Genomic DNA, 284,875 nt, shown 5'->3' on the forward strand with positions numbered 1-284,875 from the left:
TATGCAGGATTTCTATCAATTACAGCCATCCCATGCAGAACCACTTTCAGCCAGTCTTCAGACTAAAAGAAATACAATGTTAGCTCACCCTTTTCCCTGTCCTCCTCCTAAGAATTTACTCCCCCTCCAGAATCTGCCTAATTTCATTCATTTCTCAATGCCTTCACGTAGTTGTATACCTGTATTTTGCCAAGAATTTATAGTTATTATGTCTGTGAGGGTCAGCTCTCGTAGGAGCTTATCAGCCATAGTAAATGCAGAATATAAAGTAATTTTTACAACCATTTGAAAAACTATTTGGTGGCATTTATTTAAGGTGAATAGTTTCGTATCCTATGAACCAGTAATTTTACTTCCAATATAATTACATATGTATGGTCACACAAAAACATGTGTGAATATATTCATAGCAGCATTTTTGTAATAGTCAGAAACTGGAAATGACCCAAATTTCTATCAACATTAGAACAGTAAATAAATTGTGATATATTCAAATGATGGAATAACATACAATAAGAATAAACTATTGTTAATGCAACAACATGAATTTTACAACAGAATGTTGAGCAAAGGAAGCCTAATACAAAGGAATACCTACTGACGATTCTATTTCAACGAAATAAAAACAACAACAAAAAAAACAGGAAAAACTAATACATGGAGTTAAAAGTCAGGAATAATGCTTACCTTTTGGGATTTAGTGATTAGGAGAAGGCAGAGGTTTTCTAGTAATATTCTATTTCCTGGACTGAGCGCATCTACCAGGATGTACTCACTTTGAAAAAAATGTGTTCACCTTGAGCTATATATGTGCTATTTGTGTGCTTCTCCGTACATATATTTCAATAAGCATTTCAAAGAAACAAATAAATAAAATAAAATTAGACTAACAACAAAAACAAAATTTTTAAAAAATAGTCTCTTAAGAAACAGATTTTTCCTAAGATGGATAACATGTTTTAGGATGCTGAACCAAATCTTTCAGATTAATGGTCTCTTGGTCTCTTGTAGAATACACAGAAACATTTTATCACCTTATTTGACCTATGAAAGTCTTTGGGGCTGCCTAAGAACTCTTAGAACCATAAAATGTTTTATATCTTAGGAATATCTATTTTGTTTAAAACTGCGTTTACTTTGAACACTGTACATTATGGAATTTAGCACGTGCTTTATAATATAAACTCTCCTTAGCTTTCTTTTGTCTCTCAGCCTGTTTCCTTATTCTTTCATTCATTTGTGCCCTGGGCCCCAATTCCCAGGTGTGGGGACTACTTTTTCTAAAACATATGCACTCTTCTAGGGACTAATAAAGGTTGATTGATAGAAAATGTACTCTTTCATATTCTCTGCTTGTTCAACCATTTATGATTCCTTCAAGGCCACATTCTTGTCACTGACCTACTCCAGTGAACGTCGGCCCCAGGGAGAGGTTCCATGTATCCAGAGAGGTCATGACCAGACCGTGGTATCCACATTCACTTTTCTATGCTCTAAAAGAATGTATTGGTGTCACAGGGCACCAGAATAGTCAAACCTTTGTTAGAAGACATTCATTCTGTGTAAAACCATTAACTGGAAGTTAACATTTCACTTCTTTTTTCCTTCTAAAACTTTCAAAACTTCTAAAACTTTTTTTCCATTGTTTTTTATAGAGAATCAGCTAATTATTTTTTAAATGCTTAACGCCTTGCTCTGTGTTTCATACTATTAAATATTGTAATTCCATCAGAATACATACTGATAGTGCAGAAAGAATCAATCCATATACTAAAGGCATAATTGTTTAAAATATAAATAAATAAAGATTTACCAGGCATCAGACTTTCTACATAGTGAATGGAAATTTAACTTTGTAACTCTCTGTAGTCCCTGCATTTCTGATTAACCACTTAATAAACTGAATCTACTCTTCTCATTGTTAACCATACTTCAGAAAAGTGGACTACGGGAGGGTCTAATATTAATAGATTTGGGCATAGTCAACACTGCTGCAAAGGAATGATACTGTACACATTTAAAGTCAGTATCCAAATATTCTGGAAAGCTGAACCACATAGACACAGAACAGCTTCACATTTTACACCAGTGACTACATAATTGGGAAACTATGCATCAGTTAAACAAAGAAATTAAACACATAGGGCCTGCTGCATTTAAATATTTAAGTGCCATATTTTAAACAAATCATTATTGTAGGCCAGAGGATTTCCAAGAAAAAAAGTAAACCTATTATAGAACATCTTTTTTTTTCTTGAAATTTTGTACCTCACACAATAATGCTTTTCATTTCTGTACTTTCTCCAAATGTTTTCAACTTCTTAGAGGCTACATTGTTTTGTAAGAAGAAACTGTAGGTTTTCCAGAGACTCTCTCTCCCACTCAGCTACCCTGAGGGAGTCAGAGCCTCTGCACACAACTTATTTTCATTTCCTTCACCCCAAAAATGATCAAATAAGGACTGTTTTCCCACCAACATTTCTAGGGCGAGGCTCTGACAAGTGCAACGTTTATCACCACAAACATCTCTTCTCTTTCCTGCTCTGGCACGTCCGAAGAAAAAGATTATTTAACACACACCAACCATGTTAGAATCAGAGCTCCAGCAATTACAGAGACACACAAGGTAAATATACAGTTTTAAGCCGTTGGAACGGGGATACCTTGAGTGTCTCTGGAATTCTGCCACTAACAATTGGGAAAGCTCAACAAATGCTACAAAATCAGTACAGTCTCTTTTGAGACTCTGCCGCTTTTTGCCTCCAAAATAGACATTTGTTGGCTGCACGATTCTCAGCATCCTGGTTCAAACAAGGATACTGCGTATTACATATTCTATACTATTTTGGAGTTGCCATGGCAAAGTAAAGATATTTTAGTTGATGGACTATCTCTTAACAGAGCTCCTTATTTTGGCCTTCCTGACTTTTTGACACAATTTTCAGCTCTACTTTAAGTACTTCCATGACTTTCTCTTTTTTTAAAAATTATTTGAAACAGTCAACATACCAGCATCCCAGAAAGAGTAGAAGATACAGTATTAAATGTGAAAATAGGCAGATGATCAGAATGTAAAGAAATGGGATTCAGATGAAAAGAATGGATAATCTGTCAGAATTTTAATGAGCCCTTTTTTTTTTTTTGGCTGCATTAGGTCTTCGCTGCTGTGCGCGGGCTTTCTCTAGTTGCGGCGAGCGGGAGCTACTCTTCGTTGTGGTGCGTAGGCTTCTCATTGCAGTGGCTTCTCTTGTTGCAGGGCACAGGGTCTAGGTGCACGAGCTTCAGTAGTTGTGGCATGTGGGCTCAGTAGTTGTGTCTCGCGGGCTCTAGAGCACAGGCTCAGTAGTTAGGGCACACAGGCTTAGTTGCTCTGCGGCATGTGGGATCTTCCCAGACCAGGGATCAAACCCGTGTCCCCTGCATTGGCAGGCAGATTCTTAACCACTGCACCATGAGAGAAGTCCCTGAGCTCTTAAATTTCAGTCCAAACTCCTCCTGGTTCTTTCTCAGCTGCCCTTTCTCTCTTTCTCTTGCCTTTCCATTAATGTTTGTCTTCTAGTTATTCATTGCTGCCTTATCATTTAAACATAGAAATAGGGCACCAGATTGCACTAGGTAATGCTGTAATTTGAAAGAGAATCTTAGTGGCTTAAAATAACTAGTTGGGTTTTTTTTTTTTTTCCCAAAGCAGATATCTTTCATGGATCAGTTTGGAGCTTGGCTGTTTTCCTCCTCCTGGGAATCAGGTTTATGGAGTAGCCTTCATCTAGAACAAGAGCCAAGAAACTATGGCCTGTAGGCCAAATCTGGCATGGTGCCTGATTTTGTTTGACCCAGAAGCTAAAAACGACTTTTACATTTTTTAAGAGTTGAAATAATTTTTTAAAGAATATTTTCTGACATATTAAAACTATATGATAATTCAAAAAGAGTCATGTACCACAATGTTCACTGCAGCTCTATTTACAATAGCCAGGACATGGAAGCAACCTAAGTGTCCATCGACAGATGAATGGATAAAGATGTGGCACATATATACAATGGAATATTACTCAGCCATAAAAAGAAACGAAACTGAGTTATTTGTAGTGAGATGGATGGACCTAGAGTCTGTCATACTGAGTGAAGTAAGTCAGAAAGAGAAAAACAAATACCGTATGCTAACACATATATAGGAATCTAAAAAATAAAAAAAATGGTTCTGAAGAACCTAGGGGCAGGACAGGAATAAAGACGACGTAGAGAATGACTTGAGGACACGGGGAGGGGGAAGGGTAAGCTGCGATGAAGTGAGAGAGTGGCATGGACATATATACACTACCAAAGGTAAAATAGATAGCTAGTGGGAAGCAGCCGCATAGCACAGGGAGATCAGCTCAGTGCTTTGTGACCACCTAGAGGGGTGGGATAGGGAGGGTGGAAGGGAAACGCAAGAGGGAGGAGATATGGGGATATATGTATATGTATAGCTGATTCACTTTGTTATACGGCAGAAAGTAACACACCATTGTAAAGCAATTATACTCCAATAAAGATGTTAAATTAATTTAAAAAATAAAAAGTGAAACTATATGAAATTTCTATTTCAATATCCATAAATAAAGTGTTACTGGGATACAGCTATGTTCATTCACCTATGTATTGTCTGTGGTTGTTTTCACACTACAACAGAGTTCAGTAGCTGCAACTAAGACCATATGGCTCACAAAGCCTAAAATAATTATCTGGTCCTTGACAGAAAAATGTTGCCAACTCTTGAACTAGGGCATGTCACAGAGTATAAGAAAGAATGGCAAATCAAGCACTGACTCTTAGGGCTTCCACCCAGAAGTAAAACAGCGATTTATGCTCACTTTTCATTGTCTAAAACAAATCACATGGCCACACTGAATTTTAGCAAAGGGATAGGGAATTGCAATCCTACTCTGTGCCCAGGAGAAGAAGCAAAAATATTTTGATGACCAGCACTTATAACTATCACAATTAAGAAAAATAAATTAGAAAATAAATGGTTACATGTTAAGCAGATTCTCTATTTTACAAATAATCTACTGGTTGTCCTAGAAAATATGGCAAATTAACAAGAGCTTCTGGCTATCTCTCCAGAAACCAAACTCTGATGAGGCCAAAGAAGTGAGATGGAGGTTGAGGAATCTCAGAACTTTGCACCAAAAGTACGGAAAACTCTTAGGGATAGAGGTCAAGGCCTGGTGTAACTGGGAGAAGGGGGTTGAGGGTAAGACGGCAACCAAGCACAGAAGACTGAGAAGCAATAACAGGGAAAAGCCTGGTAAAGGGTTTTCTAATGGTGCCCATTTATTTCCACAACACTACCCTAAAATGTCATTGCCTATCTCCAAACCAGAGCCAACAGAATGGGGGAGATAGCATCAGGATAGCACAGGAGTTCAGCTAGAGTTAGAGTGAAAAGCTACAAGTACAGGCAGGCTGGACTCAATCCTGAGCATTCTCTTCCCTCATTTCTTCACTCTTTTTCCTACCCTTTGTCCCCATTTGTCAAAGTTTCTAATTACAACTGAGGAAGACAGCTCCTTAAAAGGATCTATATACTCAGGGAAGAGTCACTGGAATGGAACACCAGATGGGATATGGTGAGGGTGAGAAGACCACATGAATGAAAGTGGTCCAGCCCACAGGCTCCCCACTCTGGGGATCACCTCTCCTCCCCACTTGGAGGAGTATATTCTAGGCCTTTTAAAATTAGAAAAAAGAATAGAAATAGATACAAACAACTGCAAATACAATGGAGATTAAAAAATATTGTAAACAACTATATGCCAATAAATATAAAACTAGATGAAATTAATAATTTAATTTTAAGCTAAAATGCAAATAGAAATCTTGAATAAATTAATACCCATTAAATAAGTTGAAATATTAATCAAAGACCTTCTCAAAAAAAAACCAATAAGCCCCACGTGCAAATAATTTTACATGTGTATGCTCCCACATATGTTTCTTACTTCATGTAAGAAGTAATCTATTCCTTATACAAATTATTCCAAAAATCTTTTTAAACTAATTCATTTTATTATTCCAAATACAAGTAAGAAAAGAATACCAAAAATAATAATTTAAGGAGATTTTTAAAAAGCATTCCATAAATTTAATACATACATGCTGGAAAAGCTAAGAAGACTAGAAGTAGAACTTCATTAATTTTATAAAGGCTATCTACAAATAACTAATGCAAACATTACAGTTAATGGTGAAAATTTAGATATATTTCCTTAGGATCCAGAACAAGACAAGGAATAGTGCTACGACTGCTGCTATTCAATATAGTACTTCAGGTCCTACCAACAAAATAAGACAAAAAAAAAAGGATTACAAAATAAGAAAGAGATTTTGTAGAATGGATTAAAAAGCAACTCTCTGCTGCCTACAAAAGACAACTTTGAACAAAAACACATGGACTGGATGAAAGTAATTGGATGGAAAAAGATATATAGTATAAATAGCAGCATAAGAAGGCTAAAGGGACATATCAGTATCTGTTCAAATAGACTTCAAGACAAAGACCATTACCAGAGATAGAGACATTTTATAACAATTGAACACTCAATCATCAGGAATACATCATAGTCATAAATGTATATGCACCTAATAGAGCTTCCAAAATCATGAAACATAAGTGCCAAAATTAAATGGAAATATAAACAAAGCCACCACTGGAGATTTTATCACCCTCTCTCAAAAACTGATAGAGTAATTAGACAAACTCGATAAAAACACAGAAGAATTAAACCACAGTATCAACCTGCTTGACCTAAATATATTTATACAATACTACACCCAACAAGAGCAGAAGACACATTCTTTTCAAGGGAACGTGGAAAACTGACCAAAACAGTATACTCTGGGCTCTAAAACAAGTCTTAATAAATTTTAAATATGTTTAAAGCAGTGAAATCCTAAACAGAGTTTGTTCTCTGACTATAAAGGACATAATCTAGGAATCAATATTTTTTTAAATGTCAGAAATACCTAAAATATTTAAAAATTAGATAACACACTCTTAAATAACTTATGTGTTAATGAAGGAATCACAAGGGAAATTAGAAAATATTTCCAAAGTAATGATCATATTTGAAAATATGGACAATTAATTACACATGACTGACAATGAAAATACATTTCAAATTTTGTGGGATTTCAAACTAAATATCAAGGAAAACACAACATATAAAAATTTGTTCCTATGGGCTTCCCTGGTGGCGCAGTGGTTGAGAGTCCGCCTGCCGATGCAGGGGACACGGGTTCGTGCCCCGGTCTGGGAGGATCCCACATGCCGCGGAGCGGCTGGGCCCGTGAGCCATGGCCGCTGAGCCTGCGCGTCCGGAGCCTGTCCTCCGCAACGGGAGAGGCCACAACAGTGAGAGGCCCGCGTAACGCATAAAAAAAAAAAAAAAAAAAAAAAAAATTTGTTCCTAGAAGAAAATTTACAGCTTTAAATGCTTATTTTTTCAAAAAATAAAGGTATAAAATGGCTTTAGGAAATTAGAAAAAGAGGAGCAAAGAACACCCAAAGAAAGGAGAAGAAGAAAATAATAAAGAAATCAAATTATATATAAAATAAACAATAGAAAAAGTTAACAAAGCCAAAAACTGATTCTGTGAAAAGGCCAACAAAATTGATAAACCCATAGTTAGACTGATCAGTAAGTACAAAGAAAGAACATAAATTATAAACATCAGAAAGTAAAATCACTACAAATCCTATGGATATTAAAAGAATAATAACAAACACTATGAGCTAATTTATGCAATAAATTAAGCAATTTAAATGAAATGGACAAACCTCTTTAAAAATACATGTTAATAAAACTGACACAGATGAAATAATAAATCTGGGTAGCTCTATATCTATTGAACAAATTAAATTCATTTTCGACAAACCTTCCCACAAAAAAATCCCCAGGCCCAGATGGCTTCACAAGTGAATTCTGCCAAATAAATAATAATGAAATAAAAATAATCTCACATAAAACTCTTCCATGATATGGTGGTAAAAAGAATTACTGACCCAATTATGATTGTAAGAACAGGTTTGATAAATATTGCCTGTGTGGCTTCCTTGTTAAAGACAACACAAGTTGTAGTGACTGAACTTCCTAAAGAAGAGAAAGACCTTGCCATGGGTGCAATGAGTGCATGAGAGAAGACAAGAAGTACAGAAGCAGCCTTTCTATAGAAAGTAGAATTGATTATGTAAAATTATATATCATCTTTATGTAAAATTTTTTTCATTCTAAAATAAATAGTCTTATTTCTGTTCATCAAAAAGGCCTAAAAGCAATGTCATTCCTGTATTTGGTCTTTACATCCTATCCACCAACAAAAGGAATCAGAACTCCTTTAAGAAATGGTTGATTCCATGTCTGAGGTAGGAAATGTATGATATGGGTCTGGGATATCTTGTTAATGACAGAAAGCAAAAAAGTTATCAAAAAGTGATCAGTCATGTCCAAGGGACATAGGAACATGCTCGAAGAGGTTCCCACTAACCAAAATGGGACAACTTAAACATCAAGAGGAATAAAGACTGCACCTCATGTCATGCACATGAACACATACAAGTTGATAATGAGTTCAGAAGGATGCTTTAAAAGGGGTGGGGGGGGCAAAACAAAACAAAATTCATTAGATATTATGAAAATTTGCAAGGGTACCAAATCATTACTCAGTAAATTGATAATAAAAGGGAAAGAATTAAACATTTATCCTGCCTTTCTGCATTTCAGAGTAACCAAATACCTTTGCTGGATGAGGACAGGTAGTTCTTCCATCAAAAATATCAGCTAGCGCACTGGTGCCTACAAGCTCTTTGGTGGAGCTAATGATAGACTCTGGGAAGGCTTATGCCAAGGAGTACTTCCCAGAACTTCGGCTTCCAGTGTCCTTGACCACACAGTGAGCCACAGCCACCCCCTGCCTCTGCAGGAGACCCTCCAACACTAGCACAGTTGAGGAAGATGGCGGAAGAGTAAGACGCGGAGATCACCTTCCTCCCCATAGATACATCAGAACTACATCTACACGTGGAACTGCTCCTATAGAACACCCACTGAATGCTGGCAGAAGACCTCAGACCTCCCAAAAGAAAAGAAACTCCCCACATACCTCGGTAGGGCAAAAGAAAAAACAGACAAAAGAATAAGGACAGGACCTGCACCAGTGGGAGGGAGCTGTGAAGGAGGAAAGGTTTCCACACACTAGGAAGCCCCTTCACGGGTGGAGACTGCAGGTGGCGGAGGGGGGAAGCTTCGGAGCCGGAGCCGCGGAGGAGAGCACAGCAACAGGGGTGTGGAGGGCAAAGCGGAGAGATTCCCGCACAGAGGATCGGTGCCGACCGTCACTCAGCAGCCCAAGAGGCTTGTCTGCTCACCCGCCGGGGCGGGCGGGGGCTGGGAGCTGAGGCTCAGGCTTCAGAGGTAGGATCCCAGGGAGAGGACTGGGGTTGGCTGCTTGAACACAGCCTTAAGCGGGCTAGTGCGCCACAGCCAGCCAGGAGGGAGTTCAGGAAAAGGTTTAGAGCTGTCGAAGAGACAACAGACTTTTTCTTGCCTCTTTGTTTCCTGGTGCGCGAGGAGAGGGGATTAAAAGCGCTGCTTAAAGGAGCTCCAGAGACAGGCGAGAGTTGCGGCTAACAGCACCGACCCCAGAGGCGGGCATGAGAAGCTAAGGCTGCTGCTGCCGCCACCAAGAAACCAGTGTGCGGGCACAGGTCACTATCCACACCGCCCCTCCCACAGGTCACTACCCACACCGCCCCTCCCAGGAGCCTGTGCAGCCCACCACTGCCAGGGTCCCATGATCCTGGGACAACTTCCCCAGGAGAACGCACGGCGCGCCTCAGGCTCCTGCAACCTCACACCGGCCTCTGCCACTGCAGGCTCGCCCCGTACCCTCCCCCGAGCCTGAGTGAGCCAGAGCCCCCGAATCACCTGCTCCTTTAACCCCGTCCTGTCTGAGCGAAAAACAAACGCCCTAAGGCGACCTACACGCAGAGGCGGGGCCAAATCCAAAGCTGAGCCCCAGAAGCTGTGCAAACAAAGAGAAAGGGAAATTTCTCCCAGCAGCCTCAGGAGCAGCGGATTAAAGCTCCACAATCAACTTGATGTACCCTGCATCTGTGGAATACCCGAATAGACAAGGAATCATCCCAAACTGAGGAGGTAGACTTTGAGAGCAAGATATATTATTTTTTCCTTTTCCTCTTTTTGTGAGTGTGTATATGTATGCTTCTGTGTGAGATTTTTGTCTGGATAGCTTTGTTTTCACCATTTGTCCTAGGGATCTGTCCGTCTGGTTTTTTTTGTTTTGTTTTTCTTACTTTTTAAAAAAATTTTTTCTTAATAATTATTTTTATTTTAATAACTTTATTTTATTTTATCTTACTTTATTTTATTTTATTTCATCCTCTTTCTTTCTTTCTGCTTTTTCTCCCTTTTATTCTGAGCCTTGTGGATGAAAAGTTCTTGGTGCTCCAGCCAGGAGTCAGTGCTGTGCCTCTGAGGTGGGAGAGCCAACTTCAAGACACTGCTTCACAAGAGACTTCCCAGGTCCACGTACTATCAAACAGGAAAAATCTCCCAGAGATCTCCATCTCAACACCAAGACCCAGCTTCACTCAACGACCAGCAAGCTACAGTGCTGGACACCCTAGCAAGACAGGAATACAGTTGCTAGCAAAACAACTAGCAAGACAGGAATACAACCCCACCCATTAGTAGAGAGGCTGCCTAAAATCATAATAAGGCCACAGACACCCCAAAGCACATCACCAGACATGGACCTGCCCACCAGAAAGACAAGATCCAACCTCATCCACCAGAACACAGGCACTAGTCCCCTCCACCAGGAAGCCTACACAACCCACTGAACCAACTTTAGCCACTGGGGACAGGCACCAAAAACAACGGGAACTACACACCTGCAGCCTGAAAAAAGGAGACCCCAAACACAGTAAGATAAGCAAAATGAGAAGACAAAAAAACACACAGCAGATGAAGGAGCAAGGTAAAAACCCACCAAACCTAACAAACGAAGAGGAAATAGGCAGTCTTCCTGAAAAAGAATTCAGAATAATGATAGTAAAGATGATTCAACATCTTGGAAATAGAATAGAGAAAATGCAAGAAATATTTAAAAAGGACCTAAAAGAACTAAAGAGGAAACAAGCAAAGATGAACAACACAATAAATGAACTTGAAAATTCTCTAGAAGGAATCAATAGCAGAATAACTGAGGCAGAAGAATGGATAAGTGACCTGGTAGATAAAATAGTGGAAATAACTACTGCAGAGCAGAATAAAGAAAAAAGAATGAAAAGAACTGAGGACAGTCTCAGAGACCTCTGGGACAACATTAAATGCACCAACATTCGAATTATAGGGGTCGCAGAAGAAGAAGAGAAAACGAAAGGGACTGAGAAAATATTTGAAGAGATTATAGTTGAAAACTTCCCTAATGTGGGAAAAGAAATAGTTAATCAAGTCCAGGAAGCACAGAGAGTCCCATACAGGATAAATCCAAGGAGAAACACGCCAAGACACATATTAATCAAATGGTCAAAAATTAAATACAAAGAAAACATATTAAAAGCAGCAAGGGAAAAATAACACACAAGGGAATCCCCATAAGGTTAACAGCTGATCTTTCAGCAGAAACTCTGCAAGCCAGAAGCGACTGGCAGGACATTTAAAGTGATGAAGGAGAAAAACCTACAAACAAGATTACTCTACTCAGCAAGGATCTCATTCAGATTTGATGGAGAAATTAAAACCTTTACAGACAAGCAAAAGCTGAGAGAGTTCAGAACCACCAAACCAGCTTTACAACAAATGCTACAGGAACTTCTCTAGGCGAGAAACACAAGAGAAGGAAAAGATCTACAATAACAAACCCAAAACAATTAAGAACATGGAAATAGGAACATACATATCGATAATTACCTTAAATGTAAATGGCTTAAATGCTCCCACCAAAAGACACAGACTGGCTGAATGGATACAAAAACAAAACCCATATACATGCTGTCTACAAGAGACCCACTTCAGACCAAGGGACACATACAGACTGAAAGTGGGGGGATGGAAAGAGATATTCCATGCAAATGGAAATCAAAAGAAAGCTGAAGTAGCAATTCTTATATCAGACAAAATAGACTTTAAAAATTTAAGAAAATTGAAATTGTATCAAGTATCTTTTCTGACCACAATGCTATGAGACTAGATATCAATTACAGGAAAAGATCTGTAAGAACTACAAACACATGGGGGCTAAACAATACACTACTGAATAACAACATGATAAATGAAGAAATTATAGAGGAAATCAAAAAATACCTAGAAACAAATGACAATGGAGACACGATGACCCAAAACCTATGGGATGCAGCAAAAGTAGTTCTAAGAGGGAAGTTTATAGCAATAAAATCCTACCTTAAGAAACAGGAAGCATCTCAAATAAACAACCTAACCTTGCACCTAAAGCAATTAGAGAAAGAACAAAAAAAACCCAAAGTTAGCAGAAGGAAAGAAATCATAAAGATCAGATCAGAAATAAATGAAAAAGAAGGAAACGACAGCAAATTTCATTAAACTAAAAGATGGCTCTTTGAGAAGATAAACAAAATTGATAAACCATTAGCCAGACTCATCAAGAAAGAAAGGGCGAAGAATCCATTCAATACAATGAGAAATGAAAAAGGAGAAGTAACAACTGACACTGAAGAAATACAAAAGATCATGAGAGATTACTACAAGCAACTCTATGCCAATAAAATGGACAACCTGGAAGAAACGGACAAATTCTTAGAAATGCACAACCTGCCAAGACTGAACCAGGAAAAAATAGAAAATATGAACAGACCAATCACAAGCACTGAAATTGAAACAGTGATTTAAAATCTTCCAACAAGGGCTTCCCTGGTGGTGCAGTGGTTGAGAATCTGCCTACTAATGCGGGAGACATGGGTTTGAGCCCTGGTCTGGGAAGATCCCACATGCTGTGGAACAACTAGGCCTGTGAGCCACAACTACTGAGCCTGCACGTCTGGAGCCTGTGCTCCGCAACAAGAGAGGCCACGATAGTGAGAGGCCCACACACCGCAATAAAGAGTGGCCCCCGCTTGCCACAACTAAAGAAAGCCCTCACACAGAAACGAAGACCCAACACAGCCCAAAATTAATTAATTAATTAATTATTTTAAAAAAAGAAAAGAAATTCTAATTTCCTAACTGCAAGGAAGTCAGAATAATAAAAAAAAAATCCTCCAACAAACAAAAGCCCACGACCAGATGGCTTCACAGGCGAATTCTATCAAACATTTAGAGAAGAGCTAACACCTATCCTTCTCAAACTCTTCCAAAATATAGCAGAGGGAGGAACACTCCCAAACTCATTCTACGAGGCCATCATCACCCTGATACCAAAACCAGATGAAGATGTCACAAAGAAAGAAAACTGCAGGCCAATATCACTGATGAACATAGATGCAAAAATCCTCAACAAAATACTAGCAAACAGAATCTCACAGCACATTAAAAGGATCATACACCATGATCAAGTGGGCTTTATCCCAGGAATGCAAGGATTCTTCAATATATGCAAATTAATCAATGTGATACACCGTATTAACAAATTAAAGGAGAAAAACCACATGATCATCTCAATAGATGCAGAGAAAGCTTTCGACAAAATTCAACGCCCATTTATGATAAAAACCCTCCTGAAAGTAGGCATAGAGGGAACTTTCCTCAACATAATAAAGGCCATATATGACAAACCCACAGCCAACATCGTCCTCAATGGTGAAAAACTGAAACCATTTCCACTAAGATTTGGAACAAGACAAGGGTGCCCACTCTCACCACTATTATTCAACATCGTTTTGGAAGTTTTAGCCATAGCAATCAGAGAAGAAAAAGAAATAAAAGGAATCCAAATCAGAAAAGAAGAAGTAAAGCTGTCACTGTTTGCAAATGACATGATACTCTACATAGAGAATCCTAAACATGCTACCAGAAAACTATTAGAGCTAAACAATGAATTTGGTAAAGTAGCAGGACACAAAATTAATGCACAGAAATCTCTGGCATTTCTATACACTAATGATGAAAAATCTGAAAGTGAAATTAAGTAAACAATCCCATTTACCACTGCAACAAAAAGAATAAAATATCTAGCAATAAACCTACCTAAGGAGACAAAAGACCTGTACGCAGAAAATTATAAGACACTGATGAAAGAAATTAAAGATGATACAAATACCTGGAGACATATACCATGTTCTTGGATTGGAAAAATCAACATTGTGAAAATGACTATACTACCCAAAGCAATCTACAGATTCAATGAAATCCCTATCAAACAACCACTGGCATTTTTTACAGAAGTAGAACAAAAAATTTCACAATTTGTATGGAAACACAAAAGACCCCAAATAGCCAAGGCAATCTTGAGAAAGAAAAACGGAGCTGGAGCAATCAGGCTCCCTGACTTCAGACTATACTACAAAGCTACAGTAATCAAGACAGTATGGTACTGACAGAAAAACAGAAATATAGATCAATGGAACAGGATAGAAAGCCCAAAGATAAACTCACACACATATGGTCACCTTATCTTTGATAAAGGAGGCAAGAATATAAAGTGGAGAAAAGACAGCCTCTTCAATAAGTGGTGCTGGGAAAACTGAACAGGTACATGTAAAAGTATGAGATTAGAACACTTCCTAACACCATACACAAAAATTAGCTCACAATGGATAAAAGACCTAAATGTAAGGCCAGACACTATAAAAAACTCTTTGAGGAAAACATAGGCAGAACACTCTATGACATAAATCACAGCAAGGTCCTTTTTGACCCACCTCCTAGAAAAATGGAAATAAAAACAAAAATAAACAAATGGGACCTAATGAAACTTAAAAGCTTTTGCACAGCAAAGAAAACCATAACCAAGATGAAAAGACAACCCTCAGAATGGGAGAAAATATTTGCAAATGAAGCAACTAACAAAGGATTAATCTCCAAAATTTACAAGCAGCTCATTCAGCTCAATATCAATAAAACAAACAACCCAATCCAAAAATGGGCAGAAGACCTAAATAGATATTTCTCCAAAGAAGACATACAGATTGCCAACAAACACATGAAAGAATGCTCAACATCATTAATCATTAGAGAAATGCAAATCAAAACTACCATGAGATATCATCTCATACCGGTCAGAATGGCCATCATCAAAAAATCTAGAAACAATATATGCTGGAGAGGGTGTGGAGAAAAGGGAACACTCTTGCACTGCTGGTGGGAATGTAAATTGATACAGCCACTATGGAGAACAGTATGGAGGTTCCTTAAAAAACTAAAAATAGAACTACCATATGACCCAGCAATCCCACTACTGGGCATATACCCTGAGAAAACCATAATTCAAAAGGAGTCATGTCCCAAAATGTTCATTGCAGCTCTATTTACAATAGCGAGGAGATGGAAGCAACCTAAGTGTCCATCATTGGATGAATGGATAAAGAAGATGTGGCACATATATACAATGGAATATTACTCAGCCATAAAAAGAAACGAAATTGAGTTATTTGTAGTGAGGTGGATGGACCTAGAGTCTGTCATACAGAGTGAAGTAAGTCAGAAAGAGAAAAACAAATACTGTATGCTACCACATATATATGGAATTTAAGAAAAAAAAAAAGGTCATGAAGAACCTAGGGGTAAGACAGGAGTAAAGACACACACCTACTAGAGAATGGACTTGAGGATATGGGGAGGGGGAAGGGTAAGCTGTGACAAAGTGAGAGAGTGGCATGGACATATATACACTACCAAACGTAAAATAGATAGGTAGTGGGAAGCAGCCGCATAGCACAGGGAGATCAGCTCTGTGCTTTGTGACCACCTAGAGGGGTGGGATAGGGAGGGTGGGAGGGAGGGAGATGCAAGAGGGAAGCGATTTGGGAACATATATATATGTATAACTGATTCACTTTGTTATAAAGCAGAAACTAACACACCATTGTAAAGCAATTATACTCCAATAAAGATGTTAAAAAAATATGTATCAGCTAATGAGTGCAGATAAAATAATAGAATTAGAAAATTGCCATTTGCCAATCCTAATGAACTAACTGATTCAGGCTATGCTCATTAATGGATGGTAGTACCATTAGATTAACGGTTTATGGGAAACTATGAAATGAAGGGGTCAGGCTATCACCACTTGTACCTATGGGGCAAGCTTAATAACATTAAAGTGAGATAACCCAGCATATGACATATGATGTAAAGTAATAGGAAATAATACATGTGAAGGAAATACACAGAATTATCCATGATATATTCTTGCCAAAATAATATGAATCTAATTCTAAGTTTCACATCTAAATTCCAGTCTACAGGAAATACTACAGACAGAGAAACAAGTTAAATGACATTATAGGAAGAAACAGGCCAAATCCAGAATTTCTCAGGACACCTAATCCAGTTTCTTCAACATGTCAAGAGCATGAAAAACCAAAAAAGAGAGGACCATTCTACTTTAGAACTAATGTAAAAGACATAATAACCAAATACAGTGAGAGTCCTTTGCTTGGATCCCAATTCAAATCAACTGCAAAAAGACATTTTTAGATAATTGGGGAAATTTTATTATGAACTGGAAATTAGATCATAATAAAAAAAAACATTTAAAATAACACAGGAGGGACTTCCCTGGTGGTCCAGTGGTAAAGGGTCCGCCTCGCAATGCAGGGGATGTGGGTTTGATCCCTGGTCAGGGAGCTAGGATCCCACATGCCATGGGGCAACTGGGCCCGTGTGCTGCAAACTACAGAGCCCACGTGTCCTGGAGCCTGTGAGCCACAACTAGAGAGAGAAAACCCACACGCCACAATTAGAGAGAAGCCCGCGCACCACAACAAAGAGCCCACGTGCCACAACAAAAGATACTGCATGCCTCAACGAAGATCCCATGTGCCACAACTAAGACCCGATGCAGCCAAAAATAAATAAAATTTAAAAATAATAATAAATAAATATTTTTTTAAAATAAAATAACACAAGATGTGATAATGGCGCTGTGGTAATGTAAGAAAATGCCTCTCCCTTTTTTGAGATGCATACTGATATATTTAGGGATTGAAATGACATGATTCTGAGATTTGCTTTGAAATACTTCATTAAAAATAATTGGAGGATAGACGAAACACGTGTGTCAAAATGTTGATATTTGTTAAAGTTAGGTGATGGATAATTTTTCATAATAAAAATTTTAAAAGACAAAAGACCTAATATCATAAAAGTGCCAACCTGTGCAAACTGGTTTATAAAGTCAAAGCTATTATAATCAAAATCCCAAATGGATTCTTGATAATGTTTGACAAAATCACTCAAATTTATATGGAGGCTCAAAGGGTCACACAAAACTAAGACAGTTCTAAAAAAGACTAAGATCAGAGAGATCTGCCTACCGAATTTAGAGATTCATTGTGATGCTGTAGTAATAAAGACAGTGAACTGTCATTGGCACAGGAAAAGACAAATACACCAGAGTCAAAGGACTAGAATCAATCTCACATAAAAATGGATTTTTCAGAGCAGACTTCACAGAAGGGTGTGAAAGGATGAACTGTTCAGTAAATGCCACTACAAAAATTGGTAATCTAATTACACACAAAATCAAATCAAATGCAGGTGGATTAAAAATGTAAAAGTGGAAGACAAAAATTACAAAACTTTTAAAAGACATGTAATAGTGAGATTACAAATAGATCATTCTTTGTTTACATTAGGAACCCTCAGATAGATCTAAATTTCTGAACCACTGACAACATTTCTTGGCAATTTTTCTCTTTCTAGAAAGAGATTTTAAGATGTGGTCTTCATCCCTGAGGCCATACTGGGGAACCCTGGGTCAGTTCTGGAAGGTACCAAGCAGCACGTCACCCCACTCGGCAAAAAAGCAGCCCAGTGCCCACCACAGCATTAATGGCAGAGATACAAAATCCATTCTTAAGCTCTGGAAAGTTTGACAATTACTATGATTTTTATGCAGGGAAATGAAGGAACCCTCTGGTCTTTTCTTTCTCCAATGTGAAAAGAAAACTTTGTAACTTTACACATGTACATGACCTTGCTGAGAGAGAAATTATTGTCCGTACTCTTTGCCTGGGTTCTGAGCTGCACAAGCAGTGATATGCGCTCAAATTTTTTCAGGCTTCAATTTAAGTTTTTTTTTTTTTGGCCGCACCACACAGCTTGTGGGATCTTAGTTCCCTGACCCGGGCGTTCGGCAGTGAAAGCGCAGAGTCCAAACCACTGGTCCGCCAGGGAATTCCTAAGTATCATTTCTTTATATAGCTATTCCTTCTCTCTTCTCTGTCCTGCCCCCTATCTTTGTCCAGGATTGATATTACCATAATTGAATTCTCAATCTTTTCCTTTGTGACTAGTACTTTTTATGTCTTGAGAAATCCTTCCTTATCTTGAGTCAGAAATATGTTATACTATATCAGCAGTAGACAAACTTTCTTTGTAAGGGGCCAGAGGGTAAATATTTGGGGCTTTACAGACCATACAGTCTCTGTAGCAACTACTCAACTCTGCCACTGAGACACAAAACAGCCATAGACAATATGCAATGAATGGACATGGCTGTGTTCCAATAAAACTTTATTTACGGACACTGAAATTTGAATTTTATGTAATTTTTACATGTCACAAAGTATTACTCTTCTGGGTTTCTTTCAACCATATTTTACATGTGGACTTTTACAACATTCTAAAAAGGCAGTCTCTGTTTCAAGGGTGGCTTCAAACCCTTATTCAAAATAAAGTGTGCGGGCTCTCTATTGTTACCTTTCCACCCAATTAGGGAAATTTGTGTGGGCTGTTTGGGGACTTCTAATTTACTCCTGATTTGAAGCTGGGTTCCAGATTACTAACATGAACATCAGAAATCTAGCATGCCTGCGTATGTAAATATGTAGATCAAATATGTGATGTAATATGCGTGTTATATACATAAATATATACATTCAAAATGTAAGGTAGCTCCCCTCTTCGTCCTCTTGTTCCTATTTCTAACTCTTACTCCTCAATACACCTACCTGATGTTTCTCAACATTTAGTGTACCTAAGAATCATTTGGAATGGTGTGATAAGATGCAGATTCCCAGTCTTACGCCTAGAGATCAAGATTCAGCGGATTTGTGGTAGACTCCAAACATCCCAGGTAAATCTGCTCCAAGTGGGCAATAGAGCACAATATGAGAAAAATAGAATCAGGCCATGCAGTGCAAGATGGTGGGAGCAATACTGGCCCAGGGTGACAGAAATACTGAATAATAACAAAGGAGGTGCTGAGAAAAATTACCCTAAGATATCAACTTTTGATGTAGCAGCTCTACCTCATATTGAATATGTTTATATTTGATAGTTGGACTGTGTTATGTGGGGACTTTGGAGTTGACTTGATCTGCCTGAAGGTTTAAGAAGCTTAGCAATTAATTATTACTAACTATATAATCTTGGTCAAATTACCTCATTCTTCTGAGCCTCAGCTTCCTCATCTATAAATTTGAGAAATGTCATCGCATTGTATAAATGTATTTTATTTAAGATTTTCTTTTTTGGATGCTTATTCTTCTGGGGTCTCTCTTTTTACATAACGATCTTGGTATATTACTTGGCTTGAGACAAACACACATACACATACCCCATTCCTTGTGCTACCCAAAGGGGCTGTTAACCTCCAGCAGACTTATTCTCTGGGCACCTGCCCCAACTCCATTTTCAGGGAGACATATTATCGAAACCACAGAAAAGATCCCTGCCTACACACCACACCTTCCCTTTCATTCTATAACCAGAAATAGTGGTTAGATGCCTAAAACTCTGAGGAATCTCTGCATTCCTCAGTTAGAGATTTAATAACTGCTTCCCCTTCCCATCCCAACTTCCCACTGAGTCTAAGAAGAGTTATTCTTGGGTTTACATCTTGCACACTCACACTTAGAAAGTGAACCTTTGACTTAACACCTGGTGTAAGCCACCAAAGGAAAGAAGGTTGACAACTGAAGTCTCTTATTCTTGTCATTTGCACTTTCTTAAGAGGAAATTTCAAAAGGATCATCATTGCTTTAAAAATGAATACAAATGGTGTTTTGATCGATTGTTACCTTGTTCCTAATAGTTTTTGTGGGAAGAGGTGTCTGCCTGACTTCACTGTTAGCGCTTGCTGATGTACTTTCTCATGCACACCAATGTCAGAAAGATACACCCAAGTCCCCTTTTTTCACCACAAGGTAATCTTTTTGGAAGTTTGGGCAAGTTAGCTGAGCTTCCATTTCCATATCTACAAAATGGAAATAGTGATTCTCACTTCACAAAATATTGTGGGGAGTATAAAATGAATGTGAAATCATTTTGAAAGTAAACACTTTATAAATACATAAATTTAGGTAATGAAATTTTAACCTCATTGGCAACTCAAAGTTTCCTAGTTGGGTATCCTGGTATTCTTAGTTAGGTCTCAATGATTACAAGTAATACAAACCACGTAAAACTAGCTTAAGAAAAGTGGAGAAATGTTTTATAAGAATGCCATAAATGGATCTTCATAGATCAATGGAATGGAATAGAGAGCCCAGAAATAAACCCACGCAGTTATGATCAATTAATCTACAAAGGAGGCAAGAATGTACCCTGGAGAAAATACAGTCTCTTCAATAAGTGGTGCTGGGAAAACTGGGCAGCTACATGTAAAAGAATGAAATTAGATCATTCTCTAACACCATATACAAAAATAAACTCAAAATGGATTAAGACCTAAATTTAAGACTGGAAACCATAAAACTCCTAGAAGAAAACACAGGCAGAATACTCTTTGACATAAATCGTAGCAATATTTTTTTTGGATCAGTCTCCTAAAGCAAAGGAAATAAAAGCAAAAATAAACAAATGGGGCCTAATTAAACTGTAAAACTTTTGCACAGCAAATGAAGCCACTGACAAAACGAAAAGGCAGCCAACTGAATAGGAGAAAATATTCCCAAATGATATGACCAATAAGGGACTCATATCCAACATATATAACAGTTCATACAACTCAACATCAAAAAAACATACAACCTGATCAAAGAACGTGCAGAGGATCTAAACAGACATTTCTCCAAAGAAGACATGCAAATGGCCAACAGGCACATGAGAAGATGCTCAACAATGCTAATCATCAGAGAAATGCAAATCAAAGCCACCTCACACCTGTCAGAATGGTAATCATCAAAAAGAACACAAATAACAAATTTTGATGAGGATGTAGAGCAAACGGAACCCTCATACACTGTTGGTGGGAATGTAAATCTATGCAGCCACTATGGACAACAGTATGGAGGTTTCTCAAAAAACTAAAAATAGAACTACCATATGACCCACCAATTCCGCTCCTGGGTATATATAAGAAAAAAACAAAAACACTGATTTGAAAAGATACATGCACTCCAATGTTCATAGCAGCATTATTTACAATTGCCAAGGTATAGAAGCAACCTAAGTGTTCATCAACAGATGAATGGATAAAGAAGATGTGGCATATATGTGTGTGTGTGTGTGTGTGTGTGTGTGTGTGTGTGTGTGTGTATATATATATATATATATGGAATACTACTCAGCAATAAAAAAGAATGAAATCTTGCCATTTGCAACAACATGGATAGACTTGGAGGGTATCATGCTAAGTGAAATAAGTCTGACAGAGAAACACAAATACTGTATGATAACACATGTGGAATCTAAAAAATATAAAAAACTAGTGAATAAAACAAAAAAGAAGCAGATTCACTGATACGGAGAATAAATTAGTGGTTACTAGTGGGGAGAGGGCTGGGGGGGAGGGGCAATATAGGGGTAGGAGATTAAAAAGTACAAACTATTATGTATAAAATAAGCTACAAGGATATATTGTACAACACAGGGAATATAGTCAATATTTTATAACTATAAATGGAGTATAACCTTTAAAATTGTGAATCACTATATTGTACACCTATAACTTACATAATATTGTACATTGACTATACCTCAATTTTTAAAAAATCTTTTAAACAAAAAAACAGAATAGCAACCTGTCAATAAATTTGCAAACTTTTAAAAAAAAAAAAGACGTCTTCCCTGGTGGCGCAATGGTTGAGAGTCCACCTGCCAATGCAGGGGACACAGGTTCATGCCCCGGTCTGGGAAGATCCCACATACCGCAGAGCGGCTAAGCCCGTGAGCCATGGCCGCTGAGCCTGCGCGTCCAGAGCCTGTGCTCCACAACGGGAGAGTCCACAACAGTGAGAGGCCCGCGTACCGCAAAAAAAAAAAAAAAAAAAAAAAAAAGAATGTCATAGTGTCTTAGAAAACAAAGCAAAACAAAAACAAAACTAGAACAGGAAAATAGCAGAGCCTTGAAAGGGACTAAAACCAGGAAATGGAAGATCCCTGGAACTCCTTGTCTCTTGTTTTATTAGTTCTGCCTATCTTCTTCTTCTCCAATATCACCCTTAGGCTCAAGCAAGAGGGACCTCTGCCCTGGCCTCAGAACTTTAGAGGGTCCCACTCTTGCCCTTCCCAGACTGTGCCCTTCCCCATGAGGCACAGAGTCCATGGGGTTAAAAAGATATACCCCAACACATGCATAGCCTCTCCCATGTAAGTGTGGGGACGGAGTATACAGGAACTCTGCTATAGGAACTTTCTGCTCACTATTGCTAAACTTGTATCAATACCTAAAACTGCCCTAAAAAAATAAAGCCTATTAAAAATAATAATAATAATAAAAAATACAAAAAAAAAAAAAAAAAGCCCACAACTGTGCCTTTCCAGAGCCCATACAGCCCTGTCAAGAACATGGTCTGGGCACTTGAGGACACAGAATTCCCTGCTCCCAGAGGGCCTGAGTTTATTTCCAAGACCTGCTCTATCTTTTTTTCTGGGTCTGTCTTCCGGTGGACAAACTGTTCTGCAGGTGTGCCCCTCTAGTCCCAAAGCATGGCCAAAGTGGATGGTGCTTTGATGAGCTCCTGGAGTGTCTAGTACATGCAACGCATGGCCCTTTGTGGTGCCTGATGGAAAGATGAGGGGCTACAAACCACCTCTCCCCCAAAAGTCACTTTATATTGCAGAAAGACTCTGAAGAGTCTCAGAACTTTAAATTTTCAAACTTCACCTCCAAGTCTGCTATAAATTATATTTGTCAAGAACAGGAAGGTAAAAATACCATATTTAATAGTTTGTTTTCTTAATTTATGCCTTTCCAATGTTTAAACATATGATATGAGGGCCATCATTTCTACTCTTGTTCCTGGTCCAATTAATGTTAGGGACAAACCAGTTATTCTTTCCCAAAGGCAGGTTGTATCCCAGCTCCAAGGTTATAAGCAATGGACCCAGTCCCAGGTGGAGAACAAACTCCAGTCTCTCAGCTCTGACTCTAACTTCCTGGAAGAGAGTCTGGTTGGCTCAGCTCAGGTTGGGGAGGAGAGAACAGCTCAACCCCTGGTCCAATCAATCGACTCTTTTCATGCCCAAAATGAGCATTTTCACAGAAATAAGACTATCAGGGGAAGGAAACATCCTTGTGGTAGAACAGGCAGTTCCCAGAGAAATGTGGCTGAATAAATTCTCCACTGAGTATCCAAATTCACAGATAAAATAAACGCAAGTTTTATTTCTCTTATTTCAAATTGGTAAAAAATATATAGAAAATCAATATATTCCAGTTACAAGACAAATTATACCATGATTTGTTAGCCTTTTTTGCAGTTGGCTTTAATAGGAACAATTAATATGAACTATGGTAGAGAGGAAATTTCTGTTCAAGAGAAAGTAAAGTGTTACTAAGATGATGTTCAATCCCCATCTTCATACAGTATTTTTTAAAGGTGATCAGTGTGCTAATACAAGTCTAATACTTTTTCCTTATTAGAAAATCAAGCTAAAGTGTTTTTTAAAACATTCCATTGACTTATTCTTCCCAATCTCCTTTGTTTAAAATAAAGCAACAAACCTAATAAGGTATACAATGTTTCATTAGAAAACACTTGCCAAGCCTTCTAGCTATAGTAGGATTAATACAGTTCATAACTGGGATCTCTTAACAGTCCTATTTGAAAAAATACAAAAGACTGGAAACCAGTATTTGCTTTGGATACAAGAAAAGCATGTAGAATAACATTGTTTCAGCAAGATTATCTCCATGTAACAGTATCAAATATGGAAGGAATGAGAAAGTATACTTTCAACCTTTTCTGGAAAAAAGAAAAAAAGGGAAAACCTCATCAAAAGAAGAAAAAAGACAGGCATACATTGTTAGTGTTTCCATGTATGTTTCTTCACCTCAAATAACCTAATGTTACTGTTAAGGCTTAAACTGAAAGGCCCATCCATTCTACCCAAGTCTGAAGTTTAACATCCTCTACACTTTATGCAGACAAAACTTCTGCTGATTTCATTTGGCTTCCACAGACAATATGCAACCATCCAGAAGTTATCAGCAATTCTAAACAAAGGCATTATATGCTCTGGAGCAACAGAGGGTCCATACTATATAGGAAGGGCTTATGGGCAGTAATCCAGTTACAATGGGGAATAGAAGGGGTCTTCAAACATTTTTGCTTGAGTATACAATTAAAGAACATTTAAATACTATGAAGCCCCACCAACATTTTATAGCCTAAATATAAAATCTCTCCCCCATAAGTTTAAATAGTAGGAAAAGATGCAATTCTGACATACTGTACATTTTGACATTTTTTTAAAAAATGGTTATAACACTCTTTTAAATGTATCAGAAAGAATGTAAATAATATAGTGACTTGACACCACCATCATTCATTTTAAATGAATTTAAGTGAACAAATTCTTCTCTAACAGTTCCTTTTATTCCTTGAATTCTTATTTTCTTTTCACTTCCCTAACAGAATTACATGATGTAATATAGTTTGTGTTTTCTGTCATATTAATCACCTCCATAATATTTCTTTGCAATAAAACCATGTATATAAATTGAAAGTAAGTGGGTTTTTTTCCCTAAAACAACAATGGCCGAAGTGTTTCATTAAAAGACTTCTGGTTAGTATTAGTCAACAATTATTGCAAACATCATAAAGGACTGAACATTTGCAGTATGCTAGATTGCAGATGGGAGAGAGGTAGTAGGCCTTTTTTAGTCAAGTGGGAGGACAATTTTGAAGGAAAGTCAGCAAAAGAGAAATACAATGACTCTTGACCATGGGGAAAATTCTCAGGTAGATCAATTTTTAGAAAGAATAAACATGGAAGTTTAATATCTATAAACTGACCCTCTTTAAGTTATGTGTGTCCAAGTACCCAGTGGAAAATCTCCTTTTACCCCAGGGGACTGCATATTTTGCTTTGAAGATCTTTGAGCTAGATAAATTTATTTGAGGTTTCTTTTACATAATAAGCATAATAACCTTTTTACATAGATTGTTTGTGCCAATCAATAAACCATTAAAGTTTGTAATGATGCTCTTATAGAACATTGAAGAAAATCCACTTGAAAATGTATTATTTTTTTAATTTGGACTCGCTTGAGAGGCAGTTGGTAGAGATTAATAAGGAACCAAAAACATCTTCTTGCCACTCCTACCGTTAACAACCACCTATATTATTGCTATGGTTTGGACTGCAGAAGCAGCTGGTTCTTTCAACCCTTCCTAAATTACTCAACCCTTAGTCAACTTAGATTGCTGGCCTAGGTAGAAAGATCTTCTTTTAGGAAAGTTGTATTCCCTTCCATCTCTGCTTGCAATTGACTCAATCCAGTCTGAATCTATATCTGCCTTGAAAACTTTGCTGAAAGAACTAAAGAAGCAACCAATACATTCCAATATCCTGATTTTTCTTTTTTTTACCTTTTTTCTTAGAGCTATGGTCTCCATGAGTGTTTGGTTCACTTTCCAAGTTATTGCAGATGACAGCTTTTGAAATCTATTTCCATTGTGTAATAATGATAGCCAGCTTTCCAGACTGCAATAACTGTGTTCTTGAACCCACCACCTGACCACTCAGCCAGTGCCCACTTTTAAGTACCAAATTCTGTATTTTTTAGGATACAGGTTCAGTTGCTATAACAAAACCCAGAATAATAGTGGTTTAAACAAAATAGTTTATTTTCACATAACAATTCAAGTTTAAGCAGAACTGGCTGATAGGCAGCTTCATGGTATTAGGAACACAGGGCTCATGTTATCTTGTTGTTCTCCTGTCCTAAATAGTTGCAGTCATCAAAGAAGTCTCAGCATCACATACACATCTGAGAGAGCAGGAGGAGAACAGAGATGCAGGGAAAGATTAAGGACATGACCCAGAAGTTGCACACATTACTCATGCTTAAACCCATTGGCTTGATCATATGGCCACACTTAGTGGCAACTGAGAAATGCAATCATTGGGTGGGTGGCCATATACCCAAGCTTAAAATTCAACCTCATGGAAAAAGAGAGGGGACTGGATATTGGGGGACAACTAGCAAACTCTGCTATAATGTTTACTGGAAAAACTAAGCATATTATCCATGCAATGCCCGAGGAGTCATTTGCACAACTCCTCTAACTGCAATAGCAGTAGTTGCCTCTTGATCAGGTCATGTGGGATGATCTGTTCAGTGATTGTTTTCTGACCTGAATGGCTAACAAATACCCTTCAAATAATAATTCAAAATGTGTGGGATGGCTTTATATCACATCAAAAAGAACTGCTGAGAGCAAACAGATTGATATTTTCTCAAAAGAAACATGACTTGCTTTAAAAGACACTGAAGAAAATATACATTTTCTTCACGTAAGTTTTTCTTTTCATTAGAATGTTATATGCAGAAAGCAATTTTTCTTTCCCTTCCTCCTTCCTTTCCTGTTTTTCTCCTTCCAGGATTCATATTTAATAACCAGATATAGAGTACCTTATTTATGACAGGAACTTTCACATATAATATTATCTGACTTAAGCTATAGATCAATTACAAGAGATAGATATTATCCTTAATATAAAAATGAGGAAACTGAGACTCAGAGAAGTTTAATGACTAGCTCAGGATCACATCACCAAGTCACACAATCACACTGTGGTACGGGCTTGTTAGAAACTTCCAGGAAACCATGTATCTCTGCCCCAGCCTAAAACAGGTGATATGCTATGTAGCTTTCTATGAGAGTGTCAAGCACTGCAATCCAACAGATCAGAGAAACCGGTTTAAAGAGCAGTTTTAGACCACATGGCAGAGATTGCTTACTGTCACTCAATATGAATTCATTTCTTCTTCCTTAGTAACAGAATGTCCAACTTAACTGGGCACAAAGCTAGTCAACCTCCCTTGCACCCAAGTATGACAACCGTAAGCAAAACTTTTCTGTATACCATATAGAAAGTACCCTTAGAGGAAAGAAGCATAGCCTCCTTCTTCCTTTATTACTTTTGCAGGATGAAATGTAGATATAATGTTGGAGGCTGTCATGGATTAAGTTGTACCTTCCTCCAAAAAATAAGGTACGGTGAAGTCCTAACCCCCAGTCCCTTTGGATGAGACTTTATTTGGAAATAGGGTCTTTGCAGATGTAATCAAGTTAAGATAAGGTTATTAGAGTGGGCCTTAATCTAATACAACTGCTATCCTCATAAGAGAAAACTCTGAACACAGACATATAGGGACAACACCACGTGAAGACACCTTGATGGGCACAGAAGGGAGACAATGTAGAGAAGATAGCCCTGTTATGACAGAGGTAGAGATCAGAGTAATACATCTACAAGCAAAGGAAAACCAAAGAATGCCAGCAAGCAGCAGAAGCTAGGAGAGGCAAGGAAGGATTCTTCACTACATCCTTTAGAGAGGGTACGGCCATACTCCTTCATTTCAGACTTTCAGCCTCCAGAACTGTGAGACAATAAATTTCCATTATTGTAAGCCACCTAGTTCATGGCACTTTGTTGCAGAAGCCCTAGGAAACTAATACAGTGCCTGAGCAGTCATCTTGGATCATAAGATGGCTTGCTGTGGATGGCAGAAAAGCAAGAGAGAAGAAGCCTGGGGCCTTGATGACTTCATAGAATAGAGTCTGAACTGTCTGTCTGTGCAGTTTTACATGAGAGAGAAACAACTTTCAATCTTGAAGCAACTATTATTTGGAGTTCTTATTACTCACAAATGAACATAATTCTGATATGAGCTACATACCTCTCCTTTAAAAATGTACTACTAAGGGCTATGGTGCCTAATCCTAGCTTTCATGGAATATTCTCGTTCTCCATCCATTTTCTCAGTGGAAACAATTGGGAGTGTGATAAATCTTATCACAGATTCCAGCTTTACCAAGGAGGAGAGTAAAATTAAGATGGTTCTTAAAGATTGCTGGGAACTGGAGGCAAATGACTCAGGGTTGAAATCATGGGTTGTTCAGATTAAATATGATAGTAGCATAGTACAGTGGGTAAAAAAACAGACTGTGGCATCAAACAGTCTTGGAATCCAATTCCAATTCTACCCCTTACTAGATAGCTAAGTGATTTCTGAATAAGTTATTTCACATCTCTACTCCTCAGGTTTCTTATCTATAAATTAGATGATAAAAAGAGGCATGCTAATGTTTTGCTTAACTGAGGATGGACAGCATGAGTGTAAGATAATAATGAACTTACTGGATTGTTGAGGGGATTAAGTGAAAAATACACATGAAGTGCTTGACACAGTTCCAAGCATGTATTAATTTCCTTCCCACCACAGGGTTTTTGCACATGTAGTTCTATTTCCACAGATGCTCTCTTACTGTCATCAGATTCTGGTAAATAAATACTCTCTGTATGACTAATTCACATACATTAATCTCAGCTCAGAGCTCTTCTCTTCAGAAATTCCTGTCTTGGTCTCCCCTGCACCAAGGGCACACATAATTTGATGATTTTTAATCATAGCTCTTAGTAAAATTTGATCTAGGATAATTATTTGTTATTATTTGATTGATTTCCATCTTACCTTCTAGACTAGCACTCCTCAAAGTATGGTTTACTGGCCAGTGCTGATCTGCAAATTATTTATTACTTATCCTCCAGGAGATAAAAACAGAAACTAAGATTAAGTTTTTAGAAACTTTTATAACAATTTGATATAGTAATTATGGTTTGTATTTTTCATATTTGACTTTTTATTTTGTTTTTCTAGTAATTCATTTTTCTTATAATCTACAAAAACATCTGTCCACAACTGACTTCTTAAATTTTTTAACTGATCTTAACAGAAAACAACTAACAAAATGGTAACAGTAAAGTCTTCTGTATCAATAATTACTTTAAATGTAAATGGATTAGATTCTCTAACCAAAAGACACAGAGTGGCTGAGTGAATTAAAAACAAGACCCAACTACATGCTGTCTACAAGAAACTCACTTTAGATTTAAGGACACATATAAGCTGAAAATGAAAGGATGGAAAAAAAATATTACATGTAAATGGTAACCAAAAGAGAGCAGGGGTTGAAAGAAAAAAAGTCGCAAGAGAAAAAGGACATTATATACTGATAAAAGGATCAATCTACCAGGAAGATATAACAGTTACATATGCATCCAAGGTCAGAGCACATAAATAATATATAGCGAACACTGACAGAACTGAAGGAAGAAATAAACACCAATACAACAAAAGTAGGAGACTTCAGTTCCCCACCTTCAGTAATGGACTGTAATATCTGAATAGAAGATCAGTAAAGAAATAGAGGTCCTGAATAACACAATAGAGCAAACATTTGCTAACATATGTAGAACATTCTACCCCACAACAGTAGAATACACATTCTCCTCAAGCACACACAGATCTTTCTCCAGGATAGCTCACATGTTAGGACAAAAAACTAGCCTTAACAAATTTAAGAAGATTGAAATCATACCACAAAGAAATGCAACTGGAAATCAATAGAAAAAGGAAAACTGGAAAATTGACAAGCACAAAAATTAAACAACATACTCTTGAACAACCACTGGTTCAAAGAAAAAAATCAAAAAGGAAATTAAAAAATATTCTGAGGGCTTCCCTGATGGTGCAGTGGTTGAGAGTCCGCCTGCCGATGCAGGGGACACAGATTTGTGCCCCGGTCCAGGAAGATCCCACATGCCGTGGAACAGCTGGGCCCGTGAGCCATGGCCGCGGAGCCTGTGCGTCCGGAGCCTGTGCTCTGCAACGGGAGAGGCCACAACAGTGAGAGGCCCGTGTACCACAAAAAAATATATATATATATATATATTTTTTTTTTTTTGAGACAACAAAAATGAAAACACAACACACCAAATTTATGGGATGCTGCAAAAGCAGTACTGAAAGGGAAGTTCATAGAAATAAATGCCTGTGTTAAAAAAGAAAAAAGATTTCAAATAAACAACTTACCTGTGCACATCAAGAAACTAGGAAAAGGAGGAACAAGCTAATTGGCAGAAGGAAGGACACAACAAAGGTAAGAGCAGAAATAAATGAAATAGAAAACAGAAAAGCAGTAGCAAAAAAATGAATGAAGCTAAGAGCTGTTTTTTTGAAAAAATAAAGTTTACAAACTTTGTCTAGACTGAGAAAAAAACAGAGAAGTCCCAAATATTAAAATCAGAAATGAAAGAAAGAAGAGACATTGCAACTGATGCCACAGAAATGAAAAGTATCAAAAGAGACTATGATGTACAACAATATGCCAACAAATTGGATAACCTAGAAGAAACAGATAAATTCCTAGAAACATACTATAAATAAAATCAGGAAGAAATAGAAAGTATGAATAAACCTCTAACCAACACAGAGACTGAATCAATAATCAAAAACCTCCCCAAAAAGAAAAGTCCAGGACCAGATGGTTTCACTGATGAATTCTACCAAACATTTAAAGACAAATTAATACCAATTCTTCTCTTTCAAAAAATTGAAAAGGAGGGAACACTTGAAAACACATTTTAAGAGGTCAGCATTACTTTGATACTAAAGACAGACAAAAACACCACAAGAAAAGAAAACTACATGCCAACCTGATGAAAAGAGGTGCAAAAATCCAGAGCAAAATGCTAACAAAGCAAATTCAGTAGCATATTAAAATGATCATAAGCATGACAAAGTGAGATTTATCCCTGGATACAAGGATGTTTCAACATACAAAAATCAATTAATGTGATACACAACGTTAATAGAATAAAGAATAAAAATCATATGATCATGTAAATGGATGCAGAAAAAGCATTTGAAAACATCTAACACCTTTCATGATAAAAACTCTTAATAAACTAGGTATAGAAAAAAAATGTACCTCATTATAATAAAGGATATATATGACAAGCCCACAACTAACATACTCAATGGTGAAAAGCTAAAAGCTTTTCTTTTAAGATCATGAACAAGGCAAGGATGCCCACTCTCACCGCTTCTGCTTAACATAATACTAGAAGACTTAGCCAGAGAAATTAGGCAAGAAACAGAAATAAAAGTCATCCAAATTAGAAAGGAAGAAGTAAAAGTGTTCCTGTTTGCAGACAACATGATCTTATATATAGAAAACCCTAAAGATTCCATTTTTAAAAAAGCTATTAGAACTAATAAATTCAGTAAAGTTGCAGGTTACAAAATCAACATACAAAAATCAGCAGCATTTATATAGACTAACAATGAACTATCTGAAAAGGAAATTAGGAAAATAATCCTACTTATAATAGCACCAAAAGGAATAAAATACATATGAATAACCTTAACTAAAGGGGTGAAAGACTTATATACTGAAAACTACAAATCACTGATAAAAGAAATGAATATGACACAAACAAATGGAAAAACATCTTATGTTCACTGATTGGAAGAACTGATATTGTTAAAATGACAATACTATCCAAAGTAATCTACACATTCATTGTATTCTCTATCAATATCCCAATGGCATTTTTTACAGAAACAGAAAAAACAGTTCTAAAATTCACATGAAATCACAAATGACTGTGAATAGCCAAATCAATCTTGAGAAAGAACAAAGCTGCGGTATCACAGTTCCTGATTTCAAAATATATTACAAAGCTAGAGTAATCAAAACAGTATGGTACAATATCATTTTAATTAAAACATCAAATCAAAACAGAGTACAAAGCAGAGAAATAAACCCGTGTGTATATGGTCAACTAATATTTGACAAGGGTACCAGGAATACACAATGCAAAAAAGGATAGTTTGTTCAACAAAAAGTGTGGGGAAAACTGGATATCTACACGTAAAAGAATGAAACTGGACCCTAACTTTACATCATACAGAAAAACCAGCTCAAAATGCATCAAATTCTTAAACATAAGACCAAAACCTGTAAAACTCCTAGAAGAAAACGTAGGAGAAAAACTTCATGACAGTGGCCTTGGCGATAATTTCACAGATATGACAGCAAAAGCACAGGCAACAAAAATAAGCAAGCGGTACTACATCAAACTAAAAAGTTTCTGCACAGTAAAGGGAACAATTAAAAGGCAACCTATGGAATGGGAGAAAATATTTGCAAATTACATATCTGAAAAGGGGTTATTGTCTAAAATATATGAGGAATTCCTACAACTCAATAGTTTAAAAAAAAAAACGAATACTCTGATTTAAAAATGAACTAGACTTGAACATTTCTCTAAAAAAGACATACAAAAGGTCAATGGTATATGAAAAAATGCTCAACATCACTAATTATCAGAGAAATTCAAATCAAAACCACAATGAGATATCACCTCACACCTGTCAGTTTGCTTATTATCAAAAAAAAGACAAGAAGTATTGGCTACGATGTAGAGAAATTGGAACCCTTGTATATTGGGAATGCAAAATGGTGCCATGGAAAACAGTATGGAGGTGTCTCAAAAAATTAAAAATAGGGCTTCCCTGGTGGTGCAGTGGTTGAGCGTCCGCCTGCAGATGCAGGGGACATGGGTTCGTGCCCCGGTCCGGGAAGATCCCACATGCCGCGGAGCAGCTGGGCCCGTGAGCCATGGCCGCTGAGCCTGTGCGTCCGGAGCCTGTGCTCCACAGCGGGAGAGTACACAACAGTGAGAGGCCCGCGTACCGCAAAAAAAAAAAAAAAAAAAAAAAAAATTAAAAATAGAACTACCATATAACGGAGCAGTCCCATTTGTGGGTATTAATCCAAAAAAATTTAAATCAGGATCTCTAAAAGATAATAGTGCTTTTATGTTTATTACAGCAATATTCACAATAGCCACGATGTGGAAATAACCTAAATGTCCACCATTAGATGAACAGATAAAGAAAATGTGGTATATACATAAAATAGAATACTCTTTGACCTTAAAAAGAAGGAAATCCTGCAATATACAACATGAATGAACCTTGAGGACACTATGCTAAGAAAAATAAGCCAATCACAGAAACATAAATATTGAATACTTTCACTAATATAAGGTATCTAAAATAATCAAATTCATAGAATCAAAGAGTGGAATGGTGGTTGCCAGGGGCTAAAGAGAGGAGGAAATGGGGATAAAGTTTCAGTCAAGAAAGATAAATAAGCTCTAGAGATCTGCTGTTCAACATTGTACCTGCAGTCAACAATAATATATTATACACTGAGAAACTGGTTAAGAGAATAGATCTTATGTTAAGTGATCCTCTCACTGTAAAATAAAATACAATATAAAATGAAACTGGGGACTTCCCTGGTGGCGTGGTGGTTAAGAATCCGCCTGCTGATGCAGGGGACACAGGTTCAAGCCCTGGTCTGGTAAGATCCCACATGCCACAGAGCAACTAAGCCTGTGCGCCACAACTACTGAGCCTGTGCTCTAGAGCCCGCAAGCCACAGCTACTGAGCCCACGCGCCTACAGTCCATACTCCACAACAAGAGAAGCCACTGCAATGAGAAGCCCGCACACCACAACGAAGACCCAACACAGCCAAAAATAAATAAATAAACTTATAAAAAATAAATAAATAAAATGAAACTGGTTTTTGATTACAGATAGTTCAAGAAGCACTGTTCTGGACCAGGGATCAGCAAACTTTTTCTGTAAAAAGTGAGAGTAAACATGTAGGATTTCCAGGCCAATCAGTCTCCGTTGCAACTACATAACTCTGCCCTCTTAGCATGAAAGCAGCCATAGACAATACATAAACAATGAATGTGTCTGTGTTTCAATAAAACTTTATATTAAAAAAAGATGATGGGCCAGATTTGATCCACAAGCTGTAGTTTGCCAACCCCTGTTATAAGCCATGAAACTCCAGGGAGCAGATGTCTCATTTGTTTTGGTCTTCACTGTCTCTCCAGTGCCTAAAATATCCTTCACATAATAGGTACTCAATGACTATGTATTTAAAAGATGATTAGTCTACTTTATGATGCAGGTGCAGGTCTTGCCTGAATTGATGTAGACGTCATATGTCCAGGGCTATCAATGCCATGGATGACCATGATAAGAATGTTAACTGACTCTGGTTAACCACAGATAACCAGATTAAAACAACAGATGTTCCACGGATCAAATATAGTCTGGGAAGCAAAGGCAATCACCAGTTGCTTGAAAAAAGAAAGGAAGAGGGTATTGGCACTTGTAGGTTTTAAGGAAGCTGTGAAAGTTTGAGAAGAATGGTAAGGGAAGCTAAAAGTGGTGTGTGATAGATACATTGCTTAGTTGAGGTTGGAGAGCATGAGTGAGAGGTGGCAATGACCCAGAAGGCAGCAGTGTCCTCTAACAAGGCCCTGGGCTTGGTGTTCCAGGTAGATTAGCCTAGAAGGAAGACTACTGAATAATACATCCTTGTCCTTTTCCTCTTTAAAAACCTCTGATGATACCACAGGAGTGTGAGGGAAACCACAAGTACCATTTCAAGGCAGCTCTAAGCACACTGAGTAGACACCATGAGCAAGGATCACCATCCCAAGTTGAAAAAAAATTAAGAACAAGAAGTTATTACTGAAATTAAACAGCAACAGATGTATCCAAGGAATATTGTGGGAATTTGATCCCTTTATGAATCTTGTGATAGATGAATGTATGGAGATATCCAGGGCAACAGAACAATATTGGAAAGTGGATAATACAAGGAAATAGTATCATCATGTTAGAATCCTTAGAAAGAGTACAAATGATGGCTCTGTTCAGCAGAGAAATCAATTGCTTCCACACGTCCCATCCTCAAAGGACTTGTTTTATTGTGATGTAAAAGTCAGGTGATGCACACTTGTCGTGTTAAATTTTTTATTGAAATTTTTAAAAACCCAAAATGCTGATAACTTGCTAAGATCAGATCCAAAATTCCCTGACATCGAAAGTCTTTGATCATTTGGTTCCAATCTACCTTTCTCATCACTTCATGCCAGAAACTCCTTCCCCAAAATATACTGTTCCTAGAGCCACACCAGGCCATTTACTCTTTCCCTCAACATGCCTGATGCTTTCACATCTTGACACCTTGGCTCTAGCTATTCTCTTCCCTGCAATGCCTTTCTCTCCTCTTCATCCAGCAAAGTCTTAGCCCCCCTTGGAGACCTACACTGTGAAGCCTTCATGGCTCACTTACCAGATAGTTTGTCTCTCATTCCACTGCTCTGCCATTACATTCTATCCCAATCATTTGTTTGCATGTCTGCCTGTGCGCTGAGACAGGGAGCTCCTTGAAAGCTAGTTTTAATATTCTGGTGCTTAAGTGGAATTGGCAAAAATGCAAAGAGCCCGTGATCTGCATTTAAAGCAATTATAGCAGTATTTTCTCCTGCATTCTCTCTTGCTACACTGATTTTCCTTCCTGCATTTATCCCTTCCCAGCCGAATCTATTCTTTTGCTCTTCTCAGACCCAGACACAGGAGAAAACCTTTCTATGCAAGGTTGATAAGCTTATCTGTAAGAAGGGCTAAATAAATGTTTCCATTGTGTTTTAAAATTATTGAATACCCAAATCCACAAAGACATTTTAGAGGACTTTTCAATCCCATGTGTATTTTCAGGGAAGTGTATCTAATATGTTTTTATTAGTTAATTTACATTTAACTTATCAACATAATGTATTTAGTCATTACACTCCAAACCTAACACATTCCCTTAGGAAGCACAACAATCTATTTTTTCCGCTATTAACAGGGTGTTGTTTTTGCCAACTGAAACTTGACACAAAGTAATATTAATTAAACTGAATTTCTAGTTTCTTCAAAATAAAGTTTCTGAATGAACACAATAGAGTGCAAGATCATTGGGTTAGTACCATCAGGGGACTACATTGGAACCCGACTCTTTTTTTCTTTTTTTTTTTTAACTTTTTCTTTTTTTGGCTGCATCGGGTCTCAGTTGTGGCATGCAGGATCTTTCGTTCCGGCACACGAACTCTTCGTTGTGCTGCATGGGCTTCTCTCTTGCTGTGGCACACAGGCTCCAGAGTGCGCAGGCTCTGTAGTTGAGGCATGCGGGCTCTCCAGTTGTGGCATGCGGGCTTGGTTGCCCCAAGGCATGTGGGATCTTAGTTCACCGACCAGGTTCACATCCCCTGCTTTGCAAGACGGATTCTTAAACACTGGACCACCATGGAAGTCCCTCTCTCGTTCTTTCTTTTTTCTTTCTTTCTTTCTTCCTTCCTTCCTCTCCCTCTTTCTTTCTTTCACTCTTTCTTTTTTTCTTTCCCCCTTACTTCGTTGTGTCATGAAACAGTTGCATATCATAACATTTTAATTTTATCATAATAAACATATATTTTAAATCCATTTGAGGTTACAAGGAACACACTCAAAAGCTGTAGCATCAAAATGGAACAGTGTGAGGGGGGAACTTCAGGATGGTATAAGAGTAAGACATAGAGATCACCTTCCTGCCCACAAATACATGAGAAATACATCTACATGTGGAACAACTCCTACAGAACACCTACTGAACACTGGCAGAAGACCTCAGACCTCGCAAAAGTCAAGAAACTCCCCCACGTACCTGGGTAGGGCAAAAGAAAAAAGAAAAAACAGAGACAAAGAATAGGGACGGGACCTGCACCAGTGGGAGGGAGCTGTGAAGGAGGAAAGGTTTCCACACACTAGGAAGCCCCTTCGCGGGCGGAGACTACAGGTGGTGGAGGGGGGAAGCTTCGAAGCCGCGGAGGAGAGCACAGCCACAGGGGTGCGGAGGGCAAAGCGGAGAGATTCCCGCACAGAGGATCGGTGCCGACCAGCACTCACCAGCCTGAGAGGATTGTCTGCTTACCCGCCGGGGCGGGCGGGGGCTGGGAGCTGAGGCCCAGGCTTCAGAGGTCGGATCCCAGGGATAGGACTGGGGTTGGCTGCGTGAACACAGCCTGAAGGGGGCTAGTGCGCCACAGCTAGCCGGGAGGGAGTTCGGGAAAAGGTCTAGAGCTGCAAAAGAGACAAGAGACTTTTTCTTGCCTCTGTTTCCTGGTGCCCAGGAGAGGGGATTAAGAGCGCTGCTTAAAGGAGCTCCAGAGACAGGCGCGAGCCACGGCTAAAAGCGCGGACCCCAGAGACGGGCATGAGACGCTAAGGCTGCTACTGCCGCCACCAAGAAGCCTGTGTGCGAGCACAGGTCACTATCCAGACCTCCCCTCCCGGGAGCCTGTGCAACCTGCCACTGCCACGATCCCGGGATCCAGGGACAACTTTCCCGGGAGAACGCACGGCGCGCCTCAGGCTGGTGCAACGTCACGCTGCAGGCTCGCCCCACATAAGTACCCCTCCCTCCCCCCCGGTCTGAGTGGGCCAGAGCCCCCGAATCAGTGGCTCCTTTAACCCCGTCCTGTCTGAGCGAAGAACAGACGCCCTCAGGCGACCTACACACAGAGGCGAGTCCAAATCCAAAGCTGAGCCCCGGGAGCTGTGCAAACAAAGAAGAGAAAGGGGAAACTCTCCCAGCAGCCTCAGGAGCAGCAGATTAAAGCTCCACAATCATCTTGATGTACCCTGCATCTGTGGAATACCTGAATAGACAACGAACCATCCCAAATTGAGAAAGTGGACTTAGGGAGCAACGATATATTTTTTTTTCCCTTTTTCTCTTTTTTTGAGTGTGTATGTGTATGTTTCTGTGTGTGATTTTGTCTGTATAGCTTTGCTTTTACCATTTGTCCTAGGGTTCTGTCTGTCCGGTTTTTTTGGTTTTGGGGGTTTTTTTGTCTTTTTTTTAAGTATAGTTTTTAGCACTTGTTATCATTGGTGGATTTGTTTTTTTGGTTTGGTTGCTCTCTTCTTTCTTTTTTTATTTTTTATTACTTTAAAAAATTTTTTTAATAATTATTTTTTATTTTAATAACTTTATTTTATTTTATCTTCTTCATTCTTTCTTTCTCTCCGTTTTATTCTGAGCCATGTGGAGGACAGGCTCTTGGTGCTCCAGCCAGGTGTCAGGGCTGTGCCTCTGAGGTGGGAGAGCCAAGTTCAGGACACTGGTCCACAAGAGACCTCCCAGCTCCACGTAATATCAAATGGCAAAAAGCTCCCAGAGATCTCCATCTCAAAACCAAGACCCAGCTTCACTCAACGACCAGCAAGCTACAGCACTGGACACCCTATGCCAAACAACTAGCAAGACAGGAACACAACCCTACCCCTTAGCACAAAGGCTACCTAAACCCATAATAAGGCCACAGACACCCCAAAACACACACCACCAGACGTGGACCTGCCCACCAGAAAGACAAGATCCAGCCTCATCCAACAGAACACAGACACTAGTCCCCTCCACCAGGAAGCCTACACAACCCACTGAACCAACCTTAGCCACTGGGGACAGACGCCGAAAACAACGGGAACTACGAACCTGCAGCCTGCAAAGAGGAGACCCCAGACACAGTAAGTTAAGCAAAATGAGAAGACAGAGGAATACACAGCAGATGAAGGAACAAGGCAAATATCCACCAGACCTAACAAATAAAGAGGAAATAGGCAGTCTACCTGAAAAAGAATTCAGAATAATGACAGTAAAGACGATCCAGAATCTTGGAAATAGAATGGAGAAAATGCAAGAAACATTTAACAAGGACCTAGAAGAAATAAAGAGCAAATAAACAGTGATGAACAACACAATCAATGAAATTAAAAATTCTCTAGAAGGGATCAATAGCAGAATAACTGAGGCAGAAGAATGGATAAGTGACCTGGAAGATAAAATAGTGGAAATAACTACTGCAGAGCAGAATAAATAAAAATGAATGAAAAGGACTGAGGACAGTGTCAGAGATGTCTGAGACAACACTAAACGCACCAACATTCGAATTATATGGGTCGCAGAAGACGAAGAGAAAAAGAAAGGGACTGAGAAAATATCTGAAGAGATTATAGTTGAAAACTTCCCTAATATGGGAAACGAAATAGTTAATCAAGTCCAGGAAGCATAGAGAGTCCCATACAGGATAAATCCAAGGAGAAACATGCCAAGACACATATTAATCAAGCTATCAAAAATTAAATACAAAGAGAAAATATTAAAAGCAGCAAGGAAAAAACAACAAATAACTCAAAAGGGAATCCCATCCCCATAAGGTTAACAGCTGATCTTTCAGCAGAAACTCTGCAAGCCAGAAGGGGGTGGCAGGACATATTTAAAGTGATGAAGGAGAAAAACCTACAACCAAGATTACTCTACCCAGCAAGGATCTCATTTAGATTTGACGGAGAAATTAAAACAGACAAGCAAAAGCTAAGAGAATTCAGCACCACCAAACCAGCTTTACAACAAATGCTAAAGGAACTTCTCTAGGCAGGAAAAACAAGAGAAGGAAAAAACCTACAATAACAAACCCAAAACAATTAAGAAAATGGTAATAGGAACATACATATTGATAATTACCTAAAATGTAAATGGATTAAATGCTCCAACCAAAACACATAGACTGGCTGAATGGATACAAAAACAAGACCCGTATATATGCTGTCAACAAGAGACCCACCTCAGACCTACGGACACAAACAGATTGAAAGTGAGGGGATGGTAAAAGATATTCCATGCAAATGGAAATAAAAAGAAAGCTGGGGGCTTCCCTGGTGGCTCAGTGGTTGAGAGTCCATCTGCCAATGCAGGGGACATGGGTTCGTGCCCCGGTCCGGGAAGATCCCACATGCCATGGAGCAGCTATGCCCATGAGCCATGCCGCTGAGCCTGCAAGTCCGGAGCCTGTGCTCTGCAATGGGAGAGGCCACGTACCACAAAAAAAAAAAAAAAAAAAAGGAAAGCTGGAGCAGCAATTTTCGTATCAGACAAAATAGACTTTAAAATAAAGACAAGAGACAAAATATGACACTACATAATGATCAAGGGATCAATCCAAGAAGAAGATATAACAATTATAAATATTTATGCACCCAACATAGGAGCACCTCAGTGCATAAGGCAAATACCAAAAGCCATGAAAGGGGTAATCGACAGTAACACATTCATAGTAGGGGACTTTAACACCCCACTTTCACCAATGGACAGATCATCCAAAATGAAAATAAATAAGGAAACACAAGCTTTATATGATACATTAAACAAGATGGACTTAATTGATATTTATAGGACATTCCATCCAAAAACAACAGAATACACATTCTTCTAAAGTGCTCATGGAACATTCTCCATGATACATCATATCTTGGGTCACAAATCAAGCCTTGGTAAATTTAAGTAAATTGAAATTGTATCAAGTATCTTTTCTGACCACAATGCTATGAGACTAGATATCAATTACAGGAAAAAATCTGTAAAAGATACAAACACATGGAGGCTAAACAATACGCTACTTAATAACCAAGAGATCACTGAAGAAATCAAAGAGGAAATCAAAAAATACCTAGAAACAAATGATAATGAAAACACGACGACCCAAAACCTATGGGATGCAGCAAAAGCAGTTCTAAGAGGGAAGTTTATAGTAATACAATCTTACCTTAAGAAACAAGAAACATCTCAAACAACCTAACCTTACACCTAAAGCAATTAGAGAAAAAAGAACAAAAAACACCCAAAGTTAGCAGAAGGAAGGAAATCATAAAGAAAAGATCAGAAACAAATGAAAAAGAAATGAAGGAAACAATAGCAAAGATCAATAAAACCAAAAGCTGGTTCTTTGAGAAGATAAACAAAATTGATAAACCATTAGCCAGACTCATCAAGAAAGAAAGGGCGAAGAATCCATTCAATACAATTAGAAATGAAAAAGGAGAAGTAACAACTGACACTGCAGAAATACAAAGGATCATGAGAGGTTACTACAAGCAACTATATGCCAATAAAATGGACGACCTGGAAGAAATGGACAAATTCTTAGAAATGCACAACCTTCTGAGGCTGAACCAGGAAGAAATAGAAAATATGAACAGACCAATCACAAGCACTGAAACTGAAACTGTGACTAAAAATCTTCCAACAAACAAAAGCCCAGGACCAGATGGATTCACAGGCGAATTCTATCAAACATTTAGAGAAGAGCTAACACCTATCCTTCTCAAACTCTTCCAAAATATAGCAGAGGGAGGAACACTCCCAAACTCATTCTACGAGGCCATCATCACCCTGATACCAAAACCAGATGAAGATGTCACAAAGAAAGAAAACTGCAGGCCAATATCACTGATGAACATAGATGCAAAAATCCTCAACAAAATACTAGCAAACAGAATCCCACAGCACATTAAAAGGATCATACACCATGATCAAGTGGGCTTTATCCCAGGAATGCAAGGATTCTTCAATATACGCAAATCAATCAATGTGATATACCATATTAACAAGTTGAAGGAGAAAAACCATATGATCATCTCAACAGATGCAGAGAAAGCTTTTCACCAAAGTCAACACCCATTTATGATAAAAACCCTCCAGAAAGTAGGCATAGAGGGAACTTTCCTCAACATAATAAAGGCCATATATGACAAACCCACAGCCAATATCGTCCTCAATGGTGAAAAACTTAAACCATTTCCACTAAGATCACGAACAAGACAAGGCTGCCCACTCTCACCATTACTCAACATAGTTTTGGAAGTTTTAGCAACAACAATCAGAGAAGAAAAAGAAATAAAAGGAATCCAAATCAGAAAAGAAGAAGTAAAGCTGTCAGTGTTTGCAGATGACATGATACTATACATAGAGAACCCTAAAGATGCTACCAGAAAACTACTAGAGCTAATCAATGAATCTGGTAATGTAGCAGGATACAAAATTAATGCACAGAAATCTCTTGCATTCCTATACACTAATGATGACAAATCTGAAAGTGAAATTAAGAAAACAATCCCATTTACCATTGCAACAAAAAGAATAAAATACTTAGGAATAAACCTACCTAAGGAGACAAAAGACCTGTATGCAGAAAATTATAAGACACTAATGAAAGAAATTAAAGATGATACAAATACAATGGAGAGATATACCATGTTCTTGGATTGGAAGAATCAACATTGTGAAAATGACTATACTACCCAGAGCAATCTACAGATTCAATGCAATCCCTATCAAACTACCAATGGCATTTTTCACAGAACTAGAACCAAAAATTTCACAATTTGTATGGAAACACAAAAGACTTCGAATAGCCAACGCAATCTTGAGAAAGAAAAACGGAGCTGGAGGAATCAGGCTCCCTGACTTCAGACTATACTACAAAGCAACAGTAATCAAGACAGTATGGTACTGGCACAAAAACAGAAATATAGAACAATGGAACAGGATAGAAAGCCTGGAGATAAACTCATGCACATATGGTCACCTTATCTTTGATAAAGGAGGCAAGAATATAAAGTGGAGAAAAGACAGCCTCTTCAATAAGTGGTGCTGGGAAAACTGGACAGCTACATGTAAAAGAATGAAATTAGAACACTCCTTAACACCATACACAAAAATAAACTCAAAATGGATAAAAGACCTAAATGTAAGGCCAGACACTATAAAAAACTCCTTGAGGAAAACATAGGCAGAACACTCTATGACATAAATCACAGCAAGGTCCTTTTTGACCCACCTCCTAGAGAAATGGAAATAAAAACAAAAATAAACAAATGGGACCTAATGAAACTTAAAAACCTTTGCACAGCAAAGAAAACCAAAACCAAGACGAAAAGACAACCCTCAGAATGGGAGAAAATATTTGCAAATGAAACAACTAACAAAGGATTAATCTCCAAAATTTAGAAGCAGCTCATGCAGCTCAATATCAAAAAAACAAACAACCCAATCCAAAAATGGGCAGAAGACCTAAATAGACATTTCTCCAAAGAAGATATACAGATTGCCAACAAACACATGAAAGAATGCTCAACATCACTAATCATTAGAGAAATGCAAATCAAAACTACCATGATCTATCATCTCACACCGGTCAGAATGGCCATCATCAAAAAATCTACAAACAATAATTGCTGGAGAGGGTGTGGAGAAAAGGGAACACTCTTGCACTGTTGGCTGGAATGTAAATTGATACAGCCACTATGGAGAACAGTATGGAGGTTCCTTAAAAAACTACAAATAGAACTACCATACGACCCAGCAATCCCACTAATGGGCATATACCCTGAGAAAACCATAATTCAAAAAGAGTCATGTACCAAAATATTCACTGTAGCTCTATTTACTATAGCCAGCACATGGAAGCAACCGAAGTGTCCATCAACAAATGAATGAATAAAGAAGATGTGGCACATATATACAATAGAATATTACTGAGCCATAAAAAGAAAAGAAATTGAGTTATTTGTAGTGAAGTGGATGGACCTAGAGACTGTCATACAGAGTGAAGTAAGTCAGAAAGAGAAAAACAAATACCGTATGCTAACATATATATGGAATCTAAAAAAAAAAAAAATGGTCATGAAGAACCTAGTGGCAAGACGGGAACAAAGACACAGACCTACTAGAGCATGGACTTGAGGATATGGGGAAGGGGAAGGGGAAGCTGGGACAACGTGAGAGAGTGTCATGGACATATATACACTACCAAACGTAAAATAGATAGCTAGTGGGAAACAGCCACATAGCACAGGGAGATCAGCTCCGTGCTTTGTGACCACCTAGAGGGGTGGGATAGGGAGGGTGGGAGGGAGAGAGACGCAAGAGGGAAGAGATAATGGGGACATATGTATATATATAACTGATTCACTTTGTTATAAAGCAGAAACTAACACACCATTGTAAAGCAATTATACTCCAATAAAGATGTTTAAAAAATTTTAAAAAAGAAAGTTTGAATTTTGCAGTTAATAAACATCCTCTTAACATGACCTTTTGACATTTTATTTCATAATAAGTCTTGAAGAGGTAGATTCATTTTTCCCAAATTCTTCTCACTTAAAATAGTTATCAAGGTACAAGTTTTCCTTTTGTGACCCCTCAAACAAAATGACAACTGTGACAAGCAATGCAAATTTTCAAATGGACATGCTTGTTCAACAACTATTTCCAGAGCAGGAAACTGTACTGGACACAGGGAAAGAAAACAAAAAGTTAATTTCATATATCTTGAGAATCTATCAGATGTGGTCCAATTATCAGCAGGGAAATAAAGGAGGAGCTCAGCTCTGATAATAGACTCATCCATGGGAATAGGTCAGGCATTTGGAACTGACTCAGCCACAGGTTGGGAGGAGGCCCAGTGAGAGAAAAATACTCAGTACCTGAAACACTGTAACAAATAATAAGGGGTAGCCTAGGAAAGTAGTCACTCAGGTGGCTTTTACAGGGAAATAGGAACACTTCTAACCATGAGATGCCAAATGACTATAGTCCAGTCCTCCAGAAGTTCCCAGAAAAGCTAAGAGAGCAAGAAAATCATGTCAGCAGTACCAGTGAAGTCAGACAATTGATGCAGTCATAATCTACGTCTCTAGGACCAAGCAAGAATAAGGCAAAGCATCAGATTTTCATGGACAAATTACAAACAATGACTCAGGCCCCACATATCAAGGGGGGGTGGCCCATTATTAGAACTGAGGCACAAAGTCAGAAACCAATTTAGGTGCAAAAATCATGATGTTACATCACAGAATTCTTTATATATATTTTTTTTTTTTTTTTAATTTTTGGCTGCATTGGGTCTTCGTTGCTGCGCAGAGGCTTTCTCTAGTTTTGGGGAGTGGGGGCTACTCTTCATTACCGTGCACGGGCTTCTCATAGCGGTGCCTTCTCTTGTTACGGACCACGGGCTCTATGCATGCGGGCTTCAGTAGTTGTGGCACCTGGGCTCAGTAGTTGTGGCTTGCAGGCTCTAGAGCGCAGGCTCAGTAGTTGTGGTGCACAGGCTTAGTTGCTCCATGGCATGTGGGATCTTCCCGGACGAGGGCTTGAACCCGTGTCCCCTGGATTGGCAGGCGGATTCTTTTTTTATATATAAATTTATTTATTTTATTTATTTATTTTTGTTTGCATTGGGTCTTCGTTGCTGCGCACTGGCTTTCTCTAGTTGCAGTGAGCGGGGGCTACTCTTTGTTGAGGTGCGCGGGCTTCTCATTGCGGTGGCTTCTCTTGTTGCAGAGCACAGGCTCTACGCACACGGGCTTCAATAGTGTGGCTCGCAGGCTCTAGAGCTCAGGCTCAGTTAGTTGTGGCTCACGGGCTTAGTTGCTCCGTGGCATGTGGGATCTTTCTGGACCAGGGCTCGAACCCGTGTCCCCTTCATCGGCAGAGGGAGTCTTAACCACTGTGCCACCGGGAAAGCCCTGACAGGCAGATTCTTAACCACTGCGCCACCAGGGAAGTCCCCAGAATTCTTTAGATTACTGTTACCTCTCCTCAATATTGGTTCTGAAGTTTAGGATGAGTTTGAATATGCTTTGGGGTTCAAGTGCAATCAGCGGTGGGGAGGAAAGTACTGCAGAATCCAACAAACAGAGCTGAGAACTGGTCCCTGCCATCATGACTTTCACTGCAAGAACTGAGAAAGGGACAGGGGAGGTGGTCCCGGAGAGGAAACATGAGTTCATGAAGGAAGATTTCATGGGTATCAAGTTGGCAAAAACAAAAGCTGTCCCCTGCTGTGAGGTTCAACACAGTGTTGTTGTCTAATGAATAAACAGTAGGAAAATGACAGTATGTGTTCTGAAAGGTTTAAGCTATAGATCCACCCCAAACCATTAACTTCTGTGGGATCTATGTGATTTTAAGTATTGGGCAGGATTAAATCTTTCACAGTTTGTTGAAAGTTCTAAGTGCACTTTGGACTGATGACTGAGTCTCCTGTGTGAATACAGTAATGAACTTTGCTCTCTCTTTGTTTCTCTCTCTCTCCCTCTGGCTACCGAAACCTAGATTTCTAAAGCTATAAGTATTACTTACAGCTTATAGTACACTTACAGCATGTGCTTCAAGAACTTGCGACTATTCTTTCTAGTACTGCAAGGTCAATTCAGCTAATTAATGACACCAAGAATAAAAAGATAAGGAGATAAATACTATTTGAGATCAAACTCGTGGCCATTGTCCATCTAGCCCAGGAATAGAGAATAGGTTGATTCTATGATAGCAACTACCAAAGCCTAGGAATGTGATCCCAAAATAATCCTTAGCTTCCTTTTATAGCAATTATGGATTTTCATCATAAGCCAATGGTATTTTTTTCAAAATAATGCCTTTTCTAACTGTGCACTGAGACCAATAAAATGGGTTGTAAAATCATTTCAGTGGGTTGGGACTAGACTTTTTAATTAAACAGAAAAGAAAACAGAGTTGAAGAGTAGAGAAGATAAGTAAAGGGAAAAAAAGAAAACTTTTGTTTTAGTTGTGCGTGTGTGTATGTGCTGGGTCCCTACACAAAATACACTTTTTCCTACGGATTACATTTTTAAAAATACATACACAGGGCTTCCCTGGTGGCGCAGTAGTTGAGAGTCCGCCTGCTGATGCAGGGGACACGGGTTCGTGCCCTGGTCCGGGAAGATCCCACATGCTGCGAAGCGGCTGGGCCCGTGAGCCATGGCCACTGAGCCTGCGCGTCCGGAGCCTGTGCTCCGCAACGGGAGAGGCCACAACAGCGAGAGGCCCGTGAACCACAAAAAAAAAAAAAAAAAAAAAAATACATACACAGACATAGACATGGATATAAATATAGAGATATAGCTATATATTAAAGAAATAGCTGGCAAACTCTCCCCAAAATACTATCACCAATCCCATGTAAGGCATTCTCCACCATAATATTCATGGGCATCTACAGAAATACAATTATAATAAAAATGACTACCTTTGACAAGACCAGGGATAACTAAAAGTTAAAACAGAAAGAACAAGTTAAAGTTTGGAAGACAAACTTAAGCTGAACTTCTCCAACCTTAATTTTCTCATGTTAAAAAAGAAAATCAGAGATGATTTAAAGAATAAGCTCTCAAAATACTTCATTCTATTCTCTTCTATTCTTCTGTTCTGCCAACCCCAAATATTTGAGTATTGTCATTCACTTTCATCCAACTCTAATATCAAACATTTTTCATACAAAATAAGGATGATGTCTTTCTTATTTTAAGAAAGTTTCTTTTTTCCCTAGAGAATGAATTCCCATTCGACAAAGAAAACGTAGAAGAAAGAAAATCACTCTTAGGCCTAATTATTTAAAACAAATAGTGAAGATTTTTCTAAGCAGCATAAATTATCTAATACTTTCAGAGAGATTTACTTTAAACTGTAAGAACATGTTTAAAAATTACATTATACGGGGTCTTCTGTTTGACTTATACCTTTGAGTTATGCAGAGCTATACAAATGTAGTTCCTGATAAAACAGACAGCAAATCAGTATAACACTGCAGTATCAGCCTTTGTGTTGGCAGAAATGTCCACTGATATTCTGGAGTCGGGGGTGAACACTGGAATTCCTTTTAAACAGAGTATCAGCTGCATAATTCTCCTCTGATCTCACACCCACTTGTGCCACTCTTCCTTTTTCTCTGCCCAGGCACAGAGTGGAAAGAGATCAGAACACAATTTTTACACTCCCATTCTGCTCAACTCCAGTTCAAAGATAGACATGAAATGCAAGCAGGGTGTGGTTACACTTGTGGGATGTGAGTTTGGCCAGAGCCTGAGCATTGTTATCTCATCTGTTTTATTCACTCCCTGAGCTCTCAAAGCCCTATCTCTGATTCATTTTTTCTCAACCCTCTGAACCTTGAACAGAAAGAACTGCATTTTAGAACTAGAGCAGAGTGACGAGTATCATCTAAACCCAAAGTCCTTGCTATGGTCCATAAGATGCTCCATCATCATGTTTCTGTCTGTCCCTGTGACCTCCTCTTCTGCAACCCTCCCCTTCCTTGCACTGCCCTCCTGTGAGCCTTAGACACTTCCAGCATGCTCCTGCCCCATATCCTGTTCCCTCTGCCTACCTTCCCTTGGGTTTCTGCATGGCCTAATTCAGATCTCTGTTCTACCTCTGAATCTAGAATTTTCCTGGGCCCATCACTCTGTATCCCATATACCTTGCTCTATTTTTCTTCATAGCACTTAAGTGCTTAGTTTGATTTCTTCTGCTACAAACATGGGCTTTAATGTCAGACACACCTAAGTCAGAATCCTGTCTCTGCCTTTGCTCTGATCTAGGACAAATTACATAATCATATACCTTAGACTCCATTTCCTTACTGGTAAAAATGAATTATTGTATAGCTAAAATGGAATTACACGTAAAAGTTCTGAACTCAATGCCTTATTAGAATTCAAGTTTCATAAGGGCAAAGATTCTGTGGGTTTAAAGCTGTACCTTATCCCCCAGAACAGTACCAAGAATTAGTTTCATAAACATATTTTGAAGGAAGGAAATAAGAGGAGGGAAGGAGAGAGGGAGGTACAGAAGAAAGGAAGGAAGGAAGGGAGGAAGGAAGGAGAACGAACGATTATGGGATCAATTTAAATTATGATTATTGTTATTCATTTTCTTCTACCAAAGTGGCTCTGAAATGCTTCTTTGAACGAAAACATGTATGATAAACGAATATGCACCTAACTTTTCCTAATGCACAAGAGGTCCTCCTATTCCTTCTCACCATCTGACTCCTAAAAGTTATTCAATCCTTATTTCTAATGACATCTGAAAATAAGCAAATAAATTAAAACATAATAAATAACATACTGAAGCTAAGATAGCAGTGGTATAGGTCAGACAGGCAATAGTTGAGACCCAGAGTCTAGAGACACCTGCTAAAGTGAGATGGTCCATATAGCTGATGACCCATAGCTATGAAGGTCTCCAGACAAGAAAATGAATTCTTTGCATGCTCAATGTTAGAGGCCCTCTGGGAGGTCCGCAAGCAAAGCCCAGAATAAAAGGTATCTGTCAACAGGTAACAGGAAAAGTCCAGGTAAGCATGAAGTCAGCATCATGGAAATCTAACAGTGGTCCTCCAGCCAACTGTGAGTTCCATGAGGTCAGGGACTTTCTCTGATGTATCCTCTCCCATATCCACAACACCTAGCCAATTCCCAAATATTGTGCATCCTCGATGATTATTTATTGAGTGAATAAATTACGAATCAAATAACATCATTTTTCAATTAAAGGTAACAGCTCCAACACAAGTTCTCTTAAACAAAAAACAATATAACTAAGCAGGCCAGGTTTAGATTTGACTACAGAAGCAGCTGAATGCAGGGCTCAAATATTAATATCAGGTTGTAGTCTTTTCATCTTTCCCTTTGGAGGACTCCATTCTCAGACCACCAACACTTCCCAAGGCTACATGTTTTGTTGGTCATGCAGCAAGAAAATTCACACACATGAATGCAGGGGGAAGCATGTTGCATTGCCTCTGCTTGGGACATACACCATTTCTGAGACAATCACTGGAGCACTGGAGTTAAGGGAATGCAAAGCACGGATTGTCTGAAGCCTCTTGGAGAATAGCATACAGTATTCACAGTAACCACCTGGGCTGACGGAAAAGATGAGGGGGTGGGATTCACCAAAGGGAAATCTTGTTAAGGTTATTTCTAAGAAGAAGTGTGAGCGAGTCTGGGCTCCATAAACAATAAAATTCAACACTGAGGCAACAGGTCCAGGCACGAGGGTGCCACCCTGAATTAGGGTAGTTCTGCAGCAGGGACCCAAAAATGAGGTCTAGAATAGGCTCCAGTACCTGGAAGCATTGGTGGGAATAAGGCAATGCTGGAGGTCTTGGAGTGCAGCTTGGGTTAACCATAGAAGTATGACTCAGTCATGAGCCAATGTGATTAGGAACCGTTACTAAAACTAAGGGGAAAGGCAAGACTGCAGGTGAACTTAAAGTGGGATTTGATATTAAGTTCTCAAATCCTTCCTTTGAATGAGAACGTGGTTGGTTTTGGTGAAGCCGAGAAGGTGGCAGCATTCAGTAATGAATTAAAGTATGTAGGGGTATTTAAGATGTTGGACATAGAAAGATCAGGATGATAATAAGGTTCAGAATGTCACCACAGGACCCATTTATTATCCTCTTGCTTCACTAGGTCTTAAATATAGCTTCCAGTAGTAACTTTATTCAATCTTTATTTTTTATGCATTTGAAAACTAGCAAATAAAGTAAAACACGAGAAGTAACATGCTGAAGCTAGGATAGCACTTTACCTTTAAGCATGCTTCAGACTCTTATATCAAACTGCACATTTGACATATCTACTATGATGTGCCACAGGTACCCCAACTTCAACTTCCCACTTCTTCTTGCCCCAATCAATATAATATTTTCCTCCAAAACTGGCTTTTCTCCTGTATTGCCAGTCTCAATTAACAGCGCCTTTTCTAAGCCAGAAACCTATCTATCATCTCTCTCTGCCTGTCTATGCATGCATGTATGTATGTATGTGTGTGTATATAATAGGCATGTACCTATCTATTATATCTCTACCTCTATTTCTCCTATCTAATCAATCATCAAATCCTGCCTCTTTTATTTCCTATATATTGCTTGACTCCACCCCCTTCTCCCCACCCCAAAAACTGTTGCCCTAATTCAGGTCCTCATCATCTTTTGTGTAGGGTATACTTCAACTGTCTCCTAACTGGATACCCTACCTTGAGATGAACTTTCCTGAAAACCATAGTCCATACAGTTTCTTTCTGTTCACATGGCATTCTGTGCCTGCTCCCTACTTAACATTTACAGCATCATACTGAGATTATGGGTTTATGTGTCTGTCCCCCTTACAAGATATTAAATTTCTCAAATATGAAAGTTCATCTTCAAATCCTCAATACCTAACACAATGTCTATTGAAGTGGACCAAGTCATTGAGTGTTTATATACTTAAAGGCAAGACTAGGTCAATAAATACTTAAGACTCTCTGCTAATCATATAGTCACAAACAAAACATCAGTAGTGCTTTATTTGGGGTTGACTGTATAAAGAGTTTTTCCTTGGCACTTTTGTGCAATAGGCCAGACTTTTTCTGAATTAGTGAACAAAATTTTACTTTATTGGAATCTTCTGATTAGACTACATGATTTACTTTAATCAACAATTTGCAGATGCAAAGGCCTGAGGTTCTGTAAAATGCAAATTATATATGCGAAGATGAAAGAAAACATTCCAAACTTGGGCTGTTTCCCTTAATTATAATTACAGATAGCCTACTTTACACCATCATTCTGAAGATCCAGAATATCTTTCACATCAATTTGAAAACTCTATCATAATAGTGTAACTTTGTGTAAGTAATCAGTTAAAAACTCCAAGTAAAGAGTGACATACCATTCTTTTTTTTTTTAATTTTATTTTTGGCTGCTTTGGGTCTTTGTTGCTGCGCACGGGCTTTCTCTAGTTGTGGTGAGCGGGGGCTACTCTTCATTGCGGTGCGCGGGCTTCTCATTGTGGTGGCTTCTCTTGTTGCGGAGCACGGGCTCTAGGTGCATGGGCTTCAGTAGTCGTGGCACGCAGGCTCAGTAGTTGTGGCTTGCCGGCTCTAGAGCGCAGGCTCAGTTGTTGTGGCGCACGGGCTTAGTTGCTCCGTGGCATGTGGGATCTTCCCGGACCAGGGCTTGAACCCGTGTCCTCTGTACTGGCAGGTGGATTCTTAACCACTGCACCACCAGGGAACCCCAACATAGCATTCTTACCATGAGAAGACAATGAACTTTCCTCTGAATTTATGGATTAACAGAGTTAGTTACATGTTATAATTTTGGCTCACCTACTTAAATGATGCTTTGATTATGTAGGATAATAAAATTTTTAATGTTTCTAGGTTACCACGTTTATCCTTGTTTTAATTATGATATATGACCTGCTTTAACTATTCAGTCAAGAGACATTATATATTTATAGGTATGTGCTTATAGTAAAATTGCTTAGATGAATCTATAATAGGCTGTGATTCTAACAGAGAATTTTTTAATGTGCCTTCCTACTTTTCTCTGCAAGAATGTTCACCTGGAAAAAAAAAGTTTTTATCATTTTAAAAGGATGAAAGTACCTATTGATTTTATATGTTTTTATGTACTGTGACCAAAACCCCTTCTTAAGGACTATTTTTGTCTTTATTTTTAAAAGATGTGTCATATTAGAGAATGTTTATCTTGTAACTCCAATGTGTAATCCAGAAGTAACACTGATGAATTTGCTCAAGACATAGCCTTAGTGCTGTGTGATGAAAAGACTATAGGTAATGGATGCTTTATAGAAATAAGTGATCTAAAGTTTAACCAAAAGGTCAAGGGCAAAAAAAAGGCACAAGTTAGGGATAATGCTATTTTCAGAAGCATATTGGTGTATTTCAGAACTGACCAAATATGCAAAAATGGATTTTCAAGTCATTCCAAAAGGTTTAAAGCTTGGTTCTTTGAAAACAATACATTAAGCTATTTAATGATTTGTGCACTTTCTGTATGTATGCATTATACTTAAATTTAAAAAGCTGACTTAAAAAATGTATACCCTCTAACACAAATAATAGGCACCGGATATGATGACAATTCTAAACTATCAATAAAAAAATAAAACTCACTATTCTTTATCTTTTTCTCAGCATGCGTCTCTTCAATTCATGGCAAGGACTGCCTGTTTCTACTAATGATCCATATTGTGTCAGCATGTGTTAAAAGTTCAATGAAAATAAGAACTGTAAAGTCAAGATTTCTGTCACTTTCAAATGGCCTGCTCTAATAAGTTCTGGAAACTCTAATCATTCAATGCTTACATATGCTTTACTAGACACCCAGCACTGAAGATATATTAGACTGAAGATATACTAGATCTTTATCTGTAGAAATACAGACCCTGGCCCTCAGATTTGCAATTATACAGTGACTTCTACCAATGCATACATGCTACACAGTGCCTGCGTGTGTGTGCATGTGTGCGTGTAATGAGAAAGAAAGAGGCCATTTTTTTTTTCCCAGTGAGTCAGTGGTGTTGGCTCAGTAAAATTAACATTCCTATCTCACTCATTAAGTGGAAACAAGTTCACATGCCAATGGGTGTTTGTGTGTTGATAACTGGTGAAGCCTTCACCCAAAATGAATAAATTGTATTAGTTTTCCTAATAAATATTCAACAAATATTAAGTAGTTGTCTTTTCCATATTTTTACAATAACATGTGATCATCTACATCTGGCATTCAATGTTTTATGCAGCAGGGAAACATGAGTATACCACAATTTAGGGTTAAAATGAAGGATCACAAACTGGTGGATCACAGGGCAAATCTATCCACCAGACAGATTTGTTTAACAAACACACTTATTTTTAAAAATTACTTAACTCCCAGCATTAAATAATTTGGAGATTTTGTAAAAACCTCATTAGGAGTTTGTCCAGACAAACAAAAGCTCTGGAATTGGACTCTTGTTACTACATGGATTGAGCTAAGTGCTGCTTGGCTCTTCAGTTCAAGGTTGTCTCCATGCTATACACAGTCTGCTTCATCCATGTAACCTTGCCCGGCTCCTGCAGACATGTGAGGCTGCAATCCTTGGTTTCCAGAAGAGTCTAATTTATCTTGGTAAATTGGTTAATCCAAAATTTATCTTTCCTATTTCCTTCCCACCCTATAGTGGAGGATATTGATACCTTAACTAAAGTATTCTGTTTATGAGATTTCAAAATGATCCTTTGTGGGGCTTCCTTGGTGGCGCAGTGGTTGCCGATGCAGGGGACACGGGTTCGTGCCCCGGTCCGGGAAGATCCCACATGCCGCAGAGCAGCTGGGCCCGTGAGCCACGGCCGCTGAGCCTGTGCGTCCGGAGGCTGTGCTCCGCAACGGGAGAGGTCACAACAGTGAGAGGCCCGCGTACAGCAAAAAAAAAAAAAAATCAAAATGATCCTTTGTAAGTGTCTTATAATACTTTAAACAGAAACAAACAAAATCCTTTTTGTTGGTTATTTTTCAACCAGACAGCCAAGTCTATTTAATGGATTATAAGATTTTTTTAAATATATTTTGTAAGTTCTGATTTCCATATAATTATTTACTCCTTTACTAGAAAAGAGGTCTTAATGATAGTTGACAATAACATTATCCTCACACACAAAGCATGGCATATTTCCACCGAGGTAGCCCAAGATCAAAAGCACCCAGCCATCAGCTTGTGGAAGTATCTATGTGTATTCGGATATCTGGCTTTTATTTCATTAAACATTATTTAAAAAGAAAAAAAAAGCAATCTTTTGGGTTTTTTCTTAAAGCAGACAGGAGAAGTTCTTGGTATTGGGTGATGATAGGAAAACACACAGAAAAAAATATTTTGCCACTGACATTCAGTGTTATTATTGTGTCCACTATAAACTTCCTATTTGTTCAAACACTAGATGCAGGGAAAAACCAAGCATATCAACATGCCACCATACTGTCCACATTTATGGTAACTTTAAACTCAGAAACTTTATAAAACAATCGGCTGACAGACAGATGTAGTGTTTAAGTTTTACCTTAAGGAATTTTCCTAAGGCTGAGTTAGAAACAAGTTCTGCATGGGAACACTGAGGCATCCTTAGCTAGTGTTAGAGGATGTCGTCTGCTATATTTAAAAATTAGGCAATTTCTGTCTCCTTATAATGCAGGAGTTTTTTTTATTAATTAATTTATTTATTTGGTTACAGTGGGTCTTAGTTGCGGCATGCAGGATCTTTAGTTGAAGCATGACGGATCTTTTTTTAGTTGAGGCATGCAGGATCTTTAGTTGTGGTATATGGGATCTTTAGTTGCGGCATGCGAACCTTAGCTGCAGCATGTGGGATCTAGTTCCCTGAACAGGGATCAAACCCGGGCCACCTGCATTGGGAGCAGGGAGTCTTAGCCACTCGACTACGAGGGAAGTCCCAGGATGCAGGAGATTAACCTCTAAATTTTTAAAAATATCTTCAAGATCTAGCTAATGTGCATAGAAAAATACATGTTTATGTGCTCATACAAATATTTTAATGAACTAATTTCACCAAATGAGACATTTTAGACGTTAACATAAAAATTATAATAGCACCAAGTGAAATGTTACTAACCTTCCTTGAGAAGTTATTATGATCTTTCTTCATAAAGGTAAATTTGCCTGGAAAGAAAAAAAACTCTTTGTAACAATTAAAGCTTTGGGAAAGAATCTGAGAAATTTACCATTTATCATCTACCACCTCCTACAAAGATGGTGCTACCGCCCACCTTCAGTAGTCTTCAGGTGTTCGCCCGGGAGTAGGAATCTGTAATGATCTACAATCCTCCCAATGCCCCATGCCACCTTTATTTGATGCTTTGAATTGTGGGATGTTGATTGTGGCCAAGAACAGGAATAATTTATCAGGCTCTGTAGGGAACTGAAACTGTGACAGAACTCTAACCAGCTGAGTCAACAGGCTAAGGTTAGATAATGTTGTTTACACAGATAGTGCATAATTTAAATTTTCCCTTCAAACCAGATCATCCCAGTTATCCTACCATCTCTCCCACGATTTTGCAATTTTCTTTATTAGTTATTTTTTCTCACTATAAAATAGAATGGGATCTTCTTTTTATACTCTGAGTCTGAGGACTCACTCTTTGTCTTCAACCACGTCAGGAGCTGTCTGCCCATTGCTACAAATACATATGTCAATTTAGCCTCTTCACCTTTGGTTAAAATGGTTCACTCACTCATTCCCACAGACCCTAAGTTGGGGACACCTGGAAGATGGGAAGACAGGTTATAATAAGTGCCTGTTACGGCTTTCTGTGTAAACTCTGTTCTCCCTATGTTCCATATTACCACCCCCTGAACAAAGATTGTTATATTATTATGGATCATAGTACATAGAAGGTATTTAAACAGGTTTGCTGACTTAAAGGAATACAGGGAATCTCATGGCTTAGAGTGGTTCCTAAATTTCAGTATGCATAAGAAGTTACCTGGAGTGTTTGTTAAGACACAGATTCTTGGGCTCTATCCCAAGAGTTTCTGATTCAGTAAGTTTTGGGCCCCAAAGTTCACAATTTTAACCAGTTCCCGGATGATGGTGATGCTGCAAGTCTAGAGATTACATACTGGGAACTATTAACTTAGACCATAAGCATGCATTACTATAAGACTCAGGTGCTCTATTCACGTACACATTAATCATTTTTCTACTGTTAGCCTAGTTCTCGTCCTCACTACAAGATAGAAATACTACCTAAGATTTAACACGAATGTGGCAAGACTATAAATTGATTCCTCCAAATTATACAAGAAAACTTATTTGTTATTTAACAGTAGTAATGATGTGTGCTAACCAGTAGGGGAAGAAAATGGCACAGTTTGAAAAGAGGGGAAACTGGAGGGTGTTTCTGGGTACAGCAAGGGTGGAGTTGCCAGTGGCAATAATAGGGCAGTTCTGCTCAGAAGCTATGCTGCCTGGCAGCTCTAAAAGGGTGAGCCTGAATTTTCTCCTCACTCAAAAACAGGATGTAGCTGCTCTGCCATATCCCCAATCTCTGTCCAATGAACCAAAGAGAGCCCTTAGTCTAATCTCTCTCCATTTTGTGGGGAAGGAAGGAATCAGATGCTTCTCTGCTTTTTCACCTAAGCTTTATTATAATTTTTTAAAAGTTGATTTTCAGTGCCATTCAGTGAGTCCAAAATGTCACAGCAGTATAACAGCATCAACAAGAAATAATCCAGTTAGAGGTCTAAAGAACATTTAAAAAGTCATGTTAGGGATTAATATGCTTTTATTGCAAAGAAGTCAAGTGCACACTCAATGAGAACTTAATGTAGCAAGGAGCCAAAAGGGCTCAGTGGAACTGAGCAATCAAAATGCCCATATTTAGAAGAACCTAGGGGCAGGACAGGAATAAAGACGCAGACGTAGAGAATGGACTTGAGGACACAGGGAGGGGGAAGGGTAAACTGGGACGAAGTGAGAGACTGGCATGGACTTACATATACTACCAAATGTAAAACAGATAGCTAGTGGGAAGAAGCCGCATAGCACAGGGAGATCAGCTCAGTGCTTTGTGACCACCTAGAGAGGTGGGATAGGGAGGGCGGGAGGGAGACGCAAGAGGGAAGAGATATGGGAACATATGTATATGTATAGCTGATTCACTTCGTTATAAAGCAGAAACTAGCACACAATTGTAAAGCAATAATACTCCAATAAAGATGTTTTTTTAAATGCCCATATTTAGACAGAAACAGTTTCTTCTTTTATTTAGAAAAAGGTCTTCAATTCTAGGTAGAGCTCATTGTTTCTCCAATTTGAATTGCTTCCTCATGTTGAAATTGGAGTTGTTCTTTTGTATAACATAAGAAATATTCCTTTATATTGGATTAAATGCCTAGACCAGCAGCTTCAGCATGTTATCCTTATGAAGGAATAGGGTTTTCAATAAAAGCTGAGGGAAGCAACCCCTGCTTAATCTGCCTTCAAAACTAAAAGTTCTTTCAGGTTTCTCTGATCAAACCCCTGGGTAGCTACACATTAAAAAAATGGCCTTTTGGCAATTTGACCTGCCTTCTGGTGTCATTAAACTTGTTCTTTGTCTATTCACCTTTTCCCTGTAAACTATAAACTAGATCTAAAAACTTGATTAAATTTAGTTTAAACATTTTTGACACAAGTAATTCATACTGACACTATAATCCTGTAACCACACCTGAAACCACATAATTCAGCTTGTCTGTCAATGACACTAGGTTTGATAGCTATGCTAGGTGATCAGGTATCTCCATTGCAAAGGTAAGGTTTTTACCCTTTGCAATTAACAAGTAATCTATGGAGTGATACTTGGACACTACACAAATATCCTCCTCCCCATTAATCTCTCACCTAATGTATTTTGGCTTCTATTGATGATCTTTGTCTGAATCAATTTCCACTAGGAGTTCCAAATGGTGCTTTTTCTAATTCTATTATTTCTTCCATATTGATGAGCTGGCATTCTTTTGTTTCAAAAAGGGGTGGGGGAGCTTTCACACATTAACTGGTTTCAACAGTGCCTTCAAAAAAGAACGATAATGTCTTACTTATTTCCAAAGTAAGGTGTTTTTCTCTCTCCCTCTCTTTCTCTCTTGAAAACTAATAGTTTTTGATTTATTTTACATTTTATAATCATTTAGTTATTCTTTTGGGATGCTTATTTTGTTCCAATTTGATCAACAGAAGTTATTTCAAGATGGCTCCAATATCTGAGGACTTTCTTGCTTTCTGGCACAAGATATTGCAAGTTCAACTTTTACCTAATTGCCTCAGACTTAACTTGGAATCAGCCATTTTTTAAGTGAATCTGGTTCCTTTTAGGGAATTTGATAATCAAGAATCTAGGCATTACAGGGACTTCCCTCGTGGTCCAGTGGGTAAGACTCCAAGCTCCCAACTCAGGAGGCCTGGGTTTGATCCCTGGTTAGGAAACTAGATCCCGCATGCATGCTGCAACTAAGAACTCACATGCCGCAACAAAGATCCCACATGCCACAACTAAGACCCAGAGCAGCCTAAATAAATAATAAATAAATAAATATTTAAACAAACAAAAAGAATCTGGGCATTACAGAGGTGTCACTGTTTCTAGACCCTTTCAGTAAAGAGAGATAGGACATACATATATTCAAAATGAGTTAATATCAATATTTACAATTCAAATTTAACTTTATAGGAATTTTTTCTTAACTTCTTTGATTTCATACTCATATGTCCTTCTTACACAAAAATCTTATCACCCTAAACATTTATTTTTTCCCAAAAATATGCAATAATGGTTAAAATACATAATACCAATTATCACTACCAACGATAAAAATCACTAAGTGATGTTTAAGCTTCCTTTTTTTGTTGTTCTAATTAATTAATTTATTTATTTATTTTTGGCTGCACTGGGTCTTCGTTGCTGCGCACAGGCTTTCTCTAGTTGCGGTGAGCATGGGCTGCTCTTTGCTGCGGTTCGCAGGCTTCTCATTGCTGTGGCTCCTCTTGTTGCGGAGCACAGGCTGTAGGCGCACAGGCTTCAGTAGCTGTGGCACGCAGGCTCAGTAGTTGTGGCTCACAGGCTCTAGAGCACAGGCTCAGTAGCTGTGGAGCACGGGCTTAGTTGCTCCACGTCATGTGGGATCTTCCTGGACCAGGGCTTGAACCTGTGTCCCCTGCACTGGCAGGCGGATTCTTTTTTTTTTTGTTCTGTTTGAACTTTTGAATTTTATTTATTTTTTTATACGGCAGGTTCTTACTAGTTATCCATTTTATACATACTGGTGTATATATGTCAATCCCAATCTCCCAATTCATCACACCACCACCACCCCTCCCCTGCCACTTTCCCCCCTGGGTGTCTATACTTTGTTCTCTACATTTGTGTCTCTATTTCTGCCCTGCCAACCGGTTCATCTGTACCATTTTTCTAGGTTCCACATATATGCGTTAATATACGATATTTGTTTTTCTCTTTCTGGCTTACTTCACTCTGTATGACAGTCTCTAGATCCAACCATGTCAGCAGGCGGATTCTTAACCACTGTGCCACCAGGGAAGTCCCTTAAGTTTTCTTCATAGTTCTTTTAGCCCTTAGATTATATCTCACTAAGGATGCATAGAGTATTACATTCAAAATTCACTGGAAATAAATTTTTTTTCTCTGTGCTATGTTAGCAATTTGATACACAGTCAAGGTTTACTTGTTTCTATTTTCAATTTTAGAATTTTTCTTTTTAAATTAACTCTATGATTTTAATATATAAAATATTTACATGATTTAAAACCTAAATTAAATTAAAAAGCATACTTAGATTTCTAAGCCTCATCTCTCTCTTTCCCCTCCATTCTATTCCAAAATCACCCTATGGATAACAACTATTTTAGTTCCTTGTTTATACTACCAGTGTTTCTTTTTGCAAAAATATATGCACCTTGATTTTTTTCCTTAGCCATATATCATGGAGATCTCTCTCATTCCTTTTCATAGTTGCATAATAATTAAAATGGTGGTATCACCATTAGTTTATTAACCAACTAGCCACCAGAGCTGATTGCTAGAAGTAGAATTTCTGTGTCAAAGGACAAATACAAATATAATTTTCCTGAATAAGATTTCGTATTTTTTTAAAGTTTTCCAGAAAACTCTAATAATCAGCCAGGAGCCAATAACCTACATACCAATAGCCATAGTATATTCTTTCAATCAAAGCAACAAGTTTTAACTGAGCCACAACTTTGACCTGGGCATTATGGCAGAATACAAAAAGTAGTATTCGCTTGCCTTCAATGAGTTTTTAAAAAGTAGTTGTCCTGCCCTAACTCCCTTAGGGAGACAAAATTAACTGCAAAGGAAGCATTTAGATTATACCTAAGTGTGGGTATCTCTCATTGCCAGAATTTTCACAAAAGAAATTGGATACACACTACCTTGATAGTTTTTACGTTTTACTTCACTCAGTGCTAAGAGTTGTATTATCCTTATGAAGGAAAAACTGTTCTCTATTGCAGAGATTTTCAACTTGGACATGACCTATTACTGGGTTATGAAATCAATTCGGCATGTAGTAAACAATATGAAATAGAATAGAATAAAAAAGTATCAGAATGTATGACAGGTAGTAAGAGTGAATATTTTTTCTTGAAAATATTTTTATATATAAAATAAGAGATTTGTAAGAGTACATGTTACGTCAAATTAATTTAAGGTGAATCGTGATATTTTTTTAAATCGAGAAACACCACCTTATAGAAAAGGAACAGCTATTTTCTTTGAGTACTAGCTGCTCAATTTTCATGTTTAATATTGATCATCACACACTGCTACAACCTAGTCTTTTTTATTTTTTTAATTTACTTTTATTTCTTTTTGGCTGCGCTGGGTCTTTGTTGCTGCGCACGGGCTTTCTCTAGTTGCAGCGAGCGGGGGCTACTCTTCATTGCAGTGTGTGGGCTTCTCATTGAGGTGGCTTCTCTTGTTGCGGAGCAAAGGCTCTAGGCAAGCAGACTTCAGCAGTTGTGGCACATGGGTTCAGTAGCTGTGACTCGCAGGTTCTAGAGCACAGGCTCAGTACTTGTGATGCATGGGCTTAGCTGCTCCACGGCACGTGGGATCTTCCCGGACCAGGGATCGAACCCATGTGCCCTGCATTATCAGGCGGATTCTTAACCACTGCGCCACCAGGGAAGCCCCCAACCTAGTCTTAAGGTCTAAAAATATGTTTATTTGGGGCTGGTGTTACATAATAGGATTTGCTCAGCAATTTTCAATTTTGATAAAAACAATTTACTCTTTTTCAGCTTGTAAAAACAAAATATATCTAAAGCAGAAATGACAAACTGCTGGCAAAATGTGCTCAGAAGCCAATTCTAGTTTGATAAGTTGAGTGCTGTAAATTTAAACTAGTTTCTAACACTCAAAAATTAGGAAATGTCACTTAAATTTTGGATTTCCAGCTTCTCAAGAAAAAATAGATGGTTTGGCAAGTCTGAGCCATCCAGAAAGTGCTGGAGATAGGTCACCTGCTTCCCAGCTCACGAGTCTCCCTGTTACATCCCAACTCTGAGTCTGTCACTTGCATTCACTGTCTTACGCTTGGCCTGCCCCCCGACATTTACATTCCCTACGTGGTCTGATAGGCACATCAGTTTCCTACTCCTGATTTGCCCCAACTATAAAATGGAAATAACAGCTGCACTCGCCCCAAAGAGTTGTTGTGAGAAATAAATAATTTAATTCATGAAAAGACTTAGAACAGTGCCTCATAAATGCTGTCCAGTATTGCTGGAGTCAAGTTGCAGAGCATATTGAAACCCCAAAATTGATAATTTAGACAAAAGGTTCTCAGACTATGACCATGGTGTGAAGAAACTCTTAAGTTAGGCTAAACTGTCAGGCTTATTGCTATGCAAATAAATACCTGAGAGGTTCTTTTCTAGATGCAAGCCTAAAAATCATGGATATAACCACCTAGAGTTCTCAGGTAGCACATTATTAATATCTGCTGCTATACATTTTCAAAGTGATGTTTCTACTTGCTCACCATCTGTTACATCATTTTATCCGCCCAACTATTCCCTGACAGTCACATTTGCTCAAATTCCCATTTGCTCAAAGATCGCATTATTGCTTTCTCCTCCTCACACACTATTTCTGGACCACCTGCCCCTATAGGCCTGAAATCATCTTCTCTTGAGAAAACAGTTTATCCATCTCTACATTATCCAGCACCAAGGTCTCCATCTGCAAATGTTGCTTAAATTGAACTGAATTTAAAGGGAACATGGCCTAACCGATTGAAAATTTGCCAGCAAATTCCTTCTAGCCACAGCTTCCATAGACACAGAACTTCTCATAATCTTTGTGTTCCTATGTGAAATTAAGTCATTATGCTAGAATAGCTGATTTTCTGGATTTAGCAAGTAAAAATACAGAATGCCCAGTTAAATTAGATTGTCAGATAAATAAAGTTTTTACTAGAAGTATTTCCCATGAAATACTAGGGACATATTTATGCTAAAGAATTTACTTATTTTTATCTGAAATTCAAATTTAATGAAGTCTCTTGTGTTTTATCTGGCAACCCTAACATGAAAGGCACTTTATCTTCGCTTACCCTTAACATTTACTAACTTATGTCATTTATGCATGTTCACTATTGTTTCAAGTATCTATCACAGGAAGTTTCAATAAATGCTTTTTATAGTGATAATCACCAGGCTTTCCTCTTGGATTTATGTACTACCTAAACAAAGGCAAATGTGCTATAAAATGGAGATAATAAATACTTGAATAATTTTTTTTGTATTTATGGAAGATTTATATGCAAATTTAGTCATTACTTTTATTTCAGCATTTCTAATAAAGATTGTTGGTTGGCTGTGAGGTTTACTGTTCTCAGAGCATGTCCTGTAACTTTTTAATATGAGTTTTCATTCCCTAATGATATAGAGAAATAACAGCACATTAAACCTTTAGTTGTACGAGGACTCTGCAAACACAAGGCCTGGCAAGAGACAGTGGTAAACATGCTCCTGGCCTAAACTGGGAACATAGTCCCAATTCTTTCACACAAACAATTTACTCTGTAAACCAGCATTATGTAAATGATCACTGATTTTCAGGTTTTGGGGAAAGAGATAAATTTATAGTTATATCTGCAGAATCCATTTAATTAGACATTTTAAAATATTTTCTGAAAAAACAAATCAAAGTTAATATGCTCTCTATAAAATATAAGTAACTACTTCACTCTATCATGACTTGCATTCTTAGTACTGTATGCTGAATGTAAGTCACTGGATGTCATTCAGACCATTTGGAAGGCAGCTATGCTCACCACTATACCACCAATGCCAGTCATTCACACCCTCTGGACCACAGCAAATTCAGTCATTCAGAACTCAGTAACCCAATTACATGTTAGGCTTCCATCAAGTTACACATACAGAGAATTCCCTGGTGGTCCAGTGGTTAGGACTCCGTGCTTTCACTGCCATGGGCCCAGGTTCAATCCCCAGTCAGGGAACTAAGATCCCACAAGCCGTGTGGTGCAGCCATAAATAAATAAACAAAGATATAGAACAACTTTTTAAAAAAAAAACAGAGAGTTTTACATTATATAGCGGACATCTCTAGTTTTGTCTGCCCAATCTTTTGTGTTTCTTTTAGTAACAACATCCTGGCTTTCCCTGGGAAGCCACCCTTCCTGTATTGTCAGTCCATGTACCCCCAACCTCAGCTATCAGTTCCAAGGAAGGACAAACGACCTAGAACTGGCCCATCAGTGCACAGCATCCTCCTGTCCACCATGATCTGTTTAGAGGTGAACACGAAACACAGGCCAGGCCAGTGAGATTCAAGTGTCCCCTAAGTTTTCAGTCCAGTGGATGAAAACAGATGCCCACCAAAGTACAATACCATAAAATTTCAGAAAATTAGGAAAAAGAAAAGGTTCTGGGGGAAAATATCTGGTCAGAAACAAAGGATCAAGAAACAGAATGGCTTTGGACTTCACAGCAAACCTGGAGACTAGAAGATGTTACAGCAATACCTTCAAAATTCTTTAAAAAAAAGATTTTCAATGGAGAATGATATAGCACACCAAACTAGTTAAGAGGGCCAAATAAAGATATTTTAAACAGGCAAGATCTGAAAACTTTACCTTTTGTGCACTCTATCTCAGGAAGCTATCAGAAGATGTGATCCCCCAAAATGAGGGAATAAACCAATAGGAAGCTGCAGTATATTAAGAGACAGATCTCAGGATTCCAGTGAAAAAAGCCCTAGGATGATAGTTGTCTCCCTGGTTTAGCTAACAACTAGTCCAGATTAGGGCAAGTCAGAAGACTCCAGGAGAGATTTCTTCAGGAGCACGACAATGAAAAGGAAACTTAATCCATCAGAAGGTATCAAGAAGCTGAAAATTACAGAACATTTCAGTTATCTAAAAGTACTGAGGTATTTGGATAACTGATAGAGAACTGAATTTGGATTCGTAAAAAGAACATTCTACCTTGAAACACATAATGCTAATATTTAATAAAAGTGGCAATTTCATATGGTTCAATTTAGTAGAAAACAAAGGGATCAAAAAGTTGTAGAAATTATCTCCAGGGGGAAAGAGTTGTGCAGAAAGGAAACACAATAATGGATATTTTACAAACCTCAGTTGTGACTAACATTTTCATAGCTATAATACTGTAAATACTGAATAGTGATTTAATTAGAGTAAAAGTATAATGATATTGCTAGACTCAGTGTTCAGAAGGAAGTCCTGTGTGTAGTAAGTATGAAGAAGATGAAAAAAAGAGCTAAATCTCCACCTTTTAAAGTGACCGGTAAATAAATAAAGCCTAAATCTGGAAAATCAGGAAGTAGCTATACAAGCTTGTTATTAGATATAAAGCTTGATAAGCAAGGAATTAGATGAAAGAATTAAAAGTAATTGCCACCAGGCTGGCAATTTCAAAAATTCAAGCAAGAGATAAATGAATAAGGGTCCTAAGACAAAGGCAGAGGGAGTGGACAAAAGGGAATGAGCGATATTAAGAGAATTGTATAAATAGCTATTGGTGATTAATTAGAACACCACATTTCTGGCTTGAACCATTAGACAGATGATGCAGTTACTCACTGAATCAGGTAAAATAGGAGGAAGAGCAAACATGGGAGCAAGGGGATACAGTACTGGACATGTTAGTTTGGAGACACATGGAGGACAAACAGATGGGAATATCGTAAAAGCAATGAATATATGGGTCTAGAACTCAAGCGTAAAGCATAGTTGGGAGTAACAGATGTGAATCCACTACACTGTGACTGGCTTGACGGCAGAGAGAAACCTAACTTATTGACATGTGTATCCCCAGCATCTAGCACAAATAGTGCCTAATATGTTTATTTATTCATGCATTCACTCAAAAAAAAAAAGTGTCATTTGAAATACCAGGGCTGGGGAAACGGAGAAGAACAGTAGAAAGTTGAGGGAGTTCGTGTGAGAAATTATTTGCTCTGTGAACAAGGAAGTCTGGTGGTTTGCTGTAAGGGAAAAGGGCAAGGAGCAAAGGAAGATGAAACAAATGAAAAGGGTTGAATGACATAAAGGACTGTGAATGTTGGAATAGTCAGCCAAAGGAATGGAAGAAGCTGCTGGATAGGGTCTAAAGTCAGAATGTCAAGAAGCACTGTGGAGGGAGCTGAAATTGGACGCCGTATTGTAGTGGCAACGAGCCCAACAGCTGCTTTCCTCTAGCACTGCTCTCCCTTTCAGCCAGGAAGAATTATGCCTCCATGTTCTGCCTTCTTTTAGCACTGTGCTCCAACTGCTCCTAGAGCATTGATGAATATTTTATTATAGCTGTCTGCTCTATCTGCCCTTGCACACCATGAATTCCCCACCTTTGTATTCCCAGCACCTGGCAGAGGGCCTGCCACACTGCAGGCTTTCAATCAACGTGTATTCAATTCAACTGAATACCTAAATCGAAGGAATAACTCTCCTACATATTGTAATCTGAAAAGCAAGCGAATTAAATGCTTATTTTCATGGGAGTATAAAAATGTGGTTGGGGTGGGGGGAACCACTGAGCTTTGACACAAAAATTTATGAGCCTGATACCATTCAAAAGTGATAAACTTACCTGCGCCTGTCCAAGGCCACCAATAAGCACCATCGTCTACACATGAAGGTGCGGCGCTTCCCCGACTGCTTGGCCAAGGACACCGACAAGGTCGAGGTGTCTGCCCGCCAGGAATTCAAGGAGCAGGCCTCAAAGTGACCGAGAAGTACGAGTGGGACGCGGCCGACGCCTAAAGGATGTGGTGCTTTGGACCCGCCAGCGCCAGCCCCATCATCGTCCCCGACGTCACCAAGGGCATGCAGTACCTCAACAAGATCAGGACAGCGTGGCTGCCGGCTTCCAGGTGGCCACCAGGCAGGGGCGCCACCGAGTAGCACACGCGGGGCGTACGCTTCGAAGACTGTGTTCCACGGCTGCTCGCGGATCCATCCAGAGCATCACGGCGCTGCCCCTACGTCGCGTGCTGACCGCCAGCCCCGACCCGTGGAGCACGTCAACGAGCGGAGATCCGGTGTTTGCAACAAGGGGCTGGTGCCATCTAAGGGGTCCTGCATAGGAAGTGGGGCCACGTGTTAGAGGGGTCCCAGGTGGTCGGCACCCCCATGTTTGTCGTGAAGGCCCATCGACAAGTCTTTCTGACTTCACAGCCGACCTGAGGGCCCACGCGGGCGGCCAGGCCTTCCCCCTCCGGGCACCTCCACACCCTGCCCGCCGACTCCTCTGACCACATCAGGCGCCCCAGACAGGTCGTGGGGGATACGTGCAAGCACAAAAGCTTGAAAGACGGCATCCCAGCGCCAGACAACTTCCGGGACAGAACGTAGGCGCTCTTCCGCAGCCCCTCCGCCCAGGGAGGTCTTGACGCAGCAACCCGCTTCCACCCGGTAACCCAGACAACCGCGAGCCTCAAGTTCGCCTCACGACACCTCGCGAGACTCTCCAGACGCGAGATGCTCCACCAGCCAGGTTTCTGGAGCCCACTGCGTGCCTTGGCTCGACATGAACGCTTGGTTCCTTTTTTTTTTTTTCGATGCCTTTTTTTTCCGTATCTATTTCAACATTTCAGAGCAACAGAAATGCTGTCGCAGCACATACTTATTTGGCTGGTGGAGATGGAAGAAGGAATGGGACACACAACACTTTTTCTTTTTTTTTTTTAATTTTTTCGCAAGGAAACTCAAATGTCGCCCCTCCCTACCCTACCCCACCCCACCCCCGCCAAATTTAAAATAAACGCATTAAGAAGTTTATTTGGGGGTTAAAAAAAAGTGATAAACTTAAAAAAGCAAACACCTTGTATTATGGATTTGAGCATGTTTATGGAAAAATGAGATTAAAAGCAAAGCTTTCTGGACCTAAGTTGCTATGTTGTTGCTTTTTGTTGTATGTAGCTCTGTACTTCCTTACGAGATAATCATCAGATTCCGTCAGACTTTTTCTTGGGCAATGCCAAGGTTAACTGGGCGAATGAGTTTCAAAAATAAAAATGGGTTTACAGTAGAACTGAAGCATTGTAATCATTCAGAATGGTTATGCCACTTCTCATGACCCATCTAAAACTATTTAAAGCTCTTATATGGATGATCAGCTCCTCTGTCCAAATTTTCAAATCTTCTGTTGACTTAGAAGAGCAAACTTAGACTAAGTATCTTAGGTGTTTACATGTTTATATATGAACATAATGGGTGATAGGGTATAATGAAACAGATTGATACAAATCTGCTAACATTAAAAAAAGTTTTGTAAATAAAATTCAGGTGAAGTTTTTGAGGAGATTATCTGACAGGAAGAAGGGAGGAAATAATGCCTATTCAAGGGCACCAAACTGTCCAAGTAGAGAGGAGGAGTTGATTCAATTTAAAGTCACTGATCAGGAACTTCGCTGGCAATCCAGCAGTTAAGACTCCGCACTTCCACTGCAGGGGGCACGGGTCCTGGTCGGGGAACTAAGATCCCATATGCCTCGCAGCCAAAAAAAAGGAAAAGAAAAAGTCACTGATCAGGCCATATTTGACAGTGGGTGGGATTTCCAAGTGTTAAATATCAGAAGTAGGGCTCTCTGATTCTCTCCTTTCCAGAGCTATCAGAGCATAAGGCTGGGACTGGCCCAGCATGGCAGGGGCCTTAAACAGCTAGATCACCCTCAGTCTCATACTTAATTTTGTTCCATGTGACCAGAATAAATGTGGGTTTAAGTGTTTGATGGTGCTTTGGCCTAAGGCCATTTAAATCTAACTAGATTAGAAAAACGGTTGCTCCCTTGAAACAATAGGTCAGTATGTCATATTCCTCTGCATTGAGGTTGGGAGTCACAGTGCGAACTCTGCTTTACTTTGCATTTGTTTCTTTTATCTGTTTCTGCCACAAGAACTTTATGGAACGGTGTTGAAGTAGGATTAGGGTATTTGTGCCCTGGCCAAACCACCTTAAAACTAAGAAAATTTTTTAATGTTGGGATGCATTTTTCTAGGCATTGGTTTGGGCTGTGTAATGTCACTGAAATTCTCTCCTTACGTGTTTGTTTCCTCTGTAGTTTAAGAAACTACTAGCTTCTTAAAGATAAGAACTGTTTTCAGCCTACTTTATATTCCTAGGATATAACACAGAGCGAGGCACATAGTAAGCACTCAAATGTTTGTTGAGAGGGACTATTTGTCCAGGGCTAGTTGTATAATTAGAATTTCTTTCATTCTTGCAGAGTTAGGAACAAAGCTGCGCGGACCTGCTGCTATTTTGAGATGCTGACTATCATGGAAATTTTCCCGACCTGCTTTGTTGGAATTGCCCAACCACAAGAGCTCTAGTCAATGTAAAAACTGTACCAAGTATCTTTTGTAAAACCTTTGGGGCAGGGAGCGTGAGGCTACGCAAGGAATACGAAACTTGAAGTATTCTCCTCTTGGCTCTGCTACTTATCTATTGACTATGGGAAAGCCACTTCATCTCTCGGAGGCCTTAATTTTCTCCTCTGTCTCTTGAGAGGTTTGTATTAAATTATCTCCAAATTACCTCCCAGCATTAACATCCACGTTAAGTTCATCTTTGTATTCCTAACACAATGCTGGACTCATAATATGAGCTTAATATTTATTAGTGAAATTAGATTGAAGTTGCCCCAGGGTCTCTAGTACATTGCTTTACAACGTTTTAGTTCCAACCTAACATTCCTTTCAGAGTTAAGTTTTAAATTAACTAAATGGTCTCAGAGAAGAGGTTATTTTTCCCACATTTTTCTTTATTCATCTTATATAAAAAACACACAGGGAAAAATATCATAGCAAGTCAACCTGTACTTTTAAAAATCTGAGTTGACAAATTTTGCCTTTAATCTTGAGTAAGGGATTCTCTTAGAGAATGAGATTTCAGTGGGGGGAAATGTTTTAAATTCCTTGTGCGGGTACCTCAAGAAGTTTTAATAGCATACAATAACTAACAATGTATAAGTGAAAAAATACTAGCTTTGCATCTACAACAAAATGTATTCCCCAAAGAACTCACTGAAAACCCTCCTTTTAGTTTAGTTATTAAATGAATTTAAAAGTAATGTAACTATCTTTACTTTTTAAAAAACCTTTAATTCATACTTTTTACTAATTCAGGCTTATTTCTAACAATCAATAAAATTAGTGTGGTTCTACATATTTATATGATTACACACAAAATTATACAGAATTCTACATGAATATGGAAGTAATTTTAGTGGTCATTGTTAATATTTTGAGGTTAAACACTCATTTTTCAACAGCATTAACAAGTACCTGCTGGATGTAGAGCATTGCTATGATTATGAAGAAGAAGGACTGATATTTTTGAACTGATTACCATGATAGGCACCTTGCATTACCACATTTAACCCTCTCAGCAACTCTAAGATTATTATCATCTCCGTATTTAAAATGAGAAGACTAATGCTTAGAGAAGTCGCTGCGTGCCCCAGAGAAAACAGTGAAATTCCATCCCAAGGTTGTCAGATATCGAAGTCCATCATGTTCCTAAACACCATGCTGTATCAACTTTGTTAGATTAACTGCCTTACATAATACATTCAAGAATTCATGAATTTGTCTAACCATGAGTTTATCAAAAAGCTTTCTCTAAAATTCAGCTAACTAGGTAGTCCCTTAAGGGTAAAAGATCCCTTAAGGGTAAAGTCCCTTAAGGGTAAAATATCTGCCCAAGATCCTTGAGTTACCAAAGAATGGTTATAATTTCTAACATGAATTTACCACTTCCCCTGATATGTGATAGCCAAACTGCAACGATAAAGAATCACTCTGTCACTGGTAGGGACATTACTAATGCTTAACACTGCTGCTAGTACCTACCACAAAAACAACTTTGGTCTGGTATTTCCCCTTGGCAGATGCTGATATCAAGACTTTGATAGTTAACAGTTTATTGAGTTTATCCAAAACTTGAGACCACAAAGATTCTCAGAAGTTTCTTTACTAAGTAACTATTGATATTTCAAAATACTTGTCAGTGGAGCTACGTAGAAGTCCTTCAAAAATATACTTATGTAATATATCTTCATATGGCTAAAAGATTAACCATTCCAAATTATCTAAATAGTTGTGTCCCTATAATCAGTCATATAGTCTAATGATCGATCAATAAATATTTACTGATATGCTTGGAGCTCAAACTTCTGTTATGCAATTCCATTTCTAGGGGTATTTTCTTAAGAAAGGTAAATCAAATATGTTCAGCTGTGCAATTTTTTATGATTGAAAATTTATAAGATACATGAAAATCACCAAAAGAAGATTGATGAAAAGAAGTACATAGAATGATATTCATGCACTGCACACCTATATTCTTTGACATGGGAACATGTCCATGATATATTGCTAAATGAAAAGATAGCTACTAGTTTCTATGTATAAAGTGACTTTTTTGGGGTTTATATTTTTTAAAAAAGTAAAACTGTATATGTATTCATGAGTATATTCAAAGAAAAAAATCTGGAAGATATGCTGTATTCCAAACTGTTAACAGATGTGTGGGTAATGGAATTATGTGACATTATTTTCTTCTTTAGATTTTAAACTTTTTTCCTGATAATATTGCAAGGAGAATAAATTAGCTTTATAATCAGAAAACAAAAACTTTTCAAAATAACTCCAATAAGCATTTGTGGGGAGTTTAATCTAAGCAGCATATTTGAAATAAAACTATTATGTTTGCCATAGCCCCAGTTGGAAACCACAGTATCAGCCAGTTGAGTCAATCATAAGCATTTGTTAAGCATGCACAATGTGAGGGACATGGTCCTTCACAACACAGGAAAATAGAAAAAATTGAGTCTACCTTAGAGGATCTTAGAACTAGCTGGAGAATGAAAACATACCCACATGATCCATTCTCACTATTAACTAGTAAGGTATGTATTAACCAGTAAGAAAAACTTGCTAACGTATGTTCCTGGGCAGAAGGAAGTTTGTCTTTTAACTGCTTGTTGAAACAGTTTCATGCTTGTACCCAAGATGAGGCTGATACAAACCTCTAATATTTTTGTATCATTTAAAATTTCTAAGGCTATTAGTATTTAGGATCTGTTGGACTCTATTGTACCAAAAGTTAAATTTATTAATTTTTCTCCTGCATCAGTGGAAAAAAACCTAACAGACATTATTTAATATAATTAAATTTTTATTTAAAATAATCTAGGGCTTCCCTGGTGGCGCAGTGGTTGGGAGTCCGCCTGCCGTTGAAGGGGACACGGGTTCGTGACCCGGTCCGGGAAGATCCCACATGCCGCGAAGCAGCTGGGCCCGTGAACCATGGCCACTGAGCCTGCGCATCCGGAGCCTGTGCTCCGCTACGGGAGAGGCCACAACGTATAGAGAAAAAAAAAAGAATCATCTAAAAGTTGATATTGCTCATATCTAAATTTCCTTAATGTCCAAAGTTTACATTTTAAAGGGCGTACTTTTTAATATTTTACCAAAATATTCACAAAGTATGTTCCTGCCTTCTTAAATATCTAAATAAAATTGTATAATTTCTCCATAATTATTATAATGAATATCCACTATTAGAGATTTGTTCCAGACTACTGAAAAGTATAGGACTGCTTGCCCTTTCTTTGACTGGATCCACACTGTTACGTTTTCTCAGTTCTTGCGTTTGCTTTTCATTGTTGTAGTTTTTAATCTATGTAGTCTTTTGCTCTTGAGGTGCCAACACTCTGTTGGTACCAACAATCTGACTTTAGCAGCATCCCTCCTCTGGCTTTTTTTCCCCTAATTTGCTGCAGGCTAAGAATGAGAACGTGGATAGAAAGAGGTAGGAGATCTCATATGTAAAGTACATGGACCCCTGCACTTTGAGATGTTTACATCAGCTACTCTGAGACTTTTGTTGTCTTCCACGTTCTCAGTACTACCAAGATTGCTGAGGTTTTCATAACCTCCAGGTTTCTGAGATGTTTTGTATTTCAGAAAACTTTAACAGAATCTATTACATTGATTTTAGAATCTTCATAATATTTTAAGTTTGAAGGCAGGCATCCTTCAGAAGAGAAGGGTAAAGAAGATACCTAGAATAAGTGATGAGAGATGAAGCAAAATAGAAAAAGAAAGGAAGAGATACAATAGGAAAGGGAGAGGGAAGTGGAGAGAAAAAAGAAGGGAAGGAAGAGGGAAACGCAAGAAGGTGGGAATGGGAGGCGAGGGTATGAGGGACAGAGAGGAAAGGAAAGATGGAAAGATTTAGAAAAAGAAAGAGACAGAGGGAAGGAGTGATGCAGAGAAAAGGGGACAAGAAAAGGGGAGGAGAGAAAATTAAAGCAGCAGTAGGGAGAGGAGAAACTGAGATGTAGAGAGAAAAAGACAGACAGAAAGAGAAACAGATATAGAGAGAAGGAGGTAGGAAAATGAGCATAGAGACAGAGTAATAGAGAGATAAAAAGAGGAAAAGGAGGGAGGGAGAGATATATTACCTGAAAACTTTCCACTTCCCAAGAACCCAAATTTGTTCCTCTTGAACATATTTTCTATGAGGTTCTATCCTTTCGGTATATCCTGTTTTTACTTAAGCTACTTTGATTAGTTTTCAGTCCTTGCAAAAAAACAGGCTCTAAATTTTTTTTAAAAATTCTCAATCAATGATCACTTACTGATCATTTTCTCACTTCTAGAAATTGAACTCAGTGCAAATCTACATATCACAATATCCTCACTTTATCAGTTAATATAATTGAGCTTAAAATTCAAGCAGATATTATTCTATGTCAATGCAGTATAGCCTGGAATATTTAGGTTTGAATATATTTCAGAAAAATAAAATATATTAGTGTATTTGTTGTCCACTGATACATAACAAATTACCCCAAATCTTAGCAGCTTAAAACAATAATAAACATTTATTATCTCACAGTGTCTGCGGGTCAGGAACTTGGGAGCAGCATAGCTGGATGACTCTGGCTCTAGATCTCTCATGAGGCTGCATTGAAGACATTAGTCAATGAAGCCTTCACTTAAGCTGAAGGACCTCCTTCAAAGATGGCTCCCTCACATGGGAAATTTCCTTACTATGCGGGCATCTCAGCAGGGCTGCATGAGTGTCCTTACAGCATAACAGTTAGCATTTCCCAGAACAAGTGATCCCTGAGAAAGCAAGACAGAAACTTTAAAGCATTTATGACCCAGGCTAGGAAATCACACTCTGTGATTTCCTCAATATCCTATCGGTTACACAGGTCAGCTGTTTGCATAATGGGAGTGAACTTCACAGAAGCATGAACACCAGGAGGTGAGAGTCACTGGGGCCATTTTGGAGGCTGGCTCTCTACCACACTTAGTTAACCAGTTTGATACTGTTAACTGAATTTTAAATCTAAACTTCTGAAAAACAAATGATTAGAATATAAGATGGCTTTTGAGAACTCAACTGTTTTCTTTCAAAGTTTTAAAGAAGAGAGTAACTAAGCTATGTTGAAGATTATATTAGTAATAGTTACTATCTTAGGAATATTATCATCTGAATATGAAAGTGACTTTATGAATATGATATATTTTTTTCTGGCTGTAACTTTGACAGTCTTAGAACTTAACTGGTTTCTCTCGCTCCCTTTTTTTTTTTTAAAGACCGTAAATCTCATTGTTTTTCATGTACAGTTCTATGATTTTTGGCAAATGTATACCATTATGTAACCACCACCATAATCAAGATATAGAACAACTCCATCAGTTCAAAATATTAATACTCTCTTTTTCTCTTTTCTTCCCTTACCCAGGCAAGAAGAAATATTTGTCTTCAGAATTAAGTCCATAACATAGCAGAAATCTTCACAGTAGAGAAAACTACACTTTGTTCACGTTCATCTCTAGATATGAGTTAGACAGGGTTGAACTATGATAGAAGTGGTGGAGATGAAGGAAGCCAGAGAGAGTGCCACAGTAAAAACACTAGAATGACTATACATGTACAAGACAAATGCTATAGGGACCGATTTTCAAGCTTTCATCTCATGTCTGAACTAATCCGACGCTGTACCAATATTTCCTATACCTGAGGGATTAGAACATTGCATTGGCGTTTATGAAAGTGAGCAGAAGAATGGCCTTATTATCCACTCCAGGGTTTGTTTTTAACCTATGCCTAAAGAGAAGTGAAAATCAGCTACCCTTCCAGATAGAAATATCTTAGCTGATTGCCTACTTGGATGTAATTAAGAATAAAGACATTCTCATTCATAATTTCATGTATTTGTATCGTACATATCTCTATCTATCTATCTATCTAAATACACATATCTGGCAGCTATAACCCTCACCCCTCTCAGTACATCTTTCATATTTTCTTTTACAGCCATAAGTGGGAATGGAGCACATACAAGCTTCTTTATCCTTAGCTACTCAGATAATGACGTAATAGGTATTAAAAGGCATGAAATGCATGTTATAGAATTTTATCTACAAAAGGTAAAAGTAAGATATAAGAAGATAAAATTTAGAAGGATGAATCTGAAATAGGATTAAAATGAAGTGAATTAAAATTATTTGAGAAATAAGAGAAATCACATATAACTTACATATAGTGTGTGTGTGTATATATATATATACATAGATATACACACTATATATGTGTGTTTATGTGTGTGTGTGTATCAGGAGTGAGAATGTTTATGAGTCAGGTAAAGATATGTACAATGGGTGTAATAATATTGGAGATTTAAGTAAAAGTCATATAGTTGGGAAAATTAGAAATATCTAAAGTCCAACAGATACAAGAAGAAAAAATAAGTCACTCTGTTGGTAACTAAAAAGAAAATGAAGAGGTTAAAAAAATGGGAAAAGAGAGATTAGGATAATGTGGAGAATACTGAAGAAAATGGAAAGCTGATAGAGTTGGAGAAATTGGCAGGCTAAGAAATCCAGTGTCTGTCATGTTCCTGTCAAGGCAAAGCAGCTTAGGGAAACTTTAGAGCTTGTGCCTTCTCTCTGCCTCTCTGTCTACATTATCCTGACCTAGCCCCACATGCTTAACAAAACAAACAAACAAGCAGACAAAAAATAAAACAATGAGCTTAATTTAGCTTGGCTCATTTTTCAAGAACCTTTAGTTGTTCTTAGTGACCACCAAGTTCTTATCAAAACTTTCACTTACTTTATGTTCAATTACCTTTCCTAGAGTTTTACTCAGGAATGGTGTATAATTTACTGATGTATGGTTACTAGGGATATGTGAAAATACATCGAGCGAAGTGATCACTGTGAAAAGCAAATCTACTTAATTGATGCAAGAGAACTTATCTTCTCCTAGGCAGTGTGATAAACGGTTTTTAATCAAAATTAGACCCTATCATTCATTATCTATTCAGAAACTATCCTACACTCCTCCCATTTTTCACACCCCACATACAATGGTTAAGCTTTATTGATTTTTGGCCCCTCCTTTCCATCTGTACTGTCATTGCCCTATTTGAGGTTATCTCCAACTGTCACTCCAGTACTGCAAAGTTCTTACCTCCTCTGACTTACCCAGTGGTTTAGGAGGGTAAATGGTGTCTGGGGAGAGGTAATGAGTCTGTTATCTCTCCCTACCCACAGCCCACTTTTGCTCTAGAATTTATAGATTCATTTCTTTATGGTACCCTTTCCTATGCCCCAGAATCTAACCTATATTTTTCTTCCAGAATGATCTTTCTGACCCAAATGTCTGATCATACTACCTCCCTGCTAACAGTTCTTCAATGGCTAACCAGCATCTGAAGCAAAAGTAGCAATTGCCAATGGCCACAGGGTCCAGGCAGGTGGCATAAGTGACATTTGAATAAAGCAGATGAATAGGTACTATTGCAGAGTGGCGATAGCAGAGTCTGTCAAATGTGGGGAAATGTGGCCAGAACTCCCAAATCTTCAGAACAGGCTAGAAGTCCAAACTCGTATGTGAAATTTCTCAATTTTTAAATGTTGACAACTAATTCTACTCTTTTAAAACACAGCGGGAGCAAAACACATCACTTCTGTAGCCTGTGGGCAATCAATCTGCCAACTCTGACCTGATAAGATAAAAGCCAAACTCCTTAGCATGGCATAAAAGACTCTACATGATCTACTTCCTTCCTACCTTTACAACTCTATCCCTTGCCAGTTCTTCCTGCCAAAAAAGCATGTATGCTTCATCGATTGTGAATTACATTCACTTCCAGGAGAAGTGTAGTTTTACTTGCCTTTGTGTTTCTGCCTCTGTTCTGATGGAGTCTCCTCCCTAACTTACACTGCATCACCCCCAAACACCTCATCCAATTCCTCATTGATTAATTGTGTCCGTGAAGTGTCATCTCCTTCCATAAGCCGTCCCTGTCCTACACCTTCCCTCCTTTGCCACCTAGGATAGATGGCTTTACAGTAGGTTGGTTCCCAAAGCATTAAGTAGATCCCAGTCATTGCCTTAAATAAAGACTCTAAGAGAAGAAGCAAGTATATGTGGGAAGCTGTTAAATTCCATTTTGCATTTGCTAGGCTCAGATATTTCCTGTCAGTAAGCAATTGTATAAATTACTATGGAACTTAGATGCAATATCTAGTCTTCAGGTGGGGATCTGAGAAAAAAAAACTCTGTAAAGTGAAAAGAAAAAAGGGCTACAGATGAAATCCTGTGAAATAAAATGTAGGCAGAGAAAAAAGAGTGTATGAGAGGAATCTTAAAAGTAGTTAGAGAATTAGGAGGAAAACCAGGAGTGAGGGGTGTCATGAAAGATGAGGGGAAATTTTCAAGAAGGAGAGAGTATTCGTCATGGTCAAATACTGCAAAACGTCCACTGGACTTAACAATAACATCACTGGTCATCCTGAGAAGACCAGTTTTTAAGGAATGGTGGTTGTGAAACCAAACTAGAGTGAATTAAGGAATGGAAAGAAAATGAGGAAGTGGAAACCATGAATGAAGTTTCCTCTATCAAGATTATTTTTTGCAGATTGAAGAAGAAACACTAGAATTGTATATGGGGTTAAGGAAGGATTTTGGGGGGGAAGAGCTACTGACTGGTTTATTTTCAGTACTTCTCAACAGGGAAGGTAATGGCATTTTGAGAAGTGTAATTCATTGTTGGGTGAAGAATTCCCTCACATTGCAAGTTATTTAGCATCCCTGCTACCTTCCTCCCCATCAAATCATAGTAATGCTCCCCAGACATTTTGATAACCAAAGATACCCCCACCACACTTCCAAATGCCTCTGGGACAATGGTATTGACCCCATTAGGGAATCACAGCACAGTCTCCCTGCAATGGGCTCTTTTTCTCTCAACATTTTGTTATGAGAAATTTCAAACAGACAAGTTGAAAGAATAGTATAACAAACACTTAGATACCCATTAGCTAGATTCAGAAATTGTTAACATCTTGCCAAATTTCCTTTATCTACTTTATGTGTGTTTATTTTTTTTTATTTTGCCAAGCCACTTGAAAGGAAGTTGTCAACATGATGACACTTTATACATGCATCTCCTTAAATTATACATGCATCTCCTTAAATTAAGGACAGATTTTGTAATCACATTATTACCACATCTCAGAACACAAATAACAAAAAAATTCTTAGTATCAATCTAAAACCCAATCCATATTTAAATTTTCCCAACAATCAATCATAACTTTTTTTTTCCAAATCAGAACCTAGTCAAAATTCACATGTTTAATTTGGTTGTTATATTTTTCAGTCTCTTTTAATCTAAAAATCCTCACTTTTTTTTTAAGAGGCCTGGCCAATTGTCCTGTAGACTATCCTACATTTGGGTTTTTCTGATTAAATCCTTATGGTATAATTTAATATGTTCTTATAGCCCCCTTATTTCTTATAAAATGATATCTGATCTAAGAGGCTTGATTAGACTCAAGCTATTCATTTTCGGCAAAAATATATCATAGATAATGGAAGGGCACATAATGGAGGCTGTTCTATTATTTATGGTGCTGTGTTTGATCACAGAGTTGAGTTACTGATTGTTGTTGATTTAAGGGAATATATGTTTTACACTGTTATAACTTTAGCACTAATAGGGGCTTGGCACGTGGCAGGTGCTCATAAATGTTTGGTGAATGAACAGATGAATAAGTGAATAATATAAACTGATTTTAAGTGATAGCTAACAAAAAAGAGGCAGTTGAGTTCTGATACACAAATTCTAGAATAGCTGGTTATAGATCTAATTGAAGAAAGAAATTATTGAGTATTCTTTATAATTTTAAATCTTATGTTTCATAATGAGAATATAATTTTCGACTCATTATTATTATTATGCTAGCGTTTTATTTTATTTTATTATTTTGGCCATACTGCACAGCATGCAGGATCTTACTTCCCCCACCAGGGTTCGAACCCATGCCCACTGCAGTAGAACTGCAGAGTCTTTTTTTTTTTTTTAGAAATTTCATGAAACATTTATATTAACATATTTCCATACAAATAACCCAAAGAAAGTTTAGTATTAGTTGTTTTGTTTGTTTGTTTTTTTATACTGCAGGTTCTTATTAGTCATCAATTTTATACACATCAGTGTATACATGTCAATCCCAATTGCCCAATTCAGCACAACACCATCCCCACCCCACCACAGTTTTCCCCCCTTGGTGTCCATGTTTGTTCTCTACATCTGTGTCTCAACTTCTGCCCTGCAAACCAGTTCATCTGTACCATTTTTCTAGGTTCCACATACATGCATTAATATATGATATTTGTTTTTCTCTTTCTGACTCACTTCACTCTGTACGACAGTCTCTAGGTCGATCCACATCTCAACAAATGACTCAATTTCGTTCCTTTTTATGGCTGAGTAATATTCCATTGTATATATGTGCCACATCTTCTTTATCCATTCATCTGTCGATGTTCCATGACCTGGCTATTGTAAATAGTGCTGCAATGAACATCGAGGTGCATGTGTCTTTTTGAATTATGGCTTTCTCTGGGTATATGCCCAGTAGTGGGATTGCTGGATCGTATGGTAATTCTACTTTTCGCTTTTTAAGGAACCTCCATACTGTTCTCCATAGTGGCTGTATCAACTTACATTCCCACCAACAGTGCAAGAGGGTTCCCTTTTCTCCCACCCTCTCCAGCATTTGTTGTTTGTAGATTTTCTGATGATGCCTATTCTAACTGGTGTGAGGTGATACCTCATTGTAGTTTTGATTTGCATTTTTCTAATAATTAGTGACACTGAGCAGCTTTTCATGTGTTTCTTGGCCATCGGTATGTCTTCTTTGGAGAAATATCTATTTAGGTCTTCTGCCCATTTTTGGATTGGGAACTGCAGAGTCTTAACCATTGGACTGCCGGGGAAGTCCCTATGCCAGTGTTCAGAAACATATTCTGATGTCATTTGCTTGGGAGAAATGAAGGGTTTGAAATATTGAAATATTTCCTGTGGGGAAAAGGTCTTTTGGAGAAATAAAATAGCAAAGTCTTGGAGAAATAAAATATTATTAACAAATTTGAAATTCTTCTCTGATGATCTTCTTCACACAATAGCAATAATATTATATCAGGTAGAGTTCTTTGTTCCAGCATAGAAATTGACTCTAATTTTAAGCAAAAAATCAGTTTGTTAGAAGGATACGGTGTAGTTCCCAAAATTGAAAAAAAAGCTAAGAAAGCAAGTAGTACAGGAACTGACATAGGTGATGACAAGAATACTAGACAGTCTCTTTAGAGCATCATCATCTGGACAAAGCAACTTTGTCTGCTAAATGCTAAAGAGAGCTAACGTGATTGGTTTCAATGGAGTTAAATCATTTTTCTGCTTGTTGTTTGTTACCTAGAATCTGAACACTTTTTAATTAGGGACAATTCCCATTTTGTGAGTCGTGTTGGTCGAAAGGACCATGCCACCCACTACAGAAGCTACATGGGGCTAGACATTCTCTCTTCCAGTTCTTCAGCAGTTAAATCTTGGGCACCTGAGCTAGGCTTAACCAACCGGGCATTCAGACCAAGGATTTTGAATTTGGAGAAAATGTTGGGAAGTTGAGTTGTCCTCAGTAATGGTGGTAGAAGGGTCAGCAAACCTTATCTGTAAAGGACTAGATGGTACATAGTTTAGTTATTGTGTGTACATATAATCTCTTTCCCATATTTGTCTTTGTTTGCTTAAAACCCTCTAAAGATGTAAATAAAGGCTCTTCTTAGGTCGCTGGCAGCCAGAGCTGCAGTCATTTATTTGCAGGCTTGATTGGGGCTGGAGGATCTGCTTTCAAGAAGGCTCATTCCCTTGGCTGGAGGCTTCAGTTCCTCACTAAGTGGGCCTCTCCAAAAAAGGTGCCAGTTCCTCACTAAGTGGCCCTGTCCAAAAAAGGTGCCTGAGTGTCTTCATGCATGATAGCCCAAGTCACACAGAATGAGTGATTCTAGAGAGTAATCGAGCAAACAAGGCTGAAACCAGTGTCTTCTATTACCTAATCTTAAGAGTGACAGATCATCACTTGTGCTGAATGCTACTGGTCACTCAGAACAACACAGGGACAATGTGAAGGCATGATAAATACCACAAGGAGGGGATCATTGGGGGCCCTCTTAGAGGCTGTTTACCACAGTTGTCACAACAATTACTATCTGGTGGTGGCACCACCAATGTCATTCTATCAGAGTTTTCATATAATGTGATCTTGACTATGTTATTATTGCCGGGCTTACATTTGTTCCTGCTCATTTTGTGGGTTCATTCTCTGGCCTTCTCACTAATTCTGGAACCATTCAACATCCTTTCCATAAATGTCTTTTCTGCTTATGGAAGTGTGGTGTGCAAAATTCTAAAATGCTCCCCAAGATTCTTGTCCCTGGTGTAAACACCATGTATAATCCCCTCATCTTGAGTATTGAAAGGAACTGTGAATACAATGGATTTCACTCTTGTGATTACGTTACATGAAAAAGGTGAAGGAATTCTGCAGTTGTAATTAATGACCCAAATCAGTTGATTTTGTGTTAATCAAAGGCAGATTATCCTGCTTGTGGGAACATAAAATGGTGCAGATACTATGGAGAACAGTATGATTGTTGCTCAAAAACTTAAAATTAGAATTACCACATCATCTAGCAATTCCACCTCTGAGTATATACCCAAAGAATTTAAAGCAGGGTCATGAAAAGATATGTGTATACCCATGCTTATAGCAATATTATTCACAATAGCCAAAAGGTGGAAACATCCCAAGTGTCCACAGACAGATGAATAGATAAACAAAACGAACCTTGAGAATACTATGCTAAGTGAAATAAGCCAGTCACAAAAGGACAAATACTGTATGATTCCTCTCATATGAGACACTTAGAGTGGTAAAATTCGTAAAGACAGAAAGTAGAATAATGGTTTCTAGGGACTGGGGGTGGGATGGATGGAGTTATTGTTTAATGGGTACAGAATTTCAGTTTTTAAAGATGAAAAGAGTTCCGTGGATGAAAGGTGGTAATGGTTGCACAGCAATGTAGATGTGCTTAATGCCACAAACTGTATCCTTGGAAAATGGTTCAAATGGTAACTTTTTCATTACGTATATTTTAACACAATTAAAACATTTTTTTAATTTAAAATTTTAAAATGTGAAAAAAATATTTTTCTTTTAATAAAGGAGACTATCCTGAGTGGGCTTGAGTTAATGGGGAAAGGTCTTTTAAAGAGTGACTGGGCCCTTCCTGGAGGGAGATTCTCCTGCTGGCCTGGACACCATGTCGTGAGCCGTATGGAAGGGGCCACAGGGCAAGGACCTGAGAGCGGCCTCTAGTTGCTGAGAGCAGCCTCTGGCTGATAGCCACCAAGAATATGGGGACCTCCATTCTACAACTACAAGGAATTGAATGCTGCAAATGACTAGTGAGCTTGGAAGAGGACCCCAAGCCTCAAGGTACCCAAGCTGCGGGTACAGCTAGTAACATCTTTATTTCAGCCTCAAAAAACCCTGAGCAGAAGACCAAGCAAAAATGTGTCAGACTCCTGACTCACAGAAACTATGATTTAAAAATTTGTGGGACTTCCCTTTTGGTGCAGTGGTTAAGAATCCGCCTGCCAATGCAGGGGACATGGATTTGATCCCTGGTCCGGGAAGATCCCACATGCTGCAGAGCAAATAAGCCCATGCGCCACAACTACTGAGCCTGCGCTCTAGAGCCTGTGAGCCACAACTACTGAGCCTGTGTGCCTAGAGCCCGTGCTCCGCAACAAGAGAAGCCACCGCAGTGAGAAGTCCGAGCACTGCAACGAAGAGTAGCCCCCGCTCGCCACATCTAGAGAAAACCCGCGCGCAGCAACGGAGACCCAATGCAGCCAAAAATAAATAAAATTTTTTAAATGTTTAAAAAATAAATTAAAAATTTGTGTTGTTTTAAGCCACTAAATTTGTTGTAATTTGTTGCACAGCAATAGAAAACTAGTACAAATAGGCATTGTCTTCTTTGCAATCAAGAATCCTAACTGGTTTATGTATCTACTCCTGGGTAGGGAAACTTGATAATTCCAAGACTCTGTGCAGTGAAACAAATAATCCCTCCCCCCTTCTGAGAAAACCTACGCATCACTATTAATAGAAGAGGGAAGGCATGCCAGATAGGTGAAATTAAAAAACAGACATCTACTATACTGTGTATGCATGTGTGTGTGTATATATATATATATATATATATTTAACTTAGAATAAGTTAACTAGTTATCTATGTATTCTTTTATATCTAATTTCTCCCCAATTTTTAGTATTAATTTTTAACCACGAGTCTCCATCATCTTAATAGTGGTATTCCAAGTTTTCATTTATTTGTTATATTTAAGTTGTGATGGTGGAGTAGAAATAAATTTTCTCTGTAAATTCCAAGGAACTGTGAGGTCATTTAGTCTAGCCAAACCCTTTCACTGAAGCATAATTGGGGATAACCCAGTAGGATACGCCTAATGCTCCAAGATGCTATCAGAATGGACAAATGAGCAGAGGAAGAAAACAGCAGGACACACAGTCCTCATCATCCCATTAGCTTCCCTCTACAACACCAGCTGCCATTTAAACTAGCCTTTCAAATAGAAAAGGTGTTGCCCATTCTGGCCTAAACATATGAGGGCTTTGGTGGCTTGTCATTGCCCTGATGATTTTTCAGTCTTTGAGAATTTTCTTTTAAAATGAGATAGACGGGTCATATTTTAAGCCTTATTAGCTAAGATCTTAATTCTCAGTTTATGCCAATGACGGATTACATCTGCTAATAGCAAGAATGAGTCACAGGATAAATGGGGAGGAGAGGAATTTTCAAAGATAAATTAAGCTTTCTTCACATTTTATCTAGGGCTGTCTGAGCTACTCTGAACAATTCTGTGTTCCTTTTCATCCCCATCATTTTAATGATAAATATGTCCCCCTTCTTTGTATCTAAGACCTTCCATTATAAAATTATTATTTCTCCAGTTTTGGATCCTGCTATGACTTTCTTGATGTTTTGTGCTCTGATACTATGTAACTGTCCCTCTTTCTGCCTTTATACATACAAGATTCCCACTCCCCTTCACACACACATCATGTTTGTGCCTGGCTAGTTCCTACTCTTCCTTGAGGATGAGTTCATGTATCACTCCTTCTCAAAGATCTCCCTGATAGGCTGTGCCCATCTGTCCCTCCCCTCAGCCCCCACCCCCAACCCAAAGTACACTCTTCTGTCCTTCAACAGTATACACTGCTTTAAGTGTATCCTTCCCTTTATCTGTATCCCTTTCTTTACCCTGTACAGTAATATATTCATTCAGTGCTTATAACAGGAATGGGCCCTTCGTAAATTCTGTAAAAGTATTAGCTCTTATCATTGTATTTAAATTACCTATTTCAATACCAGTTTCCTCTACTAAAGTGTAAACTCCTTAACCTAAAGGATAATGTCATTCTTTTTCTTAGTTCTTGGATTGCAGTAGGTGATTAAGAAATGTTCATTGAAATGTAAGATAGTAAGAAACTATTATTTATTGAGTCCTGTGTCAGGCAAGATTTCTAAAACCGTCCCTCAGAGATGTCCTTGATTTAATCCCTGGAACCTGCAAATAGGATATTATGATCAGGTTATTTTATATGGTCAGTTGACCTTAAAATAGGGAGATTTTCTAATTTCAGCAACTTTTTTTTTTTTTTTTAATTTCAGCAACTTTTAAAAACAGATACCTCTCTCAGGTTGATGGCAGAAGGGGAAGTCAAAGAGAAGAAGCATAGCATGAGAAGGATTAGACACACTGTGGCTGGCTTTGAAGATGGAGGGGGCCATGTGTAAGAAACAGAAAGAGGTCGCTAGGAGCTGAGAGTGATTCCCAGTCCACCACTAGCAAGGAAGTGGGGACATCAGTCCTGCAACTACAACTTAAATGAGCTCCCAAGAGCCTCCAGCTAACAGCCCAGCCCAGCTGATACCTGGTTTTTGGCCTCCTGAGCATAGAACCCAACTGAGCCCACCTGCACTTCTGACCTACAGAACTGTGAGATAATAAATAGTTATTGTTATAAGGTGTTACATTTGTGGTCATTTCTTATGGCACCAATAGAAAATGAACTACATGTCAGCTATATGCAATGTCAGCTATAATACATAAATAAAGCTGACTCTTTATTTATGTATTGGGAATGAATCTCACTTAAAGAGTCCTCATCTTGCCTAATTTTCTATAAATAACTTAATCTCAACCTAAACTCCTGACCACTAGGGAATTCTATATCAGTCATTCTTGGTGGTCTTTAACCTCCACCAGGGTGTGTGTCAAGTTTCTGAGGTCATACTACACAGTGCTACAGCCATGTTTACATACTAGTTAATGCTGGAACATCTGTCCTAGCCTGCATGATCCCTTCAGGTGGCTTCCCGACATTTAAGTTCCAGCTGGGGGCAGATTTACTGCAAAACTTCAGGGCCTCTAACTTCAGTGGGTCCCTTCCAAGGCCCTACACTTAATTGAGTGTAATTTTATATCCTTTTTCTTAAAGAGGAATCCCCAAATTGCATAAATGTCAGGCACCACAAAACCTGGACACCCCCTCAGCTCAGAACTTTCCTGGTTAACTAATCAGAGTAAACTTTTCTTCCCTACCCCACATCTGCCTAACTGCTAGTAACTTTAGACAATTTTTACCTTCTCTCTTCCTAATTTTTTTCCTCACTACACTTAGCCGTATCTGAATTTATTTATTCGTTTAAAATGTGTTCATTTTTTGTCCCTCCCCACTAGAATGTAAGTTTATTAAAGGCAGGCACTTTATTTGTTTTATTCATTCCTATATGCCTAGAACCTAGAATGATGATTGACAAATAATAGATGTTAATCAATATGTATTGACCCATCAACCTCTGGTCTATCAAACTGCTGCATTCCGGTTGTCTTAGTTCATTTGGGCTGCTAAAACAAAATACCATAAACTTGCAGCTTTATAAACAACAAACGTTTATTTCTCACAGTTCTGGAGGCGGGGAAGTCTTAAGATCAAAGGCACAGCCAGATTTAGTTTCTGATGAGATCTTGCTTCCTGGTTCATAGATGGTAGTCCTTTCACTGTGACGCTACATGGTGGAAGGGGCCAAGGGTACTAATGTGACATAACTAGCTCCCCAACGCCCTACCTCCTAATACCATCACCTTGGGGATTAGGATTTCAACATACGAATTTTGAGGGCACATAAACATTCAGACCATAGTATAGACCAAGTCTGGGGCACACCTATGTTTGGCTAGTGGGAGTTCCAATGCTTAGGTTCCAGCCTCTCTATGCAGCATTAAGCCATTCATTCTGAGATCTTGTCACATTCTAGGGACACTTCCAGAGATCAGGGAGCAAATCCCCACTGCTCCAGAGGCCCACCGACTTCTTTCTCATCCTTTTAGCCTATGCATCACGTTTTATTCTCAGTGAAATCCTTCTTTTCCACAGAAGTGCCCAAAAATGGCTTGGGAGATTCCCTTTGCTTGCAAGTCCCCCCTTCTCCACCCTAAATAGAAATAATATTACACGATACTATGAAATAACATTTTTAAAAAGTGAGAATACAAGCAATTTTAGAAAATGTTCCTGTTTGTGTTGATCTGTAATACCATGCAAGTGTAGCTTCAATAAATTCCTAGCCAACTGGTACACTACTTCCAACCAGATTACTAGCCCTAAATTCTTATTCAATAGATATTTGGGGGTGGTCACTTCAAGCTAGGAAGGAAAGTGTTTTGAAAGCAACTTCTGCTTTCTTCCTTGCCACAAACATCCCCTGAGGCAAGGAAGCCGAGTTGCTATCAGCTTTAATGAGGGAAGGATAAGAGGCAAATACAAGAGAACAAAATCTCATTTTTTTTCTTTCTAATATATATTATTCATTTAATCTTAAAACAACCACATGAGGCTCATATTATTCCCACCTGCCAAAACTGAGTATAGTCTTTACCAGTGATGTTGTGTCTGTTATCACTGCACATGTTTATTCTAATATCCTACTCTGTCCTTTTTTTGCATTCTAGTCTCTGGAGGAATTTAGAAGCTTTTTTCAGAATTTCAGTTTAAGGACATTTGAATGAATCCTTCAACTAAATGCTAGTGTTCCAAGATGGAGCTCACGCACCTAAACTCTCCTTCCAGATGTTGAAGCATCCTATATTATTACATTCTCTAGTTATTTTGCTAAAAATAAACTTGACTGGGAGCATAATAACATATTATGCTACACTCTTTAGATGATGGTACATCAGAGAACACAGAAAAAATTCTAAGCTTTGTGTGTGTGTGCATGTGTGAAGATTTAAATTTTATGATTTACTAAAAATGTCTTCAAATTGATAATTAACAAGTAAACTAATGGTTAGTAGGGGATATCTGTAATGTACTTAAGTTTTGAAAAAGATGTGTACAGATCCTCTTCTGAAAATCTCCTGCATGTAATAACTAAAGACCCCAACTGATTAATGATTTGCAGCAGCAAAGGAAAACATTTAGCAAATTAATACAGTGTAATTTGCACTTCTATTTTAAGGCTTAATTTGCATTAAAAGAGCTGAACAGTATCTTGACACCCTTATCTACTCAGAGGGCATTAAGAAATGAAAATATTTGCATTTCTTCAATTTCTTTTTCTGCTTAGATAAATTTTTAAGTTCATTCTGCTATTAAGGCATTATGAACTGACTGGTTTTGTGTTGTTTTTTAAACAAAAAGTTTTGCCTTTTCTGCAGTTAGTGGTAGGTCTTCAGTATCATTAATTCAAAACATTTAAAAAAATTCTCCTTAAAAAGGCAAACAGGTGGCAGTTTAACAGCACTTGCAATGAGATTAACACAGAACTCCGTGACCCTTAGATCTGGAGAAGGAAAGCTAACCTCAGTGAAATTTTCATATATTAACAGCCCTGGTGGGTTTTTATTTTGTTTTGTTTTTGTCTGGTAGACTTTGGGAAATGATACTTAACAATTTATTAATAAACTACTGTTTTATTAATTTTACATCCTAAAGTAAGTGCTTGAATCAGAAATAACATACTTCCTACCAAACTCTTGCCCAAATCAAAACTTGAGATATCAATCTATATTCCAAGGCACTTTTAAGAGCTACCAAATAGACCATAACATTCCTGGGAAATAGTAAAGATAAGCTGTCAGTTTTTCTAGGTAGATAGAAGAGCTGACAAGGCAATCTTCAAATTCCTTTCTTTTATTTTAAGAACTGTATTCTGGAGTTTTTTAAGTGAATAGGAATTTTGTATTTTAGTGCTAAGAGTTCTCCAGCACCTAACACTGTCATTATTCAAAGCTCTGATTGGTGCATTTTAGGCATGTTACACTCACTTTCTATTTCTACAATATTTTTAGAGGAAATATTTTTAAGCACACCTGGGTTCTATTACTATCCTAGTAATTGCTATTCAGAAAATTTGGTCTTACAGGCAGGTGGTTTCCTAATCACATTTTACCCATTTTTTATTTCTCAATATGATAAGCTGTAATGTAGTCTACTGGAAAATAAGAGAAGCTTAATTCTTCACTGCTGTATCTGCAGCATCTAGAACAATGCTTAACTCAGTACAGGTGCGTAATATTTCTGAAGGAATACTAATCCTGCTGCTGAGAAAAATGAGGTAAGTCCATTAGTTCTTTGGAGACTCAGTACAGATGATCCCTCAAGTTCCATTCAATGCTAACCTTATATGACTTCTCTTATTTTGGCGCTAAATGTTCTAGAAAATAGTGAATGAGAATATTGTATTGTTTAGAAAAATATCAGTTGGTGAAGATTACAAATAGATGGCTCAAAAGACGTTAGTATTTGTTTCAAATCGCTCGCGCGCGCTCGGTTCATACATGACAAAGTTCAAAAGCCTTTTTATGATTATGATAAATTATGAAATATTTTGAACATGTGATCTCAAAAGGTGGTTTAAATATGTCGTAATCGTCATTGTATCGCCAGTACCTGGAACCATGACTGGCTCATAGTAAGTATTCACAAAATACCGGTTAAATCAATTGCGTAGTATTAACATTCCTTTTGAACTCTAGAAGCAGCTGGGTCTTTATCCACCCCTAGAAAGCGATGGAGCAGGAACCAGAAATCCCTTAAAAGGTCAGGACCAGTAACAAGGCAGAGCTAAACTCCGGGGTAGTAGCAGACAGGATTAAAGCACTGAAAGAAGGGAAAGAGGACCCAAAATACGAGCGAGAGAAAACAAACAAAAAAACAACAAACACACACAACAAAGCAAGAAAAAATAAGCATAAGATGAAAGACGTTTCTACAGTGGAGGCTGGCAAAAAGCCACTGCAATTACTGCAGGTCAACCCTTGTCACAAGGCGGTCACCTTGGGCTGAGATCTGGCGTAACTACCAACAAATCCCTCGGCTGTACACACAGACCTTGCTTTTAAAAGGTTCTTAGCAAATTCATCTGAGTTCCTCAGAAAGGGAAATCACTAGCGCTTAATTCACGACCTATCTATCCTCCATTCCATTCAAATAACGCAGCCAATAGGAAAATCCTCCGCCCTGAGCAAACGACTCGGCAGAGCTGAGACAGCCCTGGAGGCAGGTCTGCCCCGAAGAGCCGCCATACAACCCGACTGTTGGCCTCCGGAACCCTAGGAGCCCTCAGCGGGGCAGGACAACCTTCCTTCCCTGTCTCCGCCCTTCCAGGTTGGTCCCAACCCCCGCTGCCCAGGCGGCCTGGACCACACCCGCTTCCCTCCGGTGGCCTAGCCTCCCCCGCCGCGGCTCGCGGGAGCGCTCTTCCTGGGGCGGGCACAGGCCCATGGCGCATGCGCACTGGCGGAAGGGCGCCTCCCTGCCCGGATCTCGCGAAGTTACGTTAGATTGGCCGCCGGTGACGGGTGGCCGGGCGGGGGGCGGGAGGGCTTCTGAAGTAGGAAGGGAGGTCCGTTCGGCCGGGCGCGCCGCCCCAGTGCTCTGTGGGATACTGGAAGTCTCGAGCGTCTCCTCCCGGTTCCCAGCCCTCTTCTGGCCAGCACTCATAGAAACAGTCACACACCCCCTGCCTCCCCTCTCTTCCCTCTCCGCCTCCCCTTTCCCCCCTCGCGATAAGAAGACCCGGCGGCAGGAGAGGGGATGAAGATGGCGGACGCGAAGCAGAAGCGGAACGAGCAGCTGAAGCGCTGGATCGGCTCCGAGACGGACCTCGAGCCTCCCGTGGTGAAGCGCCAGAAGACCAAGGTGAAGTTCGATGATGGCGCCGTCTTCCTGGCTGCTTGCTCCAGCGGCGACACGGACGAGGTCCTCAAGCTGCTGCACCGCGGCGCTGATATCAATTACGCCAATGTGGACGGACTCACTGCCCTGCACCAGGTCTGTGCGCCCCGCCGCCGCTCTCCTGACCCTGCGGGTCCTCGTTAGCCTCCCGCCTGGGCCTCCTCTCGGCTCTTGGTCTCCTGAGGCTGGGGGCGGCGGGAGACTCCCTGCCGCGGGGTGAGGGGGCGGCTTCCCGCGAAGGAGGGAGGGAGAGAACTGGTAGAGGGAGGGCCCTAGGCTTGGGGCCCCCTTCAGACCAGTTGGTGGTGGAGTAAGGGAACCAGGAGATTTCCGGGGCAGAGGGGGAAAAGGACTGTGGTCCGCTTGGGGCCCCAGGGCCATTTGTGGACGTGTGTCTGGGATTTGGGGTCGAGATGGGGAGCGGTGTGGTGGAGTTGTGCCTGGGCCTCCGATGTCAGTGATGTCAGAGTCGGAGGACGGCGGATGCTGAAGAAAACTACGAACAAGAGGCACTGGGGACACTTGGGTAGAGGGACGTCTTTGGCTTGTTAGGAGGGCGTTGGATTTATTGTAGTTTTTAGGACTTGATTATAAATGATGATAATAGTAATCAAACGCCCTAAGCCGAGTGCCCTGAGCAGACGGTTTCCTGTTTTCTCCTTTATTACTCTTGGTCACTGGGGAGGGGGAAGCGGTGTAATTTAGCTGATCTGCACCGGCTGAAGGGGAGAGGGTGAAAGTGGGTAGCGTGAGGAAGCGTTCTAAAGGGCTTGCCCACCGCGGGGCCGGAACGTACGAAAGAGCCTCTAACTCGGAGTAGCGTTTGCCGCAGTGTCAGAGATCCTTTGGCCCCACGTCCAGGGGTGTGCATTGGGGTTAAAAAGAGAAGAATAAATACGAGGCACTCTTTTCAAAGCCGGTTACCAAGCTCTCATTTTTCTTTTGGGGGGTGTGAAAAAAGAAAGCTGTTCACGAACTTTTCTCAAAATGGATGCTTTGTGCATGTTAAAGTTTTATAGTAGTCTGATTGGGATCTCTCAATGTTAGCCAAATAAGGAGAAACTATTGGCAATCCGGAGATAATGTTGCTTTGCCTTTAACAGGCCAAAAGCAACACAACCACTTAGAGTTCTTCTTAAAAAGCAGTTTTTCAGTGATGGTAATAGGTGTCAAAACATAAACTCTTTCCGTTTTATTAGTGGACAACTTGGAATTACTAGAAAACGACTTAACAGCAATAGCTTCCCCTTACAATGAAAAGACTTGTAAACTAACTCAAAGTTGCCTTGGTTATATGTGGAAGATGTTGGTTAATGCTGTAACAAAAACTTGTTTGGAAGGTTGAAACTTACGGTTTCATATTTCATGCATATTGCTGCTTTTTTAAAAGAGGTGTGTGGTAGCATTTTTCCTTTTACTCCTTCCTGTTTAGTGAATGATGACTGTTTTAAATTTTATTTAATTGAATTCTCATATCAAACTTGGCTTATAGCCTTTGTTTACAAAGTTGACTGGATGAACTGTAATGACTGACAAATTGCAGGACAAATCTGGAATTTAGCGTGTGGCACCCAGTAAAAATATAGCATGGTCTTTAGCTCTTTATCTGTTCCATTAATTTAGAGTCTCTAATGTATAATAAACTTTTTATTTGGCTGAGGTTTATTTTAAGCTATAGCATAACTCTAGATGCTAAAAACATGGTGTTGAAATGAAAGAAACTTTCGGCATTAGAAATGATAATGTAATTATGTAGGATGACTCTTCAAATTTCTTTCAAGTGTAATTTACATGGTTTAGTATGGAATTGATTCAGAAAGACAGATTATTGTATGCTTGAGGTCAGTATAAGGTTGCATAATGGTTTATATCAGTATGTTTTATTAAAGTTGTCATATAGAAATGTAAAGTTATTACAGTTGTTGAGGAACCCAATTATATTGGCTTGGAGGAAGAGGAAAACTTCTAATACTTATATTCTTATTGGCTTAGGTAGAAAGAGAAAATACATCTAACAGGCTTCTTAGAGGTTTTTTTTTTTCTCCTCTAAATTTGGACATGTTGCAAGAATTATCAGGCTTATCAAAGTCTTCCTGATTAACTGAATTCAGTGGTAAGTTTGGCATTATTTAGGTGTTGTCTTTATTAGATATTTTGTTTTAGCTGACAAACACTTAAGCAGAAGTTGCCAAGTTTATGCATAATCATTTGCATAATATCTTTTTGTAATTTATTTGCACATTCCTTAACTCAGTGAAGCCAAAGTCTTTAAAATATCAACCATTAAAATTTTTATTATGTTTTCTCCACCCTCATTTCTCATTTATTGACTCTTGTACTTTTTTGCCATTGTGACGGAGAACAAGGAGTTCGCTTTGGGCAAATTCAGAACAACAGATAGTGAAAGGTGATAAATAAAACTTTTTAAAAAAAGAATCACAAAAATTTTTAACCTTAAAAATCTCTTGAATACTGATTGCTTTAAATACTTAAATTATAAAACCAAAATTGACCCATTGATTTGTTTAATAGCCCTGGAATAATTTTTTTTTAATTTAACCTCTTGAAAGCTCATAGAATAACCAGAATGTTTTTGCCAGTTTAATTATTGGTTAGTCTTTTGGAATATTCATTTCCATTTTTGGTTTTGATCAAGTGTTTTTTTTTTCTTTTTTAAAGATTTTTTTAATGTGGACCTTTTTTTTTTAAGTCTTTATTGAATTTGTTACAATATTGCTTCTATTTTATGTTTTTGTGGGTTTTTGGGGGGGGTTTGGCCACAAGGCATGTGGGATCCTAGCTCCCCGACTGAGGATCAAACCCGCACCCCCTGCATTGGAGGGCAAAGTCTTAACCACTGGGCCGCCAGGGAAGTTGGATGGAGTGTCTTAAATTTCACTGTCAGGAGAAGAGTTTTAGGAACTTTACAACCTACAAATCCTCTTCTTAATCTAATATTTTACTTCCATTTTAATATAAACAGCTTATATTTAAAAGTTCCTTTAATTGGTTGAATGTTCTTTCTCATTAGAAGTTACGAAAGATAGTTTCCTTTTTTGTGTGTGTGTAAAAATAGGTCATTCATATAGGAGAAAAAGCAGTGTTTCTAGTCAAATTTCCTATCTTGGTCTCTAGAATAACCTCCCTTCCCCTAACCCCCTCCAGTAGCTAGAAAACAGTACTGGAGTTACGTTATAAACTTCTGATTTTCTAGAACTGAGGTCTAGAGTAGAATTTCATTTTTATCAGTGGGCAATAATCAGCTCTGATTTAAGAGCTACCTGGTAGAGTCTTAATACTATATGATCTGTATCTTTATTTCAGTATACTTTATAAAGGTTTTAGGAGAGTAATAATAGTTTTCTATAGAATGCTTTATTGCTGATGCTTACTGATACTGGTGTGCATAAAATACAGAGCTGAGATTTCTTCAAACAGTTGTGAGTGTAGCCTTTTGATTTTACCTTAAAATCTTATCTGCTTCCTCTGTGCCTGTGACTTCCAAGTCAGTTTCCAGTTCTCACATTGCTGCAGAGCTCCAATCCCTCATTTCCATTTTTCTACTGATGACGAACTGTTGATTTAAAGTAAAATATTATTCAATATATTGTGATTTTATATTTAAAAATATATCTTCAAGTAGTGATGTAGTAAATAGAGGTCTACCCCCTTTGCCGTAGAATAGCAACTGTTTATTTACATCAATATCAGGAATTTCTTTAAATTCAACCCGAAATGAATATTTTTCTTTGTTCACCAAACCTATTCTTCTCATCGATGCCTGTTTCTGAAAATGATGTCATTAATCTCTAGATTAAGCTTTAAACATTTTAATTATTGTTTACTCATCCCCTTGTCTACATATAGACAATCAGTCTTCATAACTGCCTTCACATCAATTCTTTTTCTTGCTACTCTTATTATCAATCTAGGTCATACCTTTATTATTTTTATCTCTAGAGTAAGGTAATAGCCTAATTGCTTTCCCTTCCTCTTCTCTCCCTGGTCCAATCTAGCATTCATACTACTATCACATTAATCTTTTAACAATATCATTTCAGTCATGTCACTCCTCTCCATAAATTCAGATTTAAAGTGTTTCACCACTTAGGTTAGACCTGATATATCCCCACTGTGTTATATCCTTTACTTTTTTTACTTCCATGCCTATGGCCTTGCTTTTTCCACCGCTAGAATATACTCCCTCCCTCTTTGCCAATCAAAATCTTGGTCATTATTCAGGGTTCAACCCAGTTGTCCTCCAGAAAGGATCTTTCTGTCCTTTGAATTTGTATAATAACTATGTCACTGGAGAGACTCTCCTCTGGGGTGCTCATTTTACCTTACATTTTGCCTCTTTGCTGCTGTTAAAATGCTTCTTACTGAGTAGTGTGTGTTTTTAAGTTTGTCTTTCCTGGCTGACTGTAAGGACCCAATCTTCCACATTTTTGTATTTCCAGAGCCTGGCACACAGTAGGCGCTCACTAAAGATTTATTGAATTTTATCTTTTACCTCGTATCATAGATAGGAAGTTTTATAGTCATTTGTATGTTGTAAGATAAATCATTAAAACATTCACACCCAGCTACTTAGAGTACAGTTCTTGCACATGGTAGAACTTGTGGATCTTCTGTGCAGATATTTTTAATGTCTTGAGATTTAAAAAATTTTTTAATATTAACCTCCTTCCCATTAAAAAAATTCTGAACCAGTTTAACTATTGATTAAGAGATAGAAAAATATTCACTCGAGTCATCAATTAATTTGCTACCTTCTTTATAAAGGTCTGAACTAGGTCCTATAGAGGAATACAGAATACAAAAAAATTCTGAACCAGTTTAACTATTGATTAAGAGATAGAAAAATATTCACTCGAGTCATCAGTTAATTTGCTACCTTCTTTATAAAGGTCTGAACTAGGTCCTATAGAGGAATACAGAGAGTAGAATTAAATCCATGTTCTTTGCTATTATAATTTTAAAATAAAGTTTTCCTTTTGATTTTCAATACATACAGACTTGCAGGTAAGTTTAATATTACATCCCTTTGCTCTTAAAATACAAATTTTATCTACTTCTGAGGGAGCCATTTGAAGCTTCTTTGAGGAATATGTGACTCCCCTCTTGTCAGTAAAAGGAATACTTTTGTTGAGTTTTTTCTCAAGTGCTTAACCTTCTCAGCCAAGCCATTTTCACGGAATCATAATCTGAAATGTAACTCTCTTTTAAAAAGTATTCTAATAGGGCTACTTAAAGTGTTTTCCAACCAAAAGAAAAAGAGACTGGAAGCAGCTGATATTGAGTCTCTTGTTAGAGAATAGTGTAATTGCTGTATATGAGAAATCTCTTTAAAACTGAATGTAGAGTTTATAATTGTTTACTTTTTTTTTTTTGGTGGGGGATATTAAGATCTTGGAAGAATCTGTGGGATACCTTATAACTAATATTAAAATCTGTGTTTAAAAAATACACAGTATAAGTTATTTTCTCTACATAATCTTATTTAAATGGCTGATGGCTCTTCAAACTTTTTATTGAAATCATCCTAACCATAAAAAACAAACAAACAGAACAAACCTGAACAAAATTTCTAACCCCAAACTGGCCCCTCACTTCCTACAAATAAATGGACAACCCTAGCCATAAATGGGGTATTCTGGTAGGGCACCAGTGCCCACAGTGCTGTTGTTATAATGCCTTCTCTGCAGTTGATACCTCTGTGCTTCCTGGCAGCAGTTTTGTGGTCTGACTTTGAAGTGTCATAACCAAGACCATCTTTCATGTACTTCAGCTACAGGGTGATTGCAAGCTGTGACTGAGCACTTTTTAGTATAGCCAGGTAGAAACATTAGATGGAATAGAGGAAAAATTTTTTTCATTATGTTTGTTATCACATTTTACAATACTGTTCACATAAGAGGTGTACTTTAAAAACTGTCTAGTTAGATAATTTAAAAAATATAACTATTTAGAAACCTTTGGAGGGAGGTAAAATATAGAACATTATTTTGTTACTGCTGTAACATGTTACTTCTTGACACTTCCCAAAGTTGCTATTTTCTTTGCCTTTCTCCTGCCAAAAATGATGATTTTCACCCCACTTTTCTTTTGAAAGTTTGTGAGGTTCCACAGGGGTTGGCAAATGGAGTCTTGGCATTTTGGTATATCTCTTTGAAAGGTCGAAGACCTCCAACAGTCATTTTTGAGTTTCTTCTAAATAAGGGTTGGATATGTAGTAGCCATGCCTTATCCCAGTGTTATATTGAAGAAAGGAATTGGCTGGTGGACATTTGCTGAGGATTTGCTACATGTGAAACATTATGTTAGATAGTTTTATAACCAATATCTCGTTTAATTCTCACAGTGTCCCTTTTTTCTTGCTCAGTGTTACCAAGATAATAAGTGGCAGAGCTGGATTCTGACACAGGTTTATGTGACTCCAGAGCCCAAATTTAACACTATGCTACATGTCTTTTAAGTCTGAAGAAGAAAGTATTCTTAAATCTTCCAGTCATTATGGTTGATGATTAGTAGTTGGAAGTTCTTCCATGTTAATCAGTAGAGAATCAAATGAAACACATACACATAGATCTAATTATTTTCTTCATCTGCTGTTGTTTGGCTAGTCAAAACTTTTAAGAGCTTTCTATGGTAATTGAAATGCAGTAATGCCATATTTAAATTAATCTCTAAATCTGTCCTAAACTTTAGGAACTGCCAGGATTTTTTTTTTTTTTTTTTTTTTTTTTTTTTTTTGCGGTACGTGGGCCTCTCACTGTTGTGGCCTCTCGCGTTGCGGAGCACAGGCTCTGGATGTGCAGGCTCCGCGGCATGTGGGACCCTCCCAGACCGGGGCACGAACCCGTGTCCCCTGCATCGGCAGGCAGACTCTCAACCACTGCGCCACCAGGGAAGCCCCCCAAGATTACTTTTGACTGACCATTATGTGCATAATATTTGATCAGGTGCTTTCGGTAGTTACAAAGGAAGTTACAACAGCAACAGAACTCTTTTTTTAAGGACAGGGTTTACTTAGTCTTTAAACATCTTCATTTTTCTTTATCTTAATAACAAGTTATATTAATGCTTTAGGCATTTTTACATACTCATTTACAGTAAATGCTTTATACATTCACAGACTTAACTTTTTCAATGAAAAGATATAAATTATGGGTAAACTCATATCACTGATAGTGAAAGAAGGAAGGCAAGCAAGCAAGCAAGCTCCAGCTTGTCACCACCATTTAGCTTAATCTTCTGAAATTTACTTTCTGTACAATGATTATTATTATTTATAATTAGGACTTGAGACATTACATGAAATGCTAGCAAAGTTACCTGAATTAAATTTAAATTCTGAATTAGTAAAACAAACTTTTTAATATTTATCATGTTTGATTTTAATTGGAAGCCTTTTGTTAGTAGGAATATCCAAGTCATAAGAATATTCTATTCCTCAAATCATTTTGCAGAATTGAGCCAAATTATATTTCAAGTCACCTTAGAAAAGGCAATAGAATTTTTTTTCTTAGTGGTAGTAAGTGAGAGCACCATCTGAAATGTGATTTACTTGTTGCCTATGAAATCATTGGTTCCCAGAATTGTACATTTCATGGACCAATGAAATGGTTTCTGGTTTTTGTTCTTTGTTTTAATTATGATGACTAAAAAAGGAGAACCTAATTTTTATGTTGTCATGTTAGGGCGTTAAAAACAAACAACTTGGTAACCTTCTACCATCATCATTTCATAAAAGAAAGAATACTTTAACAAGAAGAAAAGGATATAGTATCCAAATAAAGGACAGTGGAGCCTCATATATTAGTCTATAAGATTATTGCTGTATTGACAACAGATGTTCTTGATGCTCTTCCATGAAGTAGAGTAGTTAAGGGTGAGCAGATTTTAAAACTTTATTCCCTATGTTCTCCATTTGGTAGGATATGAGAGAGTGCAGGTGGTGGCAGGCCATATCATCAGGATGCAAGTGCCTGGTCCCTGATCACTCAGTAAGAAGTAGAAAAGAATTTACCTGAAGAGATTCGTGAAAGCTTTCTTGAGGAACCACTGGTTTCATATTTATATTTCCATAAGCCTCTGCATATGTAATCTTTCTCTGGAATGCATTTCCTAGCTTATTTGTGTTAAGACACAGCTCAAAGCATAAAGTGTGGACTTGCTTGACCACGGGGGTGCACAGTAATTCTTTCACTTACTATTTAAACCCTAAGTTTGGCACTTACACACTACCTGCTATTGTTAGTATATCTTATCTCCAGACAGAATAGTGAATTCCTTCAAGTGGGGACTTTGATTCATTTTTCTTTAAATTCCCTTTGGTATCTGCATTTTATTTTAGCAGGTGCACAGTAGATGTTTGTTGATTTTTTAAAAAAATGAGCACAATGTAAACTAATCTTGTGAAGAGCAGAGTTCATAGAGAATAAAATGATGACAGTTTGGGTAAATGTAACAACCAGCAAACATTAAAATGTTCTAATTAAAAAGTATATACCAATAACTTACTTTATAATAATTATAATGTAAAGGTAACCATTATTACAGTGAAAATTTAGCAGGATCTTAGATTTTTTTTTGAAATGGAATGTGTTCCTGATTACCAATACAAGTAGAATTTTGCTCAGTTTATGTAACATACTTTAAAAATGAATTTCTTTAAACAACATCCAGTATTGGCTTAGAAGAGGAATCCCTAGCATATGTCATTAGAAGCTAACTCATATTTTCTAATGATCTTAATCATATTTTTTTCCTAAATAACACTTTCACTATGGATCCCTGTATGTCACTATTTTTCTGACCTTGTTAGTATTTTGGTTGTTTAGCTTTTCATTGTTATGCTGGCTAACCATAAAAAGACAAAGTTGAGCTCTGTGTTACTGCCCTAAATGTGCTTGCTTGACTTGAATGCTCTTTCATGGGTGGAGACATTCCACATTGTCATGTGTTATATAGGCATTTCTGAAATGACATTCAATAGAAACCATGGAAAGAAATGAAGGCATTCCTCAGCTGTCACCTTTTCAGTAATCTATTTAAATGCGTTATGTGCACTGAGTGAGATATTCTGCAGGGAGAGCTTCAGTGACTAAAAAGCGTTGCTTTAATTTGATTATTAACTCATATGAACTGAAAATGCATGTTTTACATATTTAACATGCTTCCTAACGAAAAAAATCATAAGGTTGTAGAAAGTTTGTACCATTTTCTTGAATACTTGGAGAAATTTTGTGACTTGATACCGTTTAGAAGTTAACCACACGGGAAAGTATATTTTCCTGGATTAACTGTTAAAACACACACACACACATCAATTACCTTTACTTTGTAGTAAACAAACTAAAGTGTATACATTTTATTAGCCTTCAAAATTATATTTTAGATGGTTCTAAATATTAATCCAATATTTGTACTTTTGCTTGGAACATTTCTGGAACTTTTCTATCGGAGCTTCAGTTCCAGCAGATTCTTTTGAATATCCTCTGTGTTGAGTTGAGTTTGTGCTACTGTTTTTTTTCTTTCAGGAAAGTTTGTAAATTTTGAAAATGATAGTCACTGGAGACATGTCGGATGAAAATAGTAGATGCTGGGTAATCATGGTTAATAAATACTATCAGTGACTAAATGATATTTTCTAAAAAGCTTTTTCTTAATTGGAACATGATTATAAAGAGTCCATCTTGGATTTTAGTCAACTCTTTTTACCTTGCTTGGACTTGAGAGTATGCTTCAGAATTTCTTTATGATTAACTTAGTGCACTCTTTGTGTTCTGAATTTTGCGTGAAACAAGTCAATAGCTTATATAGCTTGTGAATTGAACCATGGTCTTTTTTTGTGTTTTCCACAAAAGATTTTGATGCTGCTGTTGCCAGATCATGACACCGTATTTCATTAAGAGCTGTTGTTTTTCTCAAAGATAAGTTAATTTGTACAGTTTTTATTAAAAGATTAGAACAGATGACATGTTCAACAGTTTATATCCTTTCCAAGTACATGGAATGATCTGCATAAAAATTTTGCCTAATATTCAAGTTTTATCCCTTTTAAAATGTCTATTGCTATTTAACTTTTAGCCATCTTTAAAAAAAACACTAAAATGCCTTTAAATTTCTGATTTTCTCAATGTGGTATACATGAAAATGCCTCAAGTAATTATTAGGCCTTCAGTGCCTTCTACTCTTGCTTTTTGTCTTTACCATCTCCTTTTTAATTTTAAACATGGCTTACTTTCAAGTTTGTTTATTGTTCTATATGTATTTTATCCCAAACAGAAATTGAAGAAGAATAATTATTTAAGTAATTAAAGCATGATAGAAAAATATAAAAAAAGAAAATAAATGCTATTCAGATTTTCAGGCATGGAGCTAGCTAGCTCCATTTAAAACTTTAATAGACTCTCTTTATCCATCTCTATCCAATATATAATTTTCTAAAAGTGAGTTTATATTTAATTTTCTGGTTTATAACCTACTTTCTAAATTACACATTTTTAGAAATATTACCGTGTTAATGAATATTGGGTCCACTGTGTGAGTTTGTGTGTACATGTGTGAGTACGTGTGTACATCCTAAAATTTATTTTCCCAGTTGTCTGATGATGAATATTTAGTATATTTTCAATTTCTCATGATTGGTGGATATTACACTATGTATATCTTTGCTTACTCATGATATTGTATCGTTCAGATTGTTTATCTTAGAGATTTCACCTGCAATTTTATATGTTTTGCCCAAGATAACATGATAACATGCTGTTTTAATGCTTGTTATGCAAAAGATATTTTCAGTAAAGTCTCTAGTATATTTAATATAGAAGACTAACCTTGAAAGTACTCCGGCTGACACGCATGTTACATTCATAATGTGATGAAGTCATCTCCCTTCTCTGAGGCACCCATAAAAAAATCTGTTTTACTCTGTGTGTTAAGAAAATTTGTAAGTTGTTTGAAATATTAAACAGTATTTGTATTTGCAGGTAAATGTTGCTATTATTTGTTTCAATTAGTGATTAACTCATTCATGAACAAATATATAAATCATTATTTATCATATGCTTGGCATAAGGTCCCTGTGTGCATGTAGTGTGTAATCTAGAGGAGGTGTTAGTGGGTGTTAGAATAGATCTAGGGTAAGATGAAATTTTTTACTAGGAGGACTTAACCTAGAATGTCAGGGTAGACATCCCTGAGAAAGCTATGTTTAAGTTACAGGAACTTAAGAGATGTCTTGAGTCTTTCATGACTCTGTTCCCTCCTGTTTGTCTTCTGAATGCTCCTGTTCAGTTTCATTTTCTGATCTGTTTCTTTCTTAAAGAAGAATGTTCCAAAGTTCTCTGTGTCTCTATTTTTTCTTTTCCATATCATTCATTCTTAGAGTTTCAACTGTTCTCTTTTTATATGATCTGTTCTCCTTTTTGTATAATCTACATCTTATTTTTGATGTCGTCAGTCTTCCACTTACTAAACTACAATCTCAGGGTCTTCTTGTGTTTACTCCTTCCGCTTCCAACATACAGTCAATAACTCCTATCGTGCACACCTGAAAAAGAAATACTCCCAAACCCATACTACTTTTTTATATATTCACTTAACAGAATTAAAGGCCTACTTTGTGTCATACACTATTAAGTACTGGGGGGGATATGCTTTTAAACAAAAGAGATATCAACGCTACCTTCATGGAGTTTAGAGTAAAATTGCTTAGCCATCAGGAAAGTGCAAATCAAAACCGTAATGAGGTACTACTTCACACCTAATGGAATGGCTATAATAAAAACAACAGATAATAACAAGTGTTGATTAGGGTATGGAGAAATTCCATCCCTCATACACTGCTGGTTGTAATGTAAAGTGGTGCAACCATTTTCAACCACTTTCAAAACAGTCTGGCAGTTCCTCAAAAGGTTAAACATAGAGTTGCCATATAACCTAGCAGTCCTACTCCTAGGTGTATACTCAAGAGAACTGAAAACACATGCCCACACAAAAACGTGTATGTTAATGTTTATAGCATCATTATCAAAATAGCCAGAAAGTGGGAACAACACAAAATGTGCTGATGAATAAATAAAATGTGGTATGTTTTGTTACTGAAATCAGTGGAATGTTATTTGGCAATAAAAAGAAACTAAGTACTGATACTTGGTGCAACATAGATGAATCTTAAATACGTTATGCTACGTGAAAGACACCAGTCACAAAAGACCACATATTGTAGGATTCCATTTATATGAAATGTTCAGAGTAGGTAAGTCTATAGAGACAGAAGATAGATTGATGGTTGCCAAGGGCTGGAGGTATTGAGGGGAAATGGGGATTGACTGCTAACTGGTATAGCATTTCTTTTTAGGTTGATAAAAATGTTATAAAATTAATTGTGGTGATGGTTGCACAACTCTGGATATACCAAAACCTTTTAATTATATACTTGGAATGGGTTATTATGTAATGTGTGAATTAATTTACAATAGGCTGTTGTATTTTTAAAGAATGAAATTAGGTATTTATCAGTGTTCACCACAAAAAATTGAGGCACTGGCAGAGGCTTGGTATTCATCTCTGTAGTTATGATGACAAAGAAGACAGCCAGTCATTGTCCCTGCCCTAACACAGCTTGCAGTGTATTAGGGTATATAGATAAACATAAGGAAATTATACATTTATGTCAGTTATGTGTAATGATATGTAATGGTTATAGTACAAAGTGGTGTGGAAGTTGATGAAGGCACATCTCACCTTGATTTGGGGAAGGGGAAGGCTTCCTGGAGAAAGTTATTATTTAAGCTGCTGCGTGATGAGTAAAAGTTAGCCAAAGTTGTAAGGGAGGGAAGGGTATTGGAAACTATTTCAGAGAGAGGGAACAGTATGTGCAAAGAGCTGGAGGTGTATAGAAGTGTTGAAGGATTTTAATCAGGTTAAATGAGACAAATTTTCTCTTTAAGAAAAATCACTTTGGCTGCAGCGTGGAGAATGCAACTGAAAAGAGGACAAGACTGGAGGCAGGGAGGCTAGTTCAGGAACTTGAGGAGTCTAAGAGAGATGAACTAGCTTAGTGGAGGTGAAGTTGGTAAATAGTAGATGAACTCAGGACATATTTAAGAAATAGAATTGGTAGGAATTGGAAGGGGTTTGAAGTGAGGGAATAGAGGCAAAGATGTGGGTGCGCTTGGTTTCCGGTTTGGATGACTAGGTGAATGGAGTGCTTTTCACAGGATGTGTTCATTCAGTAAATACTTTGTGCTTACTGTATAGGTCAGGAGCAGAGTATATTTGAATGCTATTGGGGGAGACAGGCAGTAAGCAAGAAATTACAATCAACTGTGAAGTATGCTAAAGGACATATAGGATATTGAGGAGAGGTGGCCTACTTATAAATAATATATAAAAATCTTGTTTGGAGGGTGTTTTGTCTTGGAGTTAGCCTGTTTTCTTAGATCTATTTGAATACCAAATAGAAAAGAATTTACGAGGCTACAGGAAAACCACTGGATAAGGATTCATGATTAGAGTTTTTAGGGCTTTGGTGAACTGTCCAAAAATACATGCAAAGTTTTGTGTTTGATTTTCTTTGCCTTTCACTTCAGAAGAATTAATTAAGAACTTTTAAGTAAGATCAGATTTATTTTTATGATATTGTGGAGGAGGGCAGAGTGTGTCTTTTTAGGGATATGGGGATGTGGAGAGGTAGAGCGCAGAACTGTTGGAGAGCAATAAAGGAGTGGTACCTGTAACAATCTAAAAGTCTTTCATTGCCTGAAATAATGCTCTGTGAAAATAAGATCATAGCTTAAAACGAGAGGTGAGAGTACATTTCTCAGAGCATGTTGGATTTTGCTAAGAATTGTACAGTTAAAGAATTCATTCAGGGCTTCCCTGGTGGTGCAGTGGTTGAGAGTCCGCATGCCGATGCAGGGGACACGGGTTCGTGCCCCGGTCCGGGAAGATCCCACATGCTGCAGAGCAGCTAGACCCATGAGCCATGGCCACTGAGCCTGCGCATCTGGAGCCTGTGCTCCGCAACAGGAGAGGCCACAACAGTGAGAGGCCCGGGTTAAAAAAAAAAAAGAATTCATTAAACAGTCTCTGGCAATTCCTTGGTGGTCCAGTGATTAGGACTCTGGGCTTCCATTGCGGTGGGCACGGGTTTGATCTGTGGTCGGGGAACTAAGCTCCTGCAAGCCGCACAGTGCAACCAAAAAAAAAAAAAAATCCTCTGACTTTTTTCGGTGTCTAAATTTAGTAAGCTGTGTTTTCAGGGAAAATAAAGGTAAAATATTAGCTTTAACTAAAAAACTTATACATTGATATATTTTTCTTTTTTGCTCAAAATATTACTAGAGTTGCTTTGAGTATTTGTGACTTTTTTTGCATATTTTAATGTTTTTTTAAAGTTGCACAGGTAATAAGAAAAGTAGCAGTTCTATAAAAAGGTTGTGTGGGTTATTTTGACCTTGAGCAAGCATCATTGGGTTTGTTTTAGCTTAAGTGAAATAGGAAATGGTTATTATATATATTTTTGTACTCTCATAGTTCTTTGTTTATTTGTTTGTTTATTCTTTTGTTGTTTTTCCCCCCACTAGAAGGTAACCTCAGTGAAGGCAGGACCTTGTCTGTCTTGCTGACTGTATCCTCAGAGCCTATGACAGTACCGTAGTAGGGGTGTATAGACATTTAATGAGTGAACAGTAAGTGACATCTCTCCATCAGTCTGAGAAACTTAGAGGTGATTATGTTGGTATCATTCATCATGATTATGAATACACCAAAGATACACTTTTACTATTTACTTTGCAACTTCTGGTAACTGTTTCCATCAATCTAATTTATATTCCTCCCAGTCATCTCCCTCCCTTGCACAAATTTACTGACTCTCCAGTATGTGCTTTAAAAAACAATATGCTTTTATTACTGCCAGCCGGAGTGGCCTGCACGGGGTGGTGGGTGCGCCAGGCTCAGGGTATGTGTGGGCTGTGAGGGGTAGATGATAATTGGGAGGCTGAAGGAAAGGGAGTGGGGCTGGAGGCCAGGCCCAAAGACTCCTCTTCCTTCTGGGAAGAGGTAGACTTAATAAAGGAGTCATGGCAAGCTATGGCCAGGCCGCCAGTAAGATTAAGAAATTCTTGGAAATCTAGCTGCCCATCAGAGTCGAGGTCCAGTTTCTTCATCATGCGGTCAAGGACACCAGGGTACTTCTGGTTCTTTGTGAAGGCACCCAGCTCTGTATTCATTAAGATAAGGAACTTGGCCTTGGAGAGTTTGCTGTTGTTACTGTCCCTCCCAGCATGCTTTTGGAAAACAGCAATTAGAGACTCGATGCACTGTTCAGTCTCTGTAGGGCTGGATATTTTTGCTATGTCGGAGAGGAGCGAGGCACGGGGCTGCGAGTGGGGAGTGGCGTGGCGAGCCTGGTTACTATACATATTAAACCTATTTCAAAATTACTGTGGCATTTTTTCTGCTCTTTAACCCACCCTTGACATTTAAAGCCAGTCTTATTGGGGAGTGGGGGGAGATTATGTGTATGTTTGTTTTATGTGTGAAATGGACTGATGATACATAAATTGTTCCCTGTTAAATTACACTTAAGTGTCAGAAAGTTAGTTGCAAGACAGTATGTATGATGTGATTCCATTTGGGGGGAAATGTTGTTTGCATAGAAAAAAATCTGGGGAAATTACCCCAACTATTAATGGTTATGGATATTCTGGATTATGTCATCTTTGAATCTTTTACAACAAGCAGAAAGAAGTGATGAAGATGAATCTGAACTGGAGAAAAATGCCTGAATGGCTACTTCCAGTAATGTATTCAGGATTAAATGTAGAGACTCTGACATAATGAATGTTAGTTGGCTAGTCTTTGTCCACTCAAGGAAGCTGGTGTTTTAAATATTTATTTCTATATTATGCCTATCTTTTCTCTGAACCTTTTATTTCATAAGGAAAGATTGATTGTCATTATGATGTACACCTTGGGAGAGTTTTACAAGTAAGAAAATGAATTAGGGGTTTAGTTGGATGTATTTTGAAGCTTTTGGCAAGTAGACTACCAAGAAAAGATAAGAATAATTTCCAAAAAAGCAGATAGTTTTGAGGAATAAAGGGATTTTAAAAGATAGAAGAGCAATTTTTATACAGTGAGCTCTTTTGACTTGTTTTATATGAATATGAAAATGATGAATTTAATGATGAATATCTGTTTTAAGAATGAATTGAAAAAATGGCCTCAAATCTCTAAGAATAGAATCAGGAATGGTGAAGCTTAGAGTTATGTGAATTTTGTGAAAATATTTTTCAAGACAGTGAAAAGAGGGCTTTTAAGAGTTGTGAAATGGAGCAAGACTAGGAAGAAGGAAATAACTGATGGCATAGCCCTTAATTTACATGTACATTTGTTAAAAATGGTCTTCTACTGTAACCAGCAGAATTCTAATACCCATTATTAAGCGTATAGTTTTAGAAGAGGTAATGTTGATCACTAGATGCCCATTTGAGTTTTCTGAAAACAAGTTTTGTGTTGACCTATCTTTACTTCCTTTTTTGACAAGGTTGGTAAGTTCAAATGAGGGAAATGTTGCAAACCTAGTGTAGCTTGATTTTGTAGTACAGCACTTGGACAGGCTCTTGTTAGATCTTTGCGGTTAACATGACAAAAATCTGACATGAATATTAGCAGGATTGGATGGATTAACCGCTGGATGAACCACTGTATACATGTCAGTCTACTGATTAATCACTCAGTGTCAACCCAGAGGAAGGACTAAAGTGTAGTGGTCCTTGTGTTCTTGACCCTATCTTATTCAACATTTTAGTAGATTAAACTGTAGAAGCTGAGAGAGAACTCTAAAAGTGTGAAGTAGTAGGTTTTAAACAGTAAAATGAAAAGATAATGGATATTAATGTAAAATTCTGCATTAAAATATTGATGGCTATAGGTTGGTAGAGACCATCTTTGACAAACATGAGAAAAATGTTGCTTGAAAGTTTAAAAGGAAGCCCAGGGTCTGACAACAGTATAATCGTTTTAAAATGTACTAATTCACTATAAAGCTAAATTAATATTTAGTCTAGATTTTTAAAAAAATCCGTTCCTTTACACTGTTAGATCACATCTGCAGAACTGTGTCTAGTTCTGCAGTTTGAGATTTGTCTACTGTTTCGGCAGATCTTACCAGTTACAGCCTTTTTTTGATTACTCACTGGTGGAATGGCTTTGTATAATAAAATTATTTCTACTGAGGAAAACCTATATTCCAGTCCTTTTTCTAGATTTGTTAACAAATGTATACATAATTATATACACACAGTTGCAGTTCTTCATATATCTTAAGACCCCCCCAAATCATCAGCTCAACTATTTTCTTTTGAGCCTCTCGAAAAAAAAAAAGGAGCCAGTTTTCAAAGCCACATACTTAGCCGTGGTATTAGGAGAGCCACTAGTAGTAAAGTGGTAGAAGGACCTCTTGCACATGTTAGTTAGGATTCTTTGTTTTAAGTAAGAAAAGCCCATTGGAACTAGCCTAAATAAAGTAATTCACTGTAAGATTATAGAGATGTCTTACAGAATCTGGGCTTCTGGAATGAATTAGAGCCAGGAAGTATATGCAACCCGGGAAGTCTTCTAAGTTTCTCATCATTGTTTCCACCAAATCCACTTAATTCTTTTTTACAGCAAACTAGACTTCTTGTTTTCCCAGTTCTGCAGGCAAAATAAAAGGGCACCAACAATTTCAGAATTTGTATCTGGTCTAGATATCCAGAGAGATTGATCTCCTTCTCAGTTCTAATTCCAGATTCCCAGGAAAGGGACCAATTGATCCACCTTAGGTTATTCATATATCATCTGAGGTCATAAACAGTAGCTGGTGGGGTTGGGTGCCTCTGAGCAAACATACCTACTCTGTCATTCTAAATAATGTATTATGAGGAAATGAGGAAGACAAAGCTGGAATTAATAAGTGAGTTCAGGGCTTCCCTGGTGGCGCAGTGGTTGAGAGTCCGCCTGCCGATGCAGGGGACGCGGGTTCGTGCCCCGGTCCGGGAGGATCCCACATGCCGCGGAGCGGCTAGGCCCGTGAGCCATGGCCGCTGAGCCTGCGCGTCCGGAGCCTGTGCTCCGCAACGGAAGAGGCCACAACATTGAGAGGCCCGCGTAACGCAAAAAAAAAAAAAAAAAAAAAAAATAAGTGAGTTCATAAAGAAGCAAATATCGATTGTATAAATGCACAATCTATAAAAATGAAAAAGCATAAATAAACGTTAAATCTTAAATCAGCCGTTCTCAAACCTTTCTGTTTCAAGGCCCTCTTTATACTCTTAAAACTTGAGAACAGACTGCACCAACAGGGCAAGTAAAACTGGGGAAATCTGAATAAGATAGATGGATTATATATCAATGTCAATGTCATGGATATAATATTACTGTACACAGTTTTCACAAAATTTTACCGTTAAGAGAAACTGCAAAGGAATATCTCTATTATTTCTTACAACTACCTGTGAATCTGTAATTAACTTAATAAAATAATATTAAAAATTTTGTTTATTATTTTTTGTCTATTATTATTTTAATGTAAAAAAATAGTGAAGAACCCAAAGACCTTTTTTGTTTATGTTGGCTGTCTTCCAGTATTTAACAAATTCGAAAGTAAAGCGCAAAAATTTTATTTATTTAAAAATAATAACTCATATGCCAATGTAAATAACATGTTCGTTGGTTTTGTTTTTTGTTTTTTGTTTTTTTTTTTGTGATACGCTGGCCTCTCACTTTTGTGGCCTTTCCCGTTGCGGAGCACAGGCTCCAGACGCGCAGGCTCAGAGGCCATGGCTCATGGGCCCAGCCGCTCCGCGGCATGTGGGATCTTCCCGGACCGGGGCACGAACCCATGTCCCCTGCATCAGCAGGTGGACTCTCAACCTCTGCGCCACCAGGGAAGCTAAATAACATGTTTATGAAAGATAAGCATTTTTCAAGTCAAAAAATTTAAGAAGGGCATTGTTTTACATTTTGAAGATTTTTTTTTTTTTTTTGCGGTACGCGGGCCTCTCACCATTGCGGCCTCTCCCAGTGCGGAGCACAGGCTCCAGACACGCAGCTCAGCGGCCATGGCTCACGGGCCCAGCCGCTCCGCGGCATGTAGGATCCTCCCAGACCGGAGCACGAACCCGTGTCCCCTGCATCGGCAGGTGGACTCTCAACCACTGCGCCACCAGGGAAGCCCCTGCAGATTTTAATGTCTTGCTTAATAGAAGATAAATGGATTCTCGTAACTATTTCTGCACATAGTCTGTTGTGATTTCACATATTTAGCTTCTGAAAAATTCCACCATACACTTGTGAGAGAATGAGAGTATTAACCTTGCCAGACTTCCTGTAAGGGTTTCAGAGAACCTCTGAGCTAAATAAGTGAAGGGATATACACAATACCATGCTCATGGTTTGGAAGATTTTCTGTTGTAAAGAAGTTAATTCCAAACCAATCACAGATTCAACACAAGCTGAACCAGAATCCTAGTTGTGTGTGTGTGTGTGTGTGTGTGTGTGTGTGTGTGTGTGTGTGAAAAATGACAATCTGATATATAAATGAAAAAGGCCAGATATAGCCAGGTTAATCTTTAAGAACAAAAAGGTGAGAGGGGAGGGACAGATTGGGAGTTTGGGATTGACATGTACACACTGCTATATTTAAAATAGGTCATCGACAAGGACCCTACTGTACAGCACAGGGAACTCTGCTCAATACTGTATAAAAACCTAAATGGGAAAAGAATTTGAAAAAGAATAGATACATGTATATATATAACTGAATCTCTTTGCTGTACACCTGAAACTAACGAACATTGTTAATCAACCCTACTCTGATATAAAATAAAAATTAAAAAAAAGAACAGAAAGGTGAGAGGACTTATTTACTCTGATGGAAAATAAATGGAACTCAGTCAACCTATCCATATGGAAAAAGAGTTGACACCCTATACTTTGCACCATACACAAAGATCAATTTGAGATGGATTGTAGATCTAAATGTGAAATATATAATAATAGATATTGAAGAAGGTAACATATGAAGATATCTTTATAAACTTCAGGTAGGGAAAATATGTTTAAACAGGACACAAATATTATTAACCATAAAAGAAAAGACTGATTAATTGGAGTGCATTAAAATGAAGAATTTCTGTCCCTCAAAAGATAGCATTAAGAGAAGTAAGCTTCAAAATGGGAAGATATTTGTCTCACATACAGCTGACATAGGGCTTACATTCAGGGGTCTGTATGTGTGTGTATGTATGTATTAAACTACAAATGAGTAAGAAAAAATCCACAATCAGGCACATCACAAAAGGAAATATTCAAATGGTGATAAATGTTCACCATTAATATTCAAATGATATTAAATGACAAAAACTTATTCAGTATCGTTCATCAGAGAAATGCAAGTTAAGGTCACAGTAAGGTGTTAGTACATATCCACCAGAATGGCTAAAATTTAAAAGACTGATAATACTAACTGCTGAGAAGGATGTGGAGAAACAAGAATTCTTATACACTGCTGGTATAAGAAGTATGTGAGATTTCAAATGAATTCAAATATTTTTAAAAGTTATCTCTTTTGCTAGGTTAGACATGTATAATACTAATGGAAACATTTACTCTGGATTACTACATCTTTTTTAATAAATTTTTTTAATTAAAAATTTTAAAAAAATATTTGGCTGCCTTGGGTCTTCGTTGCTGCACCTGGGCTTTCTCTAGTTGTGGCGAGCAGGGGCTACTCTTGGTTGTGGTGCATGGGCTTCTCATTGTGATGGCTTTTCTTGTTGTGGAACATGGGCTCTAGGCGTGCAGGCTTCAGTAGTTGTGGCACGTAGGCTCTAGAGCACAGGCTCAGTAGTTGTGACACATGGGCTTAGTTGCTCTGCAGCATGTGGGATCTTCCCAGACAAGGGATTGAACTCGTGTCCCCTGCATTGGCAGGTGGATTCTTAACCACTGTGCCACCAGGGAAGTCTCTGGATTACTACATCTTTTAAAGCTGAAATTTCACAAGAGACTGCTGAGGCTCCTTATTAAACTGATTCATTATAAAACTGTTAGAATTTACATTTGTAGAGGGCAGAGATTCTCTTATACTGATTAGTTGGTGATTGAACTATGAGTATTTCATGAATTTAACAATGTTTGTTGAGTTCTTTGTATGTGCCAGGCTTGGTACTAGGAGCTAAGGAATATAGACAAACTTTTGTTCACATTAATCGAATGATCAATCAGTGTTGAGTCTTTTGAAGGAAAAGCATAAAATATTGTATATGTCAAATATATTTCATTTAAAAATACATAATAAAGGGAACGAAAGGTTTTGAGAGTTTGGATGGGATCTCTGTGGAAGTGATGGTTGAACTGAAAGCTGAAGGATGAATTGGTATGACTTGGTAAAGTTGGTAGAGAGTGGAGGGGTAGAATCTTGAGGAATAGGTTCTGGACAAAGGAAACAACATATAAAAGCCCTTCATAGGAAGGAGGGAGGGAGCAAGGCCCAAGGAAGAACCCAGTGGAAGTGTGACCAGAGCACACTGATGAGAAGAATGGTACCACAAGAGGTATAGAGAGGTAGGTCGAGGTCAGATCTAGTAGGACCCAGTAAGTCCTATTAAATCCATTTCATACTGAGAGCTCTGGAAATGCATTGGAGATATTTAATTGCCTTAATATAATGAGATTTGCATTTTTAAGAGACAACTGCTGCCTATAGAAAAGATTGAGGTGTGGGGGAGGAGGGAAGAGGGAGTTCTACCAGGAGGCCAATTCCAGAGGCTATTGCAGTAGTTCAGACAACAGATCTTTCCTCAGATGGCTCTTCAGTTGAACACTGGTATTTTACAAGATGTTAAAAGGTATTCTAGGTGGGAGAGGGTGTAAGAATTCTGTGGTTTGTATGTTTGAGATGATTCTTAAAACGAAGGTAAGGTAGAATTTTTCACAGTCTTCAAAATGTGCTGAAGGAGGCGAGTGAGGAAGGAGCTGAACCCAGGTGATGGAAATGCAATCAGGGTTTATGGGCCTGAAGGAGGTTTAGTTTTAGGAAATGGAGTATAGCCTGTGAAGGAAGATTGGGAGGATGCGTGGTGGCAAGCCCAGAAGTATAGACTTGGTGTATAAATTGGTAAAGAATATAACACTGGGGGCTTCCCTGGTGGCGCAGTGGCTGAGAGTCTGCCTGCCAATGCAGGGGACACGGGTTCGTGTCCCGGTCCGGGAAGATCCCACATGCCGCGGAGCGGCTGGGCCCGTGAGCCATGGCTGCTGAGCCTGCGCGTCCGGAGCCTGTGCTCCGCAACCAGAGAGGCCACAACAGTGAGAGGCCTGCACACTGCAAAAAAAAAAAAAAGAATATAACACTGGAGTGAATGAATTAAGGTCTATTGGAGGAAATTTATTTGATAGTTATGGAAAATAGCAGCTTCGAAGCCATTTCAGTAGTTCAGCTCAGAGATGAAAATATTCCTTCCAGTCTCCCTTTGATTTTATTTGATACTGTAGGTTTCCTATTTACCAAGAAAGAGTTGGGTTTTGGATCCGTATTTTATCATTTTTATCTTTAGAATTCTTTGCTAATGTTACAAAGTGAGTTTTATTAGACATTGTAAGAAGTTAGGAATTGATACATTTTTTTCTGCTTTCCAAGTCAGTAATATTAACTTTCTTAGACACTAGCTACATTTTCTGTTGTAATAGAGTTGCATATACTGAATACTAAATTGAGAAATTTTTAAATAATTTGAACTGGTAGTATTCAGCTTTGTACAATGACTAACCCTCAAAATTGGAGGGTTGTTTTTTTATTCATATGTTCTAATGCATTAACTCTCATATGTTCTAATGCATTAACTCTCTTTTTTTAGGAGTGGAGTTCATAGTGGAGTAAACAAGATTTAAAGTATTTTAATTTTGTGTAGCTCTTAGAAAGATCAGAAAAAAATTTTTTAGGACAAAGTAATTAATGGATATTATATTTTGAAATATACCTTGAAGGTTCATTTTAATTGTTGTCATGGTTATTCCATCCAGTTCTATTTGAGTTGGGTCTTTTAGACTAACTCACATAGGCCCTTTTCTCACCCAGTAAGCTCCTCTCCCCTTTAGTCCCACCCAAATGATAAATATGATTCGTTGTCAGTTTACAAAATGATTCCTCCCCTTTTTATTGTGAAAATGATATGACATTAAACAGAGGCTATGGTTAGGGCATAGAACTTTTAGTTTGTAACAGGTTCTTTTAAAAAGTGTGGGAATTCACATCTCTCCATCTTCAGAGGGACTGATCTCATGGGAATAATAAATAGTAAACGTAAATAATAATGTTTAACTATATAATAAACACTGTTTTAGGCAGTTGTATTGTCTCACAACAATCATATGAGGTAAATATTTTTAATCTTATTTTTCTTTTATACCAATGAAGAAAATGAGATGCAGTTGTGACTCCAAAGTCAAAACAAAGCTTATACATTGCAGAACTGGGAGTTGGATCTGGGTAGTTTGACTCAACATTATTCTCATAAACACTGTGTTATAGTGCCTCTGGGCTACTTGAATCACCAGATTCTACCTCTCTTGGTATCCTAAAGAATCCCTGGAGCTAATTATAGTTCAGTAGATAGGCTAGAGCAGATCTGGTAGATCAGTTATCTAAAGTGTACCAGTGGGGTATGTCAAGAAGCTTCCTTTATACAGCCAGGGAACACCAAGGTTTGCTTTTGCCAGCTAATATTCTCTACTGTCCCAGAGCTTGCTGTTTATGATTGTAGGTGCTATTAGACAAGAATTGTAGGACCCTGACTGATAAGTGGTATAGTTAATTTTTGAATTATCAGTCCTTGGTTCTAAATAACTTTACCTGAAGTATAGTAACTGAACATATAATGACTAAAGCGTAACACAGAACTAACAGGTCACTGGTTTATATTAGTATTTTATGATTCTGTTAAGTTCTTTAAGATGTTCCTTTTGTCAAGACATCATGTAAAAAGCCTCATTAAATGCTTTTGTCTCATTTTCAATTTACATGAATGGGATCATATACCTGCTTTTCTGCTAGCTTCTGCTCTTCTATTAAGTCATTTTTTCCATTACTAAAAGCTTGTTTGTTTTCACTGGATAATCTGATTCCAAGTTTAGAACTTCTGCGTTTTACAGAACTGTGGATGACAGGGAGGTAAAAAACAAAAAAAGACTACAAGAAAAGCCGTTACTAGTTTCATTAGAAAATTCAAAGGCATCTGTTGTTTTCTGTTATTAACTGTTGTCTTCCTATTTTGGAATAAAAGTAAAACTAGACCCTAGTTTAGGTATGGCAGTTATCATTGATACTTACAGTACCACAAGCATTATGCTCTTTGAAGATTTGGAATAGTTAAATACAGTGCTTTGGATCATCATCCTGTTTTAAATTGAAGTAAATTTTAGGAAAGATTCTACTCTTTACTCTGCAAGACACTGTAAAATTTAACATTGTTTAAAGAAAGCTTTATATAGGAGAAATGAATTATGAGTTAGTATCCTAACTAAACATTTCCAGTCCCAGAGACCCATTTATATGAAGAAGCCTTCTATTCTTTCAGATATTTACTGTAGCAAGTAGTCTGATTGCTCCTGAGGCTAATAGTGGAGATCACTCCCTTTAAAATGCTATGAACCCTTATTAACCAATACACCATAGAGTATAGCAGTCTTCCAATTTTTAAAGAAAATAGATTTATTTTTATATACAGTAATAAAATGAGGTTAAGTCAGCCATTAGTGAAAGTAGACAGTAGTAGAATAAAGGTGCTTGCTCTATTTACCAATTTCTTGTTTTCATCTCCTCCCAAGGAAATATTCTGTACTTTAAAATTTTTATTGTAAACTTGATAATCTTTTTTGTTAGTACAGGCTGAATATCTTTGGACACTCATAATTTTTCCCTCCAATTTTGAAGGTAAATTTTATGTTGTTAGCTGTCTTTGAAAGCTAAAGTATGTTTATCATAAATGAAGAATCATGAGCAATGAGTTCCAGTAGAACTAAGAAAAGCATTAGGACTTGTCTTAATTTCTTAGGGTAATTGGGAAGTTTATCAAAAGGCATTTTACTTCTCTTTGTTATCTTTTTCACAAGGGCTGCCTTCTAGATGGCAGCTACACTCCTCCAACCTGCCTCTCTCCTGTACTAATATACTTAGAGACCTTGAGTGAGAGGAGCCAGAGAATTATTTTAACCTATATTTACATATTAATGAAATACATTTTAAAATTGAATTATGCATGAATAAAAATAAACTTAGATAATTTATGAAGTATAATCAGTCTTATATACAATAAGCAATGAAAAGCCATCTGATTATTTTCTATTGATATTTGCTAAATGTTCACTTTTTTTAGTTTTTTTTTTCTTTTTAATTTTGTTATACATAAGCCCTATAGAGAACTTGGAAATACTGAAAAAAGAAGAAAACAGAGAGAGAGAGAGAAAAGGAAAAAAAAAGGTAGTCCCTTTACTCTATGTTAATGAATTTCCTTGCAGTCCCTCTGCCTTGCATAGGTGTATGTCTGTGTTTGTGTGTATTTTTTATATACTCTCAATTGTACTGTTGATACATTCCAGCACTCAACTGTTGTTACCATTAGTGTATATTATTAAGCTCTAGTGGTGCTATCTTTAGATTAGTGGGCTTTTCAATTTTATTTTGTTAGAATATTTACATAGAAATTTGCAGAATGACCTGTAAAAATTGTTTGATGGGTTTTAAGTATACCAAGCAGGAATATAATAGCTGTAGTAAAACATGAATAGAATTAGTGAAGAAAGGTTATTTTGGTAACATGGCAGCTGGAAGAAAGATTAGCCAAGCCATCTGTGAATTGAATTACAGCATAACGTGTTAAAGTGGATTTTCAAACATGAATTTTTGCTATTTTAGGTTTTGGAAATGTTTTTGTATTTGTGTTTAAACTTGGGTGGTCTTGGTATTCACTTCAAGTAAAGTGAAGATGCTTCGATGTGTCTTGAAGAATTAAACAATAGTTCTTTTTTCACCTTGCTTTCTGCTTTACATCTATACCACACTTTTTATTTGGCCCTTTTAAGTATCTAGAGGTATTTGCCTTTCAAAAAGCTGAGTATGAAGCAAGTGAAGTCTGCAGATATTTTCAAGTTTATTAAACAGCCAATTGCTTAATAAAATGTTATATTGTAGAGTAGTGTAGGTTTTAAAAAAATAGAGAGCTAGTAAAATATAGAAGGAAGAACTTGTACAATTGGAGTCCTTTCCCCTTCAGAGTCTGCTGAGTAAGGATAATAATATTCTGTAGCAGGGTTCTGGGAAGATGAAATGAGGTAGTGTAAATGAAAGTACCTAGTACAGCCTTTCCTACCAAAGGGGAAAGGGAGCTAATATTTGCATAACTGCTGTTTCAGACCTTTCGTTAGGTGTTGGAGGACAAATAGAAAGTACCTGCCTTTGAGTTTATATCTAATTGTGGGTCCATAATGAATGTATCTGATATGACTTTAGTCATTTAGAACATTTACTCTGTTTAATTAAGCACTACATATAAATGGAATCATTTTATTCTATTCTAGCAGAATTGGGACGAAAGGGAAGAACTTTTACATAAAGGTAATTACTTTCCTGCTTGTAGATGATATACACCAGCAGATTTTCAGGGGAAAAAGTCTAATGTGTGGGTGGAAAGGCAGAGTTACTGAGTAGAGGAGAAAGTGTGTCAGCTAGACAGTAATAGTTGTGTAGTGTGGTTTCACACACATTCTTTTGAAGAGCTGTGAATTCATGATTGTATTTACCTTCATTTTCTTGAAGGATTAACTGTAATAGCAAAAAGGATAAAATACAGCATATACACATGAAACTGGAAAACAAGATATGGGCTTAAATTATCAAGGTCCAGTGGACTTAAATTATCAAGGTCCACACTGTGGTATTTAGAATAATACAAAAATTTAAGTTCTGCTTGACTGATGCTTTGGTAGAACCGGTTAAAAATTACTTTATAAGGTTAACAGCATGGAAGCAAACTTTCAAAAAAAGAGTAAGTTACTTTGAAAGTTCAACCTCCATATTTTACCTCTGAAAGCTGTCTTTTTAAAAATAAATTTATTTTATTTATTTTTGACTGTGTTGGGTCTTCGTTACTGTGCGCGGGCTTTCTCTAGTTGCGGCGAGGGGGGCTCCTCTTCGTTGTGGTGCGTGGACTTCTCGTCGTGGTGGCTTCTCTTGTTGTGGAGCACGGGCTCTACGCGGCAGGCTTCAGTAGTTTTGACTTGTGGGCTCTAGAGCGCAGGCTCAGTAGTTGTGGCACACAGGCTTAGTTGCTCCGCGGTATGTGGGATCTTCCTGGACCAGGGATTGAACCCGTGTCCCCTGCATTGGCAGGTGGATTCTTAACCACTGCGCCACCAGGGAAGCCCCGAAAACTGTCTTTTTTGTATCAGGTAAATAAATGCTTGTTGAATTGAATTTTATAATTTAGAATAAGAATCTCATACTCTTTTTTTTCAATTTAGGAATCAAAGATTTCAAAAACCTAGCATTTGCTAGAAAAATTGGACCAGCTGTGAGGATTAGATGAAATACTATATAAAAATGAGGTATAAAATGCAATACTAATAAAAGGGCTTAAGAGGAAATGTCAGTGTTTCTAAACATTGGTATTGATATTATCAGTAACAGCTGAAGCTCAGAGGAAATGTGTTTTTCGATAGAGAACACTAATTATAGACTTGAAATCCACTTTGAATTTTATATCTCTCTTATAGGAATTATCATGAGTATAAAGTAGATGACACTCTAAGTTGAACAAAGTTGTTAGGGAAAAAGATCCCAAATCTAACTAGACCTATCAGGATCAGCTGACTTTTGTAGTATCTTCCCTTTGCTCATCAATATTCTAGCTGCACTTCCTTCACACCTTTAATTATCTAAGCTTTTTCATACCTCTAGTCCCTGTACATTTTCCCTTTGTCTGAAACAGTCTCTCTACCCTTTGGCTAACTCATTCATTAAGCTTTGTGACTTTCTGAAGCAAACCTTCGCTGATTCCCTGTCTTATTCTCCTCAAACGTATCTTTCCCTGTTACCACCCTGTTCTTTCATATCTCTTCTTTTAGGGTGTAATTATGCATTTATTTATTTATCTACCAGTGAAGCCCAAGCATTTATCTTAGTGCTTGACTCATAGTGAATTCTCAGTAAGTAATTGTTGAATGATTTAACTTTAAAATTCAGTAGCTTCTCTTTGGATTTAAATCCAATTTTTACTTTGCTTCTTTTTCTCTTTCTCACTGTCTTTCTTTTTTGGCAGATTCAGATAGTAAATAGCTGTTATTATTACTGCTTGGTAGTATTTACCTTTAAGAGAGCTATGCAATTGTCCTATGCTTTTTTTTTTCTTTTTTACAATGTATACATATATTAAATATTACAATTTTATATGTCGATCATATCTCAGTATAGCTGAAAAAACCAAATATTTTTAAATAAAATAATTTAAAATGAAAATGTTTTTGACAGTGAGAACACTACAAATCAAAAGTTCTGGAAACTGTTCCAGGGGGACATTTCTAGTCTTAAATGTATGTATTAGATAAGAAGAGAGGATGAAATTTTATAATCACAAAATTGAAAGTCTAAATAAAATGAACAATATTTTAGCAAAACCTATAAAAACTGACCCAAGAAAAATAGAATATACACTAATTGTTAAAGTAATTAAATCAGTGGTTAAAACCCATTCTGGGGGTGGGTGAATCCCTGGGGCAGATTGTCTTATAGGCATATTCTACCAAACCCTCAAGAATAAATAATTTCAATCTTATTCAAAAGGTTTTGGGTTTTTATTTTTGTTTGTTTGTTTTTAAATTTATTTACTTTTATATTTTTTTATTTTTTGGCTGTGTTGGGTTTTCGTTTCTGTGCGAGGGCTTTCTCTAGTTGTGGCAAGCGGGGGCCACCCTTCATCGCGGTGCGCGGACCTCTCACTGTGGTGACCTCTCTTATTGCGGAGCACAGGCTTCAGACACGCAGGCTCAGTAGTTGTAGCTCACGGGCCTAGTTGTTCCGCGGCATGTGGGGTCCTCCCATACCAGGCCTCGAACCCGTGTCCCCTGCACCGGCAGGCAGCTTCTGAACCACTGCGCCACCAGGGAAGCCCTCAAAAGGTTTTGAACAAGAGAAAAAGGAATAAAACTCATCAACTTATGAGGCTTCCAAAACTTTGATTCCAAAATCAAACAAGGATAATACAGAAGGAAACATTTCAGGCCAAACTCATTCATAAAAAGAGATGTAAAAATGTTGAATAAAATTTTTTTAACAAACTGAATCAAATAATGTTTAAAATCATAATACATGACGAACCGTGTAAGATTTATCTCACAAAGGCAAGGAAAATTCAATACTAGAATATCTACCAACATAATAAATCACATTAAGAAAAGGTAGAAAAAGTACATAATGAACAAAATAGAGACATAAATCTTTTGATTAAAAAAGCATTAGGTACTTAAAAAATCTTATCAAATAGAAATTCTTTTTTTTTTTTTTTTTTTTTTTTTATGCGTGGTACGCAGGCTTCTCACTGTTGTGGTCTCTTCTTTTGCGGAGCACAGGCTCCAGACGCACAGGCTCAGCGGCCATAGCTCACAGGCTTCCCGGACCGGGGCACAAACCCGTGTCCCCTGCATCGGCAGGCGGACTCTCAACCACTGCGCCACCAGGGAAGCCCAGAAGGGACCGTCTTAATAGCCACCAAAAACTTTATCAAACATTGTTCTTATGGTGAAATAGAAGTATTTCTTTTTTTGTTTCACACACACACTGTATTTTATTTTTACAAGAGATTAAACTGACACCAAGCATTGTAAATGGGTGACCACAACAAAAGCAACAATGATTGCAATTACCAAACATGAAACACGCTCATACTATGTCATAATATTGACATTCAGTCCAGTATTCCTCCACTGTAGCAGCTCCTTTACTTTGCAGTGAAAATTGATTTGTATATTTTTTGCCTCTGAGTCCCTGTGGGATTTTTTATTATTATTATTCAAACAAAGTTACAAAAATTATAATCATCCTCATCAGTTCACTCAGTCCCATGTAATTAATTTTTTTTTCATCTTGATGTTTTGTTAGCACTTTTATGAATTCATCAGTTTTCCATTAGAGTTCTGAAAATGCTTATTCATTCAGTTCATCAGTATAGTCAGTTACCAGAAATCTGTACTTGTCAGAGTCTTTTCCATGAATTCCTTGAAGATGAAACCCTTTTATAAGAACATTTTTGCAAAAGCATCAGAGTACGCCAAGAACTGTCTGGTTTTTTTTTTTTTTTTTTTTTTCTTGTAATGACTCCAAAAAGTGAGGAGCAAGTTAAAGCAAGTTTTTTGCCTCTGCAAGAGAAGTGAAAACATTTGGTCACACAAAAACTCGTATGCAGATTTTATAATGACTTTATTTATAATCATTAAGAACTGAGAGCAAATCAAATGCCCTTCAACTGTCATGTCAACAATCCAAATAGCTTTCAACTGTTCTTCAAAAACTATAGGAACCCTCCTGAACAGGATCAATTGTTGTAGAGAAAACTGACCCTTGAGCATGATTACTAGTGAGTTTTCACTTCAGAAGATGACCTCTATTTTTCTGGTTCATGTGATTAGGTATCTCAAGCAGCTACTTCTGCCAAGAAGCTTATCCTAACTTGTTCCCAATCTAGAGCCGTCTTGAGTGTTGTCCTTGAACTCTTGCATATTTCTGTAACAGTTCTGTAATTGTTTATTTACTTGACTGCCTATTCCACTAAAATATAAGTTCCTTAATTTTGTCTTTGTAGTGAGCACCTAGCATAGTACATAGAATACTGATTGCTAGATATTCAGGAAATGTTTAATGGTATGAAGAATTGTCTTCACAATGACCAATTTCAAAGACTTCATCTTCGGGCTTTGAATAGAAGTGGACATTATGAAATTGCTCTCCCTAATTTATTTGGTGCATAAGTATACAGGTTGGATAGTTAAATTAAGATTTTTAGTAAGTGGACAATCCTATACTATATCATTGATTGCCGGCTTGATTTGGTACATCTGCGGAGGCTATTCAGGAGCCACCTTCTTTCTGTAAAATTCAGTGTGTATGCTTCCCTAACTTGTATACTTAAGTTAAAGATAATTACCATTCCAGATTGTGTGAAGATTCACTTTGGAAAATATTTTAAAATCCCAGACAGAAACTTAACTATTTATAAAAGGATATATTCATGGGTATTAGGGTTTAAAGCTGTTAAAGCTATAACTGTAAGAAGCTTTGTTGTTCATTGTTTTAAGTTCACTGCTCTTGATTTAAAGGCACATTTGTAGAAACATGTATGTGTATTTATTCAACAAATATTTGTGTGCCTATTACCTGGTAGGCACTATTCTAGACACTAGGATACATCCATGAACAAAGCAGGCAAAAATTCCTTTGCTTGTGGAGTTTACATGGAGCTTATGTTCTGTTTCTGTATGTTTTTATATGTATGTGTCTAGATATGACACTATTATAGGAAAAACAGCATAACAAATGGTTTTAGGGTTGTTTCGTATTTTAGCAGAGGACTACGATAAAACTGGAAGATTGTTACCAACCCTTGATTGTGTGTAGCCTCATCACATATGTGCCTTTTAGATTTTGTTTGTGCCGTTGCTTATCCAGAATGGGGAGGACAAATAAATTTTAATAATCAGTTAAATTAAACTGACATTTATTGTTTTGGCATGTGCAAAGCACTCTGCTATAAACATTGTAGGGGGAAAGGGAACTAACAATTTGTAACTTCAAGACGTGTATATAGTCTAATAGGGGCAAATCAAGTGCAAATATAACTGATTCCGCACAGGATAAGAGGAAAGGTGCAAACACATTGCCAGTTATTTTCAGAAAGGGGGAATGTTACACCAATCAGTGGCTAAATGAAAACAAAACAAAACACATCATCAAATGCTGGTGAGAATGCAGAGCAATGGGAACTCATTATTGGTGGAGATATAAATTAGTACAGTTACTTTGGGGAAATGTTCATCAATTTCTTATAAAAGTAAATATACGTCTGCCCAGAAATTCTGTTCCTAGTGTTTGCCTAAGAGAAATGAAAACATATGTTCTGAAAAGACTCATACCAGAATGTTCATAACAGCTTTATTCTTAATAGTTGAAAACTGGAAACAGCCCAGGTGTTCATCAGTAGAGGAATGGATAAATAATGATATCGCCATACAAGGAAATAGCCACTCAGCAATTAAAAGGACAAACCACTGATACCTACAGCTATATGAATGAATCTCATGAACATCTTGCTTACAGAAAGGCTTTCACATAATAAGGGTATACTCTAGAATTCCACTTACATGAAATTTTTAAATAGCCACATCTTATTTATGGTGAAAAAAAAAACAGTAGTGGTTGCTTCTATGATGGGGGTGTGGGAGTTGAGTAGAAAGCGACATGAAGGAACTTTCTGTAGTGATGGTAGGTTCTAAATATTGATAGAGGTTTGGGTTACACAGGTTTATGCATTAGTTAAAACACAGTGAATGTACATTTAAGTTCCTTGCATTTCATAGTATGTAAGTTTTGCATCAAAAGAAAACTAAACAAATATTGAACTCTAATTAATGATACACATGCTGAAGTATTTAGGGAGATAATTTACTAATTATACTAATTTCTACAGCCTTAATTTTTTGATACTTTTTAAAGTAGCTGGATTAATGGATGGATAAAGGAATGATGGATAAAGGGTAGATACCTATATATGCCAAGCAAGTAATAACATGTTAATAATATATTCTAGATGATGGATACATAGGTATTCACAGTAAAAGTCTTTCAACTTTGCTATATGTTTGAACATTTTTATAATAAAATGTAAAGGAAAAGCGGGGAAATACTATACGTGGAAGGTAGTGTCGATAAATATTTTTGTGTTTTATGTAGTTTTTAGGAGGTAGAGGAATGGAAAGAATTTTTGTTGGGGCGGGGGTGCGGTCTAGGCAGAGGTATAGGGAAAGCATTATAGGAGGAGGGAGCAACATTACAAGAGATGCCAGGATAAGAATTGAACTAGTGAGTAGTTCAGGTTGGCTGATGCATAGGGTAAAATATTGAAGCATAAATATAGAAAAGTAGAAGGCATTTGTGTAATAAGTCATTAGGAATTAGTTTTGGAATGGTGGGACATTTCTTCTCCCAAACCAAAAAGAGAAAAAGAAGGGAGATGTAAGAACTTTTAATGTGGGAACAGTGAGATCTTAGAAGATTGCCATTGACCGTTTCAGTTTTCTTTATAGTGTAAAAGTATAGCTATTGGGTATTTATCTCAGGTGGCATTGTGGAGCAGTAGGATTTAATATAAGGAGACTGGAGGGGATTTGGAGTGGTAAATACAATGTGATAGGAATTCAGGGAAAAGAGAAGGAGGGTAGAATAATAGGTTAGAGTGATGTTATAATGGACCAAATTAATATGGTTTCATAATATTTCTAGCATTGCTTGACAGCATCTTTATAAGAGCACAGAGAGCAAATGGATGATACTACTCAGCCCTAAAGATTGGCAAGAAATTCTGGGGTGCTGAATGAATAGTTGAAATAGAGTAGGCAAGTAAAGACTGTGAATGGTGGACTGGGGAGAATTGGAAGGGGTCAAGAATCAGGAATTCACAATGAGCACCAAAAAAGAAGAGATTCAGTCCAAAGAGGGAGGAAGATGTAGAATGGGACACCATATTCTTCTCTGGGAATTTCAGAATTCTAAGATCGTAGAGGTGACACATTTGGAAATGGTGGCATTGTCTTCCATCTAATCACATAAGCCAGAAATTTAGGAGGCATTCTTAAGATGCTTTTTCTCTTAATCACTATCTCAATAAGAATGTCTAAATTCTTGAGTTTTCATTGTGAAGATAATCTAAAATATATGATCATGGGTAGCCAGGAAGATGGGTATTTCTAGCTACGCATGAATACTGCTTCTTAGTTTCAGTTGAATTTTACAACTGAATACTGCTTCTTAGCTTCAGTTGAAGACATTTGCATTTGCGTTGGTGTTGGTGCCAAATATAACAGATTTAACTGTCAGCAACAAATAAGGAGAGACCAAGATGGATTTACTGAAAATGTCATGTTTGCAATTGGATGGGGGTAAATTCCCAGCCAGTTGACATCACAGACCCCTTTACAAACTAAAGAAAAAAGTCATGAGAAAATTTATAAATTTGTTTAGATTTACATATATACTAAGGCATGTATAACGGCCTAAGTTTATGTTAGTAGCTAATTAAATAACATAATAAAAATAATTTCAGTTAATTTTAGGGAAGTTTGTGGGAATTATTTTTTCATTTTCGAGGAATCCCTTTATATTACTCATTGGACACATATTGTTTGTTGTACAGAATACATTTAGTCTCCTTAGCCTGATCTGCAAGGCGAGCCACAGTCTGCCCCCCCCCACCCTTTTTTTTTTTTTTTTTTTTTTTTGTGGTATGCGGGCCTCTCACTGTTGTGGCCTCCCCTGTTGCGGAGCACAGGCTCCGGACCTGCAGGCTCAGCGGCCATGGCTCACGGGCCCAGCCACTCTGCCGCTCGTGGGATCTTCCCGGACCGGGGCACGAACCCGTGACCCCTGCATCGGCAGGCAGACTCTCAACCACTGTGCCACCAGGGAAGCCCATCTCCCCCTCTTATCTCCACTTCATTCTGCCTCATCACCTATCATCTCTTGAACTTTATGGTCCTTCCGCAATACCACACGCTCTATCTGATATTCTACTCCCTACTTTTTAGGAATATTGTTTTAGCCTTCACCATTTCTATATTCTTAAAGACACATACTCCTAGAAGCTCTGACTCCTCTCTCTCTAGGCTCTTCCTATCTTTTCAGCTCCTACAAAGTAAGGTACTTGCCATGTTAAAGTATTTCCTATTTGGCTCCCAATTAAAACCGTGTATTTCATATGGATCTGTATCAATCATGATTCATCTTTGTATGCCCAGCATGTTGTATCACAATAAATGATAAATGTTCAATAGTTATTGAAAAGATCTGAACCATGCTGGTGAAGGGTATTAAAGTCCAGAAACTGTTTTTGCTCTTCTGAAAGATATTTTCTGGAGAAGGAAGACTATTGTGATAAAACAGAGCTTGGGGGTTTACCTTCATGTCTTATTTATATAATCTGTTCTCTTGTTAACATGAAATTGCTGTCAGAAAAGATTTTCCGGGACTTCCCTGGTGGCGCAGTGGTTATGTATCTGCCTGCCAATGCAGAGGACGCAGGTTCAGTCCCTGGTCCGGGAAGATCCCACATGCCATGGAGCAACCAAGACCATGTGCCACAACTACTGAGCCTGCTCTCTAGAGCCTGTGAGCCACAACTGCTGAACCTGTGCGCCTAGAGCCCATGCTCCGCAACAAGAGAAGCCACCGCAATGAGAAGCCCATGCACCACAACGAAGAGTAGCCCCTGCTCGCTGCAACTAGAGAAAATGCGTGCACAGCAACAAAGACTCAATGCAGCCAAAAATAAAAATAAATAAATAAATTTATTTTTTAATAAACAAAAAGATTTCCATCTGTATTAGACATGACTGCTCCACTGAGCTTTACACAGTAAGTTTTGTGAAATGAACTTCTACTTTCCCTGTGTTTGCTCTTTAATTCTTGAAAATTAAAATCACAAAGTAAGCTATCACGATATCTTATTATTCTAAAGACATGAGCATGCAATGTTGTAAGTAAAATATAAGTAATGTAAAAGTGAACTGTTATCTCAGGATCTTTGCTCGTTTTCTTAGGGTCACTATTTTTTCCAGGAGCTCTGAAATGATCAACACTAGTTGCATCACATGATTGTTCTCTTAATCACCCCTATGCAAGGAAAACATTGCCAATAACATATATTATTTCCCCGTTTTTCAACAGTTGTCAGTTTTGATGTTACTTGGTTAGGTCTGTCCTCTGCGTAATTTCTCTAATCATTTTTTTTCTCATATTGGAAACTTTATGACCTAAACAATAACTAGAAAATAAGCATTATTCATGGAACTGGAACAGATGTTGCAGAATGCACATGCTTAAGCACAAGTACTTTTATTTTACTTAGAAGTCCTCATATAGTTTCTATGTACTCTTTTTTTTTTTCTCTTCAGGTTTTTATTAGTTATCTCTTTTTTACATATTAGTGTATATAAGCCAATCCCAATCTCCCAATTCATCCTTCCGCCACCATCCCCACCCCGCTTTCCCCCCTTGCTGTCCATATGTTTGTTCTCTACATCTGTGTCTCTATTTCTACCTTTCAAACTGGTTCATCTGTACCATTTTTCTAGATTCCACATATATGTGTTAATATATGATGTTTGTTTTTCTGACTTACTTCACTCTGTATGACTATTTCTGAGTCCATCCATGTCTCTACAAATGACCCAATTTCGTTCCTTTTTATTGCAGAGTAATATTCCATTGTATAAATGCACCACATCTTCTTTATCCATTTGTCTGTCAGTGGACATTTAGCTTGCTTCCATGACCTGGCTATTGTAAGTAGTGCTGCAGTGAACATTGGAGTGCATGTGTCTTTTGGAATTACGGTTTTCTCTGGTTATATGCCCAGTAGTGGGATTGCTGGATCATATGGTAATTCTATTTTTAGATTTTTAAGGAACCTCTATACTGTTCTGCATAGTGGCTGTATCAATTTACATTCCCACCAACAGTGCAATAGGGTTCCCTTTTCTCCACACCCTCTCCAGCGTTTGTTGTTTATAGATTTTCTGATGATGCCTATTCTGACTGGTGTGAGATGATACCTCATTGTAGTTTTGATTTGCATTTCTCTGATAATTAGTGATGTTGAGCAGCTTTTCATGTGCCTCTTGGCCATCTGTATGTCTTCTTTGGTGAAATGTCTATTTAGGTCTCTGCCCATTGTTTGATTGGGTTGTTTATTTTTTAAATATTAAGCTGCATGAGCTGTTTATATATTTTGGAGATTAATCCTTTGTCTATTGATTCATTTGCAAATAGTTTCTCCCATTCTGAGGGTTGTCTTTTCATCTTGTTTATAGATTCCTTTCCTGTGCAAAAGCTTTTACATTTCATTAGGTCCCATTTGTTTATTTTTGTTTTTATTTTCATTAGTCTAGGAGGTGGGTCAAAAAAGATCTTGCTGTGATTTATGTCAAAGAGTGTTCTTCCTATGTTTTCCTCTAACAGTTTTATAGTGTCCAGTCTTACGTTTAGGTCTTTAATCCATTTGGAGTTTATTTTTGTATATGGTGTTAGGGAGTGTTCTAATTTCATTATTTTACATGTAGTGGTCCAGTTTTCCCAGCACCACTTATTGAAGAGACTGTCTTTTCTGCGTTGTATATCCTTGTCTCCTTTGCCATAGATTAGTTAACCATAGGTGTGTGGGTTTGTCTCTGGGCTTTCTGTCCTGTTCCATTGATCTATATTTCTGTTTTTGCACCAGTACCATATTGTCTTGATTAATGTAGCTTTGCAGTATAGTCTGAAGTCAGGGAGTCTGATTCCTCCAGCTCCATTTTTTTCCCTCAAGATTACTTTGGCTATTCGGGGTCTTTTGTATCTCCATACAATTTTTAAGATTTTTTGTTCTAGTTCTATAAAAAATGCCATTGGTAATTTGATAGGGATAGCATTGAATCTGTAGATTGCTTTGGGTTCCAATCCAAGAACATGGTATATCTCTCCATCTGTTTGTGTCATATTTGATTTCTTTCATCAGTGTCTTATAGTTTTCTGAGTACAGGTCTTTTACCTCCTAGGTAGGTTTATTCCTAGGGATTTTATTCTTGTTGTTGCAGTGGTGAATGGGATTGTTTCCTTAATTTCTCTTTCTGATCTTTCATTGTTAGTATATAGGAATGCAAGAGATTTCTGTGTATTAATTTTGTATCCTGTAACTTTACCAAATGCATTGATTAACTCTAGTAGTTTTCTGGTGGCATCTTTAAGACTCTCTATGTATAGTATCATGTCATCTGCCAACGGTGACAGTTTTACTTCTTCTTTTCCAGTTTGTATTCCTTTTATTTCCTTTTCTTCTCTGATTGCCATGGCTAGGACTTCCAAAACTGTGTTGAATAATAGTGGCGAGAGTAGACATCCTTGTCTTGTTCCAGATCTCAGAGGAAATGCTTTCAGTTTTTCACCATTGAGAATGATGTTTGCTGTGGGTTTGTCATATATGGCCTTTATTATGTTGAGATAGGTTCCCTCTGTGCCCGCTTTCTGGAGGCTTTTTATCATAAATGGGTGTTGAATTTTGTCAAAAGCTTTTTCTGCATCTATTGACATGATCATGTGGTTTTTATTCTTCAGTTTGTTAATATGGTGTATCACATTGATTGATTTGCGTATATTGAAGAATCCTTGCATCTCTGGGATAAACCCCACTTGATCATGGGGTATGATCCTTTTAATGTGCTGTTGGATTCTGTTTGCTAGTACTTTGTTGAGGATTTTTGCATCTATATTCATCAGTCATATTGTTCTATAATTTTCTTTTTTTCTGCTATCTTTGTCTGGTCTTCGTATCAGCTTGATGGTGGCGTCATAGAATGAGTCTGGGAGTGTTCCTTCCTCTGCAGTCTTTTGGAAGAGTTTGAGAAGGGTGGATGTTAGCTCCTCTAAATGTTTGATAGAATTCACCTGTGAAGCCATCTGGTCCTGGACTTTTGTTTGTTGGAAGATTTTTAATCACAGTTTCAATTTCATTTCTTGTGATTCTGTGTCTTTTGGTTGGGGCATTTAATCCATTCTTGTGTTCATGTTTTCTATTTCTTCCTGGTTCTTGGAAGGTTATACCTTTCTAAGAATTTATCCATTTCTTCCAGGTTATCCATTTTATTGGCATAGAGTTGCTTGTAGTAGTCTCTTATGCTTTGTATTTCTGGAGTGTCCGTTGTAACTTCTCATTTTTCATTTCTGATTTTTTTGATTTGAGTCCTCTCCCTCTTTTTCTTGATGAGTCTGGGTATTGGTTTATCAATTTTATTTTCTCAAAGAACCGGCTTTTAGTTTTATTGATCTTTGCCAGTATTTTCTTCGTTTCTATTTCATTTATTTCTGCTCTGATCTTTATGATTTCTTTCCTTTTACTAACTTTGGGGGTTTTTTGGGTTCTTCTTTCTTAGGTGTAAGGTTAGATTGTTTATTTGAGATTTTTCTTGTTTCTTGAGGTAGGATTGTATTGCTATGAACTTCCCTCTTAGAACTGCTTTTGGTGCATCCCATAGGTTTTGGATTGTGTTTTCGTTGTCATTTGTTTCTATGTATTTTTTTATTTCCTCTCTGATTTCTTCAGTGATCTCTTGGTTATTTAGTAATATATTGTTTAGCCTCCATGTGTTTGTGTTTTTTACGTTGTTTTCCCTGTAATTCATTTCTAATCTCATAGCATTGCGGTCGGAAAAGGTGCTTGATATGATTTCAGTTTTCTTACATTTACCAAGGCTTGAGTTTTGACCCAAGATGTGATCTATCCTGCAGAATGTTCCTTGTGTGCTTGAGAAGAAAGTGCAATCTGCTGTTTGGGGATGCAGTGTCCTATAAATAGCAATTAAATCTATCTGGTCTATTGGGTCATTTAAAGCTTCTGTTACCTTATTAATTTTCTGTCTGGATGATCTGTCCATTGGTGTTAGTGGGGTGTTAAAGTCCCCCACTAGTATTGTGTTACTGTCGATTTCCTCTTTTATAGCTGTTAGCAGTTGCCTTATGTATTGAGGTGTTCCTATGTTGGGTGCATATATATTTTTAATTGTTATATCTTCTTCTTGGATTGATCCCTTGATCATTATGTAGTGGCCCTCCTTATCTCTTGTAACAGTCTTTTTTTTTTTAAGTCTATTTTATCTGATACAAGTATTGCTACTCCAGCTTTCTTTTAATTTCCATTTGCATGGAGTATCTTTTTCCATCCCTTCACTTTCAGTCTGTATGTGTCCCTAGGTCTGAAGTGGGTCTCTTGTAGGCAGCATATATATGGGTCTTTTTTTGGTATCCATTCAGCCAGTCTGTGTCTTTTGGTTGGGGCATTTAATCCATTTACATTCAAGGTTATTATCGATACGTATGTTCCTATGACCATTTTCTTAATTGTTTTGGGTTTGTTTTTGTGGGCCTTTTTCTTCCTTTTGTTTCCCACCTAGAGAAGTTTCTTTAGCATTTGTTGTAAAGCTGGTTTGATGGTGCTGAATTCTCTTAGCTTTTGCTTGTTTGTAAAGCTTTTGCTTTCTCTTTCGAATCTGAATGAGATCCTTGCCAGGTAGAGTAATCTTGGTTGTAGGTTCTTCCCTTTCACGTTAAATCACTTTAATATATCACTTTAAATATATCGTGCCGCTCCCTTCTGACTTGTAGGGTTTCTGCTGAGAAATCAGCTGTTAACCTTATGGGAATTCCCTTGTATGTTATTTGTCGTTTTTTCCTTGTTGCTTTTAATAATTTTTCTTTGTCTTTAATTTTTGTCAGTTTGATTACTATGTGTCTCGGCATGTGTCTCCTTGGGTTTATCCTGCCTGGGACTCTCTGCACTTCTTGGACTTGGGTGGCTATTTCCTTTCCCATGTTAAGGAAGCTTTTGACTATAATCTCTTCAGATATTTTCTCGGGTCCTTTCTGTCTCTGCTCTCTTTCTGGGACCCCTATAATGCGAATGTTGGCGCATTTAATGTTGTCCCAGAGGTCTCTTAGGCTGTCTTCATTTCTTTTCATTGTTTTTTCTTTATTTTGTGCCGTGACAGTGAATTCCACCATTCTGTCTTCCAGGTCACTTGTCCATTCTTCTGCCTCAGTTATTCTGCTACTGATTCTTTCTAGTGTATTTTTCATTTCAGTTATTGTATTGTTCATCTCTGTTTGTTCTTTAATTCTTCTAGTCGTTTGTTCTTCTAGGTCTTTGTTAAACATTTCTTGTATCTTCTCGATCTTTGCCTACATTCTTTTTCTGAGGTCATGGATCATCTTCCCTATCACTATTCTTAATTCTTTTTTCTGGAAGTTTGCCTATCTTCACTTCACTTAGTTGTTTTTCTGGGGTTTTATGTTGTTCCTTCGTCTGGTACTTAGTCCTCTGCCTTTTCCTCTTGTCTGTCTTTCTGTGAATGTGGTTTTTGTTCCACAGGCTGCAGGATTGTAGTTCTTCTTGCTTCTGCTGCCTGCCCTCTGGTGGATGAGGCTATGTAAGAGGCTTGTACAAGCTTCCTGATGGGAGGGACTGGTGGTGAGTAGAGCTGGGTGTTGCTCTGGTGGGCATAGCTCAGTAAAACTTTAATCCACTTGTGTGCTGATGGGTGGAACTGAGTTCCCTCCCTGTCGGTTGTAGGCAACCCAGCACTGGCACCTGTAGGCTCTTTGGTGGGGCTAATGGCGGACTCTTGGAGGGCTTATGCCAAGGAGTACTTCCCAGAACTTCTGCTGCCAGTGTCCTTGTCCCCATGGTGAGCCACAGCCCCCCACCCCCCAGCCTCTACAGGAGACCCTCCAACACTAGCAGGTAGGTCTGGTTCAGTCTCCTATGGGGTCACTGCTCCTGCCCCTTGGGTCCTGCTGCACACAAAGTCTGATTCTCTGGGAATTCCTCCTCCCGTTGCCAGACCCCCCAGGTTGGGAAACCTGATGTGGGGCTCAGAACCTTCGCTCCAGTGAGTGGACATCTGTGGTATAATTGTTCTCCAGTTTGTGAATCACCCACCCAGCGGTTATGGGATTTGGTTTTATTGTGATTGCGCCCCTCCTACCATCTCATTGTAGCTTCTCCTTTGTCTTTGGATGTGGGATATCTTTTTTGGTGAGTTCCAGCATCGATGATTGTTCAGTAGTTAGTTGTGATGCCAGTGCTTTTGCAGGAGGGAGTGATTGCACATCCTTCTACTCTGCCATCTTGAACCAATCTCCCTATGTACTCTTATTTTAGGCTCAATTTTTTTTTTAATGTTTCGCAAATTAAGAGCTACAAATTAAGATGAAGATAGGATGCTATCATGTAGTTTCAGGAGGTGACAGATGGAAGCAATATAGAAAGCAGAAAACCTATTAAAAGCAAACGATTCCCAAAAAGCATGTTAGGTATCATTTTAGCTGCATACACTACTGTCCAGAAGGACAGTGTTATATAACATCAAGAGTTTAATAGTTGACACCGTAATGAGTTAATGGAGAGAAATGAAATTGCATCTTTTTGTATGTGTTTAAAATGACAGAAGAGGGCTTCCCTGGTGGCGCAGTGGTTGAGAATCTGCCTGCCGATGCAGGGAACACGAGTTCGTGCCCCGGTCTGGGAAGATCCCACATGCCGCAGAGCAGCTGGGCCCGTGAGCCATGGCCGCTGAGCCTGTGCGTCCAGAGCCTGTTCTCTGCAACGGGAGAGGCCACAGCAGTGAGAGGCCCGCGTACGGGGAAAAAAAAAAAAAAAAAAAAAAGAGGAATGTGTAACAGACTTTAGGAGGATTTCCATTAAAAGTTGCTTATTTTTTAAGGAATTTTCTGTGAGTTATATATACTTTTTATATATTTCAGCTTTGTGAATTTGATCATAATGTTTTGCAGGAACACTTTGGGGATTATCTGTAAGAATATATTTAAGTGAAACTAGAGCAAAAAATAAGAACCCTCTCATGGTAGTTTAGTACCTGTCTTTCATGTATTTCAAGGTTATTAGATTTGACTGTTGCCTAGGCATTTCTATCCATGGGAATCCCAAAGCCTTATATGGTCAAGACTTAGCTTTTAGACTTTCAGTGAAATGCAAGGCACCACTCCAAAAAAAGAAAAAGAAAAAGAAAAAAAAAAAAAACTAGCTGGCTTTCACTTTGTCTTCAGTGCTCTCTTCTTGGCTGCCTTTATTACCACAGCAGCTAAATTACTAGGAACCTTATGTGCATTGGGAGTCTGTCTTACACAAAAAAGGAATTGCTTTTGTGGCAGTAGTTTTATGCTAGAATGCTAATGTTATTTTTAACAAAACATTACATGATACTGGTTATATAATTTGATTTTTCTAAAAGGAAACTTAAAAATAAAATGGTTTATTTTATCTGACTCTTAGATGAGGGGAAGGGATCGTATCTGCATATGGTACAATTAAGAAGTGCAAGTTTCACTAAAGGCAGGCGTTAGGGTAAGTGAAAGTGAAATTATTAATTGTTTGGAGTCTTTCCTACCTTGGAACTCCTGGTACCTGATTAGGGGACACAGGTGAAAAAAGTGTAAACATTCAGGAGCAGCAGTGATCACCACCAAAGGGCCGCTAAAACAATAAGTTATTTCTATCCTGGTATGATCTTATTCAGCTCTAGTCATCTTTCTGCTTTGAAGAATGTGATTTTTCTGAGTGATCTGTGTCGCTCAATTGTACCTTTAACTGCAAGATAGTTTAATACTTTGTAGATACTAAAATTCTTAGTTATAGATTTTTCATGTAGGAAAAGGGAAGGTATTATTCCCCCTAACATAAGAAGATTGCAAAATGTGTTTTCACTTATCCACTGTAGTAAGTCAGATATGACATGGAAAAATTAATTTCTGATACAGTCATCTACAGGTAACAAAGAATCAGCAACCTATTTCTGAGTCCTACACTGAAGCTAAATCCTACTGTTTCCTCCATTCAACGTTTGATTACTGCCTAATGTAGTCTGTGCTCTGAATACATGATGGAGTCCTTGCCTTTAAGAACTCCCAGTAGTGGAAGCAGAAGGAGAGGAAAATGAATGCAGAAATAGTACATATGGGTAGATAATTATCACACAGTGTTCTAAGTGTGTTAGGAGAGGTGTGTTCACAGTGTTACAGAAAATGGAAGAAGAGAATGATTTAATTCTAGCTACATGAACATAGGCTGGAAAAGTTGTCAGAAATAAAGGATTAAGATGGTTAAAAGAAGTCTAAATTGAGGAGCAACCTATAAGGTCTAGCAGTGCCTCAGCCATTACTCGTAGGTTCCCTTTGTCTTCTTCACAAGAAGTCCCAAACTGCCTTAGTTAATTCGTATGATCAGAAAGAATTGAATTTTTATTACCAGGTTACTTTTCTTGGCAACTGAACTCAACCCCTTACTCCTGCCAACCTGCTTTTTTTGTGATGGAGCATGAGCGTGTGCTTTGTAGGGTTTTTAGCACTGTGTTTTGTTTTATGTAAAGATCCTTTGTCACATCTGTCTTAGCAGAGTTTTGTAGCTTCTGTCTTTCTGGCAGAGATGCGTATGTGTGTCAACGTCTTCTAGGTAGCTGGAGAACCATCCCCAAAGGTGAAAATCTCATTTGTAATGTGTTGAGTTAGCCATGTTAATTATTGATTGTTTAGTTTAAACAACAACAACAGAAAACCTTTCAGCAGTTTCTTGATTCCATGCAGTTATTGGTACACAAAATCTGCATACAAGGTTTTTCCATTAGAGGTGAAAAATGTGTAAAATTATGAAATTAGTTCATTCTGTGAGAGAGACTAGGAATTCACAGTGCAGTGGTACACTTGTTTATTATATTACAGATACATTGTATGTATGGAACAGTGGTTCCCAGACTGCTTTAACTTGGACATAAAAATAGAGTTTGGGGCTTCCCTGGTGGCGCAGTGGTTGAGAGTCCACCTGCCGATGCAGGGGACAGGAGTTTGTACCCCGGTCTGGGAAGATCTCACATGCTGCAGAGCGGCTAGACCCCGTGAGCCATGGCCGCTGAACCTGCGCTTCCGGAGCCTGTGCTCCACAACGGGAGAGGCCACAACAGTGAGAGGCCCGCGTACTGCAAAAAAAAAAAAAAAAAAAAAATTTGGTGATAAAAATAGATGTCAGTGGGAAAAGAGACTTGTTGACAAGTTCTGCGGTAAAGAAATCTGTTTAATCCAGTATTTCCTAAATTTAATTATTTTTAAGAACCTTTTATTAAAGACCGTTTATTAACCTTTTCATTTTAGTAATTTCATGGAAACAGTTTGGGAAATACTACAGTAAATTTTTGTGATGAATTGCATTCAGAAGGGCTGCATGCTGACAGTTGTTTCAGGAGGCAAATTGAAAATTTACGTATTTTTATTTCTGCCTTATTACTTTCTCTTTTGACTAGTTATTTACATTTGAAGGAATGTCAAACCTCCATAATCTGTAAATGTAAAATACTGGCATTTTTTTATAACAGTCTTGGGAAAATGATCAAACGAATGAATTATGCAATAGAAGATTATACATATCCTTTTCCCTCAATGCAAAGGAATGTATAAAAGCTGACTTTAATTCTTGCTATTCATATGCCCTCCATCCTCAAAAATAAATATTGAAAGAGTAATAATTTTTATTGTTTATTAAGATAGCTCTGGTTAGTTAGAAGGTTATTTTCTTTTATATCAAATACGTTTTTACTCATCAAGCATGAGTACTGGTACATTACCAGGTGATTGTTATTTATTCTGAAGTTATAATTTCAGATTGTTTGGCATATTCAAGAAATGGAGCGTGGTCCATTGTGATTAGAGCTTTGAATTTGTGGAATTAGAGTGATAGGTCTAAATTTAGATAATAACTTGAAGGACTAACTTACCACATTTAAGAGAAGTGGAAATACAGGAGAAAAGACAGATGAGAGATTAAGTAGAGAAGGGAACAGGATATTTGGATACACACAAACGGAAGCAATGAAAACTGATACAAATGCCTTCTACATTCATCAATAATCCAGCAATGTAGCTGTTATTTATCACCACATAACAAATTACCCCTAAACTTAAAATGTCAAACATTTATTACCAAATTTTCTATGGTTAAGGAATTTGGATGTAGTTTATCTAGGTACTTTGATTGACTTCAAGCTATTGGCTGGGACTTCATGTCATCTGAAGGCTTAACTTGGGGGGGGGATGGGGGGGAAGGATCCACTTCAAAGCTCATTATTGGCGGGTCTTACTTCCTTGCCACATGGGCCTCTTAGAGATAAGACTGCTTCTTGACACTGCAATTGAGTTTTCCCAAGTTGTGAGCAATTTGGGAGAGGGCAAGAGAGGGTTCATGCCAAGATGGAATCTATGATCTTTTAATAGCCTAGTCTTAAAAGTGATGTACCATTACTTCTACCTCATTCCGTTTATTAGAAGCAAGTTACTCAGTCTGGTCCACACTCAAGGGGAGGAGTTTACACAAGGATGTAAACTTGATGAGGATGAGGCAGGGAATCATTGCTATTTTAGAGGCTACTTACACAAGCATCAAATTAAAATAATTTTTGCGGTATTTTACATTCCTCAACTTGTATTAGTAAATACTTAATTCATTCGTTCCTATTTACTATGCCTTGCTCCCTAGGAACTGTTTATTTCTCCTTTTCTTACTGTTCAGCAGAGTACTTGAAAATCATTTATATCTTCACCTTTTTTTTTTCTCTCTTCTCTCCATTTGAATGTTTGGTGCTCCTCTTATTTTGTGACTTGGAAATATTAACTCCTGCTCCCTTAAGTCTTCCATTAATGGTTCCAGAAATGCAGGCTAGCTTGGTAGGCTAAAATGGAAAATAATATTTGGTTAAAATAACCAAATAAGATTTTTTTTTCAATTTTTTCCATCAGGACCGAGACTCATATATTCTTAACTTCATCCTTGATATTTTTTGCCAAAGCATGTCTGAATATAGCAGAACAGCTACCAGGTTCTCAACATTTGTTAGACATATCTTTGCTCTTTCGTTTCTGAAAAGGATGTAGAAATATAACTCCAAGGCTTAGATTGCCTTTTCCCTAATTTTTTCCACCCATTCATGTCATGGTATATCAAAAAATTTGCCTTTCCCTTCCCAAACCTCTCCCTTTCCCCTGAATTTGATATTTTTAATATATAGAAATATATATATTTCAATTTTTAACATATAGTTTTAATTCTTGAGGTTTTAGAAAAGGTATACTGAAATAATCCCTGTATACTGGAATGAGGAGAATTTTAGAGAGGTTTTATTGTTTGTAATTTTATCTATATATATGTTTATTTCTGATTAGACTGAATATATTGCAGGAAGTGTTTGGCTCTTTTTTTAACTTTAAGAAATGTGCTATATGCTGAAAAAAAAAGTAATAATAGTTGCTCAGTGGATGTTGATTATCCATTAACTAACCATTATTCATTTAGGAAACATTATTTTAGAATCTCTGTGCAAATTATTTGATATACTTTCATTTAAAAGGACATATTACATATACTATTTTAATTAAAATGTGTAAAATTGAGTTTTGCTTTAATTTGCCAAAAGAAAAAAACCTGAATACTGAAGTAATGGTTAAATTTTAGATAAATTTTCTTTATAACTACAGAGTATTTCCTTAAATATTCCTTTAAGATTAAGAAAACAGGCTATGCATAATATCAATACATTGCAATAGGATTTTTAATGAACCACGTTCCAGTTTTAGAAGGATCATACTACTCATTAGGAAAGATTAGGAAATCAGCACTCATTCGTTTTTGCTCTTCTCTCTCCTAATCTTGTTTTGTTAACTGTATTAATATTTCTACCTTGTTAGAATTTATAATATTTACATTATTTTTGATTCACTTGTTACGAGTTTTGACCACTGTGTCTTGATTTCTGAATTTATTTTAATTGGCTGAATTTTTTGTTAAATAGGGTTTATCTTCTTACCTTTTGATCTCGTGTTTTCTTCATTTGTCTTGTTAAGTAGCACCAAAATATGGGGCATTTCCTTTAGTTTGTCAAGTTGCATTTTCTTCCACACTGCTTTCTCTACCTGAATTTTTCTCTTACTTACATACCTATGTATATTAAAAATTTTTATTTTTATTTTTTCTTCCCCTTTATTTTGTCTCCCCTTTATTAAATTCTCATAGCTCTCCAGGTTTGACATAGGCTTTTCTGATCATATTTTACATATGCTGTTTGTGCCTTGTTTATTTCTCTAGCTTCAGTTACTGGGGATATCAGTGGTTCTCAATCTAGTGTGTTTTTACGGTTTAAATGGCGAGCCTTTTTAAAGTGGAAATTCCTTAACGCCATTCTCAGATATTCTGATTTCTCCTCTCTTTCTCCTAAATCTAGGTTAAGTTCTCTAGTAAAGTCCATAGTATTTATCATGCCTCTTGTTATTGTTTGTTTAGTTATCTTTCTTGCTTGCTGGACTGTGTAAGCTTTATGAGTATAGAAATCTGGTTTATATCCTTCCCCAGTGTATTCCTAGCAGCTGGCATGGTATCTTGCTGTAGTGGGCACTTAATAAATATTTATTGAATTAGTGAAGAGTCTGTGCTATTTATTGGCCACTTATTTTGCTGAGCACTGAAGAAATTCATCAAGAAACAGATAGCTAACAACTATGTGATTTTCTTTTTTGTTTTGGAAAACCATAAGAATTTTATGTCCTTTAAGGTTTTTGGAAAATAACTCAATGACTTTGACTTCTATTAATTAACATTTTGGCATATAGAGGCATACCTCGGAGGTATTGCAGGTTCGGTTCCAGGCCACCGCAGTAAAGTGAATATCCAAATACAGCAAGTCACATGAATTCTTGGGTTTCCTAGTACCTATAATAGTTATATTTACACTATATTGTAGTCTGTTAAGTGTGAAATAGCATTATGTCTTTAAAAGAGTGTACATACCTTAATTTGAAAATACGTTATTGCTAAAAATGCAATCATCTGAGCATTCAGCAAGTCATAATCTTTTTGCAATATTAACATCAAAGATAACTGATCACAGACCATCATAACAAATATAATAATAGTTTAAAAGTTTGGAATATTCGGAGAACTACCAAAATGTGACACAGAGACACAGAGTAAGGAAATGCTGTTGGTAAAAATTGCACTGATAGACTTGCTTGACCTAGAGTTGCCACAGACTTTCAGATTGAAAAAAAAAAATGCAGTATCTGCAATGTAAGAAAATTCAGTATCTGTGAAGCACAATAAAATGAGGTATACATGTATTCTTCCAGAGTCTTGAAAAGGAATATCAATGAAGAGAATTGAATCGTATTATACATACTCCTTTTTAACCTGTTGTTGTTGTTGTTGTATTTAATTGAATTGCATAAAACAGTATGTAAAAGCTTTTATTACTTCCCCTGAAATTAAATTATTTTCTTATTGGTATATATTCATTGATTAAATACCTCTAGGTCAGTGTGTGATCATGTCTGATAAAGGAATTCAACAAGGAAAACAGCTACCTGTAGCTGGCTTTCTATCTCCAGAGCTCAGACAGTAATGAAACCTGGCAAAGGATTTATTATGTATAAAAAGATTTCTTTAACTCATCTCTACTCACGTACCCACTTTTCTTTTATTAATGCTATTTTGCTTTTATTTTTTAGGAGGTGAACTATTTTTTTTTTATTGGAGTAAAATTGCTTTACAACGTTATGTTAGTTTCTGCTGTACAATGAAGTGAATCAGCTATATGTATAACCTATACCCCCTCCCTCTTGGACCTCCCTCCCCCACCTCCAATCCCACCCATCTAGGTCGTTGCAGAGCACCGAGCTGAGCTCCTTGTGCTGTTTTACACATGGTAGCGTATTTACGTCAAACCTAATCTCCCAGTTCGTCCCACCCTCCCCTTCCCGCCCTGTGTCCACATGTCTTTTCTCTATGTCTACGTCTCTATTCCTGCCCTACAGATAGGTTCATCTGTACCATTTTTCTAGATTCCACATATATGCGTTAATATATGGTATTCGTTTCTCTCTTTCTGGCTTACTTCACTCTGTATGACTGTCTCTAGGTCCATCACATCTCTATAAATGACCCAATTTTGTTTATTTTTATGGCTGAGTAATATTCCATTGTATATATGTACCACATCTTCTTTATCCATTCATCTGTCATTGAGCATTTAGGTTGTTTCCATGTCCTGGCTATTGTAAATAGTGCTGCAGTGAACATTGGGATACATGTGTCCTTTTGAATCACGGTTTTCTTGGGGTATATGCCCAGTAGTGGGATTGCTGGGTGATATGGTAGTTCTATTTTTAGTTTTTTAAGGAACCTCCATACTGTTCTCCATAGTGGCTGTATCAATTTACATTCCCACCAACAGTGCAAAAGGGTTCCCTTTTCTCCACACCCTCTCCAGCATTTATTGTTTCTGGATTTTTTGATAATGGCCATTCTGACAGGCGTGAGGTGATACCTCATTGTAGTTTTGATTTGCATTTCTCTAATAATTAGTGATTTGGGGGCTTCCCTGGTGGTGCTGTGGTTAAGAATCCACCTGCCAGTGAAGGGGACATGGGTTCGAGCCCTGGTCCGGGAAGATCCCGCATGCCGTGGAGCAACTAAGCCCGTGCGCCACAGTTACTGAGCCTGTGCTCTAGAGCCCACAAGCCACAACTACTGAGCCCGCATGCCACAACTACTGGAGCCCATGCTCTGCAACAAGAGAAGCCACTGCAATGAGAAGCCCGCACACCGCACTCACTGCAACTAGAGAAAGCCCGTGCACAGCAACAAAGACCCAACGCAACCAAAAATAATCAATTAATTAATTAATTAATTTAAAAAATAATCAGTGATGTTGAGCATCTTTTCATGTGTCTCTTGGCCATGTGTATGTCTTCTTTGGTGAAATGTCTATTTAGGTCTTCTCCCCATTTTTGGATTGGATTGTTTGCTTTTTTGATATTGAGCTCTATGAGCTGTTTGTATATTTTGGAGATTAATCCTTTGTCCCTTGCTTCATTTGCAAATATTTTTTCCCATTCTGAGGGTTGTCTTTTTGTCTTGTTTATGGTTTCCTTTGCTGTGCAAAAGCTTTTAAGTTTCATTAGGTCCCATTTGTTTTTTTTGTTTTTTTTTTTCATCACTATAGGAGGTGGGTCAAAAAAGAGCTTGCTATGATTTATGTCAGAGTGTTTTTCCTATGTTTTCCTCTAAGAGTTTTATAGTGTCTGGTCTTACATTTAGGCCTTTAATCCATTTGGAGTTTATTTTTGTGTGTGGTGTTAAGTAGTGTTCTAATTTCATTCTTTTACATGTCGCTGTCCAGTTTTCCCAGCACTGATGCTATGTTGCTTTTAAATTGCTTAGTATTTTTCTTTATCTGCTTATCTTATTTTCCTAAGTAGATTATAAGCATCCTGAGAACAGTACTACATGATCAATTGTTTTAGTCCATTAAGAAAAATTTGCTGAGTAGCACTGTTAGGTATTGTGGGATATATAAGACAATTTCTATTCTTAAGAGATTATAATCCAGTAGTGAGAAAAGACTGGAACACATGAAACAGTAATAAAGGCAGCATATCTTATACAGTACTTAGTACAGTTTTATGTACACATACACTAGGTCATAAACACCTCCTCATTAAGGAGAGGTTTGCATTTTATTTTGATTCACTTTACATGTATTTATTATGCACTTGCTATATGACAAGCAGCGTGCATAAAGGAAACAAAAAGAAGATACTCTCTACTGCTGGTCCTTGTATCCACCAAAGTGGCTGGCTCATTGCTTTATATATAGTAGGCAGTCCATAAAAGTTATTTGTCAAAGAGTGATCCTGAAGTTTAACATTTTTATATCCATAAGGATTCTAAACTCTAGAAGTAATATTCTTCCCTTACTGAGTCCTCAAATAAAAGTCTTTGGCCTCTAAAGATCTAGGTTTGACTTACTACTTTATAGATCTTTATCAATAAAGGAAATAACAGCTGTGTAATAAGAGTAGATAAAGGGTGTGTTTTAATCTTGGAATAATTATGGTTTCCAGTTTTTGGCATTCTCATTCAAATACTTAGTACTTGTTAGATGAAGTATGAATGTTTACGCAATGTGTCGATTATAGTTGGCCATCCTCTACATCCAAGGATTCAACTAACCAAGAGTTGAAAATAGTCCACAAAAAAATTCCAGAAAGTTCCAAAAAGCAAAAGTTGAAATTGCCGCAAGCTTTCAACTCTTTACATAACATTTACATTGTATTTACAACCATTTACATTGTATTAGGTATTTTAAGTAATCTAGAGATGATTTAAAGTATACAGGAGGATGTACGTAGGTTATAATCAAATACTACCCCATTTTATATAAGGGACTCGAGCATCCGCAGATTTTGGTATCTGCAGGGAGTACTAGAACCAGTCTCCCACAGATACCAATGACTTTTCCCCTAGAAATTTTTTCTCAGAAGAGTTTTTTCAGATTTTTGTTATAGTCTTTTTGCCTTGTCCAGTTCATTCAATCCACAAAGATAAATTGGATCTTCTCCTTGTCAGGCATTGTGTCTCCTATGGATACTATATATATTATGTAAGTCTGAATTTTTCTTAATCCCAATAGAGAATTTCCCATGGTTTAGCCATTGTGTATAATCTGTGTTTTGAATTTTATTCTTCCAATCATTTTTATCATTTGAACATATGATTTATTGTAAGGCCAGGTCTTTATTTTTATGTCTAGAGATCCTACCTGCTTATAAGAAATAAGATAAGAAAGGCAAAAAAAAAAAATCATTGAACTAAAATGCAGTGCTGAACTTACTTGTTTTCATTATTAAATATAATAGATGATCTCCTAAGATTGTACATGCTCATTTATTTGCCAGTCTCAATGCAAGACCAAGGTATTTATCGATTTTTTTTTTTCGATATTTTTTATTGTTTAGTATGGGAATGCTGCTCGGAGTTCTTCATTATTTTTCTTGTATAAACTACACCTGTGATTCTTCCTTTGATATGTCCAAGTTTTCTTTAAAATAGAACAAAAACTTGTTTGGACATCTCCAGTTTACTTCCTCTTTACACACTCACTGACATCTGTGTCACCCTGAATGCTTAGGGCATGGACTATTTTCTGGTATATCTACAAATTTCTGTTCCTATCAGTTGAGTAGAACTGAGTTTTCCTTGCTAAGAGTCATAAAGAGTTGTTTCAAGGAAGTAGAAGTTGTTTTAGGGAACTTCTGTATTCAGATTAATTTGTCTTTTACCTTTCAATAACTAACTGTGTTAGTAATGATTAGGTGCAAATTGTAAGCATTTCATCTAATTGACTATAATTATATTTTCACCTAAGTTGGTATAATTACATTTATACAACTAAATCTTTTCCTTTGTTTTACTCTCTTGTGTTGTATGTAATTTGTATGAATGAGCTTATTTAAAACTTCTATATGTAAAAGTTTGTTGGAAGGAGGTTTGATCCCTAAAATTTTCTTAATGCATCTTTAAAAATTTAATCATCCTCTTAGAAATCATTAGTAGATAGAACTTTTACCAAAAGTGGTACTGCAAAGAATATTTGACAAGTCTCCACCATTTAACTTTGTTTTGTAATTTTAAAGGGATGAAATAGTAAGTTTTAGATGAGAATTGAAAAAGAAAAAAATTTTAATGGGGATGATTGTACATTTGGATTATGTATTGATATAAACATAATAGTACCTACTATTCGACAGATACTACTCTAAGTGATTTATATATTAATTCATATACCTCTCATAGTAAACTTTTGAAGTAGGTACTATTGTTGTCCTCATTTTCCAGAGGAAATTGTGGCACACAGGATGTTATATAATAGACCCAACAACAACCAGCCTACTGGCAGAACTAGATTAATCCCAGACAATCTGGCTCTAGAGTCTGTTCATGAAAAAGAATATAACAGTGTTAGAATTTATTTCAAATGCTGTTTATTTTGTAATTGTGATTTTACTCAATTGAATTGAATGGTTGCTAAACACATTTGTTTTTATCTCTTCTAGGAATGAAATTTAATGATTTTTCAACTCCACGTGCCTCACCCAGAATCTGTCTTTAAGGCATGGACTCTGTCTTCTTAGAGCCAACTTTGTGTAGCCCCTTTATAATTCAATTCTTTGTTAATTAGGCTTTTGAACTTTTTCCTAAACATGAGTGGGGAACAAAGGTTGTCCTTGCGCTAACTTGCTGAGAAAAATAACTAGGCCCCCTTTTCAATAAAAACAGATGTTTTATGTACTTGAACTAGTTTATTGAGATAGTTTATAGTTCAAGTTGACAAAGCTGCCTGTACCTGGGATTAAATGACAAAAGTGTCTTCACACAATCATCTGTTATTGGTAATGGCTCGGAATATGTATTTAAGAAAAACTTAAGATAAATCATGTCAGATAAGATTTTAGAAGTATATTTGAGTCACTCTGTTTCTTTCCATATATGGCTTAATAGACTGACCATATTTAGTCAGATATTTCAAGTTAGCAAGTCATGTGTCTCTTAATGTGCTGCATGTGTTAGCTTTCGATTCTCTTAGCAACAATATTTTCATGGGCATATCTGCCAGTTTATTGTGTATGCTTTGTAATATTCAGGAGAACACTGAACAATTTACAACACAAACTTGAGATTCCTTTATAATATATGTTTTACAATGATGTTTTTGGCATTTAATTTATATTTAAACATTTCAAAAACTTATTACATTTAAACAAAATAAAGGCACAAGCACATTTAACATTAACTGCTTTAGGTATTAACTGCTTTTAGGTATTTGATGTTTCTTAAGTTATACTGACTTAAAAACAAACATTTAAAATCAAAATCGGCAACATTTCATTTACTGGGGAATAGCTATTCCTATATGTTAATTTTTTCAAAGAGCCAGGGCAGTCATCTTCTTAAAATGGAGAAACTTTAAAAATTAACCATTTGTCCTGAGGATCTTTTATCTTCACTGTCAAAGAATTACTCATAAGATGGCAAATAAGACTCTGTTCTGGATCCTGCCCTACCTTTATCCTCCCCATATGTGATTTAGCATCTTCATACACCAGGAAGTGTTTGTTACTTGTTCATATGTTAAGTTTAGGTGTAGAGCCTCTCCAGGAAGTATTACCTGACTACAACCATTCTTCTTTAGTTCCTCTCTTCTTGACTTCCATGGTAAGAAGTGTACAGCCATATAACTGTATTTATCATATTCATTTTGATATTTTTATTTACTTGTGTATTTGTCTTCCATACTAGATGATGAGCTTCTTGAGAACTCTCTATAACTGACTGAATAAAATACCACAAATGTCTTTGTCCTCCAAGTAGAATATACTGATTATAATTTAATTTTAACCTTTCTCTTACTATTTTCATGGAAATCACTTCTCTACATTCTTTCCCTGAGTGATTTTAGGTCCCATTATTTTAATTATTACCTTAATGCAGGTAATTCCCAAATAGATATTTTTAAGCTGTAGATCTGCGTATTCAGGTGGCTACTGGATATGCATCGTTAGATAAGTATACAGACAACTATAATCAATTCAGCATATCCAAAACTAAAGTTATCTTTCTTCCTCCAACCTGCTCTTCGAACGTGTGCTATTTGTTTTCATGAATGACCTCTCCCTGTCCCTCGCCCTTCATATCCAATCTTTAATTAAGCCTTGTACATTTTCTCCCAGATTTCTCTTAATATCCGTTCTGAGTAACTGGTGTTGCTCAGTTCAGGCTCTTCTCTCTTCATACCACTTCCAGTAATCTTTCTGAAATACTGATCTGATCATGTCAACCCTCTGCTTTTAAACTCTGAATAGGTTTTTCAAACATCATCTACCTGAAATTCTACAGTGTTTTCTCCTACTTACTCCTACTGCTGAATTGAGCCACTATTACTGATGGGAGTGTAGCAGGTTTTCTTGATGAGTAGGATTAGAAAGTATGTTGAAAACCACCTCTAATGTCAAATCCTGTCATCTTTGCATTATGTTCAGATTTTTTTACCTGCAATACATTCAGACCTCTTACCACCTAGCCTTATTCTCTTTTATAACTTGCAGATACTATCTACCACTGGATGACTTTCTGTTCATTTATTCCATACATTGTTTAAGTCATAGTGCATCTGCTTAGTGAAGTTCCTTCTAGTTGAATTGCGAATTGAACAACAACTGTGTAATCTTCAAAAAATGTATTCTCCTTTATGGACTGTCTTAATCACAAGATCTCTTTATGTTCCCAGTGATATTTTAGTACTTTCTACCCACTGCTCTTATACCCTTACGTTGTTGTTTATGGACTAGCCTCCTATACTATGTGATCTTTTCCCTTCATTGTATTTCTAGGGCCTTAGCATATATAATTTTTAGCATATATAATATGAGGAATAGCCAGAGAAATTAGGGATACTTAGCCTATAAAAGAATATGTGAGAATTTGAGCAGTGGGGAGAACTCAAAATATTTAAAGATTATCAGTTAAAAGAGAGATTCCATTTGATACATGGAGCCTCGGGAGGCAGGGGATAGAAATTAAAGGAAGACATGTTTTAGCATGTGCAATTTAGAGAAAGATAAAGTGCTTTATACTGGAGATAATATACAGTAGGCTTTTAATACATGGTAGCCTATTTTTTTCTTTTTTTTTAAATGAGGTATAATTTGCATACAATGAAGTACACAGCATATAATTCAGTGAATTTTTACATATATGTATGCCTATGTAAAAAATCAGAAAGGTAGGGAACATTTCCAGTCTTCCAAAAAGCTCCCTCGTGCCCCTCCTGTTATTTCCCCACAAATTTACCAGGATTCTGAGCTTTATAACCAGGGATTAGTTTTGCCTGGAAATTTACAGTTTGTATCCTTTGTGTCTACTTTTTTCGCTCATGTATTATGTCTGCAGGGATTATCCATGTTGTTGAAGGTAGCATTAGTTTGTTCTTTTTGTTTGTTGTTCTTTTTTCATTGATGTATAGGATTCTATTACATGAGTAGACTCTCCCCATATATACATACATCCCACCCCATTTATTTATCAATTCTATATAACTTCAGTAGATACTGTCAAATGGTTTTCTGAAGGGGTTATATGAATTTTATACTTTTATCAGCAATTAGTTTTTTCTCCATATCCATACAGTAGATTTAATATTTTTCATTTAAGAATCAAGCCTTAGATTTTCTTTTTTTTTTTTTTTTTTAAACATCTTTATTGGGGTATAATTGCTTTACAATGGTGTGTTAGTTTCTGCTTTATAACAAAGTGAATCAGCTATACATAGATTTTCTTTTTATGTAAACACTGCCTATTCATTGTACACATTTTGAAAATAAAGAAAAATTTAAAGAATAAAAATTATTCATAGTCACACAACCAATGATAATGACTATTAACTTATATATTCTTCTAGTCTTTTGTGTAGATTTTAAAGTAAAATTAGAATCATATTAGGCAAACTGTTTTGTATCCTTTTTAAAAAACTTAATATATTGTGAGCATTTCCCATATATATTATAATTTCTTGTTTTAATGTTTTTCTCCATTTTTTAAAAACAATAATCATATTTGTATTAGAAAACATTTATCAGGTAGAGTTTTATATTTTTATATCAATGATAAAATCAGAATACTGTTTTGGAGCCTGTAGGAATTAAAAGAGGTTGAGAGAGAGGAGAATACAATTTAATATCTTTTCTCAAGGAAAATTAATGCTTAAACTTATAAATAGATCTAATATTATTTCAAGCCACTGTGAGTCATTAGCTATCTCAAATAACATTTTATAAACTACTTCATAATACAGTAGAATTTTGATGTTTCTTGTTATTAGATAGCTGTGGTTCTCAAATCTCTCCTACCCTTTAACCACTGCTCCTTGAAAAACACAGTTCTTTTCCCAAGCAGTATATACTTAAACTTTGTATGAATGTTGTTTATATATACTCATTTACCATTTGCTATGTGTAAAGTACTGTTTGGGCACTTTGGGATCTTGCCTTCAGATTGCCTGTAACTTGTTCCAAAGGGAAGAATCATGGATATATAAGAATGTTAAATATGTTAGGGAATTTTAGAGATATGTAACCCACCAGCTTCTCTCCTCCACTTGAAAGACAGAGCCCCAAAAGTTTAAATTACTTGTTCACAGCTATAAAATCTGTGGCAGAGCCAGAACTAGAGCCTACAGCCAAACACTTGTCAGTGTTTTTCCACTTTAGGTGTAAAGTACTTTGTCCTTAGTGCTTTTCTTGACACCAACTTTGTCATTTTTTTCCCCCCTAGGAAAAAGCTACTAAAACTGTTTTCTTTTGCTTCTGTGATAGATATAGGAAAATTGGTTTTATTTATACAGCAAGCACTTATTAAGTGCCTAGAGTGTATGATATCCTGTTTCAGAGACTGCAAAATAGGTGAGAAATAGTTGCTGAAATAGGAACATCTGTGGATATGGTGTTAAGTGTGGGAGGAGCTTATTTTTTGGAATCTGAACATCTGTGATAGAATCTCAGCTCTATCATTTCCCGTCTCTGTGGCTTATTCAGGCTACTTGATCTCTTTGAATCTTAGCTTTCTTGTTCATTTATTCATTTATTGAGCCCCTACCACATGCAAAGAATGGTAAAAGGTGCTGGGGATACAGCAAAATTCCCATTCTCATGAGGGATTTTGTGAGGATAATATATACAAATCAGTAAAATAGATAAAGCACCAATCATACTACTTGGCACAAAGTAAGCATTGAAAAAAGTTCCCTTCTTATTTACTATAGGCTGCGGTCCTCAAAATTTTTCATCTTAGGACCCCTTTATACTCTTAAAAATTATGAAGGACTTCAAAGAGCTTTGTTTCTGTGGGTTGTATATATTAATATTTACAGTACTAGAGGGTAAAACAGAGAACTCTATATATTTATTAATTCATTTTTAAATGAATTAAAGCAATACTTTACCCATGTTATATAAATGGCATTTTTTAATTAAAATAACTAATTCATTTACTCCTGAAATCTTGAATTTTATCATTGGCAACAAATACTGTTAGTTTTTTTTGACAGACTTTGTTCATTTTCAAGAAAATTTCTGCCAACATCCAAGTTAGACTAACTATAGTTTGCCATTTAAGTAAAAATATATTCCATAATGGCCTATATGGGAAAAGAATTTTTAAAAAAGAGTAGATATATGTATAACAGATTCACTTTGCTGTACACCTGAAACTAACACAGCATTGTAAATCAACTATACCCCAATAAAAATTTTTTTAAAAAATGATGTTCCATGGAAAAAGTGGCTAGATTGGCTTGCAAATTAATTGCACAAGTGTTTTTCCTCAGGGCAGTCATTATATTTGGAAGAAATGCTTTATGCATGCTTCCTTATTCCACGGAGTACTTAAAAGATGTATATTCAAGAGTCAAAATTTAATAAAATTCATAGTTTTTACTGCATTGTCAAGGACATTCATAAGTAAAAATAGCTTGGGAAAGAAAAAAAACCTGTGAGTGCAGAGTGGTGAATACAAGGACAGTAAAGTGCTGTGGGGTGGTTTTTTTGCCACTGCCTTGATTTATTCTTAGACAGAAACATATTTACCACTAGTGCTTTTGCATCCTCAAGTGCACATGTCAGCACAGTGAAAAGGGGAAATACCATCTTAGTATTATTTTGAAAATAGTTTTGACCTTGTCACCTCCCTGAAGGGATCCCACTCCCTGAACAGACCACAGGTTGGGGACCACTGCTATAGAGGATATGATTGGTACTTAATTATAATGTTTTGATTGTTTCCATGTTGACATGTACTTGTTTTCCTCGTGGGGTTGGCATAAAAAGTCTAGTCACATACAGTATTGTTATATGGGTATCTAAGCAAGGACTATTAAAATTTAGGTAGTACCATTGGCCTACTTCATAGCAGTACAATCAAGATGGCAAGAGACTACCTTATAGAAAATATGTTAAAAAAGCTTCAAAATAGGAATTTTATTCTGTTGATGTGTTGTTGGGAGTATTCAAAATTTTTCTAATCCTGCTTTCTGTTTTGTTTTTAGGCTTGCATTGATGACAATGTTGATATGGTGAAGTTTCTGGTAGAAAATGGAGCAAATATTAATCAACCTGATAATGAAGGCTGGATACCACTACATGCAGCTGCTTCTTGTGGATATCTTGATATTGCAGAGTAAGCTAGTTCTGTGTTTGTTTTTATCCAAATACTATTTAGAGACTTGAGATTTTATAGAAATTGTTGTTATAGATAAATGAGTGAACTCTTATATTACCTTAATTCATAAAAATAATTCTTCCCAGGAAAGAGAATAAGTAGATCATGGGAATCCAAATATTGTCTCTTGGTGTGAGATCATCTTCTTGTCTCCCTACCATCTTTGACTTTTGGTACTTTAAATTGATATCAGTAATTGTACACATTCTCCAGCCCCATCTCCTTTTCTTTTGAGTACATGTATTGTCAAATGATTCAAGGTTAATATTTAGCAATCTAGTATATCCCTATGTAATCATGAATTGTTAGGGGAAATTAACAACAATTCTGAATTAGGTTACTTTGCTAAAGAAAGAATATGATACATAATTCTCCAATTATTCAGTATATTTATGCTTAGTTTTTATTAAGATTGTTTTCTAAAAACATGAAAATTTAGTGAAAAATAGTCATTGTATTCTTAACTACCTTTAATAGGGGAGTACTTTCTGAGAAAATTTGATTCTTGAAACATTTAACAAGGAAGTATACATGTCCTGACAAAATAATTTTTTCATCAAATTATTTTTTCTTGTTGCTGTGTATCCAGCACCATAAACATTTTTAATGTCTATCTGCTCGCATCAAAGCTTATCAGCTAATAAATATTGAATAAATATGGTAGTCCTACTCTGTGAATCTCTCTTAGTAAGTCTTCATAGTTTTATTTCTTTGTACATTTCATGCACACATACACTGCCTGCCCCCCCCACCGAGTCCCCATGTATGTTGGAGATACAGTATACCAATTTAAAGGAGAGGCAGTGTTTGGTGAAATGAAAAGTGCTCTGGGAATCAGAAAATCTGAGCTATTTGACTCTAACACTGACTGTGCTACACCTTTTGATAATTTGTTTCCTCTTTCTGGGCTTTGATTTCTTTATGTGTAAAATGAAGGATTCTTTTTGCCATTGTAAATCAACAGTGGTTATTCATAATTTTAATTGTGGTTCTCTTTATTCCTTTCTGTTCTTTTCATGCTCAACAAAGGGCTTGGATTTCATCTTCATAGAAAGAAATAGCTAAGGTGCATTTATCTTCAGCTGTCCTTAAATATTTGGTACTTAGGTTCTTAAGTCAACTAATGTGGATTATGAAGGCTTCCTCAACCACTCTCAAGGGGTATGACCTTGGGCAAGATGCTTAACTTTTATAATCGTCAGCTTTCTCCTCTGTAGAATGGGAATAATATTTTCTAGATTTGTTGTGAGGGTTAACTGAGATAACCCACCAAGTATAGTTCCTGGCACATAGGAAATACTCAGTATGTATTAACTTTTGACCATTATCTTTTTTATCTTTTTGGGAAAATGAAAACCCAGCTTTCTTCAGATGTGTAATCCTGTGTTTCCTTTTTAATTCATGCTTCTGAGTTTGAAAAGACAGTAATAATTGTCCTGAATAATTTCCTCTTGTAGACTTGATTAACAACCCATTGTGTCAGTTGGGATGATTTTAGATGCAAGTAACAGTATCAAACTTAAACTGACGTAAAGAGAAAGGGTACTTGTTGTACAGGATAATACACAGTTTAGAGGAAGGGCATTCAGGTTTATTTATTAAGCTGCTCAGTGCTGTCATCAGGACTTGGAGTCTTCAGGTGTTTTCTTCTCCTGCCTTTCCCAAATATAGACTTTATTCTTAGCCTTGTCCCCTCCTGGTTACAAGATGATTGCCACAACTCCTGAATTGTGTTTTTACATATGCACATCCAAGAGCAAAATAAAAAGTGGTTGGGGAGTGGAAAGTATCTTCTCCATATTCTGTGACTGTCAAGGAGGGAAACCTTCCTTAGAGAGCCCTCTGACTATAGCAGATTTCCCCTTAAGGAACTTATGTTGGCCTGGGCTTGGTAATTTGCCCATGTCTTTGCTGGGAGAAGCAAGTATCTGGCATATTCAGTTTTTTTAATGCCAGGAAATAAGTGTGAGGAGGGTTGGGCAGTCTGCTGCAGGTGTTAATAGTTTCAGTAGAGTAATACAACTTTTCTTCTTTTTGGAAGGTGGGATACGGAATATGTGTTTCATAGGACTTATACAAACAAAAATGACCTATTTTGACCAAGGTTGACTATAGTTTTGCTGATCTAACTACCTTTATATAGGCATTTATGGCATTAATGGCTGTGGTATAACTGAAGTATAATTGACCCTTGAACAACACAGGTTTGAACTGCGTGGTTCCACTTATACATGGATTTTTTTGAACAGTAAATACTTCAGTACTACGTGATCTGCAGTTGGTTGAATCCGCTGTTGTGGAACCAGGAATACTGAGGAACCACAGGTACAGGGGGTCTGCTTATGTGGAGGGCCAACTATAAGTTATTCACAGATTTTTAACTGCAGGGAAAGTCAGCACCCCTGACCCTCATGTTGCTCAAGGGTCAACTATATTTAAATTTATAGTTTTTTTGAACAAAATTAAAATTAAGAGAATGATGACTTTTCCTTTTTTGCTCTTTCTGCCCTCTGAGATTCTTTTTTTTAAATAATGATAATATTTTTATAAAAGACCGTTCAACTCTCGTATATACTGGGCTATTTGTTAGGTGATGATTGCCTAAAACCCTTCTAAATGCATGATTATTTTCACCAGCATTATCTCTTTCAGTAATTAATTTCACTAATGAGTGAGAGAAGTTAATGAAATCCAAAATCCTAGTTTTCTTGGGTCTAGAAAACATATAGCATGGTGGCTTAAGAGGTAGGGTGAAAGATACCTACCAAATCAGAGCATTTATAGGGTAAAGGAAGGCCCTATTAATAATGACGTAGAGACAACAGTTGTAAACCATGGGGTCACTCTGCTAAGTGATGTATTTGGAGTTAAATTTGTTTGCAAATCCTGGTTCTGCCATTCTCTACCTTTGTAGAGAATGTAGATTAATATTATTTATAAAATGGGAATGATCTGGCTTCTTCCTAGCTCTTGTTTCTCATATTGCTTTCTACATTTTTTACTGTCAATATAGACTACATTCAGTTCCCCAGCATTCCCTGCTGGTTCATATCATTGTGTCTTTGCTCATAGTGATTCATTTGCCTCATTTCTTTACTTGACCAGCTACTACCAGACTTTAGCAGTTTGTGTTAGAATCACTTCTTCCAGAAACACTTCTAATGTTCCTGGCTGATTCATCATCATCTCTAACATATCAGTTGTTTACATGCTTCTTTACCAACTACATTTTGCACAGAATAGTACTAATTGAACCCTATTGAACTGAGAGGTAAAACAAAACAGTGAAGCACAGATAGTTCACTATGAGGATTTGTGGATGATTAGGTAGGATACAGCAAGTTCCAAATTTTTGACCTCTGTTGGAGACAGTAGAACAAAGAATGTGAGGTTGCAGTTTAGTTTCTAGACAATTAACAATTTCACATCTGGTCTCTAGCCTAGCAAAAGCCAAGTGAATAGATGAATGATAGTTCTTCATATTCTGGCTCAATTTTCTCACATTTTCACCAAAATAATTACTTTCAACATCTCCCTGCTATGAATAAGGTAGAAGTCTTAGGGAAAACCAAAAATAGAGATTGTTTAATAATGCCCCTTCACCAGAGTGGATTAGAGGAAGAATAAATGAAGTGAGTTTGGGGAGCATAGTGTTAATGGTCAGTATATGCATTGTTTTACTATTTACTGATGGATCAGATATTGAAATGTATGCATTAACATTATTCTCTTCCTTTGGGGTGCTGAACTGACAGTGTTACACTCTGAATCATGTCCCCACAAAATTCATATGTTGAAGGCCTAAGCCCCAGAACCTTGGAATGTGACTGTATAGATGGAGATGATTAAATTAAAATGAGGCCCTTAGGGTGGGCCCTAATCCAATCTTACTGTATCTTTATAAGAGGAAATTTGGACACAAAAAGTGGCACCAGGGTCTTGCACACAGAGAGAAAAGACAACGTAAGGACACTGTTAGAAGGTGGCCATCTGTAAGCCAAGGAGAGAAGCCTCAGAAGAAACCAAACCTGCCAACACCCTGATCTTGGTCTTCCAGCCTCTAGAACTATGAGAAAATAAATTTCTATTGTTTAAGCCACTTTGTCTATGGTATTTTGTTATGGTAATACTAGCAAACTAATATAGGCAGTATAAAATTCTCACTGTCACATCAAGGTATTCTTCCCTAAAAGTTGTAGTTGAATGTCATTGGGCTATGGACTAGAAGTAAAATTGGACATACTAGAACTATGACTTCTGGACATACTAGAATGATTATGGAGCCCAAGAAATTATGTTTTCAATTTATTGTTCCAGTCTATAACGATCGGTTAATTATAACTCTAGCCATTAAGTATAACTGAATTATATATTTAAATTATGTGCAAAACATTGAAAACCAAGTCCTCTGACTTGGCTTTCAATAACCAAGAAATAATAACAAAATAAAGAAATAATAGATAAAAGAATAATGAGATGAAGAAATAATTAGATGAAGACATAGGAGTTTTACGATGGCAGCATTTAAACTTTGTCTTTCTTTTTTATTAGCTGAAATATTTTTGTAAAGGAAACTGCCTCATATCTACTATTTGGTTACCCCTTGTACAAGTTTTATAGGAAAACAGGATATATTCTTTATTCTTTCCCTGCATATACTGATTTTTAAAATAATGAGTTGGTTTACTAGTTACCTTCAAAAAGGACTAATAGATTTTTTTGAGATCTAAATAACTTGAGCACATGCATTTAAACGTACTTGATGTATTTCAATCCATTGCAGTTATTGCCCTTATTGATTAGCAAATTGTACCATCTTTGGTCTACAAGAGTCTCTTCATGTTGGCTTCTGAGACCTTGGGACATGACCAAATAAAGTGATCTTTAAAAGCTTCCTTGCTCTTTAGTAGTATAAAAATGTTCCAGACTCATCTTTTATATTTCCTGCCCTGGGTCTGGAATTGCCATTTCTCTAAGGAAACCTGTTCCTTGTAATGGGTGCTAGAAGTGCTCATTGCTGCTGCATTGATCATTCTTTCAAATTCAAATTCAGCATCAGGGTGTCTTTCTTTAACCTCTTCTATCTTGTATCAATATTTCCTTTCTCCCCTACTTTGTTGCCAAGAACTGTAGAATTAAAATAACACATAATACTAATTTGCTTCATCATATATTACATATACATTAGATTGCTTATAACAGTACCACAATAATAATGATTACTGAAAGCAGTTTGAAGTTTGGGGTTTTGTTTTCATTTTTTTGGCAGGGGTGAGGGGGGTAACATTTCTTTTTGTCCTTATGGTATCCCACTTGGAATATACCATCAAATTACTGTGTGTGCTGAAGTCACTTGGAATAATTCTTTTCTGTGTGGTTATGCCACTAACTAGATATACCATTAAGTTCATTGTTTAAGTTTGTTTTTTGTTTAGTTTAATTTTGTTTTATAATTTACATAAAATACCAGGTTCTAACGGCAGTCCCTACTCTACCACCTTATTTCCTATGGGTAACATTTTAAAATTTTATATTTTATCCCAGTTTGTGTTTTAATATAAGTATTATTCCCTCTTTGCAGATAAATGAAAGACTATCATACACTATTTCTCCAGTTTTCTTTTTTCACTTAACAGTCTATCCTGGAGACCACTATATAGTGGGTTATAGAGCTATTTCTCATTGTTCTCTTCAGGTGTAGTATTTAGTACTCTATTGTGCAGTGTCATTATAGTTTATTCAGCTTGTCCTTCTTGATGGACCAGTGAATGTTATTTATTTGAATGACTGTAACTTTAGCCTTGGCATTGTCTTTATTTTTCATATAAACAAAAATTCCTATGACTTATAAAAAAAATTTTGTATTTGAATAATAAAACTTAAATGATTTGTTTTATTAACACTTTGGTTATTGATGTGGTTATAATCTCTTTTGTCTCTTTTAAATTTTGTCACTACATTTCTTTTTTAGCCTTCTGCCACAGATGTTTAAGGAATGCTTTTATCTTGAGTAGCTTTAGTGTTTGTATTAAACTTTTTCAATAGCAGAGAAAATTAGCCCTATGTTAGGCTAGCATTGTGTAGTTTTATAATATATAGAATGGAATGTTGATTAATTAGTACATTTAACATATTTTTCTTCACGTTTGGAGTAGTTTTGAAGACATTGCTGAAGATTTCATATCATTATAATATACTGGTAGTGACATTCAGTGACATCTTCATGGTCTTATTTACAGCATGGAAAAAGTTTCATTAGCTTTGTTATTTGATCATTAAAGAATCAGCTATTTAAGGATATAATTTTAAAAAATATTTGTGGTGGCTTATTTATGGCATGGCTTTTCTTTTTCACTATAACCTTTATTTCATAAACATACAACAGAATCCTCAAGATTTCTCTTGGCTTATCCTTTAGAATATATCCAGTATCTAACTGTTTTGTCACCTCTTTCATTTCTCCCTGATCCTGGATACTGTTCTTCACTGAAATTATTGCAGTTGGAATCATTCTAACCATAACCATCCTCTTCCCCCCATCTGTTTTCTGCACAGCAGCCAGAATGATCCTTTTTAAAGTATTGCAAGTGGAATAACATCACATTTTAATTCAAAGCCCTTCACCCTCCAGTGGATTTATAATGCATTTAGAAACCAGAGTTCTGGTGGCCTACAGGCTGTGGTTTGACCCTCTGTTACCTCTCTGATGTCATTTTCTCCACGTTCTCCAGGCTCTCTTTGTTAGCCAAACTGGTCCCCTTGCTGAGCCTTTAAACAAACTAAGCATCTTGCTTCATAGTCTGCACCTGCTGATTCCTCTGCCTGGAATTCAATAATGGTGTTATTTTTGGTAAAAGAATCAGAAATTCCTACCAATTTAAGAACTATATAAATTGCACCACCATGCCTATGAGAAATGTTACAATATTCCTAATATCAAGCTCAGAAATGAGACAACTCTTTTAATCTTAACTCTGCTAGTTAATTGCTATTAACTTTAGACAAATTACCAGCTTCTCTGAACCTCTGTTTCCTCATCTTTAAAATAGGAATGTTAACGCTTATCCCTAATCTATAAGATTATTGTGAAGATTAGATGAGATAGTGTTTATAAGACACTTGGCACAATCTATGGCATATATTTAGTTATCAGTAAAGTTAGCTGAATTAGTTGTTGTTATTCATAATTCTATCTTTGGTCACCACTTTTAGTGAAAAATAGCTAAGCTCTTGGTTCTCCTGGATTATTTAATAAAGAAAACTATCATCTGATCATTTGGTCTTAGAGCAGACCTAGCTAGATGAGAGGAGCAGGAGAGAGTGAAGTAGTCATTTGTCCTATTTACTTTGATATGTGGGTATTTGAGCACCAAGAAGAGTTGGCAAATCCATGCATTTCAGTTATTTACATATTTCTTGTCAAGAATGATACATAGTTAGTGTAAAGCAGACTATGTATTTTGGTTTTTTTGTTTTGGTTTGTTTTTTTTTTTTTGCAGTACGCGGGCCTCTCACTGTTGTGGCCTCTCCCGTTGCGGAGCACAGGCTCCGGACGCGCAGGCTTAGCGGCCATGGCTCACGGGCCCAGCCGCTCCGCGGCATGTGGGATCTTCCCAGACCGGGGCACAAACCCGTGTCCCCTGCATCGGCAGGTGGACTCTCAACCACTGCGCCACCAGGGAAGCCCCCTGGAGTCGTCGTTTTTTGAGGAGAGGAGTGTTAGTGGTATATGGAGAGAGTAACTGATAAGACAGGATGAGGGAACTGAGACTACAGCACAGAGGAATTTGTATGCCTTGCTAACTGACCTTTAGTGATGATGCGTTTTTAGGAACATGATGATCCTTCTCTGTATTTTAATAAGACAATTCTTGACTGATTAGGGAGTTTGAACAGATTAGGGATTAGGGAGTTAGAGACAGGGCAGTGGCAGTGAGCTTGGAAGTGGGGCAGATCTGAAAGAAATTTGGAAAATAAAATTAATAAGGCTTGGTGTGATTCACTGGATCTAGATAGTAAGGTGGGAGGAAAAATCAAAGGTAGTTATAATGCTGATAATAGCTAGCATTTATTGAGTGCTTACTGTGTGCCAGTCACTGCTCTGAGTCCTTTAATATACATAATTTTGGTCATCCTAACAATTACATGAAAATATATTGCTGCCACCACCCCACAGGCCCAGAAGCACAATTCCAAACCCTCAAAACTCTGAAAAATGACAAAATAAATTGTAAGTTTGGTGTAGGCTCATTTGGCAACTCACCATGACTTGAACTGATACAAGGCTATTATAGTCTTTGTTTCTCCCCCACTTAACTTATTTTTTGCAAAAATATTAACATGTTTGGTTATGGAGTACTGCCTCAGACGCAATAAGGGTGTTGCGTAATCTACAATATTGTATTTCTAAAATATGAAAAGTTTTGAGGGCTTCCCTGGAGGCGCAGTGGTTAGTAATCCACCTGCCGGTGCAGGGGACACAGGTTCGAGCCCTGGTCTGGGAAGATCCCACATGCCATGGAGCAACTAAGTCCATGAACCACAACTACTGAGCCTGCGCTCTAGAGCCCGTGTGCCACAACTACTGAAGCCAACGTGCCTAGAGCCTGTGCTCCGCAACAAGAGAAGCCACTGCAGTGAGAAGCCCATGCACTGCAATGAAGAGTATCCCCTGCCCGCCGCAACTAGAGAAAGCCCGCACACAGCAACTAAGACCCAATGCAGCAATAAATAAATAAATAAATATTTACTTATTTCTTTATTTATCTTAAAAAAAGAAAAGTTTTGAAATTTGGGTTTGGATGAGTGATGGTTGGCCCATATTATAATTCTTATTTTATAGGTGAGGAAACTGAGTCATAGAGAGAAATCACACGATAATTGGCAGAGCTAGGATTTGAACCTAGACAGTCTAACTTGTCAAGTCTGCACTTTAAGACACTACACCATTCTGCCTCCCTTTCTAGCCTTTGTAATTGAGAAAATGATGCCCTTTAACTTTAGTATTAAGGAATTAAAGAGCAAGATTGAGGGAAGCAGAGGAAATTCGAGTGTAGTGGAATGTGAATTTAAATAAGCCTAGTTTGAGATGCCAATTAAAAAGGTGCAGTAGGAAGCCATGACTTCTTTGGGTATGTTTATAATGTGTAAACTGAATTTCATCAAATCTAAGATGCCATCGTCATAACACATTGTCATTATTTTATGTACCAATTTAAAAGGTTAAAAAAAAAACCTGTAATACAGTGTGTGTGGTTTTTTGTTTTTAAGCACCTTGGGGTTTTTTTTCCCCACACACACAGTATCATTCTTTATCTAATTGTAGTGTCAAGGATGCAGCATTGCTTAAGAATGTTTTATTGTTGCCTTTGGGGTTTTCTTCTAAGCCACTGATAGCATTCTGCAAGTGTTGTTGGTGATGCTTTCTTGATCTTACTACAAGGTATCAGCAAAAAGTTTCAGACACCATCCAGGAAGACATTTTAAGTAACAGTTAAGCTCAGTAAATAAGGTATCAAAGGTATGAACGCACATAAATCAGTTGAAGTTGAAAACAATATGAATAGCTGTGACTGGGGTTACATGAAGACAGATGATGACAACCATATCGTGGCCATTGTCCATTGCTGAGACATCATTGATTGTAAGGTCAATAGATTGTAGAAGATTTCAGCAATATTAAATTTGGGGAAAATGTATATCTTAGAATTATTACACAATGAGTAGGACTTTTGCCTCTGGGAATTGGGAGATACAGTAATAAAGTAAGACAGTAGTGCATGTAATTGATTTTAATAAATAAATATGCATTTTCAGGAGTTAGTGCATGGTCAAAGAAGTATAGTCACTGCTCTGGGGAATAAGTAAGAGAAATAAGAAATGCTGAAGACAGAACCTACAGAATTTCCTGTATTTAAAGGTGGTTTTGCAAAGAGATGAGAGGAATTTAAATCTTTCTGCACATTTTGAATTTGTTTTTGTGTTTTGTTTTGTTTTGACAATCCGGGTGCCTAGATAACTGGAAAATAGAGCCCACTTTCACAGATAGATTCATTTCTCTCACACACAACACAATAGCCTGGTCTTTGCTATCAGCATAATTAATTGTATCTGTAGCATAATTGTGAAACCACAATGTCAGAAATTTAGCACAGTATTTGGCAAGGTACATTAGTCCATGTTAACTGGACTAGTAACAGGGTTTATATATAAAAATAATACTTCTACCTGTGGGATTTTGACAAAATGAAATTTTTTAAAAGGTTAAAATTGGTAATGTTATAAACATTACAATTTCCTGACAATTAAAAATGAGAATTTCTGCTTCTTGGAAAATAGAATAGATACGTTTTTCCTGTTTTTCCTCCTGCTGAATACAACTAAAAACCCTGAACATGATATATAAAATATACAAAGACTCTATAAGATAGATAGAAGACAGAACAGCTATGGATCTCAGGATCCAAAGAATGACAGGAGTAAGTTTCTGGCTTTTCTCTTTGCCTCAGATATACCACACTTGGAACTGAGGAAGCTGATAACCCAGAAGCACCAATGGCCCCACACTGCCCCCCCAAAAAAGCCCCAACAAAACCCTAACCTCTTTAGCCAAATACTAGGAGAGGGGCACCCTAAAACCTTTAAAAAAAAAAAAATACTACTCCAGCCAAACACTGCAGAAAAAAACCTTGGTCCCACCCATACCCTCACTAGCAAAGGCCAGGTAGGGAGCGTAGACTTCCAACATTACCAGGCTATCATGAGGTATCCTAGCACCTCTGCTGTCATGATGTCAGATTAGGCCAGATACAGAACCTGCCGAGATTTTAATCCCCATCAGATAGTTAACTAGCCCTACCCTAACTGGCACTGGAGACCACGTGGGAAGCCTGGACTTACACCCCCACCTGGCAGTAAAAAGGAGCTCCTACTCCTCCCCACTGGGGTGGAGTCAGAAGAAGCCTGGTAGAGAGTAAATACTTTCACCACCACCCATCAGTAAAGAGGCCTAACTCTTTCTCCCCTTATGATGTCAGTGGAGGCCACATAGGGTGTAGTAGTGAGGCACCCATAGCCTCCTTAGCCAGGGAGGTATCAATGAAGGCTTGGTGAGGAGTCAGAAGTAACAAGGAGCTGTTCCATCGCTAGTGTCAGTGGTGGCTGAGTGGGGAACCTGAACTTCTACCCCTACCTTGTAATAATGAGATGGCATCTCCCCATCTTTTCTGCTAGAGGAGGGCCAAATATAGTCAGCTAACATAGAAGATTTAAGCACAATCTAGAGTCTCATAATATAATGCCCAGAGTGTTCCAGTTTCAATTGAAAATCAGTTGTCATACCAAGGAACATCTCAAATTGAATGAAAAAGACAATAGGGGGCTTCCCTGGTGGTGCAGTGGTTGAGAGTCTGCCTGCCGATGCAGGGGACATGGGTTCGTGCCCTGGTCCGGGAGAATCCCACATGCCGCAGAGCGGCTGGGCCTGTGAGCCATGGCCGCTGAGCCTGCGTGTCCAGATCCTGTGCTCCGCAACGGGAGAGGCCACAACAGTGAGAGGCCGGCATACTGCAAAAAAAAAAAAAAAAAAAAGACAATAGGGACCAGCATTAAGACTACAGAGATATTAATCTTAAAATTATTTGACAGAGATTATAGAGTGGCTATCACAGAAATGCTTCAACAACCAATTACAAGTATGCTTCAAACAAATGAAAAAAAGTCTCAGCCAAACAAAGTCTGCAAAGAAATAGAAGATATGAAGGGGAACCAAATGGGAATTTTGGAACTGAAAAATCCAGTAACCAAAATAAATAGCAGATAGACTCAGCAGCAGAATGGAGGGGATAGAAGAAGGAATTGGTGAACTGAAAAACAGAACAACAGAAATTACCAAATCTGGGCAACAGAGAGAAAATAGACTAAAATAAAATGAACAGAGCCTCAGGGGCCTGTGGGAGTATACCAGAGAGCTAACATTTTTGCCATTGGAGTCCCAGAAGAAGAGAAAGAGGGCATGGCTGGAAAAGTATTTAAAGAAATAATAAATGATGGCTAAAAACTTACTCAAACTTGGCAAAAGATATAAACCTACAGATTCAAGAAGTTTAGCAGATTCCAAACAGGATAAACCAAAGCAGTTCTGAAAACAAAAGACAAAGTAAAAATCTTGAAGGCAATGAGAAAGGAAATACTATAACATTGGGGCAGGGGGCGTTGCATTAAAGCAGACTTCTCATCAGAAACATGGAGACCAGAAGGAAGTGGCACATTTGTCAGGTGCTGAAGGAAAGAACTGTTATTTTAAAGAAAACTTTCAAAAGTTCCAGGTCAGAACTTTTGTTTGGATTCTTACTGTTATAGTTACTTTCAACTGTTTTTTATTGTGATATAGAACTTCAAATATGAAATAGGAAAGTGCATTCCCACTAAAGATGCATAAGGTTATTTACACTGATTTTATGTTGCTCAGAGGCTTCCAAAAGAAAATAGCATTTATTTACTTATTTATTTTAATATATATTTTAATATATTTAATTAATTAATTTATTTTTGGCTGCGTTGGGTCTTTGTTGCTGCATGTGGGCTTTCTCTAGTGGCGAGCGGGGCTACTCTTTGTTGCAGTACGCAAGCTTCTCATTGCGGTGGCTTCTCGTTGCGGAGCACGGGCTGTGTAGGCGTGTGGGCTTCAGTAGTTATGGCACGCAGGCTAAGTAGTTGTGGCTCATGGGCTCTAGGGTACAGGCTCAGTAGTTGTGGCACACGGGCTTAGTTGCACCGCGGCATGTGGGATATTCCTGGGCCAGGGATCAAACCTGTGTCCCCTGCATTGGCAGGCAGATTCTTAACCACTGTGCCACCAAGGAAGTCTGCATTTATTTTTGAAGTTAATAGTACAATGTTCTCTTACCCATCTTTGAAAAGTTCAGGTAGCTTAGTTTTCATAATTTCTGTCTCATTGGATGGCTTTGAGTAATTCATTTGAATTTTCAAGAAACAACTATTTCAGTGGTTTTCTGACTTTGTGGGGTTTTTTTTTATTGTGGTAAAAACATATTAAATATATCATCTTGGCCATTTTAAAGTGTATGGTTTAATAGTGTTAAGCATATTCACATTGTTTTGCGGCAGATCTCTAGGATTTTTCGTCTTGTGCTACTAAAACTACCTGGTAAACACTAATTTCCCCATCCCACTCCCCTAGCCCTTAGTAACCACCTTTCTATTTGCTGTTTTTATGATTTTGACAACTTCAGACACTTCATATGAGTGGAATCATATAGCATTTGGCCTTTTGTGACTGGCTTATTTTGCTTGCCATAATGGCCTTGAGATTCACCTGTATGCCAGAACTTCTTTTTTAAGGCTGCACTGACGTTTCGAATTTTAAAAATTCATGTACTGAATACATGAAAAATCCATGTATTGGTTAAAACAACTTCTTTTTTTTTTTTTTTTTTTAATTAATTAATTTATTTATTTATGGCTGTGTTGGGTCTTTGTTTCTGTTCGAGGGCTTTCTCTAGTTGTGGCAAGCAGGGGCCACTCTTCATCGCGGTGCGCGGACCTCTCACTATCGCAGCCTCTCTTGTTGCGGAGCACAGGCTCCAGACGCGCAGGCTCAGTAATTGTGGCTCACGGGCCCAGTTGCTCCGCGGCATGTGGGATCTTCCCAGACCAGGGCTCGAACCCGCATCCCCTGCATTGGCAGGCAGATTCCCAACCACTGCGCCACCAGGGAAGCCCAAAACAACTTCTTGATACTAGTTTTTCTACAGTAAATAAAACAATGTACATTAAGTTTGAACACTAAATATATTCAACTCTTGCTGATGAAATTTCTTTGTCTCTTTGATTACTATGTTCTCATTAGCTTCTAATTTAAAGACAAGGGCTTTAATTAACACATCAAATTTTTAAAATGAACTATTTCTCCTTCTCAATCTCTTCTGTGGTTTGGCTTTTGACAAAACTCAGAATCCAAGATAATTATGAGACTGTCAAATTTGTCTGCTGAATTCAGTTAACATTGAATCATTCTAATCCAGATAGAATCCTGTCCATCTAATATACCACATCCAAGTTGCACCCGATAATTTGGTTAACAAGTTTTACACCTTTTATTAGATTTTTAAATTCACACATATGCAAATAATTTTGTAGAAATCCATTTGGATCATGTCTTGAATTTGAGGTTTATTAATTATCCAAAATTATTTATTGACTCCAAGCTGTAGGTTATTATAAATCTCAGTAAACCTAGCAGTTTACCATTTTTCACTTAAGTAATTTATAACGATTTTCATCATTCAATAGGTGGCATCTCCTATGTTGACCTCTTTTGTATTGCTTAAGGACATCATTAACCATTGTTAAGCAAATAAAAGCCTGCCCCCCCCCCCTTTTTTTTTTAAACCCTGAAGCATTCAAAAAAGTTACCCATCTGAAAAACAGCCTAATATTCTGACTTTCAGTTTGGGACTCCTGTGTGAAATCGTCATAGTTCCCCCCCCCCCCCCCAAGAAATCTTACAGTAAATATAGTGTATTTTTCCTAATCAGCAGTCCCATGAGCTGCTTTTAATACCCCAGCCGTTTTTGTTCTGAAGGAAATCTGACCATCTGTTTTCAGTATCTCCAAGGGTCCCACAAAGTGAGTTTCTGGTATTCCAGATAGCCTGTATTTTGTTTCACATTATCTTAAATATTGCTTTCTAAGTGTGATGATTTTGCATGATGTGATAACAGATAGAATTTAATTTTATTTTTAGACATTAACTCATTTAAACATAACACAGCCCTGTAAGTTACCTATAAGCTAGGTTTCAAATGTTTTAAGTTGATGAATATCACACAGCTGTCAAGAAACAGAGATGGGAACCAAACCCAAAGTCCGCAGAATTTAAATGTTTATGCTTTTTTTCACCCAACCAATCTTTGAATGGCTTTTTGAGATTATTCATGGTAAATAAGAATTAATGCCATGGGGTTTTATTTATTTATTTTATTTATATTTGCAAATAATAGTTCTTGAGTCATGGAGAGGTTTGTGAATTGTATGCATACATATTTATACCTAAACTTTTGGCTCAGGGATTGCTCCAGGCCCTACTTCCTGCCAGCAGTTTTCGGAACTTTACTCTTGTTAGTTTCTCTTAACATCCTTCCTGTTTATATAAATTTTGGATTGTCTCATTTTGGCTTTGACCTGTTATTTCCTTGAGACTGTGCTTCCTTCTGCTAGCACTGCAGCCACTCTGAGGTCTTCCTTTTATTCTGTCTTTACATCCTGTGAATGATTTCTAATACCTAAGCAAAATATACGTGGTTTTATGTAAATATCTCTGATTGTTTGAGATTTTGCCTAGCAGAATACCTACATATTCCCCTGGAGCATAGCACAGGTTCTACTCCAATAATATCTTATTTTTTTTTGGCTCCAGATTCATTTATTTATTTATTTGTAGTATATAAATGTTCTTCATTAGTTTTATATTACATTTTTTAAAACTGTGAAACAGAAAAAGTTTCTTCAATTCAAATATGACTTCTGTTTGTAGAAGTCCCCGTGAAGATCATAAAAATTGTTTTGCACAAGGAGAAATGTTTATAACATATTATTAATTGTAAAAATACCAGGCTACAAAATGGCATGGTAGCCATTTTTGTGGTCTAATATACATACACAAAATAAACTTGCTGCAGAAAACTAGGATAACAAAAAAATCCTCCCCCCAACGAAAACCCCAACTAATACAAATCCCTCCTAATGTGGGACTTCCCTGGTGGTCCAGTGGTTAAGACTTTACAATTCCACTGCAGGTGACGCTGGTTTGATCCCTGGTCCGGGAACTGAGATCCTACATGCCGCACAGTGCAGCTAAAAAATAAAATTAAAAAAATTAAAAAAGCAAATTCCTCCTAATGCTACCTCTGTTAACTTTATAGTGTATATTCTTCCCTTTTTCTATCTTTCTCTTTCTATGTGTGTGTGTCTTGTAAAAGTTACATCTCCACACAGATATCAATAGCTAGTCGGTAAAGTCCTTCTTAAAGCAAAAGATTGACAGACCTGACTTCATACAACCTTTAAATTTCATTCAAATACAAAATGCTGTAAGAAAAGGTTTGCTTTTTTTTTTAATGTGGTGACAATATGGAAAAAATATTTGCAGCACATCTATTTGTCAGAAGGAGGGAATAACTTATTTTTTTGTGTATCTTTTATTAGTACCACCGTCCATCTATCAGACAAGTCAAGAACTTCAGTGTATCATAGACACCTTCCTCACCCTCGCTTCTCATATCCAGCTGATCTCTAGTATCTCCTAGATATCTCTGGAATTTATCCATTTCCTCCATCAAATTCAAGCTTCCAACATAATTTTTGTCTACTGCTGCAGTAGCTCATTAGCTGGTCTGACTACTTTCATTCTTTCTCCATTCTCATTTATTTTCCATACTTCACAAAAGTGATCTCTTTGAAACACATAGTTGATCATTTACAGATCTTAAAACATAAACATTCACTGACTTTGGGGTGTACCTGACATATAGAGATTGATTCTTTCATTTACTCTCAGGAGAATGAACCAAACCCTTGTCTAGCCATACACACTTCCTGTCACAGGTTTTTGGTGCCTTTTGTTCTCTTTCCTGGAACATACTCTCCTTCCATTGTGTTTGCTAGTACCTATATATTGTTCAGAGAATCCTTTTCTGACCTTACTAAATCAAATTATTCTGTTATTCACTTGTAGACATAACTCACTGTTATAAGACATCAAAGTTTTACATGTATTTAGGGAATTAATCTAGCTCTCTTTCTAGATTATAAGATCTTTGAGAGGAAGATCTGCATTTGTTTTTGCTTACTATTATATGCCTGACATGTAACATAGTGGTAGATACATAGTAGACACCTGTCTCAGTCAGCTTTGGCTGCTGTAAGAAAATGCCATAAACTGGGATGCTTAAACAACAGACATTTGTTTCTCACAGTTCTGGAGACTAGACAGTTCAAGATCAAGGTGCTGGCTAATTCTGTGTCTGGTGAGGGCTCTTTTCCTGACTTGCAGATGGCTGCCATCTTGCTGTACCCTCCATGCAGAGAGACAGTGAGCTCTGTTCTCTTCCTCTTTAAAAACATTAATCCCATCATGGGTTCTCCAACCTCTACCTCATCTATACCTAATTACCTCCCCAAAACCCTACCTCCTAATAGCATCATATTGGTGGTTTGGGGTTTCAACATGAATTTTGGAGGAGCACAAAACCATTCAATCTGTAACAACACCCCATAAGTATTTGTTGAGTTAAGGCACACATTAAAAATACAAGCAAAAGAAGTAAATAAGAAGTTCACAAAAGGAGAAAATACAAATGCTAGTGAACATATCCAGATTTTTTTTCAAACTCATGTGTAATCAGGAAAGAAAACAATGATAAGATGCTTTATTCTCATCACGTTGAGAAAAATTTTAAAGATTGATAATGTCAAATGTCCATTTAAGAACACATCCATTAGGAGGGTGGCATTAAATAAAAGTATGATCCAGCCATATTGTGGAATATTTTTCAGCTATTAGAAGGCAAGTGTTGCACTCCAGTACATTTAAAGTAATCCCGTTAATTTTTGTTTTACAAAAAGAACCTCAAAAGTGACTGTATATATTTCTTTATAGACACACATATAAATTCATAGCAAAGGTACCAGAAAGATATTTGCCATGCTGTTGATAGTGTTTATCTCTGGGGAGGGAACATGATAACAGAAGGAGAGATATAAGGGAGTTTTTTCTTTTTTTCTTCTTTTTTTAAAACTCTGAGGGCTTTTTGTCCTTCACTGTTTTGATAATGTGAATATTGTCATGTAGCCTGTAAAAATATATATATACAAATAAGAGATTGATTAGGAACATCGGAAAAAAGGGAGCCATTCTTTATATATAGAAAAGTAAAATCAGGGATGCCAAAAGAACATGGCTTAATCTGGAACTACAAACAGTTCCATGTTGTTGGAGTCTAAAGTGTGGTACAAGAAGGAAGAGGAATGAGGCTGAAAAGAAGACAAAACCAGATCATTAAGGGCCATGTAGGTATGTTTTCTCCTAGCATGGACAATCATTCAAAGAATTTTAAGTTGGAAATTGACTCTGGTTGTGTTAAATAGGTGATTCTGGGAGATGTGCAGTTGGCATAGTGAAAGAGATTAGCAACCATTTTGTATCTGGATCCCTTTGTCAGGTCTGATGAAGCCTGTGAATATGTTCTTAGTATTGTGTTTTGGATGCATAAAATAAAATATTGAGTACAAAGTATGTATGTGCTTCTTTAGTAACACATTAAATAAAAAGACTCAGTAGTTGGTCTAATAATTACCTTAATTTCAAAATAGTGATGAACATACACAGTATTTTAATATATCTGTATCAGCTGACCTTCTGAATTATGCCCATGAGCCCAAAGTTAAGAACTATTGCTTATGGCATGAGACTGGGAGCATGAAGTTCAGTTAGGAAACTAGTCAATATGGAGATAATGAAAAATCTTAATGGAGACAGTCTGAAATAATCCTGTGAAAGACTTTGTAATTATTTTAAAATAACATTTTTGTTTTAGTTAATGTGTGTACATTATAGAAAAATTTTAGGAAATATAAAATTTTAAAAAGGAAAGAAAACATGCTTTATGGTAGTTTCTTAAAACTTAAATAATACCTATGCTATCCTTGGTTTTTATTGCTGCTCTTGCATAGGAGCTTGCCTCATTAGCTATGCATTCAGTCTTATTTTGATGATACCGTCATTGCTTAATTCTCTTCCCTCTAATTTTACAGGTTTTTGATTGGTCAGGGAGCACATGTAGGAGCTGTCAACAGTGAAGGAGACACACCTTTAGATATAGCTGAGGAGGAGGCAATGGAAGAGCTACTTCAAAATGAAGTTAATCGGCAAGGTAATGTAACCAACCTAGATGTAAAATATGTTTAAAACTGTTTTGTAAAGAACATGATACTTGACTTTTTCAGTAAATGATTATTGACATTGAAGGGCAATCTTAATTTGAGTGGAAAAAAAATCAGTTTACCTAACAGTATGTGAAGTAAGGTTCTACTTGAAAAAATATATGATTCTTAACTCAACGTCTTTTTAATGTTTTTAAAGTTGAAAGAAGTATCATGAGTGGTAGGGTAAGGCATAAAATTATCTGTCAGTAAAAGCTTTGGAGAGAAGTAAAACAGGCAAAGGGGATAAGGAAGTGTATGGGGTGAATGAGACACATTACAAATTTAAAGAGTGGTCAAGAAGTTGTCACTGATAAGGTGGTATTTAAGCTAAGGTCTTACTGGGGTGATGGAATAAATCATGTAGGTCTGGGGAAAGAACATTGCAAACAGAGGAACCAATGAATTCAAGGATGGGAGGGTGCCTGGTGTTTTCAGAGAAGCAGCGAGTGTGATCAGTATGACTGAAGCAGGCAGAACAAGGAAGAGGCTGGAAGGAGATGAGGTCAGAGAAGTAGCAGTGGACCATATCACATAGGGCCTTGTGGTCTATTGGAAGGATTTTAGCTTTTAATTTGAGTGAAACAGTGAGCTAGTGGAGGGATTGAGATAGAGGAGTGACATGATCTGACTTGCTTTAGAAAGGATCTCTGGGGCTATTGTGTTGAGAATAGATTATAGGAAGGTGAGGGCAGAAGTAGGAGAATGGCAAGGGCAGGAGCAGGGTGGTAGTAGACAAAGTGATGAGAAAAGATTGGATTTTAGATATATTTTGAAGGTTTGGCCAAGAAGATTATAGAGTGATTAAAACTACAGTGTGTAAGAAAGAAGGCAGGGAAGATTCTAAGATTTTTGGTTTGAGCCACTAGATGGGTGAAGTTTTTATGAGAGGTGTGAATGTTGTGGGAAAAGTAAGTTTTGTAGGGAGAGTTCAGGGGTTCATTTTTCAGATATGTTAAGTTTGTTTTGCCTATTAGGTATCCAAGCAGTTGAATATGTCAATAGAGAGAGATACAAGCTGGAGATATAAATTTGGGAGATGTCAATTTATAGATGAGGAATGATTGCTTATGGGTAGAATTTCTTTCAGGAGTAATGAGTGTTCTAAAACTGTTTGTGATGGTGGTTGCACAGCTCTGCGAATTTACTAAAACCACTGAATTGTATACTTTAAATAATATGTGAATTATATCTCAATAAATATAAACCTGTATAATACCGCAATTCCTCTTCTAGGCATATAACCAAAGAATTAAAAGCAAGGTTTCAAAGAGATTTTTGTACACCCATGTTTGTAGCATTATTCACAATAACTAAAAGATGGAAGAAAACCAAGTGTTCATCAATGGATGAATGAATAAACAAAATGTAGTATATACTTACAGAAAATGCTGCTCAGCATTAAGAAGGAAATTCTGACATATGCTACAGCCTGGATGAACCTTGAGAACATTATGCTATGTGAAGTAAGCCAGTCACAAAAAGGCAAATACTATATGATTGCACTTACCATAAGGTACCTCAAGTACTCAAAATCATAGAGAAAGTGGAATGATGGTTGTCAGGAGCTAGGAGGAAGTGGGAATGGGGACTTGTTTAATTAGCATAGCATTTCAGTTTTGCAAAATGATAAGAGTTCTAGATATTGATTGAGCAACAGTGTAAATGTACTTAACACTACTGAACTGTCTACTTAAAATGGTTATTAAGATAGTAAATTTTGTTATGCATATTTTACTACAACTTAAAAAAACTAATATATATATTATATATATAATATACAACTTTAAAAAACATATATATATATATACACACATATATATAAATTACTGTGTGATTTCCACTATATTATGTCTAGGCAGTGGTTAAATGGGTATTATCAGAAGAGAACTGTGTTTTCCTTAGGTATGGGATATTGGTTCAGAAGGTTGACTCCAGCTAAAATGTGGTTCATCAGGAAATAAAAGCAGAGAAATAGAAGCTAAGTCAGTTCCTTGAAAAGAGATTTTTATTCCTTGGGATTAGGAAAATTCATGACTACCTGGTTGTTAAAAAAAAAATCTTAGGCACTGAAACTGAAGAAGTATTTAAATGCCTAAATAGAGTTGAGACATTGTAACAAGTGGCTGAAGGTACCTGGAGCTCAGGAGAAACAAGGCACACATTAGGAAAGTAGTCATAACTGGAACTTGGATAGATACACAGAAGAGCTTTTAACAGCTGTGTCCTAAGCAAGCAATTTTGGAGTAATGGGATCTTCAAGACTTGAAGAAGCTGGAAGAATGGGTATAAAGCATCAGCCTGGATGAAGAGTCCCTTATCTGTCCAGCTTGCCCTGGTGAGTGCCCAGATAGATAGCAACAATATTGTTTAATAGTAGTTAGCAATTATTATGAACTGGGAAAGGGATGGATATGTACTGAAAACTTCTTGTCTTTAGTTTCCTTCTATATATAAAGGAAACTGTTAGCAAGGCTGATTTTAGTTGTAATGATTCAGTCAGTTTTGATTAAGGTGCCAGCATATGTTCTGAGTGCTGGGTATTTTTCGGTATTTTTTTTTTAAGAGACACACTTTGTTCTTAAGGATTTCACAGTGTATAGAAGTGACAAATATATAAACAAAGCCCCACAATGCAGTGTGCTATGTGCTAAAATATAGGTAGGAACAGAATGATGTGGGAGAACAGAAAAGCCTGTGAGTAACTGTTTGCAGTAGTCAGGAAGGGTTTGAGAGATGACATTTGAGAGGGAATTTACTTGGCAAAGAAGGGGGGTAGTGGACAAAAAAGGCATGTGAGACAGGGGTATCAACATGTGCAAAGAAAAGGAATTGGAGACATAGCATACGTGGAGAATTCATTAGAATTGGAATGGAGTAAAAAGTCAGGATGGGGGCTTCCCCGGTGGCGCAGTGGTTGGGAGTCCGCCTGCAGATGCAGGGGACGCAGGTTCGTGCCCCGGTCCGGGAAGATCCCACATGCCGCGGATCGGCTGGGCCCGTGAGCCATGGCCGCTGGGCCTGCGCGTCCTGAGCCTGTGCTCCGCAACGGGAGAGGCCACAACAGTGAGAGGCCCGCCTACCGCCAAAAAAAAAAAAAAAAAGTCAGGATGGAATTAGTATGAGGTTGAGGCTTGAAAAGATTAGGCTGGAGCCAGATGGTGGACATCTCTTTTGTAGGCATTAGACAGATGCAACAAAGATCCCCAAGCAGGAAATTAACCTGATTGGATTTGGTTTTTAGTAATAAAGCAGCTGATGGTAATCTGGAGGATGCATTAGAGTGGGGGATACATGGTGGCATGCCTTTCTTGAAGAAGATTCTTCACTTAATCCAGGTGAAAGATGAAAAGGGCCAAAATGGTTACACTTAAGATGGAAAAGAGCAAAGAGCCAGGACTTTTCAGAAAATATTAAGGTAAAATTAAAACAGCTTGGTGGAGAATTGAATGTGGAGATGAAGGAAGAATTGAAGCAAGCTAATTTGCCTCCTGAAGTTTCCAGTTTAAGAAGTGATGACTGGATAAATTCACTCGGGAAAATGTGGGACAAAGCAGGAACGGATTTAGAGAGTGTATGAGTTTGTTTTGGGATATATTGAGTTTGGTTGCTGAAGCACATCTAGATGACAGTGTTCAGTGCACTGTTGGAATTTAGGAAATGTCAGGATGGAAAATGTAAATCTGGGAAAATAATAGGTATGGGGAAATTCTAGAAAATAGTATATAGTGTGACCCTGAAACTGAAAAGTAAAGAGCTGATACTAAAAATAATAGCTAACTCTTATTAAATACCGATTGTTTACCAGGCATTGAGCAAAAGGCTTTACATGCATTATTTCATTTCATTCTCACAGCAATTCTAAGAGGTTAATACTACTATCACCCCATTTTACAGATGAGAAGCTGAGGCTCAGTGATTTGCCCAAGGTCATACATGTAGGAAGTTGTGCTGTATGTAGTTCAGTCCCAAACAGTGTAACAGATACCTTGAGCCCACACTCTTCATCACTGTACCATACTGCATTTTATTAGGAATATTTCTTAGAAAATATTTCATGATATTCATTTTATTCATATAATGGGAATACATGAATTTATATAGCATAACTTTATTCCAAAGAAACAAAAGATAGAGGCATCTCTAATAGAGTTTAGCATTTATAAAAAGAGCACCCTAAATATATCTCTAGTAATGACAAGATTTCTCAAATTATTTATCCTGGTAAGAAAGTTATTATTTAATATTTTAAAGTTCTTTAATCACTCTTTTGGCTCTTATTTCTTATTCTAATATATTTGATTAACAACTAGTCATGCTTGAGTAGATTGCCTTTGAAAGTAGTAATGTTTGAATAGTAGATGAAAGTATTTCTGATTTATGTTTTAATGCAATTTTCTTTAGTTAGTTTGGGACACAAGTCAATTTTTGCATTTCTTAGCTAACAAAATTCCAATTTGATTTTATTTTTTCTTACCAATGAGAATTGGCTACATTTCAAGCTAACATTTACTGTTGTTGGGTTTTTTTTGTTGTTTTTTTTGTTGGTTTTTTTTTGCAGTACGCGGGCCTCTCACCGCTGTGGCCTCTCCCGTTGTGGAGCACAGGCTCTGGACGTGCAGGCCCAGCGGCCATGGCTCACGGGCCCAGCCGCTCCGCGGCACGTGGGATCCTCCCGGACCGGGGCACGAACCCGTGTCCCCTGCATCGGCAGGCGGACTCGCTATCACTGCGCCACCAGGGAAGCCCTACTGTTTTTTATAGCAGTGACAGATGTTAAATAGTCTAATCACTTTATTATATCACACCCAATTTAGTTCAATATACATTGTTTTCGTTGTTTAAAAACCTTGCAATTATAGGTGGATTAAGAACCAGTTAAATTCATTATAAGATCTTCTTCCTATTAGACCACAATGTAGTTAAAGAGAAGCAGAATCATAGACTTTTAGAACTGATCATGATAATTAACACCTTAGTGCTTATTCCTGATCTAAACACTTCACATACAATATTAATTAATTTAATCCTCACAACATTGTGGGTAGGTATGTACTTTCATTACTCCTATCTTACAAATAAAAGAACTGAATATTAGTGTAGATTGTGTCTTGCCCAAGATAATAGAGCTAGTAAGTGGCAAATCAGGGATTGAAACCCAGCAGCCTAGGTTCAGGTCTGTGTTCTTAACCCATTATACTAATATTCAAAGAAGTTATGGCTTTCTCAAAGGTTGCTAGCCTAGTTAAAGCACTGGAATTAGAAAACAGGTATCATAATACATAGTCCAGTGGGGTTTAAACAAAAATTAATGGTCTATTGCTCTAATCAGTGGTATTTTTGAAAGATTTTAAGAACAAGAGTGTTTTTTTTTTCTAACTGGATTTTCTTAAGCATAAGAAGTTTCTCTTCACATGTACTTTAATTTTAAACTTGAGTTGTATTTATATATAATTCATATAAAGGCACAATTTGGTGGCAGCAGAGGGTAACTGCTTTGTAATTAGGTGAAGATAGCATGAAATTAGATAAATCCAGAAGAAGTAGCTGTTTTTTTATTTCAAGTCCAGAGGAAATTTAGAATAATAAAAGACAATAAAAGTCAGACTATTTAAGATTATAAAGAGAAAAGGGATAACGATAATAAAGATGTTCATGTATTAAAAGACATGGTAAAAAAAAAACTAAGCATAAGAAAATAAATCAGTCTGAGAAAAGTCATTTAGTAGAAAGATTATTCTTAATGTATTAACAATTACAGCTTTATAATTTCTTTTATGAATAACATTAGAAGGCATTTTAAATAAGATGGGCAGATTATCTTTTGAAAGGAAATTTATATATGTATAAAATCGCATTATTATAGAAATGGTGATACTTTGTAATTAAAGATTATAATAGGTTTTGTCCATTACATATATAGTGTATATAATTGTTTTTATAAAGTCTATTTGGAAAACTTTATTGCAAGTTTCTTTCAAATGTAGTAATGAGGGACTTCCCTGGTGGTCCAGTGGTTAAGAATCCGCCTTGCAACACAGGGGACGTGAGTTCAGTCTCTGGTCACGGAACCAAGATTCCACGTGCCATGGGGCAGCTAAGCCTGCATGCCGCAACTACTAAGCCCATGCGCTCTAGAGCCCATGCACCACAGCTACTGAGCCTGTGCGCCGCAACTACTGAGCCCACATGCCACAACTAAGACCTGACACAGCCAAATAAATAAATAAGTAAATATTTAGGAAAAAAAGGAAAAATTCAAGAGAATAGTTGGTTCTAGCACCAAGAGCAAACATTTGGGGAAAAAAAATGAGATCTCTAGTTTGAAGATGACTTAACCTGCACTTCTGTAATCTCGGGATTTTAAAAATGTTTTTCAGTCATGGCCTCCTTTTTTGAGATTGAGCTTCAATTGAACAGTTTAGTTGTATGTTGAATAAATGGTAATTTACTAAGCAAGCAAGGTAAGGATACATTCCAGATAGGGGATACTAGCTTGCACAACAGCACAGGCACATGATGTACTTGATCTATGTGAAGATCTATATGGTTAGAACACTGGGTGATGATAGAGGAGAAAGACTAGAGATTAAAAATGCATTGAGACCAAATCATAAAAGGCTCTGTCTGCTGCACTAAAGAGCTTGAGCTTTGTCTTGCAGGAGGTGAGCAATCATTGACAGATTTTTATAGAAAAGAGAGATGATTGTATTTTGCTACAGAAAAACCAGTCTGGCGATGATGTGGGGAATGACTCAGAAGGAACTGAGGAGAATGAATTAAGGGCCAGCTATAGTCGTCAAAGTGTGAGAGACATAAGACGAACTAAAATAGTGATTAGGGGCCATTCAGAAGACATTTTAGGAAAAGAAGACATTTTAGGAACGGCAACTCAGAATCTGCTGACTAATTGGATGGAGGCTGGGGATAAGGTAAAGGGAGGGATTAAGGGTGACTTCCGGGTTTCTGGGTAAGTATTGGAACCTAATATAGGAAATATAAGACAGACAGCAAGCAGATTGGCTAGGGAAAATTAAGGTTTTAGCATTGAGTTTGAGGTGACTGTGTTATATCATTTTATTATGTATTATATTACATCCCTAGTTTTGACTTCTTCTCTGTTCTCCAGACTCAGATATCCAGCTAACTCAATTAGATGTCTGTTAGTGCATTTCAAACTTCGCATTTCTGAAATTGAAAATTTAATTTTTCTAGTTGCTCAGGCTAAAAACCTTTGATTCATCCTTGACTTCTCTTTTTCTCCTGCATCCAAACTAACAGCAAATTCTGTTGGTTTGCCTTGAAGAATGCAGAATCTAACCTCTTTACTACCTTCACTGCTACCACCCTGGTTCAAGTTACCATCATCTCTTGCCTGAATTATTGTATAGCCTCCCAGTTTCTACCTGTTTTTACTCTTAACTTTTCAGCTTAAGTGATCCTCTTAAATTGAGTGGGATGTTGTCACCCTGCCCCCGCTCATTGTCCTCACTACTCTATAGACAACCTGCCTTTTCCTAATCAGAAAAACATTCCAAGCAGACTTCTACCTCAGTGCTTAATACAGAAAGTCCCTGACTTATAGTGGTTCAGTTTAATGATTTTTCAACTTTATGATGGTTTGAAAGCAATGCACATTCAGTAGAAACCATACTTCAGATTTTGAGTTTCGATCTTTTCCCGGGCTAGTGATATGCAGCACATATTCCCTAGTGATGCTGGTCAACAGCAGCAAGCTGCAGCTTCTGGTCAGCCACATGATCATGAGGGTAAACAGCCAAACTGATACACTTAAACAACCATTCTATACCTATATGACCATTCTGTTTTTCACTTTCAATACAGTGTTCAGTAAATTACATGAGATATTCAGCGCTTAATAATTTGTTTATAAAACAGGCTTTGTGTTAGATGATTTTTCCCAACTGTACGCTAATGTAAGTATTCTGAGCGTGTCTAAGGTAGGCTACATTAAGCTATGACAGGATAGGTATATCATATGCAGTTTTGACTTAGGATATTTTCAACTTTTGTTGTAACCTTATTGTAAGTCAAGGAAGATCTGTAGTACTTCCCTCTGTCTGGAATATTCTCTAAGATTATGGTATGACTGTCACTTTATTTCTTGCTGTAATGTCACCTTATCAAAGAGACTGTTCTTTACCAACCTATATAAAATAACAACTCTTTCTCATTACCTTCTATACCTTTACTCTGCTTTTTTTTCCTTCACAGATGTATCATCTGCCATGTAATAGGTTCACTTCTAAACCCCTAACACCTAATAAAGTACCTGACATATAGTAGAGACTCAGTACATATTGACTGATTGATTGAATGAATGAGTGAATGAAAAATTCCAGCCAGCCAATTGGATACATGGATATGAATTATAGAAGAGATCTTAGCTGAGGAGTTGTGTGTATGTGTAATTATTTTTTACTCATGTATTTATGTATTCATCGTTCATTCAGTAAACATTTACTGATCCCTTTTACTTTGTATCAGGTATCCATCCATATGGTGGGGATACAAGATAAAAAAGCAGTATATTTACCTTTTTTAATAAGCTCATTGTCTTCTGGAGTATAAATGCATCATGGTATGTGCTATTTATTAAATAACCAGCATTTGAAGCCATAAGATAACATGAGATCACTGAGGAATTTCAGGATTATCATTTCTATTTTAATATTTTTCTCAGGATGTTGAGCGCTTTGAAGGTCTTTTTCCTTTTTGAATTCTCCCCACTCATCACCTCAACCTAGCATAGCACTTAATGCTTTTAAATGCATAAACATCTATATAACTTACTAAAATTATAAAACTGATACTGATGGTATGAACAGTGTACTATGTTGGAAAAAGAAAGAGATGTTGGTAGAAAAATAATCTGATTTAAGGTCTATTCAATTTTAGATGAGGACAGGACCTCCAAGTTGAAGTGTTCAATAAACATTTGTACCTACTAGGCTAGAGTACAGAGAACTGGTCAAAGCAGTGGATAAAAATTTGAGACTTAAATACATATGATTGTTTAAAACAACAAACTTTTTTTTTAGACCAAAGGATGGGGAATACCTTGGGGAGTATTCAAATCTTCAAAAACAAAAGGAATAAGCAGAAAAGGTAAAAAGAAAGCCAAAATAATACTGTAGGGCAAAAATTAAATAGTCAATAGAGAATGCTAATAAAACATCTACAGTATTCCTACATTTCTTTATTTAACCAGCTTGTTCTAAGCAGCCCATTTTTCAAAAATATAATTTCACTTTTAATTTTCAATTAAACTTGGAATGTTTTGGATAATTTTATTTCCGAACAAAAACATTTACTATAGAGAAAAAAATGAAAAAAAATATTTTATTTTATCAGGGGTTGATATAGAAGCAGCTCGAAAAGAAGAAGAACGAATAATGCTTAGAGATGCAAGACAATGGCTAAATAGTGGCCATATAAATGATGTCCGGCATGCAAAATCTGGAGGTACAGCACTTCATGTTGCAGCCGCTAAAGGCTATACAGAAGTTTTAAAGTAAGTATTGCTTCTCACAGTTGTTTTTCTGCTTTGATTTGTTTTCTTTATTTCACTTTTCCTTTTTTAAGATACCTGCTAACATTATTTTGAAACAGCTTTTGTAAGTTATTTAATGTCTGTCTATAGGGAGAAAGAGAAAACTACCTTGAATGTTATTGCTTTATTTCTAAAGTTCTTTCTTTCACTCTCAAATTTTGAGTATTCTACTGTTCTTCCATTGCAGTTTTCCAATAAGTGAAATTTAAGTGTCAGACAACCATTATATGTTACCTTCTGGCCTAGTAAATTATTAGAGTCACTTTGAGATTCCCAGATAGGTTAGCTCTGGATACAGAGACTAAGAACAATGTTGTGTATAAACATATTATCAAATTCTGAGAGCTTGATTCCTACTGATTGTTTATTTACATGTAACTTATCTGATTTTGTTTTAGATTTTCACTACATGAACACTGGAATTCAGAGTGCTGTTAGCATAATATTAAATATTAAACCATAAGCAACTTAGACAATATAGGGTTATATACTGATCAACAAATATCTTTGGGGCAAAGCTCCTTTATGTCACAATAAATTTGTGTTTTGGTTTTTACTTATGCAGTGCAAAGGTGTTGGCAACTGTATGGAAAAAACAATTCAGTGCATAACTTTTGTTATATCTATGTAAAGGCTAATAAGACTGGCCCTCAGCAAAATCTACTGCACCCTCTATTTTACCTTTGTTCCACTTTGGTTTCTTATATCAATCCCTTCTCCTTATTCCCTCTCCTCAGTAAAAACAGTGAAGAAGTTTAAGTGGGTCAGTTATTCCGGGTTTCCTCCTATTTCAATCCCTACTAACTTCAGTAATTTAAGCCTTCTCCTAGAATAGTACAGTTAACTTTTTTTAAAATTTATTTATTTATTTACTTTTGGCTGTGTTGGGTCTTCGTTGCTGCACACGGGCTTTCTCTAGTTGCGGTGAGCAGGGGCTACTCTTCATTGCAGTGCACGGGCTTCTCACTGCAGTGGCTTCTCTTGTTGTGGACACTGGCTTTAGGCATGTGGGCTTCAGTAGTTGTGGCACGCAGGCTCTAGAGCACAGGCTCAGTAGTTGTGGTGCACGGGCTTCGTTGCTCTGCAGCATGTGGGATCTTCCCAGACCAGAGCTCGAACCTGTGTCCCCTGCGTTGGCAGGCGGATTCTTAACCACTGTGCCACTAGGAAGCCGCTACAGTTAAGTTGTAATTAGTTTCCTTGTCCCATCTGTTTCTCTCTAATCCAAAACTTTTCAGACTTTCAAACCCCATCAGAGTGGGTCATGAAATGAACTTAGTGAGCTGTGAACAGCATTTAAAAAGAAAAAAATCGAAAATATCAAAGAGTATTACATATGGTAAAGGTATTTTGTTTCTTAAAATTCTTGTTTCTATAAACATATATGAGTACTGGATGGCACTGTAAAATAGATTTCTAGACTGCTTCCAAGTGGTCTTTGTAATTCAGTTGTCCAGGCTCTTAAAATCCTTTATTAAGATTCTCAGCAGGAATTGGGATGAATTTTAAACTCCTCAGCTTAGCACATAAGACCATTAGTCATCTGGCCATTGGTTCCTCTTTCAAGCTAAGCTGCTACCATTGCTCCTCAGGCATGCATGATTCCAGCTGTGTATATCTACTTGAAGTTCTTTCATGATGCCTTAATGCCTACTCTTGTTTCTATCTAGATACCTTCATTCACCATCTCTTCAACTTGGAAGCAAGTTCCTTTCTATCCTTTGACTCAGTTCAAGGCTCTTAAGCCCATGAAAAAAAAATGCTCAACTTCATTCATAATAAGTGCAGATAAAGCTACAGTGAATTATCATTTTTCATCTATCATATTGGCAAAGATCAAAATGTTTGGCACACTGTTGGCAAATTTGGGGAAAGGCACTCTCTTACATTATTGGTGGAAGTATAAATGACTATTGAGCAAATTTTATCGAAGTAACAGTTATTCTTTGGCTTAGCAGCACTACCTCTAGGAATTGTTTTTTTTTAATTTATTTATTTATTTTATTTTTGGCTGCGTTGGGTCTTTGTTGCTGCGCGCGGGCTTTCTCTAGTTGCAGCGAGCAGGAGCTACTCTTCTGTGCGGTGCACGGGCTTCTCACTGCTGTGGCTTCTCTTGTTTCAGAGCAGGGGCTGTAGAGCGCAAGCTTCAGTAGTTGTGGTGCACAGGCTTAGTTGCTCTGCAGCATGTGGGATCTTCCTGGACCAGGGCTCGAACCCATGTCCCCTGCATTGGCAGGCATATTCTTAACCACTGTGCCACCAGGGAAATCCCTAGGAGTTTTTTTTACAGATATTCTCACTCACATAGGAAATAGGTATGTGCTAGCAGCATTGTTTGTAATTGGAGTAGGAGAATGGTTGAATAGATCATGATACATCCTTTCACTAGAATACTCTATAGTGATTAAAACACTACTTATAGATATGGAAAGAGCACTAGGATGTGTTAAGAACTATGCCTCATTTGTGTTTATGTTTTAAAACTTTAAGTTGTATTTATTTATATATGCATAAAATCTCTCTGTAAGGATCTAATCAAAAGTAGTAGTATGGTTATCTCTGGGGCAGGGAAACTGGTTGGCTAAAGGTCAGCAGTGGGAAATTGACTTTGCTATCTAGCCATTTATTCTTTTTTAGTTTTGAAATTTGTGAACATTTTACTTAGGAAAGAAAATATTAAATCAAAACTAAATAGAAGAGATCCATTTCAAATGTAACTGTCTCCCCACTTACCCCTCCCCCCAAACACACACAACCCCTTTCAGTTGATTTTTATGCTTTTCAGTTCTGTACTCCTATTGCAGCTTCATCTTAGAACCTGTCTGTGAGGGTTGATTGTTGTTTTACTTAACTTTTGTCCTCCATTAGAAGTTTCTTGAGCATAATAAATACTGTCTTATTTTTTTGAGTATCCTTGCATGGCCTGGCATATAGAGAGCCTTATGTTTGGGGGGCGGGGTGTGTGTGTCTACCTTTCTCTCCACACAGACTCTCAAGTACTTAGAATTTTGTATTGCTCAAGATATTTAACATTATTATAGTTCATATTTCCTATTGGGGGTATATTTTTATTATCTTCCAGTATTATTTCTGTCTCTATTAATAAAGTATCTGATAATATTTATGTTAGTTGCCATATTTTTTTAACTTAAATCTTCTGACTTTTATCTATTAGCGTGTTTTTTAGATCACTGGCTCTTAAATGTTGATCTGCAGGCAGGAGACAGGCAGTGATGTGAGATCATATGCAGAACTTATTAAAAGTACAGATTGACAGGGCCCATCTCCCAAGATAGTGATTAATTCAGTGGAACTGGGGTGGAGCTGGGAAAACTTTTCGTTTTTTTTTTTTTTTTTTTTTTTTTTTTTTTTATGCGTTACGCGGGCCTCTCACTGTTGTGGCCTCTCCCGTTGCGGAGGACAGGCTCCGGACGCGCAGGCTCAGCGGCCATGGCTCACGGGCCCAGCCGCTCCGCGGCATGCGGGATCTTCCCAGACCGGGGCACGAACCCGTGTCCCCTGCATCGGCAGGCGGACTCTCAACCACTGCGCCACCAGGGAAGCCCTCGTTTTTTTAATAGCAAGTTTTTCAGATGGTTCTGCTATGGAGCCATAATTAAAAACATCTGCTTTAGATATTGTTAGGAAATAGGGGATCAGTTCTTGAAACATAAATAAATGGTTATATATTAGCTATCACTACCACCTCCTGTAGGTAAAAAGAAGCCCTTCTCAAGGTCAGCATCTTGGAAAGTAAGGTTAAGGTTAACCAGATTTGAGTTATAAAGTATTTAGTGTTCGCCTTTGTGTGTGGCGCTGTGCTGTGTGCAATTTATAGACCCATTCTTTGCTCTCTGTGAGCTTAATTTCTAAATAAAATAAAGGTTGTTGTCAATATACAGTTATAAGGGCATACTAACATTTATGCAACTCTTTTCATTGTATTAAAATGTATTCCTGTTTTCTAGCTTTGTTGATTAGAATATCTGCTTTCTACTGCTACAGAAAAGTAGACTCGACCCCTCGGAATATTTGTTTTGCTTTGTTTTGTTTCTAACAGTCATTTTCCTATGAAAATTTCCAATGGTAGATCATAAAGGTTCATGAAGGCTTTCACAAACCAGTTCCTTAATCACAAGGCAACAATGACACTACAAATAACTTTGTTTGATCCCAGTATATTTTTAGAACATGTTCAGCTTGAGATGATATATCATATGGACACTTGAAGACATTCCCTACAATAAATCAGTTTAACATACAAATTGATCCAATAGTTTTGAAAAATGATAGACTCTCCTGCAAAATTTTCAGTTAGAAACGTATTAACAAGAATTAATCAGTGTCATACCAAACCATAAGACTCATAGTCATTAGGAATTAATTAAAACTGAATTCATTATTATGGCAGTAACTCAAGATCCTCTATGCCAGTGTTTTCTGAGAATTCTTTTGTCCTAGTTAATTTGTTGAGGGGAGGAGGGATTCTGAACTATGAAAAGAAATATATTGCAAATTTTTGTTAACTTGCATGGTATATAGCTGTTAATTATGTCCAATCATTTCTAGATTTTAATGATGATGTAATTCACTGTAATTTGTTTAGACTTTTAATACAGGCAGGCTATGATGTTAATATTAAAGATTATGATGGCTGGACACCTCTTCATGCTGCAGCTCATTGGGGTAAAGAAGAAGCATGTCGAATTTTAGTGGACAGTCTGTGTGATATGGAGATGGTCAACAAAGTGGTAGGCCTTTCAAATGTACTTTAAATATTTCAACTTCTAGAAATATAGTTTTAGTCTAAAAAATGTTATGAGAATATAAATTATTTAATTCTATTAAGGTTTATTAACTGTGTAAAACATTTTGTGAATCATTTATTCATTTTTATTATTAAGTCTTTTCCAGCTACTTATGAGGTGATTTGGCCTTGTTCGACAAAGAAGTATTACTCTTTCTGTAATAGTATTACCATATGTGTCGAGTAGATTTGGGTGCTTCCATTGATATTATATTCTTAGAAATTCATAAATTAAGAAATTTTGCATGCATATAAGGTAGAATATATTCTAAATAATGAACTTTCTGGCATTCTGGAGACTTGTACCAGTAGGGTTATTATAAGGACTAAGCTGGCAGCAGGAAAAATCCTTACTATTTTTGGTCAACAGCTCTTTGAAATTTTCTTTTCCACTATGAATAAAAATAGATTGACAGATGTTCACCTGGACTACTTTTTGAAACTAAGTCATACCTGTGGCTGGCTGAACTTTTAAGTAGTTTAGAAATACATATGTTTATTTTATTACTCTACTAAGAATTTATAATTAAATTTTATGGCGGTAAAGTAGAAATAAGATCTCAAAAAGTTTAAACTTGGAGTTACCACATGACCTAGTAATTCCACTCATAACAATATACCCAAGAAAATTAAAACAGATGTCCACACAAAAACTTATACACAAATGTTCATAGCAGTATTATTGATTGTGTACCAGAAAGCAAAAGCAGATGTCCATCATCTGGTGAAGAGATTAGCAAAAGGTGGTAGATCATGCAATGGAACATTATTCGGCAGTAAAAAGAATGAAGTAGATACATGCTACAATATGGATGAACCTTGAAAACAGTTTGCAAAGTGAAAGAAGCCAGTCACAAAGGACCATATATTGTATGATTCCATTTATATGAAATGTCTGGAATAGGCAAGTCTGTAGTGACAGAAAGTATATTAGTGGTTGCCTCAGACAGGGGGAGGGGGAGTGGGGAGGGGATTGCTAATGGGTATGTCATTTCTTTTTGGGGTGATGAAAATGTTCTAAAATTGATTGTGGCGATGGTTGTAAACCTCTGTGAATATACTGAAACCATTGAATTGCATACTTTAAAATGGGTGACTTGTATGTGAATTATAGATCAATAAAGCTGTTACCAAAAAAAGTAAGGGGAGGTATATCAGCTGCTTATCTCTCACAGGGATTTCTCATACATCTCCTTCAAGTCATATGTACCATGTTTTATACCTACCATTAAAAATGTTATCTAACTTCTTTCTGTATAATCATACAGAATCACCGAAAGCATTTTATAATTTATTGATTTTTTTATTATCACCAACGCTCTTGTTTCCTGCGTAGGGTCAGACAGCCTTTGATGTAGCAGATGAAGACATTTTAGGATATTTAGAAGAGTTGCAAAAGAAACAAAATCTGGTATGTTTGATGATTGTCTAAAAATTGTCTCTGTTAGTGAATTCTCTTAATAACTTTGAATCTTAGACAGCTGGAAAAGTATTCTTGTGATGTTTTGTACTGTTTGGTTTTAAGTTATTCCTAGCGATCAAATTAAATGACAGTGAATGAGAATAAAGGGGTAGTGGTGGGGGTTTTTTTTGGCCTTTTGTGTTGCTTATCCCCATTTCTCTAGCATCCCTTTCCCAAAATGAATACTTCTATAATGTGTATGTTCTCAATAATAGTATCTTTTTGTAATTTCATAAGAAAGTTTGCTTAGAGGGTGGAGACTATAAAATCTCAGATTTCTAAAATAGCATACGCTAGATAAGCAAGGAGTTACATAACTAGGAAGCAGATGTTTAAGTAAAATATTATCAGACATCCTAAATGGTTAATGGTCCCTGGTTTTTCAGTAAACTAAAGTTGGAGGGATCTTAAAAAAACAAATCCAACTTAGTTCTTTGTGGAGTGGTTTGTTGTTGTTGTTGTTGTTGTTTTGGCTGCACCGCACAGCAGATCTTAGTTCCCCAACCAGGGATCGAACCCATGTCCCCTGCAGGGGATGTGCAGAGTCTTAACCACTGGACTGTCAGGGAAGTCCCCTCTGTGGAGCTTTTAAATTGTCTAGTTCTTTTTATTCTTTATCCAAGCCCTTTTCTTTTTAGGTAAAACAAATCTTTTATTTGTTTTGTCTGTTTTGTTTTCATTTAGTGTTTGGGAAGCTACTTTGTTATTAAATTCTGTATTTTGCTCATTAATGTTATTTTAATAGTATTCTTATTTTCCTTTGCATAACTTTTATAAAGCTCCATAGTGAAAAACGGGAGAAGAAATCTCCACTGATTGAATCAACAGCCAATATGGACAATAATCAATCACAGAAAACCTTTAAAAAGTAAGTAAAATATTAAAGTAGGTTTTGTTATTGTTTTAAATGAGTTGTCATGATAGCCACAAGTATGATTATTAGATTTTGTGGTTCTGGGAAAAATTAATGTATTCATTATGTATTTTCACCTTTTGTGTTTATAATTATTTCAAGGCTTTTTTCCTTTCACAGCAAAGAGACATTGATTATTGAGCCTGAGAAAAATGCATCCCGTATTGAATCTCTGGAACAAGAAAAGGTTGATGATGAAGAAGAAGGAAAAAAAGATGAATCTAGTTGCTCTAGTGAAGAAGATGAGGAAGACGACTCAGAATCAGAAGCTGAAACAGGTAAAATTTGAAGGATAAAGGGATTTTCAGTGAATTTTGATGAAGTCTAAAGTAAGATGAGGTCAGGCTTTAATTTTGAAACTTTTCAGACTGACATGCTACTTGTTAAGATACCTCCGAAGCCAGTAAATTGCCTTTCAGGGAGTGTTAGAAATTTAAGTATAGCTGTGATTTTATTGTTCTCTGCTTACCTGGAGGCAGGTAATTGATCACCTCTGCATTTTACTGACCTATATTTTTAGGTTTGAAGAAAGTGAAGCGGCTTCTAAGATTCTCTTTGGATGGTGCAGATAGGGTTAGATGGGTTCCCAGCAGCTCAAGAATGCTCCTGCTGCTTTCTGAGACCTGAAAGTACAGGAAGCTGGCTGCAACAGCATCCCAAATATTTCCTCAGTAATACTAAAGTTTTAGAAAGCTGGGGCGGAGTCAAGATTTTTTCCTGTAGAGGTGTGGGGAAATTTACTTTGTTTTGAGCAATTTTAAAGATGCAGAAAAGTATAATATAATAAACATTCATATTCCAACTACCAAAACTTAACAGCTGTTGACATTTAGCTGTATTTGCTTATAATTTCTCTTTTAATAAAATTAAAACATTACCATTGTCTTCTTTAACCATCAACCCTAATCTACTTCTCTTTCCTTTCTTTCCCAAATCACTATCATGAGTTTTTTTCTGAATCTTCTAGTCTATTTTTATACTCTTATCTTATATTCAGAAGTAATATATAGTAATTATAAGGTTGTTTTGTGTTTTTATTATTCCCTAGGAGTTGTTATGCAACTTGCATTTTTTATTTGAAAGTTGTATTTTTTAGGTTTGTTTGTATCTATCTATGTCTTTATGTATGTAACTTATCCTTTTAGTTGCTGTATAGTATTCATTAAATACATTAATTTCCCTTTTGATAAAAATTTACCTTATTCCCAATGTTGTGTTATAAATAATGCTGCAGCAATCATTTTATAATTGCCTCCCTGTGTATATGTGCAAGAGGTTCTCTAATAGATACACTTAAACATTGGACTATTGAATCATATTTTCACTTTTCATAGATGCTGCCAAATTGCTTTACTATTTACATTCTTTCCCTTTTTATAACAATTAACAATTTACGTTCTTTCCCTTTTTATTATCAAGGATAGGTTTTCTGCTTTTTTTTCCCTCTGGGTCACATGTTTTTATAGATTTTGTTTACTGAATTGCTTTTATTCTGTATCGGCTAATCACTCAGACTTCTGAAGAGGGACTTCCCTGGTGGTCCAGTGGTTGGGACTTTGCCTTCCACTGCAAGGGGTGCGGGTTCAATCCATGGTTGGGGAGCTAGGATCCCACATGCCTCATGTGGCCAAAAAAAACCCAAAACATAAAACAGAAGCGATATTGTAACAAATGCAATGAAGACTTTTAAAATGGTCCACATCAAAAAAATCTTAAGAAAAACAAAACCAAAAAAAAACCTTCTGAGAGCATAAGATTCCAGGATTGCTATCTTTGAGTTGTATAACCTGGCATTTTGGCATTTTAACGTATTTATCAGAAAAGGTATTTCATTTTCATTAAGGTTTTTATCAATGAAAAAACTGTCATCATTATCAGGACCAGTTTGGTAATCATTAGTAAACACAAATGGAGCCCTAGAATCTCTTGGACTCCCATATTTCCTCTAGACACAACAGCAACAGTTTTGAATCAGGTTTTTTACTCACTCAATAAAATATTTTTTCTAAGAAAATGTGAGAAGCTAAAGTTTACTAAATAAACATGTCAAGGAACGTACTAATAATTCTGTTTTCCATTAAAAACAAGATATTGCTAAATGGGCACAGGCTAGCTTTGTTGCCAGGTGATGTGTTATAGATTCCTTTATTTTCTTGAAGCTTACTAATGCTACAAGTAAATTATTTTTTGGAAATACACAAAGAATTTTTGAAATTTATAAATGACTAGATTCTAGTCACTTAGGGATTTAATTTTTTATTTATTGCTGTGACATTGCTGATCAAGTGAGTCAGCATATCTTTTGCCTTGATGGCACAGTAATATAGGTAAAATTGGCAGTAGAACAACAGGTAGTCATTGAATATTATAATTTATTTGTATAACATGCTAATTAAAATATTTCTAACTATAAAAACAAATTATATGAGAATCAGCATGTACAGTGTTCAAGAACATGGACTGATGCATGCATGTAACTGTAGATGTGGGTAAGTTATTTAACCTCTGATTTCTCTGTAAAATCAGGGTAATAATACCTGCTTTACATGGATATTATATAACAATCAATTGCTTTGTAATGAATGTTAATTTTCATGTAATAATTGTATAAAATTAAAGTCTACTAATTTAAATAAGATTAATGTACATGCTTACCTAATAACATTCAGTTAAATTTGTTCAGTTCATTTGAAAGATGAAATGATATCATTGAAATTTAAATTGACTCAGATACTTTTGTAAGTATTTAAAGTTATTTTTATGTAGTTAATCTCCTCTCCGTGAGACATGCCTTGGCCCCCAGTCTCTAGTAAAATATATCATTACAAATTAAACTATATGCACATGTGCACATGAAAGCCAGGACCAGCACCCTCTCCTAGCTCATGTAGTAGAATTCAAGAACTGGAAGTCCAGATATCTCACAGAGATTCCTGAGATTCTTCTACCTATTTTTTCTTAATTTGTCCCTTCTATACAGTTCACTGTTCAGTATTAGGCACCAGGGAGCTATTTAAAACAAAAAAAGACTTCAGATTTAGGCCAGTCTTGCCACTAACTAGCAAGTCTCCTGACCTTTGGTTGAAATTTCCTTGCTTGTAGAATGAGAAGTATTGGACTAGGCTATCTGGATAGTTCTTTAAACTGTTCTATAAGTATGAATAGAATTAATTACCATCAAATTGTATTGTATTAATTTCCCAATTTGGACTTTAAGCATACCAATCTCTTCTCAGTGCGCTAACTTTAAATGTTCCTCTGAAGCATTGTACTTGATAATTTTGTTCTTCCTGTTGCTAGTAGCCAGTTGTGCCAGGAAAATTTAACTCTATCTCAAGAATTAATCCATGTAAATGCTGTGTGGTTCCTTCTCTCTCACTCTTTTAATATCAACAAGGCTTTATCATACTTTATTTGGCAAGCTTGAGAAAGTAGCCATTTCCCTGTAGAGGTATAGCTTGATCTGACAATTTCTAAGCTGTTTCTTTTTTCTTTTTGTAAGGTTATTTCCTTGGGAAACTGTTTTATGTTAAATAACTATTTTGCTGAATTTTCTTTCATAAAATATTTTCCAAACCATATTTTAATCAGTTTCTTATAAATCAGATTGAAAATAGGAACTCAACCAAAAGTTTAATTTCCTTCCAAATGATATATAAATTTTTCAGAGGTAGTTGAAGGAATGAGAATAGGGAAGCATAGTTTTGCTTTTAGGTTTTTTCTTTTTTTTCTCTAGGACGTGAGGTTTTTATTCTTCATTGAAATCAAATGGATAGAAAGGGCTTCAGTAACACTGATAATGTTTACTTAAGTTAGATGGTGAACACCTGAGGTTTGTTTAATTATTATTCTTAAACCAAACATAAATGTTTGCATACGTGCATATACATTCTTTGATGTATAGATTTCAATAATATAAAAAAATTTTACACCTGGAGAAAATAGGGGGAGAAGGAGAAAATAAAATGAAAAAAACACATGTTGAGCTTTAGTTTATTACTTATTTCTCCTACTAGACTGTAAGCTTTATGCAGTTAAGATATTTTGTCTTTTCATTGACTGATATATATCCCCAGTGCCTAGGACAGTACTTGAGGTATCAGACACTTAATAAATGTTTGTTGAATTACTCTCTCCGGTTGGATGGATTGTTTTCCAGGAGGATGGTCTAATTAGAGTATACATGATTTGTACTTAACTGTGCTGAATAGGCTTAGCTTCTATTGAATGAAAAGAGGGATTTAACAACAAGAAAAACGTTTATTAGACTGAGTTTCGCTCATTCAGTTTATTTGAAAAGCTGTGGTTATAGTGATTTTTAAATATGCCAGTTTGGCCTTGTCTTTTGATGCAGTTTAAGATTATGCTTTTCACCCTATTAACATCTTACAGATGTTTTCTTAGTCACAAATAGGACTCAATGAATCATTGCAAATTCAGAATTATTAGTGGGAAGTTTGTATTTGCCCTAAAGACAAGGATTTGTTAATGTTGTCTGCTTACTCATAATGGTAATTTATGGTGGAAGATTCTTTGCAAAACTGACCTAAAAGAAGGGAGAGAGGTAGTGTAATGAAAATGAGTATCTCATAGGGCTTTAAAAGCAGTATACTTCTTCACAAAAGTATCGAAAGATACCTGTCCTATCCCATTTTGAAACTAAAGGACTATTTTAAAACTGGATAAAAGGACTTTTGACCATTTGAAAAGTGAACTTTTCTAGCCCATTTATAAATTACAGTTAATTTAAAGGTTTAAATTTATATGTGACTTTTGCTAAAGGCCAGTTTATGTGTTCAAATACAGTCTTTGAATTTTTGCTAGCATCATATTGATTTTTTCCTAATATTTCAAAAATCTTTTTCTAAGTGATCAATTACTAGTTGGAAATTGTCTTGATACATTGTGAGAAGAGATTTAACCTAATTTAGCTGATATTGTGCCCATTTAACTCTAGACTTTTGGGGGGTGAGAAGGAATGCTCTTTGTGACATTTAAGCATACTGTTTGACAGGAATATAAGTCATTATCGACAAAGAGCACTTTTAGATTTCCTAGAATAAAGAAGAGCTATGTTTTAGATAAGCAATGTAAGTTGTTTATTCATTGGAAAACTGCATAGCTCTTGCATTTTTGAAGTTACATTGTATTCGTATATTCAAGTTTTAAATATTAATTTAAAACTTAAAAAAATTTTCCATAGTGTTAAAAGTACACAAGTCATATAGTCATATTTTATTTGTGCTTTTTATTCTTAAAAGTCTGGTTGTGTGTCGTGTTCTTATTTAAGTCTCATACCTACTGAGACATTTCTAGAAACTCCTTGAAAATGTCACTTGTTAAAAGGGATAATAGTGGGAAAAGACTGAGTTAACAAAACCTTAAGCAAAAATACAGTATAAAATGCTGTTTTCAATACCATTGAAACTGAATTCATCTAGAATCATGACTCTTAGTGTTCTTTTTTTTCCTTTTCCTTTCCCTAAAGATAAGACAAAATCCATGGCTTCTGTAACTAATGCCAATACTTCTAGTACTCAAGCAGCTCCTGTAGCTGTTACAACACCTACTGTGTCATCTGGTCAGGCAACACCTACATCACCTATTAAAAAGGTAAGCCAAAATTGTGTTTGTTAAAAATAAATGTATTCTGTGTAAGTACCATTTGAGCTAAAGCATTAAGACAGTTCTAAGTTTATTTAAGGTTTTAGAATAAGAATGTCTTTTTCTTTATTTCCTCTGAATCTATTATGTTCTTCTTCTCAAGTACTTTTTGCAGTTGATCATTAACAAAAATATCAGGTTGGCCAAAAAGTTTGTTCGGTTTTTACCAAGAACTTTATTGAGCAACATATTCATTAACCAAACGAACTTTTTGGCCAACCCAGTAAATAGCAGAAAGATAAAATTTTTCATATGAAAAACTACTGATCATGGTAGTTTTTTATTTTCATTGAACTTTTGAGAAGCATGGGGTTTGTATCCTTTATTTCTGTTGAGTAAAGGTGCATTTTGGTAATTTCACATGTGTATAAGTTAAGCACGAAAAGTACTACCACAAGTTACTGAGAGAACTGGAATCTAGATTTTCTAATTCATTTACAAAGCACCAGGTATGTCAGAACAAACCAGAGGTCAACTGCTGACCCCACCTCGTTAGTTTTTGTGACCTTGAGCAAGTGACTATCTTCCTTATCTGTTCCTCCTATAAAGGACAAAACAAAAATAATAACAAAGAGAAAATAAGTTAACATTGTTAAGCGGTAATTGAGAGAGCTTGGCTAGTGACTGAGTGCTCCCAAATTGTTAGTTTCATTTATTCCTCTTCCTTATTTTGTTCTCCATTTATTCTTCATCCTTACTCTCTTGTTGATCTGTTAAAGACTTTTCTTTTCCCTGCTGTTTCAGAACCTATACTTCTTTTAACTCTAATTAAAGATTAAGGGTTTTCTGTGGGTTTTTTTTAACCTACTGGTCTCTTTTTAAAGGCTTCTCCCCACCCTTACCTAACTTTTAGGAGTAAACTCATTTCCCTCTCTGTGTAACACACACATGCACGCATGCACACACGTAGACATATTCACACTCACACGTACTTTTTTTTTTTTTCCTGGAGCCGTTTAAGAATTGACTGCTCAGGGCTTTCCTGGTGGCGCAGTGGTTGAGAGTCCGCCTGCCGATGCAGGGGACACGGGTTCGTGCCCTGGTCCGGGAGGATCCCACATGCCATGGAGCGGCTGGGCCCGTGAGCCATGGCCACTGAGCCTGTGCGTCCGGAGCCTGTGCTCTGCAATGGGAGAGGCCACAACACTGAGAGGCCCGCGTACCGCAAAAAAAAAAAAAAAAAAATTGACTGTTCTCACTGTAACACTTTATTCCTAATAATTGAGTACGTACCTCTTAAGTACAAAGGCATTAATCCTTCATTCCCTCACGGAAATCATCATACTTAGAAAATTTAACATTGATATAATACCATTATTTACGTTCACTAATATACAGACCATACTCAAAATTTTCCCAGTTGTCCTCCTAGTAACATGTTTCTAGCTGTTTGATTTTTCAAATTAAGGGTCCACTCAGGGATTATACATTGTGTTTACCTATTAAGTCTCTGCCTTTGGACTTCTTGTTTTGTTGCTTATCTGACGTTATTTGGTTTGCATGGGTTTGAGGACTGATTTTAAATCCCCACAGTGTTTCTACCATATTGTCAGTTTTGCTAATCTTTGGATTTGGCTCCAAGTGGTCAAAATTTGAACCTTTTAAAATCATAAACTAGAGAATTCTTTAAAAATCCATACTGTTATTAATAATCCTCCTCTAAAACTCTTCCAAAGGAAAGCAGTAGTATGAATTCTTAGTGGTGGAAATATATGAATTTCACTGGTACAATTTGAATATCAGAAGACTCTGTGACTGAATTATCTTATTACCTGCTGTATTCTAGAACTGAGAGTTTCTTGAATTCAATTAGAACCCATTCTCAAATGGTCATAATTTCATATGCTTTAAAATGAAATTCTCCAGAATTTCTGGAGAATTTCTGGCCTTTTCAAGGCCAGAAGCAGTCGTCTGAAAAATTTTCAAGATAGTTATCATGCCATAACTGGTGTCACCATGAGCTGCTTTAACTAAAGATTTATTAATTCTAGAACCCCTTTATACTTCTTCAGTGAATACTAAACTTTAGCTCTTTTGATTATCTGTTAGAACTGTAGATTTATCAAGTTCCCAAAAGCCCCATCCCCCCTGGAATAGCTGGCCAAGAAACCGGCTGTCAGTCTTTTGAGTATTTAACTAAGCAATCTCTTTCCTACTGTAGTCAAATAATTACAGTAGGGTTCTTATGATCAATTATATTTTTCTCAAGCATAACCCTAGATTTATGGCAGTTTACTTCTCAGTTTATGCCAACTGCCCTCACTGAAAGCAAATACTTAATAGCTCTATTAGATTAGTGGGCCAGTAATTTATTTGCTATAAAAGTTCTTATTCAGAATTACTTTGATTCTGTAATTAAATTGATCTAATGACAACTGTTTCTCTAATTTGCATATTTAGAAACTCCATTTTATTCTCCATTTAAAGATTACATTGTTTCAGTCTTTGTTCTTAGAGTTTTATGGGCAAATTTTATTCAAAGTAATAAAGTCATGGTGTACAAAAAAATGAAGTATTTTTAAGTTTTATCAGTATTATATGACTTTTAAAGCCTGTTACCATGGTACCAGTGCCAGTGGTACTGTATTTACTTTAATTTAGCATTTTAGTGTTTTTTTTTTTCACTTGTTTCAAGATTTTCCTTGTAACTTACAGACCTAACAGAAATTTCCTTGGATGAATTCTTAATTTGTAAATGCATCGTAAAAGATTTTGTAATTAATTAAGAGTTCTGTCTATTTTTAGGTTGCCACTTACTACTCTGATTCTATTATCTAGACAAGTTATCTTAAGTTCTCTAGCTTCCTCCAGCAGTACATAAACTATGTATATAAATACATACACACACACACACACACACACACACTCCCTCTCTCTCTCTCTCTCTCTCTCTCTGTCTCTCTCTCTCTCTCTAACATTCATGGCAAGGAATAGATCACGAAACTGGAAGCTCTAAAACAGTATTAAATATCACTTATATTCTATAATAACTCATGATAAATAGAGAAACATAGATATATTCACTTTAAATGATCTTCTCTTAAGTTGTTAACTTGTCAGCTAAAATTATAGAACTATTTCTGTAGCAGTGAGATCAGGCCTATGATTTATGGATATATTATCTATAAAACCATTAGTTTGATCTTATGATTTATTTTAACTAAAAATAGTAAGTTTATCACATTATTTAACTTACAGTAAGTTAAATAATATACATTTTATATTAAATTTTTATCTAACAATAAGTTTATTGTTAGTTAAAGTTTCAACTAACATTAAGTTTAACTAACAATGTTTATATATAACTCTCTAGTCAAAATAAATATTGTTGGGATCTCTGAAAAAGATTACCTACTCTGCTGTATACACATATATTCCAATAAGCATAAACTATATTTTCTTTGCTAGATGGTAAAAATTCAGTTTTCTTGGAATTACATGTTCTTGCTAATTGAACCTACATCATAATAAAATTTAGTAAAAGACTACTATGTGCTGTGGGTATATGAAATATACCGGTAAAAGTGTATAATTGTAGAATGATAGTTTTTAAATGGAAGAAATCATTTTTGATTTGAGGTAATGGAGTTAGAACATTTGAGATAGATCTTGAAGAATGAGGTAGTATTTCAACTAACAGAGAGGAGAGTTTGTACAGTCTGTTGAAAAAGAGAGAAGAGAAACAGTGTGATCAAAAGTAGGGATAGGGCTTCCCGGTGGCGCAGTGGTTGAGAGTCCGCCTGCCAATGCAGGGGACACGAGTTTGTGCCCTGGTCCGGGAGGATCCCACATGCCGCAAAGCGGCTGGGCCGGTGAGCCATTGCTGCTGAGCCTGCGCGTCTGGAGCCTGTGCTCCACACGGGAGAGGCCACAACAGTGAGAGACCTGCGTATCGCAAAAAAAAAAAAAAAGTAGGGATAATGTGGAGTGTTGCAGGAAAAATGAGTTGTCTAGTTTGATTGATTTATAGGATATATATACGAAGTAAAGCAGGAAAAGTAGAGCCAAATTGGAATGTTTTCATTACTATGGTAACATTTTCATAATTTGATAGATAGTAGAGGATCATAGATGTTTGAACAAGGCCATGAGAGAATTTTAGAATGTTATTCTGGCAGCAACATACAGGTGTATTTGAAGGTAAGAGACTGACTGAGAGAAGGTTTATTAGAAAGTCATTGACGTTGCCTAGCATGATAAGAATATAAACCAGAGAAGTGGCAGTGGACTTATAAAGGAGAGGAGATTTAGAGACTTGGCACTTAACTTGTAGATGGAGGAAGATGACAGAGAAGAAGTCTAACATGACTGCGAAGTTTCAAATTTAGGGAGTTGGGACTTCCCCAGTGTCCAGTGGTTAAGACTTCGTGCTTTCAGCACAGGGGGCATAGGTTCGATCCCTGGTCAGGGAACTAAGATCCCACATGCCACACAGAGCGGGCAAAAAAAAAAGAAATTTAGGGGATTGAAGAGATTTTGGGTGCCAGTAACAGAAATAGGGAACTGAGGAAGAGTTGGTTTGGAAATAAAGGTGTTTGACTTTAAACATGTTGAGTTTCAGGTTCCAATTTTAGTTACATATAGTCCATTCTACAGGTAAATAGAAATTCAGGACTAGGAATTTAGGAGTCAGATTGAGCTGGAGAATAACAAATTTGAGAATAAGCTGAATACAATTAATATTTAGCCTCAGGATATAAGAAGACCCTACTCCCAACATTCAGAAGAAAGTATAAAGAGAAGATAGGAGATACAAGAACAGACTCTTGGAGTGCTTATGTTACAGGGCTATGACAAGGATAGTTGCTACCAACAACAACAAAAAGACCAGGAAAGGGGTAGTCAGAGAGTAGGAAAGTCAAAATAGTGTCCTGGTTATAAAAACCAAAAGAAGAATTTCAGAGACTAGGTATACTTGAGTTTTTCAGAGAGGTTTATTTATATACCAAAAATTGAAAGATGCTTTTAAACACATAAACCAGTATTTAAATCCATGTGAGGTGGAGAGGAGGTATATCAGTCGTAACAGTGCAACAAAATTTCAAACTTGATAATATTGCCTCATTTTTCTCAACTCTAAAATATTGGATAATAGTAAAATGCTATTTCATTGGGTGATTGTAGGATTAAATGAGATAACCCATATTAAGCACTTAGTTTAGGGCCTCACACAAGTAAACATTTGTTAAATGTTAGCTTCTGTTGTAACACTCAGCAAATATTATTTGCTATATGATGATTTTATCATGGAGGAATAACATTTGTTTCCAGTTTGGGGAAAGTTCTGGGGTAGGGAGGGATTGGCAAACCATGGTCTGTGGGCCAAAGGTGGCCCACTACCCGTTTTTTGTACAGCCTGCAAGTTAGAATGGTTTTAATACTTTTAAATGGTTGGCAGAGGCAGGGGAGGATGAAAAGAAAAAGAATATTTTGTGACACAAATTCAAATTTCATTGCCCCTAAATAAACTTTTATGTGACACAGCCACATTCATTCATTTGTGTACTACCTATGGCTGGGTTTGTGCTACAGCAGCATAGATGAGTAGTTACAGCAGAGACTCTATAGTCTACAAAGCCTAAAGTTTACAGTCTGGCCCTTTACAGAAGGAAAAGTTTGCCAACCTCTGTTCTCGAGTACCATGACTTTAAACTGTGAAATCAATAAGGAATCATCTCAATGCCTATCATATTATGCAAAATATTACAGCTTCCTGGACTTTTTCAGTCAATGGAGACCTTAGTGTTTTACTGATTTTTTTTCACAGTGCCATTTGGCCAAAAAAAATACCTCTTCGTTTCATTTATTAAGTAGTTAGGTACAAATAAGTTAATAATGGCAATTTGTGCAGTGTCTGACAGATGTCACTGTACTTCTCTCAAAACTTTAAAATATCCCACAGCACCCCTGTGATTTTGTTCTTGCGCCCTGGAATGCCTCAGTGTGCATTTTGGGAACTGAAAAATGCTTGTATATCTTGAGTCTCTTTGCAACCTTATTGTTAGGAATTAATTATTGGAATTATTAGAGGTATCTTGTAGCAGTTTTGTCTAGGAATTAGCCCTCCAACATTATGGGTGCTTTAACAAGCTCTATTAAACTGCTGTTATGGCAAACCTTGGTAATAGATGTGAAAGAAAGATTGTTTTGTTTTGTTTTTTAATCTATATCCTATGCTTGTAGTAACTAGATAGTTGCTCTATTTACCATCTATATTTAACTGTGGTTGAATATTTAAACTCTGTAAGTGAAGTTAATGAGGTGAACTAGTTACAGACAACAGACATTTCATTTTAGGTTAGTTGGAAAGCCCTGAAAATGAAATAAATATTTGTACAAAAACAGTTTTTAGTTGAAATGTTTAATGTTTAGTGGAAAAATCAAACAGTAAATTTAAGGCTATGATATTTAAAATATTAATGAATTAAATATTATAATTAGAAATATACTGATGATTACTTTTTTGTTGTTGATTACTTTTTTGTTGATGATGATGGATTAAAATTTTTTTAACCCAAGTACAAAATGAATAAAAACAAAATTCAAGGGCAGTAGTTTTTTCACTTCATACTATAATACTATCAGCTCTATGTGGCTTTAACTGCCTTGGAAGTTTCTGTATTAGATTCTTTCAGATTCTCTCATGCTAAAACTGGAACTTGTTCCCAGTGACTTTTAAAGATTGGATAATTACCCAGTTGTTGGGTTTTAATTTATTATAAAATTCTTTTAAAAAGAGAAAAGTCTGTTTTGCTCATAACTTCCTTTTCTGTTTTCATGCTTTCGATCTTTATCTCTTTACCTGTCTTATTTTAATTGGCTTTAGTATGATTTCATTGCTCCTATCATGCCTGTGGTGGAATCAGTAGATCCTGCATCATGGAGGCAGGGCTTGCGCAAAACTGGCATTGTTCTTGTGCCCAGTAAAGGTGAAAAATCTATGGTGAGGCATTTCGATGTGCAAGGATTTATATTAGGTTACAACATAACAAGTTTAATATGAATATTGGTTTCAAAGATGCATGGTTTTAAGTCATTATGGTGTGCTCATTTCTGTTCTCTGTATTTGCATCATAATTTTTCTGTGTGATACAAAGTGTGGAGTGTGTGTTCTTAAATCTAACATCTGGAAAGGTAGTATTTCCTTCTTCAGTTTTAGATCTTTACATTTTTTACTAAGACATTAACCTGCTTAGTAAAAGTGTTTCTCCTGAAACTATTAACTATAATTTTAAACATATTATATGTAAACTTCTCATTTTCAGTTTAAGGACTGATCAGTATTGTATAATTTTTCTCCTTTTCCTTAAAAATAAAATAAAATAAAAACAGTTTCCAACTTCAGCTACAAAAATTTCTCCCAAAGAAGAAGAGAGAAAAGATGAGTCTCCTGCATCTTGGAGGTTAGGACTTAGAAAGACTGGTAGTTATGGCGCACTTGCAGAAATCACAGCATCTAAAGAGGCTCAGAAAGAAAAAGACACTGCAGGTGTTATGCGTTCAGCTTCAAGTCCCAGACTTTCCTCCTCTTTGGATAATAAAGAAAAGGTAATCTGTTTCACAATTTGGTTTCTATAAAAACTATGATAATTTGTTTTCCTGGAATCAGATGTGTTGGATTTTCTACTATGTATCATTAGATCTATGTTATCAACTTAATTCACCTGACTTAATGAGTTACATGATAATACAAATGTACCTACCTTACGCAGATATCTATATGGGATATAATTATTGGGAAGATCAGATGTATTTGCCCAAAACATAAATTAAGAGACTATACTCAATTAAAGGAATCCTTTATTCTGTTTGAGAATTTACAATAAAATGTATCAAGGAGCAAGCTAATTTTATTTATTAAGAAGGGTTTTGAAAGTTTAGGAACACATTTTTCTAGAATGTGCTTATACTCATAAGTTAAATTTATCCAATATGTGCAATTTCTTTACCTACTTTTTCATCTGATACATCACAGCTTTGTCCTAGTGAGCAATTTTAATAACTATATTTTGAAAGGCAGTATTAACTTGCATTAAATAGAATGCACCACAGTTCATTCAGTGCTATTTTGTATAATTGGATTATTTATTTTCTATTGCATTTTTAGTGCTTGGACATTTTTTTCCTTACAGTTTTCTTGCTCTATACAGGAGTGTTTACATGTATCAGAAATTCAGAAATGAATTTCTCATTAAGTAATTTTAATGTTTTTTATTTTGTATAAATTTATTTTCCAGTTGTTTTCCAAGTACTTGATGCCAGTATAATGAGAATGTAACAGATGTCATTGTCACTACACTCTCAGCCAGATTTGGTTAAATATAATTTAAATAACCTTTTGTTTTGTATATTTTAATGTTATATTTTTAAAACATAGTATATCAAGGTAGTAAATAGCTTGTATAATGTAAGTAATTGAGACTTATCAGTGAACTGTATTTGAGACCTTATTTCTCTGAAAGAAGTAAAGATATTTTATCTTACAATACTACATTACAGTAAATGTTACAGAAGTTTCAGAAAAAGTCATTAAAATGTGGAGGAATTTTTCTTATGTTAAAAAAGAGCTAATTCTAGATTAAAGAAGAGGGAAAAGAAAATTAATTTGAACAGGCTGTCTTTTAGTGTTTATAGTACTTGAATATTGATAGACATCAATTTTGGAGTTTAGCTAGGAATTATGGAAATATTATAAAATAAACTATGATGGCTGTGTAATTATACATTGTTGAATACTCTTTACCTAATACTTTTAGCAGCACTTATAGTCATCACAGATTTATTTTCACTCTTTTTTCTCCCTGTTGTGTAGGAGAAAGATAGTAAAGGAACTAGGCTTGCGTATGTTGCACCTACAATACCAAGACGACTAGCCAGTACATCTGACATTGAAGAGAAAGAAAACAGGTGGATTCATTATGATTTGTTTTATTTTTTTAACTATAAAATCTTTACTATCTAGCATAAGAGTTAAAACATGAGCATTGTTGTAATTATGTGGGATATGGATTTCAGGAAGAGATGGAGGGTATTCCTAATAGGAAGAACACCAAGTACATGGACTTGAGGAGGTGCAGGCTTGGTATGTTCATGAAATAGCCAAAAAAATGAAGGCATTATGGTTATAACGGAGTGAGGGGGCAGTGGTGGCAGATGAGGTCACAGACTAGTATATGCTTTCTAAATATTTGGAACATAATAGAAAAGGAGAAAGAAGAAGGGAGAAAAAGCCCTTACTTGATCACTGTCAACATTTTAATTTGTTTCTTCCTACTTTTCAGCACATACAGAGTATGAGAATTTTTAATATAATTGTAATCATGTTATAATATTCAATTTTGTGTCTTGACTTTTTCTTTCACTTAAGATCTCGTAATGTCTTATATGTTAGTATGTATTTTCAATAAGCATTGTTCTTCATTAGTACATAGTGTTCCATAGAGTAGATTTGCTGAGGTTAAAGTAGCCATTTCCCCTCCCCAAACTATGGACATTTAAATTATCTAATGTTTTTGTCATCATAAATAAAACTTCTGCAAACATTTAAATTTCCCCCCTATAGTTAGGATTATACCTTTGGGATAGAATCTTAGAACTGGAATCTTAGTGAATTACTTTCATTTCTTAATAAGTATTCCAGACTGTTTTTCTAAGGGATTTTACTAGTTTCTGCTTCTACAGATGTTTATTAAAATACAGCTTCTTTAACCCTATTTTAAAATTATCTACCAGAATCTGAAAGATATTTTTTTCACAGAGATTCTTCAAGTTTGCGAACAAGTAGTTCATATACAAGAAGAAAATGGGAAGATGATCTCAGAAAGAATAGCTCAATTAATGAAGGATCAGCTTATCATAAAAGGTAATAATATAATTCTTAAGTAACTTTTGTGTATTCTTTTATCAAAATATGAGCCAGTTTGGAGCTCTCAATTTAATATAACATTAAAAATGTGCCTTTATTAAATATATCTTTTGTTGTTTAAATAAAACTTCATTTAAAGACACAGAATATATATTTAAAGATGGGTGAAAATTTGCTCCTACTTATGCCTTCCTATTATATTATATATTTTTAAATTAAATTTGATATGCTAAGAAGTATCTTTTAGATTATAGCATATTAAAAAAGGAACTCTGTATGTAATTATATATGTCAATTATATAATTGACTAGAGCAGTTGAAATAGATTAATTAATTGATCTCATGTGGTGACCTGGAAAGTTTCTACCTGTGTTAGAACTCAGAGCAATGGAAATGCCTTGAATTCGAATGTTGGTAATATCATATTGGAGAGGGGGTGGAAAATCTATGTGTTATTTTCTCTGCTAAAAGCAACCAAAAAAAGACTAAAAGATCAACAAATATAATACAGGCATGGGTCACCCCTAGGGATGTGACCCATTGCCAAAACAATTTCTTAGAAAATGCTTAAGTCTTAACTTTCCCCAAGTAAAACCAAACCAAAGTGTTTTTCCAGACCCAACCTGGCGTGACCATATGACCTGGAACAGTTCCAGAAATGTAAACTATCAGATCATCTTTGAATCTTGTTGGTGGGTGGGGGATGCAGTAAAATGATACACTACCAAATTAGGGAAGTCATCTAGACTCTAGCAAGTTGTAGATGCAACTCTTGGTGCTGGAGCCGGTGGCGTATTTAGGAACACAGTCTTTTAGATTTTTTCCTAGCCTTGTGAATCTGTATAATGTATAGGCATTGACTATAGAATACACATACAAACACATTCTATATAGATATGACTCTTTCCTTTAGTTGCTCCTTTGGTAGAAGACAAGATGATTTGATTAGTTCTAGTGTTCCAAGCACCACATCAACACCAACAGTTACCTCTGCAGCTGGGCTTCAGAAAAGCCTGCTTTCCAGCACAAGCACTACTACAAAGATTACAACGGGTTCTTCCTCAGCAGGCACACAAAGCAGGTGAGTCACAGATACATTTTGTGTTCAGGCCTACTGTGTGCTTATGTATGTGCATGCATTTTTGTTTAGAAGATTGTGGGGCTCTGGATTTTTTCATTGACCTTGTTAAAATGATTTACAAACAAAAATTGGTTCCAAAAAGAGGCAATTATGCATGTCTGGGGAAAAAATATTAAGTTCCTAACTTATGAAATTTCCTTGCATTAAGCTGCTTAAAGTGTAAATTTCTCTTTGACAGCTCTGGGTGAACTTTTTGGTTCATAGATGAAAGATGTCTCACCTTATGTTTTAAAAAAATCCATCCCTGTAGTCACATGTTTTCAGCTGCTAGAAAGTGCTTTCCTTGTTTAGCTGTTTTCCTTTTCTCTTTTTTGTGTTGCTGCTTATGATGCTATAGTACCTCAAATCGTTTGTGGGCTGAGGATAGTACTGAAAAAGAAAAGGACAGTGTTCCTACGGCAGTGACCATTCCTGTTGCTCCAACTGTTGTAAATGCTGCAGCCTCTACCACAACCCTGACTACAACTACTGCTGGCACTGTCTCCTCCACTTCAGAGGTCAGGGAGAGACGCAGGTGTGTAAAGGTCCTAATAGGACTACTGATATATCTTGCCCAATGATGAAAGTTGTTTGTTTTGCTTGTTTTTTTAATCTTGGGAAGTTGGTGACTATCTCTTCAGAAGGTTAATACATGAGATAACCTAGATCAGCTCAGAACTATGTAAATTGATACAATTAGCAATTATTCGCCTTTAGGCTTGGTAACCCACCTCTGACAGAATTAATGTTCTTGTTTAAAGGCACTGAGCCAGATAGTTGTCTTCATACTTAGCCATCTTAGTTTTAATGGTTTATTTAATTCAAAACATTTTTGTGATGAAGATCTAAGCGCATACTCTAAACACATATTAAACAACTCATACTCATGGAAAACTAGATGTAACATGACAAAAACAGGTTTTTTATTCTTATTGTTTCCCCCTTCCACCTCATTATTAAGAAGTTTGATGCATGTTTAGCGATTTTTGTTGTTATTTTTGAGAATTTCATTTTAAAATTCTTTTGGTGAAGAATGGCTTCTTATGCATATGTGTAAGCCAAATAATTTTAAGTATGTTAACTACATTCACTTAGTTTTAATTCTGGTACATAGAAGGCACTTGTTAATTAAATTTTTTAAAGGGTCTGTGAATTTGTTTTATGTGCTTAAAACATTTTTATGAGCATTGCTCACTTCTTCCTGTTGCAGCCAATTGGTATGGAATCATAGATGTGGAAAGGAATTTACCTATTATCTTTTATGATATCCTTTACAGAAGGAAACTGAGTTCCAGAGATATTAAGTGACTTTACCACTTTTATGTGGTTAGTAAGTATGAGAGCTAAGGCTAGGCCCAATATTACAGGAGAATCAGTCCAGGGTTCTGTCTGCTATATCATGCATAGTCCCTAGCTTTGAATTTGGTTTTCCCTCTTGAGAAAGAACATCTTAGGAAACTAAACGTAACCTCTTTAAATATTTTATTCTTGAAAAATTAGCTACATAGCTGATATTTTCCTTAACTAAAATACCAACCAGATTAATTTGGTTTTATTTCTAGCACATAGTATTCATATACAGTCTTATACATCTTTTGTCTCTGATCCCTAGCAAAGTGCGTGGCCTGTTGTAAGTAGTAGCATCCTTATAGTAATATTTGTGGTGAATATATGAAACGTAACAAAATGTTAAATGTTTTGAAAACTTTTTTAATTAAAAAAATGTTTTCTTTCCTATCATTACATCTTTAGTTTCTGTCAATATATTTATGCTTCATTTCTATTTTTATGGTGAAATTTAATGATACTTCTCTAACAGCACTACAAGCAGTTAGCATTTTGTGATTTTTGAATACCAGTATAGGTCATATCATATTTTAATTATTCTTGTTTTTCTCTTAAATTTAGTCAGTTTTAGGTTTTTGAGGTGTTTTCAATGAGACCACATAGCCTACAGAAATTAGAGTTTCATAGGCACTCATCATTCTCTTCTAGTGAAAATGAATTTGAGGGCTTTGGTTTTTTGGGAGGTGGGGAGCTGAAGGGGAAAAGGTTCAGGAGGTCTTGGTTTTTTACTCCTTGCTGTGCCTTAATCCTAAGGTAAGAGTTCTCTGTGGGTTAGAATTTATTCTTCTGTAAAATGAGGTATTTAATTTATATAGTTTTTAACTTCTAGAATCCTTTCTATCTAGCATTCCATACTTTAAAAAAGTTTTTCCAATGACAAAGCCAGTGAATGTCTCCCCAAAATCATCAGTTGTTTCAGAACAAGCAAATTATGATTAACCTCAGATTTCTTTATTTTTTATATTGTTGGAAAGTATTGAGTTTCATCTTTTAGAATAAATCCTGGAAGACTTTAAGATTGAGAATTAAATATTTGGTGATATTGTTAGGACAGAGAAGGTTCTCATATCATAAGAAATAAAATATGTCTATTGACATTTTTCCGGGTCTACATTACAGAAATTTTGTCTCACTTGCTTCAGTGATGTGTGCAATAATATTAATGTTTGTGTTTTGTTTCATGTCAAATAATTGTTTGCAATTTTGGCCTCGTCTGTCTTTTTTTTGGTTGGCCACGCTGCTTGGCTTGTGGGATCTTAGTTCCCCAACCAGGGATTGAACCAGGGCCTTCAGCAGTGAAGGCACAGATCCTAACCACTGGACTGCCAGGGAATTCCCCTGTTTGTCTTTTTAATTAAATTTCATTAATGGTTTCAAAATGTATATAGTTGAAAATTTGCCCCCAAATGTATGTATGGTGATTTAAGAATATACTGTGGCTGAAAAAGATACTAATACATTTATGCCATTTTTAGGTACCCTTACATATGTACTTTTAGATATTATGTAAAGTTACTGTGTACACTATTAAATTCCACATTATTGTTGAATTTTCCTGTTTTTATTGATCAGGTTTGGATGAAAATTTTCTGTTTTTATAAAGATTTCCAATTGATTAATTGGAGGGAGGAGGCATTGGGGAGCAGGGAGGAGAAGCTAGCTTTAAATAGATGGAGCATGGTGAGGTTCCCTGGTGGCCTAGAGGTTAAGATTCCGGGCTCTCACTGCCATGGCCTGGGTTCAATCCCTGATCAGGGAACAGATCCAGCAAGCCTCGCGGGGTGACAGAATATCTAGATAGATAGATAGATAGATAGGTAGGTAGGTGGAGCAAGATGGCAAATTCTTTCATTGTTTAGGCATTTCTAATTCTCTATAGTCTTTTCAAACTGCAAAACAGTACCTTACTAATAACTTCTTATTTGTAGTATGAGTTCACATGGTTCGGTACAACTGCTCTTTTCTACCATTTTCCCTTGGCTCAGCCAGCTCCCATTTGACTACTTTATTTTTTCCCTCTGGAAGGAAAAATGCTGAATGAGAAGCAAGGGCTGGTATTCAGTTTTTTAGAGATGTAATTTGGTTGACTAACCAAAAAATAAATATTATAAATAAATATAAATATTTCAACCAATAAATGTCAGGGAAATAATATATAGAATAATTGCTCTTACTGAGGGAAAAAACCTTAATTTAAGAATAACCTTTGGATTGTTCAGAAAATAGTGGGCAATCTAAGACTAGTAAGTAAAATTATATACCCTATACAGTTATACAAAAGAGATCAGTGTGACAGTATGATATAGTAATGCAATTTGGTATGTTCTGCCATCTTTTTGATGATCACCTCTTTGGAATTAAACACATATTAAAAATATGAATTATTTGTTTTCTCTACATCCTGTTCTTAGAGATCTGCTCTGTATAGACACCTCAAGGAGGAGAAAGGAACTGAATTTCAGATGGGGACTATCAAATATATTTCCTATATTACAAATCGATAGGTTAGGTTTTTATGCTAATTTGGAGCAAATGTTTGTATGGAAATTTTAAATGAACAGATTTTACAAGTCTTTCAGCTAGTAATTTTTATGCCCCTAACCTGCATATGTTAAACCAGATATGATAAATAGATTTATTAACTTTCATGGCAGCTTGAAAGTATTGAAAAACAATCTAGGCTTCTTGGGAGAGAGTGTGATGGTTGATAGTGCTATTTGCCATGGGGTAAAGGGGCATAGTGACAATGCAGTTGTTTTAAACTATATATGAAAACTTTGTACATAGTGGAAATAAGAATTCAGTCTTTCATGTCCATTTGTACTTTCAGAGCAGCTCATGAAATGCTGAAGTGATACATGCAGCTGTCTAGGCTGCTATAAACTTTTGTTAAACTAGATTTGCTATCACATTTAGGTTTCTTCTCTTTCTGTTATTTTTTTTTCCTCATCTGGTGGAAGTCCAAAAGGCAGTAAATTGCATAGGACCAGTAGATGCATAAATAAGTGTTAAATGAATGGATGAAAAAAATAGCCATTTTACAAGCTAATATTTCACAGAGAACTATTACACGTTTAAAAATGTACCACAAAAGAAAAAAAAAACTTTTTCCTGCTTAAATGGTCTTGGAAAATGCTGAGTTAAGCACAGTTAAACAGGTTTCTTCCCTTAGTCCTTTTCAGACCCTTTAATATGTTGTTATTTTCCTGGAGAAGGTTAGAATGTATAGTATTTTCCACATTTATATAATCAACTTCTACAACAAACAATACAAGAATCGTATTCCAGAATTAATGTTTCTTAAACTCTAATAACAAATTTATTGGTTATCCTCTTTCTTGTCCCAGAAAAATCACTGGAGTTGTAATAAAAATGAGAAAGTATCTGTTACAGCTGAATAAAAACCTTAAAACTCAAGAAAATTGATATATAGACAATAGAAATAATAAAACAATGGGAGAAAAAGGAATATCAAGCTTTTGAGCATCATAGAATGGAGAGAGGGCAGGTATCCTACCAGTTGTATTCATCTCTGGGTTTGTGTGTTGGTACAGATGAAGCCATACAGAATTTCAACTAGAAAGTTAAACTACGGAAATGGTGATAAGCAAAATGTTTTATTTAGTGACTTCTCCCTTGCCTTTCACTTTTAGGGAGACAAATTTTTTTTAATTAAAAAAATTAAAATTTTATTTTATGAACTTAAGTCAGTACTAGTTTTTAATAGAATCAAAATTTGGTAGAATAGAGCTCTTCAATGAAATGCTTCAATTTCGAAATGCTTCAATTTGATGAGCTGTGCCTATTGATGAGATAAATGTAGTGCTATTATGATAGCAAAAAGACATAATCATTCAGGATATTCTAGAAACCTAGAGGTAAAAAGTGATAGAAAACATACAGATAAAGAGAAAAAAAACATATTATCCTTATGATATAGTGCCATAAGTTATTCAACCGAATAGAGAACACAAGTGATATTTTCTCAAAGCAGATGATAAAAACAAGTCAGAATATAGAAGTGATGGGATTTTCATCTAAGTTTGCTGGATGTCTCATTCAAGTAAAAACACCCTCTTGAGAATTTCTTGACTTACCTTGCTTTACAGTTTATCTGTGATTAGAGTAGAAGCAAGAAGAACCAGTCCTCTAGAACTAACTTTAACCAATAAGTAGTAGTTAATTGATGAAATTGAGGCAACCAGGATCTTGGGTGAGAAATGACTATGTCATCTTAGGGTTAGTTATCCAAGGAGACAAATCCTAGGAATAATGAATCTTGTATTCTAGTTTTAGAGAGACAGATTCCAAAAAATTCAAGACTTTGGAGGGAAAGACGCATTCCTATGTATCAAAAAGAATGAGAGTTCTCTAAAAAGAATTCTGAAGGAACTGTGAATAACTGTAAGGTGTTTGAAGATGTGTTATACTCTCTGAACTTAGAGCTTTAAAGGACACAGAAGAAATAAAACATAAGGCATAAAACAAAGAAAAAATTCTAAAGTTTGTTATGAATATGTGAATAGCGTCAGGGAGGTTAAAGAGCAGAATGAATTACAAATTGAGAAGAACACTAAAGTTAACATGAGAGTTTTTAAAAAATAGCATTTGGGGATAGGGGTATGATGATAGGTTATTGATAAACTTAATGAACAACAGAAAATAGAGATACTCAAGTTCAGAATGTTCTCTGAGAAATGTGAGCTAGATGGTAGTAGTATAACTAGATAAACTGTTAACTATTGAACTTCCCGAATAATATTGTTCATTAGAGGGAAGTTTTCTTATGTTGCAGGGCTCTGTCTTGTCTTTGCTTGTTCAACCCTTTAATTCATTATTTACCTCTTGACATAGATTGCATGCTTTTGAAGTTGTGCATACCGTGTGACAGGATGGAACATAGGCTTAGAGTTATAGTATAAAATCTAGTGAACATAAATGCCAAATCCTCTTCTCTGTATCAGAAAATCAGTGACCCAAGAATAAGATGCTGATTTTAAAGCAGTTCGTATATAAAAACACTTGAATTTTTAGAGAACTTAAAGTATGAACAAGAGTGCGATGTCTGCCAAAAACATTATTAGTAAATGCACAATGACAAGAATGCAGGGAGTGCTGCTTCCTCACTAGTCATCCCATATCCTAAATATTACATTCAGTCCTTTACCATAAGAAGACATTGACAGTCTATAGTTTAGCCTTGTAACTTCACATATCATCTAGGATGGTGTTGTAGAAAATCAAGAAAGGAGCTAAGAGGAATGATGTTACATGGTTTAAAAAAAACCAAAACTGTGGTTAGGAAGAACTTTAAAAATATGTTAATATGAGTAGTTCCAATCTAAAAAACTATCAGATTGCATTGTTGAATTTCAGAGTGGGTTTAACCATTTTCTGAGGACTCTTTCTTAAAATCCATTAAAATGCTAAACTTAAATGTTTCACTTACACACATTCATGTATAATTATATTCACAAGTATTGCATCTCCAAGTGACAATTTTTATTTATTACTGTAGATCATACCTCACTCCTGTTAGAGATGAAGAGTCTGAATCCCAAAGAAAAGCAAGATCTAGACAAGCAAGACAGTCTAGAAGATCAACACAGGTATATTTAATGTGTAAAATATATAAAAGTTCAAAATAAATTATCTTTCCCTTTTTCACATTTCTGTGAAAATACTGATGTCACTATATAATATGAGTAAATCTTAAAAGATAAAAGTTGCCTTAGTAATCCTACCATAGCCTTTTTATGTGGCTATACTGTTAATGTTACATTTCATCTAAGTAGCATATGCCTTTATATCTCTTTAAGTATTTATTTTTCTATTCCTAATATAGTGTCTGGCTCAGGATATTTGATCAGTGTTAAAATTAATCATATATGATGTCGCATAATTATTAAAGAATTCTATGCGTATTTGGAAGGTATGGGAAATAGGTCTTTTATATTAGGTATATCAAAAAGCTGGTATACAAGTATGAGAAAAATGTCACTCAAGCTAGTTATAATCTTCTTACCCACTTGCCATTCTCTCTCCTATATCTCTCGTGTCTTCCCTTTCCTACAGTTGAGGGGCTCCAAAGTCCAGATTCAACTGTTTATTTATTTATTTTATTTATTTTTTTCGGCTACCTCGGGTCTTAGTTGCAACACGCAGGATCTTCATTGAGGCATGTGGGATCTTTTCGGTGAGGCACATGGGCTCTTCGTTGCAGCGTGTGGGCTTCTCTCTAGTTGTGGTGTGCGGGTTTTCTCTCTCTAGTTATGGCGCGTGAGCTCCAGAGCATATGGGCTCTGTAGTTGTGGCGCACAGGCTCCAGAGTGCATGGGCTCAATAGTTTGCAGCACGTGGGCTCTCTTGTTGAGGCACACAAGCTCGGTAGTTGTGGCACACGGGCTTAGTTGCCCCGCGGTATGTGGGATCTTATTTCCCCGACCAGGGATCAGACCCACATGCCCAGCATTGGACGACGGATTCTTTACCACTGGACCACCAGAGAAGTCCCTAGATTCAAGTGTTTAATCCTTGCCATTACTTAACATTTTTTTTCTATCTTCGTGCCTTAGCTTCTTGAAATCCAACCTATTCTTTTCAAGACTTAACCTTCAAAAATTACTTCTTTACTGAAATCTTCTCTGTGTGCATATACATATATAGAAACATAAATATATATAAATTTAATATATAAATAATGCATATATTGGCTTTTCCTTCTTTCTCTGAACTTCTTGGGAATATTTATATTCATATGGTCAGTTCCTGTGCTATTCTGTTAATTTCTTGAATACAGAGACAATTTCTTGCACACATTTTATTTCTTTCCCAGTACCTATTATTGTGCTTGCTCATGATGATTCTTCATAGAATGAATGTGACTAGAAATTCTGTTTCAATTTGCAAACCAATTCCAAACATGCATATTTGACTTTTAATATATTCGTATTTAATATATCTACTTATAAAATATTCCTTTGAAATGAGCCTTAATGCCTCTCATAATTAAATTTATCTTTTTTTGCGTGCAGGGGGTGACATTGACTGATCTTCAGGAAGCTGAGAAAACGATAGGAAGGAGTCGTTCTACCCGAACCAGAGAACAAGAAAATGAAGAAAAAGAAAAAGAGGAAAAAGAAAAACAGGATAAAGAGAAGCAAGAAGAAAAGAAGGAGTCAGAAACATCTAGAGAAGATGAATATAAACAAAAGTACTCCAGAACATATGATGAGGTAATAGTATACCAACAACAGCACTAGGTCAGGTAGCATGGATAGTTCTTGTGATTCTCAAAATGCAAGAGATTTATTTACTAACAAACCATATACCAAATATTCATAAGGATTTTAACTGGAAATCTAAATTATTTTGACATGATTAGAACGTTACTTTTCCTTTGAAATGAATTTAAGTGTCTTATATGTTTTTATCTATGTTTATATTTCAAATGGTTGTTAATTTTAATATTTCACAGACTTATCAACGCTACAGACCAGTATCAACTTCAAGTTCAACCACTCCATCCTCTTCACTTTCTACCATGAGCAGTTCACTCTATGCTTCAAGTCAACTAAACAGGCCAAATAGTCTTGTAGGTATAACTTCTGCTTACTCCAGAGGATTAACAAAGGAAAATGAAAGAGGTAAGAAGACCAGATTTGGAAAACACTTTGTTTCCTTCAGATGAATTCTTTGACTTGGTTTTTCCTAGTAGTTTAACAGAAGAGTAACAACATCCTAAACTGGGACTCATTCTACCTAACCAGAAACAACATGATGGTTGAGAATGAGAAAAGTAGAAAATAAAAACAGAAAATAATGTGGTCTGGCATTGATATGTATATCTTTATTGCCTTCAAAAATCTTTATGTCCATCAACATAGAAAAGTTAGTATAGAAAAACTGGTGGGGTGATTATTTCTAGGAGCAGTTTATTGATTATTTCTATTAATGTTTCAAGTCATTTCTTGCATATTATGTAGATATCTTTTAACTGTTTTCTGTGAAATTGTTTTAAACAAAAATCATTTAACATATGTAATGTCTTTGCCAAAAAAACTTATTTTTATGCTTATTTCTTGAGAAATAGATTTCTTTTTCAGCTGTATATTGGCATATTGATGCTATTAACATTTCCTATTATTTCATATAAGCTTCCTATGTAAACACTAATTAACTCCTCCTTTAAATAAGAGATGGCTACTAAATAAATTATTCCTAATTGTAGGTATTTAATATTTTAAAAACAAAATCTCGGGCTTCCATGGTGGCTCAGTGGTTAAGAATCCGCCTGCCAATGCAGGGAACACGGGTTCGGGCTCTGGTCTGGGAAGATCCCACATGCCAGCAAGCAACAAAGCCCATGCGCCACAACTACTGAGCCTGCGCTCTAGAGCCCGTGATCCACAATTACTGAAGCCCATGCACTTAGAGCCTGTGCTCTGCAACAAGAGAAGCCACCACAATGAGAAACCTGCACACTGCAACGAAGAGTAGCCCCTGCTCGCCGCAACTAGAGAAAAGCCCACGCACAGCAACAAAGCCCCAACGCAGCCAAAAATAAAATTAATTAAAATTTTTTTTAAAAAAAGCAAAATTTCATAGTATTAGTCATGATAATATCAGTAATCATGTAGGAATAAACTTCAGAAAATTAATTTTTTTTCAACTTCCAGCTGGCTTTTCTTTTGTTGGTCATTGAGATATATCAGTTCTTTAAACCATTAAGTGTGAAACCCATCTAATGTTTGTAAAAATTTTGAGCAAACATTTAAAATTAGGGGTGTCTGCATAAAAATTCGTATTTCTGTCTTCTGTTGAAAAGTTGGAAGATATGGCAACGCTGGCTCTGAATTCTCACAGGTCAACAATTGATTAGAGCCAAGTAGTAGCAGCCCCACCCCCACCCCTTTGGAGTAGTGCCCTCCTGGCCCATTTTACCTCTTTATGTAACCTGGATGGCCACTCTCTATGTTGGAGTTTGCGACCTTTGCTGTAAACTAATTCTAAAAGCAACTTTAAAACCCCTCTTAATACTATAATTTTGGGGTTTCTTTTGCTTCTTTTTCTTCACAGCAAGGAGACAATGACACAAGGAGCCTTTTAAAAATCATTTTTAACGTTACTTTGTTCCATATGTCTTTTTTTTTTTTTTTTTACAATCTGCTTTTTTTGGGGGGCTGCATTGGGTCTTCATTGCTGCGCGAGGGCTCTCTCCAGTTGCAGTGAGCAGGGGCCACTCCTTGTTGCAGTGTGCGGGCCTCTCATTGCGGTGGCTTCTCCTGTTGTTGGAGCATGGGCCCTAGGCGCGCAGGTTTCAGTAGTTGTGGCTCGCGGGCTCTAGAGCGCAGGCTCAGTAGTCGTGGCACACAGGCTTAGCCGCTCCACGGCATGTGGGATCCTCCTGGACCAGGGATTGAACCCATGTCCCCAGCATTGGCAGGCAGACTCCCAACCACTGCGCCACCAGGGAAGCCCTGTCTGCTTTTTACAGCATATTCAGAGGGCCTAATATTCTTCTAGTATGTGACTCTGAAGCTATTTTAACTATCCCAGGAAGGGAACAAATTTGAAGACTAACATTTGTTTACATTGATTTGTTTTTAATAAAAGATAATTTTTTTCCCAGCAACACAAAAAAAGGTTTGCTCTTAGATACTAATAGAAAATTCAATGACTACTGTATTCATTCTACTGCTGAAGGAGGACTGGGAATGGTAGAAGCGGAAACTGATAAATTTGTATGATGCCCACTAGCTGTTCCATCATTATGCACTGTTTGGTTATAATAACTAATCTTGAAGCGTTAATGTTAGGTATAATAACTATCTTCCTGTCAGATGTTAATAACTGGGACCCCATTCTCTTCATAGGATTCAATTATTTTCTGTTCAGCAAATAGTGTGTCTTTTTAGCAAAATTTTTGTTTTAGGCACTAGAAAAATGAAGTAATTTAAATCAGTTCTTATCTTGATTCTCAAAAACGTATCTAATGAGAGATACACATACATGTTTAAGCCACGTGTTATAGGAGCACTGGGAGGGGCAAAATTTATTTCTGATTAGAGAATTTTAGAAGGCTTCACAAAGGAGGTTGACTTAGAATTATTTTCTAAGTCACACTGCAAAATACTATCAAGATACATGGCTGCCATATGAATAATTTTAATCCTTAACAGAGGGAGAAAAGAGAGAAGAAGAAAAAGAGGGAGAAGATAAATCACAACCTAAATCAATCAGAGAACGACGGCGACCAAGAGAGAAAAGAAGATCTACAGGAGTTTCATTCTGGACACAAGATGTGAGAACCTATTAAAATATAACTACTTGATAGTATGCTTAATCTTTCCAAGAATGTACACTAATGATTTCTTATATGCCTCAGATTATATATTCTTTAGATCATCACTATGTGTTTGAGCTGACTTATTTAAATCAGAAGAGTTCTCCTTTATAAGAATAAACAACTACTTAGATTTCTGGTATTAAAAGTAAGAATACTGTCCCAATATTGGTATAAAAATAATAATGGCTGCAGCTCAGTGTACAAATGTTGATTATTGTATAATGGCTAAACTGCTCATTTATCTTAGCGGTTCTTGAAAGAAAGATGCTTTATATTTAATCCTATTTTCTTGAATATGATTATGATATACATAACAATTATTTCCATCTCAAGTGATGCTGGATAGATGCAGTGCTTTACTTATCAAATTATAACAATCCTATAAATTTAATATTTTTTTCTTGATCCCTGATTGTATGCCTGACATTGATACTCATATGCAAGAGAAAGAAGAGCTGTGGGGTAACGTGGTTAAAGTGAAATTTATACTGTTTCAATACAACATATACCTACATGAAGGCAAAAATAATTTGGTTTTGGGAGGATTGTTTTTTTAGCCAGTTGATTTTTTTTTCATTAAAAAATTTTTTTAATACAGAAAAGTTCAAACATAAAAAAGTATATGGCCCCACCCCAGGTATTTATTGTTTAAGCTAAATCCCCACCACTTTCTCAACTCCCATATTATTCTGAAGAAAATCTTAGTAATATCATTTTATATGTAAAAACTTGTCTGTATTTTTTTTTTTTTTTTTTTTTGCGGTACATGGGCCTCTCACTGCTGTGGCCTCTCCCGCTGCGGAGCAACAGGCTCTGGACGCGCAGGCTCAGCGGCCATGGCTCACGGGCACAGCCACCCCACAGCATGTGGGATCCTCCCGGACCGGGGCACGAACCCGTGTCCCCTGCATCGGCAGGCGGACTCCCAACCACTGAGCCACCAGGGAAGCCCTCAGTCTGTATTTTTAAGAAATAAGGACACCTTTTTAAAAAATATTAGAATTTTATTTTTAAAAAATAATAAAAGTAACCACAATACGTTATCATATAATAAGTGATCACAATACCATGATCATGTTTATTTTTAAATAAATTGACAATAAATCCTTAATATTGAATATTCAGTCAGTTTTAATGTCCTGTTGACTCATATTGCCATAAATGGTTTGTTGTAATTTTATTTTATTTTTTAAATAGTTATTTTATTTCTTTATTTATTTTTGGTTTTTTTAAAATCTACAATTCCTGAATCTTTCTGGGCATATGGCTAGAATTTATTTGCTCTGTTGCGAGACCCTCCTCAGTAGGCATTTAGTGTTAGATTTCTCAGTTTTGCCATAGACTGTTTTATTTTTGGCTGCGTTGGGTTGCTGCGCGTGGGCTTTCTCTAACTGTGGTGAGCGGGGGCTACTCTTTGTTGCGGTGCTCGGCCTTCTCATTGCAGTGGCTTCTCTTGTTATGGAGCACAGGCTCTAGGCACACGGGCTTCAGTAGTTGCGGGGTGTGGGCTCAGTAGTTGTGGCTTGGGGGCTCTAGAGCACAGGGTCAGTAGTTGTGGTGCACGGGCTTAGTTGCTCCACGGCATGTGGGATCTTCCCAGACCAGGGCTTGAACCTGTGTCCCCCTGCATTGGCAGGCAGATTCTCACTGCATCATCAGGGAAGTCCTAAATAGTTATTTATTTTGGTATCGCCAGGTCTTAGTTGCAGCATGCGGGGTCTTTTAGTTGCGGCATGAGGACTCTTAGTTGCAGCATGTGAACTCTCAGTTGTGGCATGGGTGCGGGATCTAGTTCCCCGAGCAGGGATCAAACCCGGGCCCCCTGCATTGGGAGCACAGTCTTACCCACTGGACCACCAGGGAAGTCCCTGTTCTAATTTTATACTTTGCTAATTTGAGTAGGAACCAAATAAGGACCATACATTATGATTAGTTATTTCTTTAAAGTCTCTTGTAATCAGTTATGTCCTCCATCTCTTTTTTTCTTACAGTTATTTTTTAATGAACTGGGTTATATCCCTGAACTGTAGTTTAACACAGTCATGTAGCTTTTTATGTTTCCTATGAATTGGTAGTTTGAGGTAGAGAAATGATCAGATTTTGGTTCAGTATTTTCTTGGCAGGGTGTTTTGTCCTCTGTCAGGAAGTACATGATGTCTGGTTGATTCTCACTGATTGCCCAGTAACATTTTAATAGGAGTAACATAAAACCTCACAGTCTTAGCACCTTAACATAGTAACTCTTACTACTTAAAAATTATCTTTTTAATAACTTACATGTATTAGGGGGTTAACAGGCAAAGTTTTATTATATAGTATTTATTTTTCCCCAATTTTATTTATACCAGCTCTCCCTTCAAAAATCCACTTTCTGGAGTCATACACTTAGCCAGCATTATAAGAATTCTTCCTGAGATCCATATGGGCAATACTCATCTTTTTAATTTGAGCTTGCATTGAATTGTGTTCTAATCAACCATCAGCACAAGTCTCCTTCCCTTTTCATGGCCTCATGATTGAACCTATGTCAGAAAATACACAAAAAGAACCAAGGGCTCTGTCAAAGATAAGGTAGTGTTTTTACTCTGTTATATTATTAGGTTTCTTTTTTTTTTTCTTTTTAAATAAATTTATTTATTTTTGGCTGCGGTGGGTCTTCGTTGCTGCGCTCGGGCTTTCTCTAGTTGCGGCAAGTGAGGGCTACTCTTTGTTGCAGTGCACGGGCTTCTCATTGCGGTGGCTTCTCTTGTTGTGGAGCACGGGCTCTAGGCATGTGGGCTCAGTAGTTGTGGCTCACAGGCTCTAGAGCGCAGGCTCAGTAGTTGTGGCGCATGGGCTTAGTTGCTCCATGGCATGTGGGATCTTCCTGGACCAGGGATCAAACTCGTGTATGGCAGGCGGATTCTTAACCACTGTGCCACCAGGGAAGTCCCCCTCCCCACTTTTTAAATTTCCAGTTCCTGTGTTCTTCCATGAAACAGTAACGCATAAAGACAATTAGTTCATGTTGCGGAATTAATACATTTATATTAATAAGTAATACTGGCATTAGGAGCATTAATTTCTCCCGTTCACTTAGTAACTTCACATATCATTTTTGCTAGGTACCACATGATAGTTTGTACAAAGATCCTCTATAATCCTTAGGGCAGTTCTATAAGGTTTTTATCCCCACGTGTGGAGGAGATAACTGTGGCTCAAAATTTTTTTAAATAAATTTACACTAAGTCACAGAGCTGAAAATAGCTGTACCAGTGTGAAATAGGATGATTTAGTTTTAAAGCCTGTGGTATTTTTATAGTGAGCCTGAGCCAGATATGTTTGATTGCAAATTTCCCTTTTCTTTCAATCCTTTATGGTTTGTTGAGATGTTCAGACCTTCTAGTAGAACATTCCTATTGTCTGGGAGTCTAGGTTTTTAGCCTACTGAGACCTTAGTTTTCCATTTGGTGTGCTGTAAATTCCCAAAAAATTTCTAGATAGCTGAACTACCTAAATATAATAGGACCGTTGTATAAATCTTGCCAAGCTTATAGAATAGAGTTTTTCTTACTTAATGAGTTTCCTATTTTTGCTCCCTCATTATAGTTGAGCAGCTACATAGTATCTATATTGACTATTAAAGTACACGCCGTAACATTACAATATAAAATTGAGTATCATCTTTTTCATGCTAAGCCTCCAGCTTCCTCATCCCCAGTATGTGTTTCCTAAGTCAGAATGTTAGGTAGATGGTCTTTCTTCACCGTATACACTAACCTACTTATATTGTACATGCAGACAAAATAGCCTTCCTCTAAATAAGGCCAAAAAAGTCACACTTAAAAAACAGTTTTCCTTTTGATCCATTTCCTGTTAGGTTTTTCTCAAGGGTCATTTTAAATTACAAAAACCCTAATGTATTTAAATATTAACCGTTTGAAATTTATCTTTACTTTTCTAAAATCTATTTTAGAGTGATGAAAATGAGCAAGAACAACAATCCGATACAGAAGAGGGATCCAATAAGAAAGAAACTCAGGTAAATAACATTATTTTTTGTATTTAGAAGTATTCGTATTTTTTAAGGGTTACTTTTTACTTGTGTTTATATTTATTCATGTCAGACAGTTACTGCACACTGTACCTGCCTGCTGGGGGTAGACCATCAGTGGTTTTCTGGAATCAGGCGTGGAGGGACTGGAAAGGGGCACAAAGAGTATTTTAGAGACATTGGGAATGTTCTAGATCTTGATTGTAGAGGTATTTTTTTGGATATACACACCTGTCAAAACTCATGAAACTGTGTTCTCTAAGTGGATGTAGTTTATTGTATGTAAATTAACCTTCAAAGTTGAAAAGAAAAAACAAAGAAGAGAATACAGTTTTCCACTGCTGTCCAAAAGTAGAGTGTTCCATAATCTTCAGTAAGCCACATAATGTGAAGAGGGAATTACCTTACGACACATCTTGCTACCGGATGCAAGAGATAAATTGAGATAAATCGCGGTGCTCAAAGACACAGTCCAAAGCTGTGGCAGCTTAAACTGAGTGTAGTTCCCAGGGAAGGAGCTTGGCGGTGCCTCTTTTGCTGCTGAGGGTGTACTGCCTCTATAATGGCTCGCTGTAAAACATGTTGAGTACTGTTTGCACTTTTTGCCTTTTTTCGTAAAAGCAAAGTGGCGTAAACGAACTTTTGAAAAGCAGGGGCTACCTGTAATAACCTTTGACCAAAGAAAAGTATCTAAAGAATATCCAGAAGTAGTGCATACCTTACCAGATCCAGATTTTAGTTTTGTAAATGGCAAAGTTGTATTCTGGAGAAGATAATAGGTCATTTAACTTGCTTTACATTTGTTTAGAAATGTAGTGTCTAAAGGATTTTACATTCATTATCACAGCTGATCTTCCTCAATAATCTTCAGGAAAAGCCCCCCCACCTCGCCCCCTCAGTATTGATGAAGAAACTAAGGCAAGTTTGAATGACAGGGTTGCATAGCTAGCAAATGATGAAAGTTTCTTCCCACTAGTTTTTTTGCCCCTCTGTTCCCTATTGTTTGGCTGTGCACAAAGCTGACATACTTAGAAGAGCTGTATTCACATAAGGGTAGATCTGTACAACATAAGTTAGTCTTAATCTTTTAAACTTAGCACTGTCTAGCCTGAAATCGTATTCTAATCATATTTTCTTCATTTTGACTTGGCGTTCCTACATAAAGCTGTTAAAATTACTTTCAATCGCAGGAATCTACAATAATGTGAAGTGCCCAGAAGTTGGTTCTCTGTGCTAGGTGACTCTGGACATTACTCTTAGGGCCTATTTTGACCCAAAAGTGACTTTTATTTTACCTTTAGATAGCCAGACAGATTGAGAAATTAATTACTAACAAGGGTAAATGATTTGCAGGGCAAAAGTTTTGTCATTTTTAAACCCTTTGCCTATCAGTTGTCAGCACTCCCCCATTTCACCTATACCTCTTCTTTATTATATTCTGTAAACTTGTCCATCATCTTCCTTGCCCATTGGTACACTATGAACTCCCATCTTTCAAGGAAAAACAATGGACAGGTAAACAAAAGCAAAGGAATTAGTAAACCATCTCCAGCTGACCCTTCTCACTGCCACATCACCCAGATCCCCTATCCCAGCAGGCTGGGATGGGAGGGGAAAGATTTTCTGGCTTACAAAGTTTTCTGGCTTACAAATTTTGAAGCATATTGATATATGTTGTATTTAAGTTTTACTGTTAAAATTATACATGAGATACATTAAGGTTGAGTAGAATATTGTTTCTATGAAGAAAATTTTTCTTAGTTCCAAACAATTTAAATAGTCTTTGTTCATTTTAAAAATAGAGGATTGTTTCGATCTTACTTTGTGCTAGCATTTTTTTCATTTACAAGTAACGCAAAACCCAGCTTAAACTGGATTAAGCAAAGAGAATTTTTTATAATTCAGTTATATTACACAACCCTCTATGTCAGACAAGGCCTACCACTGATATATTGCAGCCGTTTTGCTGCTAATGTGGGCTACATACCATCTCATCTAAACTTAATGACTGCTGTACCATGAGGAAAATGAAGAGTGGAGGTTAAGACACTAACCCATAGTGTCTTTACAATAGACTAGAAAAGTGCTTCCACTAAATAAGTCTTGCTCTCTTATGAAAATTTGTAGCATCAGCCCTTTTTTTTTTCTGTGAAAAAGTATGATCAATACAACTGTTCGGTGCATTTTATCATTACCTCAGAAGTGTGTTTGATAACAAAACTTGTATTCAGTTTATAGAATCCCAGTTCACCAATTTGAAAAATGGCTTTGTGGCATATACTTTTTCGCTTCAAACTAAATTGTAAGTTGCTGAAAAGTTGTTAAATATTTTGAATTACCTGTGAAGCTACCTTCAGGATATAAATTAAAATTAAGGTGAAATTTGAATTACTTTATCATAATATGGTTCATTCTTTCCAAAAATGAGGCTTCTGTTGCTTGGGTTATTATAATTTGCTTTATTAAAACTATTGGATGATAAAACTTTTACCATGAAAAGAACATTAGTAATAAATCAAAAATTTAAGTAAGACACACCAAGGGGAGAAACTAAAAAGAAAAGATTAGCAGATTTGATTATTTAAACATGTAAAGCTAGAAAATGGCAAAAAAGACGCCCTTATTAAAATTGAGACACATTTGCTCAGTTAAAAGTAAATAGGGCTTCCCTGGTGGCGCAGTGGTTGAGAGTCCGCCTGCCGATGCAGGGGACACGGGTTCGTGCCCCGGTCTGGGAAGATCCCACGTGCCGCGGAGCGGCTGGGCCCGTGAGCCATGGCCGCTGAGCCTGCGCGTCCGTAGCCTGTGCTCCGCAACGGGAGAGGCCACAACAGTGAGAGGCCCGCGTAACGCATTAAAAAAAAAAAAAAAAAAAAAAAGTAAATAAGCTGGGGCTTCCCTGGTGGCGCAGTGGTTGAGAGTCCACCTGCTGATGCAGGGGACATGGGTTCGTGCCCCGGTCCAGGAAGATCCCACATGCCGCGGAGCGGCTGGGCCCATGAGCCATGGCCGCTGAGCCTGCGCGTCCGTAGCCTGTGCTCCGCAATGGGAGAGGCCACAACAGTGAGAGGCCCGCGTACCACAAAAAGAAAAAAATAAGTAAATAAGCTGGACTTCCCTGATGGTGCAGTGGTTATGAATCCGCCTGCCAATGCAGGGGATACGGGTTCGATCCCTGGTCCAGGAAGATCCCACAGGCCGTGGAGCAACTAAGCCCATGCGCCACAGCTACTGAGCCTGTGCCCTAGAGCCCCTGAGCCACAACTGCTGAAGCCCGTGCGCCTAGAGCCCGTGCTCCACAACAAGAGAAGCCACCGCAGTGAGAAGCCCGCGCACCGCAGCGAAGAGTAGCCCCCACTTGCCTCAACTAGAGGAAGCCTGTGTGCAGCAATGAAAACCCAATGCAGCCATAAATAAATAAATAAAATTTTTAAAAGTAAATAAGCTTAGCCCTCTATTGTAACACTTAAAAGATATTTGTACTATTTAAAAGACAGTAAAATAGAGGCAGAATACATGAAATTTATAAATGTTACAAAAGAAGAAATATAAATGGCCAACAAGCTTAAAGTACATTTACTCTCATTAATAACTGAACAATTAATACAAAAGTGAAATTGGCAAAGGTTAATAATGCTTAGGTTTGGCGTGATTAGTATTGAAATAGGCATTTTCATATAAGATTTTGGAATTATAATATGTTTTCTTGGGAAATCAATTTAGCAGTATAAATCTGAAGGCTTGAGAAAAAGTTCGTGCCTTTTAGCTTAGCAATTCCACTTTGAGAAATTTATTCCCAATGAAATGACTTAAGTTTGGAAAAACAAGTCTAAAGTGTTATCAGCACCATGGCTCTTGAAGCAAAATATTGAAAGCATCCTCATTGTCTATTAGTTGGGAATATATCAGAATGTATTTGCATGGATAGATATTTTATGTGTTCACAAAGATATGTATGCAGAAAAGATTAACAGTGGTTATCTAGGGTGTTTGAGAGATAGGGAATTATAGAGGAACTTTTTATACTGTGGTATTTTATATGAGCTTATGGTACTGTAATCAGAAAAACTTAAAGGGCATTTTTACTTTGGAAAAATAATTTTAAAACACATGGAACCACAAGGACATTATGCTAAGTGAAATAAGCAGGTCACAAGAAACACATACTGTATGATTCCACTTAAATGAGGTACCTAGAGTATTCAAACTCATGGGTAACAGAAAGTAGAATGTGGTTGCCGGGAGCTAGGGGTAGGAGGATGTGGGGATTTGTTTAATGAGTATAAAATCACAGTTTTGCAAGATGAAAAAATTCTAGAGAGCTGTTGCACAACAGTGTGAATATCGTCAGCGCTACTGAACTATACTCTTAAAAGTGGCTTACATGGTATGTTTTGTTTTATGTGCTTTCTACTACAATTTTTAAAATATAAAACATAACCAATACTTTAAAAACCATGCTTTTTAAAGGCAAAGAAATAGAATTTGAGTGATTTCTGTGACTACTTGGAGTTTTTATTTATTCTTAAATTTTAAATCAGTGAACCAGAGTGCAGACTGTGAGGTGAGATGTGATGTTTTCATTTGATATGTATACATTTTATTTCATGTGTGGCTAATTTCCTGAATTTGGATAAATAATATCTTTTGTTTGTTTCTGCTCTTTTTTTAAATTGAGATATAATTGACATATAACATTATATTAGTTGCACATGTACAAAGTTGTTATTTAATATTTGTGTATTGTTGAAATGATTAGCACAATAAGTCCAGTTAACATCATCACCACACATAAGTACAAATTTTTTTTCTTGTGATAAGAACTTTCAAAATAGCAGCTTATGAATTTGAATATCATGAAAATTGAAATTTAACTTCAAAATTGTTCATTATTATAAAACTAAAGAATAAATCAATAAAGTAAAGCATTACATCAAAAAAATAGGAAGCAGGTAAGAAATTGGTTTTGCAAAGGAAACTTAAGTAGACTTAGGAAGACATTTTTAGTCTGAATGAGACTTCAGACAGTCCCAAAGGACCCCAGTAATTTCACAGTGCATTCAAGGGTAAGTATAAATATCTAAATTCAGAAATTTAACAAGCCATTTCTGAACAGTTATTTTATAGAAAATTATAGATTGCGTGTTTTAGTAGAAAGAGAAAGAGCTAAAGATGACCATCCCCCAAAAATTCTTTGACTTCAATAAGACTATTTTATCCTATTAATCATTTCACCATTTAGATAAGAAGAGTTTTGGAACTTCAGTATAGCATACCACTTGCTTAAGAAAATTAATTATAATTTCCTGTCTCCTAATTGCTAAACTTTGAAGGAACGTATAGCTGGATTTCCAGAAAATAAATTTTAAGCAAAATATGTATATACTGTCATATATAAAATACTTTAGGCATTCATTTGTTTGTCTCTGATGGCCTCAAAAACAAAAATGGGAAAGATAATTGCTTTGAGATGTCCCATAATAAACTTGCATTTCTTAATATAAATGTTGCTTTTTCCTGCTAAGCAGGTTGTAAGTAATGGATATGTCTTAGTCTCTCTTTTTTCTCCTTCTAATTAAAAAAATAATGTATGGTGCCATTTTGTAGAAATTCACAAAATATGACTATAAATTGGCAAATGTAATCGTATAACATTAGACAAGTAGAAATATACAGTGACTGTTCTAGAATTTCTTTGTAAGAACAACTACATTAAAGTGTATATAATAAATAGGTGTTAGTTTAATAGTGTGAAAATAGTATTGATGTTAAATTTTCTTGATTAATCAATAAGTTACTTTAATGAAAGCATAAAAATTTAGTTATGCTTATGTTTTTCTCTCTTTATAGACGGATTCCATTTCTAGGTATGTTTTACTTATTTTTCTTCTTTTCTTTTACTGACCTTTTTCTCATTTTTGTCCTTTCTAAAAATATATTGCTAGATATTTATAAATTTTTTAAGTTGGTAGAATTATTTTAATAATAAAAAAATCTGTAGATATTTAGATGACCTGATAAGTGTTAATAGCTTTCTTTATCAATGGCTTTACTTCTAGTTCAATAGTTATAGTGAGTCACTAAGAAAGACTTTTTCTCAGATCTTTGCAACAGTGATAACTTTTCTTAGTTTTCCTAACCATCCTAAGTTACTTCAACACTGACCATCTCATTATTCACATCAGAGACTGATGAAACCCACCAGAAATTTATTTCACTAGGTATTCAGAATCTTCTCTCTTATCCCTGCTTCAGATAAAAGAAAACCAATGAAGACACTTTTTAAAAGTGTCATCTAGCTCAAATTGTTCATCTTTTCAGAGAACCTCCACAATACCCTTGAATCTAATTTTTGTTCCTCTTGCCCATAATTGTTAACCAAAACTTTGTAAAAACTAAGAACAAATTTTTATATACTGATGATTCTGTTGAACTGAAGTGTAGAGGCAGTAGCATTTATCAGAAAAAGTAATGCAAATTCAGAACTAGATAATAAGAGGATCCTCATTTTCAAATGAGATATGTTCTTCTTGTTTAGGACAAACTGTTCTGTTGTCCCTCGGTATCCCTAAGGGATTGGTTCCAGGACTCCCCCCACCCCCCGCCCCGGCTTCCACAGCGGATACCAAAATTCACAGACGCTCAAGTCCCTTATATAAAATGGCATAGTACTATCTATCACTTCGGATAGACTCTAGTTAGTTCATCATCTAAAATGTTACTAATTTTAAAATACAATTGTATGCCACTTAAAAAAAGGAAAAGTGCTACCAGTTAAACTATAATACCCATCAATTGTGAGCCTTGTTCTGATTTTAGAGATGTTAAAATGTGGGGGGGAAAATGTACAGTTTAAAATTGTTGAAATAATTTATCATGATGTAAAACCAGTTTTGACTTTCAAATATAGAGATTTTGAACTTCCCTTCTCAGTTAAGGGAAATTAGTGTTAAAAATAACTTCCCATTTATTTATTATATATCATGAAAGTTAATTAGATAACCGATGAAGGAGAATATTACCTACTATTTTGGAATATCTAGTTTAATATACTAGGATGCATGTTAATGTAAGTTGTGAAAGCCTATAATAAAGATTTTGACTCAAACTCATCTTTTGAAGATATGAAATCAGTTCTACATCAGCTAGTGATCGGTATGATTCCTTGCTGGGTCGCTCTGGATCATACAGTTACTCAGAAGAAAGAAAACCTTACAGTAGCAGGCTAGAAAAGGATGATTCAACTGACTTTAAAAAGGTACTGGGTTATTTATTTATATTTAATTTAAAATAATCTTTTTGTTGAGATTTTTATGTTTGGATATTACTCCTGGAAACTCATAATTAAATCAGTTTATTGAAATAACTTACTTAAATTTTCAGTTTTTGGTAATTAATGGTAAGTAGAATTTAAAAAGCTATTTGTTTAGAGGAAAACATAGGCAGAACAGTCTATGACATAAATCACAGCAAGATCCTTTTTGACCCACCTCCTAGAGAAATGGAAATAAAAACAAAAATAAACAAATGGGACCTAATGAAACTTCAAAGCTTTTGCACAGCAAAGGAAACCATAAACAAGACCAAAAGACAACCCTCAGAATGGGAGAAAACATTTGCAAATGAAGCAACTGACAAAGGATTAACCTCCAAAATTTAGAAGCAGCTCATGCAGCTCAATAACAAAAAAACAAACAACCCAATCCAAAAATGGGCAGAAGACCTAACTAGACATTTCTCCAAAGAAGACATACAGACTGCCAACAAACACATGAAAGAATGCTCAACATCATTAATCATTAGAGAAATGCAAATCAAAACGACAATGAGATATCATCTCACCCCAGTCAGAATGGCCATCATCAAAAAATCTAGAAACAATAAATGCTGGAGAGGGTGTGGAGAAAAGGGAACCCTCTTGCACTGCTGGTGGGAATGTAAATTGATACAGCCACTATGGAGAACAGTATGGAGGTTCCTTAAAAAACTACAAATAGAACTACCATACGACCCAGCAATCCCACTACTGGGCATATACCCTGAGAAAACCATAATTCAAAAAGAGTCGTGTACCAAAATGTTCATTGCAGTTCTATTTACAATAGCGAGGAGATGGAAGCAACCTAAGTGTCCATCATTGGATGAATGGATAAAGAAGATGTGGCACATATATACAATGGAATATTACTCAGCCATAAAAAGAAACGAAATTGAGTTATTTGTAGTGAGGTGGATGGACCTAGAGTCTTTCATACAGAGTGAAGTAAGTCAGAAAGAGAAAAACAAATACCGTATGCTAACACATATATATGGAATCTAAGGGAAAAAAAAAAGGTCATGAAGAACCTAGGGGTAAGATGGGAACAAAGACACAGACCTACTTGAAGATATGGGGAGGGGGAAGGGTAAGCTGTGACAAAGTGAGAGAGTGGCATGGACATATATACACTACCAAACATAAAATAGATAGCTAGTGGGAAGCAGCCGCATAGCACAGGTGATCAGCTCAGTGCTTTGTGACCACCTAGAGGGGTGAGATAGGGAGGGTGGGAGGGAGGGAGACGCGAGAGGGAAGAGATATGGGAACATATGTATATGTATAACTGATTCACTTTGTTATGAAGCAGAAACTAACACACCAGATGTAAAAAAAAAAAAAAAAAAAAAAAACAAAAAAACCAGCTATTTGTTTATTTGAAGGAAAAGGGAAAGTACCCAGGACTTCCTGCACATTTAAGTCTCTCAGGCCAGTACTGTAATACTGTGGTTGAGCTAAAAGGGGGCACTGAGTAGATTTGGGGTGGGGGGGGAGTGTGTTGTGCGTGCGTGTGAAATCTTTTCTTTATTTGTTAATAGGAAGCAGCCAAACAAAGAATATAGCTTTTCCCAGGACAGTATAGTATTTCCTAGGTAACCGAAAAACTTGTGAGATAGTTCAAGTGCTGTTAAGGGTTAAGGATGGAACTAATTAAGAAATAAGTCCTGGCAACAAAATAATCTAGAATTCTGAAGATCATGATTCTTCATATTGTAAGCTTTGAATAAACCTAATGAAGTTTGTTGTGGAGGAAAAAGGTGTGTGGTATTTGTACATGTCCCCAGGTATTTGGCAGCTATTTGAATCACCCACTTTCTTACAAGCCAAATCAACAAGAAAAGGAAGGTAGGGGGTCAGTTTATGTTAGGAATAAGATTCATTCGTTCAGTAAAGAACTGAACACTGAATTGTGCTTAAATTAGTGAAGTTCTGCTCATGGGCAGTGGAGATGGAGATCCTGTCCCTGCTCTTATGAGCATCTTCCAGACAGACCTTATCATATAATGATACAAATCAATGGATAATCTTTAAATTGAAACCATTATCCTGAAATAAACGGTTTTATAAAATTGTGTAACAAAAGAAAGTGACAGGGCCTAAGGATAGATTTCCTAAGGAAGTAACACTTCAGCCAAGAACAGAAGGACGATTAGTAGTTAACTGGCAAAAATGGGAGAAAAAAGTGTTCCAGATGGAGAGAAGGGCAAGCACACAAACCAGCCTGGTGGTGGGAGGGTACATGATGTATTGAAGTAATTAAATTTTCAGTATGGCTAGTAGAGCGAAGGGGATGGTGGTGTGAGTTTGCACCTACAGATGTGTAGGCTGGGACCAAACCATCAGTGCCTTACAGGCTGTTTTAAGGATTCCCTTATACTGAGAACATTGGGAAGCCATTCAAGGGTTTTTAATATATGGAGGTTAATGGAATGGTTGGCCTATGAAAATTATTAGATTGTCATTTTGAAAATTTAACTCTTGCTGCTTTTTATAAAACAGATTAAAGAGAGGTCAGGAGAACAATTCTAATAATAGAAATATCTAAGTAAGAGATGACTGTAGACATCTGTGGTTGTAGTAGTAGAGATGAGGAAAAAAGTAGTGGATTCAAGTGCTTTGAAAGTGTTCAAGAAATATTTTGTTTTCCTTTTACCTTTAGTAAAAATAATACAAGTATAATGATAAATGCAACTGATACTCCCATCTCAGTATCAGGAATTAAAGAGTGAATGATAGGCAGAAAAGCTCAGAGGCCCCAAATAAAAATCATAATGCTCCTGAACTCCAGCTGTGGTCACTGTGTGGTCCCTCTTTATCAGATAACTGAATTTTTTTAATCAAACTGAAAAGTCAGGATTTTCAGTGAAGTAATAAATTTTAAATACCAGAACTAGTTTTTAAAAAGTTTATGTGGGATAAATACACCTGAATAACCAAAAATTTCTGCCTTGAGACCACAAAGCATTAAAATATTTTTAATGCTTTTTTTAATAGTTCATATGTTACATTAATCTTTCTGTTTTAATATTGTAATCAATGGGAAATCTTCTTAAAATAGTAAAAAAGCAGAAAAGTAATTTGTTCTTCTCCCCTAATTTGTATAGCTTTATGAACAAATTCTAGCTGAAAATGAAAAGCTGAAAGCACAACTACATGATACAAATATGGAACTGACAGATCTTAAATTACAATTGGAAAAGGCCACCCAGGTTTGTACCTTTTTCTCTTTGTTACTCTAAAGATAATGGTTGTGATTTATTCTATCTGAAAATTGCATTGAAATGTTCTCTTGTGTTCTAGATATAAGTTTGGTTATTGATAAAAGCTTATTTATTAATAGGACAGAATCAAGATAATACAGTTTACCAATAATTTATTTTCTTCTAAAGTGAATTTAAAATATGAACGTATATAGCCTTACGGTAGAAAGTCAAAGTATTTTTAAGCCTTTTAATACCCATGTTGTGGTACATGGAGGATTTTAAATGCTTATTTACAGCATACCAAGTGTAGCAAGGCAAAGCATCTATCTATACAGAATCTTCTTAAAGCCATAAAATTTTGTATAATAATTTTTATTCATTATGAATGTTTCCTGTTTAATAAAAGGAACCTTTTTAATAATTTGACATAATTTGACACAATAATTCTGGAAGAAGATAATTTTAGTCATAACTCCTTTTACCTTCCTTCTGTGCAACAACCTAGTAGAGATAATTTTAGACAAGAAAACTAGGATAGCCAAGCAGAACTCACAGCCTTGTACATATGATCTAGGATGTGTATGATCTAAGAATTGTTTCCAAAGCTCTTTTTTCCTAAAACACTAGTTCTGGGAGATAGTTCTGGCACATTCCCTCTTCCTTCTCTTGCCCCCCTTCAAAACAAAAAAAAAAAGAGGAAAGAGCTTTGTGATCCAAGAAACTGAGAAATACTATATGTTCTATATCTTGGAGATTTTACAGGGTTTATTTATATGTTAAAGGCTCTAACGAGTCCTGTAATTTTTAAGGCAACAAACTTGTTTAATTTTAACATAAGACTTTCTAGCATAAACACATTTCTGCACTAAACTTTTAGAATCCAGTTTGAAAACACAGATCTAAAATGGCATCCTCAGTTCTATAAATGAGACTGCATACTTTCTGTGACCATTCTTTTATACTCATCTTTCTCATAATTTTTAAAATTACTTCTCTATGTTGAACTTACACTTATTACCAGGTCCTTTTTTGTTGTTAACCACTATTACATTGTGAAGCAATTGTCTATGTACAGTGGAGACTGTGCTAAATTTGCAGGTATCACGCTAACCTTGTGAGGTTATGAAGACTCAGATTCCATCAGGTAATGAGGGTTTACTATGAAGATACACAGTGAAGTACAGAACAAGAACACGTTTCATAGTGAGGTGTCATAAAAACTTGGACTGTCACACAAGTTTAAACTTGCTGTCTTACACTTAGGCTTCATGGTAAACTGGAATGTCATCATTCTTCAGGTTGCATTAGTAGCTTAGTGAGCCGCTGCAAAATATTATAACTAGTTTCAGCTCTAGAGATTTGGTCATAATATTTTCTAAATAAATTTTCTAAATAAATATTTTCTAAATAAAAGTGTCCACTGCTCCCTACTGTAGTATTCTGTCTTATGGTGATTCAGCTAATCTGTGTTTCCACTGCTTGTTGCCATCTCTATGTTTCTCTGCTTTTCTACCTACTCTTTTGTCATCTAATTCTTCCTGTATGTTTCTCTGCTTTTCTACCTACTCTCTTGTCATCTAATTCTTCCTATATGTTTCTCATTCAAACTCTAGAAGAAAGGGGAACTGATAGAATTAGCCAGTTATCATCAACGTGAAGCAGTCCTGTTAGTGCCCATGGACCTATTAGTGACCATTTCATAGGACACTGGACAACTATTGCAAGCTTCCTTTGGGTCAGGTACCAATTTCTGATCCCATTGACTGTCACCAGAGAAATAAGTCACTGCATTAAAGAGTCTGACAGCTTCTGCCTTAGCAGGCATTCTAAGTATCATGCCCAGTATACTGAATTAATAATAGGAGGGGTAATTAGAGTATGAGATATTGAGTAAATATTCAAAGTTAGTATCTTACACTATGTAAATGTCATTTGAAAAATTTAGGGATATATGTAAAAGTAAAACTGATAGGACATTAAACTTTCTGTTCAGTTTTAGAATTACTTATCCTGAGCATTTAAGTCTACTGTGAATCTTTCCACCTGATGTTTTGGGGGGTTTTTTTAACATTTCTTTTGTAACTGTTCATGAATATACATAGTAGTGGCAGTTTTGATAGTCATGTGGAATTTTTCCAAGGGAACGATCATCCTGTTAGGAATTAATCTTGGGAATTCCCTGGTGGTCCAGTTGTTAGGCCTCCGTGCTTTCACTGCCGTGGGCCCGGATTCAATCCCTGGTTGGGGAACTAAGATCCGCTAAGATCGTGCAGAAGGTGCAGCACAGCCAAAAGAATTAAAGTTGAAGTTTAGGTCTGTGTGATAGTATTTAGCCAAGGACTCTAGAATCCTTGAATCCTGCCTTAACCCAGCCACCCTACTCCCTGTACAGTCTCCAAGGGAGGGAAATAGGTCAATTTACCAGAAACCAGTTGATGAATAATGATTTTGTCAAATGTCAATTCACCAGGTTTACCAATTGTTATTTTAACAGCTTTAACTAGAATATCTACCAAAAATATTAACTAAGGTTGGGCTTCCTTGGTGTCGCAGTGGTTAAGAATCCACCTGCCAATGCAGGGGACACAGGTTTGAGCCCTGGTCCGGGAAGATCCCACATGCTGCAGAACAGCGAAGCCCGTGAGCCACAACTACTGAGCCTGCATGCCCACCTAGAGCCCGTGATCCGCAACAAGAGAAGCCACCGCGATGAGAAGGCCACGCACCACAACGAAGAGTAGTCCTTGCTCGCCTCAACTAGAGAAAGCCTGCAAGCAGCACTGAAGACCCAACGCAGCCAAAAATAAAAACAGTAAATAAAATTAATTAATTAATTAAAAATAAAATAAAAAATCAAAAGTATATCAGAATTAGCTGACAGTCTCATCTTTTTAAAAATTTATTTATTTATTTTTGGCTGTGTTGGATCTTCGTTGCTGCTCACAGGCTTTCTCTAGTTGCGGTGAGTGGGAGCTACTCTTCGCTGCAGTGCACGGGCTTCTCATCGCGGTGGCTTCTCGTTGTAGAGCGCGGGCTCTAGGTCGTGGGCTTCAGTAGCTGTGGCATGCGGGCTCAGTAGTTGTGGTGCATAGGCTTAGTTGCTCCGCAGCATGTGGGATCTTCCCAGACTAGGGCTCAAACCTGTGTCCCCTGCCTTGCAGGTGGATTCTTAACCACTGTACCACCAGGGAAATCCCTGAAAGTCTCATCTTATTTGAAATTCTGAATTTGATTTCTAACAGTAAGCAATGGGAATACATTAACTTCTATTTTTCCAGGAAGAGTAAGCACAAAAAAACAAAATCATTTAAAACAACAGATTAGGAATTCCCTGGCAGTCCAGTGGTTAGGGCTCCATGCTTTCATTGCTGAGGCCACGGGTTCAATTCCTGGTTGGGGAACTAAGATCCTGCAACCTGTGCAGTGTGGGAAAAAAAAAAATTAAATAAAACAAGTTAGATGGCCATGATTTAGATCTTTATTTATGTACTATAACGTTAAAAAAGAAATTGTGCAAAAAAGGGTCAAAAAGTAACTTGGTTTACAAGCCCTGATGATACAAAAATATGAATGTTGAAAGGGTTGACAGAAGAGAAAATTATATAAAGAAATGTTTGTTTTGTTTTGTTTATTTATTTTATTTATTTATTTATTTTTGGCTGAGTTGAGTCTTCGTTGCTGCACATGGGCTTTCTCTAGTTGCAGAGGCTACTCTTCGCTGTGGTGCACGGGTTTCTCATTGCGTTGGCTTCTCTTGTTGCAGAGCATGGGCTCTAGGTGCACGGGGTTCAGTAGTTGTGGTGCATGGGTTTAGTTGCTCCGCGGCATGTGAGATCTTCCCAGACCAGGGATCGAACCCATGTCCCCTGAATTGGCCAGTGGATTCTTAACCTCTGCGCCACCAGGGAAGTCCCCTAAAGAAATGGTTTTTATTTAATTATTTATTTTTTAATAAATTTATTTATTTATTTATTTTGTTGGCTGCTTTGGGTCTTTGTTGCTGTGTGCAGGCTTTCTCTGGTTGTGGCAAGCAGGGGGCTACTCTTCATTGCAGTGCGTGGGCTTCTCATTATGGCTTCTTATTACTCCACATGCTTCTCTTGTTGTGGAGCATGGGCTCTAGGCGTGAGGGCTTCAGTAGTTGTGGCATGTGGGCTCAGTAGTTGTGGCGCTTGGGCTTAGTTGCTGCACGGTATGTGGTACTTTCCCAGACCAGGGCTTGAACCCATGTCCCCTGCATTGGCGGGCAGATTCTTAACCACTGCGCCACCAGGGAAGTCCCAAGAAATGTTTTTTAAATCACCAAAGTAAACAGTGAAGTTGTGCTTAATCAGTGATGAACCATATATGTGTATGTAGAGAGAGTTTTTTAAAGTATATTTTGTGGTTTGATCATAGCAGAGCATTCTTATTAAGTAGTTGTCAAAAACCATGTTTGGTAAATTTTTTAAATTGGTTATTCAGCAGATTGGCTTCTGGGGAATGAGCCTTTTGATGAATTCATTTTCAGCAAGTAGACCAGGAATCCCAAGGGAGATGTATGAACAGAGGTCAACGTAAATGAGAACTAAGCACTTGTGTCCTGTTCTCAATACCCATATGCACAGCTCTCTGGTATTGAGTGCAGCATGTGGCTTAAAACCCCAAGGGCCCTTTTCATCCCCCAGATCTCAGTATTTATCAACTTTAGTTGATTGTATAGTACACGAAGCAGAAACAAATGAGACCTGACCTTACGAGAAGAAAAGCTATATGGCTAGGATTTCTTATAAGTGACAGTGGATATGAACCTTCTGACCAATTTTGGAACATGGATGATTGGGGAAAACTACTCTAGAGAAGGAGTGAGCAAAACTAAGGTAGCTGTGAAAGAGGACCAAAAGGCCAGTTTACTAGTCTGACTGCATGGATACAGTCACACAACCTGGTCCAAAGTACATTTCAGTCAACGTCGTGGAATCTGAGCACTAAGGTTAGCCATTCTTCCTGGTGTAGGAAAAGAGAGAGCTTGAACATCGGAGAGAAAACTAGGATATTTTTGGCTTTGCTCCATAGTACTCACCCATCCTTACTCTCAGCTCAACTGTAAAGACCCGAGGAAAAACGATACATAAACGATGAGAACTGTGGAGACCATTGTATTCCTAAGCATTCCTCTAGCTCTTTATTATTTCAGTAGAAATCCTGTTTTCTCTGTTCTTTGCTTACACCTGTGTATTACTCCTGAATAGTGTGATTTCTTTGAATACCAGTAGAGGAGAGTTACTGTGGTCCTCTCCCTTTCCCCATCTTTATTGCAGTTACATCTCTTCTATATTTCTTACTTCCTTGCAGAGACAAGAAAGATTTGCTGATAGGTCACTACTGGAAATGGAAAAAAGGGTAAGTGTCCATCTTACTGAATAAGTAATCAATTTCCCCCTTTGTTTTTTATATAAGCAATGGTAGGTTTTTTGGTTTTCTTTAGTTTTGTTTTTATAGATGGTAGTTTTAATTAGTTTAAATTAATATTCAGTAATGTGATTATGAATGTTTTCTAGCTTACCTTCTTTATAGAGTCTTATGGGGTGAAATTACCTTGTTAAATTTAATTTACCATGTTATTCTTTTAATGTACAAAAAAAATCTTGCCTTAGTTATGAAATGTACACATTGTGATAGTGAATCTGATATTTTTAAAATGCCATTTATCTCTTTGATTTTCTGTGGTGATATACTTAAAACACTTTAATCATCTATACATTTAGTTTAATTCTTTACAAAATTAAAATACTTCCATTCTTAAAGTTTTTAAAGATCTGGGGACCAAATTTTCAAATTCTTTTTAAAGTTAATTTAACAATATTTTATTTAATTTTGAGTTTAAATATTTAACTTAAGTAGGCTCTTCTAAAACAAAAAAAAGATTACAAGAAAATCCTTTTACCATTTTATGTCTTTCTACAATTTTTTATCTGGCTGTGATATATTCACTTGTATTTTTCTCCTCTTATTATTGCCCAGGGATTTGGCAGTGGGCATAAGAAAAACTCCACAAGTTTAGTCTGAGCAGTTGAAGATCTATAAATGATCAAAAGTTAGTGGAAAAATTAACTCAAAGAGTACCTGTAGTACAGCTGAGCAGTGGCTAGATTTTGAAGGTTTCAGCCAGAGAAGAAATTACATACTGTGGAGCTCTGATCTCTAGATCAAAGAATAAATAGTCAAGAGCACTTGATATGAGAATATTTTCTTCCATTCCATTTTAAAAATTTACCTTGTTGACCCCAAAAAAGGAGAGAAATGATAAAAATACCAAATATATAAACATAATAGTTAATGTCTATGTCATTTACTAAATTGTAACGTATAATAACTCCTAGTTTTATTATGATTTCATGAGGTTTTAAAAATCATTGTTCTGGGCCATTTAAAAAACTATTGATCTAACTTATAATTGCTAAAAATTTGGAATCACTTATTTTATTAAATTTAATGTTGATTATTATACCACAATATAACTTACTGAATTTTACATCCAAGATATGTGAAACAGTAAAGAAATGTTTTCAGTTCTCTTTTATCCATACTAATAGTTGAGATGAAAGACATAGATAACCATATACTTAATCAAATTATTATTTATTTTTGAGATAGTCACATTTTTAAGAATATTTTATTTTTGTGAAAGTAATGTATTTATTACAAAAATTTTAACAAAAGATGAAAATAAAATCTCCCTATCATGTAGAGATAAGTGATGGTTTAATGTTTATCTTTTTCTTTTTCATCTAGGCTTATACACCTACAATATATACATGTTCATATTCTGACATTCTCACCTGACCTCCTCTTTCTGCCTGTCAAATGCAGATAAATTATGAAGTAGCTAATCTACTTTCAGTTTAATAGACATTGGTAATCATAGTATTAATAATAACTGCTAACTTTTATTCAGCACTCTTTTACATACCAGGCAGGCACTGAGTTAAGCACTTTATATGCATTTTTTACCTCTTAACCATATTTTTAAATGGTAATAAGTTTATTTGTTAAATATAAGAAATTTCCTGCAACTTTACAGTTGTCAGTTTGGCAGTGAGGCAGTTCAGTATAGTGCTCTTGTCTAGCTTTACCACTACATAGTTAAAATCTTGAAGGCACATAATAAAATTGAGAATGATGGGGTTGTTACCTGTCAGTTGGAGGAAATAATGCTGTTGCTGATATTTCACAAAGTTATGAGGATCAAATATAATACTATATGTCCTAGTATTTTGAGAAGTGCAGTGGTTTTTATGAATGTGTCATGGATGTATTGTTAAATAGGAGAAAGGTCTGTTTATCAAAAGTAACATTTTTGTCTGTGTAATAATGTTTAAACATGCTAATAGTAGAATAACACAGTACTTATAAGACTATGGGTAGGATTTCATCTATTTTTTAAAATCACATACTCTAAAAACGTTAACATTTACAGTAAATGTACTGCTTTACTAAATATCAACATTAATTATTAATCTGGGAAAGAATGTCTTAGAAATAGTTTCAGTGTGATTAAACTAAATTTAAATGGTTTGTATCTGAAAGGTGACCGGCAAGAGTCAGTATCTTCTGGGCGGTATGACCTAACCAAAGTTTTAAGCACATTAATTACTGCTGCTTGCTTTTTGCATAACACCTTAGAATGCTTATTATTTAAGGGAGAATAAAACTGTACACTGCAGTAATATACTGTATGTTGCCTTTGCCTATCACTCTTTGAAACAAGGTAGTTTAAAATAAATGCTACAGTTGCTTCTTCATTAGATTCACTGCATTAATGCTATGTAGAGTATCAAACTAAATACAAAGCTATAAAGTCGATTGGACAAATAATGACTAGTTAACATTGTGGGTGGAGGAGATGAACATCTCTTAGATCCTTTTGAAATTTAAAGTACAGATATTTTAGGCACGTTTGCTTCTTGCTTTTCTGCTTTTTATCACTATAGAGTAATTGCATCTTTGTGTGAGTTTCCTTTTTTTTTTCTTTTCTATTCAATCCTCAGTCTTGAGTATTGGTTTACTCTATCCCTAACCTAAGTTTTATATGAACTAAAAAGTTTAAACGTGTTATGTAGCATCTTACCAGAAAGTCAAAGCTTTAAAGAAAGAGCTTACAGGAAGTAACAAAATAATGATCTTCATATTTATTTCTCTCAAATTTTGGAAAGCTCTTTACACATCACTGGCATCGCATCTTTTTCTACACTGCTCCTGATTTAATTTTTTATTCTAAAGTGTCACTATTTCACAATTTAGAAGAAAATTTAAGAATATAATACTTATATCATTAACATTAGTACCTTAAATTCACCTAGGAACGAAGAGCTCTAGAAAGAAGAATATCTGAAATGGAAGAAGAGCTCAAAGTAAGTAAATCATGCTGCAGTATAAACTCAAATTTTACAGTACCATTACAGATACTATGTTTACATTAATTGTTCTTAAAGCCGCTTATACAATTTGTGAGTTATCTATATCTTGTGCTTTTCTTTCTTCCTAAATCCAGGTTTTAGGTGAGCTAGAAAAGTATTTAAAACTCAAATCTTTTTGTTAATCAGTTTTCATGGCACTTTTGATGTTCAGGTATAGAATAAATTGGACAATAATGACTATAAGATTTAGGATTTATCATTTATTTGTTGCAGTTCAAATACTCTGTTCCTTGGAGAATAACTGGTGAGGAAGGATCACTATAGAAATGTTCTCTTTTGAAAATAAAGGACATTAGGGGCTTCCCTGGTGGCACAGTGGTTGAGAGTCCGCCTGCCGATGCAGGGGACACAGGTTCGTGCCCCGGTCCGGGAAGATCCCATATGCCGCAGAGCGGCTGGGCCCATGAGCCATAGCCGATGAGCCTGTGCTTCTGGAGCCTGTGCTCCGCAACGGGAGAGGCAACAACAGTGAGAGGCTCACGTACCGCGAAAAAGAATAATAATAATAAAATAATAAATAAATAAAAATAAAGGACATTAGAGTAGTGGACAGTCAGAGGTACAGTTTATCAAACTCTGCATCACCTGTGAAAATAAGTTCATTTTGAATATTGGAAGGTACATTCTTCTCAGGAAAAAAAAGAATGACATAGTTAATTGATTACCTCTTATTACATTGTCTTGCATAAAGTATCTATCACATTATGAATTAATGGACTAATGCATAGGAAATTATGCCCATAGAATTAGAATTTCAAGATTTAAATGTTTTTCTATTGAATTATTTAGTTTCTTATTAAAACATTATTGAATGGCTTTGGAGAAAATGTTTTTGGATTTTGTTTACCTGTGTATTTTGTTTGATAAGGAATTTTAGAACTACACTGTTTACTTTTGCAAATTTCATGAAATATTCTTTTAAGACTCTTAATTTTTTTCTTCTTACATTTGTTATCTGTGATTCTTTATGTTTTCATTGTACTCTTTTCCACTTTCTTATTTTTTATTTTCTATTTCTTTATGTTCTGATTCCTGCAGAATCTGCACCAAATAAAGCAAATTCAAACTCTGAGAGAATTAAATGAGCGACTGCTGACTGAGAATAGGGCCTTGACAAGAGTGGTAGCCAAGCGCTCAGGGTTCTGTAGGCAACTGCAGTCTGTGAATCTATAATTTATAGTTTCATCATTTCTTCTTAGTAGAGCCAGGCAGGTGTTTTTGTATTAGTAAGCGTGTCTTGAGCTCACTTTTACAAATTAATGCCATTGTGTCTGGAGCTTATCATATAACTGTTTAATTATGCATGGCTTCTCAGAATGTTAGAAAGTGTCACTAATTGTGTATTGTGACTGATAAACTGCAGTAAACTGAGGGAATGATCGAGGCATTTAGATAAAAGACTTGTCTGCACTTTTGCAAAGCTAGTGCACATTTTGGCTCTACGAATATTTTAGCACTTAAAAATATGGCTGTTTAAAACTCTTTACTAGAAAGAAAATGGAACATGTATTTTACACATAATTAATATATGTTGAAGCCAAAGATTAAACATGAATTATCTGCTTTTCAAAATAATGTCATTTTCAGTCAGAACCATCTTCGTTAATATTCACGTAGTTCTCTATGAACAGCGGTATCCTAATAAACTTATTAGTTTATCCTAATAAACTTCAGATTACTGTATTTTATATCCCTGCATTCTGAGCACAGGTAAGAATTGATTGGTTCCACATAATATTAAACTCTTCATAAAGATTTTGCTTAAGGTAATTTTGCAAGTAGTTTTACTTTTATCTAATTTGATAACCTAGTACATTTTGAAAGCTGAGGAAAGAGACCTAAATATCTTGGAAAGTATATTTTAATGTCTAAAATATAAGCTATTCCATTTCCAAGCAAATCTGGCAGAGCACATGTGATTTAAATCATTCTTAGTAGAAAATCCAATTAACTTATAATAATTCCACCCCTCATTCAGTTTGTCTGTAAAACAAAAAATAGTTTTGTTTTCAGGATGTAAGGGTGTGTTTTTCTATTTACTCCAAATACTGCTTATATTTTTCTATGCTTGAAAATTTTTATAAATTCAGACTTACTACTTTGGCTTATAAATTATTTTATACTATTCTAATGATAGTAATAATTGCTTTGTTACCATTTAATTGAGCACTTATCTTGGATCAGACATTGTACTAGGCACTTAAACTTAGTACAAGGTAAATCATTTAAGGAATTTTAATAATTTAGAACAAGTCTAATTCCCTCAAAACTTCCCTAAATAAGCTGGTTTTCTTGTGGAATAACAGTATGGTTTGAGGTCTGACATAAATAAAGCAAAAGGCCTTAATTTAGGCTGACAGGAACTCTTAAAGGAATTCCCTTTAAGAGCCTATCCTAACAAAAATAGGCTTCCTTTCCTTGGCTGCTCTAATATGGTGTGCTCGTGACTCATAATGTCAAGTGATTTAGTACATTTCAATTGATAACTTTGGGAGAATAAACCTTTCATTTCATCATTTATTAAACTAATTAGCTTCACAAATGGGGGAGGTTCTTCCTGATACATGTTTTAGTCACTAGAAATATATATAACTGACAAAGCTTGTTCATGTGTCTTGTGGTAAAAATATAACATTTATCAAGAATCATATTTTATCTTTTTATTGAATTAAAACTTTCTCTTCTGTTTTTCCTCTCATAGATGTTACCAGACCTAAAAGCAGACAACCAGAGGCTAAAGGATGAAAATGGGGCCTTGATCAGAGTTATAAGCAAACTTTCCAAATAAAAAAAGAAAAAGCAGCAAGTAATTGGAATTGCACATATTAGTAACCCAGTGGACCATAATTGACAGTCACTGGAAGCCTGGGAAGAATCCTTGGAGACTGTCATTTTTGGATATCCTGCCAAATGCCCTCTTATCTAGGAGTTTTGTTTTGTTTAATTTTCTGGTGTTTTTCTTTTTTTTTTTTTTCCTTGTATCAAGACCATTGTTTCATGTTAATGCAGCTGCTGAGAAGATTTTTTTTTTTATGACTGAGAAAACTTGTTTACAGCTCCAGCATATAAGGAAAGTGTTCAAGGCCAGATATGCCTCAGATATTTAACCAGTAAGCCTTAGTTGTACATAAATACTTTTGTGTCAACAAAAACTCAGCTCTCACAGAAGACAGTTATTCAGCATTTTTTGATGTGCCACAGTTTCCAGTTTTTCGATATTTAATTTTTTTTTTTTTTGCTTTACATCTGAGTTTGGGTTTGTATTTTTTCCTTCTAACTCTTCATGTGGCAGACCCTTCTCCTGTCTCACAGCTTTCTCATTTACAGAAAAGAACACTTGCTCTTCTGAGATCATTGTCATATATTAGGCTAATGCTGTGTTGTCCCCCACCTGGAACTGAATTGCTTGGTGGAACATTTGCTTTCACTGTTTGTGCAATATGCATTTATTCCTTATATGAATGCTTTAAAGTCAGTTGAGATTAGATTCTTTTAAGTCCTGTTTTCTGCCTTCATTGGTCACTTTTGTTTTGTTTGTTTTTTATTATTGTAGTATAAGATGTTAGATTCTTTAATCTTCACATTCATTTTAGCAGGTACTGAGTGATGCTGTATATATAAATAAGTGTATTGTTTTGATTTTTAGACCACCACATGGCATGCTTGACTGTTTTCTTATTTCAAATGTCTGTTAATGCAAAGTAGGCTACTCCATAATAGTGTTAAAAACAAAATTTGCTAACAATGTGATATAAAGACTTTTAAAATAACACGTTTATGTGGAGCCCTATCTTTACAAAAGTTTTCTACTGTAAAATGCTTTTACTTTTATTTGCAGTTTTCATTTGATAGTATTCAACCATAATTAAAGTTCCATAAGGTAATTGCTTCACATTTCACATACCTGTATTTATCTGAGTGCTGTCTATAACTGTTGTGCTAGCCAAAGTAATGCTATGAAATCATTTGCAGACTTAACGTGAGTTCGTGTTAAATGCACTGTTATTGCCATGTGAAGAGGCATTGACTTTGATACCACCATCATGTTCAGACCATTTTATACATTTCAGTGGCCTTTTTTAAAAAAAAAGTAAAACCAAGTACATATGAAGATGGCTTTTATTTGGACAAATAGCTTTTATATTTTCATTAAATCATGCAAAAAATACTCTTTCTGGCACATAACTGTCTCCTTAACCACTGAACAGTTCAGCCATTTGAATAAATTGTACATTGTAAAGCTTATAGTAGCTAATTGTATTATTGATTGTATTGTATACTATATTAAATGTGAATTTGTACCCCCTTCATTTTAAAAGGTCATTGTGTTCTACTGCCTATTTTAGATTACTTTGGGGTTGGGAAAAGGTGTTTTGGTAAGCAGGATTTTAAGTCCTCTCTTTCTTGATTGGTTTTATGAAGATATAAGGTTATGCTCTTACTACCAAGCTCAGGATTCTTGATTTTTAAAGGTACAAGGATAGTTGTGGGAATTTTATTTTTGGTTATATTTGAACTGTATGAATGGTTGGTCTGAATATAAAGAATTTCCATGGTCTTATGTGGACGTAAAATATACAGATAATTGGTCAGTTTGAGTGACTGCAACATGTTCTGGTTGCACAACAGTTAGGCATGCTAAGGATTATATTTGTGAAGTTTGGATGCCTGTGAAGAATGATTAAATACATGTTTCTAATATTTTAGTGTTTTGTATTTAGGTTATTTATTCTTTGTATCTAAAACTGAACAGCTACTGTGCTATATTGATTTTATTGGTAGTATTGAGCAGACCTTGTTTCTGCATGAAACTAGTTGCAAAACCCACTATTTTGGAAATAAAAATGTATTTTGACATATACAAATAAAATGAATAAAACTATTTTAAATGTGTGAACTTTTACTGAAGACATTTAAAACTTTGTTCTGAGATATTTAAATTCTGCATGGGTATTTTTTCACTAATTGCTTTACTTGGATTCCAATTGGAATAATTTTTGAAATTGTAATATTGTGATAATTTGCACAACATTGTACATGCACATCTGTAAATGCAATCTTAATTGCCATATTTATGCAATCTGTGTATCAATTTGGACAAATGTTTATATATTTTACATAAAGCTGTCTGTGTGCAGAATCTGAGAACTAGTTTTTTTATGATAATAAGTGGGTAAAAAATAATGATAAAAGTGAGTTTCAAGATAGTAGCTTTGTAGCAAAAGATTTCATTTACCTAAATATTTTGTGGCTTCCAAATTAAACCTATGCTTTTTTGTAGTTGCAAACATAGGCTTGGGAATACGTATAAAGATAATATTCCATTGAAATGTAAAATAGTAGATCATTCTCCAACCTAGATTTGTCCAAGTTTCAACCCCCATCTACTGCACATCTGTAAGTAGATAAGAGGCATTTCTGATTTGGGAACTTTGGTAAAAGACTTGTAGTAAGCCTGTGTCTCTTGTTTCTACTTCCAGTACTTTCCCTGTGCATGCTCACAGAATGATAGATATTAACTGTTTTTTGTCCTCCATACAGAAAATTTCACATGCAAATACTTCAAACCAAATACAAAGATAGAATTATCTAGGAGAGTATTCATACGTAAAGTAGATATTCACTAATCCATTAGGCTACTTTATTCTTTTGCTTAAAGGTTTATTACCACTTAGTCTTTCCTGGCTAATCTGAAACAGTCATGACTCCCAGTGTCAGCACTCACTGAGTGTTGTTGTAAGAAGAAAATATCCAGAGGTCAAATTGTCTCCAAACTAGGACAATGTATTTCCCGTAGGAAATAACAGCCTTGTAGGTTGTCCTTCACTTTGTCATTATAAGCAGAAAACAGAGCAAACTCTGTTAACAGTTATTAACAATCCATTAGCCATATCTTGCTAGAGAAAACCTTTGGTTAAAAAGATGAAAGCTGACTGATAAGCAGTCTCTTCTGTGATGTTCCATGTTTTACGCTGTGTGTGGTCTCTGTGTGTCTGAATTTGCATGTTCCACAGGGGTAATGTACATATGAGAGCCATTGTCCAAAAAGGATTGGGTGTAGAATGAAGTATTTATTTTCCTATTATATATCTCTAAATAGCTAAATACATTTCTTTCTTTCTTTTTTGGCTACATCAGGTCTTAGTTGCAGCACGTGGGGTCTTCGTTGAGGCATGCGAGATCTTTTTGTTGTGGCTTGGGCTCTTCGTTGTGGTGCGTAGGTTTCTCTCTAGTTGTGGTGTGTGAGTTTTCTCTCTCTAGTTGCGGGGCACAGGCTCCAGGGCACGTGGGCTCTGTAGTTTGCAGCATGCGGGCTCAATAGTTGTGGTACACGGGCTTAGTTGCCCTGCAGCATGTGGGATCTAAGTTCCCTGACCAGGGATCCAACCCGCGTCCCCTGCATTGGAAGGTGGATTCTTTACCACTGGACCACTAGGGAAGTCCCTAAATACATTTCGTGGCTTTCCTTTTAGAAAGGTTCTCTGGGGTTATGTGCTATGAAACAACAGAGTGCTTTCTTAGGTAAGTGACATAGTGTCATATTGCTGTTCCAAACCCCCAAAATGAGCAGATTACAACGTAATAAATTTAAAAACACAGGAGTCAGAAATTTTAAATTCTATAATGTGACATAAATAATTCTATCTTATTACTATAATTTGAAATTTTACTACAAGTTTTCTAAAGTGTATTAGAAGTAAGCATTTTTGAGCCTGGCTGTCACAGCTTGTCACTGCTTAAATTCCAATAAACTTACGTCACAAAAATTAACTATATTTTAATTTTAAAAGGCTGAAGAGAAAAAACGGAGGAAATGTGTAAAGAAATGAGAAATATTAGTAGATTTTGTCCTGAATAATATTCAGCTTGTAGGGCCTGTACTTTGTCTTACAGGTCTGTGACAATGGGAGTGGGAAAGAGAAGGATTTACCTTCTCTCCCCTTCCCCACGCTCAATTATTCTTATAGGTTTGTTCTGATACAAGTCTTTTTCAATAGGATACCTCATTTGATTCTTACAACAGGCTGGGTGAATAAAGGTGAGAAATTTCAGGTGAGAAAGCTGAGATGTACATACTATTAACTGGGTCAACATCCCAAGCCTAGTACAAAGCAGAGCTCTTACTCAGACTTAGTGGTGGTTGCCATTGTTTTTTCCCCAGATCCTAATCTAGGACTTTTCCCCCTATATCACTTAGTTTGATCATTTTACACTTTGAGGATGGCATTTCTTGGTTTTTTTCTTCCACATTCTTTCTCTAATCCCACATCCCTGCCCCCACACCCACTAATTTTTTCTCTCCTTAGGACTTATTATTAACTAAACCATTTGCCCTGTAATGGGATTTTTTAAAAGATTAATGCTTTTAATGCTCAAGTGTCTAGTTGATTTCCTGGTGCAAATTCTAACTATGCCCAGTAGACCATAAATTTGTAAAAGATTTTCATATACCTACATGCAAAAGAAACTTTGCATCCTTCAAAAATAGATTTTTTTAATTGGTGATGGGAGCTTAATTCTCAAGAATCTTTCTTATTCCCAAGTAAGATAGGCATCATTGATAGTGCTGTGGTTTTAGCAGCAAATTTTTCTCCCCCACTGAAAATGTGTGGAATACCAATATATAAAACAGATAAAATTTGTATTCACATTAACTCACAGATATGACCCCAACCCAAAAGAAAGTGCAGTTGGCCCTCTGCATCTACAGATACAGAGGGCCAATGGTACTATGCCAGTTTGTTTAAGGGACTTGAGTAGCCACAGATTTTGGTATCCATGGCAGTCCTGGAATCAATCCCCCACAGATACTGAAGGATGCCTGTACTTAAAACATAAAATAGGTCTGTATTAGATATGTGTGACAACAGCATGACTCTCACTTGTTATTATATAATTCTTAGGATCAGAGCCTTACTGAGCAGATGCATCTTAACTTCAGTTGCTTTCACAATAACCGTGCTAAACATGTGCTCTAGCAGTATACTCTAGTGTATGTTCTGACCTAAAGAAAATCAAGACCAAGTACAGGACATAAGCTCCACACAAAAATGAGATAACCTGACAATATAACTTAGTGTGTATGTGCTCTCCAGTGTTTTACAATTTGACATGTATGTGAGTGTATTTATAAATTTGAGGAAAGCATTTTAGCAAACAATTTGAATCAAAATTTTGTGGGCTCCATAGCATATCTTTTCAAAACCTATGGGGTACTGATTTTTTAAACACTTGACAGGGTGGAAGGAGCTTTGGATTCAGTCAGATGTAGATGTAAATCTCACCTACACTACTTTATAATTGATGCTGGTCAAATCATTTATCCGTTCAGACTCAGTTTTTTCAAGTAAATGACATGTCTGTGTAAAGTGCCTTGAACAGTTCTTGAGCTTAGTGGATTGATACCCAACAAATGTAATTATTATATTATTACTTTGAAGAAATTACATTAATAATTTGTGGCTTTTAAAAGTACTAATTTACTTTAGAATATAATTTACTTTTTCTGGGATCATTTGATAAATGTTTATAACGTATTTCCAAAGAATCTTTTAATGTGTAAAAATTTTTAATAGGATTGTTTCTTCTTAGAATATATTAAAGCAAAATTTTAGAATAATGTACCCAATTAACCATAAACACCTATTTTTTTTACTCTGGGGTCAGTAAGGGAGAAAGAAATGAGGTGGATTTCAGAGGACCTCCTTCAACCATTGGAAAGAAGGAAAAAGTACACCTCTGTAACCATGCCACATCTATCCTAACAGATTCCAGGAACACTGACTCTCTACTCGTGTGCATCTAATCCATCTGTGGACCCCAGTTCCTGTTACCAAAAGTGGGGGGATGTGTCAAGAAGTGTATAGGTGTGCCATGCAAAATGCAATTGCCACAGAAGAGGCAGCTGGTAAGTATGGGCTAGTAAGTGTTTTAGTAAATACTTAATGATAGTCGCTACCCCATATTTCTTGTTTTCATTAAAATTCATAGTTGTTGGAATGTCAGGATTATCCCTAATTTTGGATGTTTTTAGAGTTTACATAATACTTCCCAGAAAATATCCTGAGGTCATCCGGGCCATTTATCAGCCTACAGAGCAAGGTTATGCAGCTAACCTTGTTGCATAATGATCTTCTGCATAAGAGTTGTATAATCTCATCTGCTCTTTTGGTCTGAAATTTAGAGTCCTGCCCATCTCATTCTTATTCCATGCTAGACTGCACCTCTGATGTACACTGCTTCCTTTACTGTGACCAGTAGTAGAAAAACCAGAGAGGAGGGGAGCTAAATTTTAGTATTTTCTATGTTCCAGACACCCTATACATACCTTGGTTTTCTGGTTTTAAATTCTCTTTAATCTGTTTCTTCTATTTTACTGTACTATGAGCTCCATAAAAGGACAAAGTCTTTTTCATCTTCATTCTCAGCAGTTAGTATAGTGCCTGGCACATAGTAGATGTTTACTTGATGTTTTTCAAAGGGAAGAGTGAATCAATAATTGTGTTACATTTTGTGGAGGAAAAAGTCTTGACAGGTTTTTAAGAAAGCTTTGTAACGTGTTAAATGTAAGCATTCTGATTCCTGCAGACTTTGTCTCAGTCATTCAAGTTCTTGTTAGCGCTTCCAAGCCAGACTGCCCTATGGGGTAGGAATACACCCAGAAGCAAACAGGTAAAGATAAATCCCTGCCTTGTGGAGGTTACATTCAAGGAATGGGAAGATTGAAAATAAGCAGCTACACAATATTAGAAGACAACAGATACTATGGAAAAAATAGAGCAAGATAAGAGATTTCAGGAATGAGGGAGAGCTTGTCAGAGAAGGCCTCACTGAGAAGGTAACATTTGAGCCAAAACTGGAAGGAGGGGAGGGCAAAAACTGCAGGTGTTTGGGAGAAGAGCATGTCCAGGCAGACGGAGCCGCGTAAACACAGGCCTTGAGGTGCAGATGTTCTTGAGTGTTTTGACAAACGGTAAGGCTATTGTAGTTATATAGCTAAGTGAGCAAGAAGTAGAATAGTAGGAGGGAACGTCGGAGAGTCGGAGAGGCAGCGAGAGCTGGATGAGGGACTTGTTTAGACATGTATTGACCACATGCTGTGCACTAGACTTGCTCCTTGAAGAGCTTTACTATCTTTGTCCATACCCTTTTCTCAAGAATATTTTGTAGCTCTTTATAATAAAGCCACATACTCTATAGCTGTAAAATTATTTTTTACAAGAGATAAGAATTGGATTATAAATTGGGGAGGATAATTATATTAGAAAATCTAGGCTCAGTTTCCTAAGGGGAAACTTACTCAATTAAATGTAAAACATTTGCTAAAACTCTTTGACAACCAAGTTAGAAATGGACAAATGGATTATTACAAACATCATTACTATGTAAAAGAAGCCCATCAGTTCATTGGGCAAAATAAACATTTTGGATCACTTCTCAGGAAGGAATTTTCTCATGGGTTTTACAGTTGGTCTATATACCTAATGTACATTGTCCTCATTTGTTTCTACTTTGTGGGGTAGTATTTCTCTTCAGATGGTCGTTTCTTATTTCTGCTTTCAAAAGAAAAATCTAGAATATAAGATATGCTTCCACAAATGTTATGACATAGTTGCAAGAGAGATCAAAGTACTATAATCCAAGTGTGTAGTATTCACTATCTTTCTTGTCCCAGGACTGGTTAGCTTAATCATTCCCCTACAGCAGTTTCTCAAGCTTGAATCACCTGGAGAGCTTGTTCGAATATAGTTTAGGCCCCACTTTTATTTCCTTTTTTTTTCTTTTTTTTTTTTGCGGTACGTGGGCCTCTCACTGTTGTGGCCTCTCCCATTGCGGAGCCCAGGCTCCGGATGCACAGGCTCAGCGGCCATGGCTCATGGGCCCAGCCACTCCGCGGTATGTGGGATCTTCCCGGACTGGGGCACGAACCCGTGTGCCCTGCATCGGCAGGCGGACTCTCAACCACTGCGCCACCAGGGAAGCCCCCCACTTTTATTTTCTAATTCAGTATTTAGGGTCTGGGATGGGGCAAGTGAATTAGTATTTCTGTCAAGTTCGCAGATGGTGCTGATACTGCTAGTCCAGGGACCATATTTTGAGACCTACTGCATTGCAATATCACGTGTTCATATTCTAAATGGAAATGGAGAATTCAAAAGTAAAATCCCTTGTGAGAACCTAAAATGTAGATATCCTATGTTAATAGTTAAAAGGAGATCATATAGCCCAAACCTTGAGTAACACCAGGGATAGTCTAAAACTAGAAGATCATGTGTCCAATCATACCACATATACCTGGCTGGGAAAAAGGACACATGCAGACCAATCGAATCCAGTTTACCAGGAAGTCAAATAGAAATGGAAAAGGATTTTTTTTTTCATATGAAACAAGCACCTTGATGACAGGTGCATACATTTGATCAGAAAAGGGGTAACCAATCGCCTTACTTTGCCTTTTCTCTTCTTGCTAGAGAGATAAAAAGCCTAAAACTCCAGGTATAGGGCGGCAAATGTCCTAAAATACAAGTCTCTTGCAAGTTTAAGTTAGGAAAGGCAACACAACTGCCTTCTTACATTTCAGGCCCAAGCTGCCTGCATTCCCTACAATGCATCATAAACACTGCACAGCATTCTGAAGGGACTCAGCTATATCTAAAAATATGCATCCATTTTTGCTGCATATCTTAAGTGACTAGATATACCAGGGTCACTACTTACTATAGCTAAACTCCTTTAAGGAAAATGGACTTAACCAGTTCATATATACATATATATATGTATATTTATTTATTTAATCTATATCAGTAGATCATCATGAGAACATCACAAGACCAATAGTGTCAGCATCACCTGGGAATTTGTTAGAAATGCAAATTTTGGGGCTCCACTCCAGACTTGCTGAATCAGAAACTGAAGATAGGGCCCAGCAGTCTTTTTCAACAAGCCCTCAAGGGATTATGATGCAAGATAAAATTTGAGAACTACTAGCCTATAGGCCTATAGGTTTCAAATCTAGATCACCTGGGCTGAAATGGAACTAAATGTTAAAAAAAAAAACTCAAAGACTACTAGTAGAGAATGAAAAGGATTATCAGTGGGGAGTGAGAAATCTCTAGCTATGTTGGGAGCATATTACTGGTTCCACTCAATCTTAAAAATACTAAGGAAGATTTTACTTTTACTCTTGAAACTGGAGTGGGGAGGTTCATAATCAGATAAAATTAATCTGAAGTGGAGCAGATTCACCTCAAAGAAGAAAGCATCACCTTTAATGGATCCCTACAAAAGGAATCCAACAGGAGATTTTTGTTTGAGGGAAGATAATGTTATACTATAAAATGAGTTTATTATTCAGTGCTTATCAAGTAAAAGTGAAGTTTCCGTCCATTACAGGTTCCTACCTCTGGGTGAGGTACAGGATCACTGAGAAAACTCCATTCCTGAGACCAGAGATACAGGGTCTGGCTGAACCTGAGGCTGAAGCAGGAATACAGAAAGCTCTTCCAGCCTCTCACTGCCCTCCCCACCCCCCGGCAAGCACCAAATAACAAGTACCAGGTAACAAGCAACAGAAGTGTATGGTGGGGGGAAGGCGCAAGAGCAGGGAGAGACCACTTGTGAGGAACAAACTAATAGAGAAGACTTAAGGTAGAAGCAGAACATTGAGAAAAAGTCTCTAGTAAACCAATTCTCACCCTAACCACAAGGTAAATCCAGTGAAATTTAAAACCAGTGGCGAATGTAGCAACAACAAAAGACAAACCCACCTCAATTCCTAACTATATTGACTCAACCTCTACAGGCCAGCAGAAGAGGTGTCATATCCAGTAATAAATACTATGTATCTCAATCTCTACCGTTCTACGCATTTTGAGCAGCAAGATATCAGTAAGTACAAGATAGAAAAAAGCAAAAAAGCTCTTCCAAACCCATTGTCAAGAGACAAAGCAATCAGAACCAGATTTAGAGGTTGCATGAATATTGGAACTATCTGATAGGAAATCTAAAATCATTATGAGAAAAAATAAAAATAAATAAAATCATTGTGAGTAACATGTTAACTCTCAGTGGAAAAGGTGAGGAACAGGAATGAACAGACAAGGAAATTAGAAGAGGGACTTCCCTGGCTGTCCAGTGGTTAAGACTCCACGCTTCCACTGCAGGGGGTGCACGTTCAGTCCCTAGTCAGGGAACTAAGATCCCACATGCTTCGTGACACGGCCAAAAAAAAAAAGAAAAAAAAGAAGCTATAAGAAAGAGTCAAATGAAATGGTAGAATAAAAAAATCAGGATAACAAATTATAAGAATGTCTTCTACAGACACATTCAGATTTGACACAGCCAAGGAAAGAAAGAGTGAAGTTGTTGATAGGTAGGTAAATAGAAATTATCTAAACTCAAGCTCAAAAAGAAAAAAAAAAAAAGAGCAAAAAACCCAGGAACAACACAGCACTCAAAAGATGTGGGACAAAATCATGTGGTCTAATATATGTGTAATTTGAATTCCAGAAGGAGAAAGAAAATGAGACAGAAGAAATATTTGAAGAGATAGTGGTCAAGAATTTTCTGAAAATGTTGAAATGTATCAAACCACAGTTGCACAAAGCTCAAGAGAATGCCAAGAAGGATTTAAAAAACAAACAAACAAAAACTAGACACACTATATTCAAACTGCTGAAAGGCCAAAGTTACAGAGAAAATCTTGTAGACAAAGGGGGGGAAAAAGTGTTATATACAAACCTGTGCAAGCCAAACAACAGTGGAGTGATGTCTTTAAAGTACGAGAAGAAAAAATCTGATGACTCTGAATTCTATGCCCAACAAGACTATCTTTTAAAGATGAAGGAAAACTGCTTTTTCAGCCAAAAACTGGGAAAATGCAATAGCATATCTATGCTACAGAAAAATGTTAAAGGAAGTTCTTTTTTTTTTTAATATATTTATTTATTTATTTTTGGCTGCGTTGGGTCTTCGTTGCACACTGGCTTTCTCTAGTTGTGGCGAGCAGGGGGCGATTCTTTGCTGCGGTATGGTGGGCTTCTCATTGCGATGGCTTCTCTTGTTGGGGAGCACAGGCGCTAGGCACGCAGGCTTCAGTAGTTGCGGCACGCAGGCTCAGTAGTTGTGGCACATGGGCTTAGTTTCTCCACAGCATGTGGGATCTTTCCAGACCAGGGATTGAATCTGTGTCCCCTGCATTGGCAGGCAGATTCTTAACCACTGTGCCACCAGGGAAGTCCTAAAGGAAGTTCTTGAGGCAGAAGTAATAGGATATCAGACAGTAATTTGGATCTCCACAAAGAAATTAAGATTTGAGAAAGTGCTTAAAATGTAGGTAAATATAAAGGACATTTTCCTTATACTTAATAGCTGTTAAAATAATTGACTATATGAAAAGTAAGAACAATATATTGATGGTTTATAACATGTAAAAGTAAAATGTATGACAATAGCACAAAAGATGGAAGAGGAGAATTAAGACCATATCATTATAAGATTCTTAGACCGCATGTGTTGCTTATAATGTGCTTTAGTATGCTCTCAATTCTGGGATGAACTTAGAACAAGGACAGATTTCATTTTCACCTGAAATAAATAAGCCTGTTCACAAATGTAAGGAGTTGAAAACTGCAGCATGATGTCCATTATTTTCCTTTGAGTGAAAGGATTTTTTTTAAATAGAAATCCAGAAGTTGGCTAGGGACAGGTTAGTGAATCTCATCTTCAGTGCACAGACTGCAGCTCACAAATTCTCGAGCTGAGCAGAAGATTTAGAGAAAGGGGCCCTCCCTGAGTCACACTTGTTTTGGAAAGGAGGGAAAATACTCCTCAGTTTTGTCCTGCAATTCTTCCATGTGGTTTCAGTAAAACTGGACACTTCATGATATACCTCCTCACTCTCAAGCCCAAGCAGCAGTGGAAACATTCCAGTATTTCCTTTTGCAATATGATTTTTCCAAAGATCCAATTTCCTTTAAGATCCAGAATCTTGTCACTTCAAATCAAAACCTTTTCTACAGGGTCTTACAGAGATTTGTTCAACTAGCATGTGGTCAATACATGTCTAAACATTCATTCATTTAATAGATATTTACTGAATGCCTACCATGTGCAATATACTAGTTCTATTTCAACTATTATTGAAAATTATTGATTGCACAATTGATGACTGGTTTAGGTAAGGCACTGATGTAAGGCAACAGAGAGACTGAGAGAATCCCTGTTTTAAATCATTTAGATTGTTACGAAGTTGCATGTAAAATAAATTAAGATTTTTACTAACCTAGAATATATCAGGCTTCAGTCAATACTGGATTCCTTAAAAGTCTTAACTTCAGACTAATTTCTCAATAATGAGGATAAACAAACTGGAAGTCAGGAAGGTAAAGCAAAGCAAAAATCCAGAGCTCTTGTCTCGCCTTTGTTCAACATATTTAATCTCTTGCTCAAGTCCTTCTTTCCCTACTTTTAAATAGTATTTCATTTGCATCACTTTCTCTTGGCTCTGAGTAGTAACCTTCCTGCCTGGTTTAACCTGTGTATTTTTATCACCTAATATTTTCTCCTATAATGTAACCTCCATGAGGGCAGGAACTTTTATTCACTGCTGTATTGGTACCGCCTAGTATCTGGCACACAGTAGGTGCTCAGTAAATATTTGTTATTAAATGACTTGTTCCTTGACATTTTACTTTCACTATCTCCTGATCATTCTCAAATAAATTCCAAGGCCTCCTTTTGAAATCTAGCTACCAAGACTTACCACTTCGTCCTCTCCCACTTTAACAGTCTAAGCAGTCCTGTCTTATCCTATTCCTCCAAACACCAGTTCTCCTGATCAGAAGGTCCATTCCCTCTGTCTATCTAGCTACATCCCAACCAGCTTTCCATGTTCTTCTTGTATCCCTTCTTCTCCTTGAAGACCTGTAGTTACCTTTAGCCCACACTCTCCCTTCATTTCTCTCCTCTAAGACTCTTCTATAGGATCTGTTTCACTCAGTTACTATGACCAGTGGTCTTCCTCCTGTAGATCCTTGTATTATTTAACTGCCTCAAATGCCTGTCTTTCCTCCCCACTGGAATGTAAATACCTGGAAGACAGAGTACTTAAGGCTCCAGGCATATCAGACTTCTTTGATTTCTTCCCACCCCCTTTGGCACATTCTGCTTCCTCACTCTGAGGTACTCTTTGTTGTTCCCCTTTTATTTGGCTAACTCACCTCTCAGGTCTCAGCATGAACATCCTTTCCTCTAATAAGAGCAGATAAGAGTACCTACCCTTCTCCCTTATACAAAACGCTGGTCATGCTTCACTGCAGCTCTCCCTACTTGCTTCTAAGCTCTGTGAGAGCAAATCTGTCTTGTTCATTGCTATACTCCCAGCACCTAGCCCAGCACCTGGCAATAATAAGTGCCCTTTATAGACTTAAAGAATCATCCACTGATTTCTTTTTTTTCTCCCGCATGCATAATAATATATTAACTACCTGCTAGGTATTTAATATATTCCTCTTTAATGAGGAAAAAGATGTTAAGAATTTATGGAGGGTCCATATGTAAGCCCAGAGATGAGTAAAGAGGTATGGCTAGTGAGACAGTGTCCTGCAGAATAACTGGACATGGTATTCAAAGCCCTCCATCAACTGGCCCCTTGCTCTCTCCTTTCCTTCCCTAAATAACTTATTGAAACCAACTATATACGAGGCACTGGAGATACAGAGGTAAAGAAAATAAAGTCCCTATCCTCACTGAATTAACTTATAGTTTAGTGGGGGAGATAGAATATTAACAAATAAACCAAGGATGTAGTATCAAGCATGAATAAGTGCTACACAGAAAAATCAAAATAGAGAAAGTGGATAGTAACTGGGGTGACTATTCCAGAAGAGGTGGTCAAGGAAGGCATCTCTGAGGAGGAGGTGTTTGATCTGAGACCTGACGGAAGTGACAGATGGAGCTGTGGGCATATCTGAAAGGACAGTGGTATTAGCAGAGGGAACTGCCATTCACGAGCCAGAAACAGATTTGGCATGCTTGAGGAAGAGAAGGGAGCCAGTGGCAGCATTAGCCAAGGTGACAAGTGGTAAGAAATAAGGTGAGAGGGTTAAGGGGGCAGGAAACACAGGGCCCCATGAACCAGAGTAAGGCCCAGGATTTTATTCTGAGTATAATGGGAAGTTTTCGAGCACAGGAGTGACATATGCATCTTCTTTTCTTTCAACATTGGCTGAGCACCCACCATATGCCAGGCACTGTGCCAGGTTTACTTCTTTGATCCCACTTTGATTTGCCCCCTTTACACTGCACCCATGAAACCAAACACTCTCAGAACAGGCCTCAGACTTTCCAGGCCTTTGCCCACCATGTACCTTGTTTCCTAGGCAGCTGTCAAGACTCATCTAAAATAGCACCCTTCTCAAGAAGCCTGGTTTTCTTTGGGTTCTCATGGCACTACTTTCTGCCTCTGCCACAGTAGTTATAATTGGCCATGAGTACATCAGTTCCTCTCACTAGACCATAAGTCAGCAGCACGTCTTATTTTTGTCTAAGGCCCTGAAATGAGTCATTCCTCCCCTTAACACTTGTGCAAATTGAATCCATTTTAGGGGCTATTTTAAGCATGAAAGAACAATGTGTATGATATACTAAAAGGTAAAACTAGTTCAGTGACATAGGAAAAAAAAGATATTCATTGAATCTAACAAAAAATATGATAGTAATATCTAGGTTTAATGAAGCATTTTGTTATTGATGAAATTTAATAAAAAGATTTAGTGAACACCATAGAATTGCAGAGTTGGGATTGCCTTTTAGTTTGCCTCTCCTAATCAGACCAGAGAATCCTTGGGCAAATAGGCTAGGATATCACAGAGGCATAAGTGATGAATGAAGAGCAAGAGCTGAGGACAGTGGGTGCTGGTAACTTACATCACAGGTGTGAAAGGCCCTCTCTGTTCTCATACCTTCAGAGCCCCTGAGCACATGGCTGTGGTTGTAACTGTACAGCTCACCCCATCTTTCTTTCCATCTGGACCTGGGGAATGGAGCAACATTTGGAAGCCCTTCTACTCACTTGCATACATACTTCTTTCCCTGAGATAGAAGAGAGAGAGGAGGCTAAGAGGTAAACTGTAACCACGCTGAAGGAAAGTTCAATAACTGCTCAGATTAAAGAAATGCACTTCTAGATGAATATATAAAGATGCAGACCTACTACAGAATGGACTTGAGGACATGGGGAGGGGGAAGGGTGGGCTGGGACGAAGTGAGAGAGTGGCATGGACATGTGTACACTGCCAAGTGTAGAATGGATGGCTGGTGGGAAGCAGCCACATGGCACGGGGAGATCAGCTCGGTGCTTTGTGACCACCTAGAGGGGTGGGATGGGGAGGGTGGGAGGGAGATGCAAGAGGGAGAAGATATGGGGATATATGTATATGTACAGCTGATTCACTTTGTTGTAGAGCGGAAGCTAGCACACCACTGTGGAGCAATTGTACTCCAATAGACATGTTAAAAAAAAAAAAAAAAAAGAAATGCACTTCTAAGTGTTTCTCCTGCAGCCCTGGCTAGAATATGTACATAAGGAACACAGGCAAATCCAAACCTTGCCCAAATTGAGTGAGCAAATGAATGATTGAATAACAAACTAAATAGAATAATATTAGACAATAATATGAATTTGAAAAAGCAAAGAACAGTATTGAAGGGCTTTAATTTTTTAAATAATCTAGTTGGAAAAAACAGACAAAATACATTTAGTGGCTTAATAAGAAATATTAAGCAAGATTTCAAATGGCAAAGCTATATAAACAGGCATGCTTAAGTACTATTTCTTACATATAGTTAGTACTCAAAAGTTTAAAAGTTTATTTAAATTTTCCATTATAATTTTACTTTAAATTGCCAGATTTTTAAATAAGGGCTGAACTTGCCCTTTACCAATATGCCAACCATTGTTTTTTCTTTTGCTAATTTCATCAGTAAACCCCTGAGTTAAGAAAGGATGCCTACAGGCACAACTTATTAATGTGAGAGTGTGTGAGTTTTAAACTGTTGTTGAGGAGCCCTCATGTAGACACTACATCTCAATAGTGACACTTTATCAATTATGGCATGTTTATGTTCTGGATTTTGGACAGTAATAACGGAAGGGGTAGTGAGTCTTAAATAGAATTCTTAAAAGTTATAGTCTGTATTCATTTATACATCTTTGTAAATGTTAATAGGAGCAAGAGTATTTTCTCAAATCTTGGTACAAAAATCTCTTTAGAAGTCACCAGCTTTTCACATTTGGTCGATACTAATCCTAAAAATAGAAGTGCTCTTTTTGTAGCCTACGTACTTACTATTCCCTTATTCTTTAAAAAGCTCCACGTTGGCTCTAAACTAAAAAATTTGCGACCTCAAGTTAAAATGGAAGAAGTGAGTTTCACTATCTCGTAATTATTAGAAGATTTTAAAATGTGTCCCTAGGTACAAAATCTACTTGTTATAATTACATATAATAATAGATTCTTGGGGCATTAAGAATTTTATGTGAGACATTAAAAATAGCTCGTGACTTCTTTGCCAGTTCAAGTCTATGCTGCCAGTGAAACCAAAAGACCATGGAAAGAACTTGGAATGCTTTGCTGATTGCTTTACTAAATATTGTCTGAAAAAATAAATTACCATTTCTTAATCACCCTCTGTGTGCCAAGCATTGATAAGCACCTTACCCACATATATATGATTTAATCCTATGATTTAATCTATATATGATTTAATCCTCTCAACAACCATCAGAGGCTGTATTATGCCCACTTTACAGAAGAAGAAACTGAAGTCATGAGCTGAGGGCTTTTGAAGCCAGAATCAGAATAATATCTGACTCAATGTACATTCCACTTCATGTGACTTCAGGAAGTCAACATAAAAGCCCTCATGTACTTTTCCTTCAAAACCTTTTGTTCTCACCTGTCTTCAACATTCAGTCTGAAGTGTTTCTGTGGGAAAAAACTGAGGGTATTCCAATAGAGTCCAGATTTTTTTTTTTTAAGGAGGCAAGAGCTTCAATTAGTCAGTGGGTAACTTAAATGAAGAACTTAATATTACCTGACATGACTAATGAGTGCTACCCATAACCTTCATCTCTGATCCAAGCCCTTGGAAATGGGCTACATTTGCATGTTTTCTTAAAAAATCTTTTTTGAATTGGCATTGTGAAAATGTACCTCTACTCAATAGTTAAAAATATTCAATTACTAAAATCTGGAACAACTGCATAATTTTGCACAGGTTGATATTTTTACATGGGAATGTAAATTTGCTTTCCAAATTTCTCCTGTTCGTTAAACTTTTTCAGCATTATCTCAGACCTTTTTTGCTTTTGCCATGATGGTACCTCACCTCTGTTCCTTAAATATTTTTCTCTTCTCTTTCTGTCATTGGTTCCATTTCTCTCCATGTCTGCTTTTGTATCCTGCTTTTCTCAGATTTATTCAGGTTCCCACCACAGGCTTGTTAACAACCTCCCTTATCCTTGTCTACCAAATATCTTTTGTGTACTTGTGTATTTACTCATCATTGTCATCACTGTTCCGAAAATAGCTTTGGTAAGTGGGCCAGCCCAGAAGACCAGAAATTTCCAAAGTTAATAACACCTTTAGCAAACAAATTATTTTATGATTCACTCCTTTCATGACCCCTCATAAAAGAAAGAAAATTGTTATATGGTGAACAATGTAGAAGTAATTAAGTGTTTTAAGTGTTCAGCAGTTGTTGGGAGGTATTGGTCTGCTCAAATAATTGCTTTGATGTTAGGAAAAGGATTATATCTGCTAAAGTATAAGTTTTCATTGAAAGAAATATACGTTCATTAGAAAACTTCAAAGAGTTGAAACCCTTCTAATGGTTAAATTGTGCACTTAATTCTAATTGCAGGCCTTATGACATTAGTCTTTAACATGGTCACAAGGTTTTTTTATACAGAGTAATACTTGATTTAGTAAAAGATCCAAATTGCAGATTTTGTAAAAAAGAATGTTAATACTTTTAAGCCTGACTATTAGTTTTACAGGAATCCTAAGGATCTGTACTAAGGATTCACTATTCTGACTTAAAAATTAGTTGCAATTAACAAGTAATCTGGGCTTGAAAATAATTTATTTGCTCTATCAAGAAGAAACTTTTTAATTAGCAGAGATAAACTTTATAGCTAAACCAAAAGTGAGCCTCTTATTTTGTATTTAGAAAAGCATTTTCACCTAAAACATCATAAAGTGGCTGAGGTAGCTGGCAATGACTTTTAGTGTATCAACTGAAATAGCATTGGGCTTCCCTGGTGGTGCAATGGTTGAGAATCTGCCTGCCAGATGCAGGGGACACGGGTTCAGTACCTGCTCCAGGAAGATCCCACATACCGCGGAGCAACTAAGCCCATGCACCACAACTACTGAGCCTTGCGCTCTAGAGCCCACGTGCCACAACTACTGAAGCTCGCGCGCCTAGAGCCCGTGCTCCGCAACTAGAGAAGCACCGCAATGAGTAGCCTGCAGTCACTGCAACTAGAGAAAGCCCGCATGCAGCAACGAAGACCCACAGCAGCCAAAAATAAATAAATAAGTAAATAAATAAATAAATATTATTTTAAAAAAGAAATAGCATTAACAAAAGTGGGGTTCTAAAATGTCTTCTGAAGTACTACTATTACTATCTATCACTTGAACCACTAGGTGGCACCAACAAGCTTTTTCCAAATATGTACTCTAACTGATGTATGTTTAAGACACTCCTTGAATTCCATCCACCTATAAACAATATCCAGCACCACCGTTACCAACATGTCTACAAATTCACCCCATCTGTTTAAGGAAGACTGTATAAAGTTACGGCTCTAAACAACAATACATGTTATTACATTAGCAAATTTATTACCTGATTAAGCTATTTGCACCATGATTTAGTAAAAAAAAAAACTGGACTGAGGGTCAATAGCCCTATTTCTGTTCTCAGCTCCACCACCAACTACTTAGTGTCTTGAGTAAGTCACTAAACCTCTCTGGTTACCAGTCTCCTGGTCAGTAAAATGAAAGATTGGGACTAGAAGAATTGTTTTCAAAATGCCTTAAGAAACACTTTTCTCCTACAAAATCCCTCAGAATTCTAATATGGAAAACAAAGGAAAGCAAGGCTAAGTGGTGAGGGGAGTGGGGGTGGGACTTTAGAAAGAGCTTCCCATCACTGCACAATGTCCAACCTGTGGACTATGGTCCAGAAAAAAATAATTTGGAGACCAATGAAATAGGAAATTACTAACGTCCCTTCTGTTCTAGAAGTCTGATTCCGAGTATGTAGCTATGTGCAAATTCTTAAAAATTTTTTCTCTTTATTTGCCCACTTCCAGGATATAGTGCAGGTATCATTTCCTCCATTTTACAGATGAGTAAACTGAAGCTGAGTGATGTAATGTCTTTATAAAAATCACCTAGACATAGGATCAGAATCTAGGACTTCTGGTGTTTTTTTTTTATTCAGTTTAACTTTTTACTTTCAGAAAATTACAGATTCACATGCAGTTGTAAGAAAACAACGTAGAAATTCCATGTACAATTTACCCAGTTTCCCCCAATGGTAATAATTTGCAAAATTATAGTATCATTTCACAACCAGCATATTGATATTAATACAGTCAAGATACAGATCAATTACAACAACACACACACACACACACAAAAATTACAACAACACAAGAATCCCTATGTTGTGCTTTTATAACTACACACACTTCCCTCCTCCTTCTAACCCCTCCTTAGCCCCTGGGAGCTACTAATTTGTTCTCCATTTTATAATTTTATCATTTCAAAAATGATACATAAATGGAATCATATAGTACATAACCTTTTATGATTTATGTTTTTTCTCATCATACTTCTCTGGAGATTTATCTAGATTGTTCATGTATCAAGAGTTCATTCTTTTTTATTGCTGAAGAGTATTCCATGATATGGATGTACCACAGATTTATAACCACTCATCCATTGAAGGACATCTGGGTTGTTTTCAGTTTGGGGCTCTTATAAATAAAGTTGCTATAAGCATTTGTGTGCAAGTTTTTGTGTGAACTTAAGTTTTTATTTCCTGGGTTAAGTGCCCAGGAGCACAATTATTGGGTCATTATGTAGTTGCATATTTATTTTTTAAAGAAACTGCTAAACTATTTTCCAGAGCGTGTGCCATTTTACATTCCCACCAGCAATCTGGGAATGATCCAGTTTTCCCTTGTCCTCACCAGGATCTTCACTACTTCTTTTTTATTTTAACTGTTCTGGTAAGTGTGTAGTGATTTATCTTAATTTACATTTCCCTATTGGTGCTAATGTTGTTACACATCTTTTCATGTGCTTATTTGCTACCTATATATTCTTTTCGGTGAAATGTCTCCTTGTGTCTTTTGCTCATTTTCTAACTGGAGTTTTTAAAAAACTGTTAAGTTTTGAGAGTTCTTTATGTATTCTAAACACTAGTCTTTGTCTTTTCGCCCTCTTAACAGGATCTTTTGCAAAGCAAATTTTTAAGTTTTGAAGAAGTTCAATTTATCAGTTTTTCCTTTAATAGATCATGGTTTTGGTGTCAAGTCTAAGAACGCTTTATCTATTTCTAGATCTCAAAGATTTTCTCTTATGTTTTTGTCTAAAAGTTTTATAGTTTTATATTTTACGGTTATGTCCATGATCTTACTTTTTGGATAAGATCTGAGGTTTAGGTTGAGATTCTTTTTTTAAAATGAATGTCTGGGACTTCCCTGGTGGCCCAGTGGGTAAGACTCCATGATCCCAATGCAGGGGGCCCAGGTTGGATCCCTGGTCGGGGAACTAGATCCCACATGCGTACCGCAACTAAGAGTTTGCATGCCACAACTAAGAGTCCACATGCTGCAACCAAGACCCAGCACAGCCAAAATAAATAAATAAATAATAAATAATAAAATAAAATGAACGTCCCAATTACTCCAGCAGCATTTTAAAAAAAAGCTACCTTTCTTCCATGGAATTGTATTTGTACCTTTGTCAAAAATCTGTTGTGCATATTTATGTGGGTCTTTTTCTGGGCTCTCTAATCTATCCCATTGATCTATGTATCTATCTTTCCACCAACACCACACTGTCTTGATTAAAGAAGCTACATGATAAATCTTGAAATTGAAAAGATTGACTCCTCCCACTTCATTCTTCTTTTTCAAAGTTGTCTTAACTGTTTTATTTCCTTTGCCCTTCTGTATATTGTGTTGGCAAAAAAAGTTCGTACAGAAAAACCCAAACAAACTTTTTGGCCAACCCAATACCTTTTAGAATAATCTTGTTTATATCTACAAAAGTGTTACTGGAATTTGGATAGCAATTGCATTAACCTTGTATATCAAATAAGGGAAAATTGTCATCTTTACTATGTTGATTCTTCCAATCAACAAAAACAGTATGTCTCTCCATTTATTTAGATCTTTTTTCATTTTTTTCACCAGTGTTTTGTAGTTTTTAGCATAGAAAATGTAGACATGTTTTGTAATATTTACATCTAAGTATTTCAATTTTTTGAGTTATTGTAGGTAATATTATATTTTAATGTTTGTGTCCACATGTTAATTGCTAGTATATAGAAACAAAGTTGATTTTAATATGCTTACTTTGTATCCTGTGACCTTGATGAACTCACTTATTGGTTGTAAAAGATTTTTGTAGATTTCTTAGGGTTTTCTATGTAGACAATTATGTCATTTGCAAATAGAAACAGTTTTACTTCTGCCATTCTGATCAGTATGCCTTTTATTTCCTCTTCTTGCTTTATTGCACTGGCTAGAACATCTAGAACTATGTTGAAGAAGAGTGGGGAGAGCAGACATCCTTTCCTTATTCCCGATCTTAGGAGGAAAGTATTATCATTCACAATTTCTGTTTTCTCTTTCCTGTCTTCCTATAGGTTACTTAAACTTTTTTTAGAATTCCATTTTTATTTATCTATGGAAATTTTTTTTAATTGAAGTACAGGGCTTCCCTGGTGGTGCAGTGGTCGAGCGTCTGCCTGCCGATGCAGGGAACACGGGTTCGTGCCCTGGTCCGGGAAGATCCCACATGCTGCGGAGCGACTGGGCCCGTGAGCCATGGCCGCTGAGCCTGCGCGTCCGGAGCCTGTGCTCCGCAACGGGAGAGCCCACAACAGTGAGAGGCCCGCGTACCGCAAAAAAAAAAAGTAAATAAACTAATAAATAAAATTGAAGTACAGTTAATTTACAATATTGTGTTAGTTTCAAGTGTACAGCAAAGTGATTCAGTTATACATATATATATATGGTCTGTACCTACTGGTGTTTCTGTTTTTTGTGGGCTTCTCCATCACCCAGTCCAGCATACATAAGGCAAAAAGAAAACTCAGGGTATTTACCGCCATGTCATTCCTTGGGTCCCAAGGTTCCTATCTGGTCTGGCTTCTTCTCTCCACCTTTCAGAGTCTATTTATGTTTGTTTTCCAGAGAATGTGCAGAGTGTTTAAGCTATACTTAATGAGAGAAGTAGGGAAAAGTTTATCTCCTCCCTCTTCCCAGAAGTAGAAGTCTCATTGCTTGTCTTTTTATCTCATGCTTTGAGGCAATAATCTCTACCCTGCAATGGAAAATAATAATAAAGGTATCTTAAGTGTGCAATTAGTGGCAAATGCAGAAGAGATCGTTATAGCTTAAGGACACTTCATGAATCAAGAAGGACTTAAGTTCCCATCCTAATAAGTAAATGCTAGTCCTATAATTTTCCAAACATTATCTAATAAAGAGCTCAAAAATAATTATTGCACCTTTAGTTTTTATCATGTGTCAGGCACTATGTTGGTTGTCTTATATGCAATTAATGCTCTCAATAACCAAATGCAGTAAGCATTATAAAAGCTATCTATTTTACAGTTAAGGAAAGTGAGACTTAAAGACTTGAAGTAAATAAGCCAGGTCTTGCATTTGAACTGGCCCTGTCTGAAACCAAATACTGAACTTTAACTGCTCTGTCATACTGACTCATTCCTTTCAAAGTCAAAACAATGCATGTAGAAGGGACCTTCAGGCACCATCTGTCTAGTTCAGACCAAAACTAAACTGTTGCAGATTGATAGACATTGAAAAATATGAGTACCGAGTCACATTGGAAGCAACAGCTTCAAAGTGAGTATGGAGATACCAAACAAGAAATGAACAAAAATATTTAATATAGAAGTGAAGATTTTTACTCCTGACAATGTCACTTGCCTTCGTGTTCCTCAGCTTCTCTGTGGGAAGATGATGTGAAGAAACACGCACTGTTCTTTAATTGAATGTGATGTAAGATGTGCCAGCACCATGAATCACAAAACAATGAAATATTTTATGTGGCTTTAAAGCTCTTGAGCCTCAGGGGAAAATACATTCCTGGTCAATGAAGTTTTATGAAGTTGTGTATCAATTCTATCTTTCCAAGTTATAGAAAAGCACTTTTTCTATAACCATTAGTGTTGTCCTTTACATTAATCAAATACATCTCAATGACATTATCTTTGAATTCATTCTTTTTCTCTTTGAACACATGGATCCCTAGGAGTATCTTTCTAAACAAATGCCTCTCACAACAACTTGAAGACTCAATCTGAGCTGATCTTTTCTTGTTCACATTCTATCTGCTTCTCTCTCAATCTTCTGAGTTCATTTTAGCAAATATGCTTGCTCTTTCTTCCCCACCTTTTAAATTACATCACTTATAAGAACATTCTGATTGGAAGAATATCTCCTTAGAGTTGAAGCCTATGAATGGCAGCACCACTGTGTCAGAGCTAAATGGAGATTTAAGGAAGGGAAATGGAGCTTAAGCTATCCCTTCAGATAGATGACACCCCTTTCACTAGGCTCTGTCAGTCCTTTCGTTGCCTCCTCTTTATTGCAATAAACAACAAAATACGCCTTTGTTTACCAAAAGACCAAACAATTTTTGTTTCATTGTATTTTTTTTACACTTTCGTTGCATAGAACTTTACAACTAGACACTGTAATTTTTAAGATACATTAAATAATATTTTTAACGTTTCTATGTAGTACTCATCCTGAAATTACAACACTGTTTATACAGATGAATTATATGAAACTGAATGCATCTACAGAATTTGTGTTATTTAAAATTCTAATTCACTTTTTAAAAATATTTATTTTATTAATTTATTTCTTATTTTTGGCTGCATCGGATCTTATTTGCAGCACACAGGATCTTCGTGTGGCTCTTGGGCTTCTCTCTAGTTGTGGTGTGCGGATTTTCTCTCTCTAGTTGTGGCGCATGGACTCCAGAGCGCGGGGGTGGCACGCAGGCTCTCTAGATGAGGAGTGTGGGCTCAGTAGTTGTGGCACACGGGATTAGTTGCCCTGCGGCATGTGGGATCTTAGTTTCCCGACCAGGGATCGAACCTGCGTCCCCTGCATCGGAAGGCAGATTCTTTACCACTGGACCACCAGGGAAGTCCCTCTAATTCAATTTAAAACAAATTAACTAGGCAATGACTATTGCATAATATTCAAGGATAAGTTTGTAAAATAAACAAAAATTTAACCTCTTTTTTGAATTGGTTAATTTTAGAAAACTGTAAGAAGATCTATTTGTAACATTCAGGTCAATGTAGTTAATTACTATTAATAGTAATAGCTATGAGTTATTAAGTACTTTGTGACTTTTCTTTGAGGATTTTACATAAATAATTTCATTTACTTTTCAAAACAACCATATGAATTAGGTACATCTTTTGTTCACTTTTCAGATGAAAAAGATGATACTTAGAAAAGGTAAATAAATTCCCCCAAAGACAAATCCAGATCCTTTTGACCCCAAAGCCTGATCTCCTCTAGTAAATACATAAAAATACTTAGGAACTCCAAATTCATATTTGCCCTCACATAAATGACTGCTAACATCATGGTTTCCTTTCTGATTGAAGAAGACTGATAGAAATAACATCACGCATCTAGTAGAAACTTGGTTTCTTTTTTAAAATAATTACTTTTTGGCTGCATTGGGTCTTCATTGCTGCTCATGGGTTTTATCTAGTTGCAGTGAGAGGGGCTACTCTTCGTTGTGTGCAGACTTCTCATTGCGGTGGCTTCTCTTGTTGCGGAGCACGAGCTCTAGGCACATGGGCTTCAGTAGTTGTGGCTCACGGGCTCAAGAGCACAGGCTCAGTAGTTGTGGCTCACGGGCTTAGTTGCTCTGCAGCATGTGGGATCTTCCTGGACCAAGGATTGAACCTGTGTCCCCTGCATTGGCAGGCGGATTCTTAACCACTGCACCACCAAGGAAGTCCCGGAAATGTTTCTACTAAAGCACATTTCTAAGCTCATTACAGTTTTATTCTATTTAATCTACTCAAACCCCCAATGAGGTAAGTATTATTATTTTTCCCTTTTACAGGCAAAGAAACTGATGCAGAAGACAAGATCACGCCGTAAGTGGTATACGTATATGCAGAATTCAATTAAATGAAGTCTGACTTTGAAATTCATATCTTAACTAATATGCTATATAGCCCCTGGGTGATTCTGATACTGAAGGGCCATCTTCATTTTTGTTGAGTCCTTCAAAGCATTAACGTGGCATGGACAGATCTTTTATTTTAGAAATACTTTCCCTCAATTTTCCCTTCCTTTTTGCTCTTAGGTTGAACCATATGAAACGGGTGATATTCAGCCATTTACAAAATGGCCAAATATACCATACTTTCTCAGTATAACTCTTTTCTTTCCCCTCCCTTGTCTTCTTGAATAGCCTATACTATGTCTTATTGTTCAAATCTTTAACGACACTATGGGCCATACAACTAGATTAATACCATGGAAGAATAAGAAATTTGGGCCTTGCTTCCCTGTGATAACAGGCCTGTTTCTTTCTGAACACTGCTTTGTACATTTATTGTGATACTTATAGTAACATAAGGCAACAGAAATACCAGTTGTGATGTTACTGGTTTAGAAACTATTGAGTATGTTTTTCCTTGTTATTTATACAGTTTGAAAGAAACAAGCCCAAGGCAAAAATAAAGTTGGAAAAAAATTTCAAAGTAAGAGTCTCCGTTCAACATTTTTTAATCAACATGTATTAAGTACCCACAAGGTACTGGTACTCTATGAGGCACTAGGGTATAGAAAGATTAAAATGAGGAAAAAAATCATCATCTTGGCTCTAGAAGAATTTAAAGGACAGCTTATATACTTAACTATCAAATTTTCTTTGGAATTTTCTGGTTTCTGACCTCTGTCCTTAGGGGAGAGTTATGTATACAGAAAAATATGCCAGGGGCTATTGCTTTCTTCCTTTACTGTTGACTAACTTTGCAAATTACCGATTTTGATTTTTTGAAATGGTGGTTGATAGTTAAAATAATTTGGTTGTAAATCTAGATTCCTTCTCTTGAATATGGAGGTGGCTGTCAAAAAGGCACTTCAAGTTCTGTGGTCACCCGGGTTGCTTGGCCTCACAAATGTGGGTTCAGGGAACACTGTAGACACAAGGGTCCCAAGATCAGGGCTCTATAGTTCTCTGGGACAGTATCAGTGGACTTTGCCGTGCGGGCTGAGGAGGGCAAGAGGGACCAAGCCTTCCCTTTGGCCTGATTCCGTCTTCAAAGCTAGAGTGATAGATATTGCATAACTTTTGCATCTCATGTTGTTTATTAAGGGTGACTCTTTTTCAGTTGTCCATCACTTATTCATTTGACAGATATTTGCTAAGAGCCTGTTTATGTGCCAGGGCCAATGCTATGTGCTGAGGACATAAAAATGGATAGAATATGGTTATTGACCTTGAGGGGCTCACAATCCCAAAGTACAAACAGTTATAAAATATGATGAAAGCTAAAGTAGGGGTCTGTGAGTCAACTGCTACAGAGGAATATGCACCTAGCTCCTTTGAGAGTGGGCACAGAGGGTATCCAAGTCTGAGGAGGCGACATCTGAACTGATTTACGAAGAATAAGTAGGTGTTTTCAAGGCAGAAAAGGGAGCAGAGGAAGATACTACAGGAGAGAATAAAATTTTTATGTTAGCTTGTTTGCATGTACCTGAACCTACTTTAAAAGGAATCAGAGACAAGATTCAAAAGTATGTTTAGGTTATGTTAAGATTGGACTTTATCCTGAAGCAAACTAGAAAAAAATGAAGGATTTTTATTTAATAGTCTAATCATCAGATTTATATTTTGGAATATCATTCTGTTTAACCTGAATGATTAAGGAAGTCATCCAGGCTAGAACAGTTAGGAGGTTTCCAAAATGGGAGAAGGGGCAAGAATTTAAGAGATTTTGGAAGTAGAAACTCTAGCTGTTCTAGAAAATAAATAAGCACAATTCTGTCATTGGAAAGAAGTCAATACGATCCACTGCTATAATGTCCTAACCAGTCTCCATACTTCTACTCTTATTCTTCTATAGTATATTCACCACGTATCACTTTAAACTGAAATTTCATGTCATTTCCCTACTCAAAACTCTGCAGTATTTCCCATCACCCTTAGAATAAAATCCAAATTTAACTCAGCCTACAGAGTCCTATATGATCAGGGCTGCTCACCTAAGTGCGCTGATCTTTTTACTCTCCTTTCTTACTCCCCTCTAGTCAGACCTGTCCCTACGCTGTCTGTGAAGCGTGTACCCGGCAACAATATCCATTATTTTCCCACCTCAGGACCTGTGTCCTTTTTGTTCTGTCTGCCTGGACTGTCCTTCCTCCAGATTTTCCCACAGTTTTCTCCCCTCTTTTAGGTCTTTGTCAAATGTCACTGGCCCAGTTAGGTGTTGCCTAAACACCCAGCCTAAAACATCCAACGTCCCTCGCTGCCATGACCTTTCCCTTCAGCCTGTGTCATTTCTCTTCACTGCACTTAACACAACCTGAAATTACAGATTTAATTGTTCACCCCAACAAAATGTAAAATACAAAAAGAAGGACTTAATAAGATTCTAAGACCCTTGCCTCAGCAGAATAAACCAGAGACTGGGCCACAAGAACCAAAGATAAATATCTTCAGGCTTACTTCTCCAAAGCGTGCTCCACAAACCAGTAGCATCAATCAGCATCACCTGCAAGTTTGTTAGACATGCAGTATCTCAGACCTACCCAATTAGAATCTGCACTTTAACAAGATCCCTAGGTGATTAAAATCTGAGAAGCAGTGAACTATAGCATTGTTTTTCAAACTGCAGAGTTAGAAGTTACAGCTAGCAATTTTTTTAATGAATAGAGCAGAAGGGGATAGGCTAGATTAAGAACAGAAAATACAGGAGTGTAAAACCTGTAGATCGATTAAGTATCATCTTAAGAAACTATACACATACATGCATAAGTTCACAATGTAAAATATATTTATTACTATGAATTGTGGTCAAAATGCCTGGAAGCTGCTGATCCACAGGTTAGCCAGGAACCTGAGGTGAGAATTAATCCATTTAGGAAAGTGATACTATATTGTGACGATTAATCAGATCTTCTAAATAGAGTTTGGAGAATGAAAGCAAAGGGGTTGTTTTGACAAACCTTTTCCAGGCTGTTAAAATGGTCCTAGTTTCGTCTTATCACATGTAGAACAGTGCTTAAATTATTCAACTCTTTCCTCCCACCATTGCATCCTTGAAAAAAATCAAACAGACTAAACCCTCTTAAAGTCAGCAATTTGGGGCTTTAGAAATGTCCTAACCTCAACATGTGTTTTGTTAATGAATAACAGATTTAGAGGGTTACAGTGCCTTTTGGGTGTTTTAAAAGGAAAATGAAAAATAAAATAGCAAAAGAGTAAATTTTAACCATAGTGATTGATAAAGACTCAGTACAAATCCAAGTGTTAGTAATCCAAAAACATAGTTTTCTAGTAATATGACATTTGGAAATTATCTACATTCATCACCTTTTTAAAAGCTGATGTATATTTAGACTAACTAAAGCCTTTCCTTTGTTCAAGAGACATTGCAACATATTGGTAATATAAAACTACATAGGATGCACTAATTACCTAACACACATTCAACAGATCTTTTTGTTTGTTTGTTTGTTTTTGTTTTTTTGCAGTACGCGGGCCTCTCACTGTTGTGGCCTCTCCCGTTGCAGAGCACTGGCTCCGGACACGCAGGCTCAGCAGCCATGGCTCACGGGCCTAGCCGCTCCACGGCATGTGGGATCTTCCCGGATCGGGGCACGAACCCGTGTCCCCTGCATCGGCAGGCGGTCTCTCATCCACTGCGCCACCAGGGGAGCCCTCAACAGATCTTTTTAAAGATCTGTTTTATTTAAGGCGATGTGGAAAATAAAGGTGAAAGCCTTTGCACAATCTCAAAGCAACTTTTCTAGACAGGAAAACTTGAGTATTGATAGACAGGCAGGGGCCAAATTTTTGTATGTTTGGGGAAAAAAAAATAGCCTCTAAATTAAGGCCAAATTTTGGCTAATTAGAGGCTGATGAGTTATTGTACTACCAGGTGATTTGGATCTCATACTCCCTTCCTATTCTTTTTGTTTGGCTATTTAATTCTCCTCTGGTACATCCCTTAAAGAATGAGCAATGTCAGAGCAAGACACTGAAACTTCTATCAATTAAGTTTCCTTTTGGGGCATTTTGCCTCTGTGTAAAGCCTGTAATCCTTGATGAGATTAATTTCAGATACTCTGGTATATATAAAATTGTTAGAATAGTGTTGGGCTAACAAAAAGGGTGAAACAGAGTAATTAGCAAACACACCATCATTGTTTCTTATCTCCCTCATTTGTCTAAATATAGCCTTATGATAACTCCCCATCACTAGAAAGAATCTTTGTATAAACTTCATCTCTTTCAAAGAGTTTGATCTCTGGTAAGCACCCTAGATTTTTATGATTAAAATACCTAATGGAGACTCCTGCTTCTAGCTATGACAAAGAGCAGCATTCCCAGTAACATCAGGAATAAGTTAAGGGTCTTCTTTATAACCACTATTATTTAGCTAACATAATTAGATGACATAAATAAATAAAAATTTAAAAATTGGAAAAAGTGAAGCAAAATCATCATTATTTGTTAATGCTATGATTGTTTACCCAGAAAACTCAAGGGAATCAAATGAAAAACTGTCAGAAACAATAAGAGAACTCAAAATTAGTACATAGAAACTAAAGATTATTATACAACCAGTAAGAAGACAAAAACTGAAAGAGAGGATAAAATGTATAGAACATGTGAAAGATTTAAATGAAAACTAGTGAGGGACACACAAAAAGACATACTAAATGATATCCCATGCTCCTGTTCAGGAAATTTCAGCATGACAAAGATGTCAATTCTCCCTAAATTAATCTATAAAATTTTGGGTAATCCCAAGAAAAACACTAAGATGATTTATTTGGAACTAGAAAACTGATTCTAAAGTTCAAATGAAAAACAAGCAAATAAAAAGAGCCAGGGAAAGTCTAAAAAAAAATAAGAAAAATGAGATGCGTTTTTCTATCAGACAGTAAAATATATTTTATAAGCTGAAACATTTAAAATATGGTACTCATGGGAATTCCCTGGTGCTCCAGTGGTTAAGACTCCGTGCTTCCACTGCAGGGGACGCGGGTTCGTGCCGCGGTCCGGGAGGATCCCGCATGCCACGAAGCGGCTGGGCCCGTAAGCCATGGCCGCTGAGCCTGCAGGTCCGGAGCCCGTGCTCCTCAATGGGAGAGGCCACAGCAGTGAGAGGCCCGCATACCGCAAAAATAAATAAACTGTAAAAGTACTAGAAGAAAACACAGAAAGTTAAAAAGAATAATAATTTCTGATGCCATTAAAAAGATGGTTTAATTAAGCTACATAATAACAAAAATTTTCTGTATCACTAAAGCCGTTTATTATAAACACAGTCAAAAGAACTGACAAATTCAGTAAAATATTTGCTACTCACATCCCAAAGAGGATGTAAATTCTTTACTGAAAAGAGTTTCTACAAATCAGAAATGAAGCAAAACAAAACAACCAACCCCACCCCCCCCACACACACATAATAGAAAATTTGGCAAAGGATATGAACAGATAGTTTACAAGATGTAGAAATGGACTTTAAATACATGAGAAGAAACTCACCTTCAATCATAAAAAGTGAATGCAAATTAGACTTATAAGATTTCATGGTTTACTCATCAGATAGGCAAACATCGTGAATCTTGACAACACACTGTGTTGATGAAGATGTGGTCCGCTCATTCATTGCTGAAAGGGCTGTAAATTGGTACTCTTCGGAGAGTAATTCGGCAAAATCTCTTAAAATTAAAACTGCACAGACCCTTTGCATATGCTAATGACTTTAATCTGGCAATTCCACTTCTAGGAATTTAAGCTACAAATATACTCTTGGATGTGTCAAATGACATATGTGCAAGAATTGCATCACTGTAACAGCAAAATGTTAGAAACAATGTAAATTTCTATCAGTTGGGGACTGATTCAACAGATTATGATATATTCATCTGACAGAGTGCTATTGGACCAATAGGGAACAAGATCTGTCAGTCTCTGTCTCTCCTGCAACCATTGCAGCCACTCTCCAACTTCTACCCTCTCAGGACTCTGCTTTATTTTTCTCCATAGTACTTATCACCATCTGGCACACTATATGTTTCAGTGCTTATTTGATTTTTGTCTGTCTTTTCTGTACCCCTTCTACTAGAATATAATTTCCACGAAGGCAGACATTTTACCTATTTTGCCCACTGCTGTATCCTCACCACCAAAGTGTGCCTGGCCTATGGTAGGCACTCCATAAAGACTTGTCAAATGAATGAATAAAAGGATAAATAAAAATGGAAAGATCCCCAAAATCTATTGTAAAGCAAAGAAAGCAAGATGTAGCAGTAGTCTATTATTTGTGTAAAAAATTATATACATACATGCATTTGTGTATAAACATGTGCATATACATGCCTATGCAGAGACGTTCTGGAAGGATATGCAGGAAGCTGGTACCAGAGGTAGTCCCTGGGAGCAGAAGAGCAGAACTATGTGGCTGGCCATCGTAAGTCAAAGGGAAACCTGATTTGTCACACTTTGCCCTTACATCTTTTGAATATTGTACCACACTTATGCATTATGTAATAAAAAATTAATTTTTAAAAAACGCTGATTTAAAGAATTATCTGAGGAAAGCAGAGGCTTCTGAAAGTAACAGAGAATTAATAGCCAGAGGCACAAGAGGCAAACATGGAGAGGTGAGAATTCCAGCGGGAAGAGGGAAGGTGGGAAAGGTCTCCTTTGGTCCTGAAGACTCAAGTAGACTCATCCCTATGCCTGTGTCCCCTCCAGCCCACCTTTGTGTCCACTCCCAACCTTCCAGAGGCAGCACCTTCTCCATTCCTTGGAGGCACTTATATTTCTGTACCTTTCCATAAGTGGTTCCATCTATTGGAATGCATATTCCTCTCCTGTCTACTTAAAAAAATCTCCCATTCATTCTTGGTGAAGGCATCTCTCCTCAGTCTGTGCTTGCACAACAACTTGGTCTTTTTTTTTTTTTTTAATATTTATTTATTTGGTTGTGCCAGGTCTTAGTTGCAGCTCACCGGTTCCTTTGTTGTGGCATGCCAACTCCTAGTTGAGGCATGCATGTGGGATCTAGTTCCCTGGCCAGGGATCGAACCTGGGCCCCCTGCATTGGGAGCACAGAGTCTTAACCACTGCGCCCCCAGGGATTTAGTTGTAGTTGATTTACATTGTTGTGTTAGTTTCTGCTGTACAGCAAAGTGAGTCAGTTACACATATACATATATCCACTCTTTTTTAGATTCCCACATAGGTCATTACAGAGTATTGAGTAGAGTTCCCTGTGCTATACAGTAGGTCCTTATTAGTTTTCTATTTTATAACAACTTGTTCTTATTTCAATTTAGAACTAAACACCACCTTTTTGTTTACAAGTCTTTTTATTCAGATAGTCTTTTATGGTATCTGTTTTGGTTTACATATGTGTTTACACACCTGCAGACTCCTTGAAGGTAGGAGATGTCATTTGCCTTTGTACTCTATTGCTTAAACAGTAACTTGCATGGAACAAGCCTGACAGATAGTAGGTGTAACCCCTTAAATGTTCATTGAATGAATGAGTGTAATCCTCTTCTTCATATAGCTTATATATTGACTTTAAAATTAGGAGGAGCAAATTCTATTGGAAGATCTATTGAGTGGCCTTAGAAAATGCTAGTCATTAGTACACTGAAGTTATAGTAGAATGCCCACCAGTAAAATTGCCTTGAGGGAATTAAACTTTAAAAAAAATCAATAAATGGATTTTGCAGCAATATGCAAATTCACCTGAAAGAGGTCTGACCAATTAAACAGGACCGTAACCAGATTAAAGTCATTAGCATATGCAAAGGAAGAATGTGTCCCTCGGTAGCAGAGTTAGCAGCCTCCTTAGCAAAAAAAGAGTTGGAATGCAAAGGTCCTGGGGAGAGCCATTCTGTTCTGTTCAGTTTGGCAGGGCTCTCCTTATTTGTGGAGATGAATGTCTCAAGCTCTCTTAGCAGAGGCCAGTAAATACTGGATTCCTCTAATTAACCCCTCCTGTTCATTTTCCATATTTACCAAGTAAGCTTGCAGTCCTGCTTTCACTCCCACGTAGGTCTGCCTTCTTGGAGAATGCACACTGTTCACGATGACTTTAACATTCCTGGGTTTCTGACCTTCATATTTTTCATTATAAATTGAGTTATTTGGCTCTTAGACAAATGTAGCCCAGGCAAGCGGGCTACATTAACGTGACTGTGTGTCCCTGAGACATTAATAAGTGCTTCAGATGCTGATAAAATCAGAGTTCTGAATCTGCAAAGCTGAGGATCAAAGGCTGGCTAGGGCACAAACACCAAGGAGTACTTCCCTACCCCAAACTGTCCCCACCTCCCAAGTAAAGCCCTGGGAGACAGTCAGCTTACTTCCAGGGCCACCTTAGGACAGCCGTCCTGCCTGTGTGCCATTTGACAAACATTTATACCTGCTGTGCGCCAGACACAAGGATGCAAAGACAGAGAGGGGAGGGGCTGTGCAGGGAGCCCATGCTGCCTGGTTTGTCTGGTCTAGTTGTTCGTAGCCCTAAGATTCACTGATTACGAAGCCCTAACCTTGTGATAAAATCAAAAGAAATCTTTCACAGGAAAATGCACAGAAACTGAGCTGGTCAAGCTGTTTATTTTATTGCATTAAAATTAATTCCTTTGACATATAAGGATGGGCTCTGGAATCAGACAGATACGTGCTGAAATGTTTGGTTTTATCATGTACTAGCTGTGGGACACTGGGTAAGTTACATAATCTCTAATGTCTCAATTCTCTGATCTGTTTAAGGGACGTAATATTGATGCTCCCCTCATAGGACTGTTTAAAGGGTTAAGTTAGACACTGTATACGAAGTAATATCATGGTGCTTAGCTTGTAGTAAGCAATAAATAACTGCTATAAGTAGTAGTATGCAAAATGTTATCTTCATTAATTTAAATTAAACCCAAGTGTCTACAAAATAAAAGGCAATCTCAGCTTTACTCAATAGTGAATTCCAGTGAAAGGCTGCTTTTGATTTGAATAAGAAGTCGTGTTATGTCATCTATGTCATCCATTTAATTTCAATTTTTTTTAATGGAAAAAAGCTCTGAAAATATTAGCTTAATTATACGTTAAAGTACATACTCCAAGATTGAGTTGAATTCATGCCTCATCACCACTGTGAATCAATGGAACCATCTTGGGTGAGGTGTACATCATTGAAGCTTTCTGTGGGCCAAAAAGGATGATGAATTCATGATTTAATTTTAAAGTCATCTAAGCAGAAGTAACATTCAAAAGAATTTTATTGTGTTTTGGGGTATTGAAGATTTCTGCTTGCAGAGAAACAAGACTTTGAGCTTCAGACCACAGAAAGTCCTTCCTCTTTATTGGAAAGTTTACATGTCGTTTGCTTTCTATCTTCACTTCCTGACATGGCAGCTGAGCTATAAGAGTTGATGGGGTTCTTTTAGCAGCATCCAGAATGCTATATGTAGGACCTTGGATCAAAAGATTTATCTTAGTCTCATGGTCAAAAACACCTATGACGTAACAAAACTAGGAATGAACACCTCCCAGTTAAATTGTTCTGAGAAGGCTTTCTTTCTCTCTCTTCCTCTCTCTCTGTTTCTCTCTCTCTCTCTCTCTATTGAGCACACATACAACTTAGGCATGAAGTTCAATCACATATTTTAAGATTTGTTCTTTGGAAAGTCACAAGTGGACTAAGTGTAATGGAGAAGAGCTTCCTACTCTGATCTCTTTTCTATTTAAATTTTCTTGAAAAGGCTGATATCAGGACCAGGCTCTGTGAAAGTCACCGACTTTCACAGCAGTAGACAAGCTTCTTTTCAGATCTGCTGGCACAGCCCAATTCCTGTTGATGCTGAGAGCAATGAGTCATGACAATGTGTGGAGCGTCTTCAGCAAAGCTGCTCAACCAGGCGTGTTACTGAGCTCAGGTGCTCCATCTGTGCCCAGAGAACCAAACTGTTCCATTCACACAGAGTTTTCCTGGACAAAGACGTTTTTTCACCATTCGGAAAGTGTCAAGGGCTTGCCAAGTCTCCAAAAGGGGATCAGAAAAATTGGAATATTTCTTCCAATTTTTAGTGGAAGAAATAGTGGCACCCGTGTATGAAAAAAAGAATGATAGTGGAAGAGCTGGTTAAAATGAGAGGCATCAGCAGTTTCATGCAGTTGTTTGCCTGTTGAAGGAAAGTGGTTTAGGATCCATTTTAAGGATCTGTGTCCAGATATTAGAAGAAAGATCGGTGATTCTAAAGGGAATTGTGACTTTTGACATCGGCATGGCTTCAGTTTTCTTCCTTTGCCCCAAGCCATAAACCATTTCAAATATTTCCAGGGTACATGGCTTCATTAAGTTTTCTACAATTTTATGGCTTCTTTTGCTTGGCAAAAAAGGGGGACATTTTAAGGTTGCCCAAAGACATGTTGGGCAAGTCCAATTTTGTTAAAGTTTCAGACTTTTAAAGTCAAAACTTTTCTTATGAAACTATTTATACAAGTCCAAGTATTTTTCCTTTAAAAATTATTTTAAATTCTAGCATATTTCAAATATACAAAAGTCCAGAAAGTAATATAACAAATAATCTAGGTACCCCCTACACTGAGATTTAACAAATGTTAATGCACATTTATCTTAGATCTCTTTCCTTTTTAAAGAAATAAAACATCAATAACAGCAACATTACAGCTCCTATACCTTTTCCCTCCATCTGTCTTCAGAAGTAACTAATAAGCTGAATTTGGTATGTTTGTATTTATATTACAAATGTGTACCTGTTAAAAATATATACTATTGTAACTTTTGGAAATTTATATGAACAACGTCATACTCTACATATTCTTTTTGCTTTTTTTCACTGCACTGGGGGGTCTTAGTTCCCCGAACAGGGATCAGGTCCTGGGCCCCCTAACATGGAAGTGCAGAGTCCTAACCACTGGACTGACAGGGAAGTCCCTACATATCCATTTGAAACTGGTTTGAAATTATATAAATGTCCCATTATACTAATAAACTATAATTTATATATTCACTCTCCTGCTAACTACAAGTACTTTTTCATTTTTTCACTATTATAATTAGTGCTGCAATGAACATTTATGTCCATGTGTCCTTGTGTTCATGTCAGAGTTTCTCTAGGGTAGGTACCTAAGAGTGCAATTGCTGGGTTGTCAGGAAAGCACATCTTCATCTCAACCAGGTAAAAGGGGAAACACTGTGCTCTTTCTCTCAACATATCTGACACCAAATGTGTGCGTGGTTTTCCCACACTAACCAATTCTCCCACTCTCTGGACACCAACTGAATGTCCTACAATTCAGTTACAACACTAGCTAGCCAGAGTTAGCACAGACCCCACAGGTTAATGGCTCATTCCCACAAGACTGCAACAGTGAATGAAGATAACTCTTCCAAGACTTTTGACTGTGAACATGAACAGAGAAATAGGACATGGACCAGATTAGATTCTAGAGTCTGGGAAAATGTTTTTCTTTAAGAAGGTGTGGTAGGAAGAACAATGGCCCCAAAGAGTTCTAGGCCGTAATCCCTGGAACCTGTGAATATAAGTTATATGGCAAGAGAGAATTAACGTTGAAGATGGAATCAAGGTTGCTAATCAGCTGATTTTAAAATAGAGCATCCTGGGTTATCCAGGTGGTCCCAATATAATCACAAGGATCCTTAAAAGTGGAACGGGGATGCAGAAGAGACTCATAGGGAGATGTGGCTCTGGCGGGAAGGCACAGAGAGATGGGACGTTACTTGCTTTGAAGACCAAGAGCCAGGGAATGTGGGCAGCCTCTAGAGGCTGGAAAGGGCAAGGAAATGGATTCTTCCAGAGAGCCTCCAGAAAGGAGTGCAGCCCTGCTGCTTCCTTCATTTTAACCCAATGGGACCCATCCCTGTAGGACATCTATCTACAGAACTGTAAGATGATAAAGTTGTGTTGTTTAAGATGTTAAGTTGTTTCAGCAGTAAGTAGAAGACTAATACAGAGGGAATTAATATAGAGTGCATTTGTATGTTGAAAGGAATTATTTAAAAGAGAAGAAATAGATCATGCATGAGAGAAGAGTATTAATTGTAGGAGCAAAGCTCTTGCAAGGGGAAAGATACAGTTGCCAGGACTGCCTTCGAAAGGAGCTAAGAACTTCATCTAAATGTAGGGAGGCAGAGAGTAGATCCAGATGTAGGAAGGTGGGTAAAGGTGTGGGGCAAGATGAGGAGCCCCACTCACATAGGTCCTACTTTAGTCAACAAACAAGTTCATCAACTGAGAGCGAGGGTTGGATAAGGAGGTTTTGGAGGTTTAAGGGATTGATGTGAACTAGTCATTCTGCAGCACAGGTGAACATGCTTACTAAGACTGCAGGATTGCCAGATAGTATGCACTGCCCATTTGAAACTATGGTCATGCATTTGAAGGAGAGTTAGGAAGGATGCCACGCTGTTTTTTTGTTTTGTTTTGTTGTTTTTTTTTTGCAGTACGTGGGCGTCTTACTGTTGTGGCCTCTCCCGCTGCGGAGCACAGGCTCCGGACGCGCAGGCTCAGCGGCCATGGCTCACGGGCCCAGCTGCTCCACGGCACGTGGGATCCTCCCGGACCGGGGCAAGAACCCGTGTCCCCTGCATCGGCAGGCGGACTCTCAACCACTGCGCCACCAGGGAAGCCCACCCACCGCGCTGTTTTTAATTAGCCTTATTTTAGCTGAGCAAGAGTAGGCACAGAGGAGGCTAATAATGATAAGCTTTAATCTGAGTAAGGAGGTTAGGACATGGAAAGGAGTGACAGATAATGAAAAACTGGTAGGATCAATAGAGATCCTGTGCTTATGATGCACAAATATATATATTTGTGTACTACAAATAGAGGATACATCTGTGTATGAAGTCAGATATTTTATGCATCAATTAATAATAAAATTGGAAATTTCCTGGTGATCCAGCAGTTAGGACTCTGTGCTTTCACTGCTGTGGGCCCCAGTTCAATATCTGGTCGGGGAACTAAGATCCTGCAAGCTGTGTGGTGCAGGCAAAAATAAAATAAAACAAAATAAAATAAATAGTAAAAATGCAGATAAAACAGTATTATAGAAATATGTCAGAGAGTAATAGTGAATAATTTAGGTTGTTTTTCTGGATTTTTGTGATGCTTATGGCACTTTTCAATTTGTTAAAATTTATAATCTTTAAAATTGCTCATTCTAACTATTTTTTTAACCTATTCTTTTTCTTAAAGAAAGTGCCCTAAGTTTTATAAGCTTCAGGCACCACAAAACCTAGATCTTTCCTGGATAGGCCACAAATCTGGCCTAAGATTAACAGCAGTTGATGGAAGAAGGGAAAACTTACCAGCTATAAAACACATAGTTTTATTGTGGTTAAAAAAGTAAAGTAACAAAAAGGGACTTCCCCGGCAGTCCAGTGGTTGGGACTTTGCCTTCCAGGGCAGGGGGGCAGGTTCGATCCTGGTCTAGGAGCTAGGATCCCACGTGCCTCGGGGCCAAGGGGCCAAGACATGGAACAGAAGCAACGCTGTAACAGGTTCAATAAAGACTTTGAAAATGGTCCACATCCAAAATAAAAAGGCTTTGGAAAAAATGAAAAAAAAAAAGTAACAAAAGAGAAATACATACAACTATTCTTAGTAGTAATGTCAGACATTTTTTTCCTGGGGACATTATGTAATGTAATGAGCCACATCTTCATAAACAGCCTCCAGAAAACACAACACATTTCACAGAACTCTTCCTAATAGTGTCAATCAATAGGGGCTTAAGATGTAATAAGAGGTAGAGGTCTCTACTTATCTAGCCTCATCACAGATTAGATTTCAAAATATCTAGAAATCTGCAAAATGGACAGATTAGACCTCCTGTTAAACATAACAGATTGAACACACATGTTTACCTGTACACCTTCAAGTAACTTCACTAAAATAAAAGTAAAGTGATAAACCAGTAACAACCAAGAGGATGGGAAATGAGAGCAAAATTTTGGAAGATGGAAGATGAAAAACAGATAGACATTAGCAGAGAAGAGAAAGGTGAATTCTAACCACCTGCAAGAGACAAAGCCAGCCAGAAGGAATCCTTTTTGTCCTGAAGAAAGCTCAGAAATCAGAGGCAGCAGCATATATTGAAAGAGAGGAAAGAATGGGGGTGAAAACAGCTGGAGTTGTTAAAAAATCTATATAAGGGACAGTTAGATTCTCAAGTCCCCACTGTAAGGCCCAGGAGCAAGGAGGCTGTCTCTCCTGATCCTGGCAGAGGACTGGAAGTTCACGCTCTGAAGTTGCTGAATTACAAATGTACTGAACTTGAGCACCCCAGGCATCCAAGCATAGGGACTGAGTGAAACCTGCATGCTGAGTACTAAGGCTCCCCCAGTTCCCTTTTTCTACTTGGAACTGGAAAGAGTTGACAACTAGCAATACAGGCAGAAACACAGTTTCTCTCAGGGAAACTGATCTGGCCAAGATCAGTTCATAGAGGCTGACAATGGACACATGCCTCCACAAAATGCCTGGGTCCAAACACCAGCTCCCTAAATTGGGACCATCAGTCAACAAGCTCTGCCTTTTGAAAGAAGAGCAAGCAATCAACTTTTCATTTATTTATTTATTTGGTTGCAATGGGTCTTAGTTGTGGCAGGCAGGTTCCTTAGTTGTGGCATGCAAACTCTTAGTTGAGGTATGCATGTGGGATCTAGTTCACTGACCAGGGATCAAACCCCGGTGCCCTGCATTGGGAGCTCAGAGTCTTAACCACTGTGCCACAAGAGAAGTCCCTCAAACAACTTTTCAGTGCTTCAATCTAAAATATGAATGAACAGGGACTTCCCTGGTGGTCCAGTGGTTAAGACTCTGCACTTCCACTGCAGGGGACACGGGTTTGATCCTTGGTCGAGGGACTAAGATTATGAATGCCATGCAGAGCGGCCAAAAAAAAAAAAATTAAAAAAAAAAATGAATGAACAGCAGACTGACAAGGAAATCCTCTAACATGAAAGATGAAGACTAAAACAATCAAAAAGATAAAAGGGAGCAAATAAATATGAGACAAAGTGTAGGACCAGCAGAAGAAAAGTTAAAGGAATTTCCTTAGAAAGAGAAAATATGACGAATCTGACACAAAAATAGGATAATATAGAAGAAGAACATTTAGAGTCTAAGAAATAGATCAAAGAAAAAATGGTGGCAGAAACAGAAAATTCAACAGAAAGGTTTGGCAAATAAGACAGGAAGTTTCACTGAAAATATAATAACATGCCAAAGAGATGGAAACTAGGAGAGAAAAGACAAATATTTACTAGAAAACACTTAGAAGTTCAATATCTATTTAACAGGGGCTCCAGAAAGAGAAAATGGAAGGGAAGAATTACCAAAGATATAGGATAAAGAAATTTCCCAAGTGAAAGGCACATGGCGGATTTAGAGGGCCCACTGAGTGCTTAACATAATAATGAAAAAAGACAAATCATGGCTGGGACTTACCTGGTGGCGCAGTGGTTAAGAATCCGCCTGCCAATGCAGGGGACATGGGTTTGAGCCCTGGTCTGGGAGGATCCCACATGCCGTGCAACTAGGCCCGTGCACCACAACTACTGAAGCCTCCGCGCCTAGAGCCCATGCTCTGCAACAAGAGAAGCCACCCCAATGAGAAGCCTACGCACTGCAATGAGAAGCCTGCGCACCACAGTGAGGAGTAGCCCCCTCTCACGCCACAACTAGAGAAAGCCCGTGTGCAGCAACGAAGACCCAACACAGCCAAAAATAAATAAATTTATATAGAAAAAAAAGACAAATCATGGCAAATCTTTAAGATATTCAAGTAGATCTGGGTAAGAAGTTCCAAAAACTTCCAGAGAGAAAATACAAAGGAATCAGAATGCCATTGGTTTTCCAAACTGCAACTCTGGAAACCAGAAGACAATATTGTGATGCCTTCAAAATTATAAAGGAAAATGATTTCCAACGTAGAGGTCTATGCCTCACCAAACTATTAACCAAGTGTGAAGATAAATTAAAAACATTTTCTAACACACATGGTCTCGAAGAATGTGCAATCCGATCTCCAGAGAATACTGAAGAAGTACTCAACTAAAATAAGGGAAAAGAAAGAGGACAATATGGGATTCAGGAAACAAGGAGTCTGCACAGGAAATAATTCCCAGGATGTTAGGGAAGTATAATCCCAGAATAACCACAGAGCAATGAGCCTTAAAATCAATCCAGACTAGAGTGAGGGTGGCGGGCTCCAGGAGAGATACCTCCAAGAAAAAGAGAAATAGAACTGACAGATCATCTGACGTGGTGAACTGCATCGACAGGAAGAAAGTCTGGGTGTAAATTTGTGACTGATATATAGAAAAATAAGGCAAAAAAGGGGCAAGTTTTAACTGCAGGAAAAAGAAATATTTGTGTAACAAGAAAGTTGGAGAAAAAAAAAGAAAAGCAAACATAGTACACTGCCTGGCTCAACTGTGAACAATATTTGCATAGTCATAACACTATAAACATTAAATGGTTATTCAATAAAAATTGCAATACAAGTATAGCAGGAGTTTAGGAGTAAGAAACATGTAGGTGTAGTTTAAGTAGAGGAGAACTAAATTTTCTTCTGTATCAGCAAGCCAAAAATGGATGTCTAAAAAATGGAGAAATCAAGAAGTAGAATAGCAGGTGAGGGCATTAAAATATAAATAGGAAGATCTATATTAGCAGAAACAGTTATAAGAGTTCAAAGTTCTGGGTAGGGTTTTAGGTAGGGGATTGCTGTCTTTTGTTATAATCCTTGTAGAACTGAAGTATTTAACCATTAAGACGATGTGCACGTATTATTTTGATTTTAGAGGGCGAATTGCATATCTTCCAGAAATATTTGCATTGCAGGCAAATTGTTATTTCTTAATATCCTATTAATTATTCCAACACATACAAACAGGCTATTTCACATATAGCTAATCCACTGCCTGGAAAACATTAAGTAAGACTTAACATTTAGAATAAGTTTGACTCTGACATATTAAAATGAATCTTTGTTTTGTTATCATCATCTTATTTCCCTTTATTATTAAGGGCAAGTGTATCACCCAAATTAGTTGTTTTAGGTTTGCTCAGAAGTTCTTAACTGGGGAAGATTTTGCCCCCCAGGAAGCACTTGGCAAACTCACAACTGGGGGTGGAGGACACTCCTGGTAGGTATCTAGTGGGCAGAAGCCAAGGATGCTGCTAAACATCCTGCAATGGACAGGACAACACCCCCAAAGAATTATCCAGTCCCAAATTTCAGTAGTGCTGCAGTTGAGAAACCAGGCTCAGAGTCTTTAAGGATTATTTCATCAGAACGCTGTACATGAAGACTGACGACATGCAAACACAGCAGTTTAGAACTGACTCAGCTAAATATCTTGATGCAATGTTGGAAGTAGTCTGGCTGTGAAATATACCTTTGGGAATATTGAGAATGGTAAGGTAAAGACAAAAGGTATAATAAGCGATAACAATAATGATACACAGCGCTTTGTACCTCAGTAATCTCTTTCATCCATGGTTCCTAGGGCACTTTATAGACTAATAACAACTACTCCGGTACTCCCATACTACCTTTTACCTAAGGATCTCGGACACTTTCACAACACTCTCACAATGTGGGAAGTATTATTATCCCCATTTTATGTGTAAGTAAACAGAGGCACAAAAGGTAAGCAACTTGCCGAAAGTCACACAAGTCCATAGTAGCCAACATTCCTGACTCAGCGCTTGTTAATATACCAAGAGAACTGGTCAAAGAGATGCACTGATAAATTATGTGGCAGAGTGTTATCCTAGTTCATTCAAAGTCTATTGTTTTCAAGTTAATATTGTGTATTTAGTACCTTATCTTTTTTCGTTTGCGCCCCCCTTAGAAACCCAGGACTCTGTTCAATATCCTATTAATAAAAGAGACTATATTTACTGAGTGCTTTCCTTGACCAAGCACACAGTGTCATTTCTTATAACAACATAAAAACATATGCTGTTATTACTGGTTTTATAGTAAAGAAAGCTGAGTTTCAGAGAATTTAAACAACATGCCCAAGATCTCTCAGCTATTTAGATGTTTGTACTCAGGCACGTTATATCCTCTTTCCACTATATCCTGCAGTCCCTCCAAAAGAAAATCCTCTGGTAAGTTATAAAGACTATTAATGTGAATCTCTTTAATGCTCAACCCTCCCTCCCCCACCTTAAAACTCAGAAAACAAAGTAATGAATCATTAATTGAGGAGTTTCAGATGGCACACCCAGGTTGGTACCAGCCAGGCTCAGCCTCTTAAACCGATTCCCAACGTAGGCCTTTAATTTTTTAAAGAGTTTTTCCAGAACTCAATCCGGGTTATCCACAAGTTCACTCCAGCAGGCAGACAAAAGACGAGAACTGTGTGACCTTCCCCTCTGATAAATAAATAGCATGTGAATCACATTTTCCTGTTCTCCTTCCTG

At 36.9% G+C, this 284,875-nt stretch overlaps 1 protein-coding gene and 2 pseudogenes across 3 annotated transcripts; 2 read left to right on the forward strand and 1 right to left on the reverse strand.

The window, feature by feature from the left end:
* Positions 1 to 34,958: 34,958 nt before the first annotated feature.
* Positions 34,959 to 35,263, forward strand: LOC136131347 (small nuclear ribonucleoprotein G pseudogene; annotated as a pseudogene).
* A 55,223-nt stretch (positions 35,264 to 90,486) lies between these two features.
* On the forward strand, positions 90,487 to 240,598 carry PPP1R12A (protein phosphatase 1 regulatory subunit 12A). Of its 3 annotated transcripts, XM_065887844.1 has the most exons (25): positions 90,487 to 90,726; positions 150,523 to 150,653; positions 169,530 to 169,648; positions 179,073 to 179,232; positions 183,878 to 184,022; positions 185,415 to 185,489; positions 186,320 to 186,408; positions 186,574 to 186,731; positions 191,942 to 192,066; positions 199,450 to 199,665; positions 200,930 to 201,024; positions 201,875 to 201,979; positions 202,896 to 203,063; positions 203,461 to 203,637; positions 209,968 to 210,058; positions 211,484 to 211,684; positions 211,927 to 212,095; positions 214,631 to 214,752; positions 218,753 to 218,818; positions 224,681 to 224,697; positions 225,953 to 226,088; positions 229,253 to 229,357; positions 234,686 to 234,733; positions 237,694 to 237,744; positions 240,512 to 240,598. In XM_065887844.1, exons 1-25 carry the CDS (start codon positions 90,490 to 90,492, stop codon positions 240,596 to 240,598), a joined length of 3,093 nt encoding a protein of 1,030 aa, XP_065743916.1. In that variant the 5' UTR covers positions 90,487 to 90,489. The 3 variants fall into 3 exon arrangements, with proteins under 3 accessions (XP_065743916.1, XP_065743918.1, XP_065743919.1); XM_065887846.1 differs by lacking the exon at positions 229,253 to 229,357 and having other exon boundaries at positions 90,490 to 90,726; XM_065887847.1 differs by lacking the exon at positions 202,896 to 203,063 and having other exon boundaries at positions 90,490 to 90,726.
* On the reverse strand, positions 105,603 to 106,070 carry LOC136130661 (protein S100-A11 pseudogene; annotated as a pseudogene).
* Positions 240,599 to 284,875: the final 44,277 nt, after the last annotated feature.

The sequence above is a fragment of the Phocoena phocoena genome, chromosome 11 (assembly GCF_963924675.1).
Source record: "Phocoena phocoena chromosome 11, mPhoPho1.1, whole genome shotgun sequence".
In the NCBI taxonomy this organism is placed as follows: Eukaryota; Metazoa; Chordata; class Mammalia; order Artiodactyla; family Phocoenidae; genus Phocoena; species Phocoena phocoena.

Coding starts and splice junctions, on each gene's coding strand:
- PPP1R12A (XM_065887844.1), top strand. CDS start 90,490: ATGAAGATGGCGGACGCGAAGCAGAAGCGGAACGAGCAGCTGAAGCGC. Junction 169,649..179,072: donor AAATGAAGTTAATCGGCAAG/GTAATGTAACCA, acceptor TTATTTTATCAG/GGGTTGATATAGAAGCAGCT. Junction 192,067..199,449: donor CTACATCACCTATTAAAAAG/GTAAGCCAAAAT, acceptor AAATAAAAACAG/TTTCCAACTTCAGCTACAAA.